Source organism: Jaculus jaculus, chromosome 5, assembly GCF_020740685.1.
Source record: "Jaculus jaculus isolate mJacJac1 chromosome 5, mJacJac1.mat.Y.cur, whole genome shotgun sequence".
NCBI classification, from domain to species: domain Eukaryota; kingdom Metazoa; phylum Chordata; class Mammalia; order Rodentia; family Dipodidae; genus Jaculus; species Jaculus jaculus.
The window spans coordinates 64116124-64402018 of record NC_059106.1 but is presented as its reverse complement, the minus strand read 5'-3'; the positions used below and the strand labels follow the sequence as shown (position 1 = coordinate 64402018).

Genomic DNA, 285895 nt, shown 5'->3' with positions numbered 1-285895 from the left:
GATGGCTCAGCTAAGGCCCTTGCCTGCAAAGCCTAACAACCTAAGCTTGATTCCCCAGTACCTACTTAAAGCCAGATGTACAGAGTGGTGCATGTATCTGGAGTTCATTTGCAGTGGCTTAAGACACTGGTGTGCCCATTCTCTCTGTGTGTATCTCTTCTGTCTCTCTGCTTGCAAATAAATACAGATATTTTTTTAAAAAGTAAAAGTACATTCTGCCCATGTCACCACTCAGCTCTAGACTACTAAGGGCTCCTCAAGACGAGCTCACATCTTCAGTAATTCACTTTAGCTCAAAGCTCCCTTGGCTCCCCTCTGCCTGCAGGATGTCTGGTGTCCTTGATGGCTGTGAGATCCCACCTGTCTACCTTCTCGCTTCTCTGTCTACTCACGCTCAGTATCCCAGGGCATGTGATTTGTCCCTCAACCCCACCATGTACTGCTTCTGTCCCTTTCTCCCAATAACTCTGACGCAGCAGGAAGTGGCTGTATCCCAGCAATACCCACTGGCCACACCCACAAGCGGGCAGGATGGATGGCAGATGACAGGACAATTCTGGGCCCCAAACAGAAGCTTATCTGTGACCCTCGCACCACTGTGTCCTTGCAGTCGTGAGTGACATTTACTGAGCGGCTCCTGGTGCACTATATCTCACGGGATGCCTCGTACACCCTCACAAAGGCCTGGGAGCAGCAGACAGCACTGGCTCCCTTTGACGACTGAGGAACAAAGACCTAGAGAGGAAGGACCCGCCAGGGCCAGGAGCTCCACACACTCCATAGTGCGGCCAAGTGTAGAGCGCTGGCCTCTGAGCATAGCAGCCATTGCTCATGTCATCAGAGCGCCTGTGACCTCCTGCAAGAGACTCTCATGACTGGGGATGGAGGGTCATTAGGCTGTCACGCGAGATTCAACCACTCGCTCCTCCCAGCCAGCTGTGTGTAATCCTTTCCACGCTGCGCATGTCCTCCTGGTCTTGGGAAGGCTAGTAGAGGGTGTGCGGGGATGTGTGGTGGTGGGAGGGGAAGTCGGTGTCCATGCCGGGGTGAGACTTTCAGTGACGCAGCTGCTTGGGGTCACCCATGCTCTCTGTAAGTGCATTAAACTCGATGATTCAGCCGGGTGGGCTCTGGTGGACTCTCACTTTGGTCTGTCATTGGGCCCTACCTGGGGAAGCAGCTGTTTTCTTACATCTCCTCAGGAAAACATTCTCACAACACCCAGCTAGACAGACTTGGTGGCTCTAGAGGGTGAGCTCTCCCTTGAGATGCGCTACGGCCTGGGGCTCAGCTGGTCTTCCCTGTACTCTCCATGGCACCTGGCCCAAGCCCACGTCAGCAACCACTGTGCAAGACAAGACGGGGAGCATGCCGAGCGGTACTGACTGGACATGGGTCAGGGGTGAACAGGACCCCAGGGCAGGCCCTGTAAGGAGGGGTCCTGAGCACAGCCCTTTCAGCATCCAACATGACTCCTCCTTCCCTCCACCCTATTCTGGCCTCACTACCTATGCAAAGAGTCTGTACCACTCCTAAGACCCTTGACTTCCTTCTCCCAAAGCCCTGATCAGTCCTTTCCTCACAGCTGGCCTGTGTGGCATTCAACTCAATCCTCCAGTTCTCTGTGGAGACGCAGCGCCTCACATTGAGGGTGAGGGGCCCAGGACATGGAAGGCACACACATGGGCTTGTTTATTGGGCAGAGTCTTAGAAACTCAGTAAGGCACATGGTCCAGGAGGGGGGCAGGGTCAGCAGCACAAGCCTGGGTGCAGAACCCTGGTGGGGTGGGCATTCCCTGCCAATGGGGGCTCTGATCAGCTCTCTCCTTCAGCCCCTTCTGCCAGGGACCCTGAGAATGGGGAGCCCTTCTGTCCAGAGGGTGAGTGTAGGAGACTGCAGACAGGGAAGGTGGGTTCAGGCCTGGGCCTGACGCTCCTTAGATCCTGAAGGCACTGAGAACAGAGGACCCCACTCAGGGCCAAGTCCTGGAGCAGGGTAGGTGGACACATGAGGGGCAGGTTGACCTTCACTGAGCCCCAAGGCACCGGGCAGGCAGGCTGTGGGGTCATCTCAGCTGAAGTCGCGGTTGGGTAGGAGCAGGGGTGCTACCAGGGTCCACAGGTACAGGAGCAGTCCTGCCCAGCTGGCACAGATCTTCACCCACACGGAGGTCCACTTGCTGATAAGCTTCCCACTTTCTCCGGGGCTGGAATATACCACATTGCTCGTGAGCCAGCCTTGCCCCCCATCCTATGACCTCTTGTCCCGTTCCTTGACCTTATGGTTAGTTGTGATGTTTGAACTCAACACTGGCTCTTATGCTGTAACTCTGACCCCTGTCTCTGACGCTGCAGACATTTGGCCTTATAGCCCTCTTGGCCTGAACCACAGATCTGACCTTGGTATCAATTCTCATCATAACCCCAGTTCTAGACCTTGAAATCGACCTGATTCCTACTCCCCAACCTTGTCATCCTAAACCAGGCATGGTGGTTCACACCTGTAATCCCAGCACTTGGGAGGTAGATGCAGGAGGATCAGGAGTTCAAGGTCATCCTCAGCTACATAGTAAGTTTACATGAGACCTCATCTCAAAAACCAAATAGTCCTATGGCTAGTCAGGCCTGGTAGCATAGGCTTGTAATCCCAGCTACTAAGGAGGTGGAGGCAGGAGGATTTCAAACTAAAGGGTTGCAGTGATTTGGATCAGATGTTCTCTATAAACTCATATGAATGCTCATTTCCCAGCTGTTGGCAGTCTGGGAGAGGGAGCCTTACTGCAGGAAGTTTGTTGCTAGGGCAGACCTCGGGGTATAACGGTCCAGCCTCCCCCTTGCCAGAGTTCTGTTCACTCTCTTGCTTCTTTCTGCCCACTGCTGTGGCAGAGGTGATGTCCAGCCTCTGCTCTCCCGACCTTTCTCTGCCATCAGGAAGCTTCCCTTTAAGACTATAAGCCAAGGGAGGGGGTACTTAATAAGATGGTATTGTATATGTGTAAGTAGAAGAACAGATTAATGGGGGTGAAAAGGCCCAAGTGAGGTCAGGGGAGGAGATTGAGTAAAGGAAAGGTGGAGGGAGGGCTAATCAAAATCTAAGAGAATATAAATAAATCATATGGAAATCTATTTTTTCGGACAATGGAACACTCAGGAGCCATAGATTGTTACTAGAAAATTTTCAGTGCCAGGGATGGGATACCTTCCAGTGAGTTGTTGGCCAGGGAGGTCCCTGATGCCTTCAAAACATTACAGGCCATTGTCGAGGCCCTTGGTTTACCACCAGGAATAGATGGTAAGACCCTATTGCTGAAGACTCCACATACTCAGGCTGCAAGGCCACTGAGAAATCCTGCTGGAACTGAGCTGATAACCTCCTCCATGTAGACCAGCTGACAGAAAGCTGGAAGAAGCCATTCTGCATGCAGTTCAATGGGAGAGAGAAATTACCAGTGAAGATACTCAACAGTAGACACTGCAAGCCTTATATTTTGCTAGCCAGGCCAAATGAGCCAATGGGTGCAAAAGTGGCACGTCTGTCATGGTGGAAACTAACTGCCCTCTAATTGGACTGGAGGCCCGCTCCATGGGAAGGAACACATCCCTGATACTGAAAACCTAAAACAGGGGTAGTTGTAAGCCCTAGGGGTATAACGTCTGCTGCTATCTGGTTTTATCTGCTATAAATGTATACACTATGCTCATCGAACTGCCCAGTAAGCACTCCTCTTAATGTTCATACCTATATATTAATGCTACTCTCACTTTTGGTTGAGAACCTTCTCTTTTCAGAGGGCATTGACCTTGGGATGACTCAGAAGGCATCATGGTGCTGGAAAGAAGTGACAGAGGAGTGCTCATCACTGAAATATCTCTATCACACCTTCCAAGGCTCAGGGTTCATTGCAGAAAGAATGTATGAGCCAAAGGAAGGGTAGGACTCCTTACAATGTGATCCTCCAGACACAAAATGGCCTGGATATCCAAGACCTCACAGTGCCTGCCACTACCTACACAAGACCATCCTAATAGGAGGAAAAGATCATGACATCAAAATAAAAGAGAGACTAATTAAGAGGAGGAGGGGATATGATGGAGAATGGAATTTCAAAGGGGAAAGTGGGGGGAGGGAGAGCATTACCATGGGATATTGTTTATAATCATGGAAGTTATTAATATAAAAAAAAGACTATAAGCCAACATAAACTACTTCCTCCCACTGGGCTGTTTTTAGGCAGGTGTTTTGTTCCATTGACGTTAAGGTAGCTGCTACACAAGGCCTGCCTGGGTTTCACAGTGAGATCTTGGCTCAAAAACTTTGTCATCCTGGTCTTTGACCTCACTTCTGGCAACCTTGACCTTGGGACTTTGGAGGTCCTGCCCTGAGTTCTGTTCTAACTTTGACTTTGATCCTTGGTCCCATAGAGCCTAGCCTTGGCCTCTGACCTTATTACCCTAATCTTAGCTCTTTAGTCTTTTGTACTGGCTTGATGGCCTCCGACACCCAATTTTAGCCAAAGGACCCAACCCTGTTGCGTGTAGGTGCTGCATTATTTATTACTATCCAATACTCCTCACAAGACATCACTGTATGTGATTTCAACTCTAACCCTGAACCTCTTGGCTTATTATTGACCCTATAACTTCCATTCTGACTGCCACACCCTAATCCTGACTCACCGACCATGAACCACACACCTGTCCTCATGACTCAGCCCTGATTCACAAACCCAGCCACTCTCACACAGGTCAAGCCCTACTTCCTGTTTGCCTTTTCTTTTTATTTTTTTCTTTTTATTTTTTTTGAGGTAGGGTCTCATTCTAGCCCAGGCTGGCCTGGAATTCATCTGTATTCTCAGGGTGGCCTCGAACTCATGGTGATCCTCCTACCTCTGCCTACCAAGTGCTGGGATCAAAGGTGTGTGCCATAACGCTTGGTTCTTGATTTATTTTTTTATTGACAACTTCCATAATTATAGACAATAACCTATGGTAATTCCCTCCCTCCCCTCACTTTTCCCATTGAAACTCCACTCTCCATCATACCCTCTTCCCCCTCTCAATCAGTCTGCCTTCTTTTCATCCCTTAGTGAAGATGCCAGAAGCTGAGCTGATGAAGGCACAGCAGAGAAACTAAGGCAGGGCAGGGGTAGGCTCTATGGGGGTCCAAGACAGGTTCCCAGGTCCCCAGGCCTTGAGTAGAAGACACTGGACACCCAGGAAGGCTGATGAGAGGAGAAATGCAAGGCAAGTTCACCCCAGGGACCCAAGTCCATCCCTGCCCAACAGGGTGCCCACTCCATACCTGTACCAGTTGGTGAGTGTCATCATGATGTGCAAAGAAGCCAACACCAGGCAGAAATGGAAGAAGGAGTAACTGTAGGTGACACCATCCTGCTCGTTGTCATAGGCTCTGCCCTCAGAGACAGCCACCTGCTGCTGCTGGGTGGGCTCCAGTGCAACCGGGCACTCCTCCGTCTGCATCAGGCTGTTCACCTGCCGGTGGTCTGAGGAGCGCAGGCTGCGGGACAGCAAGGTGGGCAGTCAGGACCACAGCTGCCAAGGTGTACAGACAGTACGCAACCCCATAAGCCTTGGCATTGGTCACAATATGGGACATAGATGGTCTCAGAGCCTCAAAGGCCAGCGGCCTGGTGGTATTGGTATTGTCTGGGCACAAGAGTCGACAAACATTTTTTTTGGGGGGGTGACTGTGGGGATTTCTCATTCTACCCAGGCTGCCGTAGAATTCACCATGTAGTCTCAGGCTGTCAACAAACTATTTTGACTCTCAACCCTATTCCAATTCCCTATGTGTCCTCATGCAAAATAGTACCTCCCTGAACAAGTTTCAGGCCAACCTGGGATACATGGGACATTATTTTAAAAACTAAATAAAAATAAACATTATGGAAAAAACCAGTGAGAGTGGGAGGAGAAGAGCTCTGTGCCAGCCACACCCCACTGAACTGTGAATTGGAACTGGGCTCCTATAGCACCTCTGAATCTCAGTCTCCCCATTATACATCAGAGGTCATTCGGGTCTTTCTCGTCTGAAAGGGATCAAATGTGATGAAGTGAGAGATATTTGTGAACTTTACAGGCATGACTTGGAGAAATGTTTTGAAACAGGTCAAAATAAAATCAATTGTCAGAGGAGGCTGTCATAGGAGGATCGATGTGAGTTTCAAGCCAGCCTGGGGCTACAGAGTGAATTCAGGGTCAGCCTGGGTTAGAGTGAGAGCCTACCTTGAAAAAGCCCCCAAAAAACCCTACAATTGTCAAATATCCTAAAAACTTTCTGGAGCCGGGGATGGTGGCACATGCCTTTAATCCCAGCACTTGGGAAGCAGAGGTAATAGGATTGCTGTGAGTCTGAGGCCAGCCTGAGATTACATAATGAATTCCAGGTCAGCCTTGGCTAGACCAAAACCTTAACCTCAGCCCCCCCCACACACACCCCCAAAAAGAAAACACCTTTCTTGGCCAGATACCTGTACACAGGTATTGCTAGTGAAGGAAGCAGCGGGAGACAGAGGAGGCCTGAGACCACCACCTTGGCCCCCACCCCACCCCCGGCCCCAGGGCAGACTCAGAAAAGCACCCAGATCCAAGGCTGGGCCTCCAGGGCGCAACACGTGACTTGGAATAGTAATGACACTGAATCATTATTGTGATCCAGGGACTCTCACAGAACTGCCCCTCATGTCCACTACTTGTACAAGAGTTCCAGTACTGTCCCTCAGGTATTTCAGGCAGCTGCAACATTATCATTAATTAGCCGCCTACTGTTTGCCAAGTTCTACATGCTAACATCATCCACCCTTGCAGTAAGGTTCATGCACCACTTTCATCCCCATTGTACAGATAAGGAAACAGACACGGGAAGGTTGAATGACTCGCTCAAGCTCACACAGCTAAGGCAACAGTCTGGTTCCAGGGCCCACGCTGACGGATGAGCGCTAGCCGAGATGCCTCCTTTAAAGTCACTGTACAATTTTCGGCTTCTCAGGGAAGGTTAGGGGGCATAGTCACTGCCACCACCCTCCTCTCGGTGAGGGGCAAACAGGCTCAGGAAGGTAAGTCACTTGTCCAAAGCCACACAGCCACTCCCTGGGCCTGCTGCTAGCCCCAGGACAAGCCCCTTCCCTGAACTGCATCTGTCTGCACCGGATGGACGGCAGCCCGTAAGCTGGAAGGGGTCGTGCGGGGTCCTGTGCAGAGTCCTTGTACCTGATGAAGAGTGAGCACAAGATGAAGATGACGAGGCCCACAATGCTTGGGGCATCCCACCACAGGGTCCGGTAGTCCTCCAGGCTGGCCTGGTCTGTTGCATTGCTGGTGGGCAGGTGAGGGTTGCACTTCTGGTCTGGGGATAGAGCAGAGCCACGCTCAGCCAATGCCGGCTGCGTCCAGGGAGTCAGGTAACCCCAAGAGAACAGACAGATAGGTACACGACCAACCCTCCACGGTCCCACAGCGAACAGTATATGGCAGACATGATGACAGACAGCTCTAGGAACGGACGGGGCCCTAACTGCCTCCTGGAGGACTGAACCTCTAGAAGTCCTTTTCTCAGCCTCTTAGCAAGCTGCTGCTGGCCCGAGGCTGAGGCTAGGTCTCCTCAAGACTGTGCCATACTCACCAGGGACATTGGACAGGGCCAACCAGGTGACAAACATGGTGTAGAGAGTGATAACAGACGCCTGCAGCAGACCCGAGTTGGGCTGGGCATCCTGGAAAAAGCCACACACAGCTAAGAGTGCTGCCCGACCCACGGATACCCACTCCACCTCTTCCACAGATTATCCAGTCATCCACCACCTCTCATGCCTCAAAAGTGAAGCCCTTGGGGGCTGGAGAGATGGCTTAGTGGTTAAGGTGCTTGCCTACAAAGCAGGCAACCCAAGGACCCAGGTTCAATTCCCCAGTATCCATGAAAGCCAGATGCCCAACATAACACATGCATCTATAGTTCATTGGCAGTAGCTAGAGGCCCTGGTGGGTCCATTCTCTCTTTATCTGCCTCTCTGTCTCTCTCTCTTAAATAAATAAAATTTTAGAAAGTGGAGCCCTAACCTCTTCATTCTCTTCAGGCTTTCGGGTCACCAGGCTTCCTCTCTTCTACAAACCACACCCAGCTGGCAGCATCTCTGGTTTATTCCACCCTCACCTTCACCCAACCTACCATCACACTCCAGACACCCAGATATCAGGGCCTCCTCTGCCAAAGCATCTGCCATCCCAGGGTGTTTGCACATGACCCACTTATGCCCTGGATCTCTGCTCAGGAAGTCCTTCTTTAGTCTCAGACAGGACTCCCAATAGGCCTTGAACCCTGCTATGGTGACTCCTGTCCTTTCCGCTCACATCCTATCCTATATTCTACACAGCAATGTCATCCAAACTCGCTTTATTGCTGTTTGTGTGTGTGTGTTCCATGTATTCATATGTGTGGGGGCACATGTGTATGTAAGTGTCTGTATGTATGTGTATACATGTGGAGGCCAGAGGACAACTGCAGGTGTGATCCTTAGGAACTCTGTCTGCCTCTTTCTTTTTTTTGGGGGGGGGCTGAGGTAGGGTCTCACTCTGGCCTAGGATGACCTGGAATTAACTATGTAGTCTCAGGGTGGCCTTGAACTAACGGCGATCCTCCTACCTCTGCCTCCTGAGTGCTGGGATTAAAGGTGTGCGCCACCACGCCCTGTATTTCTGCCTCTTTTTGAGACAGGGTCTTTCATTGGCCTGGAGCTCACCAATTCAGTGAGCCTAGCTGGGCTGTGAATCGTAGAGATTCTCCTGCCTCTGCATCCCCAGCACTGGGATTACAGGTGCATGCCACTGCCAGCATTTTACGTGTGCTAGGGGTCAAGCTGAGGCATGTGTTTTTTCTTGTTCTGTTTTATTTTTATTTATTTGAGAGAGAGAAAAAGGGGAGAGAGAGAGAATGGGTGCACCAGGGCCTCCAGCCTCTGCAAACAAACTCCAGACACATGTGCCACTTGAGCATCTGGCTTACATGGGTCCTGGGGAATCAAACCTGGGCTCTTTGGCTTTGCAGGCAAGCGCCTTAACCACTAAACCATTCCTCCAGCCCTCAGGTGTGTGTTTTAAATTTATTTTTATTTTTTTAGTTTATTTTTTAGTTTCGAAGTAGTGAGCTCAAGTTTTCATGCTTGTGAGGCAAGTGCTTTATACATGGAGGAAATATGCTAACCCCAAACTTGCTTTATTTAATCATGTTTCCTATTACCTGTCTTCTTAGCCCTCAATACATACACACTGGAAAATATGAAAGGAAGTCATGATTAAGAGTACAGGCTTGGGCTGGAGAGTGGCTAAGCGCTTGCCTGTCAGGCCTAAGGACCCCGGTTCGAGGCTCGATTCCCCAGGACCCACATTAGCCAGAGGCACAAGGGCGCATGCGTCTAGAATTCCTTTGCAATGGCTAGAGGCCCTGGACCTGGCGTGCCCATTCTCTATCTATCTATCTGCCTCTTTTTCTCTCTGTCTGTCACTCTCAAATAAATAAATAATTTTTAAAAAAGAGTACAGGTTTGGGGCTGGGGAAGTAGCTTAGTGACTAAGGCATTTGCCTGCGAAGCCTAAGGACCCCGGCTTGATTCTCCAGGACCCACGTAAGCCAGATGCACAAAGGAGCGCATGCATCTGGAATTTGTTTGCAGTGGCTGGAGGCCCTGGCGTGCCTATTCTGTCTTTTTCTCTGCCTCTTCCCCTCTCTCTCTGTCTCCCAAATAAAAAAAAAAAAAAAAAAAAAAAAAAAAGAAAACAGGTTTGGGCAGGCAGGGTGGCACACGCCTTTAATTCCAGCACTCGGGAGGCAGAGTTAGGAGGATCACTGTGGTTGAAGGTCACTCTGAGACTACATAGTGAAAATCAGGTCAGGGAGACCCTACCTCGAAAAACCAAAACAGAAGGAGGAGGAGGAGGGGGAGGAGGAGGAAGAAGAAGGAGAAGAAAGGAGGAGAAGGAGGAGAAGGAGGGGGAGGAGGAGGAAGAAGAAGAAGAAGGAGAAGAAAGGAGGAGGAGGGGGAGGAGGAAGAAGAAGAAGGAGAAGAAAAGAGGAGAAGGAGGAGGAGGAGGAGGGGGAGGAGGAAGAAGAAGAAGAAGGAGAAGAAAGGAGGAGGAGGAAGAGGAAGAAGGAGGAGGAGGAGAGACGATGACTACAGGCTTGGGCTGGAGCGATGGCTTAACAACTAAAAGGTGCTTGCTTGGGAAGCCTGACAGCTCGGGTTCAATCCTCCAGCACCCATGTAAAGTGAGATGCACAAAGTAACACATGCATCTGGAATTCATTTGCAGTGGCAGGAGGCCCTGTTGAGCCCATTCTCTCTCCCTACTTACAAATGGGGGTATTTCCTTGTTGTCAAGCTAGTCTCAGACTCTCAGACTCTGGGTCTCAAGCAATCCTCTTTTTTTTTTTTGGTCTTTCAAGGTAGGGTCTCACTCCAGCTAAGGTTGACATGGAATTCACTATGTAGTCTCAGGTGGCCTTGAACTCACAGCAATCCTACTACCTCTGCCTCTCAAGTGCTGGGATTAAAGGTATGTGCCACCATGCCTTACTCTCTACTTATAATTTTTTTTTAAATTTTTATTTACTTATTAGAGAGAGAGGGGGAATGAATGGGCACCCCAGGCCTCTAGCTGCTGCAGACTCCTGATGCATGCACCACCATCTGCATCTGGTTTACATGGGTTCTGAGGAATCAAATCTGGGTCCTTAGGCTTTTCAGGCAAGCTCCTTAACTACTAAGCCATCTCTCCAGTACTAATATAAAAATTTTTAACAAAAAAAAATTAGTACAGGCTCTGGGAGGCGGGAAAATGATTTGGTGGTTAAAGGTATTTGCTAGCAAAGCCTGCTGGCCCAGGTTCAAGTCCCAAGTCACCCATGTAAGCTGGACACAACAGAGTGGGGCAAAGATCTGGAATTTGTTGTAGCAGCAAGAGCCCATAGCATGCCCATCACACACAAATAAATTTTAGTTCCAAGCCAGGCGTGGTGGCACACGCCTTTAATCCCAGCACTCGGGAGGCAGAGGTAGGAGGATCACCATGAGTTCAAGGCCACTCTGAGACTACACAGTGAATTCCAGGTCAGCCTTGACTAGAGTGAGACCCTACCTCAAAAAAAATCTTAGCTTTAATTTAATTTTATTTTATTTATTTGAAAGAAAGCAAGCACCAGGGCCTCTTGCCACTGCTAACAAACTCCAGATGCATGTCACTTTGTGTATCTGGTTTTATGTGAGTAACTAGGGAATTTAACCCAAATGGGCAGTTTTTGCAAGTCTTTAACTACTAAGCCATTTTCCCATCCCCAACTAATACATATTCAAAATTAATTTTATTAAAAATAAAAGAGGGCTGGAGAGATGACTAAGCAATTAAGGTGCATACCTGTGAAACGAAAGGACCCAGGTTTGATTCTCCAGGTCCCACCTAAATCAGATGCACATGTTGGCACATGCATCTGGAGTTTGTTTGCAGTGGCTACAGGCCCTGGTATGCCCATTCTTACTCTTTCTCTCTCTCTCCCCCTCTCTGTCTCTAATAAATAAATAAATAAATGAAAATAAAATCTTTAAAATATATAAATAAAAGAACGCAGGCTTGGGCTGGGAAGGTGGCTCAGGGGTTGGGGACATCTGTTTGCAAAGCCTGGGCTTGGATTCCTTAGTACCCATGTAAAGCCAGACCAAAAAAAAAAAAGTCGGGCACATGTCTGCTGTTCATTTGTAGTTGCCAAGAGACCATAACACACACACACACACACACAAACATTTTTTAAAAGAAAAAACACAGGCTTTAGAGCCAGGCTGCCTAGGTTCAAATCCCAGCTTTACTTAGCCTGGGCTAAGTCCAGTTGCTTCTATAAGCATGTTTGCACCTCTGTAAAGTGACAATGGTGTGAGGACCAAGTGACATAGATGACAAGTGCCGCTGGGCGTGGTGGCACACACCTTTAATCCCAGCACTTGGGAGGCAGAGGTGGGAGGATTGCTGTGAGTTCGAGGCCGCCCTGAGCCTACACAGATGGCAAGTGCCTTCATGGTTGGCTATTAATATCATTCCTCCTCTTCCTTGGCTATGTCCCTGACATGCACAAGAAGCCCTGGTACACAGAGGGGCTGCCAGATGAATCCAATTGTTGGGTGGCCTGGGACTGAGCATTATCCTCTTTGGCCTTCCAATTTCACAGTAGGAAATGGAAACCTGGTATGGTGGTGCACTCCTTTAATCCCAGCACTTGGGAGGCTGAGGTAGGAGAATTGCCGTGAGTTCAGGGCCACCCTGAGATTACATAGTGAATTCCAGGTCAGCCTGGGCTAGCGTGAAACCCTACCTCGAAAAAATAAAAAGAAGAAGGAGAAGAAGAAGGAGGAGGAGGAGGAAATGGAGGCGCTGAGCAGAAAAGAGGCCCCGACCTTTGCACAAATGATCTCAAAGACCACATGAGCGGCCCGTGAATACCGATACCCACACTGGCGAGTACCTCTGGGCGCACAGGGTCCAAGATGCTCTCTGAAGAACAAAGGACTGTTCTGCAAGCCCTGCCTGCTGTCTCAGAGCATCTGGAAGGCGTGCTGGGGAACTGTACCACCTGGCGTGACTTCTTGAGCTCTAGGAGCTGTCCTTACTAACTCTTCTTAACACTTCCTGATGAGCATGACCATGCGGATGACAGCAGCTCCTGTCTACTTGACACCCATGTACCCGGCCTGCTCCCAGTGTTCACAAGCCTGATCCCGGTCCCGAGAGCAACTCCAGGTAACGTTTTACATTCGAGAAGACAGGGACACAGAGAGGTTAAGGCACTCTCCCAAAGACACCCAAGGGTAGATGTGACAGGAAAGCCACTCAGCTCAGGCGGCTGCCTTGAATGTCCACACACAGCCCACGTTTCTGTGGCCTGTCAGTCCCTTGCCCAGGATGTGGCTTCCTGCAAGGAGCTCCACCTGTGGAGGGACCAGGCCTACAGGCGGGCTTACCTGGACCTTAGGCAGGACGGCGACGATGGAGACACACAAGCACAGGATGAGGTTGAGGCCAACGAAGGTCTTGCCCTCATAGCAGGCGCTGGGCTCCGTGTAGTAGATGAACATCAGCGTGACAGCCGCGATGGACAGCACGTAGAAGAGGAAGGTGAAGAAAAAGAGGCCTGGGCAGGAAGGGCAGTGAGGGGCAAGGCTCAGGAAGCACCAGGCAGGACTCAGCCCTCCAGGGGGGCAGTAGCAGCCTTCCTCTCCAGCCCTTGGTTTCCCTTATTTTTTCTTTTTAGGTTTTTCTAGGTAGGGTCTCCCTCTAGCTCAGGCTGACCTAGAATTCACTATGTAATCTCGGGGGGGCCTTGAACTCTCAGCAATCCTCCTACCTCCACCTCCCAAGTGTTGGGATTAAAGGTGTGCACCGCCATGCCCGGTCATCATCATCATCATTATTATTATTATTATTTTTAGTGAGAGAGAGAGTGAGAGAGCTAGAGAGGGAGAATTGGTGTGCCAGGACCTTAGCCACTGCAAATGAATTCCAGATGTGTGTGCCACCTTGTGCACATGCACTACCTGTGGGCATGCATCACCTTGTACATCTGGCTTGCATGGGTTCCTTTTTTTTTTTTTTTTCCCCCGGGGGGAGGGTTTCACTCTAGCTCAGGCTGATCTGGAATTTACTATGGAATCTCAGGGTGGCCTTGAACACACAGCAATCCTCCTACCTCCACCTCCCAAGTGCTGGGATTAAAGGCATGTGCCCCCATACCTGGTTCTTATGTGGGTTCTTAGGAGTTGAACATCAGTCCTTAGACTTTGCAGGCAAGTGCCTTAACTACGAAGCCATCTCTCCAGCCCTTTAGTTTCCTTATTTGAGGAGTGTCTCTCAACAGTATCCTTGGGAGCTTCTGATCCCACCTGACCTATGATGATTCACTTGCTATGAGGAGGTGGCTGTCACCATGAATACAATGAACTCAACATTAATAAGCAGGCAGGACCTCTATCCTTATCCCGCCACGCCTCTATCCATCATTCAGAATAATTTGCTGGTAAAGCCCTTAAGACTATTTTTTATTTAATCTCTCTCCTTATTATAAGCTGAAGTTTGAGTCAGAGAACGTTAGCAGTCTTCTAGCTAGAATAGTCTTAAGTTTTGGTTATCTGAAACAAAGAACATTAACAATGAAGAATCCAGCAATCCCATCTCAAGGTACCAGCTCCAACGCAAAATGTTCAAATTTCTAAAATAGTTTTAGGGAACCTGCTCAGCACAAATGTCCTGAGTGAAGACCACCTCAGAGCACTGCTCCAGCATCAAGCTTGGAACAAGGTATAGTTTTCTTTTTCTGGTTGAAAAAAAAAAAAATTGTTGTCTTGAGGCCTCGTGTAGCCCAGGCTGGCCTCTTACTCCCTATATAATGGAAATTAACCTTTAATTCTTTCTGTCTTTTCAAGGCAGGGTCTCACTGTAGCCCAGGCTGTCTTGGAACTCACGCTATAGTCTCAGGCTGGCCTCAAACTTACAGGGATCCTCCTACCTCTGCTCCCAGAGTGCAGGGGCTAAAGGCATGCACCACGATACCCATCTAACCTCGAACTCTTGACCCTCCTCCTTTACTTCTCCAATGCTGGGATTACAAGTGTGCACTACCAAGTCCTACTTCTTTATTTTTTGTAGCAGGGTCTTGGTATGGTTGCCCAAGCTGGCTTTGAACTCCCAGGCTCAGTTGATTCACTTCTCTCATCCTAGAAAGAGCTTGATCTGAAGGCATGTGCCACTAAGTCCAGCTACTATGACTAACATAGGTAAGAGAACCTGCAGCCTGTAAACCATAAGATCTGACATCACATCATATATGGATCCTACTTCTTATCAGAGATGAGCAATAGCAATGTTTGATTTTGTTATAAAGATTATAACTGAAAAAAAAAAACCAAGAAAAAAAAAAAGATCAAAACTGAGCCAGGCATGGTGGTACACACCTTAAATCCCAGTACTTGGGAGGCAGAGGTAGGAGGATCGCCATGAGTTAGAGGCCAACGTGAGACTCCATAGCGAATTCCAGGTCAGCCTGAGCTAGAATGAGACCGTACCTCGAAAAACAAAACAGACAAACAAAAAAATTATAACTACTGCTGGGCTTGGTGGTCTGCAACTTGCAACTTATAATTACTCAGGAGGCTGAGATAGGAATATTAAAGTCCAGTCTGGGCTGCAGAGTGACTTTAAGGTCAGCCTGTACAACTTAATAAGACCCCATCTCAAACTAAAAAGTAAATGGAAGCTGGGTATGGTGACACACTCCTTTACTCCCATTCCAGGTAGGCGGACTGCTGTGAGTTTAAGGCCAGCCTGGGACTGTAGAGTGAAATCCAGGTCAACCTGAGCTAGAGACCCTACCTTGAAAACAAACAACAAACATAAAAAAATAAATAAAATAAAAATAAGCAGTGTCAGGCTGAAGAGATGGCTTAGTGGTTAAGGTGCTTGCCTGAGAAGGCTAAGGACCCAGGTTTGACTCTCTAAGCACCACATAAGCCAGATGCAAGGTGACGCAAGTGTGCAAGGTTGCACATGTGCAGTAGGTAGCATATGTGTCTGGAATTTGATTACAGTGGCTGGAAGCCGTGGTGTGCCAATTCTCTCTCTCTCTCGCTCACTCACTCTCATTCTCTCACATAAAAAAAAAACACAAAACAACAGTTTGGGCTGGAGAGATGGCTTAGTGGTTAAACACTTGCCTGTGAAACCTAAGGACCCCGTTACCCACGTAAGCCAGAGGTACAAGGTGGCGCATGCGTCTGGAATTTGTTTGCAGTGACTGGAGGCCCTGATGTATCCATTATCTCTCCCTGCCTCTTTCTCTCTCTCTGTCTCTTTCTCTCTCTGTCACTCTCAAATAAATACATATAAACAAACAAAAAACATTAAAAACAAAAAGGCCAGTCTGCTGTGCTGGGCTTGCCTCAAAAAAAAAGAAAAAAAGGCTGTGGAGTGTCACTCGGTGGCAGAGCACTTGACTAGCATGTCTGAGGTCCTGGTTTCAAACAAGATTCTATGATGGGATTGTCATTATCAGATATTAAAATTCTCATTAAGTTTCTCATTAAACAATACTGTAAGAAGTACATGAGGCGGACTGGAAAGATGGCTTAGCAGTTAAGGCATTTGCCCGCAAAGCCAAAGGACCCCGGTTCAATTCCCCAGGACACGTGTAAGCAAGATGTACAAGGGGGTGCATGCGTCTGGAGTTTATGTGCACTGGCTGGAGGCCCCGGAGTGCCCATTCTCTCTCTCCCTGTCTCTACCTCTTTCTCTCTCTCTCGAATAAATAAATAAAAATTAATATTAAAATTTTTTAATTAAAAAAAAAGCACATGAGGCACTCAGGGATGGAAAGAGACGGACAGAGGTGGAGGGCTGTGAAGCCCCAGCTGAGCCTTCCTCACACAGATTAGCAAGAACTGAGAGAGGCTTGCTGAGGTCTCCTTCTCCCTCTGGCTTCTCAATGGCCAGGCGTCACTGAAAATATAGCCCAGGCCTGCCAAAAGTGCCTCATGCCTTACCTGCGTGTGTCGCCTCTCCCTCAGGAGCCACCGACCACAATCCCCCCACCAAGGGTTCTGGGCAGCTCCTCACCATCGCTGCATCCCTTCCCCGTCTCCACGCTCCCCCAGGCCCTCAGCGGGTGGGCCTCACGCCATGTGAAGCCAGGGCGGAACTCACCCGCGTACCAGGCAGGGGAGTCACGTTCCTCCGCCTTGCATAGCCATCGCTGGTTCCAACAGTGGGCAAAGTCGATCAGCAGGATCAGCTGGATCAAGGTGAAGAGGAAGGAGCCCACGACGCCAAAGTAGAACCAGACTGAGGGGAGAGGGGAGTGAGGCCAGCAGTGTGAGAAGGGGGCAGCTCCCTGGGCTGAGGCCTGGCACAGCCTCACCAGGTCCCCCTCTCATACATATATTCACTCAACACTCATACCATACCCTGCCCAAGGGGCACAGGGAGAAGCTTATTCTACAGGAAGTTCCCAGCCACACAGTAGGGCAGTTCAGGCTAGCTGGTGTCCTCAGCTCAAGTGGCCCCAAGGCCCAGAGGCCCACACCAGAGCACTGCCTCATAAAATGGGGTGGCAAGGGCCTGGCAGCACCCACAGTCAGCACGCCAGAGCAATAGAACCTTCCGTGCTCTCCCACCCAAGGCTCCCACCCGCCACCCTCCTGTTGTCCCCCCACTGTCCCTCAAAACCACCTACTCTTGGAGAAGGAGCCATCGGGGATGTAGAAGGCACCCACGGTGATGCCCACGAAGATCAGGAACTTAAAAAACCAGAACCTGTGGTGGGGGACAAGGAAAGTGAGGGGGACGGGACCATATGGGGCCAGATTAAGCCTGGCCTAGAATCCCCACCCCAAGGAGCAGGTCCTCAGAGAGGTGAAGGGACTTTCAGATGGTCTGAGACACAGGGCCGATCTCTAGCAGGAGCCTGTCGCTCAGGGAACAGGGGAGAACAGAGTCCGGGGCCCGGTGCTCCAGGCTGTGGCCCAGCTGGTCCAGAGCTGTGTGACCTCCGGCATAGGCTGCCTGTTCTGAGCTCCTTCTCCTTCGTCTCACAAATGGCTATAACTAAAAGAACACTTCCCTTCCTGCATCACCCTGGCTTCTGCAATCCTGAGTCTGAGGATGGGGTCTAGAGATTCTTGGGGACAGGCAGAGAGGAAAGAAGCCCCTAAGGGAGGGTGCTAGGGTGCAAGAGGGTTGCCCCTCACCCATTCTGGATGGCAGCTCGTGGGTCCCTGCTGCTGCGCACGCAGACCATGAGCAGAGTGAAAAGGAAGAAGAAGGCGGCCATGGCGAAGCACATGCGGTAGACTGCGCGGAAGCCCAGCAGGGAGCCACAGTCCAGGTGACCTCGCAGGACCACAGGGGACTGAGCCTCGTCCTCACACACCCAGGGCAACTGTGGAGACAGGAACAATCGGAAGGCCCCACCCACCTCAGTCCCCGTGCCTTCCAACAGAGCTGAACCCACCTTCACCCCCACCTGCTGACCACCTGTCTTGATGAGTTGTCCAGGGACCCCTGGTTCATCATAGCTCCTGCCTAGCTGTTCATTGCCCTGAGATCACCCCAAGGTCTCAGTACCATGCTGAACTGCCTGACGCAGAGCCTGCTGGGATGGATCTCACCCCGACCTGCCTCAGCATCACTGCGAGGCCAAAGGGCCCCTCTGCTACGGGCCAGAGTCCGGGAGCCGGCATTTCTACCAACTCCCCACACCTGGACCCCACCAAGGTGTCCTAGGCCTAACTGTACACTGGGCTGTCTTCAGCCTTCAAGGGGAGAAATACCACCTGGGTGGGGTCTTTAGGGGCAGTAATCTAGGATTCTCCAAGGGGATCCCTATTACCTGCGTGCCTAAAATTCAGCCATCTCACCTTCTACTGGAGGTGGGGGTGCCGAGCCCGGGCCCTCCAGAGCTGGACAAGAGCCTGCCCCCCCCAACCCTCGCTGACCCTCACCTTGTAAAGCTGACTCTCCACGCCAGGGCTCAGCATGATGACGGACACCAGCACCCCCAGAAACAGGAAGATGGTGAAGAGGAGGCGGCTCACCGTGGAGTTGCGGGTGGAGGGGCAGCAGGTGCACAGGATGCAGGGGGCAGAGCCGCAGAGGCAGGACACCTGCGGGAGCAGAGGACAGTGGAAGTTAGATTCACTCTGTCCCCCCCACCCATCACACAGGCACGCAGCACCCTCCACCTGCCCTGTCTCCATTTCAGAGTCTCTGCTGCGCTGGGAGAGGTATTCCCCCAGAAAGGCAAAATTGTATTACAGAGGACACGAAGCCAGTAAACTGCAGAACCCAGGCTCAAGCCTGGCATTTCAGCTTTGGAAAAAGAGGGGTGGGGCCGGGCGTGGTGATGCACGCCGGCATTCGAGAGGCAGAAGTAGGTGGATCGCTGAGAGTTTGAGGCCACCCTGAGATTCCAGGTCAGCCTGGGCTAGAGTGAGACCCTACTTTGAAAAAAAAAAATGTCTGGGGTCACACCGTTTCTGTCTGGGGCAAAAGGAGCAGAAACAGAAAATCAGAGAGCCAGCAATGACTATCTGTGTGACCTTATACAACTCACTTAACCTCTCAGCCCGTTTCCCCTCTCCTACAATACAGGGACCATGGCAGTATCTACTCTTCACAAGACAGTTGTGAGAATGAAAGAGGGAGTTTCAATTGTGAACCCCAGTGGGCATGTTGGCACACACCTGTAATCCCAGCACTTGGGAGGTGGAAGCAGAAGGATCAGGAGTTCAAGGCTAGCCTCAGCTACATATGGAGTTTGAGGTTAGCCTGGGCAAGGTTTGGCCCTGTCTCAAAAAACAATAAATGGGGGCTGAAGAGATGGCTTAGTAGTTAAACCATTTGCCTGCAAAGCCAAAGGACCCAGGTGCAATTCCCCAAGACCCACATTAGCCAGATGCACAAGGGGTGCACACATCTGGAGTTTGTTTACAGTAGCGGGAAGCCCTGGCATGCCCATTCTCTCTCTTTCTCTTTCTCTCTCTCCCTCCCTCCCTCTTTCTCTGCCAAATAAATAAATAATTTCTTTTAAATGACATGGCCAGATATAGTGGTGCACACCTTTAATCCCAGCACTCGGGAGGCAGAGGTAGGAGGATCACTGTGAGTCCAAGGCCACCCTGAGACTACACAAGAAATTCCAGGTCAGCCTGGGCTAGAGTGAGACCCTACATCAAAATCAAAAACAAACAAACAAACAAGTAAATAAATGACAGGCCTGGAGAGATGGCTCAGTGGGTGTGCAAGTATGAGACCAGAGTTCAGATCCCCAGAACCTACATAAATCCAGATGCAGTTGCACACATCTGTAATCCTAGCATACCTATGGACTGAGGGGAAGCAGAGACAAGAAGATTCCAAAAGTTGATGGACCTAGAGCTAGCCTGGCACACACCAAGAGACTGCTCACAACAGGGGAAAAGTAAGGGCCTGTACCCACGTTGTCCTCTGATCCTCCCTGACACACACACATGTGTGCCTACACACACACATTCACAGAAAGATAACAACGATAAAATAAACAAATGGGGTTGGGGGAGATGGCTTAGTGGGTAAGCTTGCTTGCTGTGCAATCACGAGGACCTGTTTGATCCCCAGTACCCACGTAAAATGTTGGGCATAGCGACCCATACCTGTAACCCCAGCACTGGGGAGGGGGTGGAGACAGGAGGATTGCTGAAAACAGTGACAGAGGAGGTCACCTGACATTGTCCTCTAGCCTCCACATGCACCTACATGTGCACATACCACATGTGCACATACATGTGCACGTGCACACACACACAAATATATTGTAAGCACCTCAGGGTCCCTTTTCTCTTCCCTGTTTTTCTCCAAAGCTTGTCCCTTACCTATCTCCCTCCCGCTTCTAGCAACGAATGGATTTTTGTCTGTTTAAAAAAATTTTTTTTGTTTTTCTTGTATTTACTTATTTCGGGTTTTTCAGGGTAGGGTCTCGCTCTAGACCAGGCTGACCTGGAATTCACTATGTAGCCTCATGGTGGCCTCGAACTCACAGCAATCCTCCTACCCTCTGCCTCTTGAGTGCTGGGATTAAAGGTGTGCGCCACCACGCCTAGCTGACTTTTGTCAGTCTTGTTCACTGGACTATTACCAGAAATTAAAGAAAATGCCTAGCACCTAGTAGGGGTCCAAAATCTGTCTGTTGAATTAATATACAGTGTCTGACATAGAACCCGACACATTAAGCCCACAGACATCAGTAAATGCATAATAAGCATGAATGGAACTGAGACTCTCCAGCGGTCATTTACCGACTGTGGCTGTATCCACTCTGGACAGGAGGTGGCAGTATAGTGCCTTCCCAATCCCGTCAGTCCAGGATGGGGATAGGAAGGCCACACCATTCACATCTGGGGGGATAGAAGATTCATACCTCATACATGCCCTTGGGAAAACGGGTCCTTCAGGCCATCACAAACAGCTCACATCCTCATCCAAGTGTTTAAGGATCTCAGTGCCTCTGAAAGGATGTGACCACTGCCAGGGGCGCAACAAAGCCTGGTTTCGACTGGATGGTGGCAGTGGTGATGGTGGTGGTGGGTCCTAGAAGGGCTCCTTGGGGGAGTGACGTTAAGTTCAGAGCTAGAGGATCAGGGGTGCTGCCAGACCCAGGGAGCTCTGGAAGGGAAAGACCTGACGCACTCAAGGAGGCAAAAGAGGGGTCTTGTGCCCAAAGGCTCATGAGATACCAGCTGATGTTAATAGGTTGATGGGAGCAGACACTGCAGAGCCCTGAGAACGCTGGTTTTCTCCCTTCTTTTCTTTGTGTATATAGCTGTGTTGTGAGTGCATGTGTGTAAGCCTAAGTGCACATTGTACACACGCATGTACATATGGAGACAGAGGATGAGGTTGGGTATCTTCTCAATGGCTCTCCTTATTATTATTATTATTATTATTTGTACAATACAACATATTTTTATCAAAAACCTAAGCAGAAAAAGCCAGGCATGGTGGTGCACGCCTTTAATCCCAGCACTCGGCAAGCAAAGGTAGGAGGATCGACATGAGTTCGAGGCCACCCTGAGATTACATAGTGAATTCCAGGTCAGCTTGGGCTAGAGCAAGGCCCTACCTTGAAAAAAAAAAAAAAAACCTAAGCAGAGGGCTAGAGTGATGGCTTAGTGGTTAAGGTGCTTGCCTGCAAAGCCAAAGGATCCAGGTTTGATTCCCTAGGACCCATGTAAGCCAGATGCATAAGGTGACACATGCATCTGGAGTTCATTTGCAGTGGCTGTATGCCCAGGCACACCCATTCTCTCCCCACCCCTCCTTCTTGCTACCCCTTTCTCTCTCTCTCAAATAAATAAATAAATGTTAAAAAGAAACCTAAGCAGAGTTTGAGAAAAATTGTCCCAATGTTAGTATAGTTGCATGAAACTTAAGTACAGAAGTCATGTTATCAAATGTCATTATCATTGCCTTTTCATAAATATGAATTGAATGCTTTAAATATCTCTATGTAATACTATTTTAATTTTTTTGTTTATTTTTATTTGTTTGAGAGTGACAGAGAGAGAGAAAGAGAGAATAGGCGTACCAGGGCTTCCAGCCACTGCAAACGAACTCCAGACGTGTGTGCCCCCTTGGGCATCTGGCTAACATGGGTCCTGGAGAATCAAGCCTCAATCAGGGGTCCTTAGGCTTCACAGGCAAGCGCTTAACTGCTAAGCCATCTCTCCAGCCCAAGAAGATGTTTTAATACAGGAATGTATTGAACTATTTAAAGTAGTTTTCTCTGGAAAGTAAACATTTTTCCAATACAAAACATAATTTATTCTTCCCTAATTGCCTGAGTTTTACTTAGTAGATGATGTCTTTAGCTCATTCAAATGTTTCTGGAGAGATTTCTGGAATGCACATGGGAAACTGAAACTCAGAGTACCACCTTATTTTTTTGAGACATGGCCTGTTACTGAACCTGGAGCTCATTAATTCAGGTAGACTAGGCAGCCAGTAAGGCTTAAGAGAGCCTGTCTCTGCCTCCCCAGTGCTGGGATTACAGGAGCACACACAGCTTTTACATGGATGCTGGGATCCAAACTCAGGTCCTCGTACTTATGTGGCAAGTTCTTTACATACTGAGCCAGATTCCCACAACTTCCCAGATTCCCTCCCCCTTTTTAATTTTTTTTTTATTAACAACTTCCATTATAAAAAAAAAATACCCCATGGTAATACTCTCCCTCTCCCCACTTTCCCTTTTGAAACTCCATTCTCCCCATCTCAATCAGTCTCATTTTATTTTGATGTCATGATCTTTTTCTCCTATGATGATAGTCTTATATAGGTAGTGTCAGGCACTGTGAGGTCATGGATATCCAGGCCATTTTGTGTCTGTGGGGAGTCCCTCCCATTTTTAGGTACTAGGAATTAAACTCATGCATGTTAGACAGGCACTCTACCACTTAGCTATATCCCCATCCAGAGCAAGTGTATGGAATCTCCCATTTACAAATGACACCTGAGGAGGTGACGCGAGACCTGACATACTCGTGTATGCCTGTAATCCCAGCACCCCAGAAGCTGAGGGCTGAGGCAGGAGGATCAGGAGTTTGAGGGCAGTCTTAGCTACACAGTGAATTTGAAGCCAGCCTGTCTCCAAAAGGATGACATGACCAAGGTCATGCAGCAAATCATCTCAGGACCTGGGACTGAAACTCAGGTCTGTGTGCTAAAAGGTCCAGGCCAGGCCCACTGAGCTACACTACCTCCCGGCTCACTCACTCACTGATGGGAGTACCATTGACTTAAAAACAAATAAAGGGGCTGGAGAAATGGTTTAACACTTAAGGCACTTGCCTGTGAAACCTAAGGACCCAGGTTCGATTCCCCAGAACCTACGTAAGACAGGTGCACAAGGTAGCACATGCATCTGGAGTTCATTTGCAGAGGCTGCAGGCCCTGAACCATTCCATTCCCACCCATTCTCCCTCTCTCTCAAATAAATAAATAAAATATTTAAAAAACAGAAAGTAGGCCAGTCATGGTGGCGCATGCCTTTAATCCCAGCACTCAAGAGGCAGAGGTCAGAGGATCACCATGAGTTCGAGGCCACCCTGAGACTACATAGTGAATTCCAGGTCAGCCTGGGCTAAAGTAAGACCCTACCTCAAAAAAACAAATAGAAAAAAAGACATAAAGAGTGAAAGAAGAAGAAGAAAGAAAGAAAGAATGATACAAAGAGTCCCTGAAAAACCAGAGCCAACAGAGGAGGCCCATGTCCCTGCCCCACGGGTCAGGTGCTCTTCACCCTGGCTCTGGCCTGTTACCCTTTTGGTTTGAGACATTTTGGACAAAAACTCTTCTGGCTTTCAGGGAGCAGCTGCCCTCTCCGCTCACTCTGGCTCTTAGAGGTCAGCATCCAGATGCTCCTGAAACCCCAGACGTTTTCAGGGCCCAAAGAATAGCCAGCGCCCAGGTCAAGACACGCACAGCAGCCAGGCAGTGCCCCGGCACACGTGGTTATACCCTCCGGTGCATCTGTCCCCCTGGAATGGCTCCGATCAGAACCCCTTCATACAGACAGACATCACAGGGGAGCAGGGGGAGGGCAGCAAGCACAAGAACGCTGGAAGTGACGGTCTGGCAACCAAGGGCCCATCATGCACATCACAGTCCTGTGCAATGGAGCTGCACCTGCCCATGGGGCCACTACACAGGACACATGCAAGTGGGGTGCCAGTAACTGTACATGAATTCTACCCCCCATCAAGATGACATCACAAATATAAACACAGAGTCGGGCGTGGTGGTGCACGCCTTTGATCCCAGCACTCGGGAGGCAGAAGTAGAAGGATTGCCATGAATTCAAGGCCAGCCTGAGACTACATAGTGAATTCCAGGTTAGCCTGAACTACAGTAGACCCTACTTCAAAATAAATAAATAAATAAAAAGCGTAGATCTTGGGACTATTGTGAGTCTATTAAAATCCCTTGAGAGGGCTGAATAGATGGATTAGAAGTTAAGGCACTTGCCTGCAAAGCCAAAGGACGTATATTTGATTCCCTAGGTCCACATAAGCCAGATGCACAAGGGGATACTGGAGGCCCTGACATGCCCATTCTCTCTCTGTCTCCAGTCTCCCTCTACCTGCCTATTTCTCTCTCTCTCTCTCTCTCTCTCTCTTTCTCTCTCTCAAATAATAATACTATCTCTTGAGAGTGCAAACAGCCTTAATATCCAACACCTGTGGACAGTGGTGACCCATTCACTCCTCAGAGGGTTTACAGGTGGGAGAGAGGACAACCACTATGTTGCAGAATGACATGGGCCAGAGATTACGACGCCCTGGGAGAAACCCAAATGGAGTCCAAAACTGCTGCCATGCCACGATGACAGCCACCGCTCACGTACGCACTGGGAAGAGGCGGCAGTGGACAAGCTGCTGCACACTGTCCAGCCCGGGCAGAACTTGGAACTTAACCATCAAGCTGCAAGGTGCTGCATTTGGCCAAATCCAGTCTCCTGACAATGAAGACTCCCCGCTCCTCCAGAAAGCAGCTGCTTACATGTTAACATGTAATGTAACAGAGCCCCCCCACCGCCTTACCTCCTCCCCGAATTAGCCGCTCAGCTCCGCAGCCTAGAAGGAACAAGTGTCGCGGTGTCGTTCACACTCTGCCCTTCTCTAGAGCCCGCCACAGAGGTTCTCAGCATTCCCTCTGGGACACTGGCAAGGTAGGAGAGGTAGCTCATGGTGGGCCCACAGTTTTCTTTAATGATCTTTAAAACTATTTAATTTGGGGGCTGGAGAAATGGCTTAGCACTTAAGGCATTTGCCTGCAAAGCCAAAGGATCCCAGTTCAATTCTCCAGGACCCACGTAAGCCAGATGCACAAGGAGGCACATTCATCTGGAGTTTGTTTGCAGTGCCTAAAGGCCCTGGCATGCCCATTCTCTCTCTCTCCCCCTCTTTCTCTGTATCAAATAAATAAATAAAATATATTTTAAAAATATTTATTTATTTGAGAGAAAGAGAGACAGTGATTGGGCATGCCAGAGCCTCCAGCCACTGCAAAGGAATTCTGTACACATGTGCCACCTTGTGTACCTGGATTACAAGGGTACTGGGGAATACAACCCAGGTCCGTAGGCTTCACAAGCAAGCACTTAAACTGCTAAGTCATTATTCTAGCCCAAGGGCCACAGTTCTGAGTTGTGAAAACAAACTGGCCTTCCACTTCTGGCCTCAGATCCAAAAGCATGAAAAAACAGGCAGTCAGACCCAAAGTATACACCCATGTTCACAGCAGCATTATTCACAGTAGCTGGGGGTGGAGCAACCTGGATGGGTGAACAAATAGATGAAAATGGAATCCAGACATGCAATGGAATGTTACTCTTGGGCTGGAGAAACAGCTCAGTGATTAAAGGTGCTTGCATGCAAAATCTGAGAGCCTGGGTTTGATTCCCTAGTACCCACAAAAAGCCACATGCAGCCGGGCGTGGTGGTGCACGCCTTTAATCCCAGCACTCGGGAGGCAGAGGTAGGAGGATCGCCGTGAGTTCAAGGCCACCCTGAGACTCTGTAGTGAATTCCAGGTCAGCCTGGGCTAGAGTGAGACCCTACCTCAAAAAACTAAAAAAAAAAAAAAAAAAAGCCACGTGCACGAAGTGGCACAAGCATCTGGTGTTTGTTTCCAGTGGCTAGAGGCCCTGGTGTGTGTGTGCTCTCTCTCTCCCCCTTTCTTTTTATCTCAAAGAAAAAAAAGGAAGAAGAGCTGCGTGTTGTGGTAGTTGGACGCTGGAGGATTTCCAACTTCCACGCCTGGGCTGTACAGATATAAATTCTGACATACGCTACACCATGCATGAGTCCTGGGGACATGATGCTCAATGAAATGAACCAGGCAGAGGGACAGGCAGTGTGAGGAACCCAGAGTGGCTGAATCACAAGGAAAGGTGGACTGGTAGCGGTGGGACTGGAAGTTACTGGGCAATGAAGTCTCTATGTAAAGGTGGTGGGGCAGCTGCGCAGCAGTGTGGGCATACTTGCTGCCACCAAACCGTACACAGACATGGCTCCAATGAAGCCAAGGGACATCCTACAGGCCAGCTTCTCGGGGGTCTGAGGCAGGAACAGCCCTTAAACACTGAAGTTTGAGGCCAGCTTGAGTCACATATTGAGTCCCTGGCTCAAAAGAGAGGGAAGGAGAGAGGGAAAGAGAAACAGGGAAGATAGCTAAAATGACACTTTTTATATTATGTATATCTTACCACAATAAAAAATGGAGGAGGAGCCGGGCGTGGTGGCACATGCCTTTAATCCCAGCACTTGAGAAGCAGAGGTAGGAGGATCACCGTGAGTTCAAGGCCACCCTGAGACTACACAGTGAATTCCAGGTCAGCCTGAACTAGAGTGAGACCCTACCTCAAAAAAAACAATAAATAAATAAATGGAGGAGGAGAGCCTGGCGTGGTGGCACATGCCTTTAGTCCCAGCACTTGGGAGGCAGAGGTAGGAGGATCACCATGAGTTCAAGGCCACCCTGAGACTACATAGTGAATTCCAGGTTAGCCTGGACTAGAGTGAGACCCTACCTAAAAAAAAAAAATGGAGGATGAGGGCTGGGGTTATAGTTCAAATGAAAGACTGCTTGCCTAGCATGAATGAAACCCTATGTTCAATCCTCAGCACCAAGTAAACCAAGCGTGGTAACTCACACCTGTAACCCCAACATAAGGTGGGGCATAGAAGCTGGAGGATCAGAATTGCAAGGTCATACTTGGCTACAATAATGACTTCTAGACCAACCTGGGCTATATGACTCTATTTCAACAGAAAATGGGGGCCTGGAGAGATGGTTCAGTGGTTAAGGTGCTTACCTGCAAAGCCTAAGAATGCATGTTCTAATATCCAGGGTCCACATATGCCAGACACACAGCCACGTAAGCACGCAATGTCACACATGCGCACAAGGGGGCGCATGCACCTGGAGTTCCACTGCAGCCGCTGAAGGCCCTAGCGTGCCCTTTCTCTCTCTCTCTCAAATAAATTGCTTTAGGAAAAGAGGAAAAAATGGGGGCTGGAGAGATGGCTCAGTGGTTAAAATGTTTGCCTGCAGAACCTAACAACCTGGAATCCCTAATGCCCACATAAAGCCAAACACACAAAGTGGTGCATGCATCTGGAGCCTGTTTACAATGACAGGAGGTCCTGGCCACTCTTTCTCTCTCAAATAAATTAAATATTTTTTAAAAAGAAAAAGAGGGAGGGAATAAAAGAGGAAGTAGAGGAGAAGGCAGAAGATGAGGAAGAAGAACAGGACAAGGAAGAGGAGGAGGCGGGGGAGAAAGAGGAGACCAAAAAAAAAAAAAAAAAAAAAACCCCAGTATTTTCAGAGTTTCCAGGATGGCTGCAGTGGAATTGAAGGAGTAGTCACTGTCCCTGGGGGTCACACCAAGGATGGCAATGGGAGTCACTGCCAAAAGAGAGAAGTGACATCAGACTTAGCAATACCACAGTGGCCACAGAACGGAGGGAAGATGGTAAGGTGTGGTGCAGCCATCTTGGGAGTGGACAGGAGTCAGGAGCTGGTTTTAGTGGACCTTAGCTGACAAGATTCACTCTTCTGACAACGTCCTTTGCTGGGTTTCAAGGCATCCCCACTTCCTCACTTGAAATCTTTGGCAATTCACCACCCTGTTTATAGTGCAGCCACTGGCACACCAGGTGAGATATTGAGTGTGGTCCCGTTTAAACCCCCACCCTCACTGGGGTCCATTGCTCCTCCTACTCTGCTGACTGGGAAGAGGGCAGCGAGATGCTCACGGTGGGCAGATGAAGAGAGAGCAAGCAAGGCAGGGTTCTAGCCCACGGCCTCCTAAACATTTGCAGACCATCCAGGGTCTGTGTGCCGACCTGCCCAGAGCCTCCCATGTCAGTGCGCCCAGCTTCTCTCTCCATCTAAGGAGTGACTCACCTTCTGGCCCAGTGCAAGCCCATGAGAGGTACAGTGCACACATGGGTCACAGCCCAGAGCATGCCAGTCTTTCCCAACACCACAGACACCTAAAACCATGCCTCCTAAGGTGTTTGGATCCTCCCATGAAAACGTCACTCCTGTGGGCAACTCTTCACTGATATAGGATCCAGGAGGGCCCGGGAGCACTGCCTAGTTCTGTGTGGCTGTGGGGGAATCACCTGCCCTCTCCCATCCAGCTGCCTCACGTCTGCATGGAAATAATATTAACCATGTCATTTAGGTCTCTGTGAAGATTAAATGAAAGGGTGTGTGTGTGTCCTTCCTGTCGTGGGGGCTGTGCCCTGAGTGTTGGCCTCTAGGAAGGATGCAGTGAATGATGGCCATTATGGGAAGAGTCACCTGTATAAAGTGGAATAATGATGCCCACAGGGCTCGGGTGAGTACCAGTAGGATGGTATGGGTGAGGGCTTTGGCATGGCACTTGGCACAGTGAATGTCAGAGGGCACAGGAAGGAGGGGCAGCCCTTGCAGACATCAGATACTCACTATCCTCCAGCTAAGCCAGCTGTGTCCCAAGGCAACCAGGCTGTGGGGGAGGAAGGGAGGGAAGTTGAGGGCAGAAGTCTGGACCAGGGACTGGGGAGATGGCTCAGTGTATAAAGCACCTGCCATGCAAGTGTGGGACCAGAGGTCAGATCCCCAATATCTATGCAGGAGTGCAGACACAGTGGCAAGTGTCCGCAACACCTAGAGGGAAATGGGAGGTGGAGAGAGAACTGGAAGTGGCCGGTGAACAGAGCAGTGTGAGAGAGAACCTGGCACACATAATACAGATGACAGCTCAACATCTGAAATTGTCCTCCAACCTCCACAGGCACGCTGTCTTATATGGGTGACCACGCATGCGCACTCCCCCCCCACACACACAAAGAAGACTTTAAAAAATAAGAAGCAGCCTGTTGTGGTGGCACATGCCTTTAATCCCAGCACTCGGGAGGCAGAGGTAGGAGGATTGCCATGAGTTTGAGGCCACCCTGAGACAAACAGTAAATTCCAGGTCAGCCTGGGCTAGAGCGAGACCCTACTTTGGAAAAAAAAAAGTCAGGAGCTGGAGAGATAGGTTAGCAGTTAAGCGCTTGCCTATGAAGCCTAAGGACCCTGGTTCGAGGCTCGATTCCCCAGGACCCATGTTAGCCAGATGCACAAGGGGGCGCACACATCTGGAGTTCGTTTGCAGTGGCTGGAAGCCCTGGCACTCCCATTCTCTCCCTCTCTCTCTCTCTGTATCTGTCCCTCTCAAATAAATAAATAAATAAAACAGAAAAAAAAATTAAGAAAAAGTTAGACATGGTAACTCACATCTATGACCCCAGTTCTCTAGAGGCCGAGGCAGGTAGACTGCCAAGAGTTCAGGGCCAGCCTGAACTGGGATACAGAGTGAGATCTTGTCTCAAAAACACAAAAGAAGCTACGCGTTGTGACACACGCCTTTAATCCCAGCACTCAGGAGGATTGCCATGAGTTCAAGGCCACCCTGAGACTACATAGTGAATTCCAGGTTAGCTTGGGCCAGAGTAAGACTACCTTAACTTCCCCCCAAAAAAAACAAAACAAAACAAAACAACCCACAAAAGACTAAACTAGAAGTCAGATTTCTTTGTGTGTGTGTGTGTGTGTGTGTGTGTGTTGAGATAGGGTTTCATGTATCCCAGACTGGCTTCAGACTTCCTACATAGATGAAGTTGACCTTGAACTTCTGACCCTTCTGCCTCTACCTTGCAAGTGCTGGAATTACAGGTAAGTGCTATTATCCCAGGCTTCAGATTTTAATCTTACCTGTAACTCAGATTTTAATCTTACCTGTGATTCAGCTAAAAATATTCCTTTCACCATGCAATTTAGACAAGTGAGCTAACCCACCATGGGCTGTAAACTGAGGGTCTGAGCAGGCCTGTCTGGTCTGTGTACTCCCCTGGTGGAATTCTCCACCTACATCTACTGCAAGATAACATCTCCCACCGCGGTCACTCACTGTACACAGCAGCAGTGCACAATTTCTTTCTTTCTCTCCCACCCTCCCCCTTCCTCCCTCCCTTCCCCTCCCCCCCACCTCTGGTTTTCGAGGTAGGGTCTCACTCTAGCCCAGGCTGACCTGGAATTCATCATGTAGTCTCAGGGTGGCCTCGAACTCACAGCGATCCTCCTACCTCTGCCTCCCAAGTGCTGGGATTAAAGGGCTGCACCACCATGCCAGCTGGTCACAATTTCTATCTCTTGTCATTTCTCTTTCCCACCAACATCCCCAGGAGGTCAGCTCAGAGATGGAGAGAGCAGGACACAGGGATTGGCAGTCTGCCCTCTCTATCTCCGCCCAGTCCAGCAGGGCCTGGGTAAGAGGCAGAACCAGATGGGAATCTAGTGGGCCGTGGGAAGCCCCCTCAGTCACCAGGCAGCAACCTGTCCTGGGCAGGTAAGGCTCAAGGGGTTGAGGTTCAGGCACCAGTAGATCCCCGCTCCGCTGGACTGCATGCACACACGCACTGCCAGGACTTTACAGACAGGAAAAGAGAAGCCCAAGAGAGAACAAGGTACGCGTCCAGGGACCCACTCCGTGGCCTCCCCAGGCTGAGCTCATCCTCAGAAAGCGGTTACAGTGAAAATCTCTGGACCCCCAGCTTTCCCCTGGTCTCCCTCTCCCAACTAGCACACAACCCAGGGACAAAGGAAAGCGAGTCCCGGGCCTCCCTTCAGCAGCCACTGGAGCCCCCTCTCCGCCCCTCTTTGTGTGGGGCCGAGAAGGGGAGGGAGCTGCCTGAATGAACCTCAGATTTAATGAAGGGGAAAAAAAAGAGGAGAGGCGGGTTGGAAAAGGGAAAAGGAATGGGGCCTCCTAGCCGGGTCTGACCGAAACCCCTCCCCTATGCTGGCTGCTGCCCCAAAACAAAGCTGGATGCCAGACCCCCGGGTCCCCAACACTGGCGGGCAGGAACACACAGGCAACCAACCTCTCTTTATTTCTGGGTCTCCAGATGCAAAGTTTGGCCCAGGTCAGCAGTGACAGCCCGCTCGGACCTGACATAAGGAAGGGTGGGGGCTTCCTTTCACCCCACCCCCAGCTCTGGCTGGAAGGGGAAGGGTACCGCGCGCTTTGGGGGAGTGCCCGGGAGTGAGCGGGCCGGGACCAGACCGCACAGTACAGTATGCCGACAGACTGCACAGACAATGGGCAGAACGACGCCGGACCCCCCTAAACGTACGGGACACATACAAACGGGCACACTGAGCCAAGCGACAGTGACAGACACACAGTGATTGCCACAGGGGGCAGAAGGGCAGCCGGCGGCGGCAGAGAGGGGTTGGGACCGGGCAGGCCACACAAAGAGCCCCCGAGGGCCACTCCAAGTTGGCGGGACGGGCGCGGGTCCGCGGTGGGGGAGGGGCCTTTGGGGCTCCCTCAATCCCACCCCCGCCTTCCGCCTCGGTGACCCCAGCTCCCGGGCGTGGCGCCGCCCCACCCCTCCCCCCACCCCCGTAACCCGAGCGGCCACACCAGCTGTCCCGCGCCGGTCTCCCCCGGAGCGGGGACGCTGGCGGGGCGCGGGGTGCAAAGGTGCCCGTGGGTCGAAGAGGCGGGGTGCACAGCCAGAGAGGCAAGTTTGGAGGAAGGAGAAAGAAGAAAGTACTAGGAGGAAGAAGGGAGGGTAAACGTGAGCGGGAGGCTCCGGCAGGGGTAGCGGTGCCCGAGCGAGACTCACGCAGCTGAGCAGGGAGCAGGCGCCCAGACAGGCCCCCATGGCGGCGGCGGCGCGGGGCGCGGGGCGCGGGGCGCGGGGCGCCGGCCTCGGGCTTCGGACTCCAGGCGCGCTCCCAGCGCCACGACAGGCCCCGCCCCGGCCCCCCCGGCCCGCCCCGCCCCACCTGCCGAAGCCGCTCGACACTTTCCGGAGGCAGTCGGGAGTCCTCCCCCTGACTCACCTGGGACAGGTGCGCTGGGCCGGAAGAGAGAGAAAGCTGTAGGTGAGCTAGTCCAGGGGCCGCGTGATTCGAGCCGCTGGACCCACCTCCGACAGGGGTGACCTAGGCCGGTTTCCTGAGCCCAGGCGAAGATTTCGAACATAGACCTGGATTTGAGCTCCAGCAAAGTGACCCCAGGACACTTTAATCAACCCTAGAGGTAGGATCCATGACGTGGCCACCACTGACCCTTTGGCACTGCGCCTTTGCCCAGTACACGAGTGCTGAATGAAGAATGGCTGGGATAAAGAAGATTGGGCAAGCCACTCTATCTCTCCGAGCCTCAGTTTCCCCGGCTGTGAAGTGAAGATGCTCATCCCATGGGGCTGCCACCCTGCTTGATGAGTGTGAGCCGGCCTGTCATCCTGTCCCTTTTAAGAGCCGCACACTCCTTCAAGCCTTCTCCACTCCGTCCACCTGTTCTTCAAACGCTAATGGCTCTGTGCAGCCTGTCCTGAGCCACACATTTTCCATATCTACCCCTGCTCAGTGGCTCCTCACTCCCTGGGTATAGCCAACACTGTCCCCTAGCTAAGGACGTCGTTGGAGTGTGTGTATGGGGGGGGGTGGGAGTTGTTGCAGATTGTGCCCCAGCGGTGAATGTGAGACCCAGCAACCTATAATTACTGTGGTTGCAGCCCTCTCCTCCGCTGGCTGTGGAGGACCATGTCAGGAAAGGAAGTCCAGGTTCTTCAGCAGCCCAAGGGGCCAAAACTCTTGTCTGACTGCTTCCCTGGGTGATTCACAGAATGCCAGGCTGAGCCACTAGTGACTGTGCCAGGACTGTTCCGCAAACACCCTACACTTTCCCTCCACACGTTGACCCACACAGTGTTTTCCTCTGTGAGGTCTTCCGCCTTATCCCGCTGTGGCTCCTTCAAGGTCTCGGTCATATCCCCTATCAATCTGATTGAGAAGAGTCATTGCCTCCCCACCCCATGCCCCGCCCAGCCCACTCGCGGGAATGGACCTCTTCCCGAGTCCCTTGTGTTTGCAGAACAATGGCCCTTCCTGCCGCCTCACATATAACCCACTTAGCCCAAGCCTCAAGCAAATACCAGACTTTTTCGTGGCACCGTTCAAGTACCCACAGCTGTCCTGAGTCACTCATTCCCAACCCTGACTCATAGATGAGGAGAGCGAGGCTCGGAGAAACAAAGTGATGCCGTGCTACGGGTAAACTGAGTGCTGGTCAAATGCTGGATGTGGTTATAGATAGAGGCCGCTGGCAATTATTGCTCAAGTCCCTACAGCTCAGAAAGGGCGGAGCTGGAAGCGCCCCCCTACCCCAGTGAAGTCTTGACCTTAAACCCCAGTGCCTGTAAGTGATCACTTGTGCCTCTCTTGGAGAGTGAGATGACAAGCCTCCTCCGCCTCTTCCCTGCGGGTCAGTCCTAACACTGGTACATACTCCTTAGGAGACTCGAGCTGCCCACAGACCCTCTGGGCTGCCTCTTGCTGTCCCCTCTCTTGCCTCAGCATAGCACAGGCCAGACAAAAAGGAGGGCAGGGCACCTGCTGAATAAGTGGGTGAACTGCATGCCCAGTTTTCTCATTCTGCTGTGACTGACACCCTGACCCAACAGCAACCCCCACAAAGTCCCCTTCTATACCGCAGACCCTAAGCCTGAAGGGCCATCAACAGTCTAAGCCCTGGCTCAGAGTTCATTTCCATTGACAGTTCTGAACCATCAACCAAGTCCCTCCACCCATGGCCTACTCCATGACCGGGCACACAAGGAAGAGCCTAAGCCTCAGAGGGGCTACACCTGCCCAGGGGTTCTTCTGCCCTAGCTCCTGCCGCCTATGCCATTCTGGGGACACGTCACCTCTTCTACCTCCATCTCCCCTGAAATAGGGCTGGTTATTCTCTTTCACCCCACAGAACCAGTGTGAGCCCTGGCACATGCGTTCTAAGAAGTAGCTGTAGCCGGGCGTGGTGGTGCACGCCTTTAATCCCAGCACTCAGGGAGGCAGAGAGGTAGGAGGGTCGCTGAGAGTTCGAGGCCACCCTGAGACTACATAGTGAATTCCAGGTCAGCCTGGGCTAGAGTGAGACCCTACCTTGGGAAAAAAAAAAAAAAAAAAAGTAGCGCTGGCCTCATCCCTGCCAGAGACTGAGGCCAGCTAGACTCTCACATCCCTCTCACCCCCGTACATGGAGGGCCCCCGCCCTGCAGAACACTCACCGAATGGTTTTGCTCCGGTGACCCATCTTCTTTCAGCCTCACGCTTCTCATCTGTGAAAATGGAAAGGGTCATTTTCTTCTGGTTACCTCACGAGGACATTATCTAAGGAAGCAAAGAGGTTTCCTCGGGCAGACCCATCAGCCTTTCTCCCAGTCTTGAACCTCCTGCATGAGGTCAGAATAACTTTGTCTCTCACACCTCCAAAAACAAGAAACAGTCAGCTGCTGGGTGACCACAGCAAGTCACCCAACCAGAGCCTCAGTGAAAGGCTAAGATTCAGGGTTCAGCTCTTCCACTCGATGCTATGCAGACCATATTCAGGCAAGGGTCACTGGGGCCATCACCCCTGTGCCCACCACCAAGCCCAGGCCCAAAGGAAGCAGGCTTTGCCTCCACAGGTGGCTCACACAGAGGGTTGTCGATGTGATCTCATTGGGCCTCCCTTGTCACATGTACAACAAGAGCAAAACCCTGCCCAAGCCCTCAGAAGTCCCCGGGACCCTCCCAATCCATTCTTGCTTCTTCCTTTCTCACCATCCTCCCATCCATGAGGACTCAGATGTGCTCCTGCCCTGAGCCTGCTTCCCTTGGGCCTCTGTCTGCACTGGCTTCCACTTCCTGCTTCTGACCCATTTACAAGGCTGAGGCCACCCCTTATGAATATGCATGCAGGATAATGAGGGCTTGGGGTTGGGGGAGCACCTGGGAAGAGGTATAATCACAGTGCGCTCTCCTCTCGCCATACAAATTCACAGCCAGAACTGCCCTTCCTCCAGAGGGAGCATGAGAGCTTGGGGCAAAAGCAGAACCAGCTGTAATAACTTCTGCAGCAACCATTTATTATTTTTTTTATTGACAACTTCTATCCTCACAGACAATAAACAATAAATAAATAAATAGTTCCCTCCCCTCCCCCACGTTTCCCTTCACAACTCCACTCTCCATCATATCCCCTCCCTCTCTCCGTTAGTCTCTCTTTTATTTTGATGTCATCATCCTTTTCTCCTATTATGAGGGTCCTGTGAAGGTATTGCTAGGCACTGCAAGGTTGTGGGTAGCGAGGTCGATTTCTGTCTGGACAGTTGCATGTAAGGAGTGGTGCCCTCTCTTTTGGCTCTAACATTCTTTCTGCCACCTCTTCCGCAATGGACCCTGAGCCGTGGAGGGTGTGAGGTGTTTCAGTGCTGAGCACTCCTCTGTCACTTCTTCTCAGCACTATGTTGCCTTTTGGGTAATCCCAGTGGTCACTGTCATCTGAAAAGAGAAGGTTCTCTAATCAAAAGAGAGAGTAGCATTAATTTATGAATATGAACATTAAGTGTAGTGCTTACAGGGCAGTTTGGTGAGGGTAATATATGCATTTAGCCAGATAAGAGCAGACTTTATACCCCTGAGGGTCATGACCTCCCCTGCCACAGGCTTTTGTTTATGTTTTCAGTACCAGGCATGTATTCCCTCCCATAGAACAGGCCTCCAGTCCAATTAGAGAGCAGTTGGTTTCCCCCAGAGCAAACATGCCACTATTGCACCTGTTTGGTCATTTGGCCTGTCTGGCCAAACTCGAGGTTTCCAGTGTCCACCATTTTCACTGGTGATGACTTCTGTCTTCCATACGGCTGCATGCAATTCAGCTTTTTCCAGCTTACTGTTGGCTGTGCTACAGGGAAAAAGTTTTCAGCTCAGCACCAGCTTGACTTTTCAGTGATCTTGCTGCCCATGCATGTGGAATCTTCAGCAATAGGGTCTTACCATCTGTTACTCCTGGGAAACCAAGGGCCTTAGCAAAAGCCTATAATGATTTGGAGGCAGCAGAGACCTTCCTGGCCAACAACTCACTGTTAGGTATCCCATCCCTGGCACTGAAAATTACCTAGTAGCAATCTATGGCCATTTTTAAGTGCCTGAAATACGCTAGTGTTCTGTTGAGAGCATCTCCCGTAAGATGCACTTACAGTAGGACCTGCCTTCCCCATCTTCCATATAAGGAAACTGAGGCTGCACAACATCACTCATCGGTGGAATTCCCAGTGCTTATGAGCAGAGCCAGTATGGACTGGGGCTACTCCAACGCTGAAGCATAGGAGCTGTGCCTTAAAGCCCTGCTACCAAATGTTTGCAGCCAAACTCAGAGTCCTAAGCACAGGGTCATGGGGCCACAGATGTTCCCCAGTTAATGTTAGATGATCAAGGCATTGGAATAAGACTCAGATCTTGCCAAGCATGATGGCTTATGCTTGTAATTCTAGCATTTGGGAGTTAGAGGTAGGAGAATTGCCATGAGTTTAAAGTCAATTTGAGCGACATAGTAAGTCCAAGGCTAGCCTGGGCTATACAGCAAGAGAGGGAGAAAGGAAGGAGAGAGGTGGGGAAGGAGGAAAGGAGGGAGAGGAAGAAAAGAAAGAAAGAAGGAAGGAAGGGAAGGAAGAAAGCTGGGAAGTGACAGTGGGGTGTTCAGTACTAAGTGAGACATCTCTATCACACACTCCAAGGCTCAGGGACTATCGTGGAAGACATGGTAGAAAGAATGTAAGAACCAAGTGAAGGGGAGGAGTGCTCTGGAATGCTGCCTTCCAGACACAAAGTGTCTGTTGCAGTCATGACCTCACAGTGGCTGCTGCTACCTGCATATGACAGCACACATTAAAAAAAAATGATATCGGGCTGGAGAGATGGCTTAGCGGTTAAGCGCTTGCCTGTGAAGCCTAAGGACCCCAGTTCGAGGCTCGGTTCCCCAGGTCCCACGTTAGCCAGATGCACAAGGGGGCGCACGCGTCTGGAGTTCATTTGCAGAGGCTGGAAGGCCTGGCGCGCCCATTCTCTCTCTCTCACTCTATCTGTCTTTCTCTCTGTGTCTGTTGCTCTCAAATAAATAAATAAATAATTTATTTAAAAAAAAAGATATCAAAATAGAAGGACTAGTTGGAAATAAGAGGTCCAGAGGAAGGATGAAAGGGGAACAAAGGAGAGTGGTGGGAGGGAGTATGATCAGGGTACATTATGTGTATGTAGGAAGGTTGTAATAAAAAGTTACAACAGAGCTGGAGCAATGGCTTAGCGGTTAAGGCATTTACCTGCAAAGTCAAAGGATCCAGGTTTGATTCCCCAGGACCCACGTTAGCCAGATGCATAAGGGGGCACACATGTCTAGTGTTCGTTTGCAGTGGCTGGAGGCCCTGGCGCACCCATTCTCTCTCTCTTTCTCCCCTTCTCTGTCAAAAAAATAATAAATAAATATTTTTTTAAGTTACAATAGGGGCTGGAGAGATAGGTCAGTGGCTAAGGGTACTTGCTTGCAAAGCCTAATGGCCTCAGTTCAGTTCCCCAGTACTCATGTAAAACCAGATGCACATGAGTATTGAGTTTGTGTGCAGTGGCAGGAGGCCCTGGTACACCAATCATATTCTCTCTCTCTCTTTGCCAAAAAAAAAAGGGGGGGCAGGAAGAGCCAGGCATGGTGATGTGCACCTTAAATCCCAAATTTGAAAGCAGGCAGAGGTAGGAGGATCACTGTGAGATCGAAGCCACCCTGAATTCCAGATCAGCCTAAGCTAGAGTGAGACCCTACCTCGAAAAACCAAATAAATAAATAAATAAGAAAAGAAAGAAGAAAAAAGGAAGGAAGAAGAGAATCTAGAAGAGAATACTTACTATTCATCAGATTTTAAACTCTGATCCCATTGTCAGACATCATAGCACTGTGAACTTACATTTTATTGTACTAGTTCCTTTTCTTTTTTTGGTCTTTTTTGTAATTTTGTTTATCTTTTTTTTTTTTTTGGAGGTAGGGTCTCACTCTAGCCCAGGCTGACCTGGACTTCACTATGTATTCACAGGGTGGCCTCGAACTCACGGCAATCCTTCTATCTCTGCCTCCCAAATGCTGAGATTAAAGGCGTGTGCCACCATGCAAAGCATTTTTTTTTCAGTGCTGAGAACCAAACCCAGGGCCCTGAACTTGCTAGGCAAGCACTTATCCGCTGAGCTAAATCCCCAGCCCCTTACATGTTATTGTAATTCCTGGATTGCCTTGTGAATCTCTCAATTTTGCTACAGTGTGTGTGTACGTGCTTAATATGTTAACTCATTCAAAAAAACATGTGAAATACACCCTAGTTATGATCATCCTGTGTAGACCTTCATTCATTTAACTTACAAGGAGCTTGGGCCACAACTTTTCTTTTAAAAAAAATATAAAGAGGGAAGCCAAGTGTAGCGGCGCACGCCTTTAATCCCAGAACTCTGGAGGCAGAGGTAGGAGGATCGCCCTAAGTTTGAGGCCACCCTGAGACTACATAGTGAATTCCAGGTCAGCCTACGCTAGAGTGAGACCCTACCTCAAAAAACAAAAAAGGAGAAAACAAAATAGAAAGAGGGGCTGGGGAGATTACTCAGCAGTTAAAGCACTTGCCTGTAAAGCCTAAGGACCAAGGTTCAATTCCCCAGTACCCATGTAAAGTCAGATGCATAAGGTGATGTGTGCATCTGGCATTCATTTGCAGTGGCTAGAGACCCTAGTGTGCCCATTCTCTTTATATATCTGCTTCTCTCGCTCATAAATAAATACAGTATTTTTTTAAAAAGGAAGAAATGGGGCTGGAGAGATGGCTTAGCGGTTAAGCGCTTGCCTGTGAAGCCTAAGGACCCCAGTTCGAGGCTCGGTTCCCCAGGTCCCACATTAGCCAGATGCACAAGGGGGCGCACGCGTCTGGAGTTCGTTTGCAGAGGCTGGAAGCCCTGGCGTGCCCATTTTCTCTCTCTCCCTCTATCTGTCTTTCTCTCTGTGTCTGTCGCTCTCAAATAAATAAATTTAAAAAAAAATAAAAAAAGAAAAGAAAGAAATGTCAGACGTGGTGGTGCACATCTTTAATCCCAGCGCTCAGGGAGGCAGAGGTAGGAGGATCTTGGTGAGTTGAGGCCACTCTGAGATTACATAGTAATTCCAGGTCAGCCTGAGCTGCAGTGAAATCCTACCTCGAAAAACCAAAAAAAAAAGAAAGAAAGAAAGAAAGAAAAAGAAAAGAAAAGGAAAGAAAGAAAGATAAGGTTGGAGAAACACTCATACACTCACACCTGGTTGAAGGTGCTTGCCTGCAAAGCCTGGAAGTCTGTGTTTGATTCTCCAGTACCACATAAAGCTAGATGCACAAAGTGGTGCCTGCATCTAAAATTCGTTTGCAGTGGCACACTCATATATTCTCTTTCTCTCTCCTTGCAAATAAGTCAATAAATATTTTTTAATATTTTGTTTTTATTTATTTATTTGAGAGAGAAAGAAATAAAAGAAAAAGGCAGATAGAGAGAAAGAGAGAGAGAGAATGGGCATGCCTGGGCTTCTAGCTACTGCAAATGAGCTTCAAACACTTGTGCCATCATGTGCATCTGGCTTACGTGGGTACTGGGAAATCAGACCTGGGTCCTTTGGCTTTGCAGGCAAGGGGCTTAACTGCTAAGCCATCTCTCTAGTCCCAATAAATATATTTTATTTAAAACAAAAGCAACTTGCTGGGAATCTCAAAAAAAGCCAGCTGGGTGTGGTGGCGTATGCCTTTGATCCCAGCACTTGGGAGGCAGAGGTAGGAGGATCACCATGAGTTCAAGGCTACCCTAAGACTACATAGTGAATTCCAGGTCAGCCTGGGCTACAACGAAACCCTACCTTGAACCCCCCCCCCAAAAAAAAAGAAAAGCCAAAGCAGACCTAGTTTCTGTCCGACTGTGAGTGTCTCTGCGGTTCAGGAAGGTCAGGCTAACACCCTGGGAAAGCCCACACTGCAGTTTAGCCCCCTTTTGGCCCTTGCGAAGCCAGGAACATTGCTGTGATCAGGGGGTGTACACAGGAGGCAGCCACCAACCCCAGGGCAGCCACCAGCCCCCAGGGCAGCCTTGGGAGCCAGGACCTCTGTCATCGAAGGCTTGGACACGCTCAGGCCAAGCGGCGTCCCCTGGCCGGCAGCAGGAGTGTGGGTGGCTGCAAGTCCAGTGTTTCCTGGAGGAGGACTGGGCAAAGGCAGTGTCAGAGCCCTCCTGGGCTCCGTGGCTCCTCCCTTCCTCCTCGGGCATTCATTACTTCCTGCTCAGCCACTCCTGTCTTGCTCAGAGACTGAGATCCAAGCCAGCCACAGCTCCGCATTGTACTGAAGCCAAGGCCTGGAGAGCATTGCTACTCAGGCCATCAGCAAACCAGCAGCAGCACTGAGGGCATAAAGGTCCAGCAGACCTGGGGGATGGCAGCCCAGAATGCCCTCCTTCCCAAGCAGGAGCCAGGACAGGTGGGCACTTGCAGCAGCACGTGGCTAAGAGGCAGTTCCTGTGTCAGCATCCCAGCTCTGCTATGGCCCCTGTTGGTGTGACCCTGGACAGCTTCCTACTTCTCTCTTGACCTCAGCTTCTCCATCTCCATCCAAAAGAACAGTTTGAGCCAAGCCTAGTCGTACATGTCTTTTCTCCCAGCACTTGAGAGGCAGAGGTAGGAGAATCACAATGAGTTCAAGGCCAGCCTTGAATTTCAGGTCAGCCTGGGCTGGAGTGAGACCTTACCTCAAAAAAAAAAAAAAAAAAAAAGGAAGGAAGAAAGAAAGAAAGAAAGAAAGAAAGAAAAGAAGGGCTGGTGAGGTGGCTTAGCGGTTATGACGTTTGCCTGCAAAGGCAAAGGACCCAGATTCAACTCCCCAGGACCCACATAAGCCAGATACACAAGGTGGTACATGCATCTAGAGTTCGTTTGCAGTGGCTAAAAGCCCTGGCGTGCCCATTCTCGATCTCTCTGCCTCTTTCTCTCTCTCTCCTTCCCTCTCTTTCTCAAACAAATAAATAAAAATGAAAATATTTTTTAAAAAGAAAAGAAAATAGAAAAAGGAAAAAGAACAGTTTGAGCTCTCCAGATGTGGTGGTAAACACCTGTAATCCCAGCACTCGGGATGCTGAGACAGGAGGATTGCTGGGAGTTTGATGCCAACTTGGACTATATACTGAACCCTAAGTCAGCCTGGGCCACAAAGTGAGACTCTGCAGTAAGGGGCTATACAAACAGGGAAGCCACCAACCCCAGGGCAGCCCCCAGCCCTCCAAACAAAACTCTTCCAGCGAGAGTGACTGATGCCAGTCCCCTCAGATGAGAGTGCCATGAGCTCACTGGCTTCACCATACATCGTACCAGCTGTTACAGACCCCCAAACCAATTCATCTGAGCAGCTGCTCCCCCAAATTCCTTACCGCAGCCGCCTCTGCAGCTGCTACAGAGCAGCTGGGCATGGAGCCTGCGTGAGGCTTGCGGGCCCTGGGGAGGGGAAGCACAGAGCTCCCTATAATCAGGACAGACTCAGAGCAGGACCCGTTTCATCTGGACACCCCAGCTAAGGTAAGCCATCATTAGTGGCTCCACACTGCTCGGCCCTGGGCTGTGACCCAGCTACTCCAGGCCCAGAGAGAGCGCAGCAGATATTTAGCCAAAGCCTTTGGCGCTCGGGAGTCCTCCTCCAGGCACAGAGTCCAGGGAAGGATGCCTGGCGACACCAGCAGAAGGCCAGCCAGCCTGAGGCCAGAGCAGTCAGACTGTCACTGAGGATCCTACAGTCTCTGAACTCAAGATGTGAAAAACCCATCTGATAAATATACTGTCCATACAAGGAAATGTTACTCTACTGTAAAAAAGAAGGTAAAGCCAAAATGGTGATGTACTCCTTTAATCCCACACTTGGGAGGCTGAAGCAGGAGGAAACCCATTTGAGGCAAGCCTGGGCTGCATAGTTGAGACCTTGTCAAATCAAAATAAATAAATAAACTGGGCATGGTGGCACACGCTTTTAACCCCAGCAGAGGTAAGAGGTTTGCCACAAGTTCAAGGCCACCCTGAGACTACATAGTGAATTCCAGGTCAGCCTGGACTAGAGTAAGACTCCACCTCAAAAAACCAAAAAATAAATAAATTGTAAATAAATAAATAGCTGGGTGTGTTGGCATACACCTTTAATCCCAGAACTCAGTAGGCTGAGGTAGGAGGATTGGTATGAGTTGGAGGCCAGCCTGAGACTACATAGTGTGAATTCCAGGTCAGCGTGGGCTAGAACAAGATCCTACCTCAAAAAGGGGGAGGGCAGGCGTGTTGGCGCACACCTTTAATCCCAGCACTAGGGAGGCAGAGATGGGAGGGTCACTGTGAGTTCGAGGCCACCCTGAGACTACATAATAAATTCCAGGTCAGCCTGGACTAGAGCGAGCCCCTACCTCAACCCCCCCCCAAAAAAAAGAGGGGTGGAGAGATGGTCTAGTGGTTAAGACATTTGCCTTCAAAACCTAAGGACCCAGGTTCGATTCCCCCATACCCACAAAAGCCAGATGCACAAGGTTGTGCATGTGTCTGGAGTTTGTTTTCAGTGGCCGGAGGACCTGGTGCCCATGGTGTAGGTAGGGTGGGATCTTGCTGTCTATCCCAGGGCTTCTGGTTGTCGCCTCCTGAGGTGCTGGGGTTGCAGATGTGAGCCTCCACTCTCAGCTTCTTCCCTACGACGTGTTTTCAGAGCTAGCGCTGCTTTCAAGGCTCCTCCGTGTTGGTGAGGCTCCTTCATGTCGGTGTGTGTGGTGGTGTCTCTCATGGTTATTGTCAACCAACATTCCACTGCAGGGAGATGTCCTGCATATTTATATAGATTGCTTCCACTTGAGGGCTCCTGTGAATCATGCTACCGTGCATGTTTAAATGCAAGTTTTTGTATGCTCATGTGTTCTCACTTCTCTTAGGGTGTAAACTGGAAGTTGATTTGCTGGGTCATCTGGTAATTCAATGCTTCACTTTTTGAGAGGTTGCGAAACTGTTCTACAAGGTTGTGGCCTCATTTTACATTCCCATCAGCAATGTCTGAGGCCTCCTATCCCTCCACATCCTTGCTCTCATTGCTACCATCTTTGTGTGTGTGTGTGTGTGTGTGTGTGTGTTGGGAAGGGAGGTTGTCTTGTTTTGGTTGGTTTACTTTGGGTTTTTTGTTGTTGTTGTTATTTGTTTTTAATTTTTTCTCAATTTATCTGAGAGAGAGAGAGGCAGATAGAGAGAATATGTGCACCAGGGCCTCTAGTCACTGCAAATGAGCTCCAGAAGCTCGTGCCACCATGTGCATCTGGCTTACATGGGTATTGGGGAATTGAACCTGGGCCCTTAGGCTTCACAGGCAAGTGCCTTAACCACTAAGCCATCTCTCCAGCCCTGGTTTGGGTTTTTGAGACAGGGTCTCATGTATCCTAGGCTGGTCTTGAACTTACTGGGTAGATGAGGCTATCCTGATTCTCCTGTCTCTACCTCCCAGGTGCTGAACTACAAGAATGTGCCACAATACCCAGCCAGTCTTTTGTTTTCGTCATCCTAGAAGTATGAAGTGTTATATGGGGTTTATTTTTTTAAATATTTTATTTATATTCATTTATATTTATTTATTTGAGAGAGAGAGAGAGAGAGATACAGAAATAGACAGGTAGACAGAGAGAATGGGCGCGCCAGGGCTTCCAGCCACTGCAAATGAACTCCAGACGCGTGTGCCCCCTTGTGCATCTGGCTAACGTGGGTCCTGGGGAATCGAGCCTCAAACTGTGGTCCTTAGGCTTCACAGGCAAGCGCTTAACCGCTAAACCATCTCTCCAGCCCAGGGGTTTATTTTTTAATTAATTTATTTTGTTATTTTAAAATAAGGTTAGGGTTTAAGGCTGAACTTGAACTTGAGGCAATCCCTCTGCCTCCCAACTGCTCAGTTTCTATTGGTTTTAATAAACAAAACTGGGGGTTGGAGAGATGGCTTAGCGGTTAAGACACTTGCCTATAAAGCCTAAGGACCCGGGTTCGATTTATCAGTGTCCACATAAGCCAGATGCACAAAGTGGCGCATGTGTCTGGAGTTCGTTTGCAGTGGCTAGAGGCCCTGCTGTGCCCATGTCTCTATCTGCCTCTTTCTCTCTATCTCAAATAAATAAAATATTTTTTAAAATAAAAAGTAAGTTAAAAATAGTAAACAAAATTGGTACTTATTACTTATTAAATAAAATCCAGGGTCATAGTGTGTCAATAGTAAAGTACTTGCTTAGTTTGCGCAAGGCCCTGGGTTCAGTCCCCAGCACTGAAAAAAAATATTGGATATAGTGGTGAGTGCCTGTTATCTCAATACAGGGGAGGCTGAGGCAGGGGTATTATGAGTTTCAGTCCATCTCAAGCTCCACAGGAAGTCCTAACCTCATAAATAGGGGCTGGAGAAATGGCTTAGCAGCTAAGCACTTGCCTGTGAAGCCTAAGGACCCTGGTTCAAGGTTCGATTACCCAGGACCCACGTAAGCCAGATGCACAGGTGGCACATGCATCTGGAGTTTGTTTGCAATAGCTGGAGGCCCTGGCACACCCATTCTCTCTATATATATCTGCCTCTTTCTCTCTCTGTCTGTCAGTTGCTTTCAAATAAATAAATTGTTAGAGGCTCTGGCATACTCATTCTCTCTCTTTCATAAATAAATAAATAACCAAGAAGAAGGAGGAGGCAGCAGCCATGGGGCCCATCAAAAAAGAAATTCAGGCCAAGTGTGGTGGCACACGCCTTTAATCCCAGCATTCAGAGGGCAGAGGTAGGAGGATTGCTGTGAGTTTGAGGCCACCTTGAGACTACACAGTGACTTCCAGGTCAGTCTGGGCTAGAGTGAGACTCTATCTCAATACATCAAAAAAAAAGAAAAAGAAAGAAAGAAAGAAAGAAAGAAAGAAAGAAAGAAAGAAAGAAAGAAAGAAAGGAAAGAAAAGAAAAGAAAGAAAGAAGAAAAGAAAAGAAAGAAAGAAGAAAAGAAAAGAAAAGAAATTTAAGCTGTAGATACGACTTAGCAGTTAAGTTGCTTGCCTGCAAAGCCAAAGGACCCAGGTTTGATTCCCCAAGACCCACATAAACCAGATGAGTTTGTTTGCAGTGACTGAAGGCCCTGGTATGCCAATTCTCTCCTCTCTGTCTCTCTTTCATAAGAGCAAAAAGAAAAAAATAAATATAAATAAATTTGTCTCCCTCCTGCCCTCAGGCTTCTCCCTGGAAGCAACCACAGGCTCCAATTTATTCAGCATCCTGCCAAGGTACACTTGTGAGGCTTTCCAAGTGTGTCTGCAGCAGAACTGTGGAGTCTCAGGGTGGCCTTGAACTCATGGCAATCCTCCTACCTCTGCCTCCCAAGTGCTGGGATTAAAGGTGTGCGCCACCACGCCCGGCTTATTTTTATTTCTTTATTAGAGACAGAGAGAGGGATACAGAGTAAAAAAGAGTGAGAATGGGGCTGGGGAGATGGCTTAGTGGTTAAGGCTTAGCAGTTAAGGCCTGCAAAACCAAAGGATCCCAATTCGACTCTCCAGGACCTATATAAGCCAGATGCACAAGGGAGCACATGCATCTGGAGTTCATTTGCAGTGGCTAGAGGCCCAGGCACGTTTTCTCTCTCTCTCTCTCTCTCTCTCTCTCTCTCTCTCTCGTAAATAAATAAATAATTTTTAAAAAAAAAGAGTGAGCCGGGCGTGGTGGTGCATGCCTTTAATCCCAGCACTCGGGAGGCAAAGGTAGGAGGATTGCCATGAGTTCAAGGCCACCCTGAGACTCCATAGTGAATTCCAGGTCAGCCTGGGCTAGAGTGAGACCCTACCTCGAAAAACCAAAAAAAAAAAAAAAAAAAAAAAAGGAAAATAAAAGAGTGAGAATGGGTGGCCCAGGACCTCTAGCCACTGCAAACGAACTCCAGATGCATGCATCACCATGTGCATCTGGCTTATGTGGCACCTGGAGAGTCAAACCGGGGTCCTTAGGCATGCACCTTAACCGCTAAGCCATCTCTACAGTCCTATTTATTTATTTTGAGAGAGAGAGGTGCAGATAGGAGAGAATAGGCACACTAGATCTTCCAGTCACTGCAAACAAACTCCAGACACATGGGCCACTTTGTGCATCTGGCTTACATAGGTATTGGGGAATTGAACCTGGGTCTTTTGGCTTTGCAGGCAAGTGCCTTAACCACTAAGCCATCTCTTCAGTCTTTGTTTTCTCACTTGTTAGTGAGACAACAAGGTTTTCATATGCACTTTTGCTTTTTGTATATGTCCTATGTATTATTATCATTTTCAAATGTTCATATTCTTTTGATGTTTAATAAATAAAAGTCAGCTATGGTGGCAAATATGGGAAATCTTAGCACTCAAGAGACCAAGGCAGAAATTTAAAAAGTTTGAGACACACCTGGGCTAAGAACTGTCTTTGTTTTGTTACTTTATCTTTTGCATGTATACATGTGTGTGGTGTTTGTAGGTGTGTGTGCATGTAGGTATATGCCAGTACACATGCACACGTGTGGAGGTTGGAGGTCAGCATCTGTTGTCTTACTCAAAACTGTTTTTATTTTTTCTCAAATATTTTATTTATTTGAGAGAAAAGGGGAGAAAGAGAGAGAGAGAGAATGGGCACACTAGGGCCTCTAGCCTTTGCAAATGAACTCCAGATGCATGTGTCACCTTGTGCATCTGGCTTACATGGGTACTGGGGAGTAGAACCTGGGTCTTAGGTTTCACAGGCAAGCGCCTTAACTACTGAGCCATCCCTCCAGCCCTCCATTTTACTTGGTTGACACAGGGTCTCTTACTGAACCCAGAGCTGGCCAATTAGCCTGGACAAGCCAGCCAGCAAGCACTGAGTAGCCTCCTGGCTCTACCTCCCCAGCACTGGGAATACAAGCACAGACCACCACACCTGGCATTTTTACATGGGTGCTGAGGAAGCAAGCTCAGGCCTTCATGCTTGCACAGCAAGCACTTCAACCATTGACCCATCTCCCCAGCCCTGTCTTAAAAAATAAAATGAAGTGACACACACCTGTCATCCCAGCGCTCAAGAGGCTGAGACAGGAGAAAGAGCTCTTGGTCAGTCAGGACTAGAGAGTAAGACCCTGTCTCCCAAAGAAAGAAAGAAGCCGGGTGTGATGGTACGCGCCTTTATTCCCAGCATTCAGGAGGCAGAGGTAGGAGGATCACCATGAGTTCTAGGCCCACTTGAGACTACATAGTGAATTCCAGGTCAGCCTGGACTAAAGACCCTACTTTGAAAAACAAAAAAGAGGGCAGGAGGGATGGCTTAGCAGTTAAGGAGTTTGTCTACAAAGCCAAAGGACCTAGGTTCGATTCCCCAGGACACACAAAAGCCAGATGCACAAGGGAGTGCATGCATCTGGAGTTCGTTTGCAGAGGCTGGGGTCCTGGCATGCCCATACTCTCTCTCCCTCTCTTTCTCCCTCTTTCTCTCTGTCAAATAAATAAAAATAAAATATTTATTAGCTGGGTGTGGAGGCGCATGCCTTTAATCCCAGCACTTGGGAGGCAGAGGTAAGAGAATCACTGTAAGTTTGAGGCCACCCTGAGACTACAGAGTGAATTCTAGGTCAGCCTGAGCTAGAGTGAGACCCTACCTTGAAATACCAATAAATAAATAAATAAATAAAATATTTATGAAAAACGAAAAAGAGAAAGAAGGGCTGGAGAGATGGCTTAGCGGTTAAGCACTTGCCTGCAAAGCCTAAAGACTCTGGTTTGAGGCTCAATTCTCCAGGACCCACGTTAGCCAGATGCACAAGGGGCGCACGCATCTGGAGTTCGTTTGCAGTGGCTGGAGACCCTGGTGTGCCCATTCTCTCTCTCTCTCTCTGCCTCTTTCTCTCTCTGTCTCTCGCAAATGAATAAATAAAAATTGAATAAAAATTTTAAAAAAGAGAAAGAAGAAGGAAGGAAGGAAGGAAGGAAGGAAGGGAGGGAGGGAGGGAGGGAGGGAGGGAGGAAGGAAGGAAGGAAGAAAAAGTAAAATCAGCTTCCTAACTGGCCCACAGCTCCCCGCTCTCTGCCATGGGCCAGGGTCTGTCTCTAGCTGATCTTGACCCTCTCTCTTAACATTGTCTGAACAGCTTTCAGTTTCCACAAATGATTGTACCACCTCTCTCCTTCTGGGTTTGGTGGGTGTCACCTCTGCTCAGGAACCCCTGGTCACCCCCACCTCTTATGGAATCACTTGCTTGCCAGTTAGCTTCAAGGGTATACAACCTCTGTAGAAGGGCCCTGGCCCTGTGGTTAGGAAGGGTCTGCATTGGCTTAATGATCCGCTGTAACTCTTTAGAAATTAGTCATCATTTTTAATGAGGGGCACTGTGTTCTCATTCTGCACTTGAACCTGACAATTAGGCAGCAGGTCATGCTTGTTGGCCTGCCTCTCGCACCACGTGGTGTACACTCTGACCTCACAACTGTTCGAGCCTCTCTTGGACCTCCAGTGCCAGGCTGAAGAATGAATGAATACCCAGTGAGTGAATAAAATGAATGAAGGAAGGGAGGGAGGGAGGAGGGAGGAAGGAAACTCTGTTATACCATGAAGGTTAGGTCAGGAGGGATTTTTCAGGGAAAACAAAAGCTGTGGGGGCATTTTAAGTAGAGGGAACAGTATGGGGTGATGGGAACTGACCCGTGAGTGAGGTCCTAACCTGGGCAGGATCCAGAAGCCATGCAAAAAACAGCTACACTGGCCTTAGCTGAACCCCAGAGCTGACAGAAGTGGGAGACCCTGGCTATGGCTGCTCTTTGGAAGCAGCTGGTTTCCTGATTCAGGGCAGGGAGAAAGCCCAGGGCGTGAGGAAGAGGAAATGCTAATTAGTGCTCCCATTGAGCCTCTCCTGTCATTGCGGGGTGGTGAGAGGTCAGGCCAGGAAGTTAAAGGGGCCAATGGGACAGCTTGACTCAGGGTAAAACTTCAGGGCTTTGTGACCTTAATGACCCAATCAAAGTGCCTTTGTGGCTGGGGGGGGGGAGGGGTGTGTGTGTGACCCTAGGGGTCAGCAGTTCAAACAAGGCTTCTTTGGGCTCCAACAGACACTCCATTCTTTGGCATCTGACCTCCCATTCTAGAACTTAGGTGCTCCTGAGGGTTCTGGGACTGGAGGAACAAGTAGGAGGTTAGAACGTTCCACACAATGGAAGACCCAGCTACCTATGGCAACGGAGAGATGATATCCAATAAGTGTTTATGGGTTCAGATATTTGCAAAGCCAAGCAGAAGGAACGAGACCCTGATGGTTGTGAGCCCCTTAGGAGAAAAGTATCCCTTAGCAGGAGTGCCTGGGACTGCCTGGAGAGATGGCTTAGTAGTTAAGGCCTTTGCCTGAGAAGCCAAAGGACCCACGTCCAATTCTCCAGGAACCATGTAAGCCAGTTGCACAAGATGGCACATGCATATGGAGTTTATTTATAGTGGCTAAAGGCCCTGGCATGCTCATACTCTCTCTCCCCCTCTCTCATAAATAAAATAAATATAAATGCCTGGGACAAGAAGTGTTTCAGATCTGGGATTTATTTTTATTTTTTGAGGTAAGGTTTCACTCTAGCCCAGGCTGACCCATTCTCTCTCTCTCTCTCTCTCTGTGTGTGTGTGTGTGTGTGTGTGTCTTTCTGTCTGCCTTTCTCTCTTTCTTGAGTAAATAACATTAAAATTTTTTTTCAAGATAGGGTCTCACTCTAGCCCAGGGGAACCTGGAATTCACTACGTCATCTCAGGGTAGCTTCTACTCATGGCTTTTTTTGTTTATTTTTACTTATTTATTTGAGAGCAAGAGAGAGAGAGAGAGAGAGATTGAGAAAGAGAGAGAGGGAGAATGGGTGCACCAGGGCTTCCAGCCACTGCAAATGAACTCCAGACGCATGCGCCCCCTTGTGCATCTGTCTAATGTGGGTCCTGGGGAATCAAGCCTTGAACTGGGGTCCTTAGGCTTCACAGGCAAGCGTTTAACCACTAAGCCATCTCTCCAGCCCCAGTAACATTTTTTAAAAAGAAAAAGTGGGAGAGAAATGAAGGATTTTTCAGGAGACAGAACTATACCAAAGCTAGGTGCAATTCCAAGGCCTACAGTACCGCCATCAGCAGATGAAAACTCAAGCCCAATTTTCTTTGAAGAGACACATGGAGACTTTCATCAGAATAGCAAGTGGACCTCAGTAGGAGCCGCACCCAGCACTTCTTAGCCTCAGAACTGGTCCCGTGGTTTACAAAGTGGACACAGCAGCCACGGGGCCAGTGCAGGAGGTAGTATCCAGAGACACGAATCTGACTCATATAGCAGCGGCCAGAGCACCGGTTAGCGTGAGTCAAAACATTTCAAATCATCATCCTCAAGGCTGGAAAACCCCAGGGTGTTTCCTCATTAAGCTCCAGTCATTCCAAGTCCCATGAGCCCAATCACCTTAGCAAGGAACTTCAGCGCTCCACCCACCTCCGAACCCTGCTCCCACTGGGGTTCTCCTCACCTTGCACCCTTCTCAAATCAGTCCCTCCTCCGTTCCCTGACGTCAAAGTCCAGCTCAATGCTTATAGAAACCCACCGTCTATGTCTGCCCATGGCGGACGGGAGTCCAGGGAAGCAAAGCTCTCCTCTAAGTTCTGCAGCAGACAGTCCCATGGTAACACGACTCAGCTGAAACCCAGCAGCCACGACATCTCACCAAGATGACAATATCTTCCCCAAGTCTAGTTGGGAGTCACATGGAACTCTTTTTGTTGTTCGTTATTTTAATATTTTCAACTAAAAATATTACTGGGGCTGAGCGTGATGGCACACACCTTTAATCCCAGCACTTGGGAGGCAGAGGTAGGAGGATTTCTATGAGTTCAAGGCCACCCTGAGACTACATAGTGAATTCCAGGTCAGTCTGGGCTAGAGGGAGACCCTACCTTGAAAAAAAAAAAAATTACTGGGCTGGAGAGATGGTTCAATGCTAAAGGAGCTTGCCTGCAACGCCTAACTACCCGGGTGTGATTCCCCAGTACCCATGAAAAAGCGAGATGCACAGGGTGGTGCATGCCTCTGGAGTCTGTTTGCAGCAGCTGGAGGCCCTGGCACACCCATTTTCTCTGTCTCTCTTCTATCTCTTTCTGCTTGCAAGTAAATACATACATAAATAAAAATCTTTTAAATGCATATTATATCCCCAGTACTCGGGAGAGAGAAGTAGGAGGACTGCTGTGGGTTCAAGGCCAGCCAGGTCAGTCTGGGCTAGAGTGAGACCCCCACCTTAAAAACAACCCCATAGATATATTCTGCAAGGAGAGAATATGTAGCATGAATATAGGCATGCCAGGGCCAATTGCCACTGACAATGAACTCAACACATGCGCCACTTTGTGCACTTGGTTTTACATGGCTACTGGGGTTTCGAACCTGTGCCATTAGGCTTTGCAAGCAAGTGTCTTTAAGTGCTGAGTTATCTCCCCAGCCTGTTTTTGATTGTTTTGAGGTAGGGTTTCATTCTAGTCCAGACTGACCTGGAATTCACTCTGTAGCCCCCAGCTACCTTAACTTATAGCAAGAATCCTTCTAACTCAGCCTACTAAAGTGCTGGGATTAAAAGCATGCTCCATGCCCAGCAGAACATTTTCTTAATGTACTTTTTATTTATTTATTAGAGAGAGAGAGAGAATGGGTGCACTAGGGCCTCCAGCCACTGCAGATGAACTCCAGACAAATCTGCTACCTTGTGCATCTGGCTTTACTTGGGTGCTAAGGAATCAAACCTGGGTCCTTAGGCTTCGCAGGCAAGTGCCTTAAATGTTGAGCCATCTCTTCAGCCCCTGGAAGAACTTCTGACATTGTGATTATGTAAAATATTTAGGCATGGAATTTTTTGTTGTTTTTTTGTTTGTGTGTTTTTTGTTTTTCGAGGTAGGGTCTCACTCTAGCCCAGGCTGACCTGGAATTCACTCTGTATTCTCAGGGTGGCCTTGAACTCATGGTAATCCTCCCAAGATAAGCATGGGATTTTGAGTGAACATGAACTGCCATTTTTCCTCAACAGTAAATAAAAAAGCTTGAAGGATTTTTTTTAGGTGGCTTTAAAAAAGTATTTTGGTCCCTGATGCCCCCAAAACATTATAGGCCATTGCCAAGACCCTTGGTTTCCCACCAGGAATAGATGGTAAGACCCTATTGCTGAAGACTCCATATACTTGGGCTGCAAGGCCACTGAGAAATCCTGCTGGAACTGAGCTGATAACCTCCTCCATGTAGACCAGCTGACAGAAAGCTGGAAAAAGCCATGCTGCATGCAGTTCAATGGGGGAGAGAGAAATCACCAGTGAAGAGACTCAATAGTGGACACTGCCAGCCTTATATTTGGCCAGCCAGGCCAAATGAGCCAACGGGTGCAATAGTGCAATCTGTTATGGGGGAAACCAACTGCCCTCTAATTGACTGGAGACCAGCTCCATGGGAGGGAATACATCCTTGATACTGAAAACTTAAAACAGGGGTAGTTGTGAGCCCTTGGGATGTAACTTCTGCTGGTGTCTGGCTAAATGTATATACTATGCTCACCAAACTGCCCAGTAAGCACTTCTCTTAATATTCATACCCTTATATTAATGCTACTCTCACTTTGGGTAGAGAATCTTCTCTTTTCAGATGGCAGTGACCTTAGAATGACTCAGAAGGTATCACAGTGATGGAAAGAAATGACCACAATGCTCAATACTGCAATATCTCTATCTCACCTTCCAAGGCCCAGGGTCTAATGCAGAAGAGGTGGCAGAAAGAATGTAAGAGCCAAAGGAAGGGTAGGACTCCATACAACATGCTCCCTCCAGACACAAAATGGCCTGGATATCCATGGCCTCACAGTGCCTGACACTATCTACACAAGACCATCATAAGAGAAGGAAAAGATCATGACATCAAAATTAAAAGAGAGACTGATTGAGATGGGGAGGGGATATGATGGAGAATGAAGTTTCAAAGGGGAAAGTGGGGAGAGGGAGGGTATTACCATGGGGTATTTTTATAATTATGGAAGTTGTTAATAAAAATTTGGAAGAAAAACAAAGAATAAACAGAAAAAATAGTTTGGGGGGCTGGAGAAATTGCTTAGCAGTTAAGGTGCTTGCCTATAAGGCCTATGGACCCAGGTTCAATTCCCCAGGACCCGCGTAAGCCAGATGCACAAGGGGGCACATATGTCTGGAGTTTGTTTGCAGTGGCTGGAGGCCCTGGCATGCCTATTCCCTCTCTATCTCCCTCTTTGTCTCTCTCAAAATAAATGAATTAAATAAATATTTTAAATTTTTATTTATTTATTTACAAGCAGAGAGAGATAAAATAGAGACAGACAGAATGGCATGCCAGGCCCTCCAGCTTTTGCAAACGTACTCCAGACGTGTGTGCCACTTTGTGCATCTGGTATTGGGGAATTGAACTTAGGTCATTAGGCTTTGCAGGCAAGCACCTTAATAACGAGCCATCTCTCCAGCCCATTATTAAAAAAAAAAAAAAAGGCCTGGACTGGATATATGGCTTAGCAGTAAGGCATTTGCCTGTGAAGTTTAAGGACCCAGGTTCAATTCCCCAGGACCCACGTAAGCCGGATGCATAAGGTGCTGCATGCATCTGGAGTTTGTTTGCAGTGGCTAGAGGCCATGACATGCACTCTCCCTCCCTATCTTTCCCTCTCTGCCTGAAGAAAATGCCTTAACCTCTACAGTAACAGGTGCCAAAACCACGCCCCACTGAAGTCACCTCTTCTAGCTCCTTGTGGTTGTGAGGGGAACCCTGTCAGACCCATCTAGAGGGAGAAAATGAGACTCTAGAGGAACGAGGGACTTGCCAGAGGTGTGCAGAAGACTACTCACCAGGTCAGATGTCCTCCAATGCTGTCCCGGGAGAGACAGACACCAGCTGGAGGCCCTGGTGTGCCCATTTCCTCTCCATATCTGCCTCTTTCTCTCTCCCTCCCAAACCAATAAGTAAATAAACCCCACTCAGAACAGAACGGTAGGGATAGCAAGCAGATTTCTCACGACTCCTCTTCTGTGTGGACTAGCCTACTCTGGTGCTAGATGAAGGCCTCCAGGCCAGACGTGGGAGCACACTGGCCCCATCCCACACTTGCTGCCTGGCTCAGTGGTTTTCATGACTGGGCGAATGTCAGTGTCCATGTGGTTCTTTTTTTTTTTTTTTTTTCTATGAGGTAGGGTCTCACTCTAGCCCAGGCTGACCTGGAATTCACTATGGAGTCTCAGGGTGGCCTCAAACTCATGGCGATCCTCCTACCTCTGCCTCCTGAGTTCTGGGATTAAAGGCGTGCGCCACCATGCCCAGCTCCATATGGTTCTTGACCCATGGAGCCTCTACTGAAAAGCACGCAGACACATGAAGTGGACTCTCTTAGCAACTAGACTACACAGGACTCACTACTCTGCCCTGTGCTTGACCTCCTGCGGTAGCTCCCACCAGATTCCTGCGCTGTGAACCTTTGCTCCTTTCCCCAACCCTCATCTTCCTCCCGAGCCTCAGGTAGCCATCTTCTGCTTTCTGCTTCTAGCTCAAGGTTCTCAGGGGCCACATAAAGGGGATGCTGCCGAACTGGTCCTTCTGCGGTGATGCGGGAATCCCATAGCGCACAGATGGATACAGTTTGTCAGTTGCAAAGGACATCAAAGCAGCCCAGAAGAAATAAAACGCACAAGTGCCTCTTGGCCACACCACCTCCTGTTTCTCTGTGTGACAGTCGTCCTCTGCTCCAGGTGTAGCCTGTCTCTCCTAAGAAGCCAGGTTCCTCCCCAAGTGGGGAGCCAGCAGCACAGATGTTTTGGAGTCTGGAATTATTCCACACACTCTCCGCCAGCCTGGGCATTGGTTGTGCTTGGTGGCGGTAGTTGTACCCAGGCTTGGTTTTGGTGGTGTGTCCCTGGGAGACAAGCTCCTATGTTGTACACTTGTGCTGCTCAGGCCCTGTGGTGCCCCTGTGAGGAAGGTGCTTCTGATGGGTGGTCATGGAAGCATGAGCTCCTCACAGAAGCAGCCATGCACATCTTTCTGCAGACGTGCCCTTCCAACTTGCTGCCCATCCAGCGAGCACCCACTGGGCACTGTTGAGGGCACTTTTGGGAGAGCAGCAGAGGGTAGGAGGTGTAGTATCCCTTCTGCTCCACTTGTTATGAGGCATCTGGTATTCCGCATGCCTGGCCAGGGTGGAAATGGCTGGGGCACTCATACGCCTCCCCAGTGGGAGCGGGAGGGCAGAAGACCTGAAGGAGTGGTGGTTCTAGCCCGTCATTCAGCTCTCAGTTCTGTGTACAGATATCTCCCTCTCAGATGAACGGTTCAAGATTAGATAGGTGGCAAGAACTTCATTGTATGATCTGTCCTCCTGCTTGAATCATCCCAGGTGGCACATGGCCCCCAGGATCTTAGGGTTGAGATGCCTGTAAATTTCAGTTTGCACCAAGTTTGTAGAGTTTCTTTAATGTGCTTGATCCAAAAGTATTCCAAAAAGTGGCCTATCATGGGTGTGATTGCTGGGATGACAGACAGCAAATCCCCAATGACATGGGTGATGACTCTGGAGAGGTGACATGGTACATCCATGTCTGTTGAACTGATCAGAACCTGCATTATTGCCCGGCACTCCTGTTGTATGGAAGTGACCCCGTCACCATCTCATTCAGCGTGATGCCTGCGCTCCACATGGCAGCCACAAACACACCTATGTCATTGCTTCAGGAGTTCCATAGTGCAAAACGCATGGGTTCCACGGAATTTTTTTTCTTTCCCTTGGGCACTTTCGCTATCAGACATAATTTGAAACACCCTTCCCCACCTATCAGGAGATTCTCTGGTCTAATGTTTCTGTGGGCGATGGCTTTGCCATGGCAGCTGCCTCTTGCCCTGAGTATTTATACAAATATATGCTGGGCCTGCTCCTTCATCCTAATGGGCAGATGTTTGGGAGTCCAGATGAGGAGGCATTTGAATGACATTCAGACGATGGTGTACTCGTTCTATAACTTCAACTTTGTAAACGAGGGAGGCGGCATTCATTGATCAGGTGCATTTGCAGATCTTCGTGGCTGCCGGTGGCTTGATCCAACATTGCTTGCTCTTTGTATGTTTTTGGTTTTCAAGGTAAGGCCTCACTTTAGCCCAGGCTGACTTGGAATTCACTATGTAGTCTCAGGGTGGCCTCGAACTCATGGTGATCCTCCTACCTCTGCCTCCCAAGTGCTGGGATTAAAGGCATGTGCCACCATGCCAAGCCCTCAACTGTAACTGTTTTGTTGTTGTTGCTTGTTTGTTTTGTTTTGTTTGTTTTGAGGGAGAAGATGCTACCAAAGTCTTTATTGATCCACCAACAGATCGTTGCAGGTATAAATCAAATGTACTGTTAACCAAACATTTCTGCTGACAGCTGTCCTTTTGACCATTTTTTCTTCCCAAGTTTCTTCCCAACCATAGGCTAATTATCAGACGAGAGCCACCATTTTACTAATTATACAGCTTTTGGTCTAAAATCCAGGAACCAGAGATGTTAGGCTCTTTAGGCTCTTGCCAAGAAACTTGGGGAACCACCTGCCTCAGGAGGCAGGCTTTCAGACAAGTCCTGATACTTTATAGGAAAGGCGAGTGGCAGCCGTAGGCACTATGTTGACCTGAGCTGTCAAAGTCTCTCCGGGTTGCTGTAGCATGCAGTTGGAGATCCCATGGCCATTAATGGCCACAGCCCTTGGAAACTTGATGAAATGTAACTGTTTTGTTGAATGGATGTGATGTACCTGTCAATTGCCTTCTAACCATTTGTGTCTATGCCCATAGATCACTGTTGCTATCAGCCTCAATCAGTCATAGAAAGGAATTTCTTTTTTGCTATGGCAGGTGTACTAAAGACCCAACCGGTCAGGCTCCTAAGATTCAGTGGCTGTTGCTGTGGCATAGTAGCCCAATGCTTAGCCATAGAATGACATCTGTCCCTCTCCCATCAAGCCTTGGGGAACATCTGGGCAAGAGGGGGCAGAAAGAGTGTAGGGGCTCAGAAGGGGTGAGCGTTGCATAGCAACTTCCTCTAAATTGAAGCATTTCCTCCCAGAGGCAGGAGGGAGGCTCTGGAGGCAAACAGGTCTGGGAAAGCTAAAACTTAAAAGGTGGCGCATGCCTTTAACCCCAGCAGTCAGGAGGCTAAAGTAGGAGGATCGCTGAGTTCGAGGCCACCCTGAGACTACATAGTAAATGATTTCAGGTTAGCCTAGGCTACAGTGAGACCCTACCTTGAAAAACCAAAATTAAAAAAATCACAAGACCCTCCCCCACAAGGTTATTGGAGTAAACACCTGCTGGGGAGACTCTCAGACTCCTGCCAGTCCAGCAGTGTGCTCCAGAGATGCAGCTTCCAGGAGTCATCACTTATGCTGGGTGGGCTTTTCCATGATGCGGCTACCTACGAGTCACCCATGCCCTGTAAGTGACCCCAACAAATTCACTGGTTCACCAAAATTGGCTTTGGTGCAAACGTGCTTTGGTCTGTGGTTTGTGCCCTATTTGTGGTAAATCGGGATTATGTCTCCCCAGAGGAAAAGTTTCCAGCAACAAAAAAACACTATTCTTCATTTTTTTCTTGGTTACTTTTGTACACATTGTATCTGTTGGTGTTTCAAGCCACTGGACACAAAGTTGTAATCATTACTTTACTATTGTCATTTCCTTTGCTCATGACAACTTTGACCCACCCACCTCCTTTGTGCTGTTCTTGGCAACTATATTACACGCATATTACATCTCGGTATTTTACAGGTCCAGTGGAACATTGCATATTATTTTATGCAGTTACTTGTTGAATCATCCAAGGGAAGGAAGACGGCAGGCTACATCTTTATAGTGTCTTTTCTAATTTCACATTGTCTTGGCAGTGCTCTATGCTTATCCACGTGGATCAGAAATGCTCTGTTGCTTTTAGTCTGAAGAACTTCCTTCAGCATTTCTGGTAAGGTGGATCTGTAAGAGAAAATCATCTCATGTTTCACCTACCTGGGAGGTTTTTATTTGCTTTTGTTGTTGTTTGTTTTTTGAGGTAGGGTCTTGCTCTAGCCCAGGCTGACCTGGACTTCACTATGTAGTCTCAGGGTGACCTGGAACTCACAACGATTCTTCTACCTCAGCCTCCCGAGTGCTGGATTAAAGGTGTAGACCACCACGCCCGGCTGGCTTTCATTATTAAAAGATAGTTTTGCTGAGTACAACTAAAAGTTGACACCCTGTTCTTTTTTATTATTAATTATGTACTTTACTGCATGAACAAATCTTGTGTCGGTCCCACTCCTCTCCTGTTTTCTTTATACTTCTCTCTCCCACCCGATCCCGCTGAAGGCGCTCCTCAGTGGGGTTATTGGTATTCACCATGGGGTTACTAATGCACCAGTCAGTTTCTATGGGATGAGGAGAACTGTGCCTTAGGATACTTCTTCCTACCCTGTGGCTCTTACAATCTTCCCTCCTCCTTCTGCAATGTTCCCTGAGCCTTAGCAGGTGTGTTATAAATCTACTTTAGTGTTGAGATCTCTGCAACCTCTGGGTTTCTGCTTTGATAAGTTGTGAGTATCCTCAGTGTCTATCGCCATCTCCCTAGAGCAGGCTGTCAGGATAGCAGTGAGAGCAGCACTCATGTTTAAATTGCCACTTCCTCTGTGATAGCTCCCTGGCCCTGGCAGCGGGGATAGAGGTGGCTCATCACATGCTAAGCAGTTGTTGCAGTCAGGTTCGCATTGCTGGTAGAAATCACCCAACCAAGAGCAGCTTCTGAGAAAAAGAGGTTTGTTTTGGTTTACAGGCTTGAGGGGGAAGCTCCACGATGGGAGGGGAAAATGATGGCATGAGCAGAGGATGGACATCACCCCATGGCCAACATAAGGTGGACAACAGCAACAGAAGAGTGTACCAGACAGTGGCAAGGGGAAACTGGCTATAATACCCATAAGCCTGCCCCCCAAAATACACTCACTCCAGTAGGTGTTAATTCCCAAATTTCTATCAGCTGGGAATCTAGCATTCAGAACACCTAAGTTTAAGAGGGACACCTGAATCAGACCACCACATTCTGCTCCTGGCCCCCATAAGCTGATAACCATATATGATGTAAAATGCAGTGCATTCAGTCCAACTTTAAAAGTCCCCATAATTGTTTTTTTTTTTTATCAATTCCAATGATGTTTATACATCCCCATAGTCCAAGGTTTTATAACAGCCATAATACCAAAAAATAACTTCAAAAAAACCATAAATGTCACAGAATAAATACACTATAAAAGATGGCATTGGGCATAGCAAAGAAATATTAAACCAATACAAGATTTAAAACAACCAGGGCAAATATCAAACTCTGTAACTCCAAAGCCAACAACTCTAGCAAGTGACAAAGTCTAATAATTCTAACCAGTAACAAGTCTCTGGCATTCTAATTCCATCCCTCCAGCTAGGCTACTCATAGTCCTGGAAAACTTCGTAGAGGCTGGCAGCTCTCCTTGGCAGCCATCTTGTGGTCCTGGCATCTCCACTGGGTCTCCACTGCAATCCACAGTTCATCCTCATGGCCCCATGGGGTCTCCATGCAGGCATCCAGCAAACCTGCTTCACACTTCCCATGGCCATTTCCAGAACACAAGACTGTGTTGCAAACTCAATGACCCTCTTTCCAGCATTTCTTATACTCCACAATACCAGGTAGGGTGCCAATTTGTTAATCCAGGGAGGAATAAAGCAGACTTTGAAGAACAGGACACTCCTTGAGCACTCAGACTCCTTCAAAAGAATCGACATTCTTCCTGTTGCCCCAGCACAAGTCAGCTGGCCTAGTCTCAAGGGTTGTAATCTCTCAGTTGCAGCTGAACAGGCAACAGTTCACCCAAAGATTTTTCTTTTTGTGCTATATCCCTGCTCACACCAGTTCATTTCTTTCTTTCTTTCTTTCTTTTTGGTCATTTTTTATTTATTTATTTGAGAGCAACAGACACAGAGAGAAAGACAGATAGAGGGAGAGAGAGAGAATGGGCACGCCAGGGCTTCCAGCCTCTGCAAACGAACTCCAGACGTGTGCGCCCCCTTGTGCATCTGGCTAACGTGGGACCTGGGGAACCGAGCCTCGAACCGGGGTCCTTAGGCTTCACAGGCAAGCACTTAACCGCTAAGCCATCTCTCCAGCCCACACCAGTTCATTTCTATCCAAAGCAACCCTGCACAACTTCTCAGGACATGGTCATAACAGCAAGCTTCTCACAAACTGCTAGCCCAGTCCAGGCAAAGCTCTTTCTCACCCTCATAAGCCAAACCTCACAGTCCATACTTCTTACTGCATTCAGGTCTTTCAACTCCAACCAGAATAGCCCATCAAGCTGTACTTACAGCACTACAAGGCAACTCTTAGGCCAAGGCTTCAAATCCTTCCACATTCCTCTTGAAAATCAGCTCCAAAATGCCAAAGCCACACAGTCAGGTGTCTAGCAGCAATCCCACTCCTTGATACCACTTTACTATTGCAGTCCGGTTCGCATTGCTGGTAGAAATCACCCAACCAAGAGCAGCTTCTGGGAAAAAGAGGTTTATTTTGGCTTATAGGCTCGAGGGGAAGCTCCATGATGGCAGGGAAAATGATGGCATGAGCAGAGGGTGGACATCACTCTCTGGCCAACATAAGGTGGACAATAGCAATAGGAGAGTGTGCCAAACACTGGCAAGGGGAAACTGGCTATAACACCCCTAAGCCTGCCCCCAACATTACACTCACTCCAGGAGGCGTTAATTTCCAAATCTCCATTGGCTGGGAACCTAGCATTCAGAGCACCTAAGATTACGGGGGCACCTGAATCAAACCACCACAACAGTCAGCTACTTTTTCTTATCATATTGATGGATTTTGGTTCTCCCCAGTTTTTGCTGCCATCTTAAAAAAAATTCTCTTGGGCTGGAGAGATGGCTTAGCGGTTAAGCGCTTGCCTGTGAAGCCTAAGGACCCCGGTTTGAGGCTCGGTTCCCCAGGTCCCACGTTAGCCAGATGCACAAGGGGGCGCACGCGTCTGGAGTTCATTTGCAGAGGCTGGAAGCCCTGGCGCGCCCATTCTCTCTCTTTCCCTCTATCTGTCTTTCTCTCTGTGTCTGTCGCTCTCAAATAAATAAATTAATTAATTAAAAAAATATTAAAACAAAAGAACGTAGAAAATTTAAAAAAAAGAACATGTAGAAAATACATTTAAAAAAAAAATTCTCCAACCAAGTGAGAGCAGTATGGATTAAAGGTGATAAACATAGTTAATTAAGGGACAGTTTGATGGATGTAGCCATTCTTCTTGGCAAAGACTAGTGAAGTCCTGGGTTCGAGCCCTATGATTTATGAAAACATAAATCAGTTCCATGGAAACCTTTCTCCTGCATAGCAAACTAAAGATATAACCTTTGATAACAGAAGGGGGATCGCTGGTGCCAAAGGGTCCCAAAGAGGGCAGAGAAAGCCTAATCCTAGATATAGGGCCCTGGCTCGAAAATTTCCAGGACCAGACTGAGTTATACCTCACAGTGAGCTGTTGACACCATGTTCTTTAAGCATTGTTTTTGTTGTTGTTGTTTTGCTTGATTTTTTTGAGACAGGGACTTACTCTGTAGCTCAGGCTGACCTAAAACTCACTATGTCACCCCGATTGGCCTCAAACTCATTACAATTCTCCTGTCTCTGCCACTTAAATGTTGGGCCATCATGAGCCACCATATCCTGCTTTCTCTGGGCACGTTGAATGCACCATCCTACTGCTTTCCAGCATCCATTGTACTGAGGAGGCTGTTGTCAGTCTTACTGGGGCTTCCTTTGTACATGACATGCCACTCTTTTGCTTCCAAAACTGTCTCCTTATATGTGGATCCTAGCTACAGATGATTGGGCTTCTGTGTGAGAAGCAAAACTGTCTCCTTGTTTTTGATTTCTATCACTAATGGTACTTCCCAGTCCCTGTGAGGCAGGTAGAGTGAGTGAGCCTTTCCTTTTCTTTCCTTTACTCCGTAACTCCAGGAACTCTCCAAACCTGGATCCACAGTGTCCCCTGGTGGAAAAACTGACACATGACTCTTTAGCTCCCAGTATGGAAAAATTATTATAATAATATCAGGCTATGGAGATGACTCAAAGGCTAAAGACATTTACTTACAAAGCCTACTGGTCCAGGTTTGATTCTCGGTACCTACATAAAGCCAGATGCACAAAGCGGTGCATGCATCTAGAGTTTGTTTGCAGTGGCAAAAGCAGTGCATCCATACCGTATCTCTCAGTGTCTTCCACCCTCTACCTCTATTTCAAATGAATAAACAATTAATTAATTAAAAAAATAATGTATGAGCTGGGCATGGTGGTGCACACCTTTAATCCCAGTACTTGGGAGGCAGAGATAAGAGGATCACCGTGAGTTCGAGGCCACCCTGAGACAACATAGTGAATTCTAGGTCAGCCTGGACCAGGGTGAGACCCTACCTTGAAAAACCATAAATAAATAAATAAATAAGGTATGTTCACTGGGCCTAGGTTTCTCCATCTGCACAAGTTGGCAGATGGGCTCTGACACTCAAGAGTTCAAGCAGAAACTATGCGGCCCTGGTACTCCCATGTTCTCTCTTTATTTCCTTGCAAACAAACAAACAAATAAAATAAAAGAAAGAGAGAGAGAGAATGGTTGGGGAGATGGTTCAAGAATGAAGACCTAGCCGGGCGTGATGGCGCATGCCTTTAATCCCAGCACTCAGGAGGCAGAGGTAGGAGGATTGCCATGAGTTCGAGGCCACCCTGAGATTCCATAGTGAATTCCAGGTCAGCCTGGGCTAGAGTGAGACCCTACCTCAAAAAAGCAACAACAACAACAAAAATGAAGACCTGAGTTCAGATTCCTAGCACTCATGTAATCCGCCCAAGATGGCTAGCTGTGGGTTCAATGAGAGACAGTGTCTCACTAAGTATGAGGGAGCGCAACAGAAGGAGACACTTGATGTCAACCTCTAGTCTTCACACATGTGTACCCATGTTTACATTCACCCATACACACATGCCCTACACACATTCAAATGTGCAAATACATGCACAGAAAGAAAGAGAGGAAGGAAGAAAGGAAGGAAGGAAGGGGTGTGTGGTCATCAGGTAGACAGTATACTGATTAACCATCAAGTTAATCATTAGGTGCTGCTCTATACCATTCTTAATCCTGGGGTTGGTGGAGGTCAGGTGTGTCAAACTTAGAAATACATTTATGGGAAAGTTAAGAGGATGCTAGCTTAGGTACCAACATTGACCGTAAATGGCTATTACAAGGGGCTAAAGGTAGCCTGTGACTAATTCTAGCCTTTAACACGCTGCGTTCCACAGTCAAGGTCAAGCCATCTGCAGGAGTGTCTGCAGAGAGCTTCAGTTCACCAACCCTCGTGACCTAGTTGATAATTTTCTCTGTCACAAAGTGGAAAGGAATACCGAGATTATAGTAAGATTGCTCTCCAAGCCTGTGGTCTGGGACTCCGGGCTTGTCCTGGAGCCTGGTCCACGTGATGCCGCATTGCAAGCATCCTTTGTCTTCTGTCCACGGGGTCCTCACGCTGACACCTCACAGAGCATGCTTTCAGGAGCTGATAGCCGCAGATTCAACCCTAACTGTCCTTTTTGTTTGTTTGGTTTTTAATTTATGAGAGAGTAAGACAGCAAGACAGAGAGAGAGATAATTCGTTCATCAGGGCCTTAGCCACTGCAGACAAACTCCAGATGCGTGCACCACCCTGTGCGTATGTACAACCTCTGCGCATGCATCACTTTGTGCTTCTGACTTATGTGGGTTCTGGAGAATCAAACCTAGGTCCTTTGGCTTTGTACCTTAACCACTAAGAACCTTAACCACTAAGCCATCTCTCCAGCCCTCTCCTTTTTGTTTTTGTTTTACTGTACTGAGGGTTGAACCTAGGACCTCACTCAGGCTGGACAAGTGCTCTACCACTGAGCTATACCCCCATCATTGCACTTTTCTGTATGTGTATTTGTTGGTGTGTGTAGAGTATGTGTGGTATGTTATATACATGCTTGAGCAGATGTAAGCATCGTGCATGTGGGTGTGTCAGCCAAAAGCAAGCCACCATTTTCCATCAGTGAGTCCCAGAGATTATCCTGTTTCCACTCCATGACTGGAGTTTCAGATGTGTGTGACCATGCCCTGCTTTTCCTGTGGGTTCTGGGAGGAATCAAACTTGAGTGGTCTCAGGCCTTCATACGTAATTGGCTAGCACTCTTGTCTGCTGAGCAATCTCTCCAGGCCCTCCTTTTACATTTTGAGACAGGATCTTACTAAGTTGCCCAAGCTGTCCTTGAATTTTACTTTATTTACTTAAAAAAAATTATTGGGCTGGAGAGATGGCTTAGTGGTTAAGTGCTTGCCTGTGAAGCCTAAGGACCCCAGTTTGAGGCTCAATTCCCCAGGATTCACATTAGCCAGATGCACAAGGGGGTGCACACAACTGGAGTTTGCTTGCAGTGGCTGGAGGCCCTGGTGCACCCATTCTCTCTCTCCCTCTATCTGCCTCTTTCTCTCTCTGTCTGTCGCTCTCAAATAAATAAATAAAAATAAAAATAAATAAAAATATTATTGCCGGGCATGGTGGCTCACACTTTTAATCCTAGCACTTGGGAGGCAGAAGTAGGAGGATTGCCATGAGTTCAAGGCCACCCTGAGACTACATAGTGAATTCCAGGTCAGCCCGGACTACAATGAGACCCTATCTTGGAACCCCCACCCCCAAATAAAGGTTTTAAAAGAAGAAATAAAATAGTTTATTCTGAGCCAAATAAGTGACCATGGCCCAGGAACATGGGTTCAAGCACCCTCGACGTCATGACCTACCATAGAAAGAGTTATGTTCAGCTGCAAAAACAAAGTCATAAGTCAACGCATTTCCCAAGTCCCCAGGTGGAAGCACCCGGTGGACAGCTGCACGCAGCGGGAAGCTCTCGTCTATGGTGTCGCATAGCGCTCTGAGCCGGTGCAGGCTGCAGGGCTGCTGCAAGGTTTGTCAGTCACAACAATATTAGGTGACATATAAAGGTTGAGGCAGCAGGCCATAGCAATCTTGCCTTTGGACCTACCACATTCCACCTCTCCATTATCACAATGTTCTGTTCGGACAAGGTCAAGTAGTTTGCAGGATCTTCCATACGGACGCAGCTTCTCTGGAGAACTCAGCTCGCACCCTCCACCTTGGGCTTTTCACGGGGAGGGTGTTACCCGTGCTTCCTTCCGGAGGCTCTCAGTCTTCCTCTTACCCAATCCGCCCAAGACCTTCTTCTCTCCCTCTCGTATTATCACTCTACCATAATATTTCATCATACAATCAACACAAGGAACTTGGATCAAAGGAGAGAGCGAGGCCAGGACCAGCAGGTGAGCCTTGAAGGACAGGGCTGCGATGTTTCGCCTTCCCAGAAGGGGGCTCACCGTGAGGGCCCGCTGCACACCTTCTAAAGGCTAGCCCCGGGCAAGTTCAACTCCGTTCCAGAGCCAGTTCTGACATCATCATCATCTGTCAGGAGAGCAAGGATAAACAATTCTCAGCTTCCAGACGAGAAGACCGAGGTCCAGAGATAGACTGCAGTGGCTGGAGACCCAAGTTCATACTGTACCCCTGAGTCCGAGTTCCAAAGGACCGAATTGGCCCCAGCTGCCCCTCTTCCCCTTGAGGGTCTCAGAGGTTGGTTGTCCTGTAAGCAGGACAGGAAAAGGGACTCTGGGATGAGCTGCCCCTGAAGCTACTGGACCCAGTGGCTGAACTCCCACCAAAATCAACCTTCCTTTCTTTCCCACGACCTTTTGCAAGAGCATCCTCTGCCCCAGCTGAACCATGAGGACTGGGGAAGGGACTCAAAGGCACACCTCACTGTCCCGGTGGCATTAGCCTGACATCTGCTCCCATGCAGGTGCCTCAGCTCTACCTGAGAGTTCAGACACTATTCCTAACCCCTCTTCTCTTAGCAACTGCAAACAGCTCTGGGTCTCCCCCAGGCACTTAGGGTGTGTTGGGTCACTGTGTCCTCAAATGAGGCAGCCGAGGTCTAGTACGGAGTACTGCCCTGCTGGTGGTACAGGGTCACAGACTTCCACTCAGGTAGTGAAGTGCTAATTGGGCAAGTGTGAGGACTGGAGTTTGGAACCCTAACACAAATGTAAATGCTGGGTGGGCACGGTGCCCCTTGGAGTGCCAGTGCTTGGGAGGCGGAGACAAGGGAGACAAGCTGATCACTAGACTAGTTGAATCAGCGAGCTCTGTATTCAAATGAGAGACCCTACCTCAGTAAATAAAGTAGAGGGGGATTGAGGAAGACAATGGACATCAATATCTGGCCTCCACATACACACACATGTGCTAACACACACATACACGCACGCACACACATCAGAAGAGACAGTATTTTCCAGTCTCATTTACAGCTGGTTGTGAAAGCCACTAATCTGGTCAAGACAGATGTATGTCAGGCCACCCTTGTAACTAAGGTGTGTCCCCTTTCCACCCCCTTCCTGGGGCTCAAGCGGATATGGGTGAAGTGGTCCTTCCTGGACAGTAAAGACCACAGAGCCACCTCAGTTCCTGTCTGTGTCCTGTCTGGCTCCATTTGTCAGCCAGGTCACTCTTCCCATGAGAAGAGCCAGATCACAGGACTTTTCTGCTCCCCTGATTGCTCTCAGAAGAAAGACCAGATGGCTCCACCAGGGAAAGGCCTGCTCCCCTCTCACCCTGAGCACTCATTCTGGCCTCAGCACTTGCCAGCTTATCCTCTACCCTTACCATAGTGTCAGGGAAAGCTCACCCTTCCTCAACTAGCTCTTCTTCCTCTGCCTTCCCAATTCCTCTCCCGTGTATCCTTCAGGACCCAGCCCAAGGCGTTCCTCCTGTGCGAAGCCTTTTCTGACACTCCTGGCAGGGTGGGCGGCTTCCTCCTCTGACCTCCCATAGCACGTCTTCAGCCCTCTGTGTTAACAATGACCTCAGATGCGGCCACCTTTGCTGTCTCTCTGCAAAGGCAGGGACCACGTGTAGGTCATCTGTTGGTTATTGTACCCATATGGGCACAACCACCAAGCCAGCGACTAGTCAAGTCCAATAAGGATTGACAAGGTAGCACACCTTTATTCCCAACACTTAGGAGGCTGAGGTAGGAGCATCGCCATCATTTCAAGGCCACCCTGAGATTACATAGTGAATTCCAGGTCAGCCTGGGCTAAAGTGAGATCCTACCTCAAAAAACCACACACACAAAAGAAAAGGATTGACAGAGAGCAAGAGAGAGGCAATATTTCTCTCCCTCTCTCTCTCTCTTTCTCTGTCTCTCTGTCTCTCTCCCCGTGTGTGTGTGTGTGTGTGTGTGTGTGTGTGTGTGTGTGTGTGTCTGAATGGTCTGACCTGGCTGGAGGCCCAGGCCAAGGAGACAGGGAGAACATCTAGAAATAGCCCCAGACCCGGACTGGTGCCCAGCTAAACTGACACCATGTAAGAGGGCGGTGCCCAAGAGAGGTGGGTGGATACTGGGTGTGTGTCCGGCAGGCTGTGTGGCCTTCATACCTGGACTACTGTCCCTTTAGATCTGTTAGCCAGACAGCCTGAGTGCTGGCAGGCAGTCCTGGTCTTCAGACCTCGGTGACCAGTGAGTATTTTGGGTTAGGGATGAGCATCACCTGCTCCCTTGGCTCCATTTGTAGGGCAAAGGGGAGCCTGCCAGCCTACTCTCTGATGAAGGGACAGCTTAAGACAGGGACACTGGAAAAATCTGTCCTCTCTCTGCCCTGCTCCACATCACCCTTTTCCCCACTTGGAAATTCCCTTCCTGAATCATCAGAGGCCAAAGCTTGAAGGATCCAAGAGATTCTCAGGCCTACCCCTCCAAGGAGGCGGGGTGCTGAAGGGAAGGGGCAGACCCAAGGTCAGGAAGAGCGTGCAGAATTGAGGGGGCAGCCACACAACCCCTGAGCCAGGCTGCCTGAGTCCCACTCCTGCCTGCCGTATGAACACAGGATGGACCATGGTACTTGCGCCCCACATGATTGTCAGCATCACACACGTGGAAACACAAGACGTGGCTGAATCCACGTTGGTACTTAGCAAGGTCACATCAGTGTTTTTAGATTTTATTTTAATACTTTTAAATTAATTAATTTATTTTTATTTGAGACAGAGAGAGGGAGAGAGAGAACATGGGTGTGCCAGGGCCTCTAGCCACTGCAAACGAACTCCAGATGCATGCACCACCAAGTGCATCTGGCTTATGTGGGACCTTGAGAATTGAACCTGGGTCCCTAAGCCTCACCAGCAAGGGCCTTAACAGCTAAGCCATCTCTTCAGTCCTATTTTTTGGTTTGTTGAGCTAGGGTCTCACTCTAGCCCAGGCTGATTGGAACTCACGATATAGTCTCAGGGTAGCTTCGAACCCATGATGATTCTTCTACCTCTGCCTCCCAAGCGTTGGGATTTAAGGCATGCGCCACCACACCCAGCGTTTTTATTTATTTTTAAATATTTTATTTGTGAGAGAGACAGTGTGAAACAGGAAGGCATAGTGAGCATGAGCATGCCAGGGCCTCTAGCCACTGCAAATGACCTTCAGATGCATGTGCCACTTAGTGCATCAGGCTTTACATGGGTACTAGGGAATTGAATCCAGGCCATCTGACTTTGCAAGCAAACACCTTTAAATGTTGGGTCATCTCTCCAGCCCTTTAACTTTTTAAAAAATGTTTTGTTTATTTATTTATTTGAAAGAATGAAAGAGGGGGAGAGAGAGAGAGAATGAGCATACCAGGGATTCCAGCCATTGCAAATGAACTCCAAATGCATGTGCCACCTTGTGCATCTGGCTTACGTGGGTCTTAGGAAATTGCACCAAGGTCCTTTGGTTTTGAAGGCAAGTGCCTTAACCACTAAGCCATCATCTCTCCAGCCCTTTAATATTTTTATTTGAGAGAGGAAAAGGGAAAGTGGAGAAATAGAAAAAGAGAAAAAAGAATATGGGCACACCAGAACTTCTTGCCACTGCAAACAAACTCCAGACACATGCACCACTTTGTGCATCTAGCTTTATGTGGGTACTGGGGAATCAAACCTGGTTGTCAGGCTTTGCAAGCAAATGCCTTTAACCACTGAGCCACCTCTCCAGCCCCACATCAGTACTAACCATAAAGGTAAGAGAGGACATCTCTGAGAGGCTCCGGGCCCAGTGGCTCCCAAACAGCTTAAGTTCTTCCTGAGAGGGACTGCTACCTAGTGTCCTTGTGTTCTACAGAGTCTAAGCAGGCCACCCCCAGAGACCTCCAGACAACCCCCAGGCTCCCAGAAGAGGTCAAGCTAGGCTGATGGCCTTGGCCTTGGCTCTGGCACTATTTCCTGGAACACATCTTGTCCTGCACTGCTGGAGCCAGGATCCTCTCCCTGCCAGCCCCCTGGTGGAACCTGCCAGCCTTCCTCACTCAGATGCACACAGTGGTCACTTCTCCTCACCGGCTTCCTGGATTCTTCCAGAATCTCAGGCAGGCCTTTACCGAACAGAACATGCTCTAAGGTACAGGAAATGTGACCATTGAGTCATTTGTGTCATGAGAGGGAAACACAGGGACTGAGGCCAGGCCACATGGCACAGGAGTGGGTGAGATGCTATTTTGTAAAGCATTACATTTTCCTTTCTAAATATACTTTACCTAGTCTAACATTAGAGGAAACTTTTTCATGTGAGAGAGGAGGAAACTGTCGCTTGGTCAGGGAGAGAAGAACCGGGCTCAGCCCCAAGTCTGGGACCTGGTTTCATCTCTTTCTGGGAACAGCCCTGTCCCCAGTGAAAACTACCTTTGAGATTCAGACTACAGTGAACATCCCAAAGGGAAATTTCCACCTGGGAGGTCTTGGGGCCCCACCACACACCGGCAGTGGCTCAGCGACCTGGCCCTGGGGACAGAGGGAGAAAAGAGGACAGGAGATAGGATCTCCGGGCAGGAGAAAAGCTGAGAGGAGGGTGGGGTGGATCAAACAGAGAGCCCACTGAAGAGGACAGGGGCTTTCTTTGTTCCAGACTTGTTCATCCACTACACAAATAACTTGCTAGGCCTTGTGCATAGCAGAGAGCAGCACAGACCCGCTCAAGCCTAGAAGGGCCTCCAGTGTTACAGCAGAGAAAGCCTAAGGACCCAGGTTCAATTCCCCAGTACCCAAAGTGGCACGTGTGTCTGGAATTTGTTTGCAAGGCTAGAGGCACTGGCGTGTCTATTCTCTCTCTCTTGCTCTCTGTTATCTCTCTCCTCTATGTCAAATAAATAAAAAATTTCTGGGCTGGAGGGATGGCTTAGCAGTTAAGGTGTTTGCCTGCAAAGCCAAAGGACCCAGGTTTGATCCCCCAAGACCCACGTTAGCCAGATGCACAAGGGAGCACATGCATCTGGAGTTCGTTTGCAATGGCTGGAGGCCCTGGCGCACCCATTCTCTCTCTCTCTCTACCTCTTTCTCTGTCATATAAATAAATAAATAAAATATTTTTTAAAAATTCTTTAAAAAATGTTAATTCAGGCCAGTCTTGGTGTCGCATGCCTTTAATCCCAGCACTTGGGAGGCAGAGGTAGGAGGATTGCTGTGAGTTCGACGCCACTCTGAGACTCCATAGTGAATTCCAGGTCAGCCTGGGCTAGAGTGAGACCCTACCTCGAAAAAAAAGTTAATTCAGGACTGGAGGGATGGCTTAGCTGTTAAGGCATTTGCCTGTGAAGCTAAGGACCCAGGTTCAATTCTCCAGGTCCTGTGTAAGCCAGATGCACAAGGTGGCACATGTATCTAGAGTTCCTTTGCAATGGCTACAGGCCCTGGCACACCCATTCTCTTTCTCTCCCTCAAATAAATAAAATATTTTTTTAATTAAGTGTTAATTCAAAGGAGGTACAGGTGAGGCGGGAAGAGCTTGGAGATGAACGAAGCAGAGCACCCCTTGCAGGGTGCCGTAGCCTGGTGAGCCTGGACAGGAAGGCGGGGCCTCAGCAAGGGAGGTGATCACGTAGAGCGCCGTGCAGCCAGGGAAAGGGGCTGAAGAGAAACAACCTTCATCCTGCACTGCTTTATGCAATCTACCTTATCGTCTGAGTTGATGGGAGGCCAGCAAGTTGGGGATCCTGGTGTTTTCTACAGATGAATAAACTGAGACCCAGGAAGACCTTGACCCACCTGAGGTATCAGCTGGTGCATAAGTAACAGAGGCAAAGTGAAACCCTTCGCATCTCACTTCAGAGCCCCTAGAGCTGGAGAGGTGACGTGAGCTGAAGTTCCCCTGAAAAGCCACTCTTTCCCCCCTTCCCTCCCCCAGGTAACGTCTCCCTCTAGCCCAGGCTGACCTGCTGACCTGGAATTCACTATGTAGTCTCAAGGTGGCCTCAAACTCATGGTGATCCTCCTACCTCTGCCTCCCAAGTGCTGGGATTAAAGGCATGTGCCACCATGCCTGGCTTATAAATATTTTCTTTTCTTTTCTTTTTCTTTTTTTCAAGGTAGGGTCTCACTCTAGCCAAGGCTGACCTGGAATTCACTATGGAGTCTCAGGGTGGCCTCGAACTCTTGGTGATCCTCTGCCTTCTAAGTGCTGGGATTACAGGCATGCACATGTCCAGCTATAAACATCTTCTTTAAAGCTAAGAACGTCATCAGGTAGCAACCAAATACGATGACTTCCTTTTGTTCTGTGACTAGAAAAACTGCACACAACCACTTGTACAGTGGGACATATCTTTGGGGCAACAAGAAGAATCCATATTCCTGGGGCTACGGTCACTCATATTTGGCTCAGAATAAACCATCTTTTATTCTGTTTGGAGTAAGAACCGTTTTTCTGTGTTGTTAGTAGCTAGATTAACTCACACACTGTTCATTCACCCGTTAGGCACTCTTCCTAGAACACAATCATAGTAAACGAGAGGAACGAAGGAGATGAGAGCAGGCCCAAGTGTGGGCCTTATTCTGTGAGCCACAGAGAGCAAGGTCAGTTTCTGGGAAGGCAGTGTGACCCTCTTCTCCGAGCTGGCTCTCTGCCCTGATGGGAGAGGACACATCTCTTTCCAGGGAGCGTCTGCCATAGGCAGCAGTTTCTCAGAAGCAAACTGGTGTTGAGAACACCTGTACCTGCTCCTGTCACTTGTACTCACAGACCCAGGCTCTGGAGCTCTTCAGGGAACAAGGAAGCAGGTTTCCTCATGGAAGAAGGAACACTCCTCCCACCCTCAGGGCTGTGGTTACCCTTCCTGCGTGAATGTCTGCACGTTCAGAAGGCAAGTGCTCCTCTAGTTAGCCTGGGTCCCCACCGAGTCCAGCTCAATTAAGAATAGAATAGGGACTGGAGAGATGGCGTAGAGGTTAAGGCACTTGCACTGCAAAGCCCAAAGGACCTAGGTTGGATTCCCCTTGACCCACATAATCCAGATGCACAAGGTGGCACATACATCTGGAGTTCATTTGTAGCAGCTGGAGGCCCTGATGTACCATTATCTCTATCTCTCTCTCTCTCAAATACATACATACATACATACATACATATATACATACATACATACATACATACATACATACATACATACATATATATGTAGGTTTTTCAAGGTAGGGTCTCACTCTGAACCAGGCTGACCTAGAATTCACTCTGTAGTCTTAGGGCGGCCTCAAAGTCATGGTGATCCTCCTACCTCTGCCTCCCAAGTGCTGGGATTAAAGGTGTGTGCCACCATGCCCGACCTGAAAATAAAATATTTTTTAAAAGAGTAGAATCGGGCTGGAGAGATGGTTTAGCAGTTAAGCGCTTGCCTGTGAAGCCTAAGGACCCTGGTTCAAGGCTCGATTCCCCAGGACCCAAGTTATCCAGATGCACAAGGGGGCACATGCGTCTGAAGTTCATTTGCAATGGCTGAAAGCCCTGACATGCCCATTCTCTGTCTTTCTCTATCTGCCTCTTTCTCTGTCACTCTCAAATAAATAAATAAAAATGAACAAAAAAATTTTAAAAAGAGTAGAATGGACAAATTATTTAAAAAGAAAGGAGAGAGAGAGAGATGAGGTAACTTATCTGTAATAGCTGAAGGGCATATGACCCGAGGAGAAATTTGCCATCGAGCCTATCCTACTGAATCAGGTTCTTTGCTGTCCTGGAAAGGTGGTGGAGGAAGAAAAGGAAACTATTATTACTCATTAAATATTAGCATGTGAGCCAGGTGTGGTGGCACACACCTCTAAACTCGCTACTCAGGAGGCAGAAGTAGAAGGATCACTGAGAGTTCGAGGCCACCCTGAGACTACATAGTGAATTCCAGGTCAGCCTGGGCTAGAGTGAGACCCTACCTCGAAACCCCCCCCCCACCAAAATGTATATATTAGCATGTGTGCTTATGCCTTCTATTTGCTTCTCTCTCTCTCTCTTTCCCATATTTTGATTGAATGCAGGGCCTCACACATATTAGGCAAATGCCTTGTCACTGAGTTATCCTCTCAACTCCATTTCTCTATTTATTTATTTTTTTTTCCACATCTAAATAGATATGAAGTGACATCTGACTAGGGCTTTGATTTGCATTTTCCCCAGTGATTAACAATATTGAATATTTTAAAAATTCATTAATTTATTTGAGAAAGAGAATGGGCACACCAGGGCCTCTATCCACTGCAAACAAACTCCAGAAGCATGTGCAGTCATGTGCATCACCTGGCTTACATGGGTTCTGAAGAGTTGAACCTGGGTCCTTAGGCCTGGCAGGCAAGTACCTTAACTGCTGAGCCATATCTCCAGTCCAGATATTGAATATTATACTTAACTCTTGTGTGGTTTTATTTATTTATTTATTTAGTTATTTTTCTTGGCTTTTCGAGGTAGGGTCTCACTCTAGCACAGGCTGACCCGGAATTCACTATGTAGTCTCAGGCTGGCCTCCAACTCACAGTAATCCACCTACCTCTGCCTCCTGAGTGCTGGGATTAAAGGCGTGCATCATCATGCCCGGCTCCTATACCTTATTTGTTATGTGGATACTGGGGAATGGAACTCAAGTTCTCATACTTGGGCAGTCAGTGCCTTTACCCAGTGAGCCATCTCCCTGGCTCCCATTTATTCTTTTTTAATCCTGTGACAACCTTGGGAAGCTGATGGCCTTTCCTCATTGAGGGGAAAAGAGATTTTTTTAAAAAAATTATTTATTTATTTATCTGAGAGTCAGAGAAAAAGAGGGAGAGAGAGAGAGGGAGAGGGAGAGGGAGATGGAGAGAATGGGCACGCCAGGGCCTCCAACCACTGCAAACGAACTCCAGATGCATGTGACCCCTTGTGCATCTAGTTTACATGGGTCCTAGGGAATCGATTGCTTGAGTTCCAGGTTGGCCTAGGCTAGAATGAGACCCAACCTCAAAAAAGCAGTAAATAAATAAATAAAAAGTTAAAAAAAAAAAAAAAAGGTCTGGGAACACAGACCCATGGTGAACCATGGTGCAATACTTTCCTACCATGCGCAAGGCCCTACATTCTATCAACAGTCTCAGGGTTAGAGGACAGGATGAAAATCAGGTGAAAGGAGATGGAGATGATTCACAATAAAACTTAGCCAGACATGGTGGCGCATGCCTTTAATCCCACCACTGACTCAGGAGGCAGAGGTAGGAGGATCACCATGAGTCACCTTGAGACTACATAGTAGATTCTAGGTCAGTCTGAGTTAGAGGGAGACCCTACTTTGAAAACCCAAAAAAAAAGCCAAGTCTAGTGATATGTGCCTGTAATGCCAGTTCTCAGGAGACACTGACAGGCAGAGGCCCCAGGACCAAGCTGGCCTGCTAGGCTAGCTGGATCAGGGAAGTCTGGGCTCAGTGAGAGACCCTGCCTCAATAACCTGGAGCATGATGGAGACACATATGTACATCTGGCCTTTGTGTGTGGGTGGGTGGGTGCGCGTGTGCATGCACACACGCAGAATAAAAACAATCACAGCAAGCTGAGGGTGGTGGCACAGGCCAGTTAACATAGTGTGTAGAGGGCTGACGCAGGAGGATCTCAAGTTTGAGGCCAACCTGAGCTACTTAGCAAGATCCTGTCTCAAAAACCAGCCGGAAGTGATGGTACATGAATTTAGTCCCAGCACTCTGGAGGTAGAGGTAGGAGGATCACCATGAGTTTGATGTTACCCCGAGACTACACAGTGAATTCCAGCTCAGCCTGGGCTAGAGCAAGACCCTACTTGGAAAGAAAAAAAAATCAAGGGCTGGAGAGATGGCTCAGCAGTTAAAGGTACTTGCTTGCCAAGTCTGATGCCCCAGGTTCAATTCCCTAATACCCATGAAAATCTAGATGCACAAAGTGGTGCATGTGTCTGGTTTCCATTTGCAGTGGCAGGAGGCCTTGGTGTGAAATGGACCATTCTCTGTCTCTCTCCTTGCAAATAAATAATAAAGAAAAAAAAAAGAGAGAGAGAGAACTGGAAAGATGGCTTATGGTTAAGGCACTTGCTTATGAAACCTAAGAACCTAGGTTCAATTTTCCAGGTCCCACATAAGCCAGATGCACAAGGTGGAATATGCGTCTGGAGTTTGTTTGCAGTGGCTAGAGTGCTGGTGTGCTCATTCTCTCTCTCTCTCTAATATATAAATAAAGTTAAAAACTTAAAAAAATTATTTAGCTGGGTGTGGTGGCACACACCTTTAATCCCAGCACTCTGGAGACAGAGGTAGGAGGATTGCTGTGAGTTCTAGGCCAGCCTGAGACTATATAGTGAATTCCAGGTCAGCCTAATCTAGACCGAGACCCTTCCTTGAAAGAAAAAGAAAACAAATCCAGGTGTGGTGGTGTGCACCTTTAATACCAGCACTTGGGAGGCAGAAGTAGGAGGATCACCATGAGTTCAAGGCTAGCCTAAGACTACATAGTGAATTCCAGGTCAGCCTGGACTAGAAACCCTACCTCAAAAAAAAAAAAAAAAAAAAAAGAAAAATAAAGAAGAAAACAAAGCAAAACAACAATGGCAATGAGAGCCGCAGCCGTGAGCATTCTTAAAGTAGACCATGCTCAGAATGTTAAATGTATTACCGCACGTGACCTCCAAGTATCCTCTATTTCAGATTCAGAAGCTTAAGTGAATTGCTCAGGCCACACAGCACTGGCACACAGATCTGTCTGTCAGCAGCTGGGGGCCTAGCATTACATTCTGAGGACCATGTAGGGAAGCAGCTCTGGTCTCCGGTCATTCAGTTCTTGAGAAGAGGTCCCATGTCTAAAGCCTGTGACCTTGAATCAGAAATAACCTCCTTCCCCATCCCCCCTGCACCTGCTTTAGCACTGAGGTCACTGGGGCACCAGGCCCAGCCCTGAGGCCTATCCCTGTAGCTTTGGCAGAACTGGGGCTCAGCCTTCTGGCAACTGGACTCTCCCAAGGAATCAAGACCTGGGGGGCAAGAGCAGGTGAGAGGACTCTTCCTCAGTGGCCTCTTTCCCAGGACAGTCAGGGGACAGGAGGAAGGGACTTCCACATGGATAAACAGGCCAGGGAAGGAGGGCTCACCACAGTATAGGTGTGTGGCAGAGCTGGCCAGTCCCCATGGCTTCAGGTCTGTCCTGAACACACTTCTGTGAGCTCAAGTTCAGTACACCCCCACTCCCTCCAGAGCAGGGTCTCCCAAAGTCAGAAATTGATGGGTACCCCTGTTTCCCAGAGTCCCAAATCTGGCCAGCCTCTTAGTCAGTAATGTGACAGCTCCTAGAGGTGAACTATGTGAGATTGTGTCTTGTTTCCTGTTGTCTCACAGCAGGGGCAGTGTAGAGAGGGAGCAATATTTACTTGAGACAGAATCCTGCTGTTGGGCTCAGGCTGGCCTCCAATCATGATGCTCCTGCCTTAGCCTCCACAGCGTGTGAGGTGCTTTAGTCACTGCTGGCTTAATTCCAGCTGGTGGCACACACCTGCAATCTCAGGAGGCAGAGGCAGGAGGATCTCAAGTTCAAGCCCAGCCTGAGTTGCATATGGTCTTCATAATAATAATTATATTCTATTTTATTTTATTTATGTGAGTGTGAGAGAGAATGGGCACACCAGGACCTCTAGCCACTGCAAATGAATTCCATACTCATGTGTCTCCTTTGGCAGCTGGCTTACGTGGGTACTGGGGAATTGAACCGGGGTCCTTTGGCTTTGTTGACAAGTGCCTTAAGTGCAAAGCTGTTTCTCCAGCCCAATAATGGTGTTTTCCAAAATTCTCTGCTGAGTTTCCTTTGTTCACTTGTAAAAGAGGACAGCAGCACCTGCCTGCTTTCAGGGACTTTATTTTTTCCTCCTCCTCCTCCTTCTTCTTCTTCTTTTGGGGGGGGGGAGGGGATTGATGCACCAGGGCCCCCAGGCACTGCAATTGAACTCCAGTTCAAGGTGGCTTGCTGTAGTGGCGCATGCCTTTTAATCCCAGCACTGGGGAGGCAGAGGTAGGAGGATCGCTGTGAGTTCAAGGCCACCCTGAAACTACATAGTTAATTCCAGGTTAGCCTGAGCTAGAGTGAGACCCTACCTCCAAAAAAAAAAAAAAAAAAAAAAGTGGGAGAGTGCTTTAAGGAGGTGACAAGTTCTGTGAAAATGCAAGCTGGCTGGTGAGCAAGACTGGGGTGTAGAACTGTAGGATGGGCTGGAGGCTCTCTGGCAGGGTGCAGGTAAACCTTGAAGAACCCTCTGAACTGACAGAATTTCTGAAGTGGGGGAGGGGAACGACCTGAGACCAAGCTCAGAGGTCAGAAAAGCCTGGAACACTTGCGGGCGGCGGGGGGGTGCAGTTGGATAGCTGGGGGGGAAGGCGCCAGCAGGAGACATTCCGCAGGGAGGGGCAAGCACGTGTGAGGCGGGCACCGGGGAACGGTTATGCTTTTGCCCAGGGCTGGTGAGGACACAAGGACAGCTCAGCCACAAACGGTACCCGTGGATTCTCACTCTGCCATAGGGGCGGTGGGAAGACAAGGGTGGGCTGAAGGGTCCATCTAGACCAGCTTTGCCGTCTGGGATCCAGCTCACTTCCTACCTACGGTGACCTTGTCCTACCCCCTGCGAGCCTCACCTACAAAGTGAGGATCACCATGTCTGTGGCATAAATGCCAACTAGTGGTCTTCCCCGGCGCGGGCACCAGCGTGGGAGCGAGGTTTCGTCTCCCGTGGGGCGGGGCGGGCGGTGGAAGATGTCACAGGTGGCGTGCGCCCCAGCGCGGCTCCGGCTTGCGGGCACTGCCCGGGCCGCTCGCTTCTCAGCTTGCCCGGCGCCTGGCAGCGCCGGGAAGGAAGAGGCTCTGCAGGGACCCAGCGCTGACGCAGTCGAGCGAGCGGGAGCGCCACGGGCTGGTCCCCTCCCCGCTGGGCGGGCTGGGGGACGTGTACCCAGCTCCTCGCCCGTGAGCGCGCGCCTGGGGCTTCCAATTTCGGGAGCCGGGGGTGTGGACCACGTCTCGTCATGTGATAGGAGGGCTATTTAAAGCTGCAGCTCCGGCGGGGAGCCGCCGTCCTGGACTCCCTGGCACGTTTATATATTTATTTATTTTTCCTCCTCTCGCGGCCTCTTAGCCTAGCTCAGCCTCACTATGGTGGACGCTTTTGTGGGTACCTGGAAGCTAGTGGACAGCAAGAATTTTGATGACTACTTGAAATCACTGGGTGAGCGCACCGCGGGGCTGGGGATGCGGGATGGGGAGCGGCTGGCCACGTACCTGGGCCGGCGCAGGGTTCCTGCCCGGAGTGTCCTGCACACCTGCTGCGTCCTTCCATCCAGGTCAAGGTTGGATAGAGGAGCGCCGGGGTGGCAGCCTGGGATGGGGCTCGGGTGAGGGACCTCTGAGCAGGAGGTTCATGCTGTCGGAACCTGGCGAGGGAGATCCAGGCAGGGTAGGCGCACGGAGGTAGCCGTCTGCTAGTGATGGAGAAGAAGCGCACTCTAAGAAGCCAGGTATGTGGCTGGAGGTGGGTTGACTAAAGAGCACTGAGCAGGGGATGGCGACTGGCCAGCTGGGGGAGAAAACTTAACAAGGCATGGCTGGCCGGACAGCGTGCAGGTGGCTTGAAGTGCCTCGGAGCCTCGGATAGGGACAAAGGAAACATCAATGAATAGGCTATGGAGGAGAGGTGGGACTGGGACCTAGCAGAGTTAGCGACAGCCCCTTCCCAACTCCAGGTTGGGGGGTTGGGAAGAGAACTGTCCCCAGAAGGTGTCCTTATTCTCACCAGTCTGACCTTATCCTGTAGTGTGTGACCTCCTTGTCTGACAGCCTAGGGGCTGGGTGGGAGAAGCAGCCTATAGCCCTCTAGTCTATAGGGCTGTTGGGCTTCTGGGCTGCAACAGGTGTCAGAGCAAAGCAAGGTCAAGACCTGTGAAAGGGGAAGTGCCATTGGTCTAAGAAAGTATTGAGAACTGTAATTCTGGGATGGGGAACAATAAAGTTTCAAAGAATCTTGCTGAGAAAGTCCTTGGGAGATAGATCCCCATACCTTGCCATTCTCTTAGGAAAACTGAGGCCCAGTGAAAGAAATTTGTCAATATAAACCTGGTGGCAGAACTAGAACCTCACTTATGACAGGCAAGTGTTCTGCCACTGAGCTACATTCCCAGGCTTAAAAAAAAAATTGTTGTTGTTTTTGGAGACAACATCTATTTCCCAGGCTGGCCTTGAACTTGTGATCCCCTGCCTCAGCCTCCTCAAAAGCTGAAAACTCGTGGGGCTGGAGGGATGGCTTAGTGGTTAAGGCATTTGCCTACAAAGCCAAAAGACCCATGTTAGCTGGGTGCACAATGGGGCACACATGTCTCGAGTTCGTTTGCAGTGACTGGAGGCCCTGGCACATCCATTCTCTCTGTCTCTCTCTCCCTTTCTCTGTTAAATAAATAAATAAAAATACTATTTTAAAAAAGCTGAAAACTCAGGATTTCCAGATCTGTAAACTAGAGTTCTCCCCACCTCACTGTAGGCTGTGGGAGTGGGAGGAGTCACATGGACTGGCCACAGCCCTTCCCTGCCTGCCTTGGGTTAGATAACCTTTCCTGAATCCCTAGCCCATCACTTTGGGACAGGGAGAAGTGGGATGGTATTCATGACTGAGCTAGATTACACACCTCTAAGGAGACAGGGCTGGATCACACCAGTACTGTGTGTGTGTGTGTGTGTGTGTGTGTGTGTGTGTGTGTGTGTGTAAGGTGCTGGGGGTCCTCTTTTGCTTCTGGCCCTGTTCTGAAACTGGGTCCACAAAGCTTTTGTTTTGGAACTGGGGATCAAACCCAGGGCCTTGCTAAGGCTAGGTAAGCACTCTACTGCTAAGCTACGTCCCCAGCGTGTTAGTTAGGCCATCGCTCCCAGATGCACCTACCCTGTTCTGGGCACCGTGCCCAGCAATTCCAGGAAAGGAGCGTCCTTGAGAAGCTGTTGGGAAAGTTATTGCCTAGGTTTAGTTCTTCCTCCCAAAGTAGACATCTGGGTCAAAAAGCTGGGTTCCGGAATTTAGCTACAACCTTACCACCCTTGTTTCCTTATTCTGCCCTGACATGGGGAGGGGGCAGGTCTCAAAAAGACTTCTCTTTGGGCACTTTTTGTGTTTGTGATGCTGGTAATTGAAGCCAGGTTCTTTACCATGCAAAACATAGGCTTTGCTACTAAGGTGACCCCAAGCCCAGGGCAGCCTCTTATGTTAGGGGGCCTTTGCTCTCTTTTTACATGTGTGGAGACCCGAGGTCAACCACTCTCCCCTTATTCTTTGAGACAGGATCTCTGACTGAGTCTAGAGTCACCAATTTGGCTTTGCCAGCTTGCCAGTGAGCGAGCCCTAGGGATTCCTTATCTCCACCTCCTCAGTGGTGGGATCACAGGAGTGCCCCGCCGTTGCCCAGCATTTTACATGGACACTGCGCGTTAAGCTCCGGTCCTCATGCTTGTATGGCAAGCGCTTTGCACTTCACCCACTGAGCCATGTCCACCACCCCAGCCCGCTTTGTTCATTGAACAAATGGAAAGGCTAAAGCCCCACTGGTGAGCAAAAACCCACCCTAGCTTTCAGCACATAGCTGGCTTTGCTTTTTTTTTTTTTTTTAAAAAAAAAGATATTTATTTTTTACAGTCAGAGAGAGAGAGAGCCGGGGGTGGAGGAGTGTGAGAATGGATATGCCAGGGCTTCTAGCCACTGTAAATTCCAGACGCATGCACCACCATGGACAGCTGGCTTTCGTGGGATCTAAAGAATTGAACCTGGATCTTTAGGCTTTGCAGGCAGACACCTTAACTGCTAAGTCATCTCTCCAGCCCTGGCTTTGCTGTTGATGAAGACATATCTTTCTTCCTCCAACACTCCACATCAGCAAACAGCCGGCTCAGTGAGGAGACCCTGCTTTGTGGAGAACATGTCTGGCCCAACTCAAATACAAGGGTTGGCAAAGCCAAATCCCTCACTGCTTGGGCAGGGTGGACTGGCACCCACACAGCTGTATCTCCTGCCCTTCTTGCCCTAGACCAACAGTGCACAGGGGGAAAGCAGCCCAGCCTGCTGAAGATGGCCACGGGCACAGATGCTGCCCTTGGTATCTGGGTAGAGTATGCGTTGGAAGAATGGCACAGTAGGGATAGTGGACTGAGAATCTAGGTGACTTCTTTGTTTGCTTCTTGGGTCCTTTGACTTTGTAAGCAAGTGCCTTAACCACTAAGCCACCTCTCCAGCCCTTGTTTGCTTTTTTTTTTTTTCTTTTTTTTGAGACAAGGTCTCTGTGGCCCATTCTGACTTTTAAGTCTCAGCACTTCTGCCTCAAGCCTCCAGAGTGCTGAGATTATAGGCAGGAGTCACTACACCGAGCTTGTTTTGGCAAAACAGCAACTCCCTGAGTCTTATTTGTAGGTTGGAGTACTAAAACTCACCCTTAGGGCTTCTGCAAGCACTGTTAACCACTCCGTACAGCAGGTGCAGTGTACCTGGCTTCCAGCAAACACTGCTGCCAGGTGTACATCTGGAAGCCTGATATATACCATTTCACACTGGGTTGCTTCCTGCCTCCCAGGACTGCTAAGTATACCCACTGGGGGGCACAGGATAGGCTGGGAGCAAAAGGCCAGACTCCAGCCAAGTGGCTCGGTGCCCAGAGAAGCCACGCTTGGGTCAGGAGAGTTTCCCCAGGGCCTTAGACTGGAAAAAAGACGACTTGAAATTGAGTTTTACTCCTTGTTGCTACCACTTCAGGTTTCTCCCACGTCTGTAAGATGGACAAACTCCTAAATAAGGCTAAAATCTGTAGTGCTGCCACATGAAAGACGAGAGCACAAATGTGTCAGGGCTCCAGGGTAAAACTTCCCAGGGAGGAAAATCCTTGTTTCAAGGGCTCTTGAAGGCAAACTTACCGTTTCTCCTTTCTTCAGCCCATGGCCTGAGCTGCTCGGGTGGTCCGAGTGCTCTGTTTGGGAGGTGGGATAGAGCTGAGTGGCTACGTGAGCTCAGGAGACGAGCAGTTCAGGATTCAACCTGATTTGTGACCCCAGGCTTGCAAACTCCATCTCAATGCTTACAATCCACAAACCGGAGGTACCAGTATCAACCCTCCAAGGGCACAGGAAGGACTATGAGAGACTCTTAGTAAATCTCAGCTGTCATTTGTATGTTCCTGGTATGTCTTATCTACTGACTGGTAGCTAAGGGAAAGACTGAAGGGGGAAAAAAAATGATTGCATGAGGGATTTGATGGCTATGGTCTTTCCCTCTCCCCTTCATGCCTGGCATGAGCTCTTCTTTGAGCTGGTACAGTGCCTCTCTACTCCAATTCACAGATTTCCAATCTTTATTCCATCCTTAGGTGTGGGCTTTGCCACCAGACAGGTGGCTAGCATGACCAAACCTACTACCATCATTGAGAAGAATGGGGATACTATCATCATAAAAACACACAGCACCTTCAAGAACACAGAAGTCAGCTTTAAACTTGGGGAAGAGTTTGATGAGACAACAGCAGATGACAGGAAAGTCAAGGTGAGTCACAGAAGGGGGTATAGGGGATGGGGGGTACAGAGACCCTGAGAGACAAGAGGCTTGGCTCCTTGGTGTTATACCCCAAAGGGCAGGCTATCCCTGGAGATTTAAATGAAACTCAGCTCATATAGCCCACTAGTGCTGAGATGTCCCAGGGGCTAATGACACAGTTCTGTCCAGTTTTCTTGCTTCCCTTCTTGAGAAGCATCTACCAGCTGCCTTGGAATGGGCAGCACAGAGTCAAGATGTTCTTCTGACCTTGTGTTTATGCCAAGCCCCGCTGGGTGACCTTGTGCAAGGCATGCAGTAGCTGGGTCTCTTCCCCCTTCCATCCATAGATGGAGGATGTCAGTGGCCACGACTGTGACCCGAAGCGTGTTAGGAACAATGCCCAGGAGAGGTCAAGTGTCCTGCACTGAGTGAGGTCAGTCAGGCCTGCAGAAGCAAAGGTGGCAGCTGGGAACAAGTTGTCATCCTCAGATGCTTCCCTGGCCAATGACTCTGGGATGGGCATGCACTAATGTCAATGTCATGGGTGTTTATATTGTCTCCACCTAGCCTTTGCCCCCCGTCTCTTGGGGTCCTAAAGCTCAGTCACCTCATGATAGCTGTCTTGGCAGCTTGTCCCAGGCCTCCCAGCAGTGGGCCACACACAAGAACAGAGGGTGCTGATTTCTATATGGTATCTCTACAGCAATATCCACTGTGAGCCTAAAAAATTCAGCTTTGTAGATGTTTCCTCTTCCTCACAGCGGTCTTCTTGTGGAGTAAGAGATCAAACACCAGGCTGGCAGAGAAGCAGGGGATGGTGTCCAAGATGACAGCTTATCTTGGATGAAGGTGGCTGCCCTCACCACATGCCCCTACCTCCTTGGATTTGCCACCTTCTCAAGGGGCAAGACCTTCAATTACACACAACAGTGGTCCTCTCTGATGTGTAGGCCCAAAACAATTGGAGTGGGCAAAACACAGGGGGAATGAGGATAAGCACTGAGGTAAAATGTTGACAGCACAAGAGATCTGCAATCCAATCTCATAAGCTCCACCTTCCCAGACCCCCATCAAGCCAACCTTGCTCAGTCAAGTTCCTTAGTCTGGCCTACAGCCCCCAAATTCCTAGAGGAGAGACCCGGGAGAGCTGCCGGTGCAAACCAGCTGATACCAGTTGGCAGCACCCAGAGGACCAAGTGGGCATTTGAGCCAGGGTTGAGGAGCACTCCAAGGACACCCAGTCCTGGGACCTTACAGTTGCTGCCTTCCTGTCAGCTGAGGGGTCACATGATGTGGATAAGGGGAGGAAATCTAATTTTCCAATCCTGTCACTGAGGGATTTTTAGAGACCGTGTGACGAGTACAAGGCCAGAAATGTTCAAGACTCCTCTTCTCTGGCCATTCTGAGATAAGGATGAGCACACATCCCTAGCCTATATCCCTTAAGCCCCTCTTTTTTGAGGCAGGGTCTCTCTCTAGCTCAGGCTGACCTTAAATTCACTATGTAGTCTCAGGATGGCCTCGAACTCATAGTGACTCTGCTACTACCTCCCTAGTGCTGGGATTAAAAGGCATGTGCCACCATGCCCAGCATAAGCCCCTTTGGGAGAGGGAAGGACTCCTGGTATTTCTGGGCTGGCCTGGGCTGAGATGCCTGCCTCACTCAGTAACTGAAAGCTCCTCCCCACCCAGGCAGCCTTGGAGCAGAAACCCTGGGGACTAGGTTGGAGGAGTGCTGCCTCAGCACTAGGCCGAGCACTTTTGCTGGCTGGTTGACACAGGAGCCTGTGCTTCTGGGCCCCCAAACCCACGCTGCCCCTCCAATCCAGGCTAAGACACACTGTTCAAGCCTCTGCCCTCTTTCCACAGTCTATTGTGACGTTCGATGGAGGAAAACTTGTCCATGTACAGAAGTGGGATGGACAAGAGACATCACTTGTGCGGGAGCTAAAGGATGGGAAACTCATCCTGGTAAGATGGGCAACTCTGGAGTCTTACCTAACTAGTCACTACCTGTCTCTTCAGCCAAGCTTATTTTAAAAAGCCAAGGTCTCCCCCAGGGAGCCAGAGAAACTGGGACAAGAGAGACAGGGTCATGGCTTTGGACTCACACAGGTCTGGGTTCAGATGTCAGCCCAGATAGCTGCATGCAGGCTCCAGGCAAGTCACTTTCTCCAAGTATCACTGTAAAATGAGTATTAGTAACACCAGCCTTGTGAGTGGGCTGGACAGTTTGAAAGAGACTGTATTCATGACAGAAAGCTTCGGGGAACTCAGTGGAACACGGCAGGTACTGCCTAGTCTTACTTGTCTCCCATGTCGGGCCTGCAGATGCCTATTGCCTGGGTAGGAAGTGACACAAGCAGGTCTCTTTAGGACAGGTTTGAGAACTCCACTGGGAGGATGCAGACTTGCTGAACTGCCCCCACCTAGGGGCTACTTGTGGTCTCATCTCCTAATTCAGTAGGCCCTCGGGTGCTTACCTTGGTGCATGTGTCAGACCTTCCTGGTGCAATGGAGCCTGCTAAATGCATCTTCACCGGACTATGTGTCTAGCTGTGGTGGAAATGTGACATGTAGGCCCAAGGAATCAGACTATGGTGAAGCCATGGGTGTGGCTCTACAATGCCAGGCTGCATGAGGGCTCAGGGCTCTGGCCTTGCTCTGAGTTAGGGAAGGAAGAGGTAGGGGGAGGGAGGGAGAGATGGTAGATTGACATAGCAGCTTCTCAAGTCTCTGGACGTTTCTGTTCAACTATTTGTTTACTATATGCCAGAGGGCCATCCTTGTGCTACGCGTGAAGGGAAGGAGGAACACTTTGGAATCTTGAGACCAACTTATTTCCTCTTTCAAGGTTCATTTTTGTCCAAAGCTTGAAAGTAGGAATTATAATGCCCATCTTAAAGATTTTCATCAGAGCAAAATACGCATGTACAGTGCTTGGCACACAGCAGGTGTCCAACAGCTTATGAGCAGGAAGGGGTGAGAGGACTCGCTTGCTCTTCCCAGATCTGACTCTGTGTTTGCTTCCAGACTCTCACCCATGGCAGTGCAGTATCCGTTCGCACCTACGAGAAAGAGGAGTGACGCAGCTGCACCATCAGTGACTGCTCCTCTGTCAACCAGCTACCCCTCCACTCAGCACCTCGCTGCCTCATTTTTCCCTCTGGCATTTTGTATAAATCCATTTTGGTTGGGGAAAGGTGGAATCAAGTGGCACCAGCCTGGATCCAGTCCCAGGTCCTATTGTATATGTGGTTTGTTTTCTTAAACGGCATCTAAAAGGTTTTTGGAGGTAATAAAGCAGAGCAAAGGCCACCCAGGTGCCTTTTTGCCTTTGGTGACATGAATCTGAGAGTCAGTTTCCCTTTGTGTCAGTGGACAAAAATCCCTGCTTGAAGGTCACTTGGGAAACAGCCTGGATGAGAAGCTGGAGAGTCTCAGAGGCTTCCAGTGAGCATTCACTTTACACATTCAGTACTTATAAAGCCATACCTATGTGCTGCCTTTAAATTGGCCCCTCTGTGGTCAAACAAGCTAGTCCAGTAAGTGGTGGACTTCCCTGGACCCATTCTGCAGAGAATACTCTTGGGTTTGGTCTCTATGGCATGCTGTGATCTCTCCCTTTCTGGAGTGCAGATTTGGATCACAGGATCCAGGTATGTGCCTTTGTGGTGGGAGATGAGCACTAGCCAAGACAGCTGCCAAGTACCAGACAAGTACCCAAAGTCAGAATCTACCAGTTCTCTCTTCAACCCAGGGAAAAGAGGTCCTCATAGAAGGGAGGGCATATAAGTGATATCCCGTGAACGCTGTGACCTGCTAGTGCCCCTGGCTTTGCACCTCAGTTGGGCCTCTCTCCAACATATCAGATGACATATTAAATGTTTTTCTGTCAACTAATGAGTTTAAGTCTATAAATTACCCAGGAAAGATTGTAAGACTAAGAACTTTCAGAAAGTTTAAAACCAAACACATTTCTGTTTATGCCAGGAATTTAAGCAAAGATTTGAAATGGAACCAGTGGTCTGTTGAAATGTTTTATACAACATATACTATAAACTATAAACGATTATTTTCTGGGTGTGGCCACTGGCTGTCATTTGTAGCAAAGCAGACCCATGTTGAGGGAATGGAAGTGAGCGCTGCTTCTTACCACGCTCACCCTCCTGCTACACGTCTGCCGTTGTCCCTGGAGGCAGCAGAGAGCACCCACCAACCTGTGTGAGACCACGCACGCACGCAGGGCTCCTCACTCTGCTGCCCTCCCGGCAGTGCTGTGGCTCTAGGCTGTACTCCTTCCCGCAGAGGAGCCCAGCTCTGGCAGTGGCAGCTGAGGAGGGTAACAGGAGCCCCGCTGAATGAAAGAAATGACCTGGAAGGATGCATGGGCTGCAGGGGGCACTTGCAAAGGAATCAGGAGCAATAAGGAAGCAATTAATCATTAGGGAACTGCTTCTGACCTCTAGTTCCCCAACTTGTCAGCTGCACAACAGGGGAGGCCATCTCCTCTCCCTTGAGTCTTAGGAGCTGGGCCACAAGCGCAGGGCTCGCAGCGGCCCGCCCTGTCCATCCTCACTCCCGATGCTTCTTCTTGTGCTGCTTTTTCCTCTTCTTCTTCCTCGCCGCCTTGCTGTCTCTTGAGGCGCGCCTTGCCTTCTTGCCCATGTCACTCTCCGAGTCTGAGCTGTCCGAATCAGATGACTTCTTGTCTCTGTGTTTCTTTTTCTTCTTTTCCTAAAAAGAAAATGTGAAAATTCAATAGTGTGTGTATGTTAACAGCAGGGGATCACTTAATAAATTACAAGATAATACTTAAGAGCAATACTGTAGAGCCAGGTATGATGGTACAAGCCTGTAATCCCAGCACTGGGGAGTGGAAGGCAGAAGGGTCAGTTGATAGCCAGCTACATGGTGAGTTTGAGACCAGCCTCGGTTGCGTGAGACTTAAAAAACAAAACCAAAGCCGGGCGTGGTGGCGCACACCTTTAATCCCAGCACTCGGGAGGCAGAGGTAGGAGGATCACTGTGAGTTTAAGGCTAGTGTGAGCTACAGCAAGATCCTACCTCGGAAAAAAAAAAAAAAAAAAAATAAACCAACAAGCAGAACAAAAGACAAACAAAAAGACAGGTGTGGTGGTACATGCCTGCAATCTCTGCACTCTGAGGTACAGACAAAAAATTCACTGAAGGCTCAAGGCCAGGTTGGTCTACACAGTGAATTCCAGGCTATATAGCAGCAGCCCATTTACAAAAAAAGGGGGAGGGGAAGGGGTTATGATGGTCAAACAAGTGAGAGAACGGAGACATACACTGTGTGTTGTAGATTTTAGCCTACTTGAACCATGTTGAGGTCACTCCAGTGTATTTAATACAAGGAAAACCAGTATTGAATAGTGCAGTTAAGTATTACCTTAAGAGGGCTGGAGAGATGGCTTAGCGGTTAAGCGCTTGCCTATGAAGCCTAAGGACCCCAGTTCGAGGCTCGGTTCCCCAGGTCCCACGTTAGCCAGATGCACAAGGGGGCGCACGCGTCTGGAGTTCGTTTGCAGTGGCTGGAAGCCCTGGCGCGCCCATCCTCTCTCTCTCCCTCTATCTGTCTTTCTCCCTGTGTCTGTCACTCTCAAATAAATAAATAAAAAATGAACAAAAAATATTTTTAAAAAAAGGATTACCTTAAGAATGAGCTAGTAGGATCACTGTGAGTTCAAGGTCAGCCTGGGACTATAGAGTAAGTGCTAGGTCAGCTGGACTAGAGTGAGACACTACCTCCAAAAAACAAGAACACAAAAACTAAACAAACAAAAAGAACTAAATGAGAGAGGTCAGAAATCTTTAGTTTTTTACTTCATATATAAATCTGTCAGGTTTGATTTTTCTTTTTAATATTTATTTGGAGAGAGAGAGTGAGGGCACGTGCGCGTGAGCATGCAAGCATATGAATAAGCATGCCAGGGCCTCCAGCCACTGCAAACAAACTCCAGATGCATGCGCCACTTTGTACATTTGGCTTTATGTGGGCACTGGGGAACTGAGCCTGGGTTGTTAGGCTTTACAGGCAAGTGCCTTAACCACTGGACCACCTCTCCAGCCCACCCCCTTTTTTTGCATGTGTGGTGTATTCATGTGTATACAGTTGCACAAGCCCCAAGCTTCCATGTGGAGCTCGGAAGAGAACATCTGGTGTCCTCTACTGCTCACCCACTTGTTTCCTTGAGATGGAGTCTCTCACTGAACCTGACACTGCCACCTTGGGTCACATTGGTTGACCAGTGATTCCCTGCAGAACCCAAGTTACAGGAGTGCATGGCCACACCCAGCTTTTTCTGTGGGTGATGGGGAATTAAACTCAGGGCAAATCAGGCCCTTTCAGGCCCTCATACTTATGTGGCAAGCACTCTTACCTGCTAAGCTATTTCCCTAACTGCCCCCACTTTCTTAGTGTGCGGTCTAAGAGCTCCTTATTTTTCGGCCAGTCTGGCTGACCATCAGGCCCGGCTCTTCTCCTGTCTCTACTTCACTCAGCACTGGGCTATAGGCATGCATGGTCACTGGCTGGGGAAGGAACTCAGGACCTTAGCCTGTGCAACAAGTGCTTTTATCCACTTAGCCATCTTCTCCCTAGCCCTGACTTAATATTTTATTTATCATTCATTTGCAGAGAGAAAGACAAAATGAGAATGAAAGAGTGTACCAGGGACTCCTGCCATTGCAAAGGAACTCCAGATACATGCACAACTTTGTGCATCTGGCTTTACATGGGTATTGGGGAACTGAACCCAGGCCATCAGGCTATCACAAAAGTATCTTTTAACCACTGAGTCATCTCTGTTTTAGCCCCTGACTTTTCTTTACTACAAATGATTTTTTTAAATTATTTTTTGTTTATTTTAATTTATTTATTTGAGAGTGACAGACACAGAGAGAAAGAGGCAGATAGAGAGTGAGAGAGAGAATGGGCGTGCCAGGGCCTCCAGCCACTGCGAATGAACTCCAGACGCGTGCGCCCCCTTGTGCATCTGGCTAACGTGGGACCTGGGGAACCGAGCCTTGAACCGGGGTCCTTAGGCTTCATAGGCAAGCGCTTAACCGCTAAGCCATCTCTCCAGCCCTACAAATGAATTTTAACTAAAACCAAAAGGGATCTCCAGAGATCTACAAACAGTGACTCACATATCCAAAGCCACTACTTATTACTCCTAGTTTGGTTTGTTAGAACTTGGTAACAGGGAAAATTGCTACCATCAATTAATAAGCCTCTACCTATTATCCTTGAGTGTTTATCATCTCTAACCCTCACAACAACCTCAACAGAGAATACTGACAAAGGACAAAAGTCACCTGGGAGTGATGGCACCCACCTGTAAATCTCAGCTCTCAGGAGTCTGTGGAGCAAGGGAAACCACAAGTTTGAGGCCAGATTGGGTTACACAGTGAATGTGAGGCAAGCCTGGTTACACAGTAGCAAGATCCTGTTCAAAATCAGAAGGAACTGGGTGTGGCAGCCTTTAATCTCAGCACTCAGGAGGCAGAGGTAAGAGGATCACCATGAGTTTGAGGCCACCATGAGACTCCATAGTGAATTCCAAGTCAGCCTGGTCTAGAGCAAGACCCTACCTCAAAAAAAAAAAAAAAAAAAAAATCAGAAGGAGCCTGGTGTGGTGGTACATGCCTTTAATCCCAGTACTTGGAGGAAGCACCTTAACTGCTGAGCCAAGTCTCCAGCCCATAATCCCAGTACTTGGAAGGCTGAGATAGGAGAATTGCTGTGAGTTTGAGGCCAGCCTGAGACTGCATAATGAATTCCAAGTTAGCCTGGGCTAGAGGGAGACCTGGGGGAAAGAAAAAAAAAACTCAGAAGGAAAGAGAAAGAAACTCACTACATAGTGAATTCCAGGTCAGCCTGGGCTAGAGCAAGACCCTACCTTGAACAACCAAAGGAAAAAAACAAAAAAAAGAACTTCCAGGAGCTGGAGAGATGATGGCTTAGCGGTGAAGGTGCTTGCCTGCAAAAACTAATTGATTCCCCAGTACCCACATAAAGCCAGATGGACAAAGTGGCACATGCACCACATGTTCACTTGCAGTGGCTAGAGGCCTGAGTGTGTTCATTCTCTATCTTCTGTGTTTACAAATAAATAAACAGCTTTATTCAACAGATGAATAAATATATAATAAAGTAGATAATAATATTACATAATGGAATATTACTTAACCATAAAGAATGGAATTAGCATGGTAGCACACGTCTTTAATCCCAGTACTAAGGGGATAGAGATAGGAGAACTGCCATGAGTTCAAGGCCAGCCTGGAACTACAAAGTTAGTTCCACGTCAACATGGGCTACAGTGAGACTACTTTAAAATGAGGACAACAGCCGCTTAAGATGGCGGCGTAGGTACCACGCCAAAGCAGCCTGGGGGGAAAAAAGACCAAAAAAACCTCAGCAAAATACACACTTTTACTAAAAAGTGAGGTGTACAGGAAACTGAAGCAGCAGCAGAGAAGTAGGAGAGATCCAGAGCATCCAGAGCCTGCACAGGCCGGCAAAAGCGGCCCCGGCAGCTCCGCTAACCACCACGGTGGCGGCGCACCAGAAAGCCGCCAGACTTGGCTACAGCCACAGGAGAAGCCAGGTGCGGGCGCTTCCCCTCACACCGCGCTCCCCGCAACTCAGGAAACGTGAGGGGAGAGCGGCACTGAGCAGCGGAGGAGCAGACCTCGAGGTAGAAGAACGCTTGGAGCAGTGAGAGAACCGGAGCAGCTGCGGCTCCCTCCCCTCCCCCACCGCCTGAGCCCAGCTCCAGAGAACAGAGCAGCATCCCGGGAGCCGGTCACGTCAACTTGAGCCAACAGCGGGACCCAAGCAGGAGCAGAGTTCAGCAGCAAAATCGGCAGCTCCGGAACTGGTACCAGCGGCCCCAGCAGCAGCAGACGCAGGAGCGGCAGCAGCGGCAGACCCAGGAGCAGCAACAACAGCAGACCCAGAAGCAACAGCAGTTCCAGCAGCGGGGGTGCTGATCTGCAGGGCCACACTTGCCAGACTTGGTTTGCCCTGCAGGAAAAGCCAGTGCCTAGCTCCAGAAATCAGAACAGCCCGACGACCCAGGCAGCAACTTGACTGAGACCAAAATCATCCAGGGTAACTGGGTTTGCACCAGGGAAGGGTCTCACTTGGTCACAAGCTGACTGGGATCCCTCAACAGACCAGAAATCTTAACCTCTGTGTTGATAGAGGATCTGGTTGTTATAGTAACTACTCTGGCATACATACTTGGGGCTGTTTTTGACTAAATGGGTACAGTGTTTAGTTAACTTTTAGAATCTACCGGTGTTTTAATCCACTCAGCCTACTTGAATACTCCCATAGCAGGGAAACTCAACCCCTAGGAGCACCTTTGTAGATACTCTCAGAGTCTTAAGAGTCACATCTAACACCTTAAGCTCCTACCCAGAAAATATATAACATCAAATCAATTGATACAGCTAAGAATACCCAGCTAGATAGAAAATCCAAGCATTAACTTAATCCAAGATGCAAAAATATATACATTATAACACAAGAAACACTAAAGAGCAAGACGATATAAATCCACCTAAAAATATTAATGCATCAGAAATGACCTCCAGTGAGAACGAGTTAGAGGAAATGCCTGAAAAAGATTTCAAAAGAATGATTGTAAGTATGTTCAAAGAAGTCAGAGAACAAATCAAAGGAGTCAAAGAGGAACTTAAAGAGGAAATCAAAGGAACCAAAGAAGATGCAGGACACCAATTTCATGAAATAAAGAAGGCAATACAAGACATAAATAAGGAAATAGAAATAATAAAGAAAAACCAGTCAGAATTACTAGCAATGAAGAACACAGTTAATGAAATAAAAAACTCTGTAGAAAATCTCACCAGTAGAATGGATGAAGGAGAGGACAGAATATTTAAGCTAGAAGACCAGGTGGCAGATCTAATACAGGCCAACAAAGAGAAAGACAAACTTATAGAAAAGTATGAGTGGGAATTTCAAAATATTCGGGACACTATGAAAAGATCAAATAATAGAATTCAGGGCATAGTAGAAGAAGAATTTCACTCAAAAGGTATAGTAGGTGTCTTCAACAAAATCATAGAAGAAAATTTCCCCCAAATTGGGAAAGAGGTGCCAATACAGATAGAGAAAGCCTTTAGAACTCCAGCCAGACAAAACCTGGAAGAATCTCTCCTCGCCATATTATAATCAAGCTTCCAAACACACACACCAAAGAAAAAATATTGAAAGCAATTAGAGAGAAAAATCAAGTTACCTGCAAAAGTAAGCCCATCAGGATTACAGCAGATTATTCAACACAAACTTTTAAAGCCAGAAGGGCTTGGGGTGATATATTCCAAGTTCTGAAAGATAACAACTGTCAACCAAGGTTACTTTATCCTGCAAAGTTATCCATTCAAATAGACGGAGAAATAAGGACATTCCATGACAAAAGCAGGTTAAAGGAGTATTTGAAGACAAAACCAGCTCTACAGAAAATACTTGATAGAATCCTCTATGCTGAAGAAAAGGAAAAGCACACATATAAGGAACCTAGGAAAAACAAGAAATACTCAAATACTAGTTAACAGAAGAGAGCACAGGTAGAACCAGAACCACAAAAAAAAAAAAAAAAAAAAAAAAAAAAAAAAAAACCAAACATAAATACACACCTTTCAATAATATCTCTTAATATCAATGGCCTCAATGCCCCAACGAAAAGACATAGATTCGCAGACTGGGTTAAAAAGCAGGATCCTACAATTTGTCGTCTCCAAGAAACTCACCTTTCTACAAAGGATAGACATTACCTTAGGGTGAAAGGTTGGAAGACGGTGTTTCAAGCAAATGGGCCTAGAAAACAAGCAGGGGTTGCTATCCTAATATCAGACAGGGTAGACTTTAGTCCAACGTTAGTCAAGAAAGATAAGGAAGGTCACTTTATATTGATTAAGGGTACACTCCAATAGGAGGACATTACAATCCAAAACATATATGCACCTAACATGGGGGCTCCCAAATTCATCAAACAAACGCTATTAGAACTAAGGTCACAGATAACACCAAGCACAGTGGTGGTGGGTGACTTTAATACCCCACTCTCATCAATTGACAGGTCATCCCGGGAAAAAATAAACAGAGAGGCATCTGGACTAAATGAGGTCATAGAAGGAATGGACTCAACAGATATATACAAGACATTTCATCCAAAGGCTGCAGAATATACATTCTTTTCAGCAGCACATGGAACATTCTCTAAAATAGATCATATATTAGGACATAAAGCAAATCTTAACAAATTCAGGAAAATTGAAATAATTCCTTGCATTCTATCTGACCACAATGGAATTAAACTACAAATCAGTAGCAAGAAAGGCTATAGAGCAAAATCATGGAAACTAAACAATACACTACTAAATGATGAGTGGGTCAATGAAGAAATCAAAAACGAAATCAAAAAATTTATAGAGTCAAATGATAATGAGAACACAACATACCAAAATCTCTGGGACACAATGAAGGCAGTTCTAAGAGGTAAATTTATAGCCTTAAGTGCCTATATTAAGAAATTAGAAAGGTCGCAAGTAAATGACCTAATGCTTCGCCTTAAAGCCTTGGAAAAAGAAGAACAAGGCAAACCAAAAATCAGTAGATGGGAAGAAATAATAAAGATTAGGGCAGAAATTAATGAAATAGAAACAAAAAGAACAATCCAAAGAATTAATGAAACAAAGAGTTGGTTCTTTGAAAGGATAAACAAGATTGATAAACCCTTAGCAAATCTGACCAAAAGAAAGAGAGAAGAGACACAAATTAATAAAATCAGGGATGAATAAGGTAACATCACAACAGATTCCAGAGAAATTCAAAAAATCATAGGGACATACTATAAAAGCATATACTCCACAAAGTATGAAAATCTGAAAGAAATGGATGATTTCCTTGATCTATATGACCTACCTAAATTAACAAACATGGAGATCCGAACAGTTATCAATAATCTCCCAACTAAAAAAAGCCCAGGCCCGGATGGATTCATTGCTGAATTTTACCAGACTTTTAAGGAAGAGCTAACACCATTGCTTCTTAAGCTTTTCCAGGAAATAGAAAAAGAAGGAATTCTACCAAACTCCTTCTATGAGGCCAGCATCACCCTGATACCAAAACCAGGCAAAGATAGAACAAAAAAAGAAAATTACAGACCAATCTCCCTCATGAACATAGATGCAAAAATTCTCAACAAAATATTGGCAAACAGAATACAAGAATATATCAAAAAGATCATTCACCCTGACCAAGTCGGCTTTATCCCATAGATGCAGGGGTGGTTCAACATACGCAAATCTATAAATGTAATACATTACATAAACGGGTTGAAGGACAAAAATCACATGATCATCTCATTAGACACAGAGAAATCATTTGACAAAATCCAACATCCCTTCATGATAAAAGTCCTACAGAGACTGGGAATAGAAGGAACATATCTCAATATAATAAAGGCTATTTATGACAAGCCTACAGCCAACATATTACTAAATGGGGAAAAACTGGAAGCTTTTCCACTAAAATCAGGAATAAGACAAGGGTGTCCACTGTCCCCACTTTTATTTAATATAGTTTTGGAAGTCTTAGCCATAGCAATAAGGCAAGAGACACACATAAAAGGGATACAAATTGGAAAGGAAGAGATCAAGTTATCATTATTTGCAGATGACATGATTCTATACATAAAGGACCCTAAAGACTCTACTAGCAAACTGTTAGAGCTGATCAAAACTTACAGCAATGTAGCAGGATACAAAATAAATACACAGAAATCAGTAGCCTTCATATATGCTACCAACAAACACGCAGAGGATGAAACCAGAGAATCACTCCCGTTCACAACTGCATCAAAAAAAAAAATAAATAAATAAAGTACCTTGGAATAAACCTAACCAAGGAAGTAAAGAATCTCTACAATGAGAACTTTAAAACACTCAAGCTAGAAATTGCAGAAGACACTAGAAAGTGGAGAAACATCCCTTGTTCCTGGATTGGAAGAATCAATATTGTGAAAATGCAATCTTACCTAAAGCAATCTACACATTTAATGCAATCCCTATCAAAATTCCAAAGGCTTTCTTCATGGAAATAGAAAAAACAATCCAAAAATTCATTTGGAATCACAAAAAACCTCGAATATCTAAAATAATACTGAGCAACAAAAAAGAGGCTGGTGGTATCACCATACCTGATTTTAACCTCTACTACAGAGCCATAGTAACAAAAACAGCATGGTACTGGCACAAAAACAGACATGTAGATCAGTGGAACAGAATAGAGGACCCAGATGTAAGCCCAAGTAGCTATAGCCACCTGATATTCGATAAAAATGCCAAAAATACTCATTGGAGAAGAGACAGCCTCTTCAGCAAATGGTGTTTTGAAAACTGGATATATATCTGCAGAAGGATGAAAATAGATTCTTCTCTCTCACCATGCACAAGAATTAAGTCCAAATGGATTAAAGACCTTAACATCAGACCAGAAACTTTGAAACTGCTAGAGGAAAAAGTAGGGGAAACCCTTCAAAATATTGGTCTTGGCAAAGACTTTCTGAATACAACCCCAATTGCTCAGGCAATAAAACCACAGATTAACCACTGGGACCTAATGAAATTACAAAGATTTTGCACCGCAAAGGACACAGTGAAAAAAGCAAAGAGGCAACCTACAGAATGGGAAAAAATCTTCGCCAGCTATATATCTGATAGAGGATTAATATCTAGGATATACAAAGAACTCAAAAAGTTAAATAAGGAATCAAACAAGCCAATCAAAAAATGGGCTATGGAGCTAAATAGAGAGTTCTCAAAAGAAGAAATACGAATGGCATATAAGCATCTAAAAAAATGTTCTACGTCACTAGTCATCAGGGAAATGCAGATTAAAACTACATTGAGATTCCATCTCACTCCTGTCAGATTGGCCACCATCATGAAAACAAATGATCATAAATGTTGGCGGGGATGTGGAAAAAAAGGAACCCTTCTGCACTGCTGGTGGGAATGCAATCTGGTCCAGCCATTGTGGAAAACAGTGTGGAGGTTCCTAAAACAGCTAAAGATTGATCTACCATATGACCCAGTATAGCACTCCTAGGCATATATCCAAAGGACTCATCTCATTTCCTTAGAAGTACATGCTCAACCATGTTTATTGCTGCTCAATTTATAATAGCTGGGAAATGGAACCAGCCTAGATGTCCCTCAACAGATGAGTGGATAATGAAGATGTGGCACATTTATACAATGGAGTTCTACTCAGCGGTAAAGAAAAATGAAGTTATGAAATTTGCAGAAAAATGGATGGACCTGGAAAGTATTATACTAAGTGAGGTAACCCAGGCCCAGAAAGCCAAGCGCCACATGTTCTCTCTCATATGTGGATCCTAGCTACAGATGATTGGGCTGCGTGAGAAGGAAAATACTTAGTAGCAGAGGCCAGTAAGGTAAAAAGGAGACATAAAGGGTGGATAAAGGAAGGGAGGAGGATACTTAATAGGTTGATATTGTATATATGTAATTACAATGATTGTAATGGGGAGGTAATATGATGGAGAATGGAATTTCAAATGGGAAAGTGTGGGTGTGGGGAGGGAGGGAATTACCATGGGATATATTTTATAATCATGGAAAATGTTAATAAAAATTAAAAAATAAAATAAAATAAAATAAAATGACGACAACAAAATGGAATTCTGTCATTTGTAGAAAGATAGAACTGGAGATCATGTAAAATGAAATAAACCAGACTGAGAAACAAAAATATGTTTTATCTCATAAGAATAATATAGACTGATTGGTTTTTGAAGCAGGGTCTCACTCGCGTGCAGGCTGGCCTATGTCTGCCTATGTGACATACCAGGTGTTAGAAGCTGGCTGAGAGACAGTGGAAAGAAAAACCCGGTGTTAAGACAGACCTAGACCCGAGTTCTATCTACCACTTACTATTCATTCTGTAGCCTTGTCAAGTAACCTCATCTCAATGCCTAGCTGCCTTCAGTGGAAACAGATAAGAATAGCACCTATGTCACATGGTGATGATTCAAGGAGACAGTATCTATAGCTTGGAAGGTGGTAGCACTTGTCCCAGGTCAGAGGCAGGGTTGGTCTCTACATATAAATGTAAGAGGAAATCTGAGTTATCTATGCAGCACATGGCTCCTCGTCCATTAAAATAATGCACGGCCTTACAGTATGGTGGTCACAACAACTTCAGAATATGATGGAATTAAATTCCAGATCTGACACTTAACTCATTAGGTGACTTGGGACAAGAGATTTAACTTTTTTCTTTTTAAAATTTATTTTGAAAGAGAATGAGAGGTAGACAGAAGACAGAGACTGAGAGAGAGAGAGAAGGAGAGAATAGGTGTGCCAGGGCCTTCAGCCACTATGAACAAACTCCAGACATGTGCACCCCACCCCTGCAGAGCATGTGCGACATTGTGTGTTTGTGTCACCGTGCGTATGGTTACATGGGACCTGGAGATTCAAACCTGAATTCTTAGGCTTTGCAAGTAAGCACTTTAACTGCTAGCTATCTCTCCAGCCCAGACTTGATTTTTTTTTTTTAATCTCAATTTTCAGCCAGGTATGGTGGCGCATGTCTTTAATCCCAGCACTTGGGAGGCAAAGGTAGGAGGATCACCAAAAGTTCAAGGCCATCCTGAGACTACATAGTGAATTCCAGGCCAGCTTGGGCTAGAGTGAGACCCTACCTTGAAAAACCACACACACACACACACACACACACACACACACACACAATCTCAAGGACACACACTACTGAGGCAAGACAGTAAGATGGGGAGGGGGCAGAAGGGGAAAGGAGCCTTTCATCTGACTTCTGCCAGCTGATAAGCAAGAATTCCAATACAATTAACATTTCTCCCTTCACAGCTCTAAGCCTAAAATTTTCTAGGAATCTTGCCAGAAATCCCTTCTGCAACCCTACTGGCTCCTGGTTTTGGAATATCAGATTGTAGCCTTATCCAAGGCATTTCTAGAGCCATTTTATAATCTCACTTACCAAAAAAAGAGAAGATGAAGGTGGGGGAACTCTTAGCAAATCTTGAGAGCCCACACCTGGATACGCCTTACTTTCTCTTACAGAAACCCACACCTGTGCTTTGGAGTGTGTCTTTCTTTCTGACTTCTTTTTCCTCTTAGCCCTTGTTTTTAAAAAAATCTCATTAAAATATCTCTAATGAAGCCCTACTGTGCTTCATGCTCATAGTCTTGAAATGTTTTATTGTGTCACAGTCACAAATCCCAGGCTTGCCTGAGTCAAGGCCCCTAAAATATCAAAGGGAATTCAATTCCTCAGACTGTGGAGGGTAAAAGGGCGGAACTATGGGTCTTTCCTCCTACCACAGACACAGTGAGAATTCATTAAATTCTAACTACAGTGCCTAGCACATTATAGGTACTCAGTAGTACCCAGAAGATTCTCCTCTTTTCCTCAGGGCTTTGAGCATACCAGGCAAGAGCTCTACCACTAAGTTGCATCCTTGGCCAACTACAAGTATTGTTTTCTTATTTTGGAGAACTCCCAGGATGCTCTTAGAGCCTTACCAAATAATCAGAGCAGAAGAGTCCAAGTTTTGAAAGGAAACTAATTCAAACTTCTTTCTTGCCAGGCACGGTGGCACATGCCTTTAATCCCAGCACTTGGGAGGCAGAAGGAGGAGGATCACCATGAGTTCGAGGTCACTCTGAGACTACAGAGTGAATTCCAGGTCAATCTGGGCTAGAGGGAGATCCTACCTCAGGAAAAAAATTCTCTTTTTTTCTCCATGTTTCTATTTTTATTTGATGTTTCGAAAGGTAAAAAAGTCAAGATTCTTACATCAGTTAGAATGAGACCATCTCAAATGAGACCATGCAAAGCAATTCAGTGTGTACAACAATCATTTCTCTTCAGTTTTTCTGATTTATACAACAATGTTTGGTAAGAACTGGATGGCATGTGCTTGGTTTTTTACAATGTCTACAAAAACCACAGACAGGGTCAATTTACAATAACTTGTTTTCTGGTTTTTTCTTAGGCACATGGAACTCGAAATTTTAGCTGCCCAATTTTATTCACCTACCTCACAAAGAAGCACAAACAACAGTCTCAACACTACAAACTTTGGAGGGTTGAGAGAGTAGACATTATGTAGTAGATCCAACTACTTAGCCTGAAATGTTGTTGGCTTTCTTTAAGCATAACTGTCCTTAGGGCTGTCCCACTAATGTTGCTATATACTGGGCTCCACAACAGTAAAGAACCCCTGATGTGAAGTTTTAAGGTGACATTCTGCTAGTTGAAATAGACTAAGACTGTCTGCTAAATGGCACTGAAGAAAACCTGACCCAAGTGGCACTACTTAGTCCAAATGTTTCTGACCAGAGAAATTATACAACAATATTTATAGGCTAGCTTTTAAGAGATGGTTGACATTAATACTGTACATATTTTACATGACAATACAGTCTGAGAGTTTATAAAATGAGTTCATGCACTATTATCTCTAAGAATATCATGTACAAGAAACTACATACTTGTGAAAGCATTTAAGGTGGAAGCAGTCTTATATACAAAACAATCCAGTTTCTATGTTAAGTATGTTATTTAGAGAAATTTCAGGGATTTCGGAGAAAAAAAGTGGCCCACTGGTGACTGGTAAAGTCAATTTGTAGGACTTAAAATGTTTCCTTTTCTAAAAAACATCCAGAATACATAAACTCTGTACAAAGAAAAATATAAAAATTCTGGATGGCCATGTTCGATTATACAACATAATTTAACATATACTCATTCCTTTGACAGCATTAGTTTGTGGGCTAATGTTTTTATTTAGTTCAGCTGCATTTATGGCACAAGATCTCATTTTCAAAATGGCACCAATTTTCCTTAAGTTTAAGGACTATTTTTAGCAGCAATTTTACTTTAACAACTTACAGAACAAATGTCTTTACCTACCTTTCTACTTTATGCTTGCCAGGTACAGTGGTATTTACAAAAAGCTAACAATGTCTACATAAAAAATGACCTTTCACTCTCCTCACCCTGCATTTCAAGGGATTTCCCCCACCCCTTTCGTTTGTGACCTCATTAAAGAGTGTGAGTTTTAGACGTGGTACCTAGATACTTTCCATGTGACGGTCAATTCTGCGTATGTGTAGAGGCAAGTGTAACATGAAACAACCCTCAGCGCGTGTCAGTGCTGTCAGTCAGGTGGTACCCAGCACTGACCCCCTAGAAGACAGGAGACATTCAAATCTCAGGCTTCTAGCAGCTGAACAGGAAGGCCTCTTCTACTCAGCAGTAATGTAGCCATCCCAAGGCTACAGTCCAATTCTGTTACTGGTTAAAAAAAACCAAAACTTATAAAGTGTCACCAAATTAGAAAACTGAAAATGCATTTTAAGTGCAATTTATACTGAGGGCATCGGGTTCAAAGGTATTCCATCCACACAAAAGAAATTTAAATGGGAAATGGCAACAAACAACATGTGAAATAATTGCATGAATAATTTTCAGAATGAGATGTAGTTACTACATGCGTTTTGCTAGCAATATTTTCCTAAAAATTGCCAGCTCTATAGTTATATATCATGTTGAATTACAAATACATTTTAGGGGAGATAGCCATACTAGGTTCACAGTGACATAATACTAGTTGTGAACATTCAGTCAACAGCTCCTAAAAATAGTAGCTCTTTTCAAAGCAATTGGACCATACAAAAAATAGCCCGAATCTGCAGTTTACAAACTGACTGTAATCTTAAAACCAAGTTTGGGGATGTTAATGTCTTTAATACCAAGAATATCTTATGAATTCTCACCACAGAAAGGTCTGGTTTGTCTGTTGATGCTGTGAATGAGAAATTAAGAATATATACCCCCCCCAAAAAAAGAATATATACCCACAAGCAATTCAATCTGGTGAAATAAACCATAGACTGATGTCAAGTGGACAAAAAGTGAAAAATGCTCAAAAAAAAAAAAAACAAATAATATAGAGGGTGCAATTAAGGCATTAAAAAAATTCCACATGGCTTTGGCTTCTTACACTATTTTTACAGTCTTGTTGCTTAAAAATACATGCAAACTGAAATCCCTGCATGGCAAATTCAGAAGGTCTGCCAGCAGCATTCAGATGTGGGACAAGGAAAGTGACAGGACCTGGGAGGGGAGGGTTCCCCATTCTCTCTATCTTACACTAGACGGCACCCCAGAGGTCTGTGCAGCAGTCACAAACAAAGCATTGTTATCTGGAAGGGAGGCAACTGTGGAGTTTCCATTGGCTGGAGAACAACCCAGCTTCAGTTTTTCCAGATATTCTGCATGGACAGGTTTATGACCCTGGAGAACTTTGATGGCATCTTCTACTTTGAACCAGTCTCTCTTCCTTTCTATATTAACAGAGTCTTCCCAATCTTCTAATATTTCAGTGACTGTAAGAACATAAACATATGTTCTGTGCTTTCGGTCTTGATTCTGCTCAAATATGCCAAGGAGTCTTCCTAATTTTCCTTTGACTCCAGCCTCTTCATAAACTTCCCTCACAGCAACACCGCCAGGCTCCTCTTCAGGCTCCATTCCCCCTCCTGGAACAATCCACTGGTCGCTGCTCACCAGCAACACCTGGTGCTCCTGCTCGCCGCAGAAGCACAGGCTCGCCGCTGCTTCTTGAAGCCCTCTTGAAGCCCTCGCGGTCTGGGTGGGCTTGAACTTCATCACAGAGCCGGGCTCCAGGGCCGAGACGAGTGGGGTGGGGGGCCGGGAGGGAAGCACCGCCTCTGCCCCAGCGCCCGCCGCCGCTCTCCTTTGAGGCTCTCCTCGCCGCTCGCTCCCTCCCTCCCGTCCGCCCGCCACCAGCCCGCCACCAACCGTGGAAGGGGGAGGTGGGAAAGAGCGAGGCTCCCGGCTCGGGCCACACGGAGCCCGGAGCACACTGGCCGGCGGCACCGCCGCGGCGGATCAGGAAAAAAATTCTTGGCACCTTCAATGAAGAAAAGAGCAGAAAAAAGCCTCCCCAGACCCACACTGCCAAGTTCTGGCAACCATGGCTAGAAGGAGCTGAGAGGTGGCAAATTCATTATTTGGCTAAGTGTGGCACCTTCCTGTGCAGCAAGGCTGTGGAGATCCATCACAAGGTGTGAACTTGAGAGCCTTACCAAATTCTGCTCCTTAGGTAGGGCAGGGTTCTGGAAAAGTACATAAGCAAACGGACAGCCTCACCCAGCCTGGTAAGGAAATGAGGGGAATAATATTGCCTAACACTTTAAAAGTTCTTTGCAGATTTCTAGGCTTCATATATTAATAATAACAATAATAGTCTGTTGGGATCAAAATTCTTTTTTTTCCCAAGGCAGGGTCTCACTCTGGCCTAGGCTGACCTGGAATTCACTATGTAGTTTCAGGGTGGCCTCAAACTCACAGTGATTCTTCTACCTCTACCTTCTGAGTGCTGGGATTAAAGGGGTGCACCACAACACCCAGCTCAAAATTCATTTTGAGGGGACCAGAGAGATGGCTCAGCAGTTAAAGTCACCTGCTCACAAAGCCTGGCAGTGTGGGTTTGATTCTGCAATACACACGTAAAGCCATATAAACAAAGTGGGTATATACCTGGAGTTTGTTTTATACTGGCAGGTGGTCCTGGCATGCCATTTCTCTCTCTCTCTCTGCTTGCAAATATATTAAATATTTCAAAATTCTTCTTGAGGAGTTCTGGCAGTTTCACTATGTAGCTCTGGTTGACACAGTTCCTTATGCAGCCCAGGCTGCCCTTGAACATGCAGCGATTCTCTCGCCTCAGCTTCTCAAGTACTGGCACTATAGCGTTACAGACATATACCACCATACCCAGCCTCTCCTTTCCTTTGTTTTGTTTTTTAATTTTTTAATTTTTATTTGAGAGTGACAAAGGAAGAAGAGAGAATGAGAATGGATGCACCAGAGCTTCCAGCCACTGCAAACAAACTCCAGATGCGTGCGCCATCTTGTGCATCTGGCTTATGTGGGTCCTGGGGAATTGAGCCTCGAACCAGAGTCCTTAGGCTTCATAGGCAAGTGTTTAACTGCTAAGCCATCTCTCCAGCCCCCTTTTTGTTTTATTTTTGTTTTGTAAGGTGTCTCACTATGTAGCACAGCCTAACCCAAACCAGCAGTCCTCCTGTCTCACCCTACAGAGTGCTGAGATGACACATAATTTAGGTGCCACTGTACCTAAATTTATGAATCTTTATTTCATTTTACAATATAAATTGTAACTTGCAGAAGCAAAGAGCTGACCAAGGCTAACAAGAGTACTGTATTTTACCTTCTTCCTTCCTCACTTTCTATTCTTTTTAGCTCCCTCCATCCTTGCTTGTTTTCTACTTTTTTTCAAGGAAAAACATCTCATTAGCCCAGGTTGATGTAGAACTTACTCTGTAGCACTAGGTTGGCCTTGAACTCATGGTGATTCTCTTACCTTAGCTTTCCAAGAGTTAGGACTAAAGGTGTGCATACACCACCATGACCACCAAGTGCTGTTCTTTTCTTTCCTCTCTCCCTCCCTTCCTTCCTTCCTCTCCTTCTCCTCCTTGTTACTGTTATTTTTTTCTTTTTGTATTTAAAGGTAGGTTTTCACTCTAGCCCAGGTTGACCTGGAATTCACTATGTAGTCTCAGGTTGACCTTGAATTCACAGTAATTCTTCTACCTCTGCCTCGTAAATACTGGGATTAAAGGCATGCAACACCATGCCTGGCTTAGTGCTGTTATTTTCTAGCACAGAACTTGTCACTATTTTCACTGTGTTCTCTCTCAAAGATGTGGGCTCTGGAGAAGGGAAGAGATAAACCACACAGACCTCTGGCAAGCTGGGACTCTAGCTGGTGAGGAAAACTTAAGAGATGGCTTTCTTTTATGCCTAAAGACAACCCATGCTCTAGCAGGTGGCATTAAGAGCATTGTGTTACCTGGCTGGAACTAGAGAACAAAAGCAGGCATTTTAGAAGCTCAAGTTCGACAACAAAGTTGTGAGTTGGGTGGGTAAAGAAGGAAAGGAAAGTTTCTGCCCTATGGTCTGTATTCAAGTAGGAAGAGGAACAGAAGATCAGCAAAGCAGGGTGTGCTGGCTCCGGCCTGTCATCCCAGCACTGCAGGAGGACTGACCAAACGCTCAAGTGTTATACAGAGAGTGAGGTGGAACCCAGCCTGAGCTACAGAGACCCTATCTCTAAAAGAAGATCAAGGGTGAGGACTGGAGAGATGGCTTAGCGGTTAAGGTGCATGCCTGAAGCCTAAGGAACCAGGTTCGAGTCTCCAGGTCCCAACTTAAACCAGATGCACCCACATGTGTCTGGAGTTCATTTGCAGTGGCTAGAGGCCCTGGCACACCCAATCTCCCTCTGTTTCTTCCCCCACCTCTTTAATGAATTAAAAGAAAAAAAAATCAAGGGTGGATCACTGTGAGTTCAAAGTAGAATGAGACTGACCCTTATTCAATAAATAAATAAGTAAGTCTCTAAAATCCTCTCTAGGGGTTTTCTCTACAGCTCTGACTTACAGGCCAGTATGAGTAAAAAACAGAAGTAAAACCCAGCCAGGTATGGTGGCAAACACCTCTAATCCCAGCACTAGAGAGGCAGAGATTAGAGCATCAACCTGAGTGAATTCCAGGTCATCTTGGGCTAGAATGAGACCCTACTTTGAAAAACTGAAAACAACAAAAAATAAAAATAAAAAGCTCAAACCCTGAAAAAGGGGAGTTATCTCAGGCAGATGTGGTGGCTCATACCTTTAAGCCCAGCACTCTGTAGGCAGAGGTAAGGATCACCATGAGTCTGAGGCCAGCCAAAGACAACATAGTGAATTCCAGGTCAGACCCTAGGAAGAAAAAGAGGTGGGGGGAGTTATAACAGTACTCCCTTCCCACTTTGTGTACACGTCTCATCTGACTTTTATCAACTAATTTTCTCCCCATAGAAGTGATTGAGCTTAGGTGACAGGCCCACGTGGGAGCACTGGTCTTTCCTCTGGCTAAGTCCCAAAGCAAATGCTCCTTTTAGCCCTGCCTATGGTAAAGGCAACACCCACTTTACCACCTTCAACCAGAGAGCGCCTTTGGCCAGAAGTCAAGCAAACACTTGTTCTTCAGAAATGACTGATTTTCAAGAAAGAATCTGATTATCAAACTAATTTGCTAGGACAAAGTTTAAGTAAGTAGGACATGGGGTGACTCCTGGCTATAACAGTTTATTATAGGTTGAAAAGAAAAAAGCAAGAGCAGAAGAAAAAGACTTAGCATGTGGACTGCCCACTCAGAACCCCTCCCAGCTCTGAAGCTTTTCTGCCTTACTTTCACTGTCTGTCCTTTGAACTTTCTGATCTAATAAACCATTGTTTAACCCACCCTAGTAAAAAAGAAAAGGAAAAGGCTTGTCCACCAGTCCATAAATAGTTACTACCCACAAAGCCCTTGAAAGAGCCATAGTTACAGTGCTGCTTGGGAGATAAGGCAAACAAGATTCTTAATGTAATTCAGATAGAGCATGCCTCCTACAGCGCAGTATGCTGCAGAAACTGGGAGGTGGGGAGCTTGATGTCATGCCTCCAACCTAAGCCAACCTCGTCAAACAAGAGCAAAGGTGAGCTCCCATAATCATAAAGTACGTGCTCATTCAACAAGTATCTGTTAAGAATCTTCTACCAGCCAGACAGCAACCTTTAAACACATGAGCCTTGGCACACAGGTCTACTAGGTCTTACATCTTGGTGTGTGCAAGAGTGTTCATAGTAATACAGCCATGATGGTTTATAACTGGAAGAAGTGAAACGTAAGACAGATTCATAAATTAGCTCTGCTTACCCTAAGGAGCATTATTCTGCAGAAGTGAATAGGGTTCAAGCAATACCTCTCAGTATGGGGGAAAACAAGTTTCATATGTCTACATATGGTGTGATACTACTTTGATTGAGTCCAAAACTGAGCAAAACTAAAGAATATATTGTCTGAGCATACATATGTGGGAAAAATAACACAGTGACATCCAAAATTTAGTGATAGCTGTGGGAGAGGGAACAAAAGGGCTGGGATGAAGCACATAGGTAAGTGATTTTTGAGTCATGTTCTGGCTTTTGGGTGGGAGAGGGTTATAGGTGTTTACTACATAGTGTTTTGCTTGCTGACATTTTTGTATGATTTTAAATGTGCTATATTTACTATGTATATAAAATATATTGTAAAAAATAAAGATATAGTGAAATTATAAAAAAAAATCTTCTACCAGCCAGAACAATTATTAGCTACAATCTGACTCATAATAATCATTAAATAAGGTTAGAAGTTAGCCTTTAAATAACAGAGTATTTAGTTGGGGAGAAAAAGGCACTGAGTAGACAGCCCATGGTCAGTGATGGCAGGCACACCAAATGCATCTTAAAATCTAAGGAAATAAGCAGTCATGCCCAAGTAATTGAAGGATGATGCCAGAAAGGAAATGTGTCATGCTCTGAGGCATGAATCTGATGTCAGGTGGAGTGGTTGGGTTGTGCTAATGGATGAAGGGAAGTAAGGGCCTTCCAGACAGAGGGATGATGGAATGAGGCAGACTTAGGAAACTTTTTAAGACAGACTGAATGAACCTATATAGTTTATTACTATGCACTGGATCCCAACACTTCTCTCCTACTCAGGGACACCAGTCCAAGGCTTGTTTTGTCCTCTTGCTTCAATGTTTCCCTCTCTACTGGCTAATTCTGAGCAACAAGCAACTATGCTATAATAGTTTCCATCAGGAAAAGAAAAGGGAGGGCTGGAGATGGCTTAGTGGTTAAGCGCTTGCCTGTGAAGCCTAAGGACTCTGGTTCGAGGCTCGATTCCCCAGGACCCATGTTAGCCAGATGCACAAGGGGGCGCATGCGTCTGGAGTTCATTTGCAGTGGCTGGAGGCCCTGATGCATCCATTCTCTCTCTCTCTCTCTCTATCTGCCTCTTTCTCTCTCTGTCATCACTCTCAAATAAATAAATGAAATAAACAAAAAAAATTTTTAAAAAAATGAAAAAGAAAAGGGAAAACCCAGCCCTCCTGAGCGAGCATTTTACTGAAGTATCTTCTCCATGTAGTCAAGTCTAATGGTCAAGTTTTTAAATTTATAACTTGGTCAGGGGAGGGGAGTGGTATTCATACAGGGTCTCACTATGGAGCCCTAAGAGGTCTGAAACTCTCTGTTCTCTGTGTAGACCAGACTGACCTCAAATGTGCAGTGATCCTCTTGTTCAGCCCTAATGGTTTTATTTACATCACAAGTCATCCAAGATGAGCACTCCTCACCCAATTAACATATGTCCTATCTCCTATATACTTACTTTCCAGGTGATCTTACACAGTCTCATGAACATGAAGAACATCTATAGACTTAAGATGCATAAATTTATATCCTTTACAAGCCAGGCATGGTAAAACACTCCTTTAATCCCAGAACTTGGAAGGCTGAGGTGGAAGGATTGCTGTAAGTTTGAGGCCAGCCTGAAACTACATAGTGAATTCCAAGACAGCCTGGGTGAGAACTTACCTCAAAAAACAATGCTAAACCTAACCAAAACAACAGCAACAACAACAACAACAAAAAACTATACCCCTTACACTGGCATCTCCCTTGAACACCAAAGTACATCCAATGGCCTATTCTATAGTCCACTTAGACATATGACAAGCATCTTGATTCCTATGCCCCAGTCTCTCCCAAATGTAGCCTGCTTTCCTTCTCATCTTAACAGACAGCAACCCAAACTAAAGTCTTTTTTTTTTTCAAGGTAGATTAAGCAATCTATCTCTCCAGCCCCCAAACTAAACTCTTGATAGCTTCTCATTCCCATATTTACTTTTCCAATGCTTCTTCTCCTTTTAAATCAAATCTTTCAGATACTTAGCCCCACCCCAAAATCTTGGTGCCATCTTTACCCTTTCCTACCTCATACTTAACCCTCACCACACTGTGTCCACTCTGTCCTCAAATACATTCACACTTCAACTGCTTTCTCATCTTTTTTAATTAATTAATTTTTAAAGCTTTTATTTTTTGGTTTTTCGAGGTAGGGTCTTGTTGTAGCCCAGAATGACCTCGAATTCACTCTGTATTCTCAGGGTGGCCTTGAACTCATGGCGATTCTCCTACTTCTGCCTACTGGGTGCAGGGATTACAGTTGTATGCCACCATGCCCAGCATTTTTTGAGGCAGGGTCTCACTGTAGCCCAGGCTGACCTGGAATTCACTATGTAGTCTCAGGGTGGCCTCGAACTCATGGTGATCCTCCTACCTCTGCCTTCTGAGTGCTGGGATTAAAGGCATGTGCCACCACGCCTGGCTCTTCTAGAATCTTAATATTTTTCTGTGACACTTTCACTACTTGATATATTATTTTTGTATGTTTACCAGTTTATCATCTATCCTCTACATTAGAATTCAAGTGCTACAAAGATAGGGAGATTTAGCCGTTTTGCTTATTCTGTACCTCCAGTGACTACAACTCCATTAATCAAAGGAATTGGAGTAGAGTTTTTATGGTAAGGGAATGGTGGAAGAGGATGCTGAAAAGCTGAAAGGACTTTGGAGAGCCTTTAAGGAACTCCAATTTTATGCCATAAAAGAAGTGGATGTAAAGTAGACAGTTGTGATGGTACACATCTATAATCACAGCATGCTGGAGGTATAGACAGAGGATTAGGAGTTCAAGGTCATTCTTGGCTACACATTGAATTTGAGGTCAGACAGGGAACTCATGTACCATCTCCAAAATAACCACGAAACACGCTGATTGATTTAGTAATAATATAGTTAGGGTAGAACATTATATTGCCTTTTTTGTTTGCTTGTTTTTTGAGGTAGGGTAATGCTCTAGCCCAAGCTAACATGGAATTCACTATGTAGTCTCAGGGTGGCCTCAAACTCACAGCAATCCTCCTACCTCTGTCTCCCGAGTGCGGGGATTAAAGGCATGTACCACCACTGCCGGCTCCCTTTTTGCTCTTTCTTTTTTTTAAGGCAAGTCCAACAAACTGGCCTTTTCTTTTTAATGCAAGAAAGCAAGAGTGAGAGAGAGACAGAGAATTGGCATGCCAGGGCCTCCAGCCACTGTAACTGAATTCCAGACACATGTGCCACCTTGTGTGCATGTGCGACCTTGCACATTTGTGTCACATTGTGTGTCTGGCTTACGTGGGACCTGAAGAGTTGTGGGACCTGAAGAGTCAAACATGGGTTCTTAGGTTTCACAGGTAAGTGCTTTAACCAGTAAGCCCTCTCTCCAGCCACATACTTCTTTTTATATTGCTTTAGAAGAACACTATAGGATACTAGGAAATAAGAAAAATGAAAAAATACTTTTATACTGCTACCTAGGAAAAAGATTAGAATAACTAATTACAGTCTCTGTGTAAAGATTATAGGATGCTTTGATTCACTTTTACTTTTAATTATTTATTTTTTGGTTTTTCAAGGTAAGCTCTTGTTCTAGGTCAGGCTGACGTGAAAGTCACTACGTAATTTTAGACTGGCTGCAAACTCACGGTGATCCTCCTATTTCTGGGATTCTTCGATTTTATTCAATTTTAAATCTCTAAAATTTCTATTAAAGGGACATTGAGCTACTCCCTCCAATAACTATGATTTATAAAGGCAAGAGAGTGCTTACCTTCTTTCTTTTTCTGGAGGAATTCCTTGTGGGATCAGGCTTCTCCAATTCTGCCCCCTTTGCCTCTTCTTTCTCCTCTTCCTCATCAGGTATCAGAGAATATTTGGTCCCACCTGGCTGCATGAAACAGTCTTTTGCAAAGTGGCCTGCAGAAAACAAACAGAAAAGAGAGGGAGGAAGGAGTTTCTCTCCTCAGCAGGTGGATGTTCCCCACAGGGTCCTCTGGTTTAGGAGATATTACTAAGTTTATTCAGAGCAGATTTTTTGCCACCTCAAGATGGCACTGCTCACTCAGCCAGAGGCAGGCGAGCAGCTGGTCTTGGAGCTGCAGGAGACACTGGTGAGGCTCTGGAAATAGCAGAAGACATGAGCATGCAGACTGCACTGCCCTGCATTAGCAATGGGACTTACTAATTTCTGAAGATCTATTTTGGAACTTGTTCCTGACAACAAAAGGCTGCTTCAGAGAGCGGATGCTTAACAGAGGGAGCTGAGTGGGAGGCCAAACTCTGAAGGAAGACAGCTGGCAGGAGGTGGGCACTGGCATGCAAGCTAACATGCAGAGACAGGCATAGTCACCGAGAGGCCCTGAACATTCACAGATTGTCAGGTCTGGCAAAGACTTTAGAGATCATGAAATCCATCTTTCTGCATTTGCAGAGCCTTGTGTTAAGAAGTAGGTCAAGGTCGTTTGGGCAGCAGCAAAGCTAACATCCCAAGTTTAATACCTCTCTGCCCTGTATTCTTTCAGCTGCACCAAAACTCACTACCTTTGGTCTAACGTTTGCTGACCAGGGCAGATTTTACTTTCTGTTATTTGCTGTCTTATGAGTACCTGCTGGATACAAGCTGAAGTACCACCTGCCCTGAACTACAGTGCTAGTGAGTGGGCCCTTCAGCAAGTGTTATGCCATATCCAGCTGGTTGTTTTTTTTTTGTTTTTTTCCAAGCTGGTTTTGTGTAAGCTTCCAGGGCACCCCTCTCAAGGGCAGAGAGGAAGTGCATGAGATAATAAAAAGCTGCTGGGCATGGTGGCACACACCTTGAATCCCAGCACTCGGGAGGCACAGGTAGGAGGACTGCTGTGAGTTCAAGGCCACCCTGAGACTACATAGTGAACTGCAGGATACTCTGGGCTAGAGTGGGACCCTACCTTGAAGGGGGGAAAAAAAAAAGCTAGAAATAAACTAGTTGGCACCATTGAGTCCAGAAGGTGGATGAGGTCTGGAAAGGGAACAGCAGTTTCCTAAATATCTGGAATGCTCCACAATCCCAAGGAGGTATTTGTTCTTTCACTTTTATGTTTCCCTTCTCCCTCTACACTAATAGTGAGTAGGGACTTGAAATTCACAAATTTGGGCTGGGGAGACAGTTCAGTGGCTGCGCTGGTTATACAAGTGTGAGTGTCTGACTGGGTCCCCCAAACCCACATAAAGATGGATGCTATAGCAGGTGTCTGTATTCCCAGTGCAAATGGGAGGTGGAAACAGGAGAATCCTCTAGAAGCTCATGGGCCAGCCAGTCTGGCAAACTCATGGCAACGAGAAACTGCCTCAAATAATGTGGAAAATGAGTACTGATACCTGATGTTCTCCTCACGTCTCCACATGCATGCGCTTGTATGCACACACAAGTACACACACCACAAATTCAACCAAGGCACAGATCTACCAGTTATTGCCAAAAAATATGAAAAGAGCAGTCAACAGAAGCTAGGGAAAATAGATGACAAATTGGGATCTTTTGAAAATGAGAACCTGGCAGCCTCTTTCATAGAGACTTCCAATAAAAAAAAAGTTAAGATGAAAGAGCTTTCTATTACATGAGTAAGACTAGGAGAAACCTGAGGAAATCAGGTTAAAAGAGTGACTATCCTATATCCTTTATTACTAAAAGGGCATTGTATTCAGAACTCTGAAGTTAAAGAGATACAGGTGAGAAAAAAAATGATTTAGTTTGGATCCTGAAGGAATATATTTCCACCTCCTTAATTTTTTTTGTTTTGTTTTGTTTTTCGAGGTAAGGTCTCACTCTAGTCCAGGCTGACCTGAAATTCACTCTGTAGTCTCAGGGTGGCCTCGAACTCACAGCAATCCTCCTACCTCTGCCTCCCAAGTGCTGGGATTAAAGGCGTGTACCACCACACCTGGCTTCATTGTATTTTTAAAGATTTTTAAATTTAATGTATTTATTTGAAAGAGAGAGAGAAACATATATAGAAAGAATGGATGAGACAGGGCCTCTAGCCACTGCAGACAAAATCCATATGTATGCACCACCTTGTGCATCTAGCTTACATGGCTGTTGGGGAATCGAACCTAGATCCTTTGGCTTTGCAGGCAAAGGCCTTAACCACTAAGCCATCTCTCCAGACCCACCTCATTGATTACAAAACAGTAAGTTTCCTTTAAGATAAAATTTGTTTTGAGTGTGGTAGTGTATGCCTTCAATCCCAGTAACTCAGGAGGAAGACATAGGATGATCACTGAGAGTTTGATTCCAGCATAGAACTACAAAGTGACTTCCAGGTCAGCCTGGGCTAGAGTGAGACCCTACCTCAAAAACAAACAAAAACAGTCAGGGCTAGAGAGATGACTTCCCTACTAAGTAACTTGCTTGCAAAGCCTAATGACCCAGGTTTGATTTCCCCAGTACTCATGTGAAGCCAGATATACTAAGTGGTGCATGCATCTGGAGTTTTTTGCTGCTGTTTTTGTTGTTTTGCAGTAGCCAGTGGCCCTGGTATGCCCATTCTCTATCTCTCTGCTTGAAAGTAAATAAATAGACAAATAAACAAATGAAATAGTTTTTAAAAGACTACATATACCAGGCATGGTGGCACATGCCTTTAATTCCAGTATTTGGGAGGCAGAGGTAGGAGAACTGCCATGAATTTGAGGCCACCCTGAGAATACACAGTGAATTCCAGGTTTGCCTGGGCTAGAATGAGACCCTACCTCAAAAAAAAAAATACTTTATATATTTAAAAAAAAGATATACTCAATCTGTTATCTAAGGTAGCTTAGAATTTAGAGTTAATTGGGGCTTGAGAGATGGCTTAGCAGTTAAGGTGCTTGCCTGCAAAGCCAAAAGACCCAGGTTCGATTCCCCAGGACCCACGTAAGCCAGACGCACAAGGAAGCACATGCAACTGCTGGAGGCCCTGGAGTGCTAATTCCCTCTCTCTCTAATAAATAAAAGTAAAATAAATTTTAATTGTAATTTAATGTTCTTACCCCTCCTGGTATAATAGTACCAGAACTTTGCCCAGATAGTGTATATCCATCAGCTGCAGAAGGGAGTGGGTACATAAGGGTGGGTAATGGCAGTATCTTGCAGGGCCAGCATTCATCGTAAGCAAGCAGCATTACTCGGATGTACACGTGGTGGAATAACAGCATGTAAGTGCTCTTGGTTAACAAACAGAGAGAGCTAGACCACCACTGAGCCAGCTCCTTCAGAGCAGAGGGCCCGCAAGGAGAAACACAGGAATGTAGGCTTCACCTTCCTTACCTTTGCAGCCACACTTTTTGCATGTAGTGTTTAGGACAGCTTCAAGGGTGATCTTCTGGCCAGTGTAATCCTGGAATGATCGCCTCCGTCTCTCTTCTTGCCTGTAATGAAAAATACTAACTGCTGATCCTCTTAAGAGATGTGACCAGAGAACTGAAGAGATGGCTCAGCAGTGAAGGCACCTGCCTGCAGAACCTAATGACTCAGGTTTGATTCCCCAGTACCCACATAAAGCCAGATGCACAAAGTGGTATTTGTATCTAGAGTTTGTTTGCAGTGGCTGGAGGTCCTAGTACACCCACTCTTTTTCTCTCTGCTCATAAATAAATAATATATATTTTTAAATTTTATTTATTTATTACAGTCAAACAGAGAAGGAGAGGGGGAGAGAGAGAGAGAATGGGCATGCCAGGGCTTCTAACCACTGCAAATGAACTCCAGACGCATGTGACACCATGAGCATCTGGCTTACGTGAGACCTGGAGAATCAAACCAGGGTCCTTAACCACTAAGCCGTCTCTCCAGCCCACATAAAATATTTTTTAAAGAAAGAGAGAGAAAGGCTGGAGAGACGGCTTAGTGGTTAGGCGCTCGCCTGTGAAGCCTAAGGACCCCGGTTTGAACCTTGATTCCCCAGTACCTACGTAAATCAGATGCACAAGGTGGCACATGTATCTGGAGTTCGTTTGCAGTGACTGGAGGCCATGGTGTACCTATTCTCTCTCTTTCTCTGTCTGTTGCTCTCAAATAAATAAATAAATAAACAAAATTTATGGAAGGAAAAAAAAAAGAGAGGGGGCTGGACAGATGGCTTAGCGGTTAAGGCGCTTGCCCGCAAAGCCAAAAGACCCAGGTTCGATTCCCCAAGACCCACATAAGCCAGATGACAGGGTGGTGCATGCATATGGAGTTGGTTTGCAGCAGCTGGAGGCCCTGACGTGCAATTCTCTCTTTTCCTCTGTCTCTCTCAAATAAATAAATAAAAATAATTAAAAAAAAATAAAAGAGAGATGTGACCAGAGATACTACAAAATAATGCTCTATGATAAGGGCCTTTGTCTGTTTTGTTTTTGGTGTGGCGAAGAGAAAGAGAAAGAAAAGTGCTGGGTAGAACAAGACAGGCAATGATATAGCCCTTTTCCCTACACTGAGAATGAGGCTTTAAATTAAGGATTATTAATGAGACTTGACCTCATCTCACTGATGTACAAATAATGTATGTGAAAATATAATTACTATACTAAACATCCTAAAACTTTTATAGTTTACTTATGGATTTAAAAGACCATTACAGGGGGCTAGAGAGATAGCTTAGCAGTTAAGGTACTTGCCTGCAAAGCCAAAGGACCAGGTTCAACTCCCCAGGACCCACATAAGCCAGGTGCACAAGAGGGCACATGCATCTGGAGTCTGTCTGCAGTGGCTAGAGGCCCTGGTGCTCTCTCTCCTTGCCTATTTCTGTATCTCTCTCTCTCAAATAAATAAATAAATAATTTTTTAAAATATTTCTTTTTAAAAAGACCATTACAGGGGCATGGTGGCACATGCCTTTAATCCCAACACTTGGGAGGCAGAGGTAGAAGGATTGCTGTGAGTTCAAGGAAACCCTGAGACTATATAATGAATTCCAGGTCAGCCTGGGCTACAGTGAGATCCTACCTCAAAAAAGACCATTATAGGCTTCCTGGAAAAACAAGTGGCAGGGCTGTAGAGATGGCTTAGCAGTTAAGGCATTTGCCTGCGAAGCCTAAGGACCAAGGTTAATTTCCCTATGCCCATGTAAGCCAGATGCACAAGGGGGCACATGCAACTGGAGTTCATTTGCAGTGGCTGGAGGCCCTGGTGCAGCCACTTTCTCTCTCTTTCTCTCAAGCAAATAAAATAAAAAAGAAAAGAAAATCAAGTGCAAATCCCTTACCTTGATATTCAAGGCCGTTTACAGTCTGTCTCTAACCTACTTTCCCATCCTCATCTTTAGTTATACCTATGCCAAATGAGTCTACTTCCCCTTCTCAGGCTGGTTCAGTGCTTTTCCTAAGGCAGATCCTACTCTGTGAAATGTTCTGCTGCCCTCTTTACTCCCATCTCACCAATGAACTATACTCAAACATCTCAAAGCTCCTATTTTTTTTTTCAATTTTTTTTAAAATTTTTATTAACATTTTCCATGATTATAAAATATATCCCATGGTGATTCCCTCCCTCCCCACCCCCACACTTTCCCATTTGAAATTCCATTCTCCATCATATTACCTCCCCATTACAATCATTGTAATTACATAAATACAATATCAACCTATTAAGTATCCTCCTCCCTTTCTTTCTCCACCCTTTATGTCTCCTTTTCAACTTACTGGCCTCTGCTACTAAGTATTTTCATTCTCACACAGAAGCCCAGTCATCTGTAGCTAGGATCCACATATGAGAGAGAACATGTGGCGCTTGGCTTTCTGGGCCTGGGTTACCTCACTTAGTATAATACTTTCCAGGTCCATCCATTTTTCTGCAAATTTCATAACTTCATTTTTCTTTACCACTGAGTAGAACTCCATTGTATAAATGTACCACATCTTCATTATCCACTCATCTGTTGAGGGACATCTAGGCTAGTTCCATTTCCCAGCTATTATAAATTGAGCAGCAATAAACATGGTTGAGCATGTACTTCTAAGGAAATGAGATGAGTCCTTTGGATATATGCCTAGGAGTGCTATAGCTGGGTCATATGGTAGATCAATCTCTATCAAAGCTCTTATTTTTTAAAAAGTCTTCACTGAGCCCCTCAGCTAGAATTAAGTCTCTTTGTTCTTATTACCACAGCACTTCTAATGATCATAAACTTCTGACCAAATTATAACACACATAAAAAATACTTTTACTAGAGCTGGAGAGATGGCTTAGCAGCTAATGTGTTTGCCTGTGAAGCCTAAGCATCCAGGTTCAATTCTCTAGAACCCATGTGAGCCATATACACATGGTAGCATATATGTTTGGAGTTCATCTGCCTTGGCTTTTGGCCTTGGCATGCTCATTCTTTCTCTCTCTCTCATAAATAGATAAAGATGAAGCTTTTAAAAAGAAAAAAAAGTAAACATGATCAAATTTATAAAACAGAGAATGAAGAATACTTGTATTATATTCATAGCTCACTTAATTCTTTTCTTTTTATACTTAGGTACAGGGCCAGAGAGATGGCTCAGCAGTTAAGGTGCTTGTCTGCAAAGCTTAATGACCTGGGTTACATTCCCTAATACCCATGTAAAGCCAGATGCACAAAGTGATGCATGCATCTGGAGTTGGTTTGCAGCGGCTAGAGTCCCTGGTATGCCCCAAAAGACAAACAGACTTATTAGATTAAGAGAAGGAAGTGAAAAGAAGGTACAGAGAGCTGTGCCATGTGGAAGGCAGGAGGGGACAGAAAGCTCGTGTGGGAGTAGGGGTCCCCCACCATCTTAGCCCAGCAGGGCTGAGATAAGGCGGGGTGCTTACCAGAAAAGGGACCTGGAAGTTCAAGAAAGGTGAAAAGTTAAAAAAGAGCACTAAATTTTTACAACAGTGTTCAGATAAACAGAGCATGCCCAGTCACTATGAAACTCATTGTCTCATGCCTATTTCTAGTCATGCTGCTTCCCTCAAGGGTAACCACTATTCTGATGTCTGATAGTACAGACTCACTTTTCCCATTTGTTTTTTCCCCTTTCTAATTTTTGTATACAGTAACTGGCAGTGCCCATGTAGTCCCAGCAATGAGGAGGCTGAAGGAGGCCTGCTAGAGATCAAGACCAGGCTGGGCAATACAGTGCAAGTTCCCTTTAAACAATAATTATACAAAATGATTATTCATAAATATAAACCCTATGGATGAATTTTATAAGCAATAGAAGCCAGACAGAAGTATACAGATTTTTTTTATGTGTTTATATATACAGATACATATTTTTGGTACTAGGGAATAGACCCAGGGCCTCTTGCATACAACGCCTACATTCTAACACTGATCTAATACCTCAAGTCATTTTCTACCTCTTTCTTTCTTTCTTTTTTTTTTTTTTTTTTCTTCTGAGGTAGGGTTTCACTCTGGTCCAGGATGACCTGTAATTCACTATGTAGTCTCAGCAGGGTGGCATTGAACTCAGGGTGATCCTCCTACCTCTACTTCCCAAGTGTTGGGATTAAAGGTGTGCACCACCATGCCCTGCTTTCTACCTTATTTGTGAGATGGTCTTGCTAAGTTGCCCAGGAGAATCACTGTGTACTTGAGGACAGCCTAGGCTACAGAGTGAGTTCCAGATCAGCTTGAACTAGAGTAAAACCCTGCCTGCCTTTAATCTCAGCACTTGGGAGGCTGAGGTAGAAGGATTGCCCTCGGTTTGAGGGTACCCTAAGACTATATAGTGACTTCCAGGCCATTCTGAAGTTTGTTTGCAGGGGCTGGAGGCACTGGTGAGCCCATTCTCTCTCCTCCCTCTCTCTCTGTTTCTTTCTTTGCTCAAAAATAAATAAATAAAATTTTAAAAAATGTTTGTCTCAGGTACTGGGAAAATGCAAAGAGGGATTTAAAATAGCTTCCTATAATAAATGGTTACTATAGGCTAGATACTAAGCAGGCTCCTCTTTTTATTTTACAATTTATTTAAGGGGTTGGGGAAAGAGGCAGATATATAGAGAAAATGGGCACACTAGAGCCTCTAGCCAATGTAATCAAATTCCAGACGCATGTGGGTCCTTAGGCTTTGCAGGCAAGCACCTTAACCACTAAGCAATCTCTTCAGACTCTGGCACCTTTTTTTTTAAAAAAAAATTATTTACTTGAGAAAGAGAGTAAGAGAGAGAAAGGAAATGAGTGAAAGTGAATATGGGCACATCAGGGCCTCTTGCCTCTGCAAATAAACTATAGACACATGCACCACTTTATGCATCTGCCTTTATGTGGGTACTTGGGAATTAAGCCCGGGTCAATAGGCTGTGAAACAAGGACCTTTAACAGTTAAACCATCTCTCTAGCCCTGGTTCCTATTTTTTTTGTTGTTGTTGTTGTTGTTGCTGTGGTTGGTTTTTCCAGGTAGGGTCTTGCTCTAACTCAGGCTGACCTGGAATTCGCTATGTAGTCTCAGGGTGGCCTCGAACCCAAAGAAGGAAACTAATTAGCATAAGAAAAATAACGTGATGTTTTAACACCAAAACCAACAAATAATATTGTGGTTAGCATGAAGATATATTTATTTTCTTGAAATACTAGAGTAATAAGCCCTCAAAATTACTCAAAGGATCTTGGAATTCAGGAACCTATGGTTAGAAATCCAAGAAAGGATTGGAGTTAAACAGTAAATTTCCCTAATTACCAGACAATTTCACTAGGTCAACAGAAAATCTTACATTCTGAAATTAAAGGTCAGAAGAGACAGTGAAAGGTATGTTCAAAAGATGTAGGAAACTGAGCATGGTGGCGCACACCTTTAATCCCAGCACTTGGGAGGCAGAGGTAAGAGGTTGCCTTGAGTTCGAGGCCACCCTGAGAATACAGAGTGAATTCTAGGTCAGCCCGGGCTAAAGTGAGACCCTGTCTTGAAAAACAAAACAAAAGACGTGAAATCTAAATACCACTCAAATTGCTCCCAGAATACCCTACCCCCTGCACAGGTTACCTTTTTCTGCACCAAATGCAAAAATAACTAGGGAGGAAAATAATAGTACTTCATGAATACTTGCTGGCTAACAGGTTAAAGTGCAGAAGCAGAAAGAGGCAAGAGAGCACCACTAGTAAAACACTCATTCTTAGAGTTTTGTATGTGAGCATTTCATGTTTCAACTCTATGTAGTAAGTGAGGTGTGGTACGCACCCGTAATCCCAGCATTCAAGAAGCTAAGGCAGTAACATCCAGAGTTTGAGGCAACCAGGGGCTCCATAGTGAGATGTAAACAGCAGTGTTATCTACACTTTAAATGTATAAACTCCAAAGGTTATAAAGGCCACACAACTCATTAATGTCACAAAGTTTACAAATGGTAGAGGTTCTAGTTTAGTCTAGTCTACTACAGCATTCTATGCTTTGGGTCAGAGTTCAGCCCTTCCAAACCTTTTACCTACTCAATGATAACGTTGTTAGGATCGAGGTCTTTCCCAGTTCCTTGGTTGACAACTTTCATGGACAGGGACACTTTTATCCTATCATTTTTCATCTAAAAAAGACAAAAGAAGAGTCACTAAAATGTCTGTACACACTGAGACTGCCAATCTCTATAGTTACCTGAGCACTGCCACAACAAACCCTACTCCTAATGGACACAGTACTGAACTAGGTACTGTGACTACAAAGGAGCAGTAAAGGAAGACCCCATGGCAGAATGTAGGAAATGATCTTCCTTTGTCTCATTCCCATCTCTGGGGAAAAGACAGAAATGGTTGCTCGGAAATCCAAGGCCTGCTGAGGCAACCAGTTAGAAGATAAAAGCTGAAGGTTAAGTTCAGCACAGGTACTGGTTCAGAGATCCATTAGCCCTACAATGACTTTAAACATACCTAAAGAACAGCTCTCCTTTGGACTTTGTCAGAACTCCCCTCAGCATGAAGATGCCTTTTAGTCATATTGGCCTTCTTTTGCTTCCATAGCACATAAAGCCCTTCTTCATTTCAGGGTCTTTGCATCAGCTATTCTGTCTACCTGGAATGTTCTTATCCAACTCATATGAACAATACTTTTCCTTTAGGTCCAGCTCATATGCCATCTCCTCAGCCTTTTCCTAGCAACTTTACCTAAATTTATATTTGATATTGTTTGAATGCAATGTAGCACTCAGAGTTTGCAATTATTTTATATGTCTTGTTTACACTTTAAAAATCTGTCTCTTCTACTTATAAATCGCTAGTTAATTCATAGCTAGTTAATTTTTCTCTGAGACAAGATCTCACTATGTATGTAGCCCAGGATGGCCTTAAACTCATTTAGCTCCGGAGTGCTGGCATTATAAACATGCATCACCACACTTGATTTCTGGTTCATGCTTGTTTCCACAAAACCTAGCATGTATCTAGCAACATCATGGCCTTTTCAGGTTTTTTTTTTTTTTGAGGTAGGGTCTCACTCTAGTTCAGGCTGGTCTGGAATTCACTCTGCAGTCCCAGGCTGGCCTCAAACTCACAGTGATTCTCCCACCTCACCTCTGCCTCCCAAGTGCTACCACACCTGGCCCTTTTCAGCTTTTTAATAGCTTTCATGGCCTTTCCCCCAGCTATTCCCTGGCAAAGCAGATGAGGGTGTTTGCATGCCCATGCTGCCCTTCCCCACAGCCCTCAGTGAGCTACTATCAACTAGATCCTGATCTCACTTCCCTCACACTCATGGTACCATGTGTTAGAGAAAGTTACTATTAATTCTTTGTGTCTTTTTCTTTTCTTTTTTTTTTGGTGGTTGGGGGGGGGCAGGGAGGCCAAGTTGAGGTATACCTGGCAGGTACTCATTGGAATTTGTGAAAACAACCTACCCTGTAGATTAAATCTCCTTCTTTTTTTCTTTTTCTTTCTCTCTTTTTCTTTTTTTGGCTCTTTTCTTTCTTTTTTTCCTCTTGTCTACTACATGAAATAAACATCATGGAGGAACTCTTACAGACATATTCTCATTGTACCACATTTACATAGCTTGTCATTTTTTCTACATTTGCAGGACAGATAACCAAGAGATGCAGACAAATAACTGTGGCAATATTTAAAAATGAAACATAAGCCACAATTAACATTTACATATTCACCATCATAAGATTCCTAAAGCCCTCACTATCATTGTTTCGGTGTTTGCCTCCTTGCGTAGGGTGCGTATGCACCACAGCACCCTGGAAGTAAGGACAACCTCAGGCACTGGTCCTTGTCTTCCACCTTGTTTGAGACAGGGTTCCTCCTGTTTGCTGCTGCAAACTCACACCAGCTGGCCAGTGAGCTCCAGGTTCTCCTGGCTATGCTCCCCCCCGCCCCCCGATGCACGGAAGGCATGTTTGGATTGCAGATGCATGCACTACTTGTGTCCGGTGTCATGTGTGGATATGCAAACTCCGGTCAGGCTTGCACAGCAAGTGCTTTCAACCACTCAGCCATCTCCACAGCCAATCAGCTTTTTATAATCTTTTCTAACCGCATGAAGCTGTAAAAAACTTTACCTCTCGGCCAATAAGCTTCACCCACACTTTGTCTCCAACATCTACTATTTCAGAGGGCTTATCCACACGACAGGAAGACATGTGAGTTCGATGGACCAGACCTGGACACAACAAATAAAAATAAAACAAAACATAGGGTATATCTGGTACTTATACTCTAAATGACTGATAAGGAAAAAGATATATGGTGAGAAATATAACAGAAAAATTTAATTTTCAATGAAACTGTAAGTTAACTTAAAACTCTAAACCAACTGGGCATGCTGACACACGCCTTTATTTCCAGCACTCCAGGATCACCATGAATTCAAGGCCACCCTGAGACTACATAGTGAATTCCAGGTGAGCCTGGACTAGAATAAGACCCTACCTCAAAAAAACAAAACAAAAAAGGATATTATTTATTGCTGGGCATGTTGGTGCATGCCTTTAATTCCAGCATTCAGGAGAAAGAGGTAGGAGGATTGTTGTGAGTTTGACACCAACCTGGGACTACAGAGTAAACTGCAGGTCAACCTGCGCTAGAGTAAGACCCTACCTGAAAAAAATGACAACAGGGCTGGAGAGATGGCTTAGCAGTTAAGGTGTTTGCCTGCAAAGCCAAAGTACCCAGGTTCAATTCCCCAGGATCCACATTAGCCAGATGCATAAGGTGGTACATGCATCTGGAGTTCGTCTGCAGAGGCTAGAGGCCCTGGCATGCCCATTCTCTCTCTTTCCGCCTGTCAAATAAATAAATAAATAAAAATTTAAAAAAATAACAAAGTCATTTATTATTTGAGAGAAAGTGAATGAGCATACTGGGGTCTCTTTCCACTGCAAATGAACCTCAGACATGTACCACTGTGTATGTCTGGCTTTACTTGGATAGTGGGGAATTGAACCTGAGCCTGTAGGCTTTGCAAGCAAGTGCCTTTAACCACTGAGCCATCTTTCCAGCTTAAAATGTATCTTATGGTCTCAATTTTTCTTTCACTCAATCAACTAACAAAAATTCTTTAAATAACTGCTTGGCTAGGGGAGTTGCTCAGTGTCACAGAATTTGCTTAGCATGCACTAGGCTATGGGTTTGATCCCCAGAATGAAAAGATACAAGATGTTAAAATTCTTTAAAAACAAAGGCATAACAATATTACACCTTTTATCTTTTCTTGCTGTTGCTGCGGTGTTGGGTTTCCAACCCAGAGCCTTGCATATACTAGGCAATAGTTTACACCACTGGACTACAATTCCAGGCCAAGGTGTTTGTACTTTTGTTTTTCTTCGAGGTGGGGTCTCACTCTAGCCCAGGCTGACCCAGAACACACTCTATAGTCTCAAGTGGCCTCAAACTCTCAACAATCCTCCTACCTCTACCTCCCAAGGGCTGGGATTAAGGACTGTACTACCACACCTGGTTCCTTTTACATTTTGTACTTTTCTTTTTTTGAGACAAGCCCAACAGACTGGCCTTTAAAAGAAAAATATTTTATTTATCTATTAGAGAGAGATATACAGAAATAAGCAGGTAGAGAGAGACAGACAAAATGGGCATGCCAGGGCCTCCAGCCAATGCAAATGCAAACCAGATAGTGCACCCCCTTGTGCATCTGGCTGATATGGGTTCTGGGGAGTCAAACCTAGGTCATTTGGGTTTCTAGGCAAGCACCTTGACCGCTAAGCCATCTCTCCAGCCCCAGATTGGCCTTTTTTATTTTGGTTTTTGAGGTAGGGTCTCATGCTAGCTCAGGCTGACCTGGAATTCACTAGTTTCAGGGTGGCCTCAAACACTCAGTGATCCTCCTACCTCTGCCTTCCAAGTGCTGAGATTAAAAGGTGTGCGTCACCACACCCAGCTCTGGCCCCTCCTTTTTTTTAATGTGAGAGAGCCAGAGAGAGAAAAAGAGAGAGAGAGAGAGAGAGAGAGAAGGAGGGAGGGAGGGAGGGAGGGAGAGAGGGAGGGACAGAAGGAGGGGAGAGAAGTGGTGTGCTAGGATCACTGTAATAAGACTTCAGACGCATGTACCACCTTGTGCCCATGTGCAACCTTGTGCGCTTGCATCATCTTGTATGTCTAGCTTATGTGGGATCTGTAAAGTAAAACATGGGTCCTTAGATTTTACAGACAAGTGCCTTAACCACTAAGCCCTCTCTCCAGCCCTATATTTTGTACTTAGACTTTTTTTTTTATTTTAGAGAGAGAGAGAATTGGCGTGCCTGGGCCTCAGCCACTCCAATGAAACTCCAGACACTTGTGCCACCTAGTAGGCATGTGCGACCCTGAGCTTCCACACCTTTGTGCACCTGGCTTACATGAGATCTGGAGAGTAGAACATGGGTCCTTAGGCTTCACAGGCAAGTACCTTAATCACTAAGCCATCTCTCCAGCTCCATTTTGTCCTTTTTTTGTTTGTTTGTTTTCAAGTTATGGTCTCACTCTAGCCCAGGCTGACCTGGAATTAACTATGTATTCTCAGGGTGGCCTCGAACTCACAGCGACCCTCCTACCTCTGTCTCCTGAGTGCTGGGATTAAAGGCGTGTGCCACCACACCCGGCTCCACTTTGTACTTTTGATGCAAGAGTATCATCACTTGATAAGACCCTACTGCTGAAGACTCCACATACTTGGGCTGCAAGACCACTGAGAAATCCTGCTGGAACTGAGCTGATAACCTCCTCCATGTAGACCAGCTGACAGAAGGCTGCAAGAAGCCATTCTGCATGCAGTTCAATGAGAGAAAGAGAAATCACCAGTGAAGATACTCAACAGTGGGCACTGCAAGCCTTAGATTTGGTCAGCCAGGCCAAATGAGCCAATGGGCACAATAGTGGCACATCTGTCATGGTGGAAACCAATTGCCCTCTAAGTGGACTGGTAAGCACCTTTACTGCTAAGCCATCTCTCCAGCCCTTTTGTCCCCCCAACTTATCAAACTGCCCAGTAAGCACTTCTCTTAATGTTCATACCCTTATATTAATGCTACTCTCACTTTGGGTAGAGAATCTTCTTTTTTCAGATGGCAGTCTCCTTGGGATCACTCAGAAGGCATCATGGTGATGGAAGGAAGTGACCTCAGTGCTCAGTACTGCAATATCTCTATCACACCTTCCAAGGCTCAGGGTCTATTGCGGAAAAGGTGGCGAAAAGAATTTAACAGCCAATGGAAGGGGAGGACTCCTTACAACATGTTCCCCCCAGACACAAAATGGTCTGGATATCCATGACCTCATAGTGCCTGACACTACACAAGACCATCATAATAGGAGGAAAAGATGATGATATTAAAATAAAAGAGACTGATTGAGATGGGGAAGGGATATGATAGAGAATGAAGTTTCAAAGGGGAAAGTGGGAGGGAGGGAGGGTTTACCATGGGATTTTTTTTTTAACAATCATGGAAGTTGTTAATAAAAAAAAAAAAAAGAGTATCATCACTAAAATTGTTTCCCAAGGAAAGCAAATATCAGGGTGAAAACCCTTGGCATTAAACATTTGAAATAGTATCTACAAGTATTCAAAAGTTTATAATTTAGGGCTGGAAAGATGGCTTAGCAGTTAAAGCATTTGCCTGCCAAGCCTAAGGACTCATGTTTGACTCTCCAGGTCCCACATAAGCCAGACACACAAGGTGATACAAGCACACAAGGTCACACATGTGAACAAGGTGATACATACATCTGCAGTTCAATTACATTAAAAAAAAAAAAAAGCCAGTCTGTCAGGCTTGCCTCAAAAAAAAAAATAAAAACTTAAAAATTTACAATTTAAACTGGCTGAAGTACATAAATTTGGGTCCAGCCCCAGCTACACAGAGATGACTCAGCAATTAAAGTATTTGCCTACAAAGCCTAAAATCCCAGGTTCAATTCCCCAGTGCTCAAATAAAGCCAGATGCACAAAGTGGTATACATATCTGGAGTTTGTAGCAGCTAGAGGCTCTGGTGTACCCATTCTCTCTACTTGCAAATAAATAAATAAATAAATAAAATATTTTTATCATTTTTTTGTTTTGTTTTTTAAGGTAGGGTCTCACTCTAGCTCAGGCTGACCTGAAATTCACTATGTAGTTTCAGAGTGGCCTCGAACTCACAGTGATCCTCCTACCTCTGCTTCCGAGTACTGGGATTAAAGGCATGTGCCAGCACGCCTGGCTTTTTTTTTTATATATATATTTTATTTATTTAGGGAGGGCATGGATGCACCAGGGCCTCCACCCACTGCAAACAAACTCCATACACATGTACCACATTGTGCATCTGGCTTGCGTGGGACCTGGAAAATCAAAAGCTGGGTCCTTAGGCTTTGCAGTCAAGCACCTCAATTACCAAGCCATCTCTCCAGCCCTATTTTTTTATTTTTTAACTTTTCAAGGTAGGGTCTCACTCTAGCTCAGACTGACCTATAATTTACCATGTAGTCTCAGGGTGGCCTCGAACTCATGGCAATCCTCCAACCTCTACCTCCCAAGTGTTGGGATTAAAGGTGTGTGCCACCACACCCGGCTTAGCACTATTTTTTTAAAGAAAAAAACTATATATTAAAAAAAACAGGGCTGGAGAGATGGCTTAGCGGTTAAGCGCTTGCCTGTGAAGCCTAAGGACCCTGGTTTGAGGCTCAATTCCATAGGAAACCAGAAATCATGTCTAAAATAACTGACCTCTCTAGTTGCTTAAGACACTTCTCTCCCATCCCCCCAGGGCTGATACGAAACTCAGGGTCTCCTGCATGCTAGGCAAGTAAGTCCTCTACTAACAAATGTCCTGCTTGAACCTCCTGATAGCTGGGGTGCAGGCCTGCATCACTAACACCTGACTCGACTGTGTCAACTGTAATGTGAAAGATTATATGCTCAGTCAATCTAGAAAACAGTAATAGAGCAGATAGGCTAGCACGCACACACCTGTTATCTCAGCACTGGCAGGCTGAAGTAGGATAAAGTTCCAGGCCAGCCTGGTCAAAACACACACACACACACACACACACACACACAGAGTGGTGACACCCACAGCCCTTCTACTGTTTGTTGTATCTTTTTTTTTTTCCCCGAGGTTGGGGCTCACTCTGGCCTAGGCTGACCTAGAATTCACTCTGTAGTCTCAGGGTGGCCTTGAACTTCTGGGGATCCTCCTACCTCTGCCTCATGAGTGCTGGAATTAAAGGCATGTGCTACCATGCCCGGCTTGTTGTATCTTAACTGTACCATTTTACTTGACTGTTCTTCATGGCCCTATGAGTAAGGCTACATTACTTATGTGACATAAAATCAGACGCATGCTATGCTTACACAAGTTAGATTTATGTGAGTATACCTCAAATACCCATTAACCTTCCTAAAATACCACCAGCTGGGGACCAAGTATTAAAAACACATTAGCCTATGGGGGGGAAGGTTCAAACCACCACAGCAACCTTTTTTAAATTGGCTCAAACATGCAATCCTCCTCCCACCTTAGCCTCCTAAGGGCTTGGATTACAAGGTGGCATGTGCTACCATACCTAGCTTAAAGAGTTCTTTTTTTTCAAGTTTAGAGAAACTTTATTAGATTAAGAAAACTACTTTTTATTTCTACAGAGAATTTTCATTCACGAACATACTGTAATTTTGAAAAATACTTTTGATTAGGAGTGGCTGAATCAATGGACATGGGACCCAAAGAAACTGAATCAAAAGTAATTGAAACACAATTCAAATATAAGTCTGCCAGTACCATATTGCCCCATTTTTCTTTATTATTAATTCACATTATACTTTGTTAAAAAGAGAGAAAAATAAGCCAGGCATGGTGCATACCTTTAATCCCAGCACTCGGGCGGCAGAGGTTGGAGGGTTGCTGTGAGTTCAAGGCCAACCTGAGACTACATAGTAAATTCCAGGTCAGCCGGGACTAGAGTGAAACCCTACCTCGAGAGGAAAAAAAAAAAGAGAAGGAGAGAGAGAGAAGGCAGGGGAGATGGCTCAGTGGTTAAAAGCACTTGATTATAAAGCCCAACATCCTGGGTTCAATTCTGCAGTACCCACATAAAGCCAGATACACAAAGTGATACATGAATCTGGAGATGGTCTGCAGTGACAGGAGGCCTTGGCACACACTCTCCACTCATTCTCTGATAAATGAATAAGAATGTTAAGAAAAAAAGGAAAGATCAACTCACTATAAACTGGTAACACTATTCCACTATATGCTCCAAAATGCCATAAATAATAAAAAATGCTTTTTCTGGGCTGGAGAGATGGCTTAGCGGTTAAGCGCTTGCCTGTGAAGCCTAAGGACCCTGGTTCGAGGCTCGGTTCCCCAGGTCCCACGTTAGCCAGATGCACAAGGGGGCACACGCGTCTGGAGTTCATTTGCAGAGGCTGGAAGCCCTGGTGCGCCCATTCTCTCTCTCTCCCTCTATCTGTCTTTCTCTCTGTGTCTGTCGCTCTCAAATAAATAAATAATTTTAAAAAAATGCTTTTTCCTTGCTTCTACCTTTTTCTTTTTCTCCTCTTTTGAAAATAGACACAGAGAGAGAGAATGGGTGCACCAAGGCCTCCTGCCGCTGAAAACACACTCCAGATGCATGTGCCACTTTGTGCGTCTGACTTTATGTGAGTACTAGCCATCAGGCTTTGTAAGCAAGTGCCTTTAACCAGTTAGCCATCTCTCCAGCCATTTGTTGTTATTTTTTGAAGGCAGCGTCTCATTCTAGCCCAGCTTGAACTCACAGCTATCCTCCCACCTCTGCCTCCTGAGTGGACTGAAGGCATGCACTGCCACATCCGGCCTTGTCTCCTTTTTTTTTCTTTCTTTTTTTGGTGGTACTGGGGATGGAATCTTAACCCCTTTAAATGTGAGATCTGATAGTAACTCAAGGATGATAATGTCAAAATTGCTGGATTGTTTTGTGTGTGTGTGTATGTGTGTGTGTATGTATGTCCAGAGACATAAAGAATTGGTTAGTGTGAGAAAGCAATCAAAATAGATATATAACATTGTCATGAACACATAGTTATTTTTTCACTATGAGAACTGAAAGACAACCTGCTCAAATCTGAACATCAAGAAAGGGTCTTCAACTCAGCAGCAGTATAAAAATTCTGAGATCAGATTCTGGGAAATAAATTCAGATTAGAGTCTCATTGAATCAAAGTCATAAAGTTTTGACCAGACCACAGTTATCTCATTGTTTACTCCTTCCAGGGTGGAACTGGTGATGCTCCCCTTGGAGAAGCTAACACTGTAGGGAAGTCAACTCCAAGTTATGCATGAGATCTACAGAATATGTCAAAGTTAAAATTCAGTTTCAGCCAGGCATGGTGGCGCACGCCTTTAATCCCAGCACTCAGGAGGCAGGGGTAGGAGGATCGCCGAGAGTTTGAGGCCACCCTGAGAATACATAGTGAATTCCAGGTCAGCCTGAGCTAGAGTGAGACCCTACCTTAGAAAACCAAAAAAAAAAAAAATTCAGTTTCAATTATGTGGCTTCCTGAGCTCTGGCTGAGTCTGGCACAACTGTCAGACTGACAGATTCACTTGTAAGCTGTCAGCACTATCAAAGGCATTATCTGACACAGCGAAGTGAAAAGTGCCTACTAAATGGTAGCAGGCCTTTATTCCTCATGGTCCCAAAGAGTCAAATAAATGCCCAAGTAACACTGACACTGGCATCCATGGCAAGTACACTAACAAGAAAATCTGTCTTTAGACAGAAAGGGAAGCACACCCTGAAGGGGTGGGAATGAGCTCCACCTCCTTAAATCCCAGCTGACATAAAATGAGAAACTTAATTAGATTACTGACTGCCAACCTGAAAACGACCAACAAGCCTTTTCTAATATGAAGACACCATATGCAGCATAGCAGTCCCCAAGGCCAAGGGCATGGCTTTATTACCCAGAGATCAGTTGGAAAGGAAACAACTAGAAAAAAAGTGTGAAAAGTGGAAGTCCTTATTCCATGTGCATCCACCCATCCCTTAGCAAACCAACTCTCCAAAGGTGACCACCATAAGAATTTATTGGACATTCTTCTGGACACTCTTCAAAATGTGTTTTACTTTACAACTATAAGAACACATGCTTTAAATGGAGGGATAGGCTATAAATATTGTACAATTAGATTAGTCTTACTAATTTGGACAACTTTCCGTGTTAGTAAACAGAGAATACCTTGTTTCAGATTGTTTCTGTGTATGTGTGAGGTGAGCATGTATGCATGTTCATATGTGCACATGCATGTATGGAGGCCTGAAGCTGACATCAGTACTCCACCTTATTTTTAATTTCGATTATTTATTATTTGAGATGGGGGGAGAGAAGGGGTGCACCAGAGCCTCCACCCACTGCAAACAAACTCCACACACATGCACCAGCTTGTGCATCTAGCTTATATGGGTACTGGGGAACTGAACCTGGGCTCTTAAGCTTCACAGACATGTGCCTTAACTACTAAGCCACCTCTCAAGCCCTCTACCTTATTCTTTTAAGGCAGGGTTTCTCACTGAACCTAGAGCTCATCCACCTGGCTAGACTAGCTCGCCAGCGAGCCCCAGGGATCCTCCTGTCTGCCTCACCAACAATGGGATTACAGGTACCACCACTGCATCCAGCACTTGTGTGGGTGCTAAGGAACCAAACTCTGGTCCTCCTGCTCACTTTACAAATGAAATCATCCCCTCTTTTTTATTTTTGTTTTAGCATTTTACTGATTTGAGAGAGGGAAAGAAACAGAAAATGGGCACATCAGGGCCTCCAGCCACTGCAAATCAACTCCAGACACATTGCCACCTTGTGCATCTGGTGTACATGGGTGCTGGTGCATGGAACATAGGTCTTAGGCTTCACAGGCAAGTGCCTTAACCGCTAAGCCATCTTTCCAGCCCACAATTGATTGTTTTCTGGGGGGGGGGTGAGTATTTTAAAGTAGGGTCTCACTCTAGCTCAGGCTGACCTGAAATTCACTATATAATCTCAGGGTGGCCTTGAACTCACAGTGATCCTCCTACCTCTGCCTCCCAAGTGCTGAGATTAAAGGTGTGCACTATCATGCCCAGCTGTGTTTTTTCTAAGACAGGGTCTTATAGCCCAGGCTAGTCTGAAGTTACTAAGTAGCCCAGGCTGGCCTCAAACTCACAACAATCCTTCTGCTTTCACCTGCAGAATGCTTGAATTACAGGTTGAGCCACCACACATAGTTTAATTTCATAGACCCTAAGATTAACTATTTTGTTTCTTTTTTTTAATTGGAGACAGACTTATTATAATATAGCCCAAACTACCTTAAAACTTGCAATCTTCCGGCCTTAGCCTCTTAAGTGCTGGGATTAGAGGTGTGTGCCACTATGTCCATCAAGATTCACTTTCTTGGGGCCAGGTGTGGTGGCACACACCTTTAGTCCCAGCACTGGGGAGGCAGAGGTAGGAAGGTCACTGTGAGTTCAAGGCCACCCTGAGACTACATAGTGAATTCCAGGTCAGCCTGAGTTAGAGTGAGACCCTACCTCGAAAAACCAAAAAAAAAAAAAAAAAACTGAAAAGCTAGGGCTGAAGAGATGGCTTAGCAGTTAAGGTGCTTGCCTGAGAACACTATGGAACCAGGTTCAATGACCCAGAACCCACATAAACTAGATGCACAAGGTCACACATGCACACAAGGTAGCATATGCATCTGGAGTTCAATTGCAGTGGCTAGAGGCCCTAGTGTGCCAATATTCATTCTCTCTCTCTCATAGAAAATAAATAAAATAAAATGAAAAGCTAACTGGGCATGGCAGTGCACACCTTAAATTCTAGCACTCGCAAGGCAGAGGTAGAAGGATTGCTGTGAGTTTGAGGACAGCCTGGGATTACAGAATGAGTTCTAGGTCAGCCTGGGCCAGAGTGAGACCCTGCCTCAAAAATTAAAAAAAAAAAAAGAAAAAGAAAATCCATACATATATATGCATGCTACAATACTGTTTCCATATGTGCCACACTAGAAAATTCACTATGTCAGCCTCAGAGACATTTCCAAAGGAGGCCAAGTGACGTGCTTAGAACCACAGAAATCTAGAGAGGAGCTGGCTTCAGTATCTACCTAGCCTTCTGCCCAAGTCAGAGAGCATCATTCTTCTGAATTACCACCTATTAAATGTGGCAAGACTATGACTCAACGTTAAGGTACACATGTAGCATAAACACAGTAATGAGCTCAACCCCCAATACACACAAAAAATCTGCTGAAAATGAACCTTTACTTGTTTGTATTCTTATCTACACACTAAAAATAAAACAAAATATACAAAAAAAAGTGTGAGAAGGTAGATCCTAGAAAACTAATTTTTTTTTTTTTTTTTTTTTTTTTGGTTTTTCGAGGTAGGGTCTTACTCCAGCCCAGGCTGACATGGAGTTCACTATGGAGTCTCAGGGTGGCCTCGAACTCACGGAGATCCTCCTACCTCTGCCTCCCGAGTGCTGGGATTAAAGGCGTGCGCCACCACGCCCATCTTTTTTTTTTTTTTTGGTAGAAAACTAATTTTTAAAAAAAGGAAATAATAAAAAATAAAATAAAATAAAAAAGGTAGATCCTACAGTTAGGATGTGATGTGGTAGAGATTATACCAGAAAAGAGTGAACTGGGAGGGCTGATTTCAAGATAATAGGCACCCACCTTGCTTCCGACAGCCTGGGATTTTGATAAAGGCTCCATAGTCTGTTACCATAGCAACCTACAAGGACAAAAAAAAATTAATGTTGCACAACTGAGTTTTAGTGTCTCAGTCTCTCTCAGACTCACTTTTTGACATAGGGTCTCATGTATGTAGTACAAGCTGGCCTTGAACTTAAACTTTATTTTTTATGTGTTGGCCTAGGTGGCCTCAAACTCCTGATCCTCCTGCCTCTGCCTCTTCAGTAATTTCCTACCAGCTTGCACTAACACAACCAGCTTAAACTTTCTTTTCAGTGCCTTTACTTAGTTGCTTGATCTCAATTATCACTGTTTTAAACTTCATTGTGGGGCTAGAGAGATTGTTTAACAGTTAAGGTACTTGCCTGCAAAGCCTAAGGACCCAGGTTTGATTCCCCAAGTACTCAGGTAAGCCAGATGCACAAGGAGGTGCACGCGTCTAGAATTTGTTTGCAGGGGCTGGGGGCCCTGGCCTGCCCCACCCCTCCCAAATAAATAAAATATATTTTAAAAACCATAAAATAAACTTCATCATAACTAAAACAAGGGCACTGACTAAGCCACCATGCTGCCCTCTTCTTCACTGACACTTACTGAATACTCCACATACAGAGCCCCACTCAAAACCCTCATGACTGCATGAAGTCCATGCTGTTATCTGCATCTGACAGGTGATAAGTTGATACACAGAGATTATTTACCCACAATCCAAACCAGCAAGCAGCAAGGCTGGACTCTGAATCCAGAATCTGATTATGCTAGAGTTATTCCCGGATTCCCTTTAGTGACAAAAACTCAAAGGGCCAACAGCAACATGGCATCTGACAATGTATTTGCTCCTGACAAAGATTCCAAGGAGTAGGACATTATGTTTCAGAGGAGAGAGAACAGTCTAGACGTGGTTCTGCCATTCTTGCCTGTGATATATTGAACCCAACATGTCTCTCAGAGCTAAGTTTCCATTAACTCTCATTTTGCTACCACATAACAAAAGAAACACATGATGGGTCTGGTATCTAGCACATGAGGTACATTTACAGTCCAAGACAATGAAATACAAAAATTAGGAATGCCCAGCTATAGCACTCCTAGGCATATATCCAAAAGACTCATCTCATTTCCTTAGAAGTACATGCTCAACCATGTTTATTGCTGCTCAATTTATAATAGCTGGGAAATGGAACCAGCCTACATGTCCCTCAACTGATGAGTGGATAATGAAGATGAGGCACATTTATACAATGGAGTTCTACTCAGCGGTAAAGAAAAATGAAGTTATGAAATTTGCAGAAAAATGGATGGACCTGGAAAGTATTATACTAAGTGAGGTAACCCAGGCCCAGAAAGCCAAGCGCCACATGTTCTCCCTCATATGTGGATCCTAGCTACAGATGATTGGGCTGCGTGAGAAGGAAAATACTTAGTAGCAGAGGCCAGTAAGGTAAAAAGGAGACATAAAGGGTAGAGAAAGGAAGGGAGGAGGATACTTAATAGGTTGATATTGTATATATGTAAGTACAATGATTGTAATGGGGAGGTAATATGATAGAGAATGGAATTTCAAATGGGAAAGTATGGGGGTGGGGAGGGAGGGAATTACCATGGGATATATTTTATAATCATGGAAAATGTTAATAAAAATTTAAAAAATATATTAAAAAAATTAGAAATGGCTAAAAGGTGGGGGGGGGGTGCTAGAGGGATGGCTTAACAGTTAAGATGCTTGACTGAAAAGGTTAACCACACGAGTCCAGTTCCCCAGTATCCACGTAAAGCCAGATGCACAAATGGCACATGCATCTGGAGTTCATTTGCAGTAAGAGACTCCATGCCAAGAAAACATGCAGATGGGCAATAAAGTCATCCTACATTGTCCTCTGTCCTCTGCACAGGTGTCCAGGCACACCAGTCTGTACACACAAGTACATACACCACACCACACATAATGCTTATACATACATGCAAATAATAAAAAGTTTTTCTTTTCTTTTCGGACAAAAAAAAAAAACCCAAAAGTGCATAGTCCAGGTTAGTCTTCAAATCAACTCACAATATAGCCAAGGATGACCTTGAACTTCTGATCCTCTTGTGGAATTACAAAGTGCTGGGATGGACATGGCTCTGGACATGCCAGGTAAGCACTGCCAACTGAATACATGCCCAGCCTCACAAGCTGCAAGTTCTTAACTGTTGTACACGATGAACATGTGACAGTGAAGTAAAGATCAAACAGTCCCAGAGAAGCACTCAACTGCAGAGACTTAAACTAAACTCAAGGCAAGGGGAAGATGAAGCCCGATGTGGCAGTGCATGTCTTTAATCCCAGCACGGGGGAGACTACATGTGTGGCCAGCCTGGGGCTACCGAGTGAGTTCCAGGTCAGCCTGGGCTACAGTAAGACCCTACTTTGAAAAGAACTAAAAAAGATATTACAGATTAGCTGCTTCAGCTGGGCATGGTACTGTACACTTATCATCCTAGCATGGGTGGGAGGCTAAAGCAGGAGGAATGCCACGAGTTTGAGGCAAGCCTAGGTTACACCTTGAGTTCCAGGATAGTCTAGAAAACAGCCGGGCGTGGTGGCACACACTTTCAATCCCAGCATTCTGGAGGCAGAGGTAGGAGGACTGCCATGAGTTTGAGGCCACCCTGACACTACACAGTGAGTTCCAGGTCAGCCTGAGCTAGAGTGAGACCCTACCTTCAAAAACAAACAAACAAACAAACAAACAAACAAACAAACAAAGAAAAGGGGGGGAGGGAGAGAGGGAGGAAGAAGAATCTGGAGAGATGGCTTAGTGGTTAAAACACTTGCCTGCAATGCCTAAGGAACCAGGTTCAACTCCCCTGAACCCATGTAAACCAGATGCACAAGGTGGCTCATGCATCTGGAGTTCGTCTGCAGTAGCTGGAGGCCCCGGCACACCCATTCTCTATTTGCCTCTTTCTCTCTCTGTCGCTCTCAAGTAAATAAAAATAAACAAAAAAAATTTAATTAAAAAAAAAAGGATGGATTAGCTGGGCTAATCCCATCATTTTTCAAATGAGGAAAAGTGAAAACCAGAGAAATAAAGAGGGTACTCAAGTTCACAAAGCAATTTGTTCAGTGTGAAAAGGGTCCCATGCATAAAGAAAATTTTTTAAAGGGATTGAGATGTTTTCTTTTGTATGACAATTATCACTGAGGAGCATAATTATCTAAAACTCCAAACAGAAGCACTTGGAAGCTAGAGCCCAAACCACTTTGGTGCTGTAAATTAAGGCAATCTCACTTTTCAATCCTGAAGATCCAGTGTTATCCATGGTCTTTAGTGTAGTAACAGACCTTAATTTGGGCCCTCCCAAAGGGAAAGATTAATGTGCTCCAGAATAGACGCCCTCAACAGCATGGATAGGAAAAGACAATCTTGCTCACTTCCAGCACCAGCTGTTTCCATCACTGTGTCTCCCTGGGTGCACTCAGAGTTGAAATTAACAGGATGGTACCTGCCATAGATGGGCATACAGTCTGCCTGGTGTCTCAAGAATAATTACTCAAGTGGCTCAGGGGAAAAATTCAGTGATTATCTCAACTGAATTCAGGCCGTGGGTAAAATTAATTTCACATCTTCAGATTAGAGCTGGTGCTGGCCTGGAGACATGTTCTTGCCAAAACAGAAATGATGAATTTGAGGCCCAGAGTTTCTCGTCCAAAGTCATAAAGTTAGAAAGTAGCACAGCCAAATATAGAACAGAAATTCTGTAACTTCTAGTTTAATGACATTTCTACCTTCCCAACACTCATCTCTCCTCAGCATTTCTTTTCTCTGGCAGTACTGAGCCCAACCCCAGCCACCACCACTGTGCTGTGTGCTCTGCCATGCTCACGAGATTGACACCAATTTGTCTCCAACAGGGGGAGAAAAACGAACACTGGCTTCTCATGTATTCCAGTCACTAGGCTCCTCCACCCATTCCTGCTAAGGCCATTGAGAAAAGACCTCCTAGCCAGGCATAGTAGCTACTGCATTTAATCCTAGGTCATGGGAGGCTGGGACAGAAAGACTGGATTTTTTTTGTTTGTTTGTTTGCTTGTTTATTTTTATTTATTTATTTGAAAGCAACAGAGAAAGAAAGAGGCAGATAGATAAGAGAATGGGAGTGCCAGGGCCTCCAGTCATTGCAAACAAACTCCAGATGCATGTGCAGCGCAGGTTATGTGTTAAGATTTGATTGATGTATTTTTAATCAGCTTTACCATTCTCAAATAAGCAGTATTTTGGTGTTGACTATTGTTCCTTTTGATGCTTCCTGATTTACAGAGCCTATTATTTCTGCCATTCTTGGGGGCAGGGTCTCACTTGGCCCCAGGCTGACCTAGAACCCATTTCAGACCAGAAATCTCAGCCTCCCAGCTGACAGAATTAATGGTGTCAGGCAACACATGTCCTTAGGGCCTGTGGCTTTATTAAACTACTTGTTTATTTTAATGCCCACTCTTGCATAAATACTATGTTCTGGTTTTGATTGAATGTGTATATTGACTGCTCAGTTGAATTTTAGAATTTTCCAGTAATTTGCTCTATCGGACCTACTAGAATACTTGCATAGCAGGCAAACTCAACATGTAGGGTCATGTCTGCTGTTACTCTGGGAGTCATATAACAGCCACACCTGTCACCTTAAACTCCTACCCTAAAGATACATAAAGTTGGATGTACACATCTAAGAATATAGCAGATAATTAGAAAACCCAAGCATCAGATTAACTCAAGATGCAAAGTCTCTATATTATAATATAAGAAACACAGAAAATCAAGATAATACAATTCAACCAAAAATTAAATCCATCAGAAATGACCTCCAGTGAGACTGATTTAGATGAAATGCTTGCATGACAAAGACTTCAAAATAAACTGTTATATCTACACTCAAAGAAATAAAAGGAATCAAAGAAAATAAACCCCTGAAGGAATCCCAAGAAAACACAGGAAACCAACTTAATAAAATAAGGAGGTCAATATAAGACATGAGTAAGGAAATATAAGTAGTGAAAAATTACCTATCAGAAATACTAAAAACGCAAAACAGAGTAAGTCAAATAGAAAACCCTGTAGAAAATCTCACCAGTAGAATGGATCAAGGACAGGACAGAACATCTAAACTAGAAGACATGGTGGCAGATTTAGAACAGTCCAACAAAGGGAAAGACAAACTAATAGGAAGGCATGAATGGGAGTTTCAAGACATTTGGGACACTATAGAGAGATCAAACACAGAAATTTAGGGCATAGTAGAAGGAAAACAATTTCACACCAAAGGCATAGTAAATAGGTATTTTCAACAAAATCACAGAAGAAAATTTCCCCCATATAGAGAAAGTACAGCCAATACAAATAAAGGAAGCCTTTAGAATCCAAACAGACAAATCAGTAAAGAACCTCTCATCATCATACTATAATCAAACCATAAGACACACAAACCAATGAATATATACTGAAAGGAGTTAGAAAAATCAAGTCACATATAAAGGTGAGCCCATCAGATTGCTCAACACAAATTTTAAAAGCCAGAAGGGCTTGGAATGATGTATTCCAGGTTCTGAAAGATAACAGCTGTCAACCAAGATTACTTTATCCTGCAAAGCTATCCTTGCAAATTGACAGAGAAATAAGGACACTCTACAGCAAAAACAGGCTAAAAGAATATATGGGCCTGGCATGGTGGTGCACACCTCTAATCCCAGCACTTGGTAGGCAAAGGTAGGAGGATCACCGTGAGTTCAAGGCCACCCTGAGATTACATGGTGAACTCCAGGTCAGCCTGGACTAGAGTGAAACCCTACCTCGAAAAACCAAAAAAAAAAAAAAGAAAAAGAAAAAAAAAGAATATAACCACTAAACCAGCTCTACAGAAGATATTTGAAAAGATCCTTCCTGCTGAAGAGAAAGAAAAGTGTGCACATAAGGAAACAGGAAAAAATAAACCATATTCAAATAATAGTTAATACAAGAAGATAAAGGAAAAACAGGAGTAAAACAAGATGAATGGCAAGAATAAATGCACATCTTTAATGACTTTTTTTTTTTTTTTTTTTTGAGGTAGGGTTTTGCTCTAGCCCAGGCTGACCTGGAATTCACTTTGTATCTCAGGGAGGCCTTGAACTTGCGGCAATCCTCCTATCTCTGCCTCCCAAATGCTGGGATTAAAGGCATATGCCACCATGCCTGGCTGAAAATAACTCTTAATATCAATGGCCTTAATGCCCCAACCAAAAGATACAGGTTTGCAGATTAGGTTAAAAAGCAGGATCCATCTATTTATTGCCTCCAAGAAACTCGCCTTTCCATAAAAGATGGACAAAATCTTAGGGTGAAAGGATGGAAAACAGTATGTTAAGCAAATGGGCCTAGAAAACAAGCAGGTGTTCCTATCCTAATATCTGACAGGGAGACTTCAAACTAACATTAGTTAGGAAAGATAAAGAAAGTCACTTTATATTGATTACAGGAACCCTCAAACAGGAGGGCATTATAATTCCAAACATATATGCACCTAACATGGGGGCTCCAGATTGCATCAAACAGTATTAAACTTAAGGTCACAGAAAGCACCGAACACAATTGTAGTGGGTGACTTCAAAACCCCACCAGTATTAAACTTAAGGTCACAGAAAACACAGAACACAATTGTAGTGGGTGACTTCAAAACCCCACTCTCAAGCCGGGCGTGGTGGCGCACGCCTTTAATCCCAGCACTAGGGAGGTAGAGGTAGGAGGATCGCTGTGAGTTCAAGGCCACCCTAAGACTACATAGTGAATTCCAGGTCAGCCTGAGCCAGAGTGAGACCCTACCTCGAAAAACCAAAAAAAAAAAAAAAACCCCACTCTCATCAATTGACAGGTCATCTTGGCAAAAAATAAATGGAGAAGCATCTGGATTAAATGAGGTCATAGAACCTAACAGGTATCTAAAGAACATTCCATCCAAATGCTACAGAATACACATCCTTTTCAGCAGCACATGGAACATTCTCTAAAACAGACCATATATTAGGACACAAAGCAAATCTTAACAAATACAGGCAAATGGAAATCCTTGCATTCTATCTGATCACACTGAGATAAACATACAAATTAGTAGCAAAAAAAAAAAGCTGCCGAGCATACATAAAATCATGGAACTAAATAATACATGGGTAAATGAAATCAAGAAGAAAATCAAACAATTCATAGAGCCAAATGATAATGAGGAACACAACACACCAAAAACTTTGGGACACAATGAAAGCAGTCCTAAGAGGGAAATTTATAGCTTTAAGTGCCTACATTAAAAAATTAGAAGGGCTGGAGGGATGGCTTAGCAGATAAGGCACTCGCCTAAAAAGCCAAAGGACCCAGGTTCGAGTCCCTAGGACCCACATAAGCCAGATGCACAAGGTGGCTCATGCTTCTGGAGTTTGTTTGCAGCAGTTGAATGCTATGGTGTGCTCATTCTCTTTCTATCTGCTTCTTTCTCTCTCTCAAATAAATAAAATAAAAATTTTTTTAAATAAAAGAAATTAGAAAGGTTGCAAATAAATAACTTAATGATCCACCCTAAGGCCTTGGAAAAAGAAGAACAAGGCAAACCAAAAATCAATAGATGGCTGGGCGTGGTGGCTCATGCCTTAAATTCCAGCACTCGGGAGGCAGAGGTAGGAGGATCAGGCAGAGGTAGGAGGATCAGGCAGAGGTAGGAGGATCGCCATGAATTTAAGGCCACCCTGAGAATACAGAGTGAATTCCAGGTCAGCCTGGGCTAGTGTGAAACCTTACCTCAAAAAAAAAAAAAAAAAAAAAAAAAAAAATCCAAAGAATCAATAAAACAAAGAGCTGGTTCTTTGAAAAAATAAACAAGATTGATAAACCCTTTGCAAATCTGAACAGAAGAAAGGCAGAAGAGACAGAAATTAATAAAATTAGAGATGAAAAAGGCACCATTATAGCAGATACCAAAGAAATTCAGAAAATCATAAGAACATACTATAAGAACATATACTGATAATCTGGAAGAATTGGATGATTACCTTAAATTATATGACCTACCAAAATTAAATCAAGATGAGATGAACCACTTAAATAGACTCACAACAATTACAGAGATACGAGCAGTTATTAAAAAATCTCCAAGCCAGGTGTGGTGATGCATGCCTTTAGTCCCAGCACTCAGGAGGAAGATTAGGAGGACTGCCATGAGTTTGAGTTTGAGTTTGACCTTAAGACTACACAGTGAATCCCAGGTCAGCCTGGGCTAAAGTGAGACCCTACCTCAAAAAACAACAACAAAAAATCTCCCAACTAAAAAAAGTCCAGGCCCAGATGAATTCACTGGTGAATTTCACCAGACCTTCATGGAAGAACTAACAACAATGCTTCTCAAAGTTGTCCATATAATAGAAAGGAAGGAATTCTACCAAACTCCTTCAATGAAGCCAGCATCACCCTGATACTAAAACCAGACAAAGACAGAACAAAAAAGAAAGAAAAAAGAAAATTAGGGCTGGAGAGATGGCTGAACAGTTAAGGCACTTGCCTGTGAAGCCTAAGGACCCATGTTCCTCTCTCCAGATCCCACATAAGCCAGATGCACAAAGATGAGGCAAGTGAAAATTCACACATGCACACTAGGTGGCACAAACATATGGAGTTTGATTTCAGTGGCTGAGGCCCTGGCATGCCAATTCTCTCTCTCTCTCTTAAAAAAAATTTAAAAAGTTAAAATTTAAGAGAGGGCTGGAGAGATGGCTCAGCAGTTAAGGCACTTGCCTATAAAACCTAATAGTCCTAGTTCAATTCCCACGCCCGGTTTAAATTTTTTTTTTTTATTTGCAATCAGAGAGAGAGAGAGAGAGAGAGAGAGAGACAGAGAGACAGACAGACAGACAGACAGACAGACAGCGAATGGGTGCACCAGGGCCTCTAGCCACTGCAAATGAACTCCAGATACATGCAAAGCCAGATGCACAAGGTGGTGCGAGAGACACCCATTAAAGGGATACAAATTGGAAAGGAAGAGATCAAGTTATCATTATTTGCAGATATGATTCATACCTAAAGGACCCTAAAGAAGCTGATAAACACTTTTAGCAACATAGCAGGATATAAAACAAATACACAGAAATCAGTAGCTTCCTATACATCAACAACAAATGTGCTGAGGATGAAATCAGGGAAATCGCTCCTGTTCACAACTGTCTCAAATAAATAAATAAAGTACCTTGAAATAAACCTAACCAAAGAAGTGAAGGGTCTCTACAATAATAACTTTAAAACTCTTGACAGAAATTGCAGAAGACACAAGGAAATGGAAAATAGAAATGGCATGTTCTTGGACGGATTTAACATCAAACCTTTGCAAATCCTACCATCTCAACCCGCCTGCTTCAGGTGCAGGACTCAAAGTCTGCCCATATCACCCAATAAGATCTTGCTCAAGCATGCACACTGCCTAGGTGTGGGTGTATTCTTATTTCTTAAGAGTTCTTATGATCCACTAACTCCCCATCTATGAACACTGCCAAATTATCAAGCCTCCAAGTTTAAGGACATTTCAGATCCAAATTTTATCAGGTGACATGGTCCATGACAGTTTTGTCCTTGAGTGAACCAGTGTATTATAAAAGGACCTGAGGAGGCTTTGGTAGTTTAAATGGATGTCCCCCCAGTAGATTCAGGAAATAAAAGCTTGAGATGTCATTGTGGGCAGATCCTGTAGTACAGCCCTAAGGTGTTACTGGGAGCAGATCTGAATTCCAGCCTAAAGGTATGCAGAGTGCTTGAGCTCTGCATGGGGTTCCTGGAGTGTGCTTGCCTGAGGTACTGGTGGTGGTATTTCTCTCTGCGTGGACCTGTGAAAGGGGCCCAGCTTCTTCCCCTTTATGGAATTTTCCTTGGATCTGTAAGCTTCAGTAAATCCAGTCCCTCCCATAAACTGTGTCTGGTTTGGAAGTTCATCTGAATAATGTGAAACTGACTATGACATGAAGCCAAGTCCCTCTTTTTGCCATGTGAGAACACAACATTCTTCTTTTTTAGAGGATGAGGCAACAAGACAATGCGAAGGAAGTAGAGAAGCCTTCGCCACACACCACATCTGCTGGCATCTTAATTCTGGACTTCCCAGCTGTCAGATCTGTGAGAAGTACAATTTTGTTCTTTACCAAATACAGTCCCAGATATTTTGTGATAGTGGCATAGGTGGAATAACAAAAAAACCAGAAACAAGCGTAGAGTGTTTAAAGCTGTAAGGAAACCAAGGCAGCTGAAATACAAACAGGGCAGAACACAACCATTGCCCAAGCAGGCTGAGGCCAAGTAATGGAAGGGCCAAGAAATCAAGTTTGTTTGAGTCAGTGTGGATCTCACTATAATCTCAACTATAATTATAGCATTCTGGAAGATTGGGGCAGGATGATCATTATTAATTCAAGATCAGCCTAGGCTACAGAGTAAGTTCCAGGGCAGTCTGAGCTAAGACCCTACCAATAAACTAAGGAAGAAAGTGGGGAAGGGGAGAGAAAAAGAAGGGAAGTAAAGGAAGAGGGAAGAGAAGGCTGGGGAGATGACTCAGTGGTTAAAGATGCTTGCTTGCAAAGGCTGCCAGCCCGGGTTTCAGTTACCTGGTACCCACATAAAGCCAGATGCACAAAGTGACATGTGTGTCTGAAGTTTATTTGTGGGCAAAAGGCCCTGCCGTGCCCATTCTCTCTCTCTCCCTACAAATAAATGAATAAATTAAAAATAGCAGAAGCAGAGATAATTGTGGTGTAAGCTTGCTTGCATATGTAGATAAATACTATGTATGTACTTATTGTGGTGCTGGGAATTCATCTTGGGTCCCCATACAGGCTTGGCAAGCACTCCACCACTGAGCTACAATCCCTCTTCACAATCCGTTTTTAGAATGTTATACGAGCTGTAATGTGAAGAACAGGTTAGAGAGGGGCTACAGTAGAAGTAGGGATTTTCCAAGAGCCAAGGAAGAGATAAAGAGCTTAAACTAATGGGGTGTCAAAGGCATCAACAAGTGTATAGACTGGAGATATAATTAGGACTATGGAAAGACTGGTGAGAGAGGAAAAGTCAAGATCAAATCAAAAAGTGAAATCAAACCAGGCATGGGGGTGCACACTTTTAATCCCAGCACTCGGGAGGCAGAGCTAGGTGGATCTCCGTGAGTTCGAGGCCACCCTGAGACTACATGGTGAATTCCAGGTCAGCCTGGGTTAAAGTGAGACCCTACCCAAAAAAAAAAGGTGAAATCAAGGACAATGCCCAGATTTCTAGCTTGGGCACCTAAGGATAGTAGCTCCATGTGTTGAAATGTAAAGATGAGAAGATAAATACATTTGGTGAAAAAAAAATTTAAACCTAACTTAAGTTAAAGATGCTGTAAGGGCCAGGCATGTTGGCACATGCCTTTAATCCCAGCACTAGGAAAGCATAAGTAGGAGGACTGCTATGAGTTCAAGGCCACCCTGGGACTATATAGTGAATTCCAGGTCAGCCTAAGCTAAAGTGAAACCCCACCTCAAAAAACCAAAAAGAAACTGCAAGACATCAAAACAAAGGTGTCAAGTATAGAGTTAGATGTCTGTAGCTTAGAGGAGGTACATAAAGAGACCCAAGTTCCAGTGCCTTCATATTCAAGTTGGACAGGGGAAATCATACCCAGAGGCTGTTTATCCTTGATCTAGTCTTAATAAACTCTAAGTGGGAGTTTTTCAAAGTGAAAAATATACCTCTCCTTGAAAAATACTGTAGAGTGCAGGCAAGTTTTCCATGGTCTCAGGTCTTCCTGAATTCATTCTTATCATTCTATGGCTCCTCCATTTCTCTTCTGCTAAAGCTAATTGAAAGGTCCTGTCACAAAGAAATAAACAAAAATTAGACATCTGCATTAAAGAAATTAATGGAGCTGGAGTAGGTTAGTAATGGGAAGCTTTGCCAGCCATGCAAACAACATGAAACCCTAGGTTTATCCCCAGAACTACAGAGAAGAAAAAAAATGACTGTGCAGACAATCCACAGGTACTTTCCACAAAAATATTGCTAAGAGTGCTTGCTTCAGCAGCATATATACTAAAATTGGAACGATACAGAGAAGATTAGCATGGCCCCTGCTCAAGGATGACACACAAATTCATGAAGCATTCCATATAAAAAAATATACTGCTAAGCTTTGTAAATAGCCAGGCAGGGTGTCACAGGCCTTTAATCCCATGAGGTTACAGAGTGAATTCCAAGTCAACCTGGGCTAGAGCGATGGCTTAACAGTTAAAGGCACTTGCGTGTAAAGCCTAAGGACTCAGGTTCAATTCCCCAGTGCCCACATAAGCCAGCTGCACAAAGTGGCACATGCATCTGGAGTTTGTCTGCAGTGGCTAGAGTCCCTAGTACACTCATTCTCTCTCTCTCTCTCTCTCTCTCTCTCTCTCTCTCAAATAAATAAACACACACACACACAAACTAGCCAAGGGGCTGGAGAGATGGCTCAACAGTTAAAGGCACTTGCCTGTAAAGCCTAAGGACCCAGGTACATGTGTCTGGTATTTGCATGTCTCTGGTATTTGCCATAGCAAGAGACCCTGACATGCCCAATCTCTCTCTCTCATTCTCTCCCTCTGCTTTAAAATTCTATTGTTGTTGGTTTTGTTTTTCAAGATAGGGTCTCGCTCTAGCCCAGGCTGACCTGGAATTCACTATGCAGTCTCAGGGTAGCCTTGAACTCACAGTGATCTTCCGACCTCTGCCTCCTGAGAGCTGGGGTTAAAGGCATGTGCCACCACGCCCAGCTTCAAATAAATAAAATATTTAAAAACAATGGAGGGAATTACCATGGGATTTTTTTATAATCATGGGAAATGCTAATAAAAATTAAAAATTAAAAAATTATGGGCTGGAGAGATGGCTTAGCGGTTAAGCGCTTGCCTGTGAAGCCTAAGGACCCCGGTTCGAGGCTCGGCTCCCCAGGTCCCACGTTAGCCAGATGCACAAGGGGGCGCACGCGTCTGGAGTTCGTTTGCAGAGGCTGGAAGCCCTGGCGCGCCCATTCTCTCTCTCTCCCTCTATCTGTCTTCCCTCTATCTGTCTTTCTCTCTGTGTCTGTCGCTCTCAAATAAATAAATAAATAAATAATTTTTAAAAAATTAAAAGATTAAAAACAAATTAAAAAAAAAAAACAATTACAGGGTATGGTGGCACACAGTTAAGATCCTACCTAGAAAAACAACAACAAAAGAGCTGGAGAGATGGCTTAGCAGTTAACATGTCTTCTTGAGAAGCCTAAGGACCAGGTTCAATTCTCCAGGACACATATAAGCCAGATGCACAAGATAGTGTATGCATCTGGAGTTCATTTGCAGTGGCTAAATGCCCTGGAATGCCCATATCCTCTCTCCTCCCCACCATTCTTTGTCAAATAAATAGATTTTTTTTAAAAAGAAAAAAAACAACAACACTCAAATAAGTATTTTTTTTTCAAAAAAATTTTTTTGTTACTTTTCTTTATTATTTGAGAGTGACAGATAGAGGGAAAGAGGCAAATCGAGAGAGAGAGAGAGAGAATGAGAATGGGCATGCCAGGGCTTCCAGCCACTGCAAACAAACTCCAGATGCGTGTGCCCCCTTGTGCATCTGGGGCTAACGTGGGTCTTGGGGAATTGAGCCTTGAACTAGGGTCCTTAGGCTTCACAGGCAAATGCTTAACTGCTAAGCCATCTCTCCAGCCCAGTATTTATTTTTTAATATTTTTTGTTCATTTTTTATTTATTTATTTGAGAGCGACAGACACAGAGAGAAAGACAGATAGAGGGAGAGAGAGAGAATGGGCATGCCAGGGCCTCCAGCACTGCAAACGAACTCCAGACTCGTGCGCCCCCTTGTGCATCTGGCTAACGTGGGACCTGGGGAACCGAGCCTCGAACCGGGGTCCTTAGGCTTCACGGGCAAGCGCTTAACCGCTAAGCCATCTCTCCAGCCCCCAGTATTTATTTTTAAAAAAAGAAAAACAACAACTCTGCAGCACTAAATTTGAGTTTTGAAATTTTTCTTTTGAGGCAAGCTCAATAAACTATCTTTAATCGATTAGAACTGAGAAGAGTTTGCTAATTCTAAATACTATGATATATATTTAAAAAAAAAAAAAAAGCAGAGCCAGGTGTGGTTTCGCTATGCCTTTAATCCTAGCACTTTAGAGACTGAAGTAGGGGGATTGCTATGAGTTCAAGGCCACCACCCTGAGACTACATAGTGAATTCCAGGTCAGCGTGGGCTACAGTGAAACTCTTACCTCAAAAAACAAAACAAACAAACAAAAAAACACACCAGAATAATGACTCTATAGAAATTAGCTTTTCTTTCTTTCTTTCTTTCTTTCTTTCTTTCTTTCTTTCTTTCTTTCTTTCTTTTTTTTGGTAGTTGTGGTGGTGCTGGGGATCAAACTCGGAGCTTTGTGCATTCTGAACCATTATACAGATTGCTTCCAAAACAATTCATAAGAAGCCAAGGTTGGGCTCATTCCTGTAATCCCAGCACTTGGAGACTGAGGCAAGAAGACTGCTACAAGTTCAAAGTCAGCCTTACTACATAGTGAATTCTGGGCCAGCCTGCTACAAAATGAGACCCTACCTCAAAAACAAAACAACAACAACAAAAATCACAAGAAACTGGCCTATTAGTACAGGCCTTTAGTCCTAGATACTCAGGAGGTTGAGGTAGAAGGATCACTTGAACCTATAAGCTCAAACCTAGACTAATTAATATAGAGAGACCTCTTCTCTTTCTTCTCTCTCTCTCTCTCACGCACACACAAATTCACAGTTCACAAACATAAAATTTTGTAGTTTTTTTAATGTTTAATGTTCATTTTTATTTGAGAGCAATAGAGCAAAAGAGGGAGGGAGGGAGGGAGGGAGGGAGGGAAGGAGGGGGGGGGAGAGAGAGAGAGAGAGAGAGAGAGAGAGAGAGAGAGAATGGGCGTGCCGGGGCCTCCAGCCACTGCAAACGAAGTCCAGATGCATGCAACCCCTTGTGCATCTGGCTAACATGGGTCCTGGAGAATAGAGCCTCGAACCGAGGTTCTTAGGCTTCACAGGCAAGCACTTAACCGGTAAGCCATCTCTCCAGCCCTACAGTATAGTTCTGATGCTATCTAAGTCTTGCGATGAGAGGAATTAGTGAGGAATAATCAGAGGACTTCACTTGAGTCTGCTGCCTTAGACTACTCTGACACGCTCCTGACACTATCACTAATGAAGAAGGCTAGGAGAGCAAGCTCTGGATCCATTCATTCAATAATGAAACCAAGGACTCCTATTTCTTATTTCAATTTATGTTCCCAATCCCTGGCATACTACAGGTGCTCTAAGTTATACTAAATATGGGAAATAAGCTTTACTGTGGGCTGACCACACAAGTTGAGAAAGGGGAAATACATTCTGATCTAAAGGATGTAGAAGGAATTAACTCCCATGCAATTCCAGGTATTGTAATCAGCCCAGGCTGCTGGGATAAACCTCCAACGAGACACAGTTTATGGGAGGAAGGGATTTATGTGAAGCTTACAGATCCAAGAGAAGTTACATAGATGGCAGAAGCTAGTCCCCTTTCACAGATCCAAGCAGAGACATAATCATACACCAGCACCACAAGCAAGAGCAACGCTGACAGCCACACAGCAGGGAACCCAGGCAGAACTCAAGCACTCTGCATATCTTAGGCTGGAATCCAGATCCATCCCCAATAACACTTTAGGGCTGGATCCCAGGATTTGTCCACAGTGACACCGCCTCCAGCCTGACATATGGAGACAAGCTTTCTTTTAAAATGCATTTTATTTATTTATTGACTTGAGAAAGGGAGAGAGAGAGAGAGAGAGAATGGGCGTGCCAGGGTCTCCAGTCACTGCAAGTGAACTCCAGATGCATGTGCCCCCTTGTGCATCTGGCTTACGTGGGTCCTGGGGAATCAAACCAGGGTCCTTTGGCTTTGCAGGCGAACATCTTAACCACTAAGCCATCTCTCCAGCCCTGGAGACAAGTTTTAATTAAAAATATATATACGTGAGTCTACTGGGGGATAGTGAAATTACCACACTAGGTATGTAAGCAAATAGGGACTTCCAAATTCTGAGCTGGTGGCCCAACTTTCCTCTACCCTACTAAGTTTCTAGAGTGACCATGAAAGACATGCTTCCTCATTTTCAACCTCTAGCCCTAGACCAGTTCAGAAAATGGCCAGATACATGAACAGGAAGAACAGTAAGAAGGTTCATAACACAAGTGGAGGGCTGGATGAAGCACAATGGCAGAGCATTTTTAAGTCCTAGGTTTTATCCCCAACACTGCCAGAAATAAAATATAAAAGCTGAATGATGGCAGGCGTGGTAGCATACACCTTTAATCCCAGCACTTTGGGAGTCAGAGGTAGAAGGACTGCTGTGAGTTCAAGGCCACCCTGAGACTACATAGTGAATTCCAGGTCAGCCTGGACTAGAGCAAGACCCTACCTCAAAAAAGCCAAAAAAAAAACCCCAAAAAACAAAAAACCTGAATGGAATTATGAAACTATGACTCTCATTTAACTGAAACAGGCAGGCAAGGAAAGGCTAACTTATTTGGCAAAAGCCAATCATAGTTAAGCAACACTGATACTAGGAACTAGGTCCCCAGAACCAGTTAAGTATTCTACTGCGATACAGAATCAGCTGTCTCGAACAGCCTTTCAAAGTCCTCTAATAGTGATAGCTAATAAATGAGTGCTTCATATTGGCATGCACTAATCTAAGAGCCTTCCTTCTCTGTCCTAATTAACTTAATGCTCTTCTTGATTATCCCAGGAGATATGTAATTATTACTGCTATATTAAACATGAAGACACAGAGCTGAGTAACTTACTCAAGATTAAAAATGATGAATGATGAAGGTAAGAGTCAAATCACATTTATGAAGATTTTTCACTTCCTTTCTAAACTGTCAAATTTTTATAAGCAGATTTATCTTGTCATCATATCCTTCATCATGTCTCCAGTGCCTATCACAGTATGACAGAGATTCATAACCATCTACTAAAATACCAAAAGGATTGAATTTCCCCTTATTTTTTTAACATTTTAAAATCACATTTTTTTTTTAATTTTATTTATTTGAGAGCGACAGACACAGAAAGAAAGACAGATAGAGGGTGAGAGAGAGAATGGGCGCGCCAGGGCTTCCAGAAGGAGAGAAGAGAATGGGTGCACCAGAGCTGCTAACTACTGCAAACAAACTCCAGATGCATGTGCCACCTTGTACATCTGGCTTACATGGGTCCTGGGGAATCAAACCTGGGTCTTTTGGCTTTGCAGGCAAGTACCTTAACCAATAAGCCAGCTCTTCAGCCCTATTTTTTTAACATTTTTTATTTATTTGAAATTAGAGAGGGAGAGAGTGAATGGGCCAGGGCCTCTTGCCACTGCAAATGAACTTCAGACACATGTGCCACTTTGTGCATTGGATTTTATGAGTACTAGAAAACTGAATCCAGGCCACCAGGTTCAAGCCAGCACCTCTAACTACTGAGCCATCTCTCAAGCCATCACCTCCTTTCTTTCCATTTTTAGTTATTTACACATACATGTGTGCGGGCGCACCAGGGCCTCTTGCAACTACAAACAAAACCAGATGTTTGCAACACTTGTACCAGGCTTTACAAGCAGCACCTTTTAACTACTGAGGCAGCATCTTGGGCCTTCTAGCTTTTTAATTATTTGATTGTGTGTATGCACACACACTCACACACGCGCACACAAGTGTGTGGGAACAATAGGGTCACTTGCTGCTGCAACTTTGTGTCTGGCTTTACATGAGTGCTGGAGAACTAAACCCAGACTTTGAAAAGCAGGTGCCTTCAATACGAAGCCATTTCCCGAAGCCAAATTCACCCTATTTAACTGGTAGTTAATTCATCAATTTAGCACAATATTAATCCTTACAGGTAAGGTCCTATGCTAAATACTTTATAAAGCCACCTTACACCTTTGAAACAACTACTTTTCAGGATGAAGTTACTTGTCTAAACCACATAGCTAGAGACAAATCTAAGGCCACCCTTAAATCACCCTTCTAAACACAGTCCCTATCCTCAAAGACTTCCTCCATTGGTAGAGATAATAGTTACTAATTATAATACAGTGTAATTAATTACTCAAGTAGAAAAGAGAGAGAACATGTGCAAGAGCGAGATGGGGGAAGCAGGGAAGTTTAACTGGTGACAACTAAAAGCTGAGTGTGGCCTGCATCTGTAATCCTAGCGCTAGAGAGGACTCAGACAGTAGGAAAGCAAAGGAAAAAAAGAGAAAAGAATTGTACCTGTCACTACAAGAAGTCACAAAATCCAGGCTGGAGAGAGTTACTTGCTTGCAAAGCCAAAGGGCACAGGTTTGATTCCCTAATATTTATGTGAAGCCAGATACACAAGGTGGCACATGTGTCTGGAGCTCATTTGCAGTGGCTAAGAGTTTTTCTCCACTCACATAATAGCTAGCCTCATGTGCTGAATTTTTTTAAGATAGCTTTTTAAAAAAATTATTTATTTGAGAAATAGGCACAGAGAAAGAGAGAGAGAGAGAGAGAGAGAATGGGCATGCTAGAGCCTCTAGCCACTGCAAACAAACTCCAGATGCATGTGCCACCTTGTGCATCCAGCTTATGTGGGTCCTGGGAAATCAAACCTGGGTCGTTTGGCTTTGCAGGCAAATACCTTAACTGCTAAGCCATCTTTCCAGCCCCAGGAGAAAGAATATTGATATAAGTGTCACTATGTTGCATAAGCTAGCCCTGAACTCCTGGACCCAGGTGATCCTCCTGCTATGGTTCCAAAGTAGTGTGACTTCTGGAGTATATCACACTTTCGAAAATAGAACAGATTTTTTCTTTTGAAACTTTTTAAAAAAATATTTTATTTATTTATTTACTTATTTATTTATTTAAGAGACAGATATACAGAGAGAGAGAGGCAGATACAGACAGAATGAGCGTACCAGGGCCTACAGCCACTGCAAACAAACTCCAGAGGCATGCACCACCTGTGCATATGGCTTACGTGGGTACTGGGGAAGTGAGCCTAGAACCGGCATCCTTTGGCTTCACAGGCAAGCACTGAACTGCTAAGCCATCACTCCAGCCCCTTGAAACTGTTTTTTTTTTTTTTTTTTGGTAAATATTTTATTTATTTATTAATGAAAGAGAGAATGAATGAGTGCACCAAGACCTCCAGGCAATGCATCTGGATTACGTGGGCACTTGGGATCAAACATGGGTCTTTAGGTTTCACAGCCAAGTGGCTTAACCACTAAACCATCTTTCCAGCCCTCTTCTGAAATTTTTGTTTTGTTTTGTTTTTTTGTTTGTTTTTTGAGGTAGGGTCTCACTTTAGCCCAGGCTGACCTGGAATCCACTATGTAGGCTTCAGGGTGGCCTCAAGGTCATGGTGATACTCCTACCTCATCCTCTAGTGCTGGGATTAAAGGCGTGCACCACCACACCCCGTGAAACTTATTTTTTTAATATTTATTTATTTGACGAAAAAAAATATTTATTTATTTGACAGAGAAAAAGAGAGAGAGAGAGAGAGAGAGAGAGAGAGAGAGAATGAGAATGGGCGCGCCAGGACCTCCAGCCACTGAAAATGAACTCCAGATGTGTGTGCCCTCTTGTGCATCTGGCTTACGTGGGTCCTGAGGAATAGAATCTGGGTGCAGGCAAATGCCTTGATGGCAAAGCCATCCCTCCAGCCCCCTGTGAAACTTTTTTTTAAAGAGAGAAAAGAGAAGGTAATGAGAGGTGATTGTGATCAAAATATATATGTATAAAAATTGTCAATAAATTCAAACAACTCTCAAAAAACAAAACTGATCTCTAACAGCAAATGACCCTTAACTTTGCCTGGTAATACTATATTTTTTAAATATTTTTATTTATTTATTTGCAAGCAGATAGAGGGAGGGAGGGAGAGAGAGAAAGAGAATGGGCACATAGGGCCTCTTGCCACTACAAACTCCAGATGCATGTGCCACTTTGTGTATCTGGCTTTTTGTGGATACTTGTGAATCAAACTCAGGACACCAGGCTTTGCAAACAAGCACCTTCAACCACTGAAGGGCTCTACAGCCCTTCCTATTATTTCTTTAGCAAACTCATCTGTCCACATTCACAATGGCTTTCAAATATGAAATACTCTGAGTTAGGCATAGTGACTCCTGCCTGTAATCTCAGCCCTTGGGAAGCTGAGATAAAAGGAACACCGTGAGTTTGAGGTCAGCCTGGGCTACAAAAGTAAGTTCCAACTCAGCCTTGGCTAGAGTGAGACCCTACATCAAAAAGTAAGAAGCCAGGCATGGTGGTGTACACCTTTAATTCCAGCACTTAGGAACCAGAAATAGAAGGATCACAATGAGTTTGAGGTCACCCACCCCGAGACTAACTACATAGTGAATTTTAGGTCAGCCTGAGATAGAATGAGACCCTACCTTGAAAAACGAAAACAGAGATAATAATAATAATAATTGCAGTCGGGCTTGGTGGCACATGCCTTTAGTCCCAGCACTCAAGACGCCTGAGATTACATAGTGAATTTCAGGTCAGCCTGGGCTACAGCAAGTCCCTACCTCAAAAAAACAAAAACAAAAAGTTACAATATTCACAAATCTCTGAGCTTTCCCCACCATATGATTACACTTTCTCCTTTTCAGAGAAAACAAAAGCCATGAGGCAAAAACTCATTTGTCAATATCAAATATACAAACAGCCTATATCTAGCCTTCATTTCCTTCTTCTTTATTAACAGACACATCTTCCTCAAGCTAATCCACCCACACTTTGGATCTCATCCAATTCCACATTTTTAGAAATCTTCCACTATTGGTGACCCAATTTCTTTCTGGTATACTCGGCTTCTCAACTGCTTTCTCAATTAGATCCTTGCTAACCCTTCATGCCCTTCAGCTAGCACGTCCTCTACTCTTTAAAACTAGACACAGAGGAACACACCTATAATTTCAGCACTCAGAAGCAGCAGGAGAATCAGGAATCAAGGCTAGCTTTGGCTACATGGTGAGTTTGAGGGCTATCTGTGCTATGTGGGAGCCTGCCTCAAAAAAAAAAAAAAAAAGGACAAGAAAGAAAAAGAATTAAAAAATAGCTGTTGCTAGCCAGGCATGGTGGCACACGCGTTCAGTCCCAGCACTTGGGAGGCAGAGGTGGGAGGATCACTGTGAGTTCAAGGCCATCCTGAGAATACTTAGTGAGATCCAGGTCAGCCTGGGCCAAAGTGAGAGATCCTACTGAGAAAAAAAAAAGAAGTCATTGCCAAAATTCCCTATTTCCATGCTCTTGTCCGAATCCTTGCCCTATCTGGAATATCAACAAAACAACTCTGGCTAAGGTTACTAGGAGCTCCATGATAAATCCTTTTATCACTGTGTTACTTAAATTCTAGGAGTTTCTATAACAAACCATTTCTTTGCTTCTCTGAGACATTTCTTGGGTCTTCCTATCTATTTCTTCTGCTTCTCCTGTAGATTCACTCCTCTATTCTTCCTCATTAAATTCTGGAACTTAAGGCCATAACTTAGCTGACCTCATTTACAACTATAGCTTAATTATCGCATATATGCCAAAGAGTGTTAAAGGTATATTTTCAACCAGAGGTGTGGTGTTGCATGCCTTTAATCCCAGCACTCAGGAGGCAGAGGCAAGAGAACTGGTGTGAGGCCAGAATGAATTCTAGGCCATCTTGAGCTACAGGGAGACCTTACTTTGTAAAACCAGAAACAGGGCTGGAGAGATGGCTTAGTGGTTAAGCGCTTGCCTGTGAACCCTAAGTACCCCAGTTGGAGGCTGGATTCCCCAAGACCCACGTTAACACAGGGGGGTGCACATGTCTGGAGTTTGTTTGCAGTGGCTGGAGGCCCTGGTGTGCCTATTCTCATATTCTCTCTCTCTCTCCCTCCCTCCTTCTCCTCCCCCTTCCCTCTCTCTCTCTGTTGCTCTCAAATATCACCATGAGTTTGAGGCCACCATGAGACTGAAAGTGAATTCCAGGACAGCCTGGGCTATACACACAAGATGACCCTACCTTGAAAAAAAAAAGTGTATTTTCAAATTACCTCCTGAATGTCAAGAGTCAAATAAACGTGAGCACACACATGTACGAAAACATTATTCCATTCATCTAGTGTTCTCTATCTCAGTGAATAAGACCACCACCTACTCAATGACACAAAACAGAAACTTAAGACCAGGCACAGTGATACATGCCTGTATTGCAAGAAGCTGAGACAGGGCAATCAGGAGTTCAAAGAGAATCTGGGTTACAAGAGATCCTGTCTCAGGGGCTGGAAATATGGCTTAGTGGTTAAGGTGCTTGCCTGCGAAGCCTAAGAACCCAGGTCCAATGCCCCAGTACTCACATAAGCCAGATGCATATGCATCTGGAGTTCTGTTGCAGTGGCTAGAGGCCCTGGTGCACCCATTCTCCCTCCCTGTCTCTTTCTCTAATAAATAAATAAGTGATCCTGTCTCAAAAACCTAAACAACCCCCTACAAAAAGTGAAGTTTGATTCTAATTCATATTCACTCATTATCCACCCCCCCCCGGGGCTGACAAGGAACTCATGGCAATCCTCCTGCCTCTGCCCAAGTATTGGGATTATAAGCATGTGCCAACATGGCCAGCTTGATCCCTGTTCTGCATTCATCGCCAAATCCTACCCTAGATAACCCTAGAACTGGGCCCATTCTTTACAGTTTCACCATCACCTCAGTCCCCACTGCCACCTCCGACCAAGATCACTGTGCATCCCTCCTAAGTAGTCTATTTGCCATCCACAGGGCTCCCTCCATCACACTCCCTCCGAACGAACAGGGAACCTCTGCACATACTGTCCTATGGAGAATACCTGGCCTCCCTCTTCACCTCACTAGAATTCTCCTAGCCACTCGGGAATCTTCTTCCTCCTACATATTTCAGGTGCTTACAGCAATGGGGTTTATATGTCTCTTAAATAGCGTTCTAACTCACACTGAGGTTACTGCTTAACACTTGTTTTCCCCCTGCAACGCTGAGATGAGGGCCCAACCATGTTTGGTGAGTGTGTCCCCCAAAGCTGTTCACAATGAAGCATCACCTTGAGAAGGCCCGAAACGCAGGTATGAATCTTAAATCTCTCATACTACGCTCTGGAGGAGTGGTCGGGTATTTCCTCCATCACTGTGTCTCTGGGCACCACAGGTCAGGCCCTGAGGCGGAAAAAGGTCGGCCAAGCAGGGCACTGAGGGTCAGAAGACAGGCCTTTCTTCCTGGGAGCCACGGTGCTGCCCACAGCAAAGAGCTGCAGACAGCAGCTGTCAAGGGCTGGCCGCCTCCGGGCCTAAGTCCTTCCGCCCGAGACCCCCAAAGCTCTGTTGCTGCTGCGGGCAAAGGGACTAATTTCCAGAGTTGAGAACCCAGCCTCTTGCTATCAGGGCCGTCAGCTGAAAATGGCAGGCCCAGACCGCACAAACGTCGCGTACCCTTCGCATTCGAGCAGACACGCACTCTCGTTCTTCTCACTTACCCAGCATCTCACTTACCCAGCATCTGATCCTAGCACCCGATCAGCAGCGCGGCCAGAGACGCCAAACCCGTTCCCTCCGTCTCCACCCACAAGACACAGCGCGCCGAGAAGGGACGCCAGCTCCGTCCACCAATCCTGGAAGCGCGTTCTCTTGACGTCATAGCGATATAACCAATAGCAAGAGCGTTTCCAGAGGGCGTTGCAGACGGGGACACATTGAAAGCCGATTGGTCGCTCTGCAGCGGAAGTTCTGGAGGAAGAGCTAAGTCGGAGCCAATCGCGCGGCGTCTGGGCCTACCGGCGCGGTCTGTAGCGGCGCTGAGGAGAGCGGCTGCCGCCATGATAGAACAGCAGAAGCGCAAAGGCCCTGAGTTGCCGCTGGTTCCTGTCAAGCGGCAGCGGCATGAGTTGCTCTTGGGAGCGGCGGGGTCAGGCCCCGGAGCCGGCCAGCAGCAGGCGTCGCCGGGGGCTTTGCTGCAAGCGGTAAGTGGAGACGGCAGACGGCGCTCGACCCTCGGCTCGTGTACCTCGGTACTGGACGGTCCAGCACTGTGGGGACGCGACGGGAAGGGTCCTGAAGTTTACAGCCGACTGTAGGAGCGTCCAGTAGCCCGCGTCTTTTCCAGATACGTCTCCCTGCTTGATGCCCATTTTCAGCCTTCCGATCACCCTGCGAGGTGGCATTAGGATTAGTTAAAATCTTGAGCTCAAATTCAGGATCCGGACCTGAGCATCTTAAATCTTCTAGGGATCCAGCATAAAATCACCATTCAGAAAAGTCTGTCGAGTGGTCATGAATGATGCAAGAAACGCCCGCTTTGCTAACTTGAGCAAATTGCTTTTCTGTGCCTCCTCACTAATATTGTTAACAGTAACTTAGCATTCATTGTATTAGGTGTTTGTGTCATTCATATGTTCATGTCAAGTCATTCATGTAGTAGGTGTTTTGCATATGAGATCTCTGTTAATCTTGATAACAGCCCAAGAATTAGGAACTGTTACTTTTTTTCCATTTTGCAGATGGAAAAGCAAACTCTTATTTAATAGGTGATTTTTAAAAATCAGAATCCATGTGATAAAAGGGACTGATTACACCCTTCTGACTATGATATTAGGCTCAAGTGAGGAAATATATGTGCTCTTTTAACTCCTGCGCCATCCTGTCTTGTCAGCAAATGCTGCTGGCATCACCCTCAAAATAGATACGGTACATAAGTGATGTGAGGATATAGTTCCGGCTTTTTCAATGGCTGAGATGACAGGATTGCTTGAGCCAAAGAGTTGGGAGAGGCCAGCCTATGCAACATAGCAAGATCCTGTCTTTAAACAAACAAAGATGTATGTGGTGGCACACATTTATAATCCCAGCACTGAAGCAGCTGAGGCAGGAAGATCAAGAGTTAGAAGCCAGGGCCTGGGGAGGTGGCTGGCTCAGCAGTAAAATACCCTTTTTTGCAAAGTCTCCTGACTCAGGTTCAATACCCAAGCCACCCATGTAAGCTGCATGCAAAAAGTAATGCACATGTCTGGTATTGGTTTGCTATGGCAAAGGTACCCTGGCACGTGCATGCACACACACATGCAGATAAACAAATTGGAAAAAAAAAAAATCCAGCCAGCTCTCACCTTTAATCTAAGCATTTGGGAGGCAATGGTAGGATTGCTGTGAGTTTAATGCCACCTGGGACTACAAAGTGAGTTCCATTCCAGGACAACCTGGGCTAGAGTGAGACCCTATCTTGGGGGGGGGGGGGCAGAATCCAAGGCAGCCTGAGCTACATAACAAAAAAAAAAAAAAAAAGAGCAGAGAGGAAGAGGGCAAAATGGTTATAGGTGCTATTGCAAAGCCTGTGGCCTGGGATGGAGTCCTCAATACCCATGTAAAGACAAATAGAAAAGGAGGTGCAAGTGCCTGGTGTTCATTTGCAGGTAGTGGTAAGAGACCTTGGTGCAACCATACATAGATACATACACTCACATATGTACACATGTGTAAATAATTTTTTTTTTTTTTTTTTTGGTTTTGGTTTTTCAAGGTAGGGTCTCACTCTAGCCCAGGCTGACCTGGAATTCACTATGTAGTCTCAGGCTGGCCTTGAACTCACAGTAATAAATCCTTGGATTAAAGGTGTGCACTACCATGCCTGGCAATAAAAAATTTTTTAATCCTAATAGTAACCAGAATTACTACCTGCTTATATCACCTCCATTCCTATTTTCTGCTCTAACTCATATTTATCTCATCTGACGTTATTGCAGGAGGGACCTAATACCTAACTTGTATTCTGCTTTTGTCTTTGAATCAGGTGTCTATTCTCAACATAGAACCAAGAAAATCCTTCCAATCATTAAATCTGCTGAAAAGTTTGCACTGGCTTCCCATTTCATTTCGAGAAAAACCAAATTCCTTATAATCAGCTCCTCTCTTTACCTCTCCTCCAATTTTCTACTGTTCACTTTGCTCAAGTTGCATTGTCCTAGAAAAGTTCCTGTCTGAGACCTGGACACATTGGTCACCTTTGCTGAAGTGCTCTTCCAAGTGTCCCCATGTTTACCCAATGCTCTCCTCCAGCTTTTCAGATACCACTTGCTTTCTTTGAGAATGCAAGATGTATTGTTTGTTTTTGTACTGCTGTTTTCTCAGTCCCTAGACTAGTGCCTGGCATGTCATATTTTTTGAATAAATATACTGAATGAATATGATTGAAGTATATTACATAAATATATTAAAATGTCATGGTGAAACCCATTACTTATTACAAGTAATACATATGAATAAAAATAAGTAAATGTACCAGAAATTACTAAAGAGATTTTGGGATCATAAGTAGTATACTTGTTCTTATTTGGTAACTAAGAATATCAGCCCAGGATCAAGTGAGTTGCCAAGCCAAGGTTTAGTGTTCTGGACCATAATCAAACTACTTTGCAGGGCTTAACCCCCATTAGCTCTCTCTACTCTCTCTTCCTTCCTTCACTCCAGGTGGGCTTCTGCCTCCTTGGGCAAGAGCCAAGTTTTACAGTTCTTCATTTCTGGGAACCTAGCTCTTGCTCCTTCTTGGACTTGAGCTCTGTCTTCCTTCTCTTAAGTTCCATCTTTTTTTTTTTCAAAAATTTTTATGTTTATTTATTTATTTGAAAGTGATAGACAGGGAAAGAGGGAGTGGGAGAGAAAAGGCACACCAGGGTCTCCAGCCACTGCAAACAAACTCCAGACGCATGCACCCCCTTGTGCATCTGGCTAACTTGGGTTCTGGGGAATCGAGCCTTGAACCGAGGTCCTCAGGCTTCACAGGCAAGCACTTAACCGCTAAGCCATCTCTCCAGCCCCCTTCTCTTAAGTTCTATCTATAAAACAATATAACCTATAAACGTCTTTTTTTTTTTTTTTAATAGGGCTGGAGAGATAGCTTAGTGGTTAAGACACTTGACTGCAAAGCCAAAGGACCCACACTTGATTCCCCAGGACCCATGTAAGCCAGACACACAAGGTGGCACATGCATCTTGAGTTTGTTTACAGAAGCTGGAGGCCCTGGTGTGCCCATTCTCTCTCTCTCTCCCTCTCCCTCTTTCTGCCTCTCAAATAAATTAAAAATAAAATATTTTTAAAGGTTTAAAAGCTAGGTAGAATAGTGTACACCTCTAATGCTGACAACTCAAGATTGAGACAGGGTAGAGAGTTTATGCCTGCTTGGGATGGAGATCATATACATTATTTTATATTTATTTTTTTTTTTCAAAGACCCTGCTCACTCACACCTAAAAATAACTCCATAATTTTGCCTAAGAAGCTTTAGCATGCAGGGCTGTTGGGAGGTTCAGTTAAGGGCTGGAAAAAATAGGGGCTAACACAGGCAAAGTTCCTGCACTCCCAAGTTTCGTTTCTTTGGGAGAAAGACCAATATGTGAGCAATTACATGAGGGCAGTGATTGCAGATAGCAATAAGGACTTTGACAGAACACAGAGGAGTGATTGGAATAATAGTGGAAGGTAGCAGATAGCTTGAGTTTGAATGACTATCTCATAGTTCTGCAAGGCTCCCAAGGCAGAAATGAGTTTTAAGTTGGGCATGGTGGCACACACCTTTAATCCCAGCACTCAGGAGGCAGAGGTAGAAGGATCACCATGAGTTTGAGGCCAGTCTGAGACTATGTAGTGAATTCCAAATGAGCCTGAGCTAGAGCAAGACCCTGCCTTGAAAAATGAAAATAAGGGCTGGAGAGATGGCTTAGCCATTAAGACACTTGTCTGCAAAGCCAAATGACCTACGTTCAACTCCCCAGTACCCACATAAAGCCAGATGCACAAGGTGGCACATGAGCCTGTAGTTCATTTGCAGTGGCTAGAAGCCTTGGAACATCCATTCTCTCCCTCTCCCTCTTTCTCGCTCTCAAATAAGTAAAATATTTTAAAAAGAAAAATCAAAAATAATAAATAAAAGAAGTTAGTTTGACATAATTGAGCGGCCAGAAGTTGGCTGTGAGTCAGGCATGATGGCACAAAGCCCTGTAATCCCAGCACTTGGGAGACAGGAGAATCACGAGAGTTCGAGGAAGAAGGCTATGGAATGAATGCTGAATGAGAAAGAGTTAGTATAGTATAAAAGGCATATACTAGAATGGCCAGGACAGTGTCTAGTTGGAGGTATGAGCTAAACATTAGCTAACTCAAATCAAATCCGCTCATTTATTTGCCTTGTTTTTTTTCTTTCTCCTCTGCCCCACTCCAGTTTTACAGCTTCCTTTGCATGTCTCCATACAGTGCCTATCTCATACTTTTCTTTTGTTTAGGGTCCCCCAAGGTGTTCGTCTCTTCAAGCCCCAATCATGTTGCTCTCAGGACATGAAGGAGAAGTATACTGCTGCAAGTTTCACCCCAACGGATCCACCTTAGCATCTGCAGGATTTGACCGCCTCATCTGTAAGGCACAATTCTGGAATCTAATAATTGTTTCCTTTCAAATAAGGTGTTTTTTTTGTTTGTTTGTTTGTTTTGTTTTTTTAACATTTAGTATCACAGAAGGTGTGGTCTAAATTTTCAAGTTAAACTTCATAGACAACAGGCTAAAATTAGGTCAGTAAAATGCTGAGTAGTCTCTGGGAATAGAACTCAGGGTCCATAGGGAAAATACAAAAGGAAGGAACTGTTTTACTGATTGGAAAGTATGTTGCTCTAGTCAGAGGGTATTTTTTCCTTTTTGTGTGGCTAAGGATCTGCTGCAGTTACCTTCTCATTGCTGGGACAGACACCCAACCAAAAGCAGTTGTTGGGAGAAAAGGGTTTATTTCATACTTACAGATTCCAAGGGAAGTTCCAAAAAAGTGGAAGAAGCTGGTTCACTTCCATACATCCATAGCAGAGAGAGAAAAACCAGCAACGGCAAGCATGAACAGCCAGAGGTCAAACTAGCTCTCTACACACCTCTTAGGGCTGGACTCAAAATCCACCTCCAATGACACGGCTCTGCCTACTAGAGACTTAAGTAGGAAGCTTATAAGCTCTTAATCAAAAACATCTGAGTCTATGGGGCCATTTACATTCAAACCACCACAGGATCAAACCCAGGGGCTCAAACATATAGGCAATTACTCTTATCACTGGGCTACAGCTACAGCTCTTTTTTCTTCTTTTTATATATATTTTTTATTTTATTTATTTGGTTTTTTGAGGACTAGCCCAGACTGACCTGGAATTCACTGTAATCTCAGGGTGGCCTCAAACTCACAGCTATATTTTACATATTTATTTATTTGCAAGGAAAGAGAAAGAGGTGTGTAAGGGTCTCCAGTCACTGCAAACGAACTCCAGGTGCATGCTCCACTTGGCATCTGGCTTTATGTGGGTACTGGCTAGTTGAACCCTGACCTATACATCTTTGTAAACGAGCATCTTTAACCACTGAGCCATTTCTATAGCTCTTTTTGTTTTCTTTATTTCTTTGAGACAGAGTCTCATGTATCCCAGTCTGGCCTCACATTGGCTATTCAACAATAACCTTGAATTTCTGATTTTCCTGCCTCCTTCCCAGTGCTGGGATCATAGACATGTGCCACAACAGTCAGTTTTATATGCAGTGCTTGGGATCTAACCCATGGCTAGGTGCAGGCTACTCAGGCAGTCTGCCAACTCAGCCCTATTGCCAACCCTTTTTTTTACTTTGAAGGAAAGGTTTGGCTAAGTTACTCAGGCTGGCCTTGAATTTACTCTCCCCAATAGATAGGACTTGAAGTTACAATCATCCTGCCAGCCTCCCAAGTAGCTTGGATTACAAGCCTGTACAACCAAGCCCAACTGAAGAAATACTTCTTGGAGGAAAATCTCATTGACTTAGCAAGTGAGTAATCTAACTTCAACAGGAAGTTAGGAGGAAAGAACTTTTCTACTTCCAAAAGCATTAGGCTACTCTCTCACCTAGAATCTAGTGTACAAGAAGGAAGGATGGGATCTTAAAGTGGTAACTCATTTACATAATCTCCCTATTCAATAGGATGATTAGTACCAGATTCTCAACTACTAATCAGGAATACCTATATTTGAAATAGTCCCAACTTAAGAGTGAGTGTGTGTGTGTGTATACATATATGAATGAATGAATGAAAAGGTTAATTATAAATTTATTACAAGCAGTGAGAGATAAAGAGAAGAGAGACAGATAGAAGTGGGTGTACCAGGGTCATGAAGCTTTGGAGGCAAACACCTTAACTATTAGGCAATCTCTCTAGTCCTCTCCCCCAACCCCCATATAAGTTGTAAAAAGTCTTACTGTTTGTAATATCAAGAAAATTGATTTAATGAGTAAAGCTAATAGTTCCATAAGAGTATAATTTCAGAAATGCTGTTCTAGTTAATTTGCAAGCAACCTTTCTATAACCAGTAATGTGTTTTCTTTCAATTTTTGGTTTCATCAAGGCAGGGTCTCACTCTAGCCCAAGCTGATATTGAAACTCATAGTAGTGATCCTCCTACCTCAGTCTCCCAAGTGCTGGGACTAAAGATTCCTTTTTAAAATTTTATTTATTTGTACATGTGTCTAAGTACACCAGGGTTTCCTGCCACTGCAAACGAATGCCCATTCCCCTGAATGTGGGCAGCTATGGAATTGAGCTTGCGCAGCAGGCTTTGCAGGCAAACACCTTTAGCCACTGAGCCATCTCTCCAGCTGTCAGTAAAGTGTTTTCATGTGTCTAGTAATACAGAAACTCTGTTTCCTAACAGTGTTGTGGAATGTCTATGGTGACTGTGATAACTATGCCACATTGAAGGGACACAGTGGAGCAGTGATGGAACTGCATTATAACACAGATGGCAGGTGAGTAGTCTACATGATGGAATGACACCCACTTCTCATACTGATTCTTCTTTCTCTAAATATTTATTTGAGAGAGAATATAGCCATGCCAGAGCCTCCTGCCACTGCAAATGAACTCCAGATACATACGCCACTTAAGCATCTGACCTCACTTTGGTATTGGGAAATCAAACCCAGGCTATCAGGCTTTGAATACAAGCATATTTAACCACTCAGCCATGTCTTCAGCTCCTTATACTGATTCTTAGCATCTTCTGCCTTTCACAGCAGTTCTTGTAGTCAAAAACTGCTACAGCTCTAACCCATTTACCCTCTTTTCACCTTGCCTATGTAAGGGGGATCTTCTTGGTCTCCCTCCACCTTCCAGACTGGAAAGAGAAAGAATTGCTTTTTACTTGGCTGAAAGCCCTGGCAAGCCCATTTATATTCCCCCACCCTTGCTCTGCCTCTTTCCCTAATAATAAATAAATAAAATATTTTTAAAAAAAAATAAGGACTAGAGAGATTGCTTAATAGTTAAGGTGCTTGCCTGCAAAGCTAATGACCTGAGTTTAATTCCCACTACCCAAGTAAAGCCAGATGCACAAAGTGACACATGCATCTGGAGCTCATTTGCAGCAGCTAGAGGTCCTATTCTATATCTCTCTTATATCTCTGTCTGTGCTTGTAAACAAACAAACAATATTTAAGAAAAGAAACTGGAGCTGAAGAGATAGCTCAATAGTTAAGGCATTTGCCTGCAATGCTTAACAACTTGGATCCAATTCCTCAGTACCCACATAAGCCCAGATGCACAAAGTAGTGCATGCATCTGGAGTTTGATTGCAGTGGTTAGAGGCCCTGGTACAACTATTCATTCTCCCTCCCCCCTCCCCCTCCATCTCTGTCCTTACAAATAAATAAATAAAATATTAAAAATAAAGCCGGGTGTGGTGGCGGACGCCTTTAATCCCAGCACTCAGGAGGCAGAGGTAGGAGGATCTCCGAGAGTTCGAGGCCACCCTGAGACTACATAGTGAATTCCAGGTCAGCCTGAGCCAGAGTAAGACCCTACCTCGAAAAACCAAAAATAAAAAAATAAAAATAAGCTGGGCATGGTGGCGCACGCCTTTAATCCCAACACTTGGGAGGCAGAGGTAGGAGGATCACTGTGAGGTCGAGGCCACCCTGAGACTCCATACTGAATTTCAGGTCAGCCTGGGCTAGAGTGAGACCCTACCTCAAAAAACCAAGCAATGGGCTAGAGAAATGGCTTAGCGGTTAAACGCTTGCCTGTGAAGCCTAAGGACCACAGTTCGAGGCTCGATTCCCCAGGACCCACGTTAGCCAGATGCACAAGGGGGCGCACATGTCTGGAGTTCATTTGCAGTGGCTGGAAGCCCTGACGTGCCCATTCTCTCTCTATCTGTCTCTTTCTCTCCCTCTCTGTCACTCTCAAATAAATAAATAAATAAATGCACAAAAAAAAATTAAAAAAAAAACAAGCAAAAAAATAAAAATAAAATAAATAAAAGTAAAAAAACTTCTAGGCATAATGGCATACACTTTTAACTCCAGACAGAGGTACAAGGATCACCTTGAGGTCAAGGCCAACCCAGGCTGACTTGGAATTCATTATGTAGTCTCAGGCTGACCATGAACTCACAGTGATCCTCTACCTCTGTTGTCTGCTGATTTTTTTTTTCCCCCTTAACCATAGTCATCCAGTCTCAATATCATAAACTTTAAAATTACATTTTTAAGTTGGGTGTGGTGGTGCACGCCTTTAATCCCAGCACTCGGGAGGCAGAGGTAAGAAGATTGCCATGAGTCCCAGACCACCCTGAGACTATGTAGTGAATTCCAGGTTATCCTCGACTAGAGCGAGACTACCTCAAAAAAAAAAAAGAAAAAGAAAAAGAAAAAAAATTACAGTTTTAGTCCAGGTGTGGTGGCGCATGCCTTTAATCCCTGTACTAGGAAGGCAGAAGTAGAAGGATTGCCGTGATTTCACAGCCACCCTGAGACTACATAGTAAATTCCAGGTTGGCCTGGGCTAGAGCGAGACTACCTCAAAAAAAAAGAAAAAGAAAAAGAAAAAAAATTACAGTTTTAGGCCGGTCGTGGTGGCGCACACCTTTAATCCCAGCACTAGGGAGGCAGAGGTAGGAGGATCGCTGTGATTTCACAGCCACCCTGAGACTACATAGTGAATTTCAGGTTGGCCTGCGCTAGAGCAAGACCCTATCTTGAAAACAAACAAAAAAAAGTTATAGTTTTAGGCTGGACGTGGTGTTGCACACCTTTAATCCCAGTACACAGGAGGCTGAATTTGGAGAATTTCTGTGAGTTTGAGGTCAGCTTGAGACAGCATGGTGACTTTCAGGTCAGCCTGGGCTAGAGAGAGACCCCTCCTCAAACAAACAAAATAACATAATTTTGGTATATGTATAAATAAGACACAAATTTGGTGATGGCAAGCTAATTCCATTTTTAAAATTTTTTTTAAATTTATTTGAGGGGGGAGGGGCAGGCAAATAGAGGCAATGGGCATGCCAGAGCCTCTAGCCACTGCCAGTGAACTCTAATGCATGCTTCCCCTTGGGCACCTGACTTACATGGGTCCTGGGAAATCAAACTGGAGTCCTCAGGCTTTGCAGGCAAACGCCTTAACCACTAAACTATTTCCCCAGTCCAACTTAATTCCATTTTTACTTAATGTGAAGAATATTGATTGCTTTACTTGTTTCTTCAAACATTTTTTTTCCTTTATGTGTTGTCCTATTTTGTGTGCATGTATGTTTAACTTTAATTTTAATTTTTTTTTTTTTGAATTTTATTTGAGAGAGAGAGAGAGGCAAATAGAGACAGAATGGGTGCGCTAGGGCCTTCAGCTGCTGCAAAGAAACTCTAGACCATGTGCATCTAGCTTACATGGGTCATCTCTCTAGCCCAACTTTGTCTTTTTGTTGTTGTTGTTTTTGTTTTTTGTTTTTGAGAGAGAGAGAGAAAGAGGCAGATAAAAAGAATGGTTGCACCAGGGCCTCCAGCCGCTGCCAACAGGCTCCAGCCACATGCACCATTTTGTGCATCTGGCTTATGTGGGCCCTGGGGGAATCAAACATGGGTCCTTAGGCTTTGCAGACAAGCACCTTAACAGTTGAGCTCTCTCTCCAGCCCTAGCCCAACTTTTGCTTATATATATCACATACATGTATAATTTTTTAAATTGATTTGCCAGCAGACAGATAGAAGAGAGACAGAGAATGGCATGCCAGGGCCTCTAGCCACTGCAAATGGACTCCAGATGCATGTGCCACTATGTGCATCTGGCTTTATCTAGGTACTGGAGAATCAAACTCTGGTTGTTAGGCTTTCTAAGCATACTTCTCCCTAGCCCCATAGTCAATTTTTTTAAAAAAATATTTTATTATTTATTTACTTGACAGAAAGAAACAGGAAGAGAGAGAGAATAGGCATGGCAGGGCCTCCAGCCACTGCAAATGAACTCCAGATGCATGCACCACCTTGTGCATCTGGCTAACGTGGGTCCTGGGGAATCGAACCTGGGTCCTTTTGCTTTGCAAGCAAATGCCTTAACCACTAAGCCATCCCTCCAGCCCCATATTCAACTTTTTATTGATAACTTTTTTTTTAATGTCACTAGTAATTGAACCCAGAGTATGCTTCGTAGATAAGCATTCCAGCTCTATCTCCAGACCATTTTCTTTCTTTCTTTTTTCTTTTTTTTTTTTTTTTTTTTGGAGAGCAACAGAGAGAGAGAATGGGTACACCAGGGCCTCCACCCACTGCAAACAAACTCCAGACACGTGCGCCCCCTTGTGCATCTGGCTAACGTGGGTCCTGGGGAATCGAGCCTTGAACCAGGGTCCTTAGGCTTCACAGGCAAGCGCTTAACCACTAAGCCATCTCTCCAGACCATTTTCTATATTTCATTTTGAAACTGAATCTTGCTAAGTTTCCCAGACTGGCTTTGAACTTACAATCATTCTTCTTTGGCTCCCGGGTAACTGGGATTATTTTTATATTTCTGATCTTGAAACTCTTACAGTGTTCCCATCAACTTTTGAGACTGTAAACATTTGTGTGTGTGCATGCACACATATGGAGATCAGAGGACAACCTTAGATGTTGGTCCTCTCCTTCCACCTTGTTTGGGGCAGAGTTCACCCTGCTAATGGCCTATAAGTTCCTGAAGATTCCCTTGTCTCTTCCCATTTTGCAGACTGGGATTACAGATACCCACTACGCTGTCAGGACTTTTTTGTTGTTATCGTTTGTTTTTATTTATTTGAGAGCAACAAACAGAGAAAGAGGCAGAGAGAGAGAATGGGTGCACCAAGGCTTCCAGCCACTGCAAATAAACTCCAGATGTGTGCGACCCTGAGCATCTGCCTATCGTGGGTCCTGGAGAATACAGCCTCGAACTGGGGTCCTTAGGCTTCACAGGCAAGCACTTAACCACTAAGCCACCTCTCCAGCCCCAGGATTTTGTGTGTGTGTAGAGAGAGAGAGAGAAGGGGAAGAGAGGAAAATGGGCATTTTTAGGACCTCTTGCCACTGCAAATGAATTCTAAACACATGTGCCACTTTTTGCATCTGGCTTTATGTGAGTATAGGGGACTTGAACTCTGGCAGTCAGGCTTTACAAACAGGTGTGTTTAACTGCTGAGCCATTTTTTAACCCCCTGTATCAGGCTTTTATAAGGACTCTACGGATCCAAATTCAGGTCCTTTTTCTTGTTTGGCAAGTAATCTACCTACTGAGCCATATCCCTGACCCCAGCATTGTGTACATTTTAAGTTAAAAGAAAGTAATATAGCCAGGCATGGTGGCGCATGCCTTTAATCCCAGCACTCAGGAGGCAGAGGTAGGATCACCTTAAGTTCAAGGCCACCCTGAGACTACATAGTGAATTACAGGTCCACCTGGGCTAGAGTGAGACCCTACTTCAAAACCAAAACAAAATAAAAAAAGGCAATATAGCAAGCATGATAGCATGCATCTGTAATCCCAGCACTTGGGAGGCTGAGACAGGAGGATCTCAAGCTCAAGACCAGCCTGGGTTACATTGTGAGGCCCTGTTTCTTTTTTGTTTTTTTCAAAGTATGGTCTCCATGTAGCCCAGGCTGGCCTCGAACTCACAGTGATCCTCCCACCTCAGCCTCCTGAGTGCTGGTTTAAAGGTGTGTTCCACTACACCCAACTTTGTGAGGACCTGTTTCAAAGAAAAAAAAAGCATTATAAGAGCAATTATAACTTAGAATTCATTTTCCAAAATAAAACAAAAACTGGTTTTTTTAATACATGTGTATGTGTCACATGAAAGAAAAAATTATAAAACTGCTATATTAGTTGTGTCATGTATCATGGGGACTCAGAAACTTTTAACTGCATGGTGTTGATATTATACTGAATCTGGACATGGTGGGATTACCAAAGGTGGTATAGGGCATTCTAGCATCAAGCACTAAACTCTCAGAACACAACAGGTGATTTAGAAGAATTTGGTGAGTGTAAAAGATGGATTGTAATTGGTCTAATTTGTGTTTTTCCTCTTACCTTTTAGTATGCTGTTCTCAGCATCAACAGATAAAACTGTGGCGGTGTGGGATAGTGAAACAGGCGAGAGGGTTAAAAGGCTGAAAGGACATACTTCCTTTGTGAATTCCTGCTACCCAGCCAGGAGGGGCCCCCAGCTGGTCTGCACTGGCAGTGATGATGGTACAGTTAAGGTGGGTATTATCCTTCTGTGTTGTAATTTGAGGTGACATAAAATGAGCTCCATCTTGTCTTCCCACCAGTGTCGTGCCCTCCTCTGCACAATTTAGCTATAGCATTTACTTCTCAAAACAGGCACTTAAAAATTATCCCCACAGAATTGTTAGAACCATAGAATAAATTGGTACTTGAGATAGACCATGTGGATTTTATTCTTGGCTCAGCTATTAATTGTGTGACCCTGGGCAATTTGCTTTTTCTTAATCTTAAGAACAGTAGTAGTAATAAAAATGTCATACAAAGAGCCAGGCGTGGTGGCGCACGCCTTTAATCCCAGCACTCGGGAGGCAGAGGTAGGAGAATCGCCGTGAGTTCAAGGCCACCCTGAGACTACAGAGTTAATTCCAGGTCAGCCTGGACCAGAGTGAAACTCAACCTCAAAAAAAACAAAAAAAAAAAAAAGTCATACAAGGTTATTATAAACCTGCAAGTGTATAAGAAGCATAGTAAATGGTCTCAGTAGCCCAGAATGGGAATGCAGATTTAGTCCAGTGGTTTCCAAGTTGTCTGTATATTAGGAGCACCTAAAGAACCTGTTAAAAAAAAATACCCAGGATCAAGCTGGGCATGGTGGCACATGCCTTTAATTTCAGCACTCGGGAGGCAGAGGTAGGAGGATTGCTGTGAGTTCAAGGCTGCTGTGAGACTGCGTAGTTAATTCCAGGTCAGCCTGGACCAGAGTGGGACCCTGCCTCAAAAAAACAACAAAAATACCCAGGATCAGCCAGACATGGTAGCGCACGCCTTTAATCCCAGCACTGGGAAGGCAGAGGCGGGTGGATCACTGAATTCAAAGTTACCCTGAGACTATGTAGTGGATTCCAGGTCAGCCTGGCCTCGAATGAGACCCTACCTTGAAAAACCAGATGGCTTAGCAATTAAGGCACTTGCCCACAAAGCCAAAAGACCCAAGTTTGATTCCCTAAGGCCCACGTAACGCAGAAGCACAAGATGACACATGCATCTGGAGTTTGTTTGCATTGGCTAGAGGACCTGCCATACCCATTCTCTCATTGTGTCTCTCTCCCTCTCTATTTCAATAAATATTTTTTTAAAAAAATATCCAGAATAAGCCAGGTATCATGGTGTCACACAACTTTAATCCCAGTACTTGGGAGGCAGAGGTAGGAAGATTTCTGTGAGTCTGAGGCCACCCTAGAACTGCAGATTAAGTCCTCGGTAAGCCTGGGCTAGATTGAGGCAAGAAAGACAACACTTGAAAGTTGTCGTCTGGTCTCCACACATACATGCATGGCACACCTACACTCACATACATGACAAACACCTCAAAAAGTAAACATAAATGTGAGCATGTATAGCTATATATGTGCTGAATTATGCTTACATTATTTGATTGTCCATATATCATTTGAGAAGGTTTAGCAGCAATAACATGGTCTTTTCCTGGGATTCAAACCCAGCACCTCATGCCTGCCTAGTTAAGTACTCTACTGGTGAGCTATATCCTGGCTTTATGTTTTGTTCCTTAGATACTATTTTCCAGTAAACAGAACTAAAGCTATGTCAGGCCTGGGCAGGGAAAGTACTTTAAGATGAACCTAGAACATCATGTATAGAAATTCCTCAGCAGGCTGGGCATGGTGGCACACACCTTTAATCTCAGCACTCAGGAGGCAGAGGTAGGAGGATCTCCATGAGTTCTAGGTCAGCCTGGGCTGGTGTGAAACTCTACTTTGAAAAAATAAAACAAAGAAATTCCTTAGCAGATGATCAAATTGAACATTATTAGTAATGTGCAATTAGTAATTGTAAGCCATTTGGTAGGGTATAGTGAAGATATAATATCATCTCTGGATATTGCTTCCAAACGCCTTATCGTGAGGAAACATCAGGCAAATCCAGGTGGAGGGAAATAATATTCCTGTCATTTTCAGAAGTGCCATGGCAGTTATACTCAAGAAACTCTGAGTAGAACTGAAAAGACATGGTAAATTTAACCGTCATCGTTTCTATATATAGTTATTTGAAAATTTAAAAATCTATTTTAAAATGGGGCTGGAGAGGTTTTGTGGTTAAGTCATTTGCCTCCAAAGCCAAAGGACCCAGGTTCCATTCTCTAGCACCCATGTGAGCCAGATGCACAAGGTTGCTCATGCATCAAGAGTTCATTTGCAGCAGCTGAAGGCCCTGGCACACCATTCTCCCTCTCTCAAATAAAATAAATTAAACAAAAAGTTTTTAATAAGGAATGGTTACTGGGCTGGAGAGATGACTCAACAGTTAAAGCACTTGTCTACAAAGCCTAAGGAACCAGGTTTAATTCTCTAGAACCCACATAAGCCAGATGCACATGGAGGCTCATGTTGCCTGGAGTTTGTTTGCAGTGGCTAGAGGCCCTAGCATGCCCATTCTTTCTCTTTCTCTCTCTAATAAATAAATTAAAAATATTTTAAAAAAAAAATGAATGAGCCAGGCGTGGTGGCGCACGCCTTTAATCCTAGCACTCGGGAGGCAGAGGTAGGAGGATTGCCATGAGTTTGAGGCCACCCTGAGGCTCCTTAGTGAATTCCAGGTCAGCCTGGGCTAGAGTGAGACCCTACCTCAAAAAAAAAACCAAAGGGGGAAAAAAATAAATAAATAAATGAATGAGAGCTGGAGAGATGGCTTAGTAATTAAGGTCCTTCCCTACAAAGCCAAAGGACCCACATTTGATTCCTCAGAACCCACATAAGCCAGATACACACAGTGGCACATATGTCTGGAGTTTGTTTGCAGCACCTAGAGACCTGAACGATCCCATTTTTTCTCTCTACCTGCCTGCCCGCCCCCCCGTCAAATAAGTAAGTAAATAAATATATTTTTTTAAAGAATAGTTATTGAGTTGCCGGGCATGATGGCACACACCTTGAATCCCAGCACTCGGGAGGCAGGGGTAGGAAGATCACCATGAGTTTGAGGCCACCCTGAGACTACCTAGTGAATTCCAGGTCAGCCTGGGCTAGAGTGAGACTCTACCTCGAAAAACCAAAAGAAAGAAAAAAGAAGGGTTATTGAGGACTAAAATTCTAAACTACTTTAGTCAAACTTTAAGTGGCTTACCATACCTTTTAGGTTAAAGACAGATTGGCACCAAACATTTGTACCACCTATGGGCATTTGTGACCTTGCACTTGCCTCACCTTTGTGTGTCTGGTTTATGTGGGATCTGGAGAGTCAAACATGGGTCCTTAGGCTTCTCAGGCAAGTGCCTTAACTGCTAAGTTATCTCTCCAACTCAAAAGAAAATGTACTCCTAGCCAGACGTGGTGGCGCACGCCTTTAATCCCACCACTCTGGAGCAGAGGCAGGAGGATCGCTATGAGTTCTAGGCCACCCTGAGACTACATAGTGAATTCCAGGTCAGCCTGGACAAGAGGGTGACGTTACCTCAGAAAAAAAATAATAAATTAAAATTAAAAGAGGGCTGTAGAGATGACTTAGCTGTCAAGGTGCTTGCCTGCAAAGCTAAAGAATCCAGGTTCAGTTCCCCAGGACCCACATAAGCCAGATGCATAAGGGGGTGCATGCATCTGAAGTTTGTTGCAATGGTTAGAGGCCCTGGCACACCCATCCCCTCCTCCCCCCCTTTCCTTTTCCTCCTCTTCTACCTGCCTATTTCTCTATCTCTTTCTCTCAAGTAAATTAAAAAAGAAAATCTATAAAACAGTCATTTTCCACTTTTACCTATATTTCAGACCTTGGAAACTGCTAACCTGCCTTTTGTCCCTGGTTTGCCTCTTCTGTACATTTTAATAAATATAGTTGGACAAGGAAGATCTCAAAGTTGAGTCCAGCCTGGGCTGTATAGCATGACCCTGTCTCAAAAAATATTCCTAGTCATGCTGGTTGTGGTGGTGCACACCTTTAATCCCAGCACTCAGGAGGCTGAGGTAGGAGGATTGCCATGAGTTCAAGGCCAACCTGAGACTACTTAGTGAATTCTGAGTCTGCCTGGGTTAGAGTGAAACCCTACATTAAAAAAAAAAAAAAAATTGCATATATACACATGTATGCGCACACACACACACATTTTTTTTTTTTCATAGTCAGGTGTGGTACATACTTGTGAAGCCAGCATTTGGAAAGAATAGTATCAGAAGTTCAGGGCCATCAGCTATGAATCATGTTCCAGGCCATTGTGGGCTACAAGAGACCCTATTTGATAAAACAAAGCTAAAAAAATTAATTCAGGGCTGGTGAGATGGTTCAGCAATTAAGGTACTTACCTACAAAGCCTAAGGGCTTAGGTTCCATTCCCCAGTACCCATGTAATGCCAGGTGCAATGGCATACACCTTTAGTCCCAGCACTCTAGGGTAGGAGGAGCAAAGTGGCCAACCTGGGCTAGAGTGAGGTTCTGCCTCAGAGGGGAAAAAAAAAACATCATTCACTAAACATCCTTGTTATTTTGTTCTGTTGTGCTTGAAACTGCGTTTAACTCTATATCCCAAGCTGTCCTGGAACTCACAGCAGTCCTCTTGCCTCAACCTCCTAAATTGATATAACAGGTCTAAGTCACATGCTTAGCTACTTTATATGTTTGGTTTTGTTTGTTTGCTTTTGGGGGGCTGGGAGGGAGGGCCTTTGAGGTAGAGTTTCACTGTAGCTCAGGGTGGCCTTTAAATCATGGTGATCCTCCTACCTCTGCCTCCTGAGTGCTGGGATTAAAGGCGTGCACCACCATGCCCAGCTATATGTTTTTTAAATAAATTTTTAATATTTTATTTTTGTTTATTTATTTGAGAGAAGGAAAGAGGGAGGAAGAGAAAGAATGAGTATGCCAGGGCTTCCAGCCATTGCAAAGGAACTCCAGATGCATGTGCCACCTTGTGCATCTGACTTACATGGGTGCTGGGGAATCAAATTGAGGTCCTTTGGCTTTGCAGGCAAGCGCCTTAACCACTAAGTCATCTCTCCAGCCCCTGTTTTTGTTTTGTTTTGTTTTGTTTTTTTAATTTTTTTTTTTTTTATTTGAGAGCGACAGACACAGAGAGAAAGACAGATAGAGGGGGAGAGAGAGAGAATGGGCGCGCCAGGGCTTCCAGCCTCTGCAAACGAACTCCAGACACATGCGCCCCCTTGTGCATCTGGCTAACGTGGGACCTGGGGAACCGAGCCTCGAACCAGGGTCCTTAGGCTTCACAGGCAAGCGCTTAACCGCTAAGCCATCTCTCCAGCCCTTGTTTTGTTTTTTTATTTGAGACAGAAAAAATGGGCGTGCTACGGCTTCTAGCCACTACAAACAAACTTCAAATGCATGCGCCAGCCACCTTGTGCATCTGGCTTATATGGGACCTGGAGAGTCAAACCTAGGTTCTTAGGCTTCACAGGCAAGCAACTTAATACTTAAGCCGTCTTTCCAGCCCTTGTATATGTTTTTGATGTAGAAATGGTGTCATGGAACCTGATAATGCTTAGAGCAAGCACTATATCAGACAGTATGTGGCCTTTTGTGTCTATCTCCTACTTTGAAATTCTAAGTCCCTCCAGGTGGTAACATGAATAAATACCAGATTTGGAGGAGGGGCTCCTTTTGTGGGAGGAGGGAATTACAAGTGTGAGCTACATGGCTAGATTCCTTCTTATAGGTAAATATACCATTGTATGGATACATACATCACAAATTTTGTTGATCTGTTCGTCATTTGATGGCTGTTTGGGTTGCTTCCACTTTAACTACCTTGAGTAATGCTACAGTATACATTAATAAGCAAGTTCTGTTTTGAACATCTGTTTTCATTTCTCATGGATATTCATCTAAGAGCAGTACTGGGGGTCAGGATACAGTCCTGTTAGAGATGTGTTCATGTCTACAAAGTATTTAATCTTAGAGGCAAGCTCTAAAATAACTTCTTAGAGTGATGTTACTGATAGATGACCTGTTCTCTGCTTTAGCTTTGGGACATCCGGAAGAAAGCTGCCATCCAGACATTTCAGAATACATACCAGGTGTTAGCTGTGACCTTCAATGACACAAGTGACCAGATTATCTCTGGAGGAATAGACAACGATATCAAGGTATGTTTGTTGCTTGTGTTGTATTTCCCTTTCATCTTTATATCTATGAGAAGATAAAGATACAGACATTGAGGTAAGTTAGTACTTGGTATCAACTAAAAGAAAGGTAATGATTTGAAATTTTTCTTTCTCTTCTATCTTCTTTGACTTTCTAAATCAAAGGTTGCCTTATGCATCTTACAAATGATATCAAGGACCATGCAGTTACTGTGAACTGACAAATCCCTAGGTCTGAAGGCAATGTGAAAGATACAGCCTACATTTCATTCTCTGACTAAAGCCATGAAGTTCTTCTGAAGTCTCTCAGGCTAGTGAGATAGCTAGGACTCAGTTTGTGTTTGTCTACTCATCTCTCAATGTGATTCTTTTATTTTTTTTTAATTAATTTATTTATTTATTTAATTTATTTTTTTTTTTGGTTTTTTTTGAGGTAGGGTTTCACTCTAGCTCAGGCTGTCCTGGAATTCACTATGTAGTCTCAGGGTGGCCTCGAACTCACAGTGATCCTCCTACCTCTGCCTCCCGAGTGCTGGGATTAAAGGCGTGCGCCACCACGCCCGGCCCTCAATGTGATTCTTTTAGACACTATGGAAAGGAAGTGTTCTAAGCGACCCTAAGATTGAGAGAAGTAATGAGAGTAGAGAAAGGCATTAGGCTGTGTAACTCAGGCTTTTAGTAATTGATGGGTTCTAATTCCAATTCCACCATTTTCTTTCTAGTTTTGTGACTTCAAACAACTTCTTTAACTTAACTTTAAAAAATATATATTTAGAGCCAGGCATGGTGGCGTACACCTTTAATCCCAGCACTCGGGAGGCAGAGATAGGAGTATTGCCAAAAGTTCAAGGCCACCCTGAGACTCCATAGCTAATTCCAGGTCAGCCTGGACCAGAATGAGACCCTACCTCAAAAAGCCAAAAAAAGAAGAAAAAAATATATATATATATTTATAAGAGAGAGAATATGAATGGTCATACCAGGGCCTCTTGCTTTATTTATTTATTTATTTATTTAGGTTTTTCAGTCTAGCTCAGGTTGACCTGGAATTCACTATGTAATCTCAGGCAGGGTGACCTCAAACTCATAGCAGTCCTCCTATCTGTGCCTCCCAAGTGCTAGGATTAAAGACATGTGTCACCACACCCAGCTATGAATTTCTTTATACATGCAGAGAAGAGACTCCTGGGCTGGAGAGATGCCTTAGTGCCCATTCTCTCTCTATCTGCCTTTCTCTCTCTCTTTCTCTCTCTCCCTCTCTCTCTCTCAAATAAATAAATAAAAATCATTTTTTAAAAAAGAAAGAGACACTCCTGTGCAATCAAAAATTAGGGTTAAAGAATGTCAAACCCAAGCCGGGCGTGGTGGCGCACGCCTTTAATCCCAGCACTCAGGAGGCAGAGGTAGGAGGATCGCCATGAGTTCGAGGCCACCCTGAGACTTTATAGTGAATTCCAGGTTAGCCTGGGCTAGAGTGAGACCCTACCTCAAAAAAAAAAAAGAATGTCAAACCCAAAAAAGACTTTAAACATCTGGTCTACCATCTTATTTTATAAAATGAGGTCTTAAGAGTGATTTGGTCAAAATCACATAGTTGACCACTCAGCTGTAGAGCTGTATCAGAGCTGGATCTCTTTTTTACTCTGTCACGTTGCTTCTATCAATGAATTTTTAACCCTTTATGCATTTATGGGCTCACCAACCTTGAGCACTGGCTTGATAAATCACTGTGCTGTCTCACATTAGGAGGTGTTCTTTTTTTTTTTTTAATTTTTTATTTATTTATTTGAGAGCGACAGACACAGAGAGAAAGACAGATAGAGGGAGAGAGAGAGAATGGGCGCGCCAGGGCTTCCAGCCTCTGCAAACGAACTCCAGATGCGTGCGCCCCCTTGTGCATCTGGCTAACGTGGGACCTGGGGAACCGAGCCTCGAACCGGGGTCCTTAGGCTTCACAGGCAAGTGCTTAACCACTAAGCCATCTCTCCAGCCCTAGGAGGTGTTCTTAAAGAACCCAGTGGTATGGGGGTGTGACTCAGTGGTAGAACACACAGGTATCATGCACAAGGCCCTGGGCTTGATCCCTTGCACCAACATAAAAGAGGCCAGGTCCTTGTTTGCTTCTCTGATAGCATTGCCCTTTGTGAGCAAATACACTGTTTCTACCAGTCACTTCAGTCTTTGTTTCTGATACTAGGAGTGGAAAGATTATGTTTCTTTGTTGTTGTTTCAAGTTTTTCAAGATAGGGTCTCACTCTACCCCAAGTTGACCTGGAATTCACTATGTGTTGCAAGTGGCCTCAATCTCACAGTGATCCTCCTATCTCAGCCTTGGAATTAAAGGCATGTGCCATCACACCCAGTTGGAAATTTTTTAAAAGAAAGAAGAAATATGTCCCTACTTGAGGACTTAAAGATCTACTTGGCACCCTTCAATGTTTTGTGTAATACTTACAGAATGGAAGTTGATTTGTTTGGTGGGGAGCGGAGGGATGGATGTGGCACCAGAACCTCTAGCCGGGGGGAGAGACTGGGTGCAGAGCCAAAGCCTCTAGTCACTGCAAATGAACTCCAGCCACATTTACCACTTTGTATACCTGGCTTATGTAGGTTCTGGGGAATCCAACTTGGGTCCTTAGACTTCGCAAGCAAGCACCATAAGTGCTAAACCATCTCTTGAGCCCAGGATGGAAGTTTAACTGGTGGTAGTTCACTTGTTTATTATTCATGGTTAAAGGAACAGAAAAGATGTTTATTGACTTGCTACCTTATGGACTCTCCTACTATCTATGCCAGAAACATCTTTCATGAATCCAGATCTACCCAACTCATCCCTCTATTCTAAATCCTTCTGTGACTCCCCAGTAAAGAAGATAAAAGCCCAACACACATGCTTAGCCATTCATGGGCTGGTCTCAGAGCTGAGTATTGTGCGCTTCCTCTCTGCCCAATTCCCTACAGTCTAGCTTCTTTGTCATGCTTCTTTCACACCTGGAATATATTTCCACTTTGTCTATGGAAAAACTGCCTCTTTCTTCTTCCATCCCTCACTCAGGTCCCTTACCCTCACCTTTATTACCCAAGAGAATGAAACCTCCCTTTCTGCTAATGCAGCTTTTACAAGTCTCTCAAGACTTGTGTACATGCCTGTTTTCCTTGCTAGACTAAATGCTTTTGATAGTAGGGACTCTTGTCTATTTTGACCTGCTACTCATTAGATGCCCAGATGTCATCAAACAGGAGATTGGGACATTTGCAAAGTGTTTTGCTTAAATTAGTGCTGTACTGTTTCTGCGGTTAATCCAGGTATTCTTTTGGCCCTGTATAACTAAAGTGTAAGCCTCAAGGAGTAATGACTGAAAATGAGCCACTACTGAGTAAGATAGTAAACTCCTACATTTGTTATCAAATATTTATTTGTTTATTTCAGAGAGAGGAAAGGAGTATGAGCACCCCAGGACCTCTTGCCACTGCAAACAAATGCCAGATACATGTGCCATTTTGTGCATCTGACTTATTATTAAGGTTAAAGGTTTCAACAATGCCTTCTCTGAATTGAAGGGACAGGAGCTTGAACAAAGTGTCAAACATTTCCAGCTCCCCTGATTGAAGCAATAAACAGCTTGATATGAAAATTGATCATATGTAAAATATGTTGGGTCTTCCTCACCTAAAATGAGTTACTGATACAGAAAGTGGAGTTGTCTGTCTTATGTATTATTCTGGCATACATTACCAAGACAGAGAAAGAGAGAGCGCCAAAGAGGCAGAGAAAGAATGGTGTTCTGGGGCCTTTTAGCCACTGTGAACGAACTCCAGACACATGTGCCACCTTGTTGGCATGCATGGCATTGCACACTTAATCACTTGCTTCTGGCTATACATGGAATCTGGAGGATTCCAACAGGAGTTCTTAGGCTTCTCAAGCAAGCCTCTTAACCACTAAGCAATCTCTCCATCCCCTATCTCGTTTCTTAATGACATCAAGTAATTCACTGAGAAAAATTAATGGCAATATTAAATAAAGTTTAGATTTTTTTTTCAAGGTATGGCCTTGCTTTAGCCCAGGCTGACCTAAATTTCACTGTGTTAGTCTCAGGCTGGCCTCGAACTCACAGAAATCCTCCTCCCTCTGCCTCCTGAGTACTGGGATTAAAGGTGTGTGCCACCATGCCCAGCAATTGGAATTCGAGGCCACCCTGAGAGTACATACTGAATTCCAGGTCAGCCTGAGCTAGAGTGAAATGTGGTGCACACCTTTAATCCCAGCATTTGGGAGGTAGAGATAGGAGGATTTTCATGTGTTCAAGGTCATCCTGGGCTAGAGCAAGACCCCACCTTGAAAAACCAAAAAATAAATATTTTTAATATTTTTATTTTGTTACATAGAAAGAGGGACCAATAGAGAGGATGGGCACACCAGGGTCTTTAGCCACTGCAAACTAACTCCAGACTCAGGCACCACAACATGCATCTGTCTTTTATGTGGGTACTGGGGAATCGAGCCTGGGTCCTGTGGCTTTGCAGGCAAGTGCTTTAAAAGCTAAATCATCTTTCTAGCTCAAAATAATTTAAAAAAAAAATGTTGCTGGGAATATATAGGTTAATATAGGAGCATTTGCCTAGCATGTGCAAAACCCTAAATCCAATTCCTACTACCACCAAAAAATAAATAAATAACTTTGTTGCTGGGGAGATGGTTTATCAATTAAAAACATATAGCCAAACACAAGTAGCCAAAGTTTACAGGCTAGCTAGTCTGGCATTTACAACACATAGCAGTAAACACCCTCACCCTTACACACAAAAGAAAAGCTATCATAATAGATGGCATTCATTCATTTGTATCTATCTAGTCAAAACATAGTCACAGGCTGAAGAGATGGTTTGGCAGTTAAGGTGCTTGCTACAAAGCCTAATGACCCAAGTTCGATTACCCAGTACTCACATAACCCAGATGCACAAGGTGATGCATGTGTCCAGAGTTCATTTCCAGTAGCTGGAGGCCCTGGCACATATATGTTCATATTTATTCCCTCCTCCCACCCCGCCTCTGCCAGGTGTAGCGCTGCGTGCCTTTAATCCCTGCAGGGCAGGGGTGGCATAAGTAGGAGGATTGCTGTGAGTTTGAGGCTCACCCGAGACTATATAGTGAATTCCAGGTCAGCCTAGACAAGAGCCAGTTACTTTGTCTCTCTGTGTAGAAAGATGAAAATCTTTCCTCTTTAACAGAAATCCTGTATTTTGTGGTAAAGAAATTATTTGGTCCAGAGCCAGATTTAAGAAAGGCTACCAGGGCTGGAGAGGTGGTTTAGCAGTTAAGCGCTTGCCTGTGAAGCCTAAGGACCCCGGTTCAAGGCTCAATTCCCCAGGACCCACGTTAGCCAGATGCCCAAGGGGGCGCACGCGTCTGGAGTTCGTTTGTAGTGGCTAGAAGCCCTGGCGCACCCACTCTCCTCTCTCTCTCTGCCTCTGTCTCTGTCTGTCACTCTTAAATAAATAAAAATTAAAAAAAAAAAAAAAAAGGGCTACCAATTTCTCCAGGCAGTTGACTCTAGGCTAATTTTGTGTCTCTGTTTCTCAGTTTGATTCCTGGGTATACCTTTTTATTTCTGTAGGTTTGGGACCTGCGCCAAAACAAGCTAACCTACACCATGAGAGGTCATGCAGATTCAGTGACTGGCCTGAGTTTAAGTTCTGAAGGATCTTACCTCTTGTCCAATGCAATGGACAATACAGGTAACATTGCAAAGAGGACTGTCCTATGCCAGTTTCTGTGGGTCCAAAAGTAATTTGGCATTTGGGTATTAAATATATGTGTTAGGTAAGGTTTATTTTCCATATTATGAAAGTTCTCAATGTAAATAAATAAACATACTTTTTTTCTTTTTTGGGGGGTTGGGAGGTTTGTGGTAGGGTCGCACTCTAGTCCAAGCAGACCTGGAATTCACTAAGTAGTCTCAGGGTGGCCTTGAACTCATGGTGATTCTCCTACCTCTGCCTCCTGAGTGCTGGGATTAAAGGTGTGTGCCACTATGCTTGACTCAAACAGGCATTTTTAAAATATATGTGTGTGCTGGGTGGTTGGGTTTATAGTTCTGTGATAGAGTACTTGCCTATTATGCATTCAGCCCTTGAGTTCAATCCCTAGCAGTGCAGGAAAAAAAAAAAAAAAAACAGGGAAAAATGTGTATTAGAATAAATGAAAGTATAAGAAGAGTCAAAGGTGCAGTTAGGGGAACATGTGATGGGGAAAGCTTTAGATGAGATGATCTAGAATCCAGGACTGTGGTCCCCAATCTTTCAGGAGTCCTTAAACAACTTCACACTTAGATTACTCCTATAAGGAATAAGGTTCTAGATAGATAAAATTGTAGCAGACTAGATTTTATCATTAAAGCCCATTTCAGCTGGGTTTATTGAGGGGTGATCATCTGGTGGTCCATTCACGGCAGGTTTTCTTTCTTTTCCTTATTTATTTATTTATTTTAGAAAAAGAGCAAGAATGAGGCAAAGAGAGAGAGAATGAGAGTGCCAGGGCCTCTAACCATTGCCAACAAACTCTAGACATACCTGCCACCTGTGCAATTTGGCTTACATGGGTGCTGGGCATCATGACAGTTCTTAAGCAATAGCCAAAAGCACTGAGCTTGGTGATCAGTAGATGTGTGTCTTTTTTACCATATGTCTTGCATCCCAGTTCCCTAATATCATACTTATGAGACAAGGTGGTCACTAAAACATCTCAAAATTCTAGTTTTATACAAATACATACTCTTGACCTTTCTCTTTGTTTTGGGTTTTTTGAGGTAGGGTCTTGCTCTAGCTCAGGTTGACCTGGAATTCAGTATGTAGTCTCAGACTTTGAACTCAAAGCAATCCTCCTGCCTCTGCCTCCCTAGTGATTGAAGGTGTGACTGCCACACCCACCCTTATTGCTTGTTTTTGAGTAGTAGAGTAAGAAGGTGAGTTTATTGTAACAAAAAAGGAAGTAGTAACTTGTGGGGTTATGTGCTTAATATTGAAGCACTTTGGAAACACCTGTACTATATAAACCCATAGGCTTACCAGGAACTCAAATATGCTTACTTACATTTTGTATCAAAACCTGTACCTTGCATTTAATAGGTATTCAAGAAATGTTTGTTGGCTTTATATACATCTTCTTTCCTGACTATTCTCAGTGCAGTAGCAATATTCATGTAGAGCTTTGCCTATTGCTGGTTGGAGGGTTTTAATTTTTTTTAGGCAACGTCTCTAGACTGGGCTAACCTGGAACTAACTGCATAGTCCAGGCTGGCTTCAAACTCTGTGATCCTTCTACTTCAGCCTTCAGCTACCATATGCCCAAGTCAGCTTTGTCTTTTTATACCTGACTATGGGATCAGCTTCAGTCATAATGACTACACTTTTTTTTTTCTTTTTTTGAGGGAGGGTCTTGCTCTAGCTCAGGCTGACCTGGAATTCACTGTGTAGTCTCAGGGTGGCCTTGAACTCACAGCAATCCTACTTCTCCCTCCCCACGTGCTGGGATTGAAGTTGTGCCCCACCACACCCAGCTACAGTTACTTATTGTGGATGTTTATGTTCATATATTTGATAAGTCATTGGTAATAAGACATTATTAACAGTGAGGAACAACGAGGTTTCCTAAATAGTTATTAAAATTGTAGTGTCCGTAGCTCATTTGCAGTGGCTGGATGCCCTGGTATGCCCTCCTCTCTCTGTCTCTCCTCTCTCTTATCTCTCTGGTTGCAGATGCATAAATGAATTAAAATATTTTAAGTCAGGAATGGTGGTATACATCTTTAAAAGCAGGGTTTTTTAAATATATCTTTTTATTTGAGAGAGCGAGAATGGGCATGCCAGGGCCTTCAGCCTCTGCAAATGAACTCCAGGTGCATGATGTGCCACCTTGTGCATCTGCCTTATGTGGGGAGTCAAACCTGGGTCCTTTGGCTTCACAGGCAAGCTCCTTAACCACTAAGCCATCTCTCCAGTGTGGGGCACATCTTTAATTCCAGCACTCAGGAGGCTGTGAATACCAAGTCAGCCTAGGCTAGAGTGAGACCTTACCTCAAAAAAAAAAAAAAAAACTTTTTAAAAAGTATATATGGACTGCGTGAGAATGATAATACTTAGTAGCAGCCGGGCGTGGTGGCGCACGCCTTTAATCCCAGCACTCGGGAGGCAGAGGTGGAAGGATTGCCGTGAGTTCGAGTCCACCCTGAGACTCCATAGTGAATTCCAGGTCAGCCTGGGCTGCAGTGAGACCCTACCTGGAAAAACCAAAAAAAGAAAAAGAAAAAGAAAATACTTAGTAGCAGAGGCCAGTAAGTTAAAAAGGAGACATAAAGGGAAGAGAAAGGAAGGGAGGAGGGTACTTAATAGGTTGATACTGTATATATGTAAATACAATGATTGTGATGGGGAGGTAATATGATAGAGAATGGAATTTCAAAGGGGAAGGTGGGGGGTGGGGAGGGAAGGAATTACTATGGGATTTTTTTTTTATAATCATGAAAAATGCTAATAAAAATTTAAAATTTTTTTTAAAAAAGTATATATGGAGGGCTGGAGAGATGGCTTAGCAGTTGAGGCACATCCATAAGCCTAAGGACCCAGTTTGATTTTCTAGGTCCCACATAAGTTAGATGCATATGGTGGCACATGCATCTGGAGTTCGTTTGCATTGGCTAGAGGCCCTGGCACACCCTTATTCTCCCTCTCCCTGTTTCTAATAATTTTTTTTTAATGTATATATTGAGAGAGAAAAAATGGAAGTACTAGGGCCTCATTCCACTGTGAATGAACTCCAGATGCTTGTGCTACTTTGTGCATTTCTTTTTTTCGAGGTAGGGTCTCACTCTAGCTCAGGCTGACCAGGAATTCACTCTGCATTCTTAGGGTGGCCTTGAACTCACAGCGATCCTCCTACCTCTGCCTCCCGAGTGCTGGGATTAAAGGCGTGCGCCACCATGCCCGGCTATTGTGCATTTCTTTTATGTGGGTATTGGAAAACCGAATCCTGGGTTGTCAGGCTTTGCGAGCAAGAGCCATTAATGTAGACCACTAATTAGGTTGTAATGAAAAGAGTCTTAACAGGTATAATTGCGCTGTGTTAGACATCTTCTGCAGAGCAAACAGCATCTGGCACTGACATGATATTGGTTGATTGGTTTGGATTTGTTTTTCAGTTCGTGTCTGGGATGTTCGGCCATTTGCCCCTAAAGAGAGATGTGTAAAGATATTTCAAGGAAATGTGCATAACTTTGAGAAGGTGAGTCCCACATGACAAAGGGGTTTAATGTATATTTGATCCAAACAAATGTTCAGAGTAATGCTAAGGATAGAGAAGAATTGTTCTGCTAAAAGTGAGCTATATTCATCTGGTGTGGAGGCACATTCTTTTAATCTCAGTACTCTGTAGGCTTTGTAAACAAGTACCTTTAACTGAGCCATCTACCCAGCTCCATTCATCCTTATATTTTCTTTTTCTTCAAGATAAACAGGATGGCTGGAGAGATGGCTTAGTGGTTAAGTCACTTACCTGCGATGCCTAAGGACCCAAGATCAATTCTCCAGGTCCCACACAAGCCAGATGCACAAGGTGGCACATGTGTCTGGGGTTCGTTTGCAGTGGCTAGAGGCCATGGCATGCCCATTCTTTCTCTTTTCTGCCTCTTTCTCTCCCTCTCTCTGTTTCTAATTAATTTAAATAATAATGGGGCTGGAGAGATGGCTTAGCAGTTAAGTCCTTTGCCTCCAAAGCCAAAGGGACTCAGTTCAACTTTCCAGGACCCATGTAAGCCAGATGTACAAGGGGGCACATGCATCTGGAGTTTTGTTTGCAGTGGCTGGAGGCCCTGGTGTGCCCATTCTCTCTCACACACCCTCTCTCTGCCCCTTTCTCTCTCAAATAAATAAATAAAGTGTATTTTAAAAGATAATAATAATAACGGTGCTAGAGAGATGGCTTAGCAATTAAGGTATTTGCCTGAAAAGCCAAAGGACCTTGGTTCAATTCCCCAAGACCCACATAAGCCAGAGGCCCTGGTGCACCCATTAAATTTCATATTTGGTTTTTTGAGGTAGGGTTTTGCTCTAACTCAGAGTGGCCTTGAACTCGTGGCATTCCTCCTACCTCTGCTATTTTAAAAAAAAAAAAAATTGTTTTAAGCCAGGGGTGGTGGCACACGCCTTTAATCCCAGCTCCCAGGAGGTAGAGGTAGGAGTATCACCATGAGTTCAAGGCCACCCTGAGACTACATAGTGAATTCCAGCAGCCAGCCTGAGCTAGACTGAGACCCTACATCAAAATAATAATAATAAATAAACCAGAAAGAAAATTAAAAATAATGTAAACAAGATAAGCAGAAAAAACTTTCAATTAGGTTCAAGATAAATAAGCAAAGGGAGCCTCCATTTAAAGGCAGAGCAACCAGGTGTGGTTGTGCACACCTTTAACCCCAGCACTTGAAAGGCAGAGTTCGGAAGAGCACTGTGAGTTTGAGGCCATCCCGAATTCCAGGTCAGCCTGGCCTAGAGTGAGACTTTACCAGGAAAAACCTTAACAAAAAACCAATATGGGATATGGGCTCTCCAGGGCCTCGAGCCACTGCAAATGAACTCCAAATGTTTATGCCACTTTGGTGCATTTGGCTTTATGTGGATACTAGGGAATCGAACCCAGGTCATCAGGCTTTGCAGGCAAATGCCTTACCGCTGAGCCATCTTTTCAGTCCAGGTCAATTTTTTTTTCCCCTTTCTTTAGTTTTTCAAGGTAGGGTCTCATTCTAGCCCAAGCTGACCTGAAATTCACTATGTAACCTCAGGGTAACCTCAAACTCATGGCGATCCTCCTACCTCTGCCTCTCAAGTGCTGGGATTAGAGTCATGCACTACCACACCTTTCTGCAGGTCGATTCTTTTATACACACACACATACACACACACACACACACACACACACACACATATATTTAATTTTTTTATTAGCAACTTCCATGATTGTAAACAATATCTCATGGTAATGCCCTCCCTCCCCCCACTTTCCCCTTTAAAACTCCATTCTCTATCATATCCCCTCCCCCTCCAATCAGTATCTCTTTTCCTCCTATTATGATGATCTTGTGTAGGTAGTGTGAGGCACTGGGTCATGGATATCCAGGCCATTTTGTGTCTGGGGGGGAATACATTGTAAGAAATCCTACCTTGCCTTTGGCTCTTACGGTCTTTCCACCACCTCTTCCGCAATAGATCCAGGTTGATTCCTAATGGTTGTAAGTTAAGCATTTTCTATAATTGGGTTTTGTTTTGTGTTGTTTACTTATTTGAGAGAGAGAGGATGGGTGTGCCAGCAAACTCCAGATGTATGCACCACCTTGTGCATCTGGCTTACATGGATCCTGGGGAATTGTTCCTTTATTTGCAAGCAAGAGAGAAAGGATGAGAATGGGCACATGAGGGCCTCTAGCCACTACAAATGAACTCCAGATGCATGTTCCACTTTACATCTGGCTTCACATGAGTACTAGGGAATCCAACCTGGGTCATTAGGCTTTGCAGGTAAGTGTGTTAACCATCTCTTCAGTCCTACAGTTAGTTGTTTGTTTGTTTTTTTTGTTTTGGGGGGGTGGTTTTGAGGCAGGGTCTCACTCTAGCCCAGGCTGGCCTGGAATTCAGTATCTCATCCGTTTCAAGATGGCCTCATACTCACGTAGTCCTCCTACCTCTGCCTCCCAAGACCTGCGATTAAAGTCATACACTACCACCATACCTGACCTGATGGCTAGTTTTTATGTGATATAAAATAACAAAGGGGCTAGAGAGATGGCTTAGTGATTAAGCTCTTGCCTATGAAGCCTAAGGACCCTGGTTCGAGGCTCAATTCCCCAGGATCCACGTAAGTCAGATGCACAAGCTGACACATGCATCTGGAGTACATTTGCAGTGACTGGAGGCCCTAGAGTGCCCATTCTCTCCCTCCCTCCCTCTCTCTGTCTCTCTCTGCCTCTTTCTCTCTCTCTGTCTGTCGCTCTCAAATAAATAAAATAATAATAAAGCATGAGCCAGTTATGGTGGCGCACACCTTTAATCCCAGCACTCAGGAGGCAGAAGTAGGAGAAGCATCATGAGTTTGGGGCTACCCTGAGACTACATAGTGAATTCCAGGTCAGCCTAGAGTGGGACCCTACCTTGAAAAACCAAAAGAAAATAATAATAACAAAGCATGCTCTTTTGGCCCACAAGACTATAAGATAATTACTGATCATTCTGGGGAGAAGAACTGAAAGTTAAAAGTCAGATTCAGTAATGTAGTGAAAGGAGTTTGCATGGGTGGTGGGGAGTGGATTGAAAGATGGCTAAATGGTTTAAGGTTATTGCTTGCAAAGCCTGATGCCCATGTTCAATTCCCAAGCCACCCACATAAGCCTGACATGCAAAGTAGCACAAGTGTCTGGTGTTCATCTGCAAGTGCAAGAGACCCTGGAGTGCCACACATATGTACACATATACATACAAAGCTCACATATATACATACAAGTTTTAAAGGGGTTTGGTACATTAACTGTTGGATTTCTGTTTGTTCCTCATAGAATCTCTTGAGATGTTCATGGTCACCTGATGGAAGCAAAATAGCAGCTGGCTCAGCTGACAGGTAAGGATTACTAGTTGGAAGATTATATGAACTTCAGGTAAAGATGAGAGCAGACATACAGTTACTCTTAACTGTTCTCAGGGATGAAGCTATATGCAAGAGAAAGGTTTGAAAAACCGCATTGGACAAACAGCATTTCTGTCTTTTACACTTTAGACCTACAAGACCAGCAGTTTCTTTACATCTGTTGTATTCCTTTTGCCACCAAAATGAAATTGAAGAGTCACACTTCCCAGTTGCTCATTAGATTCTTCAGTTCTTTCAGGACTTACCTGTCTGGCTTTTCTAGTGCTTCACTCAGGTCCCATGTGCACTCTCACCTCTGAGCTCTCTCATACCACCTGTCTCCATGATCCAGAAACCCTATATCTTCTGATATCTTTGCTATATCGGCATACAAGCTTTCCCTGCTTCTCGTCCTGAGAAATTGTTTACTCCAGGAGATCAGGCAGTGAGTCCTGGCCTTCTCTGTAAACTTGGGATGATGCTAGTCACTTCTTGAATGACTGTTAGCACTGGGTGAACATTACATGAGTGAATTCCTGGCTCAGAGATAACAGTCAGGTTCCACGTTCTGCTGCATGTGAGCCCAGAGTTTGGTAAAAGCTGCCAGTATCGAGGATGGTTCAGAGCTAGACCTGTGCTTAATGGGAAGTGCCATCACTGCTAAGTGACAGTTATAGCAGCAAATAGACTAAGGTATTTTCCATCCTGTGCTAAAGTAATACACCAAAACTTGCTCAGTTGTTTTTAATTTTTTTGTTTTTATTTATTTGAGAAAGAGAATGGGCACACCAGGGCTTCCAGCCATTGCAAACAAAATCCAGACACAAGTGCCACCTTGTGGACCTGGTTTACATGGGTATGGGGAATTAAACCTGGGTCCTTAGGTTTCACAGACAAGAGCTTTAACCACTAAGCCATCACTCCAGCACCTGTTTTTAGTTTTTTGAGACAGAGGGTCTCATGTATCCAGTGCTGTCCTTGAACTTGCTACATAACCAGAGTTGGTTTTGAACTCTTGATCTTCCCCTTGCTCAACATCCTGAGTGTTGAGATTACAAGTGTGGATCCAAATGTAAATTTAAACTGGCATTATGTTTAAATGGCTCAAGGCATTATATAGTGAATAAGGAGCAGAAGGAAGAGAATTCTTCCATCAGATGCTATTGTGGAAAAGACCAAAATAGGAGTTTGTTATATCTGTGATGGACTATATTTGGGAAGGAATCAGAGATTGAATGAAGATGTCCAAGTGCCAAATCTGGTGGGCTAGAAATATACAGTGGTAAAGAATAACATCTTGCAGGCAGTGAGATGGCTCAGCAGTTAAGGCACTTACCTTCAAAGCCTAATGACCTGGATTTGATTCCCCAGTACTCACGTAGAGCCAGATGCACAAAGTGGTACATGCATCTGGAGTTTGTTTACAGTGGCTAGAGGCCCTGTATGCCCATTTGTATTAATGGTCTCTTCCTGCTTCTTTCTCGCCTTACAAATAAATAAATAAAGGTATATTTTTTAAAAAGAATGGGCTACACGTTGTGGTGCACACTTTTTGGTTTTTCTAGGTAGAGTTTCACTCTAGCTCAGGCTGACCTGGAATTCACTATGTAGTCTCAAGGTGGCCTTGAACTCACAGTGATCCTCCTACCTTTGCCTCCCAAGTGCTGGGATTAAAGGCATGTGCCACCACGCCTGGCTTCTGTGGTGCACACTTTTTAATTCCAACATTCAAGAAGCAGGTAGGAGGATTGCTGAGTTCGAAGCCAGCCTAAGACTACATAGTGAACTCTAGGGCAGCCTGAGCTAAAGCAAGACCCTACCTTGGGGTGTGTGGGGGGGATTAGGGGCTGGAGAAACGGCACTTTAGATGCTTGCTGGTAAAGCTAAAGGACCCAGATTTAATTTCCCAGTATCCCACATAAAGCCAGATGCACTAGGTGAAGCATGTGTCTGGAGTTCATTTGCAGTGGCTAGAGGCCCTGGTGTGCCCATTCTCTATCTACCTCTCTCAAATAAATATTTTTCTTAAAAACTTACAAAAAGCCAGTTGTGGCACATGCATTTTTTTTAAAATTGAACAGACTGCTTTATTGTGTAAATTTAAGACAACTTTTACATGAATTGCAAATGAAGACTTTAAATACCCTACAAAAGTCAAATAACTCATGCTACAGGCACATGCCTTTAGTGCCAGCACTTGGGAGGCAGAGGTAGGAGAATTGCCATGAGATCAAGGCCACCATGAGACTACATAGTGAATTCTAGGTCACTAGAATTCTGGGCTGGAGTGAGACCTTACCTTGAAAAACAAAAAAACAAAAAAAAAAAAAAGAGAGAGAGAGAGAGAAAGACCTCTTGCAAGCTGGTGTGGTGGCTCACACCTATAATCACAGCACTTAGGAGGCTGAGGCAGGAGGGTCATCCACAAGTTCAAGTCCAGCTTGGGTTACAGAATGAGCCTTCTGGGGCTAGAGCTATAGTTTGCGATAAAGCACTTGCTCTAATATGTTCTAGGCCCTGGGTTCAGTCCCCCACACCACAAAAAGAGAGACCCTAGCATCCACAGAGTAAACTATTTTAGCTGAACCTCATCCTTACCTGGTAGTCTCTTCCTATCCTACTGAAACAGGTACCACCCTACAAGTAAGTAGCTTTCCCAGCTTACCAGGGCTTTTAGAACATTCTAGGGATTTCCTTTGACATGCATGTAGAGGCTTCGCTATAGCCCCTCCCACAACTATTTGTGGAAATACTTGGAATAAATCTAGAGTCCATTCCATTCTTCCCCACCTACACATACAAGTTTAATGCCAAGAAAATTGGACAAGAATTTGGGAGTGTTTAGGGAAGATAATACACATCTTTAATCCCAGCACTCAGGAAATAGAATCACTGTAAGATCGAGGCCACCCTGGGACCCTATCTCAAAAAAAAAGGAGAGAGAGAAAATAAAGACCTTAAAAAGTAGGCCAAAGGAGCCAAGCACTTGGGAAGGCCATCCTGGACTATATAGTAAGAAACTTGTCTCAAAATAAATTACTTAATTTAAATAAAATAACCAGAGGCAAAGATGTAGCTCATTTAGCAGAGTGCTTACCTATCATGCACGAATCCCTGGGTTCAATCTGCAGCACCACTTAAATAAGGCATGGTGTTTCATACCTGTAAGTCTCGAAATCAAAGTGGATCAGAAGTTCATGATCCTCAGCTATAGCAAGTTTGAAGCCAGCCTGGGTGGCCACCTGTCTCACACCTACAATAAGAACTAAAACAGACCAAAGAATCTTGGATTCTGGCAGAGGAAAAACCATTCTAAGAATTTATGTTATTTTCAATAGTTTTTATATCTTTTCTACATAATACATCTTTTAAATTACATCTGTGTACACGAGCTTTTTTTCCGAACCATGTCTGATATCTGTCCTTTCTGGCTCATAATATTCTCCTTTTCCCTTCTTCCCACTGCTACTTTACACAAGGGCTCGTGGCTCTGGTCTGAGGCCAGGCTGTCTCTACCTACCTGCTGGGCTTGACCAGATTTCATGGGCCACCTCTAAAGTTAGCCCCGAGTCAGCAAGCAGCTCTGTTACATAAGTTTGGTTCCTGCCAAATGTTTCCATGCCAAAGTGGGGGTTGAGTAAGAAACCCCTCTAAATTTAGCATATAATTGGCAGCCATGGAGAGTGAAGCCTTGAAGTGCCCCTGGAGATTTGGGGTTTTCTCTTTTTATGTCCCTGGGGAATCTACCCTAAATTCTCAGAAAACTAGCTGAGCCTAGGTTTGGCAAATTTCCCCTTTCTGCTTAGAAATCATTCCTTTGTGTTAGACTTTAAGCTGTCAAAAGCCCTGTTAAGGGCACGTAGAAACTGGCCAGGCTGGATCCAGAGTACTGTATTCAGCCTGTTAACTTGATACTATGCACTCACAATAATGATCACCATCTTTAATTCTTTCTTTGTTTTTGTTTGTTTGAGGTAGGGTCTCACTATAGCTCAGGCTGACCTGGAATTCACTATGTAGTCTCAGGCTGGTCTCAAACTCATGGCAAACCTACCTCTGCCTCCCAAGTGCTGGGATTAAAGGCATGTGCCACCACGCCCAGCCCACCATTTTTAATTCTGTGTGTCATGCACTTTGCATGTATTCTCATCTTTCTCAAAAGACTATAAAACAGGCCCTGGGTATGATGTTGCACACCTGTAATCCCAGCACTCAGTAAACTGAATTCCTATCAAAATCCAACTTGCCTGTGGCTGGACTGAAGAAGACTAATTATTTGTGCATAGCAAGAAAGAAGACAGCAAAGAGTACATGAGCATCAGCTAAAAGCTCCAGATAGATGGTGTAGCAGACAGCTTCAGGTTGGTTGAGATGAACTTTCAGACAAGGCACAGTTTTGGAGGAAAGGATATTTATTGAAGTTTACAGATCCAGGGGCAGTTCCATAATAGCATAAGCTGGCCTGCCTTCACAGGTCCAAACAGAGAAAAGAACAAGCCAAAAGACACACAGCACACTTCAGGAACTCCAGCTAGGCACTTTGTGTATTTTTTTTTTTGATTGGAATCTCAAACCCTCCACCACACTTTAAAATCCGCCCATTGACACTGGCTTCAGCCAGGTGGCTGCAGATGTAAATTACCAACTAATAAAACACTGAGTTATTGGGGGACATCTATTTAAACTATCACAGATGGGGTTCTTCTTTTCCAGAACTGTTAGAGTTTCTGAGACAGGGTCTTGTATAACCCTAATGGGCCTTGAACTTCTGATCTTATATCTAGCTCTTTCAAACTTCTACTTAGTTACTATGTAGCCCAGACTGAGAGCTTGATGTTGCAATCAAGAATCCTTTGTTTAGGGCTGGGGAAATGGCTTAGCAGTTAAGGCTTTTGCCTGCAAAACCTAAGGACCCACGCTTGATTCCACAGGACCCACGTAAGCCAGATATACAAGGAGACGCATGCATCTAGATTTCATTTGCAGAGGCCCTGGTATGCCCATTCTCTCTTTCTCTCTGTCTGCCTCTTTCTCTCTCTCTCTCTCAAATAAATAATTAAATACATTTTTTAAAAAAGAATCTTTTGTTTAGTTGGGCGTGGTGGTGCACTCATTTTCTTTCTTTCTCTCTCTCCCCTCCCTCTGCTGGCCTGGTGGCACACGCCTTTAATCCCAGCCCTTGGGAAGCAGAGGTAGAAAGGATTGCTGTGAGTTTGCGGCCAGCCTGAAACCACATAGGGAATTTTCCAGGTCAGCCTGGGCTAGAACAAGACCCTATCTCGGGGGCGGAGGGGGGGGGGGGGACTTTGTTGTATTTGCTTTTGGGGGTGGGAAAGAGATTGAAATGGGGGTCTCACTGTATAACTCAGGCTGACCTCAAACCCATGATTATCCTAACTCAGGCTACCCATCGTTGGAATTATGGGTGTGTGCCACCATGTGCAGCTTATTTTGATTTTAGACAAAAAGTATAGCTAAATTTGTGCTTTTTTATTTTTCTTGAGGTAGGGTCTCACTCTTGTCCCGGCTGACCTAGAACTTTGTAGCTCCAGACTGTCCTCGAACTCCTATCAGTTCTCCTACCTCTGTCTCCTGAGTTCTGGGATTAAAGCTGTGTGCCACTATGGCTGGGCTTTTTGGTTTTTTTAATTTCATATTGGAAATGGAACATTTTGTGAGCATGCAATGCCAGTAGCGTGGACAGGCATGTTTATCTTTTTTTAAGTGTCATCTGGTTATCTGGTTTTTTGTTTGTTTTACTTATTTTATTGGAGAGAGAAAGAGAGACAAGGAGGCAGATAAAATGGGTACAGCAGGGCCTCCAGCCAGTGCAAAGGAACTCCAAAGGGATGCTCCACCTGGTACATCTGGCTTATGTGGGTACTGGGGAATCAAACCTGGGTCCTTTGGCTTCGCAAGCAAGCGCTTTAACCACTAAGCCATCTATCTCTCCATCCCGAATGTTTAACAATAAGTGCCAGGCGTGATAGCACACACCATTTTATTGAAGAGATGGCTTAGCTGTTAAGGTGCTTGCCTGTGAAACGTAAGGATCCAGATTTGATTCCCTGGTACTCATGTGAGCCAGATGCACAAGGTGGTGCATGTGATCTGCCTCTCTCTCTCTCTCTTTCTCTCTCTCTCTCAAGCAAATATAATAGTTTTTTTTTTTTAATTAATTAATTAAAAATAAAAAGCTGGGTGTGATGGCTCATTCCTTTAATCCAGCATTTGGGAAGCAGAGGTGGGAGGATCACCATGAGTTCAAAGCCACTCTGTGACTACATAGTAAGTTCTAGTTCAGCCTGGATTAGAGTGAGATCCTACCTCAAAAAAAAAAAAAAATTATATACATACACACACACACACACACACACACACACACACACGTACGTACATACATACTTACAGCAAGGAGAGAGGGAATGAATGAATGGACACACCAAGGCCTCTAGCCAATGCAAACTAACTCCAGATTCATGTGCCACTTTGTGCATCTGGCTTTACATGGGCACTGGAGAATCAAACCCAGATTGTTAGGTTTTGCAGGCAAGTGCCTTAACTACTGAGCCATCTCCAGCCCCCACCAGGTATGATTGATTTTATTTAATATTTGTCATAATTATCAGTCACAGGGTTTTTTTTTATCCCCTCCTAATCTAAATTAGTAATATTAATATCTCTCAGATTATACATTACACTTTGCATAGTTAAATATACAAGAGCAGCTAAGAAATGGGTAAAGTACCATTAGGGCTTAAGGGGTTACTTAATTAAAATGTAGTGGAGGTCACTGCAGATGGTTAGATAAATTGACACAGTCTCAGGGTTGTTCAAGCATCAAGTTATCAAAGTGCAGAGTTGTTCCAAGACTTATGGCCACAACAAACAGTTCCATTGGACTACAGTGTTCAAGCCAAGAAAACTTAAGCCAAAGCCCTGGAACAGAATCAGGAGTTCACCCTTTAATCCTATGATGCATATACCAGATGGTCTGATGCTGGGTTAGAGTGCCATCAGTGGAAGATACCCTCTTCCTTTTACATGATGTAGGTGAAGGTTTGCATCAGTGTGGTGTGTCCATGTGATTAAGTTACTTTAATAGTTTGGATCCATGTCCCCAGTAGACTCAGGTGTTACTAAAATTGAGTTTGCATGGGGCTAGAGAGATAACTCAGTGGTTGAGGCACTAAACTGCAAATGCTAACAACTTGGGTTCAGTTCCCCAGTACCCACATCAAGGCAGATACACAAGGTGGTGCATGCATCTGGAGTTCATTTGCAGTGGCTAGAGGCTCTGGCATGCCCAGACTCTCCTTCCTTACCTCTTTCTCTGTCTATCTCTTCTTGCAAATGAATAAATTAATTTTTAAAAATATGGCTGGAGAAATGGCTTGGCAGTTAAGACACTTGCCTGCAAAGCCTAAGGACACAGGTTCAGTTCCTTACTTTCCACATAAAGCTAGATGCACAAGGTGGCACATGCATCTGGAGTTCCCTGGTATGCCCATTCTCATTCTCTTTTATCTCTCTCCCCCCTCCTTCCCTCACACTCTCAAATAAACAAACATTTTTAAAAAGTGTATGTGTGTATGTATGTAGATAGATAGATAGATAGATAGATAGATAGATAGATAGATAGATAGTTTATTTATTTATTTGAGAGAAAGAGGAGAGAGAATGGGCAAGCCAAGGCCTCCAACCACTGCAAACAAACTCCATATGCATGCGCCCCCTTGTGCATCTGGCTTACATGTGTTTTGGGGGGAACTGAGGTCCTTTGGCTTTGCAGGCAGGTGCCTTAACCACTAAGCCAACTCTCCAGACCAAACATTTTTTTTAAATAAAAACAGTTTTCCAGGTATGGTAGTACACACCTTTAATCCCAGCACTTGGGAGGCAAAGGTAGAAGGATCGCCATGAGTTCAAGGCCACCCTGAGACTTAATTTCATAATGAATTCCAGGTCAGTCTGAGCAAGAGTGAGACCCTACCTTGAAAAACTGTATAAATAAATTAATTAACTGGGTGTAGTGCTTCACACCTTTAATCCCTGCACTTGGAAGGCAGGGGTAGGTGGATTACTGTGAGTTTGAGGCCATCCTAAGACTGCATAGTGAATTCCAGGTCAGCCTGGGTTAAAGTGAAACCTTACCTCAAAAAAACAAAAGGCCGGGCGTGGTGGCGCACGCCTTTAATCCCAGCACTCGGGAGGCAGAGGTAGGAGGATCGCTGAGAGTTCGAGGCCACCCTGAGACTACAGAGTTAATTCCAGGTCAGCCTGGACCAGAGTGAGACCCTACCTCGAAAAACCAAAAAAAAAAAACAAAAGGAAAAAAATACTAAATTTGCAGTTTATACCCCTAGCAGGCAGACTCCTGGTACAGGTATAGTATGTCACGGGGAGCACATCTGAATTCAGGCCTAAAATGTGCAGCGGGCTTGAGCTCTGCCTGGGGTTCCCACCGTGTGCTTGCTTGTGGTGCTGGTGGTGGCGCCTCTGTCTTCCTGGATGCATGGATATGTGAAAGGGGCCAACTTGTTCCACCATTGTAGAACTTTCCCTGGATCTGCAACCCTGAAATAAATCCCATTCCTCCCATAAACTGTGTATAGTTTGGAAGTTCATCCCAGCAATGTGGAGCTGACTTTTATTTATGGGTCTATGTCTCATGATTGTGCCATACAGTGAAAGTTTGTGCTTTTCAGTAAGTTCTGTGTGTCCAGCATCTGTGGTTATGTACTTGCCCAGACAAGTACCAAACATTCTGCCTTAGCATTTTGCACTTATATCAGAACCTGGGACCAAATATACATTCTACCACTGAGGCATATTCCCAGGCCCAAAAGCTAGGTATTTTGTTGAAGTACTAGTTGTTGATTGAATAAAACAAGTATGTAAATAAATTTATAGTTCTGCTAGTAGCTGCTTCAATGCCAATAGCCCTTTTTTTTTATTTTTTTTTTAAATTTTTTTTTTTTGTTCATTTTTTATTTATTTATTTGAGAGCGACAGACACAGAGAGAAAGACAGATAGAGGGGGAGAGAGAGAATGGGCGCGCCAGGGCTTCCAGCCACTGCAAACGAACTCCAGACACGTGCACCCCCTTGTGCATCTGGCTAACGTGGGACCTGGGGAACCGAGCCTCGAACCGGGGTCCTTAGGCTTCACAGGCAAGCGCTTAACCGCTAAGCCATCTCTCCAGCCCGCCAATAGCCCTTTTAATTTACCAATAGTTCACCTTTTTTGTTTGTTTTTTTTTTTGAAGTAGCGTTTCAATTTAGCTCAAGCTGGCCTCAAGCTCAGCAGTCCTCCTTACTTCTGCCTCCTGAGTGCTAGGATTAAAGACATGCACCACCATGCCCTGCCCCTAATAGATCACTTTAAAAAAAAATGGAAAGTAGATTTTTTTTTTGTTATTATTTTATTTATTTGAGAGAAACAGGTGGAAGGAGGAAGAGAGAGAGAGAGAGAATGGGCATGCCAGGCCCTCCAGCATTGCAAACAAACTCCAGATGTGTGTGCCCCCTTGTCCATCTGGCTTACGTGGGTCCTAGAGAATCAAACCGGGATCCTTTGGTTTTACAGGCAAACGCCTTAACCGCTAAGCTATCTCTGCAGCCCATAGATGACTTTTGTGTAATCAAGATGGTAAGTAATTTGTTTGCTCTTTAGCTAAAGTAGCACAGACAAGGTTGAGGGTCAAAGAACTTTTTTACCAGTATGCTTAAAAGTGGTATGGGAGAATACTGTAGTATATTAAGACTTCTAATTTTAGTTCTGTCACTGATGAACTGTGTCACCTTGGGAAAGTCACTGTATCCTAGTTTTCTTATCTATAAAATGAGTTTAAACTACTTCATTCAATTGGCCCCTTTCCATTCTAAAATTCAGTATTTTCTGCCCACGAATTCATGTAAGACTTGTCTCAAGTGACTGTTTGGATTGTGGTAAATAGCAAAGACTTCCTGACCTTCTTGTAGCTCTATTTGAAAACAGTGCTAAAAGTCAGAGATGTTGCTGCAATATAATGGTTTCAACATAATAACTTGAACTGGATTTAAACCTAGACTCCCAACCTTTAATGACTAGCATTAACTTTCAGACATTCTTGGATGATTATGAAGTTTTTTTTTAAAGAATGTTTATTTGCAAACACAGATAGGGAGAGAAACAGAGAGAATGGGTGCGCCAGGGACTCTAACTCCTGCAAATGAACTCCAGATGCATGTGCCACTTTGTGCATCTGGTTTTATGTGGGTACTAGTGAACTGCCCAGGCATTGCAAGCAAGCACTTTAACCACTGGGCCATCTCTCCAACCCTGAAGGAGTTTTTCTGTGAGGTCCATAGAAAGAACTTTCATCTCCAGTCATTCCCGGACCAGAAACTTATGTTTGAAAATACCAATAATGCTTACATGCATTTGTTTTATCTATTTATTTTCATGGTAGTCTTACTCTAACGCAGGCTGACCTGACACTCACTCTGTGGTCCTAGACTGGCCTTGAATTCACAGCAGTCCTCTTACCTCTGCCTCCCAAGTGCTTTTAATGTGTGTGTCACCGTACCCAGCTTTGTGCATATGTTTTTAGCAATTCCTGTTTTATCTGCTCACTCAGGATTAGGGTCCATGTCTCTACCCAAACTATACTCCTCATTTCCTTTTTTGTTTTTGTTTTTTGTTTGTTTTTTGAGGTAGGATCTCACGCTAGCCCACGCTGACTTGGAATTCACTGTGTCTGGGTAGCCTCAAACTCATGGCAATCCTCCTACCTCTGCCTCCCATGTGTTGGGATTAAAGGCATGCACCACCAAACTCTGCTGTCTTCTATTTTATTATTATTATTTCATTTGTTCATGAGAGGGAGAAAATGGGCATGCTATGACCTCCAGCCACTGCTAACAAACTCCAGGCACATGCACATCACCCTGTGCATCTGGCTCTATGTAGGTACTGGGGAATTGAACTCCAGTCCTTAAGTTTTGCAGGCAAGCACCTTAACTGCTGAGCCAGCCCTATATTCCTCGTTTCTAACAAAAAGAACTCAGTTCAATAAACCTGGATTTCCATTTTTCTTAAAGATAAGTGCATCTGTCCTATCCCCACCTCTGGGAAGCTTAACCTGGATTCATGGTACCTTGCAGGTTCGTGTATGTGTGGGATACCACGAGCAGGAGGATCCTATATAAGCTGCCTGGCCATGCTGGCTCCATCAATGAAGTGGCTTTCCACCCTGATGAGCCCATCAGTAAGTCTGTCCTGACTGTTTGGAAAGGTGAACTGTGGGACCTGGGGAAACAATCAGAAATGGACATCTCAGTTAATGTGAAAATCCCATGCAAACAATTGGGATCTTTTGTATTTGCTTGTTGTTTGTTTTACTGCTTTCAGTGTGTTCAAAATTATTACTGTTTTTGTTTTGTTTTGTTTTTTTCAAGGTAGGGTCTCACTCTAGCTCAGGCTGACCTGGAATTCACTAAGGAGTCTCAGGGTGGCCTTGAACTCACGGCAATCCTCCTACTTCTGCCTCCCGAGTGCTGGGATCAAAGGCATGTGCCACCACACCTGGCTAAGTAGTGAATACTTTTTTTTTTTTTTTTTTTTTTTTTGCAAAGGCAAAGAGCTTTATTTCGGGCTTAAGCTCAGACTCTTGACTTCACCAGCACAGTGTATCCATACAAGAGCCTAGTGAATACTTTTAATTCTAGCTCTCAGAAGGCAGAAGCAGGAGGATCACCACAAGATCAAGGCAGCATGTTCTACAGGGAGACCATATATGTATATTTGAGAGAGGGAGAGAAGGAGAGAGGCAGGTAGCAAGAATGGGCACACCAGGGCCTCCAGCCACTGCAAACGAACTCCAGATGCATGTACTACCTTGGGCATCTAGTTTATATGGGTACTGGGGAATCAGACCTGGATCCGTAGGCTTTGCAGGTAAGCGCCTTAACCTCTAAGAGATCACTCCAGCCCAAGACCCTATATTAAAAGAAAAGGCATGTATGCATGCATGATTGGCACAGCCATACATTCCTCTCTCCTAGAGTGACCAGGGAGATCTTTCTCCTGGGGTTGACTCACAAGGAGTATCAGGATTTGGAGCCTGCTAACATATTCCTCATAGCACTGTCATCATTGGGGTTTTGAGAGGATTGGATTGAAAAGGCAGGCTACAATTTCCTGTGGATGGTGTGAAGGAGGGAATTCAAGCTGAATCCAATTGCTCTTGTGTGCCAAAATGGGCTCTTGACACAAGAGCTCTTGAGCAAGTCTCCCTGAGCCTTCATTATTTCTATTCCTCCTCTCTGGTCTTTTTCCCTCAGTTCTCTCAGCATCCAGTGACAAGAGACTGTACATGGGGGAGATTCAATGAAGATGTGGAATGGAGAACTCCAAGGCTGCTTGACCTGAGGCTGCAGACTACATAATTAGCTGACGTCAGAGGGTGCCCAGGCTGACCTCCCTTCAGATGGCCTTTACTAACAAGAAACCAGTGGTGGTGACCATATTCCAACTTGTTCCCCATTCACCCGGGTGACTGAGGCTAGCTCCCCGTGCCTTTAACACCACAGGCCAGATTGGTTTCTTCCTTTTTTGAAAAATAAGGTTTCTTCAGAGGGACAGACCTAGGTTGGTTTACAGTTTTCTGTTTTCTAATATAGGCCTAAGTCACCAAATATCAACTGAAATTTGTTGGTTGGGTTTGTTTTTCATTTGTTTTATTTTTAAATCCGTAACTAGCTTGTATCTTTCTCTGAGTCATTTTGTATTAAAAGCCAAATGCTTTTTTATTAGCGCCTCATGGATTTGATGATTGCTGTCTTGTCTGTGTGTGGCCTGACTGCGATGAAGCAGAACAGGATACCATGTGACCACAAGACACAATCCATTTAAACATCGGAGGGACCATTTACTTGTGCTTTTCCCTCTTCTGTTTTTAGGGTTCTTCGTGTCCATGAAGATGACCAAAGTAGAAATATTTACTAGTGACATTTTTCTCTTGCTAGAAACAAAGCAGCCAAGAAGTGATCAGTAAGGCCCAAGGAAGCTGCTTCTTACATACTTAAATGTGATCTAAGCAGTGTCTGCTGTGCTTCTCCCAAAGCACTTTTCTGAGCTGTAGTCCATCTCAGTGGCATCAGCTAGAATGCTGCTTCATACTGAACTCAAATGGAATACAGGGAAATTTTGAGAGAAGTTGGCTATGACATTTTCTGAGGCTTCTTATAATTCTGTTTACTTGTCTACATTTTCTTGTACTGACAGAGACATTAAGAAATGCTGTTGTTTGCAAGTGTCTTCCTGGGTCTCGGGTTGATTGTATCCAGCACTCACACAGGCAGTGATGAATCCCCCTGGCACTGGGAAGTAGAATGTGTATTTTCTGAACCTTGTATCGCGAAACAAAAATGTTTTCATAGCTGGGTGTGGTGGCACACACCTTATTCCCAGCACTTGGGAGGCAGAGGTAAGAGGATCACTGTGAGTTAGAGGCCAGCCTGAGACTACATAGTGAGTTCCAGATCAGCCTGGGCTAGAGCAAGACCCTACCTTGAAAAACCAAAAAATAAGAGCTTCATACCTTCAACCTATTCTGAGTATGTTTGACTTTTTACCTTTAGCTCGCAAAGTTGAATTATATAGTTATCATAAAATAAAGAAGGATATTACCTCTTTTTTGATTAAACACACACCAGCCCCTGTTACATGACAGGCCTGTTCTTTGTTATTGAGAACAGAGACAAAAAAAGATCATGTTCTTGCCATCTTGAGAAATGCATAGCCAGTAGGAAAGATTGCTTCAGATCAGTTACTGGTTTGTTTGTTTTTTTTTTTCCAGTTACTTTTTTAAGTTAGCACATGCCAGAGATTTATTTAACTCATTAATAAAGGAACCAGCAGGATGGTAAAGCTCTCCAACCAATTACTTTTAATACAGTGAATCAAGTTTGAGTAAAGTACACTGGAAACACAGGAGGAAACGATTTATTGTACCTGGGAGAGACTAGGAAGCTTTGCAGACAATGTGATTGTGCTTGGATCAGGACAGGGAAAATGAATGGGGCCTGCCAGGTGAATAACAAAAACCTTGCATTTTCCAAAAAGAGCAGACACAAGCCTGACTGTGTAGCACATTTCATAACCCAAAGAACAAAAATGTGATTGGAGTCAGGATCCACAAGCAGTGAAGTTGCAGTTAGGTAGGTGTGTCCTGGAGAGCTCAAATTTGAGGTTGTTGATGCTGTGGGCTGGTCTCCTGGGGTGTGTTGCATAGATGACATCTCCCAGAGACTCCGGTACATACTGTGGGCTCAACGGTTCCATGCTCAGATACCCATACAAGATACTGTGAAATCAGGCTAGGCCTGGTGGCACAGGCCTATAACTCAGTAAGTACTTAGGAGGTAGAAGATCAGGAGTTTAAGGTTGTCCTCTGCTACATAACTCCTGGAGGCCAATCTGGGCTTTCAAGGGAGGAATAGTGACTTGGATTTCTGGCCTAAGCAATAAGTAATTACATAGACTCCTATGACCTGAGCCAGAAGAAAGGTGGCCCAAGATGGCATGCAACCTATTCTTCATGCCTCAAAGGTATCACGAGTGGTCCCATAATTCTTTGTAACACCAAGTTCACATGCCTCAGTTGCTCCAGTTTTTCTCCTCCCATCCACATGTTTCTTGACTTGGAATGAAGTAGGGCTTGTGACTGCACTTTTCTTTTTTATTTGCAAGCAGAGAAAGGAGAATGGGTGCACCAGGGCCTCTAACCACTGCGTATGAACTCCAGATACTCAAAGTGGTACATGCACCTGGAATTCATTTGCAGTGGCTGGAGACCATGATGCACCCATTCTTATATTTTCTCTGTCCCTCTCTCTCTCTCTCTCTCTCTCTCTCTCTCTCTCTCTCTCTCTCTGTCTCTGTCTCTGTCTCTGTCTCTCCCTCTCCTTCTCTCCCCTCCCTCCCCTCTCCCCTCTTCCCTCTTCCCTCTCCCTCTCCCTCCCTCCCTCCTTGAAAATAAATAAAAAGGGCTGGAGAGAAGGCCTAGTGATTAAGATACTTGCCTGCGAAGCCAAAGGACCCAGGTCAGATTCCCCAGTACCCACATAAGCCAGATGCACAAGGTGGTGCATGCATCTGGAGTTCATTTGCAGTGACTAGAGGCCTTAGCATGCCCAGTTTCTCTCTGTATGCCCCTATCTCTTTCTCTCTCTCTCTCTCTCTCTCAATAAATAAATAGATGAATAAAGAAAAGAAAAATGTTTTGTTTTGTTTTTAAAGAAAGCCTTCCAGTACCTTGAGAAGTTGGTAATGACTGGGAGAAATGAGGCCTTGGAGACTACAGGCTTTCCTCTAACCTCAGCTTCCTCAGTCCTTCCAAGTGCCTTCTTCATGAGCCTGGGTAAGAGCCATTAGCAGGAAATGACAGCCTGGCCACTTAGGATTTGAAAAGAATGGAAACCCAGCCTAGGGAATAAAAGATTTGAGCATAAAACATCTCCAGAGGGCGCAGATTGTCTCCTCACTTTGGGAGAGATAGATTGCTCCCGGATGAGTAATGGCAGCTCTGGTTTTTCAGTTAATTTCACTTTATGACTTCCCTAGTCTCTAGTGCTTAATACTTTTGGCACTTAAAGAGCCAAATTTCTTTTTCACTGTAGCTTTTTGTACTCTGAATTGTGAGCAAGGTAGATTTTCAGTAATTTTTTTCCTAGCCTCCTTGATGTAATTATTTCTACTAGCCTATACTCCAAGTCCAGCCTTTTCCTAATTCCCTAAACCTCTTATTTATAAACCAACCCATCAGAGCACAGGTCAGTGCTGTCTTCCTTCTACTTCCCCTGGTAGTCGAGGGACAGTTGACCCTTTTAGGGGAGAGAATTGGATTACTGGGGACCTTCATGGCCACAGTTAGGCAGGAGTAAGTCCTGTAAAGGAAATTCAAGCCAGGTGTGGTGGTGCACGCCTTTAATCCCAACACTTGGGAAGCTGAGGTAAGAAGATTGCCTTGAGTTTGAGGACACACTGAGACTACATAGTATATTCCAGGTCAGTCTGGACTAGAACGAGACCCTTCCTCAAAAAACAAAACACATGGGCTGGAGAGATGGCTTAGCGGTTAAGCGCTTGCCTGTGAAGCCCAAGGACCCCGGTTCGAGGCTCAGTTCCCCAGGTCCCACGTTAGCCAGATGCACAAGGGGGCGCACGCGTCTGGAGTTCATTTGCAGAGGCTGGAAGCCCTGGCGTGCCCATTCTCTCTCTCTCCCCCATCTGTCTTTCTCTCTGTGTCTGTCGCTCTCAAATAAATTAAAAAAAAAAAAACAACACATATATATGAAAGAAACTCACTTTACACAAGCACACAGGATGTGCACAGCTGCTGGTTGGCAAGGCAGGGCTGTGGTCAGAATTGCTTCTCCACAGCAAGATGGAGAGGTCCAGAATGTGGCCTACTAACATGTCATCACAGGGAGAAACAGAAATAGCTAGGGAGCTGGCTTAGTTGGTAAGGTGTTTACCTCACAGGCACAAAGACCTGAGTCTTTCCACTGGTCATGGTGGCACACACTTGGGAGGCAGAGGTAGGAGGATTGCCTTCAGTTTGAGGCCACCCTGAGACTCCCTAATGAATTCCAGGTCAGCCTGAGCTACAGTGAAACCCTAGCTTGAAGGAAAAAAAAAAAAGGACCTGAGATCGTTCCCTAGCACTGATGTGTAAATGTTGAACATGCCTATAACCCCAGCACTTGAGAGGTGACAGGTGGAACTCTTGAGCTCACTGGTCAGCCAATCTGGCCTCATTGGTGAGCTCCAGGCCAGTCAGACACTACACCTCAAGTTTTGCCCTCTGATCTCTCCATATGCACCATGACATGGATGCACCCACACACACAAATAATGTTTTTTTAAAAAGAACATCTTGGAGCCAGGCATGGTGGCGCACACCTTTAATCCCAGCACTTGGGAGGCAGAGGTAGGATCTCCATTGAGTTCGAGGCCACCCTGAGACTGACTACATAGTGAATTCTAGGTCATCCTGAGCTAAAGTGAGACCCTACTTCGAAACCCCCACCCCAGAAAAAGGAACATCTTGGGGCTGGAGAGATGGCTTAGGGGTAAAGGCTCTTGCCTGCAAAGCCAAAAGACCTCGGTTCAAATTTTTGGAAAAAAAAAGTATCTTCAAAAGCAAAGTACTATTATTAAAATAATAGCAATTTCATAGGCTGGAGACATGGCTTAGCAGTTAATGTACTTGCCTGCAAAGCTTAAGGATCTATGTTTGATTGCCCAGATCCCGTAAGCCAGACACACAAGGTGACACAAGCATGCAAAGTTGCACGTGTGCGCAAGGAGTGCATGCATCTGGAGTTCGATGGCAGTGGCTGGAGGCTCTAGTGTGCCCATTTTCTCTCTACTCTTTCATTAAAAAAAAAAAAAGCCAATCTGTTGAGCTTGCCTGAGGGGGAAAAAAATAGCAATTTCTTAGTACGTTCCAATGATTATATTAAAAAAAAAAAAAAAAGACGAGTTGTGAACCAGAGACCTTGCCTCAAAAGAAATAGAATGTAGTCAAGCGTGGTGGCATATGCCTTTAATCCCAGCACTCTGGAGACAGAAGAAAGAGGGTTGAGGTGAGTTGGAGGCCAGCCTGAGACTACATAGGGAATTCCAGGTCAGCCTGGGTTTACAGCGAGACCCTACCTCAGAAAAACTAAAACAATTAAGAAAAGAAATAGGGCTGGGGAAATGGCTTAACAGTTAAGGCATTTGCCTGCAAAGTCAAAGGAGCCTGATTTGATTCCCCAGGACCCACGTAAGCCAGATGCACAAGGGGGCGCATGTGTCTGTCTGGAATTCGTTTGCAGTGCCTGGGGCCCCTGGTGTGCTCATTCTCTATCTGCTTCTTCTGCTCTCTTTCAAATAAATAAAATATTTTTTTAAAAAAAAGAATGCAACCCAACCCAAAAGATATTCTCTGACCACACAGGTGTTGTGGCACATGTGCCTGCACTCACTCACATGGGTACTAAGTAAATAAAATTTAAATGTCTAATATGACTGAAGCGGTGGGCCAGCAGATAAATCGCTTGCTATTCAAGTGTGTGTATTGGAGTTTATATCCTTGGGACCCATGTAAAAGTCCAACTCTGTAGCAGGTGTCTGTAATTCCAGCCCACCTATAGTGAGCAGGGAGGTGGACACAGGAGAGTCCATGGGAAGTTCACAGGCCAGCTAACCTAGTGAATGGAGCAGGGAACAGTGAGAGGCTGTGCTTAAACATGGTAGGAAGTGGAGAACAGTACGCCAGCTGTCCGCAAGCTTTGTGCATGTGGTGGTGGCACACGCCTTTAATCCCAGCACTCGGGAGGCAGAGGTAGAAGGACTGCCATGAGTTCAAGGCTAGTCTGAGACTACATAGTGAATTCCAGGTCAGCCTGAGCTAGAGTGAGACCCTGCCTCAGGAAAAAAAAAAAAAAACAGAAAGAAAGAAAGAAAAACACACAAAAAAAAAGCTTTCCTCTGATCTCCACAAATGCACTCTGGTACATGCACACACACACAACAGCTGTCTTCCGATCTCCATGTGTGTGCCTGTGCTCACACACACAAGTAACTTTAATTTCTTTTTTTTTTTTTTTAAGTCAGGTGTGGTGTCACATGCCTATAATCCTAGCACTTGGGAGGCAGAAGTAGGGAGATTGCCATGAGTTCGAGGCCACCCTGAGATTGCATAGTGAATTCCTGGTCAGCCTGGGCTAGAGTGAGACCCTACCTCAAAAACACAAGGGAAGAAAACAAAAAAGCCGAGGCTTGGTGGAGCACACCTTTGATGCCAGCACTAGGAAGGCAGACGTGAAAGGATCACTGTGAGTTCAAGGCCAGCCTGTAGGTACAATGAGTTCCATGTCAGCCCCAGCTACAGTATGATCCTACCTTGAACCCCCCCCCCACAAAAAACAAAACAAAACACGGAACGTAGTAAGGTATGGTGGCAGGCACAAGCCTGTAAACCTAGCAATTGGAAGGTAGAAGCAGGATAGATTTTAAGGTCATCCTCAACTATAGGATGGCCTTGGAGTCCTGAAGTGGAACTATAGGTGCCGTCACCATGCCTGGCTACTTACCGGTTTTTGTTTTGTCTTTTTTTGTTTGTTTTGTTTTGGATGCAAGCCCAACAGTCTGGCCTTTTTCTTTTACTTTTTTCTTTTTTTTTATGTGAGAGAGAATTGGTGCTACCAGGGCATCCAGCCCTGCAATTGAATTCCAGACAGGTGCATCTCCTTGTATGCATGTGAAGCCTTGCACACTTGTGTCACTGTGCATCTGGCTTACATGAGATCTAGAGAGTTGATTCCTTAGGCTTTGCAGGCAAGCACTTTAACCACTAAGCCATCTCTCCAGCCCTCTTGTGGGTATTTTTATTGATCATAAGGAGTAGGGCTTCTGATGTGAATGTGTCGTGGAAATGCCTGTTGAATGTCCAACTTCAGTTTGCACACTCTTCCTTGCCCTTTCACTTCTGGGTGTTTTTTTCTTTTATTTTCTTTTTAAATTTGCGGGTGGGGGCATTGAGGAAGGGTATTGATGTAGCCCAGGCTGACCTGAAATTCACTACGGAGACTCAGGCTGGCCTGGAAGTCATGGCGATCCTCCTTCCTCTGCCTCCCAAGTGCTGAGATTAAAGGCATGAGCCACCTCGCCCAGCTAACTTCTGGGTTTTTAAAAAAATATTCTTATTGGGATGGAGGGATGGCTTAGCAGTTAAAGCATTTGTCTGCAAAGCCAAAGGACCCAGGTTCAATTCCCTAGGACCCATGTAAGCCAGATGCACAAGGGGGCACATGCATCTGGAGTTCATTTGCAGTGGCTGAAGCCCTGGTGTGCCTATTTTCTCTTTCTCCCTCTTTCTCTCTGTCAAATACATAAAACTAAAGTATTTTAAGAGCCTGGCGTGATGGCGCACACCTTTATAACCCCAGCACTCGGGAGGCAGAGGTAAGAGGATCACCCTGAGTTTGAAGCTGCCCTGAGACTATATAGTGAATTCCAGGTCAGCCTGAGCTCGAGTGAGACTATCCCAAAAAAAACAAAAGGAAAAAATAATAACAAAATAAATAAAATGTTTTAAATACATTTTTTTAAATTTATCTGCAAGCAAAGAGAATGGGTGTACCAGGGCCTCCTTCCCCTGCAAAGAACTCCAGATGCATGCACCACTTTGTGCATCTGGTTTTGGGCAGTAGGGAATTAAACCCAGGTTCTTAGGCTTTGCAGACAAGTGCCCTAACCACTGAGCCATGTCTTCAGTCCCCCAGGTTTTTTTTTTTAATACTTATTTATGGGCTGGAGTGATGGCTTAGTGGTTAAGGCATTTGCTTGTGAAGCCTAAGAACCCAGGTTCAAGTCCCCAGTACCCACTGTAAGCCAGATGCACAAGGTGGAGTTCATTTGCAGTGGCTAAAGGCTCTGGCATGCACATTCTCTCCCTCCCTCTCTCTCTCAAATAAATAAAAAATTTTAAGATGGGTGTGGTGTTGCATGCCTTTAATCCCAGCATTTGAGAGGCAGAGGTAATATGATTGCTATGAGTTCGAGGCCACCCTGAGACTACAGAGTGAATTCCAGGTCAGCCGGGGCTGAAGTGAGACCCTACCTCAAAAAAACAAAAATAAAATTTTAATTATTTATTTGAGAGAGAGACAGTTTGACTATTGGCACACTAAGGCTTCTTGCCACTACAAATAAACCCCAGGTGCATTGTGCACCTGGCTTTATGTGGGTCCTGGGGAATTGAACCTGGATCCTTTGGCTTTGCAGACAAATGCTTTAACCACTAAGCCATCTTTCCAGCCCTTTTTCTTTTGAGGTAGGGTCTTACTGTAGCCCAGGCTGACCTGGAACTCACTCTGTAGTTCCAGGCTGGCCTCGAACTCACAGGTGATCCTCCTACTTCTGCCTCCTGAGTGCTGGAACTTAAAGATGTGTGCCACCACGCTTGCCTAGCCATAGGCTTTTGACTTTTTGTTTTGTTTTGTTTTTTGAGGTAGGATCTCACTTTAGCTCAGGCTGACCTGGAATTCACTATATAGTCTCAGGATGGCCTCAAACTCACAGCGATCCTCCTACCTCTGCCTCCCAAGTGCTGGGATTAAAGGCGTGCACCATCTTGTCCGGCTTTTTTTTTTAGGCAGTCTCACTCTAGTTCAGGCGGACATGTAACTCACTCTATAGTCTAGGCTGGCCTCAAACTCACAATATTCTTTGTACCTCAGCATCCAGAGTACTGGGATTAAAGGCATGAGCCATCACTCCTGGCTCATTCTGTGATTTTAAAATGGCCTTTTGGATTGGAGAGATGGCTTAGTAATTAAGGCACTTGCCTGTGAAGCCTAAGGACCCAGGTTCAATTCCCCGGTACCCACATAAATCAGATGTACAAGGTGATGCATATGTCTGGAGTTCATTTGCAGTGGCTACAGGCCCTGATGTACCCATTCTTTACCTGCTTCTTTCTATCTCTTTCTTTATCTCTCTCTCTCTCAAATAAATAAATAATATAAAGTAAAATAAAATAAAATGACCTTTCCTTCCAAGCCTAAGAAGGTGATGTCAGAATCCAATGCAGTTGCTAAGAACAGACTCACTCCTTGCTAATGGGAAATGACAAGAAGTAGGGGGTCAGCAGGGAACTGTGAATCTTATCAGGGCATTTGGGACCTGCTAGAGGGGCCAGGACTGAGCTGACTCCATCTTGTCTTTTCACTGCTGGCCCTAGGACAAGCCCAGTGCCGCATAATGAAGGCCCAGCAGCAGTGTGGGGTGTGGGGCTGGCTGGAGAGGGCCTCATCTCATCTCTCAATGTCCCAGCTCAGCTGGCCTCCGGGCAGACTTGAACTGAAAGCCCATGTGGCTTCCAAGGGCTGGTGGGAAGGAGATTTGTCTTGGCTGTCAGCAGACTCTACTGGAGACGTGGGCCCTTCAGCCCAGAAGATGTTTTTTACATGCTTGACTGCTATCAGCACCATTTAGGATTCCTGATAGACCCTGTCCATTTATATATCCCTCATTCTATTCATCCTTTCTCCTTCTCTTCCTTTTCCCAACATTATATATATATATATATATATATATATATATATATATATATATATATATATATATATATATATACATACATAGTATATACATACATTTTTTTTTCGATGTATCCCAGGCTGTTCTTGAAATCCCTATGCCATCAAGGCTAGCCTGAAACTTCTGACCCTTCTGCCACCACCTCCTAGCGGCTGGGTTACAGGGATGTGCCATCAAACCCAGACCAATGCTGGGGATTGAACCTAGAGTTTGTGCCTGCTAGGGAAGCACTCTACTAACTGTGTGATGACACCCCAGCCTCCAGCCATTCTTTACAAACTGTGTTTTCCAACAGGCGTGGTGGCACATGCCTTTAATCCCAACACTCGGGAGGCAGAGGTAGGAGGAGTGCCGTAAATTCGAGGCCACCCTGAGAATACAGAGTGAATACCAGGTCAGCCTGAGCTAGAGTGAGACCCTACCTCAGGGAAAAAAAAAAAAAAAAATTGTGTTTTCCTTTTCATATTTTCTCTGGAATTGAGATTTTGCAGAAAGCTGGTTAGAGTTGGGTGATGGACATGAAGGTAGAACTTAGAAAGGTAGAAAGGAGGGACTTTTTTCCAGATCAGGTTGGGCTACAATGAAACACTACCTTGAAAAGACAAAGCAAAAAGCAGAGGTTGTTTGTGGTGGCACACACCTTTAACCCCAGCACTCTGAAAGCAGAGGTAGAAGGATTGCCATGAGTTCAAGGCCACCCTGAGACTACATAGTGAATTTCAGGCTAGAGTGAGACCCTACCTTGAAAAAAAAAAAAAATGGCTGGAGAGATGGCTTAGTGGTTAAGCACTTGCCTGTGAAGCCTAAGGACCCTGGTTCGAGGCTTGATTCCCCAGGACCCACGTTAGCCAGACACACAAGGGGGCGCATGCGTCTGGAGTTTGTTTACAGTGGCTGGAAGCCCTGGCGCGCCCACTCTGCTCGCACTCTCTCCCTCTCTCTCTGCCTCTTTATCTCTCTGTCTGTTGCTCTCAAATAAATACATAAATAATAAAAATAAAAAAGTAGAGTCCACACAAAATCACAGCATGAATTCTCTAGCTAATTACACACCTAGGTAAACCCCAGAGGAACTTACCTTGTAGTTGGCATTTTGGTGTCCATGCATCTTTTTCTCTCTGCCTGTTTAGGGTTTGGGGGTTTGTTTGGTTTTGATTTTTCTTTTTTTATCATTTTTTAAATAATTTGTTATTGACAACTTTCATAATTATAAACAATATCCCATGGTAATTCCCCCCTTCCCTCCACTTTCCCCTTTGAAACTACACTCTCCATTATATCCCCTCCCCTTCTCAATGAGTCTCTCTTTTAATTTGATGTCATGATCTTTTCTTCCTATTACGATGGTTTTGTTTAGGCAGTGTCAGGCATTATGAGGTCATGGATATCCAGGCCATTTTGTGTCTGGAGGAGCACGTTGTAAGGAGTCCTACCCTTCCTTTGGCTCTTATATTCTTTCTGCCACCTCTTCCGCAATGGACCCTGAGTCATGGAAGGTTGCTTAAGATATTTCAGTGCTGAGCACTCCTTTGTCACGTTTTCTCAGCACTATGGTACCTTCTGAGTCATCCCAAAGTCACTGCCATCTGAAAAGATAAGGTTCTCTAGCCAAAAGTGAGAATAGGCTTAATATATGGATATGAATGTTAAGAGAAGTGCTTACTGGGCAGTTTGGTGAGCATAGTATATACTTTTACCCAGACACCAGCAGATGTTACACCCCTAGGGCTCATGACTACCCTCATAAGTTTTCAGTATCAGGGATGTATTCCCTCCCATGGAACAGGCTTCTAGTCCAATTAGAGGGCAATTGGTTTCTACCATGATAGATGTGCTACTATTGCACCCGTTGGTTCATTTGGCCTGGTTGGCCAAATATAAGGTTTGCAGTGTCCACTGTTGGGTATCTTCACTGGTTCTTTTTATTTTATTTTATTTTTTTATCTGTTTAGTTTTTCAAGGTAGGGTCTCACTCTAGTTCAGGCTGACATGGAATTAACTATGTAGTCTGAGAGTGGCCTCAAACTCTTGGCAATCCTCCTACCTCTGCCTCCCGAGTGCTGGGATTAAAGGTGTGTGCCACCACACCCAGCCTATATTTTATTTTATTTTATTTATTTATTTTTTGGTTTTTCAAGGTAGGGTCTCACTAGCTCAGGCTCACCTGGAATTCACTATGTAGTCTCAGGATGCCCTTGAACTCATGGCAATCCTCCTATCTGTGAATTCCAGGTCAGCCTGGGCTAGCCTACCTCGGGAATGCGGGGGATGGGACTAACAAACAGAAAAAGGAGAGGCAGAGTCCCTATGGGTCTCTGTCAGTCAGGATGGGTGATGACCAGAGGCTCAGGACTGGCCTCTTGGGTGGGTGGGCACTGGTGGTGGAACTGAGACCTTCGCCTGTGGGTCTGCCTGTGTCCAGGAAGTTTGAATCAGTTCTGGATTGAATCATCAGACACTCAGCTGGCATAAAGGATTGCTGGTGACAGACAGTGTTCCAGCAGCTATCATTGGTGAGTATATTCAGTCACCTGGCTTGAGGGAAGAGGGATTTATCAGGTTCAACACTGAACAGATGAGAGAACTTTCTCAGGGGCCTTCAGTGTCTTACTCACTTAAGGTAGAAGCCATAGGCTCTGCCTAACCCTAGTTTAGGGCAAGGAGGACTTCCTAAGGCTTCTTCCCCACATCATACTCACTGGCCCTGCCCTTGCCTGCACACACACGCCAGGATGACCACATCCAGGAAGTGGGCTTTATTCTGAGTCATTGCTGACTTTCACTTGTGAATCCTGCTCCATCCTCCCCACAGCCTTCCCTGTCCCCGAGTTAGTCATCCTTCGTGGTCATGATTGCAAGTCCCCTGATGTCATCCCCAGTTTTTAACCTCTTGCCAAATGTGACTACTTCTTGCTTATGCAGCTTCCTCTAAGAACTGCACACCTCCAAGAGAGAAAGAGGCCCAAGGTCTGGTGAGCCCCAAAGCTTGGAAGAAGAGAGTGATGTGTATGTCATCATTCCCCTCACACATAGGCAGAGCTAAGTCTCCACAGTCACTATCCTCACAGGACTCTGAGGGAAACAAAGTCATGGGAGTGCAGGAAGTTCTCATAACAGTTGTCATAGAAGCCAGGTGTGGTGGCTTTAAATCCCAGCACTTGGGAGGCAGAAGTAGGAGGATCACCAAAAGTTCAAGGCCACCCTGAGACTACCTAGTAAATTCCAGGTCAGCCTGAGCTAGTGAGACGCTACTTCTGGGGGGGGGCGGGGGAACTGTCATAGAGGTAGCCAGAGGGGATCTTCCCCAGGTAACAGAGTGTCAAGGAAGATCTCCTAAGGAAGTGACACACTGGAGCTGAAATCCATCCAAAAGATGTCTGCACTACTGATGGGGAGGTGTTCGTCAAAGCAGGGAAAGCTGAGAGGGAACAGTGGAGGTGGACACAGGATTCTTTAGGGAAGAATGTGGTCTAGATGACCTTGGAAAATACTCCATCTGCTGGGGTGAGGCAGACGGTCTTTGATCCCATAGGCCAGACTTTGAGTGAGGAGATCAGGCCTTTGGCCACAGGCATGTCAAGGAATAGTCAAGATCCAGGCTGGGGGAGGGGCTCTGGAGATGACTCAGCAGGTAAGGTGCTTGCCACCCAAGTGTGAGGACCTGAGTTTGGATCTCCAGCACCCATATAAATTGCTGGGCATGGCAGTGCACACTTAATCCCAGCACTGGGAAGGCAGAGACAGAATCCCTAGGGCTCACTGGCTACCCTGTCGAGTCCAGTTGGTTTAGCAAGAGAATCTATTTCAAAAATAAGGTGGTGATGTTGAGCAAGGGGCTGCATGCCTTTGATCACAGCACTCAGGAGGCAGAGGTAGGAGGACCACTGAATTCAAGGCTAGCCAGCCTACGGAGTGAGTTCCAGGTCAGCCTGGCCTAGAGTGAGACCATACCTCAAAAACAGAAACAAGCTGGGCGTGGTGGCGCATGCCTTTAATCCAAGTGCTGGGGAGGCAGAGGTAGGAGGATTGCTGTGAGTTCAAGGCCACCCTGAGACTCCATAGTGAATTCGAGGTCAGCCTGGGCTAGAGTGAGACTCTACCTTGAAAGACCAAAAACAAACAAACAAACAAGCCGGGTATTGTTGTCTACACTTTTAGTTCCAGCACTTGGGAGGCAGAGCTAGGTGGACCTCCATGAGTTAGAGGCCACCCTGAGACTATATAGTGAATTCCAGGTCAGCCTGGACTAGACTGAGACCCTACCTTGAAAACAAATTAATAGTAATAACAATAAGGTGGGAAACAGCTGAGGAAGGTCCCCATGTCAACCTCTAGCCCCCATATGTACATATGTTCATTCAAACACACATGTGTACTCACGTTTGTATAAACGTACACATACGCACACCTGATGAAACTTTTCACAGCCCCAGCAGAAACCCGTTAGGGTAAGGATTAAGTGAGCGTGTGCAAAGCGCCTGGCTTGGTGAACACTGGCCAAATGGCAGCTGTCTGTAGGCCTGTAGTTTTGAGTTGTCAGACTGCAGGAGGGAGCTACAGCAAGCTGGTGAGGAGCTGGTGCATCTGGGTTCTTTTGTGTGTGTGTGTGTGTGTGTGTGTGTGTGTGTGTGTGTGTGTGTGTGTGTGTAAAGTATATTCTTTGGTGATTCAGATGAAAGCTGGGCTTTTCCTGCAGAAAAAGACAAATTTTGCATCTCATTTTTGAGACTTCAGAAACTCTTAGAAGGCTAGCTGGTCATGGATCCTGGTTGGACCCAGCTGTTACTCCCCAAGAATAGCCAAGAAGAGCTCCCACTGTTATCCCAGCTTATTCTAAGTGGGGATTCAGCATATCTACAGGGACGCCTCAGGGAGTTACCTGTGTGGGCTTCTATTACTAGTGGCAGTGCTAGGGATCCAACCTAGGGCTTCAGGCATGCTGATCCTGTGTGTTTTACAACACAGAGTTTGGGTTGGAGAGATGCCTTAGTGGTTAAGGCGCTTGCCTGCAAAGCCAAAGGACCTCGATTTGATTCCCCAGTACCCACATAAACCAGATGCACAAGGTGACACATGTATCTGGAGTTTGTTTGCAGTGGTTGGACCCTAGGTGTGTCCATTCCCTCCTAATCTTTCACTCTCTCTTAATAAATAAAACACACCAAACTGCCCAGTAAGCACTTCTCTTAATGTTCATACCCGTATATTTTTTCTCAATTTTTATTAACATTTTCCATGATTATGAAAAATAGCCCATGGTAATACACTTTCTCCTGCCCCCCCCCCCACTTTCCCCTTTGAAATTCCATTCTCCATCATATCCCCTCCCCATCTCAATCAGTCTCTCTTTTATTTTGATGTCATCTTTTCCTCCTCTTATGATGGTCTTGTGTAGGTAGTGTCAGGCACTATGAGGTCATGGATATCCAGGCCATTTTTTTAAAAAAACATTTTATTTATTTATTCATTTGAGAGAGAGAGAGAAAGAAAGAGAGAAGGAGAGAGAGAGAGAAAAAAAAAAAATGGGCATGTCATGGCCTCCAGCCTCTGCAAACAAATTCCAGATGCACGTGCCTCCTTGTGTATCTGGCTAACGTGAGTCCTGGGGAATCAAACCGGGCTCCTTTGGCTTTGCAGGCAGACGCCTTAACCGCTAAGCCATCTCTCCAGCCCTATCCAGGCCATTTTATGTCTAAAGGGAGCACGTTGTAAGGAGTCCTACCCTTCCTTTGGCTTTTACATTATTTTGGCCACCTCTTCCTCATTAGACCCTGAGCCTTGGAAGGTGTGATCAAGATGTTACAGTACTGAGCATTCTGGTCACTTCTTTCCAGCACCATGATGCCTTCTGAGTCATCCCAAGGTTGCTGCCATCTGAAAAGAGAAGATTCTATATCCAAAGTGAGAGTAGCGTTAATATAAGGGTATAAATATTAAGAGAAATGCCGGGCGTGGTAGCGCACGCCTTTAATCCCAGCACTCGGGAGGCAGAGATAGGAGGATCGCCATGAGTTCAAGGCCACCCTGAGACTACATAGTGAATTCCAGGTCAGCCTGGGCTAGAGTGAGACCCTACCTCAACCCCCCCCCAAAAAAAAGAGAAGTGCTTACTGGGCAGTTTGATAAGCATAGTATATACATTTATCCAGACATCAGCACATGTTACACCCCTAGGGCTCATGACTAACCATTTTAAGTTTTCAGTATCAGGGATGTATTCCCTCCCATGGAGCGGGCCTCCAATCCAATTGGAGGGCAGTTGGTTTCCACCATGACAGACATGCCACTATTGCACCCATTGGTTCATTTGGCCTGGATGGCCAATTACAAGGTTTGCAGTGTCCATTGTTGAGTATCTTCACTAGTCATACCCATATATTAATGCTACTCTCACTTTTGGTTAGCAAACCCACTCTTCAGATTGCAGTGACCTTGGGATGACTCAGAAGGCACTATGGGGCTGAGAAGAAGTGGCAGAGGAGTGCTCAGCACTGAAATACCTCCTTCCATGGCTCAGGGTCCATTGCAGAAGAGGTGGCAGAAAGAATGTAAGAGCCAAAGGAAGGGTAGGACTCCTTCCAACATGCTCCTCTAGACACAAAATGGCCTGGATATCCATGACCTCACAGTGCCTGACACTGCATACACAAGACCATCATAATAGGAAGAAAAGATCATGATATCAAAATAAATGACTGATTGAGAGGGGAAGGGGATATGATGGAGAATGGAGTTTCCAAAGGGAAAGTGGGTGAGGGAAAATTGCCATGGGATATTATTTATAATTAGGTAAGTTGTCAATAAAAAAATAAATAAAACACAGGGCTGGAGGGATGGCTTAGTGTTTAAGGCATTAGCCTGCAAAGCCAAAGGACCCAGGTTCAATTCCCAGGACCCACGTTAGCCAGATGCACAAGAGGGCACACACATCTGGAGTTCCTTTGCAGTGGCTGGAGGCCCTGGTGCGCCCATTCTCCCTCTTTCTCTGTCAAATAAATAAAATATAAAAAATAAAAATAAAACACAAGTTTGTCAGGCATGCCTTCAAACCCAGCGTTTGGGAGGCAGAGGCAGGAGAACTGTTGAGTTCTAGGCCAGCCTGATACTGTACCGTGAATTCCAGGGCTAGAGCGAGACTCTACCTCAAAAGAAAAACACAACAAACAAAACATAACCCCACCAAATTTAGGGATCTAGGGAGATGGTTCCATGGGCAAAGCCCTGGCAGCACAAGCATGAGGACCCGAGTTTGGCTCCCTAGCACCTATATAAAAATTGGGCATTAGCTAGGCATGGTGGCACACACCTTTAATCCCAGCACTTGGGAAGCAGAGGTAGGAAGATGGCCAACCCGAGACTACATAGTGAATTCCAGGTCAGCCTGGGCTAGAGTGAAACACTATCTCCAAACAAAAAGTTGGTCATGTTGGGCTGGAGAGATGGCTTAGTGGTTAAGCACTTGCCTGTGAAGCCTAAGGACCCCGGTTCGAGGCTCGGTTCCCCAGGTCCCATGTTAGCCAGATGCACAAGGGGGCCCACGCATCTGGAGTTCGTTTGCAGAGGCTGGAAGCCCTGGCGCGCCCATTCTCTCTCTCCCCCTCTATCTGTCTTTCTGTGTCTGTCGCTCTCAAATAAATTTAAAAAAAAAAAAGTTGGTCATGGTGGTTGCACCTAAAATCCCAGCATTGGGAGGGCTGATGCAGGAGGATTTCTGAGAGTTTGAGGACAGCATGGAGTACATATCATGACACAATCTCAAAACAATAGACCTATAAATAGTGGTATGCTGAGGAAGGGATAGAGACCTCTAGAAAGAGCATTGCCAATTGCATGGAAAATAGGGCTGGCCAGAAAGCCAAGCGCCACATGTTCTCCCTCATATGTGGATCCTAGCTGCAGATGATTGGGCTTCTGCGTGAGAAGGAAAAAACTCAGTAGCAGAGGCCAGTAAGCTAAAAAAAGAGATATAAAGAGAAGGGAAAGGAAGGGGGGAGGGTATTTAATAGGTTGGTATTGTATATATGTAAGTAGAAGAATAGATTAACAGGGTGAAAAGGCCCAAAGTGAGGTCAGGGGAAGAGATTGAGTAAAGGAAAGGTGGAGGGAGGACTAATCAAAATTTCACAGGATATAAATAAATCATACAGAATCCTCTGGTTTTGGACAATGGAACACTCAGGAGCCATAGATCGTTGCTAAAAAATCTTCAGTGCCAGCGATGGGATACCTTCCAATGAGTTGTTGGCCAGGAAGGTCCCTGATGCCCCCAAAACATTATAGGCCATTGCCGAGGCCCTTGGTTTCCCACCAGGAATAGATGGTAAGACCTATTGCTGAAGACTCCACATACTCAGGCCACTGAGAAATCCTGCTGGAACTGAGCTGATAACCTCCTCCACATAGTCCAGCTGACAGAAAGCTGGAAGAAGCCACTCTACATGTAGTTCAATGCAGAGAGAGAAATTACCAGTGGAGATACTCAACAGTGGACATTGCAAGCCTTATAATTGGCCAGCCAGGCCAAATGAGCCAACAGAGTACAATAGTGGCACGTCTATCGTGGTAGAAACCAACCGCCCTCCAATTGGACTAGAGGTCTGCTCCATGGGAGGGAATACATCCCTGATACTGAAAACTTAAAACAGGGGTAGTCATGAGCTCTAGGGGTGTAACATGTGCTGATGTCTGGATAAATATATATACTATGCTTATCAAACTGCCCAGTAAGCACTTCTCTTAATATTTATACCTTTATATTAACGCTACTCTCACTTTGGGTAGATAATCTCTTTTCAGATGGCAGTGACTTTGGGACGACTCAGAGGGTATCATGGTGCTGGAAAGAAGTGACTGGAGTACCAAGTAACATCTCGATCACACCTTCCAAGGCTCAGGGTCTAATGAGGAAGAGATGGCCAAGAGAATGTAAAAGCCAAAGGAAGGGTAGGACTCCTTACAACATGCTCCCTCTAGACATAAAATGGCCTGGATATCCATGATCTCATAGTGCCTGACACTACCTACACAAGACCATCATAAGAGGAGGAAAAGATCATGACATCAAAATAAAAGAGAGACTGATTGAGATGGGGAGGGGATATGATGGATAATGGAATTTCAAAGGGGAAAGTGGGGTGAGGGAGGGTATTACCATGGGATATTTTTTATAATCATGAAAAATGTTAATAAAAATTGAGAAAAAAATATAGGACTGGCTTCACCAACATGCAATCTTAAAAAAAAAAAAAAAAATAGCTAGGCGTGGTGGCACCATCTTTAGTCTCAGCACTGGGGAAGCAGAGGTAGGAGAATCACAGTGAGTTTGTGTCCACCCTGAGACTACATAGTGAATTCCAGATCAGCCTGGGCGAGAGCAAGACCCTACCTCAAAAAAGAAAACGAAATAAATAAATCTATTTATTTACTTATTTGAGAGAGACAGAGAAAGTAGCAGATAGAAGGTGCAGGGCCTCCAGCCAGTGCAAATGAAATCCAGACACATGTGCCACTTTGTGTATCTGGCTTATGTGGGTACTGTGAATCACACCTGTGTCCTTAGGCTTTGCAGGCAAGAGCCTTAACTGCTAAGCCATCTCTTCAGCCCCAACATGCAATCTTTCACAGGCCTGCCTAGTAACCGGCCTTGTTATACTGTGCCACCATCTTGAAGTTTACTGAGGTTTGGTTTTGTTTTGCTTTGTCTTGTTTTATTTTTTACTTATTTACAGGAAGAGACAGAGAGAATGGGTGTGCCAGGACCTCCAGCCACTGCCAAGGAACTCCAGAAGTATGTGCCACTTTGCACATCTGGCTTTATATGATTACTGGGGAATCAGACTTAGGTCGTTAGGCTCTGCAGGCAAGTACCTGAACCACTGAGCCATCTCTCCAGACTTTGTTTTGTGTGTGTGTGTGTGTGTGTGTGTGTGTGTGTGTGTGTGTTTCTGAGGTAGGGTCTCCTCTTGCCCAGGCAGACCTGGAATTCACTATGTACGTACCTAGTCTCAGGATGGCCTTGGACTCACAGTGATCCTCCTACCTCTGCCTCCCAAATATTGGAATTAAAGTCATGCACCACCAGGTCTGGCTTCTTGGATTTTTTTGTTGTTGTTGTTTGTTTGTTTTGTTTCTCAAGGTAGGTTCTTACTCTGGTGCAGGCTGACCTGAAATTCACTAGTAGTCTCAGGGTGGCCTTGAACTCACCGCAGTCCTCCTACGTCTATCTCCTGAGTTCTGGGATTAAAGGCGTGTGCCATCCCTCCCAGCTGAAAAAATATTTGTTAAGTATTTATTTATTCCACGCAGAGAGAATGAATGGGTGTGCCAGGGCCTCCTACCACTACAAACAAACTCCGGGTTCATGGGCCACTTTGTGCATCTGGCTTTACATGGGTACTGGGGACTGAAACCCTGGGCTGGCAGGCTTTGCAAGCAAGTGCCTTTAACCACTGACCCATCTCCCCCGTCCCCGTTGACTTGTTTTCAAAACAGTTTCCTCATTACTAGAGTGCTCAGTGAGGGCAGAGACTACTATGTGGGTCTCTCCCTTATCCCCAGTGGATATCCTAGCTCATAATAGGAAGTCCAGGAGTATTATGGAAGTGGTGTGCAGAACTTCGTGACAGATCCCCATGGCAGAGGGAAGCTTCGGGGTGACCTGGAAACTTCCTTGCGGGGCGATGCTATTTGTCAGGGTGCACTTAGGCTGGTGGAAGAGGGCAAGGATGATAAACGGAGAGGGAAGTTCCCAGTGTAGGTGCTTTGCGGTGGTTTGAACCAGGCTGTCCTCTGACTCCCTCCGGCACGCAGCTAGGATAGGAACTCAAGAGTCATCTTGCTCACTGGGTGCTCAGGGAAGCCTGTCTGGTCCCTGGGTCGTGAAACTCCGTGGGAACTGGAACAGTGTTCCAGGCCCACCTCTGGCTTCTAGGACCTCAGGATGTGGATGCAGTCGGGGTTCAACAAATGCCGGTTAGAAAGGTAGAGAATGTGGCCAGGCATCCAGGAGAGAGTCTGGAAGAGGAGCCGATGTGGGAACGGAGCTGGAAACAGGGCAAAATCGGAAGCCCAGAATTCGCCCCTCCTGACAGGACTCCAACTCCCCCAGCAGGCTAATGCTTTATTTACACACGGCTACCCACCGGCTTCACACCCGCACTGCTGGAGACGTTATTCCGACTTTGTTCCTGTGGTCACGGGGGTGGGGGGGGGTGGGAACGGGCGGAGGCAGGGGGGTGCCCAGATAGGTAACGTGATTTGCCCAAGGTCACACAGCAGGTGAGCAGAAGAGTCGGGATTTGGCCCAGGGCTGTGCTCACGTCCCGGGGAGCTCGCGCTCTTCCTACTTCACTCCAAGCCTCCCGGCCCCCTCCCCCACCCCTCCCCGCTACCCCTCCTCTCCCCCGCCCCGCCCCACGCCTCCCCTTCCCACCCCTCCTCCGTGCTGGTGGCGGCGGCAGCGGTGGAGCCACGTGGTGGGCCGGGAAGCGGCGGCCGCCGAGCGCCCGGGCGGCTGCCCCAACTGGGCAGTGCTGCGCCGCGCCGCGCTCGGAGCGGGACGCCCGGGGCCCGAGGTGCGCCTCGCGGCCGCCCGCAGACAAAGGAGGCGCGGCGCAGCGGGGCTCGCGCGCGGGCCGGGCGGAGGACCATGGACTCGGAGCGCGGGCGGACGGCCCCGACCCTGAGGACACGGCATTCCGGGGCCGGACCCTAAAAGCACCCGGGGTGGTGGTGGGACCCCGCCGCCGCCGCCGCCAGCGGGAGGACGCGGAGCGCGAGGGGCGCGGCGGAGGGCGGCCCGCGCGGCCCGGGAGCCATGGCCAAGTGCAGCGGGCGCTGCACGCTCGTCGCCTTCTGCTGTCTGCAGCTGGTGAGCCGCGCGCCCAGCGGGAGGGCGGGTCCCGGGGTCCCGGGCGCACCGGAGGGGAGGGGGATCGTGGGTCTCCGGCGGGGCGGCCGGGCGGAGCCTGCTCCTGCCGCCAGCCCGGCCAGCTCTTTGTGTGCGCTCCTCGCCTCCCGGCGCGCCGCGCGCACGGTCCGGCCCGCGGTCCCCTCCGCGAGCGGTCCGCGCCGACCCTCGGGCTTCCTCTCGGGGGCTGCGCCGGGGAAGGGACTGGGGATGGGAGGGAGACGGCGGAGGCTCTCTCGGGGCTGGGGGTGTGTCCGAGGCTGGTCTGTGGATGCGATGGGGTCCCTGCCGTGCGCGTTTCCCCTCCTGATCTCTGGTTGCGCGGGTCTCCCTTCCTCAGGGTCTCTGCCTCCGGGCTCCGCCCCTGTGAGTGCTCTTCACAAAGTCTCTGCTCCTGAGTGTGTGTCTCCGGGCACACCGCTCCATCTCCGACCATGTTTGCTCCTGGTTCATCTGTGTGGTGGGATCTGAGACTCCTGCCAAGAACGCTCAACCCTCCTTTGTGCTTCTGACTCCCATCACCCTGAGGACTAGGTGGCCTGGGATAGAGAGCCACCTCCCTGGGGAGGGTCACCAGGAACTGCCGGGTCCTGGGCCGCCTTGATCTAACAGGTCCTGAACCAGCTTTTGGCTTTGATCTGGTCTCTGTGGCCCCGGACCTGGAAGCCATCAGTTCCATCCGAGTATGGGGTGGGGTCAGGCAGAGAGCTCTCTAGAGCCAATGGACAGGAACATTTGGTGTGTCTCATCTCCCTCTCCACCCCCCCCCCCCCGCCACCGCCCCAGGATAGGAGAGACCCTTCTCTCAAGCAGACCAGCAGAGTGATTTTGGAGGCCCAGGGGAACTAGTGATGTGCTCTTTAAATAAGATGTTGGCCTGTGAATAGGGAGGGTCACCCAGAAGCCCAGGTCTCCTGCCTTCCTAGAGCTGGGACCCAACACCTAGTGGCTTTGGGGCTGGACTTCTCCTCTAGGCATATTTGGGTGGGAACCCCCGGCCACGCTGTATTCTTAGGGTGAGTTGGGGTCACCTCAGTCTCACTTCTCTTGTACATGGTCACCTGGGTCCCCTCCCTGGCCTGCTTGTGTCTCCTGTGCCTTCCTCCTCCTCACAGGTGCGGAGGGTGATGGAGACAGGCTTTGAGTGGGATGTGCAGACATCCTGGCTCATCTGGTTCCTCTCTTGAAAGCACCTGCCTCAAAACTGCCACCCACGGAGTGACAGGACCTTCTCCCTGAAGACTGGAGCCAGCCCTATTAACCCCACCCCTCAAAGGGGCTACCCAGTGTCCATCCTCAAAGATGGTTGAGGTAGAAGAGACACTTCAGAAGGGCTGGGATGACCTGGTTTGTTCCCTGCTAAATCCCCAGCAACTGGAACGTTGCCTGACACCCCGTTAATATTTGTAAACTGAATAGATAAATCAGTTATTTGGTAATTTGGGGCTTATAGTAGAAACGCCTTTTATCCACTTTTGAGTAGCATAAAATGCCAAGAAGTGTTGAAACTTAAGATAATTCCTTTTCTGTTTTTATTAATTATTATTTATTTTGTTTTTTTTGAGGTAGGGTCTCTAGCTCAGGCTGACCTAGAATTCACTATGTAGTCTCAGAGTGGCCTTGAACTCATGGCAATTCTCCTACCTCTGCTTCCCAATGGCTGGGATTAAAGGCATGCACCCCCATGCCCAGCTAAAATTATTTTTAATTAATTAATTTGAGGGGGTTGTTTCTTGAAGTAGGGTCTCACTCTAGCCCAAGCTGACCTGGAACTCACTGTGTAGTCCCAGGCTGGCCTTGAACTCAAGGTGATCCTCCTACTTCTGCATTTTGCATGCTGTAATTAAAGGTATGTGCCACCACGCCTGACAATTTTTAGCAAAATTATTTATTTATTTGTAAGTGGGGGGGGGGAGAATAGGCACGCCAGGGCCTCTTGCTACTGTAAACAAACTAAATGCATGTGCCCCTTTGTGCATCTGGCTTTATGTGGAACTGGGGAATTGACCCAGACCAGCAGGCTTTGCAAGTAAGTGCCTTGAACCACAGAGCTATATTCCCAGCACAATTTTTAATTAATTTTTGAGACATGGTCTTATTCTGTAACCCAAGTGGGTCTTGAACCTTCTGCGAACCTTCTGCAATCAGCCTCCCAAGTACTGAGATTACAGGCATAAGCCACTACACCCAGTTTAATTTTAAAAATTTTAATCAGGGTTTTTAAAGTTGTATTTGTTTATGAGAGACAGAGGTGTGAGAATAACAGGGCCTCTTGCCACTACAAAGGAACTCCAGATGCATGTACCCTTTATGTATCTGGCTTTATGTGGGTACTGGGGAATTGAACCTGGGTCAGTTGGCTTTGCAAGCAAGCACTGTTAGCTATTGAGCCATCTCCCTAGCCCAGTCCAAGGTTTTCGAGGTAGGGTCTTGCTCTAGCTCAGCCTGATCGGTAATTCACTATGTAGTCTCAGGGTGGCCTCAAAGTCACTGCAATTCTCCTACCTCAGCCTAAGATTAAAAGTATGTGTCACCACGCCCGGCTGCCAGGTTTTGTTGTTTTGTTTTGTTTTTTGTTTTGGGGTGTTTTGTTTTGTTTTGTTTTATAGGGTCTTACTGTAGCTCAGGCTGACCTGGAATTCACTATGGAGTCTCAGGGTGGCCTCGAATTCACAGCAATCCTCCTACCTCTGCCTCCGGAGTGCTGGAATTAAAGGCGTGCGCCACCACACTCAGCTTCTGCCAGGGTTTTTTAACTTAAGAAGTAATTAGTGTAGCCAGGCACGGTGGCTCACACCAATCCCAGCACCTGGGAGGCCAAGGTAAGAAAGTCACCATGAGTTCAAGACCAGCCTGGGTTATAGAGTGAGTTCCAGGTCAGCCTGAGTGAGATGAAGAGTCTGCCTCAAAGACCAAAGAAACAAAACTGATGTATATAATTATGAAGTGAGGATAAGTAAATACATAGGGCAAGTTTTCTTCTGTGCTTGAACCCTCCTCAAAGGTAGACCTGACTGAAATTTGTTTTGTTTTGAGGAGCACTTGGGATGGGCTCATTTAGCCTTATGATATAACTTACTCAGAGTTCTACGGAACTCGGGTCCTGGCGTGTGACCAGCATCCTCTGCTGCCTTAGTTGTAACAGAAGTAGCTCTGGCCCTTACACTCTGGCCCCCTTAGCAAGTGCTTAGCACTCTGTGGTGAAGCAAAAGTGGCAGAGGGTATCTCCCTGTCTGCAGAGCTTTTCCTGCCCCGCTATGCCCACATGGGACTTGCTTGGACAGGACCTGGGTGGGAGTCCTCCTCTCCCACACCCTGCCCCGGCGGCTTGGGCAGCTTGTGAGGCTGCGGGAGACAATTTAGGAAGCGCTCCAAGGAGGGACTTGGAAATTGGTCTCTTGGCTCTATTGCTCTGTCTGAGCTGATTGCAAAGAAGGTCCCTCCAGCTGTCACGAACCCCCTAGAGCCTCTGCGGCCTGGCAGCTTCCAGAATGTGCTCCTGGGATGTTGAATACGCCAGCCTGAGGGGAGAGGGAGACTTGGTTTTCTCAGAGAACTGAGAAGTCTGTTCGATATTTTTCAGCTGAAAATGTAAGAGAGAAACTGTCACTTTTCTTTCTTCCTTCCTTTCTCTTTTCTTTCTTTTTCTATTTCCCTTTCTTTCCTTCTTTCTTTCTTTCTTTCTTTCTTTCTTTCTTTCTTTCTTTCTTTCTTTCTTTCTTTTTTTGAGGGAGGGTCTCACTCTAGCCCAGGCTGACCTAAAATTCACTATGTAGTCTCAAGATGGCCTCAAACTCATGGCAGTCCTCCTTCCTCTGCCTCCTGACTGCTGTGATTAAAGGGGTGCGCCATCACGCCCGGCCACATTTTTTTTTTGCACGTGTAGATGTGTGTGTGTGGTGTGTATACATGTTCATATATGTGGGAGCACATTTCTTTCTTTCTTTTTTCTTTTTTTTTTTTTTTTTTTGAGGTAGGGTCTCACTCTGGCTAAGGCTGACCTGGAATTCACTATGTAGTCTCAGGGTGGCCTCAAACTCATGGCGATCCTCCTACTTCTGCCTCCCGAGTGCTGGGATCAAAGGCGTGCGCCACCATGCCCTGCTTGTGATCCCATTTAAGTGTATGAGTATACATGTGCGTGTGAGCATGGAGGCTGGAGGTTGAAGACGGGTATCTTCCGTGATGGTTCTCCATCATATTTATTGAGGCAAGGACCCACTTGCACCCAGAGCTCTTTAATTCAGCTAGTCTAAGCCAGCAAATTTGCCTCAGAGTTCCTCTTTCTCAAGCACCCCACTGGCTGGGATTATAGATGGTCCACCACACCCTCCTGGCATTTAAAACAGCTGCTGGGAATCCGAACCAGCCCTCAACGCAGCCCCTCCGTGGAGTCAAACCTTACAGTAAAGCAGTTCCATCCTAATTCCTCCTCTCAATTGAGCTAAATTTACTTTGGGGGGAAAAGTAGAAGCATGAGGGGATTGGGTGGTCAGGGAGGCAAGGGGGGGCTGTGCCACCGGGGTGAACAAGTGTAGGGTATTATTTGAAGCTCTGGCGAATGGCAAGACCCGTCTGCGTCCCAGGTCCCTTTGTTACTTCCTGCCTTCTCTCTCTGTCTTCTGCAGATTCCTTAACCACTTGGCCAACTCTCCAGCCCAACTCTTTATTTAACAAAGGGAGGGAGGGAGACAAAACAGGCACGCCAGGGCCTCTAGCCGCTGAATGCCAGACACATGTGCCACCTTGTGCATCTGACTTTATGTGGGTACTAGGGAATCGAACTTGGGTTCTTAGGCTTCACAGGCAAGTGCCTTAACCGTGAAGCCATCTCCCCAGCTAATTCACTCTTTGTTACTTGTTGGCATTATTTCATCTTCTGTGCAAACCCTGTCCTTCCTTTCCCTTCACCTCCTTCCTTAAGGCCACTCTGTTCTTCTGATAAGGTGATGAACCAGGGACATTTGCCCCAGGGGCTTGTCATCAGTTTCTTCATCATCATCATTATCGCTGTGGTTTCAGGAGGCCTATGCTAAGCACTTTATATGCATTACCTCATTTAACCAAATGAGCTTACATATGTAAAGTGCTTGGCAAAGTGCCCGAGACATGTTAAATGATCAATAAGTGCTAGACATTTTACTGCCTTTCCGTATTATCGTAATTCCACACAGTGGGATGGATGGTATTATTGTCCCCTTTTTCAGATGAAGAAGTTGAGGCTGCCCGAGGTGAAGAGGTCTGGCTGAGGTCGCTGAGCTAGTAGGTGACAGAACCAGGGTGCCAGCCCTTTTCTGTTCTTGTTGGCTCCTGTAAAAAATATGTGAGTTTAAAGCCGGGTGTGATGGCACACACCTTTAATCCCAGCACTCAAGAGGCAGAGGTAGGATTGCCATGAGTTCAAGGCCACCCTGAGACTCCATAGTGAATTCCAGGTCAGCCTGGGCTAGAGTGAGACCCTACCTCGAAAAACCAAAAATATTGATAATAATAATAATATGTGACTTTATCCTAGCACTTAAGGGGATGAGGTAGCAGGATTGCAATGAGTTCAGTTTGGGGTAGAGTGAGGCTTATCCGAGAAAAGAGGGTGGGGCCAGGCATGGTGGCGCATGCCCTTAATCACAGTGCTCGGGAGGCAAAGGTAGGAGGATCACCATGGGTTTAGACCACCCTGAGACTACATGGTGAATCCCAGGTCAGTCTGAGCTAGAGTGAGACCCTACCTTGGGGGGAAAAAAGGTGGAGGAAGACTGGGGAGATGGCTCAGCAATTAAAGGCACTTGCTTGCAAAGCCTTCTGGCCCTGGTACTTACATAAAGCATGATGCACAAATCTGGACTTCATCTGCAGTGGCCCTGGTACCCATTCTCTCTCTCTCCCTTCCTCTGCTTTTTTTTTTTTTTTTTTTTCCAGGTGGATTCTCACTCTAGCCCAGGCTGACCTGGAACTCTGTAGCTCCAGGCTGGCCTCAAACTCACAGTGATCCACCTTCATCTGACTTCTGAGTGCTGGGATTAAAGGTGTGTACCACCACACCGACCTCCCTCTGCTTTTTTTAAAAAGTGGGGGCTGGGACTGGAGGGATGGCTTAGCAGTTAAGGCATTTGCCTGCAAAGCCAAAGGACCCAGGTTCAATTCCCTAGGACCCACGTTAGCCAGATGCACAAGAGGGAGCATGCGTCTGGAGTTTGCAGTGGCTGGAGGCCCTAGCATACCCATTATCTCTCACTCTCCCTCTCCCTCTTTCTCTCTATCAAATAAATAAATAGCTGGGCATGGTGGTACACACCTTTAATCCCAGCACTCTGGAAGCAAGAGGTAGGAGGATCGCCATGAGTTCAAGGCCACCCTGTCAGCCTGGGTCAGAGTGAGACCCTACCTTGAACCCCCCCCAAAAAAAATAAATCTTTTTTTAAAAAGTGGAGGCTGGAGAAATGGCTCAGCAGTTAAAGGTGCTTGCTAAGTCTGATGGTCCAGGTTTAAATCCTCACTACCCACATAAAGCCAGAAGCACAAGTGATGCATGCATCTGGAGTCCATTTGCAGTGGTGCCCACGCTCACTCTGTCTGCCTCTAAAATACTTTTTTTGGGGAAGAGTTGAGGTAGGGTCTCACTCTAGCTCAGGCTGACCTGGAATTCACTATGAAATCTCAGTGTGGCCTCCCGGTTGTTGGGATTAAAGGTGTGTGCCACCACACCCAACCTAAAATAATTTTTATTTATTTATTTATGTTTATTTATTTGAGAGAGGGAAAGAGGCAAAGAGAGAGAGACTGGGCGCCAGGGCCTCCAGCCAGCAAACAAACTCCAGATGCATGAGCCACCTTGTGCATCTGGCTTACATGGGTCCTGAGGAATCAAATTGAGGTCCTTTGGCTTTGTGGGCAGATGTCTTAACCACTAAGCCATCTCTCCAGACCTAAAATATTTTTTTTTAAGTTGGGGTGGGGATGACTTCAGACAGATCCAGGCCTCAGTTTCCTCATCTAAAAATGAAAATAGGGCTGGAGAGATGGCTTAGCGGTTAAGCGCTTGCCTGTGAAGCCTAAGGACCCCGGTTCGAGGCTCGGTTCCCCAGGTCCCACGTTAGCCAGATGCACAAGGGGGCGCACGCGTCTGGAGTTCGTTTGCAGAGGCTGGAAGCCCTGGCACGCCCATTCTCTCTCTCTCCCTCTATCTGTCTTTCTCCCTGTGTCTGTCACTCTCAAATAAATAAATAAAAAATGAACAAAAAAAATTTTTTTAAATGAAAATAAATATACAAGCCCCTGACACTGTGAGCCCATGAGAGTTCCCTGCTGAGATTGTTCTTGCCCTGCTCTTTGTCACCTTGGACAGGTAGATTCATTCTCCTGGGACCCCAGCATCTTCTGTGTAGGGAAAGTCCTCCCCATCTTACAGAGTGGTGGGAAGAGTTTCTTGAGCTGGGTGCAGACCCATATTAGGCACTCAGGAGAGCTTCTGGAAAGCTCTTTGCTTCCTGGAAGATGGTGGGTGGGTGGAAGGGAAATACTCAGCTTCCGACTGAGCTGCGGTTAATGGTGTGAAACATGGCCAGCTTGATTGATGTCGTCATTAGTGATAGTGACGGCGAGGGCCTGCCCTCCTTCCTCCCAACATCTGCAAGCTCATGGGTCCTCGGGAGCGTCTGCCCCTGTGGTTGGTTTGAGGTCCTTGTGGGCCACTGGCATCTTCTGTTCCTCAGTCTCTGTGGACAGAATGAGGCTGGGAGATCAGATGGACATACTGGACAGTTAGACTGAGGCCAGACAGCCCTCGGGAGGTGGGCAGAGCCAGGTGGAATGAGGAGGGCTCTGGGGTCAGGATGAACCCTTTGCAAGGGATGGGGATGGAGGATTGTTCATTAAATGATGCTGAATGGCAGGGATCAGGTCCACAGCGCTGCAGTCAGGCAGACACAGCTGCCTTGCATTGTGACTCCCAGAAAGTTCTTCTCCCTTTCATAGCCTCCACCTCCTCACATAGAAAGTGGTCAGAGGGCTGGAGAGATGGCTTAGCGGTTAAGTGCTTGCCCGCGAAGCCTAAGTATCCCGGTTCAAGGCTTGATTCCCCAGGACCCACATTAGCCAGATGCACAAGGGGGCGCACACATCTGGAATTCCTTTGCACCCATTCTCTCTCTCTCTCTGTCTCTTTTTCTCTATGTCTTTTGCTCTCAAATAAATAAATAAGTGAACAACAACAAAAAAGAATGTAAGAGCCAAAGGAAGGGTAAAAATATATTTTGAAAGAAAGAAAGAGGTCAGAATATCCGCTTCAGTCCCGTTTCAGTCTGAGGGCTCAGTGACGTGTCTGGACAGTTCCAAGCATGCTGCTGGCCCAGGGAAGCAGTCCCCATGGCCAGGTGCTGTTTGCCTTGTGACTTGGGCAGCTTGCTCAGCCCCATCTCTAAGTAGATCAGAGGATTTACTGATCAAGGTCATGCACATAAATGCTCAAGTCTTCTTTTTCCTCCTCTTCTTTCTTTTCTTTCTTTTTTAAAAATAATCTTATTGATTTATTTATGATTTTGGGGGAGAATGGGCATGGCAGGGCCTCTAGCCACTGCAAACGAACTCCAGATGCTCGCACCGCTATGTGCATCTGACGTGCATAGGTTCTGGAGAACCAAACTTGGGTCTTTATTTAGGCTTCACAGCAAGTGCCTTAACTGACAAGACATCTCTCTGGCTGGCTGTTTTAAAATTTTTTATTTATTTATTTTTTAAATTTTTGTTTATTTACTTGACACACAGAGAGAGAGAAGGGCATACCAGGGCCTCCAGACACTGCAAACTCCAGATACATATGCCACTTCATGCACCTGGCTAACGTGGGTCCTGGGGAATCAAACCTGGGTCCTTTGGCTTTGCAGGCAAACGCCTTAACTGCTAAGCCATCCCTCCAGTGCCTGGCCTTTTTTTTTTTTTTAAAGACAAAGTCTCATGTAGGTCAGGCTAGCTTTGAACTTCCTGACAAACATGCTTTCATCTTTCTAGTGCTGGAATTACTGACATGTGATATGCCACCACACTTGGCTTCCAGGGCTTCATTTCTTTCTTTCTTTCTTTCTTTAATTAAAAAACATGTTTTATTGAGCTGAAGAGATGGCTTAGTGGCTGAGATACCTGCCGACAAAGCCTAAAGCCAGGTTCCATTCCCCATGACCCACGTAAGCCAGATGCACAAAGTGGCACACACATCTGGAGTTTGTTTGCAGGGGCTGGAAGCCCTGGTGCACCCAGTCTCTCAGTCTCTCTCTCTCTCTTTCTTTTGCTCCTTACAAGTAAATAAGGCATTTAATATTAAAATAATACTAATATTAAAAATATATTTGAGAACTGGGCGTGGTGGCGCACGCCTTTAATCCCAGCACTCAGGAGGCAGAGGTAGGAGGATCTCCATGAGTGCAAGGCCCACTGAGACTATATAGTTAATTCTAGGTCAGCCTGGGCCAGAATGAGACTCTACCTCGAAAAACCAATATATGTATTTGAGAGAGTTAGGGACAGAAAGAGGAAGACAGAGCATGAGCATACCAGGGCCTCTAGCCACTGCAGACGAACTCCAGATGCATGTGCCACTTTGTGTGCATCTGGCTTACATGGGTACTGGGAATGGAACCCAGACTGTCAGGCTTTTCAGGAAAGTGCATGTGCATGGCTTTATTTCCTTTTTTTTTTTTTTTTTTTCTTCTGTATTCTCAGGGTGGCCTCACTCACGGTGATCCTCCTACCTCTGCCTCCCAAGTGCTGGGATTAAAGGTGTGTGCCACTATGCCTGGGTTTTTTGTTTTTTGTTTTTTCCAAGGTTTGGGTCTCACTCTGGCCCAGGCTGACCTAGAATTAACTATATAGTCTCGGTGGCCTTGCACTCATGGCGATCCTCCTACCTCTGCCTCCTGAGTGCTGGGATTAAAGGTGTGCACCACCATGCCGGGCTGGTTTTATTTCTTTGTGTGAAAATATTGGGCTTACCCCTATGATCCCAGCATGAGGCGGGTGGGCTAAGGTAGGAAGATTACAGAATTCAAGGATAGCCTAAGGACCCAGGTTTGATTCTCCAGTACCCATGTAAAGCCAGATGCACAAGGTAGCATATTTATCTAGAGTGGATTTGCAATGGCTAGAGGTCCTGGTGTGCCCATTCTTCTTCCCTTCCTCACTTTCTGTCTCTTTTCTTTTGCTCCCTTCTTGCAAATAAATAAAATATAATATATTTTAAAGAGGGGTGAGGCTAGCCGGGCATGGTGGCTCATCCTTTAATCCCAGCAAAGGTTGGAGGATCACCATGAGTTCAAGGCCAAACAGAGACTACATAGTGAATTCCAGGTCAGCGTGGGCTAGAGTGAGACACTACCTTGAAAAATAAACCCAAAAAGTGAGGGCTGGAGAGATTTCTCAGTGGTTAAGGTGCTTGCCTACAAAGCCTAAGGATCCAGGTTTGATTCCCCACATAAGCCAGATGCAGAAAAGTGACGCATGCATCTGGAATTCCTTTGCAGTGTGGCTGGAGGCCCTGGTGCACCCATTTTCTCTCTGCTCTCATCTCTCTCCCTATACTTCTTTCTCTGTCAAATAAATATATTAAAATTTTTTCAAAAAAAGAAAGGGCTGGAAAGATGGCTCAGCAGTTAAAGTGCTTGTTTGCAAAGCCTAAGAACACAGGTTCGATTCCTCAGTACCCACATAAGCCAGATGCACAAGGTGGCACACGCATCTAGAGTTCATTTGCAGTAGGTAAAGGCCCTGGTGTGCCCATTCTCTTTCTCTCTCTCAAATAAATAAATAGGGGCTGGAGAAATTTTTTTTTTTTTGACAACTTCTATACATAAAGACAACAAACCATGGTATTTCCTTCCCCTTCCCACCTTCCCCTTCATAACTTTGCTCTCCATCATGTCCCCTCTCTCTCCATTAGTCTCTCTTTTAATTTGATGTCATCATCTTTTTCTCCTGTTATGAGAGTGTTGTGTAGGTATTGCTAGACACTGTAAGGCTGTAGATATCAAGGCCAGTTTCTGTCCAGACAGTTGCATGTAAGGAGTCCTACCCTTCCTTTGGCTTTTACATTCTTTCTGCCACTTCTTCTGCAATGGACCCTGAACCTTGGAGGGTGTGATATGTTTCAGTGCTGGAAACTCCTCTGAAATAAAATATTTGTTAAAAAATACAAATAATGGAGGCTGGAGAGATGGCTTACTGGTTAAGGCACTTGCCTGTGAAGCCTAAGGACCCAGGTTCAAATCTCCCAGGCCCATGTAAACAAGATGCACAAGGTGGTACATGCATTTGGCATTCATTTTCAGTGGTTGGAAGCCCTGGTGCATCAATTCTCTCACCCTCTTTCTCTGTCCCACAAATAAAACTTCATGTGAAAATATATCAAGGGGCTGGAGAGATGGCTTAGTGGTTAAATCACATGCCTGCAAAGTGTAAGGACCCAGGTTCGATTCTCCAGGTCCCATATAAGCCAGACGCACATAGTGGTGCATGCGTCTGGAGTTCATGTGCAGTGGCTAGAGGCCCTGGCGCATCCGTTCTCCCTCTATCTCTTTCTCTCTCTCTCTGTCTCAAACTAATTAATTAATTAATTAAAATCTTTAAAAATGTCAAATAATTGGCTGGAGAGATGGCTTAACAGTTAAGGCACTTGCCCACAAAGCCCAAGGACCCAGGTTTGATTCCCCAGTACCCATGTAAGCCAGATGCACAAGGTGGCACATGCGTCTGGAGTTAGTTTGCAGCAGCTGAAGGCCCTGGCATGTAAATCAAAAAATACCAAACAAGAGCTGGAGAGATGGCTCTACAGTTAAAGGTACTTGCTTGCACAGCCTGATGGCCTCCAATTTCCCAGTACCCATGTAAAGCTAAATACACCAAGTGGCAATGCATCTCACGCTTATTTGCAGTGGCAAAAGGCCCTTGTTGCCCATTCTTTTTCTCTCTTTCCCCTTGAAAATACATTAAAATATTTTTAAAAACACAATAATAACCCTCCCCCCCCCAAAAAAAAATACAGAGCTGGTTCCAAAGATAGCATGCTTCTAATCCTCAGCACTCAGGAGGCTGAGGCAGAAGGATTGCCTTCAGTTTGAGGCCAGCCTGGGCTATACAATAAAATTCTGTTTCACTTTAACCACTAAGCCAACTCCCCAACCCCTAAAACCTTTTTCAAGAAACCAAAAGCAGCCAGGTGTGGTGGTGCACCCCTTTAATCCCAGCACTCGGGAGGCAGAGGAAGGAGGATCGCGGTGAGTGTGAGGCCATTCTGAGACTATAGAGGGAATTCCAAGTCAGCCAGGGCTAGAATGAGACCCTACCTCAGGAAAAAAAAAAAAAAAAAAAAAAGCAGGACGAGAGAGATGGGTCAGCAGTTAAAGGCACTTGCTTGCAAAGCTTGACAGCCTGGTTTAATTCTCTCTATCCACATAAAGCCAGATGCATAGAGTGGTGCATGCATCTGGAGTTTGCAGTGCCAGGAGGCCCTGACATGTTCTCTCTCTCTCTCTCTTTATGCTTATAAATAAGTAATATTTTTAAAACCCATGAAGAGGGCTGGAGAGATGGCTTAGCGGTTAAATGCTTGCCTGTGAAGCCTAAGGACCCTGGTTCAAGGCTCAATTCCCCAGGTCCCAAGTAAGCCAGATGCAGGTCCCACTTAAGCCAGATGCACAAGGGGGCGCATACATCATTTGCAGTGGCTGAAGGCCCTGGTGCGCACCCATTCTCTATTGATCTGTCTCTTTCTCTCTGTGTCTGTCTGTCACTCTCAAATAAGTAAATAAATAAATAAAACCATGAAGAACTAGTTTCAGGCCCTGGGCTGGATGTGGGTTTGGGATGGGAGCCCAGTCCCAGAGTCTTGGCCTAGTCCTCTCCTGCCGTGGCCTGGAGAGGGACAGCTGGAGAGCAGTTGATTTGGAACCTGGGACATCAACCTGCAAACACACCTCCTGTCTGGACATTGACACAGGGTGGAGGATGAGCACTCAGTTTGGGAAGAGTTAGCCTTGGTGGCAGGTTTCATGGGTTAAGCTGGCCTCCTGGCTCTGTATTTCAAAACAGCAGGAAAGAGGGTTGAAGAGAGTGGGCTTGGGGTCCAGCCGGGCTTTGAGTTCCAGCCTTGACTCTTTGTAGACGCGTGACCCTGGGCAAGACACACACACATCCAAGCTTCCACACACTCTTCTAAACGAGTGTAATCGTGAACCTGCATCTGAGTTATTGGAGTGTTCCTTTGAGATACAAGCAGAGCCAGAGCTCACAAAGGGTTCATAACCTTGGATGGCCAGGGCAGGAGGCAGAAGGTTCTGCTGAGCTCAACAATGAGGGTAGGCAAGGGAACCTGGAAGAGTATTGGAGCATCAGGACTGTGTAATCTATGTGAAACTCGCTGTTTCTTGATCTATGAAATGGGACTGACAGCAGTAGCTACTTCACAAGACAGCAGTGTGACCAGAAGCCGGGCTGAGTTACCTTAGAATACAAAATAACTTGTCAGCTGCAAGTCAGTCTCAGGGTCCTAGTACTGGCTGCGCAGCCCTGGCTTCTTTGTTTCCTTCTGGGTCTCACTTTAGCCCAGGCTAACCTAGAACTCACTCTCTAGTCCCAGGCTGGCCTCAAACTCACAGTGATCCTACTACCCCTACCTCTCAAGTGCTGGAATTAAAGGCGTGCACCACCATGCCTGGCTTTCTCTTTCTTTTAAAAAAAAAAAAAATGTTTTTAGGGCTGGAGAGATGGCTTAGTGGTTAAGGCATTCGCCTGCAAAGCCAAAGGACCTAGTTTCAGTTCTCCAGTACCCATGTAAGCCAGATGCACAAGGGGCACATGTGTACGCCATTCTCTCTGTCTGTCTCTGTTCTCTATCTCTCTCTGCTTGTAAATAAATTTTAAAATGTTTTTATTTATTTATTTGAGAGAGAAAGAGGTTGGGGTGGGGGAATGGGCACACCAGGACCTTCAACTGCTATAAATGAACTCCAGACGGTGGTACCTTGTGCATCTGGCTTACGTGTGTCCTGGGGAATCAAACTGAGGTCCTTTGCTTTTGTAGCCAAGTGCCTTCATCACTAAGTCATTTCTCTCTAGCCCTCTTTTAGTTTTCTTTTTCTTTCTTTCTTTTTTTTTTTTTTAGGTAGGCTCTCACCCTAGCTCAGGCTGACCTGGAATTCACTATGTAGTCTCAGGATGGCCTCGAAGTCACAGCAATCCTCCTACCCCTGCCTCCTAAGTACTGGGTGCTGGGATTATAGGTGTGAGGCACCACACCCAACTTTCTTTTTCTTTTCTTTTCTTTTTTTCTTATGAGAGAGAGAACGAGAAAATTGGTGTGCCAGGGCCTGCAGCCCCCATAATCACACTTCAGACACGGGGGCTGCCTCGTCTGCATGCGCGACCTTGTGCTCTTGTATCACCTTGTGCATCTGGCTTATGTGGGACCTGGAGAGCAGAACATGAGCACAACGTGGGTCCTTAGTCTTTGCTGGCAAGCGCCTTCACTCCTAAGCCATCTCTCCAGCCCTCCTTTTCTTTCTTTTTAAGTATTTCTTTATTTATTTGACAGAGAAAGAGGCAAAGAGAGAGAGAGAGAAAGGGAATGGGTGCACCAGGGCCTCCAGCTGCTGCAAACAAACTCCAGGCACATGCGCCTCCTTGTGCATCTGGTTTACATGGGTCCTGGGGAATTGAACCCTGATCCTTTGGCTTTGCAGGCAAACACCTTAACCGCTAAGCCATCCCTCCAGCCCTTCTTTTCTTTTTTAAAAAAAATATTTATTCAAGAGAAAGTATAGGGGTGCCAGGACCCCTTCGCACTGGAAACAAAATCCAGGCGCATATACCTCTTTGTTTGTGGAGCCATATATGGGTACTGGGGTGGGGGGCAACCCTGGGCCTCATTTTCCCCAGTCTGAAATGAGAAATTGGAGGAAGGTATTGACCTCAGTGTTTTTCAGCTATCCCAAGGGCCCTGCAGAGTTGGGGTTGATAAGCAGGTGGTAAGTTTCCTGTTCATTGCAATAATTAAGAATCTGTGGGACTGGAGAGATGACTTACCAATTAAGGCACTTGCCTGTGAAGCCTAAGGACCCAGGTTCGATTCCCCAAGACCCACATAAGCCAGATGCACAAGGTGATACTTGTGTCTGGAGTTCCTTTGCAGTGGCTGGAGGCCCTGCCATACCCATTGTCTCAAATAAAAAATTCAAAAAGATATTTAAGAGAAAAGAATTTGTATGTAGGTTGGTTAACTTCTAGGACATGTACCAAATTTCAGGATAACCCAGGTTTTGGGGACCAACAGATGCTGGTACTCTTTAGAGCACAGAGCAGTGTTTATTACGCATAACAGAAGGCATTCTTACAGTGTCCCGTTTGCTTTAAGCCTGCTCATTTCTGCCTCCACCCCAAAGCAGGGGGCCTGGCAGAGCTCTGGGCCCCAGAAAGCAGGAAAACAGACATGTGAGGACATTCTACCCATCTACTCACCCTCACCACCCCTGCTGGAGCAGGAAGGCTGCCTCAGCTTTGCAGAGTTAGCTTTCCAGGGTTGGCTCCTAAATCCTTTTCTTTTGGGAGGGGGGCACCTTTCTTCAGCCCCAGCCTGAACCAGAGATGTGGGTTTTCAATTACACAATTAAATGCACAATTAGGTATAATTACCAGTGCTCCAAGCCTGAGTCTGCTCATAATAGGCGTGTAATCTACTGCAGCCTCTGTTTATACTACTCAGTGCGCTCCCTAATGATGCTGAGATGCCTTCACACTGTACTGTTGCCATGGAGATGAGCCCGCCGCCGCCGCCACCATGCAAAGCTGACAAATAATGTGCTGGTCCTGGGCCCTTGGATTGTTTCCAAGGCCTCTGCAGCCACCTTGAGAGTCAAGGGCCTGGCCAGGTAGGCCAGAAAACAGGTTAGCCCTTCCTGCCCTTCACCAGTCCTGTCTGCATACGTCAGCCTAGAGCTACCCTAGGGGAGCTTCAGTCACCCCATGCCCTGTCCCCCACCATCCCAGGGTCCTCAAGCCACGTGCAAGATGGCCTGCTGCTGTACGTGGTCTTGTGAATATCAGGTATTGCATAGTGCTTAGGAGGTGAGGTCTGGACAGGCAGTCATGCTACACTTGGTTTCCAGATAGACCTGACTGCCATGACTGGCTCTGTGACCTTGGACATGTCTGTGTCCCTCCCTGGGGCACTCCATAAGTAAAGTGAGCCACAGCATCTCTGCATGTAGTACTTTCTTCAAAAAAATATTTTAAAAAAAAGCTTGTGTGTGGTGTACATGTTTGTGTGTGTGTGCATGTACAGTCCCCAAGTTGACATCAGATATCTTTCTCAGTCACTCAGCATCTAATTTTGTGAGACAGACTCTGTCACTGAACTATGAGTTTACCAGTTCAAGTAGACTAGCTAGCCACAGAATCCCAGGAATCCTCCTATCTGGTGCTGGGATTCCAGGCATGCATGCACTGCTGCCCCTAGCTTTTCTGTGGGTGCTGAGGATTCGAACTCAGGTCTTCATGCTTGTGTAGCAAGCACTTTACCCACTGAGCCATTTGAGAGAGAGAAAGAGGCAGACAGAGAGAATGAGCTCACCAGGGCCGCCAGCCACTGCAAATGAATTCCAGGCGCATGCACCACCTTGTGCATCTGGCTTACATGGGCCCTGGGGAGTCGAACTGAGGTCCTCTGGGTTTGTAGGCAAACACCTTAACAGCCAAGCCATCTCTCCAACCCAGTCCTGGTACTTTCTAACAGAGATCTAGTGGGCATTTAGGACACACCTCACTGTAACTGCATGACATCCTCACTCCACCCCTGCATGTGGACCGCATGTGCTGCTATTTTACAGAAGTACAGTCTGAGGACCAGGCAGACTGGGGCTGTAATCCGAACCCAAGCCCCATACGGCTTCACCAGTCCCACTTCATGGGTCCCCACAATAGTCTTTGTGTTTCTTAGATGGGGACTGCAAGGCTTTGTGGACAGAAGTTACTGGCCAGAGTCATACAGTAGGGCAGGTACCAAAGCTGGAAATCCACACAGTGGAAGTTATGACAGGGTAATAAGATTGCCTTCCATGGGTGTGTACTGAGGACCCCCTTACCTGGCTTATCTCAACTGCTCCAGAGACAAGGAGTCCCAGGTCCCTCAGGCCCACACTGCGCCACACTGAGGAAAATTTGGGCCTAGTTCTTCCACCCAGTCCTCCTCACCTCAGTCAGTAGAAACAAGTCTTCTTGTTACTGTTCTGAGACAGGGCCTCAGGTAACCCAAGACAGCCTCAAGCTTGCCATATAATTGAGGATGACCTGAAACTCCTGCCACCGAGCCAGAGTGCCGGGATTACAGGTGTGTCTCCTCACGTCACACTCCCTTCCCTGGTGCTTAAGCGCGTTGGAGTGGTGTCACGGTCTCTTACCACTGCACGTGAACACCTGGGTTTAATTTTTGTGCATCTGGCCAAACAAGCATTTTTAACCACTGAACCGTCTCCTCAATCCTCCACTTCTTTTTATTCTTTTTTTCTTTTTGTTGTTTGTTTGTTTTCGATAGGGTCTCACTCTAGCCCAGGCTGACCTGGAAGTCACTATGTAGACTCAGGCTGGCCTCAAACTCACAGTGATTCTCTTACCTGTGCTTCCGTAGTACTGGGACCACCATGCCTGGCAGCTCAGATTTGAGAGAGAGAAAGGCAGATAGAGAATGGACACACCAGGGTCTCTAGCCACTGCAGACAAACTCCAGATGCATGCACCACCTTGTGCATCTGACTTACACGGGTACTGGAGAATTGAACCTGGGTCCTTAGGCTTCACAGGCAAGTGTCTTAACCACTAAGCTATCTCTCTAGTCCCCTTAGAATATTTTTTATGGACACCTACTATATGCTAGCTCCTGGGAACATAGGTGCCTCAGCTAAGAAGGCTGCTTATTGTACTGTGTTGGGCAAGTCACCCTTGACCTCTCTGTAACTCAGTTTCTTTTTTTTTCTTCTTCTGTGGTACTAATAATCAAAGCAGGACCCAGATCCTGTTAGGCAAGTACTCTATAGGACCCACACCTTAGTGTCTTCATCCATACTGTGGGCATGCCTGCTCCTCATGAGGTTGGCAGCAGTGTTAGCAATCCTAGCTAGCAGTTAGCAAATGCTTACTGAGTGCCACGTGCTGCCATGCCCTTGAGGCTCAAAAAGGCTTAAGAATTGGGCTGGAGAGATGGCTTAGTGGTTAAGTGCTTGCCTGTGAAGCCTAAGGACCCCGGTTCAAGGCTCGGTTCCCCAGGTCCCACGTTAGCCAGATGCACAAGGGGGCGCACACGTCTGGAGTTCGTTTGCAGAGGCTGGAGGCCCTGGTGCGCCCATTCTCTCTCTCTCTCTCTATCTGTCTTTCTCTCTCTGTCTGTCGTTCTCAAATAAATAAATAAATAAATAAATAAAATAAATAAATAAAAAAGGCTTAAGAGTCATGTCCAGGGGTTAAGGAGATGGCTCAGCGTGGAAGAGCATTTGCTGCACAAGTACCTGAGTTCAATCCCCGGCACACGTAAAAAGCTGGGCATGGGGGCCTGGAGTGATGGCTTAGCAGTTAAGGCGCTCAATTCCCCAGAACCTACATAAGCAAGATGCACTAGGGGCGCACGCGTCTGGAGTCCAGTTACAGCAGCTGGATGCTGTGGCGTGCCCATTCTCTCCCTATTTCTCTCAAATATTAAAAAAATAATAAATCCAGACATGGCTATACATACTTGTCACCTCAGCCCAAAGGGAAAATTGGTATGTCACACCAAAAAAAAAGCTAGCTCCCCCCCCAAAAAAAGTAAAATTTAGCCAGGCATGTTGGTGCATGCCTTTAATCCCAGCAGGACGCAAAGGTAGGATCACTGTGAGTTCAAGGCCACCCTGAGACTACATAGTGAATTCCAGATCAGCCTGGGCTAATGTGAGACCCTACCTCAAAAGACAAATAAGAAAAGGTAAAAAGAATGTCTAGCTCCAGGTTCAGTGAGACTCTGTCTCGAGGGAACAGGCAGAAGAATGAGAGAGGAGGGCACCCACCTTGACTTCTGGCTCTTTAGGGACCTCACAGCACCTGAGTGGCCAAGCAGGCATCCCAACCACCAGGTGTCCCACAGCCAGGGAGATGGAACCCCAAAATGAGTTTCCTTCAGTCACTCCCTCGGGGCCTCTTCGTTTCTCTTAGAGGATGAGGCATTTGGTTGGAGGGATGGTGCTCACCTGGCATAGCTCAATAGTCTGCTGGCTATGGGTTTCCTTGACTGTCATGTGAAAGGCCAGCTTTTAAAATTATTTTTAGAAGGGCCGTTAGACATCAGTTCCACCCTGACATGAACTAGGAAAACCCAGATCCGGTATGACATGCCCAAGACCTCAGTGTAAGCAAGGGACAGCATGGAACTAAGACCCTGAGTGAGTTTTGGACACTTCTTTTGACTTTTCCTTACACCCCAGCAGTCTGTTACAGGGTGAGAGGGTGTTACTGTCTTTGCTTGAGACAGGTTCTCATGTAGCCCAGGCTGGCCTCAAGCTTGCTGTGTAGCCAAGGATGACCTTAGACTGCTCCGCCTCCTGTCTGAGCCTCCCAACTACTGGGATTGCCAGTGTGCAGTAGGGTGAGGGGGTCTTGTGCACGGTGGATATGTGTGTTTGTATGCATTCAAAACCGCATGTTGCTGCGTGGCCAAGCATTTGTAGGGCTGAGTCTGGCATGTCAAGTCTTGTGAATCAATAAACATCCCTTCCCGTTTCCTCCCTCTTCATTTATTCATGAACCCTGAACTCTCTGGCTCCAGAGAAACTGCCTAGAAGAAAGCAATTAGAGCATAATTAGAACCACTCCTATCATCAGCTCTCGGTGATGGGGGGTAGCCCTGGGAGTTCCCTGTAGCCCCAGTTCCTACAGCGGCCACTTGGCTCCTGCCCACCCATGGAGAGAGGGTCACCCTTGGCAGGGGACAAGGACTTCTCTCCAGAGCCATTGAAGCACTCAAGCACAGCAGCAGGCTAGGGAGGAGGGGCGTGTGCCTAACACACATGCACACTTCGACGTGCTGCCTTGCAGAAGACCTCCAGATCTCTGCACGGAGCTCTGGGCACACCCTTGCAGGGAGGGGCCCCAGGCCAGGCACTGCAAGAAAACTAAAAGCTCTGCTGCGGCTCCTGCTTCCCAGCGAAACTGCTTAGCACATTGCAATAGAGACTACAACTGTGGTAGGAAGTTATAAATTACTTGGAGGAAGCCATTTACCACGCAGGACTCCATTCATTGTCAGATGATTAATAGTAACAATAAAGTGGGTGGCACAAGCCTGTTAATTCCAGCTCCCAGGAGGATAGGGAGATTGAGGCAAGTTTGAGCTACACATTGAGACCTGGTGTGGTGGCGCACACCTTTAATCCAGGCACTTTGGGAGGCTATGGTGGGGGATCACTGTGAATTCCCAGGACCTGTATAAGCCAGATACACAAAGTTGTGCATGCATCTGGAATTCATTAGCAGTGTCAAGAGGCCCCTGAGCACCTATTCTCTCTCCCTTGCTGCTTGCAAATAAATAAAAACATCTATCTATCTATCTATCTATCTATCTATCTATCTATCTATCTATCTATCTTCTTGCTAAGATTTATTTTTATTTATTAGAGAGAGAGTGATAGAGGGAGAATGGGTGCGCCAGGGCCCCTAGCCACTGCAAACAAACCCCAGATGCATGCGCCCCCATGTGCATCTGGCTTACATGGGATCTGGAGAATCGAACAATCTTTGCAGGCATGTGCCTTAACCACTAAACCATCTCTCCAGCCCCTAAAAGTATATTTTAAAAGGGCCAGCCACAGTTCCATAGGGAGTTCAGCCTGAACTGCTTTAGTCTTTTGTCTTAAACACAATCAACAACAAACAATAACGTTACAGTAATGATAACAACAGTCAATACTTAGGGTTATTTTGGAGCCTAGATCTGCTCTTCCCCACATAGTGTCCCACCAGCCAATAGAAGCTATCAGGAGTGGGCAAACCTTCTCTGAGGAGAGGGACAAGGGCCGTCCATCCTTGTGACTCTCTCTTTAGATATATTTTCTCCAACCCCAGGAAGTAGAGGTGTCATATGAATATTGTCTCCCATGACCAGAGGGAGACACTGAGGCTTGGGGCTTGCAAAGTCTGCTTGAAAGAACAGTGTGGTCCCAGCATGGTGCACACGCCTTTAATCCCAGCACTCAGGAGGCAGAGGTAGAAGGATCACTGTGAGTTCAATACCACCCTGAGACTAGAGTGAACTTCAGGTCAGCCTGAGCTAGAGCAATATCCTACCTCGAATAAAAAAAAAAACAACAACAAAAAACAGTGTGGTGAAGGACTCTAACCTAGTTCTTTTGGATTCCAGACCCTTGAACTTTGCACTCTTCCCTGTGGGGGTTTGGTGGCTCTGTTGCCTTCCCCTCTTCTGAAGACCAAGTTGGACTCTCATCATCTTGTGCTTCCTGAGCCTTGGGATACTGTAGCGTTCTTCTCTGAACGGCACCTCCAAGACCCTCTTTCTCTTGCCTTTTGCAAGCAGAAGAGAGTGGGAGCCCCCACAATGGTCACTGCCTCCAACAGCCTTGGGAAAGGAAAGCCAAGGCCTCTTGAGGGGAGGTCACTATGGCTACTAAGGTTGTAACCATGGAGACAGCCCCTAGTCCTTAGGCTAGGACTAAGAGGGTGTGGTTTCCTGATGGGGAGAGGAGGAAATGGACCAGGAGGGGTGATGGGTTGGACAGGGTCAGAGAGGCACTTATGGCTGTGGGCAGGGGATTAGTTGGCACTCTCTTGGGAAGGGGAGGCGGGGGCAGGGGGGAGGCGGGGGTGAGATCCTGGTGCACCTAGAGACAACCAACCTTCCCTGTTCCACCTGAGGGAAGGTTGTCATGACAACCAGCTCCCCATCACTGACCTCTCTCTATAAGACCCTGCCCTCTTCCTCTAAGTGACAGGTGGTCACCCTGGCAACAGCCTCTGTGCCCAGCAGGGGCCTCTGACTTCTCATGGTCCTCCTTTTCACACATTGTTAGGCCAAAGGTAGGAGCACCCTCCAGCTGGAGCCAGTGAGGGTCCTTAGTGGGCCAGCTTACCAGCCTCTCTCACCAGTCAGCCCTAGATCTGTCCTGTGAGCTGTGGAGGGATGTTAGGAGACTACAGTGCTGATCCTGCCTCTCTCAGCTAAAACTTGCCTTGACTTCTTGTTGCCTTCTTGCCTTCCTTCTAAGGTTTTTTTGAGGTAGGGTCTCACTCTAGCTCAGGCTGACCTGGAATTCACTGTGTAGTCTCAGGGTGACCTTGAACTCACAGTGATCCTCCTACCTCTGCCTTCCAAGTGCTGGGATTAAAGGCATGTGCCACCACACCCTGCTAAACTGCCCCTTTAAAAAAAATTTTTTTTTCTTATTTATTTACAGAGAGAAGAGACACGTAGAGAGAATGGGCACGCCAGGACCTCTAGTCACTGCAGATGAACGCTAGATGCATATGTTGCTTTGTGCATCTGGCTTTTACATGAGGACTGGGGATTCAAATCTTGGTTGTTAGGCTTTGAGGGCAAATGCCTTAACCACTGAGCAACCCCTCCAACCCTAAAGTTGCCTTTTTTATGTTTTCGAGGTAGGGTCTCACTCTAGCCCAGGCTGGCCTGGAATTCACTATGTCATCTCAGGATGGCCTCGAACTCATGGCAATCCTCCTACCTCTGTCTCCCAAGTGCTGTTTTTTTGGCCCATTACTGTGTGTGTGTATGTGTGTGTCTATGCACGGGCACGCATGTGTTTGCAGGGGCACATGCTTGAGTGTATGTGGAGGCCAGGGAACAACTTTTGGTGTCATCTTCAGGAATGCTATTCACTCTAATTGAAACAGGGTCTCTCATTTGCTTGGGTTAGACTGGTCCATTGCTGGGATTAGGATTGCAGGTTTGTACCGCCAGACCTGTTAAAGAAAACAACTATCTTCTTGGCACACCTGTTATTTTTATTTATTTATTTATTTTTGGGTTTTTTTGAGATAGGGTTTCACTCTAGTCCAGGCTGACCTGGGATTCACTATGTAGTCTCAGGGTGGCCTCAAACTCGTGGCGATCCTCCTACCTCTGCCTCCCAAATGCTGGGATTAAAGGCATGCGCCACCATGCCCAGCTAATTTTATTTATTTATCTTGCAAGCAGAGAGAGAAGAGAGACAGAGAGAGAGAATGGGTGCGGCAGGGCCCTCCAGTGGCTCCAAAAGAAGTCCAGACATATGCAGCACTTTGTGCATCTGGGTTTAGGTGGGTACTAGGGAATCGAACCTGGGTCCTTTGGCTTTGTAAGGTCTCACTCTAGCCCAGACTGACCTGGAACTGACAAGGATCCTCCCACCTCTGCCTCTCAAGTGCTAGGACTAAAAGCATGTGCCACCATTCCCAGTTTACATTTTTTATTATTTTAGGTTTTTGCAAAGACAGGGAAAGTACAGGCCTACCCACCAGGGCCTCTTGACACTGCCGATAAACCCCAGATGCAGGCACCGCTTGTGCACCTGGCGTGATGTGTGTATAGGGAAATTGAGCTCAAGCAGGCAGGCCTTGCAAGCAAGTGTTGTTACTGAGCCATTTCCCTACTCTCCACACCTAGGTTTTTGTTTTGTTTTGTTTTGTTTTATTTTTCAAGGTAGGATCTCACTCTGGTTCAGGCTGGCCTGGAATTCACTATGTAGTCTCATGGTGGCCTGGAACTCAAGGTGATCCACCTGCCTCTGCCTCCCAAATGCTGTGATTAAAGTTGTGCACCACCATGCCCAGCTTACACCTGGTATTTTTATGTGGATACTGGAGATCCAACTCAGATCTTTCTGCTTGCAGGTCAAGCATTTGGCTGAACTCACGGCGATCCTCTTACCTCCTGAGTGCTGGTAACCGCCCTCTGACTCCCAAGTGCTGGGAACTTTTTTTTTAAATAACTTTCTTTTTTAAAAAATATTTTCTTTAAACCGGGTGTAGTGGCACACGCCTTTAATCCCAGCACTCAGGAGGCAGAGGTAGGAGGATCACCATGATTTCCAGGCCACCCTGAAACTACATAGTGAATCCCAGGTCAGCCTGGACTAGAGTAAGACCCTACCTCGAAAAAACAAAAAAAAATTTTTTTTCTTTATTTATTTGAGAGAGGGAGAAGGGTCAGATAGAGAGAGAATGGGTGCTCCAGGGCCTCTACTCACTGCATATGAACTCCAGACGCATGGCCACTTTATGCATCTGGCTTTACATGGGTACTGGAGAATTGAACCTGGGTCCTTTGGCTTTGCTGGAAAGCACCTTAACTGCTAATCCATCTCCCCAGCCCTGTGCATAACTTTCAAACAGATATCAATATATAGGCCTCCTTTGCTATTCTTCCCTGGTTCTGTGGCCCCCAAATGTTAAGAGAAGGTCTGGACTTGGGGTGAGGCATAAGCAGACCCTCCCCCTGGGGCTTGATCAGTCTTGGGTGCTGACAGATGCTCAGCCTGTCGTTGCCTGACTGCTGGTCAGCAGCCTTGTGAGCCATCTGAATGGACTGCAGTCCCTAAGCTGCCACAAGCTGTCATCCCCAAGACAAGCCACCAGGGACACTAGGATCCTCTGCCAAAGTGTGTGACAGGCTGGGTGTGTTGGAGCCTGGGCTCATCTAGACGGGACGCAGGTCATGGTGGGGAGGCATGGTTGGTTTCCCAAGGCCTGCTAGGGCCAGATGCTTGAGGAGAGTCTGGGAAGCAGCAGCAAGGGACCCACGATCAGGCATAGTACAATACAGACATTCCCAGGAGGGGGTGCTTTCACTCCATTGGCACCCATGACCTCAGCAAGGGCTCACTTTGCTGGGACAGTGAGTCTCATAAGACCCTGGACTCCAGCCAGAAGCTACGGTGCAAACCCTCAGCGGCTCTGACCTGGGGCAAATGACTCTGTGCTTCTGTTTCCATCAAGTGCAAAGAGCCCAGTCTGCTTTGCATGTATATGTGAGGACTAAACGAATCAAAGCTTTCTGGAACCCAAGAAATGAGCGCCGTAGTGTAAGTGTTGGCTGTTATTACCACTACCTGTCATTTTGGACCTGAGGGGAAGGGCCTGCAGCACCTGCACATAGTAGGACCGACAAGCCAGGCTGTCCTGCTCCTCTTTCCTCTCCTCCAGCTTTGTATGTAGCAGCCAGTCTTCCTTCCATAGGGTCTGCCAGCACCTTGGTCCAGGGCCAGGAGATGATTACAGGAGTCCGCTGGACTCCCTTCTTCCTGCCTGTCCATGGCCCTGCCCACTAATCTTCCTGTCTGTCCAGGAGACTGGGGAGAGGGGGGCGAGCAGAGACTGTAGCTCACTAGGTGTCTAGTTAAGAGCTCAGGATTGAGTCAGACCACCCGGCTTGCCACAGCTCTGCCCCTCTCCAGCCCTGAGATCTTGGAGTATAGAGGCTGCCTTCCATAGAAGGATGGGGCCATGACCCATCCTTCACCTGTAGTTGTGAGGACTGAATGAGATGATGTATGCCAAGTGCTTGGCATAAAGCCCGGTACAGTTCATGCATGCAAAATAACTAGCCATTGTCACTGTGCTATATTCAAGCTCAGAGCACAAACCCATCAAGCCGAGGCCCTAGGCATCCCCCTAGGGTATCCTGTAAAACCCTCCCTTCTCCCACAGCTTCTTTTCATGCCTTGCACCCATAGACCCCGAATGACCCTTCACAGGAGGGTCCCCCTTGGTCCAACTGCAGCAGAGAACCCCAATGCCGAAGGAAGGATGCCAGGGGCGTGGGCCCCTTCACTTTTCTGAGCTTCACTGTCCTTGCCCATCCTGTGGATCTAATATTCTCATGTCCCAAGCCAGCGTGAGTCACAATCTGAGCCTTGGGGGGCGGTGGGGAGGCTCGATGTAGGTGGCTGTTGTGACTCTCCTGGAAGAAGCAGGGAACCTGGGATTCCAGGCAAGACTGGAAGGATGATAGATAGATGGGCAGGGCAGCTGTGCACCTTTGCCACTGGCTCCTGGCAGCCACTGTTGCTAGGCAGACTTCCTCACCTGGCTCTTCCTCTAAGAAGGCAGAACTGGCTGCTGTTGCCATAGCAGTGAGACTGGTTTCCATCAGCATTTTCTTCCCTGGAGCCTTAGAGCAGGAGGGCCACTCTTCCCGAGTCAGCTTACATGAATATGGCTTTACGTGGAGGTGGCCTCCAGCTCCTGTGTGATTCCCCACAGGGACACTTGCGCGTCCTCCCTCCACCAGCGCCCCCCTGCCCCGCAAGCCCTTCCCCTAGGCCCCATGCTCCACAGGGTGTTTTCCAGCCCTGGTGCTCATCAGCTTCCTCCACAAGTCCTTGTCCCTGAACCTTCTTCCCTGTCCTAATCCTGCTTCCTCTTCCTTCAGATCCCTTCCTCGGGCAAGTCTTCCTGACCACGCCCATCGTAGCTCTCTTCCCGGTGCTCCTCCTTCAGAGCACTGAGCACAAGTCATTTTGCTCAGGAACCGTTGCACCAGAGACGGTAGAAAGCATGTGAGAGCCAGAGAAGAAAGGCTAGTTGGAAAGAAAAAGGGCCTCAGTGGAGGGGCATTCATGAGGGGGAAAAGGAGGAGTGGTGAGAGGGGAATATGATCATGGTGTATTGACTATATGTATGGAGGTTGTCAATAAAAAGTTAAAAAGTAGGCCGGACGTGATGGTGCACGCCTTTATTTTTATTTCTATTTATTTTTTTTCTTTTTTTCCTCAATTTTTATTAACATTTTCCATGATTATAAAAAATATCCCATGGTAATACCCTCCCTCCCTCACCCCACTTTCCCCTTTGAAATTCCATTCTGCATCATATCCCCTCCCCATATCAATCACTCTCTCTTTTATTTTGATGTAAGACATAATCTTGCTATGTAGCGCAGGCTGGTCTGTACGTTGCAATGCTCCCAGGTCAGAGGCCACCAGCTGACGCCGCAGTGCTGCGTTTACAACCAGCTTTGGGGTGCATGCCTTTAATCCCAGCACTTGGGAGGCAGAAGTAGGAGGATCACTGTGAGTTTGAGGCCACCCTGAGACTATGTAGTGAATTCCAGGTCAGTCTGGGCTAGAGCAAGACCCTACCTGGGGGGGGAAAAAAAAAAAAGTTTAATACATTGCAAGCCATTTAAGAAGGTAATTTTGCTCTGTAGTCATAAGTGCATTTGTCAAAATCATTCTGAATGGATTCCTGAGAAGTGAGTTGTGTCTGGGGCCCTCCCACCATTTTTTTTTTTTTTTTTTCTTTTCAAGATAGGGTCTTGCCCTAGTTAGTTCAGGCTGACCTGGAATTCACTATGTAGTCCCAGGGTGGCCTCAAACTCACCGCAATCCTCCTACCTCTGCTTCCTGAGTGTTGGGATTAAAGGCGTGCACCACCACAGCACCCCCCCACACACACACACCTATTTTTGAGAGAGTCTCAAACATGGTGTGTTGCCCAGGGTATCCTTGAACCCTTAATCCTTCTACTTACACATATTTAAATTTTGAGTTATAAAGCAGGGCATGGTACACACATACTCTCTTTCTCTGCCTGTCTCTCTGCTTGCAAATAATTTTTTTTAATTGAATATAAGGGCTGGAGAGATGACTTGGTAGTTAAGGTGCTTGCCTGCAAAACCTAACAATCTGGGTTCAATTCCCCAGTACCCGCTTAAAGCCAGATGCATAAAATGATGCGTGCGTCTGGAGTTCATTTGCAGAGGCTAGAGGCCCTGGCATACCCATTCTTTCTTGGTCTAACTCTCTTCTCACTGTCGCTCTCTGCTTGGAAGTAAACAAATAAATAAATTTTAAAAAAATGAGAGCCAGGGGCTGGAGAGGTTGCTTAGTGGTTAAAGCACTTGCCTGTGAAACCTAAGGACCCAAGTTTGATTCTTCAGTATCCACATAGGCCATATGCAAATAATGGCATGTGTCTGGAGTGCCTTCGTAGTGGCTAGAGGCTTTGATGCACACATTTATTCTCTCTCTCTCTCTCTCTCTCTGTGTGTGTGTGTGTGTGTGTGTGTGTGTGTGTGCCTCTTTTTCTCATAACTAAATAAATAAAGTTAAAAAAAATGCACAGGCTGGAAAGGTGCCTTAGTAGTTTCCCTACAAAGCCAAAGGATCCATGTAAGCCAGATGCACAAGGTGGCACATATGTCTGGAGTTCATTTGCAATGGCCAGGGTCCTGGTATGACCATTCTCTCTCTCTCAAATAAATACATGAAAATAAAATATTAAACTGGGCTTGGTGGTGCAGGCCTTTAATCCCAGCACTTGGGAGGCAGAGGTAGGAGGATCTCTGCGAGTTCAAGGCCACCCTGAGACTACACAGTGAATTCCAGGTCAACCTGAGATAGAGTGAGACCCTACCTCGAAAAACAAACAAACAAAAAAAAGTAATAATCAAATATGTATTTATTTTGTGAGAGAGAGAATGGGTACACCAGGGCCTCTAGCCACTGCAAATGAACTCCAAAAGTATGTACTATCTTGTGCATCTGGCTTATGTGGGTACTGGGAAATTGAACCTGGGTCCTTAAGCTTTGTAGGCAAACACCTTAACTGTTAAACTGTCCCTTCAGCCCACATGTGGGTTTTTAATCCATTTTGAGTGAATGTTTATCTATGACATGATGTAGATATCCAGTCCACCATTGTTTGTGAAAAGACTATGTGTTGTCCACTGGGTGGTCTTGAGACCCTGTTGGAGGTCACCTGGTGTCTCCCTCTCCATAGACGTATTTGCAAACAGAAAGAGAGATTGGGCATGCTAGGGCTGTTCGCATTGCAGATGAACTCTAGACACATGCACCACTCTGAGCATCTGAATTTACTTGAGTGCCAGGAAATCAAACCCACTCAGCCAGGTTTTGCAAGCAAGCTCCTTTAACTGCTGTGCCATTTTTCCAGCCCCACAAGGGCTTTTATTGGACTAATTTGTGCTGCCCCCCTCCAATATTTTTTATTTAAGAGAGAGATAATTGGTGCACCAGGATCCCCAAACACCAATCAAACTCCAGATGCTTACGCCACCTTGTGTGTCTGGCATACATTGGATCTGGAGAGTCAAACATGGGTCCTTAGGCACCTTAATCACTAAGCCATCTCTCCAAACCACCCCCTCCTTTTTTTTTTTTTTTTTTTTTTTTTGGTTTTGTTTTTGTGTTTTGTTTTTCAAGGTAGGGTCTCACTCTAGCCCAGGCTGACCTGGAATTCACGATGGAGTTTGAGGGTGGTCTCGAACTCACAGAGAAAGAAATGTGTGTACCACCATGCCCAGCTCTGTGTATGTAGCTTTTTTTGAAAATAACATTTAAGATTTTTATTTTTACTTACTTATTAGAGACAGAGAGAGGGAGAGAGATAGAGGGAGAACAGGCACTCCAGGGCCTCTAGCTACTGCAAACGAACTCTAGACACATGCACCACCATGTTCATCTGGCTAACATGGGACCTGGAGAATCGAACCTGGGTCCTTAGGCTTTGCAGGCATGCCCTTAATTGCTAAGCCATCTCTCCAGCCCTGTGTAGCTTTAAAAAATAAAGTTATTTATTTGGGTGTGTGTGCATGTGTATGGGAGTGCCAGGCCCACTTGTCACTGCCAACAAACATGAGATGCTTGTGCCACATTTGCATCAAGTTGACATGGGTGGTTTGGGAATTGAGCGGGGACTAACAGGCTTTGCAGGCAAGTGTCTCTAACTACTAAGCCATCTTCCCAGACCCTGTCTAGCATTATGGCATTCCTGCACCGTAGGGATCACTGTAGCTTAGCCACAGGTTTTGCAGTCACGAAGCTTGAGACGTCCAACATTGTTCTTTTGCAAGTTGTGTTCCCTTGCATTTCCATATGAACTTTAAGACCAGTTTATCCATTTTAGGGGGGTGGGGGTGTTGGAATTTTGGTAGAGGTTGTGTTGAATGTGTAGATTGTTTTTGGAAATATTGCTATCCTTGTATTCAAGGATCCTTTTTGGCCTTGCATGTTTCTTTCAGCCCTGGCTGTCAGTTTCTAGCCGTGTGACCTCTGGCAACTGTTTACATCTTTCACCTCAGTTTCTCATTCGTGAAAAGGGGGGGGGGGGGCGGGCGTGGTGATGCTCACCTTTAATCCCAGCACTCAGGAGGCAGAGGTAGGATTGCCGTGAGTTTGAGGCCACCCTGAGGCTCCATAGTGAATTCCAGGTCAGCCTGGGCTAGAGTGAGACCCTACCTCGAAAAAAAAAAAAAAGAAAGAAAAGAAAAAAGGAAAAAGGTGGGCTGGAGAGATGGCTTAGTGGTTAAGTGCTTGCCTGTGAAGCCTAAGGACCCCGGTTCGAGGCTCGGTTCCCCAGGTCCCACGTTAGCCAGATGCACAAGGGGGCGCACGCGTCTGGAGTTCGTTTGCAGAAGCTGGAAGCCCTGGCACGCCCATTCTCTCTCTCTCCCTCTATCTGTCCTTCTCTCTGTGTCTGTCGCTCTCAAATGACTAAATAAAAATTTAAAAAAAAAAAAAAAAAAAAAAAGGAAAAAGCTGGGGGGAGTCTGGCTGGTTTTGTTTCAGTCTTTTCCCCCCTACTTCCATCCCCCTCATCCATCCTGAAATTCTAAACACTGCTTCTCTGCCAAAGTGCCAGATCCATCAAGGTGCTTTCTGCTTAATTATAGGGTGCGTTCAATCGTACTTAGCCAGGGGATCTGATTAATCACCATTTTACTTATCCAAATGTTCATTTGTCTGCAGTCAGCATCTCCTGGGAGATCCCTGCTGTGCTGTTTTCTCTTCCAGAGCCATCCTCTCCCCAACCCCTGCTTTGAGGCTCTTCCTCCGAGGGGGTGGTCCTGCCAGACCTGCAGGGGTTGCTGTGTCTGTAAGGTGGGCTTGGGAGGCCTCAGTAGCCGTAGGAACATGGGCAGCATGGGCGTTAGCCGGGAGATGAGTGGGGGCCAGACACGGGGAAGGATCCTAGGCTCTACCCTCAGCTTGCCAAAAAGGTCTCAGCAACTGGGTATGATGATGCACATCTGTCTGGGGTGGGGGTTAGGTAGTTCTTTTAGATGGTTAGGGGGACTGGGCCCCTGAAAGTAAGAAACAGGAATGTCTTTGGGCCTATCCTTGCAGTTTGCACGTGCTAGAGATCAAAGCATGATCTGGATTCTTTTCTTTGCCCTAGATCCCTTTTTCCACCACCAGCCTGGACCCACCCTGGAAGGGGAAGGTCTCTCCTAGAATTTGAATCTAATCCTGACATTGTGGTTGGTCAAGTTTAGACTCCAGAATTTGGCTGTTCTGTTTTTAAGTCAACCCCTCCCCTAACCAATCATCTGTCCCTCTGGCTCACCTGAGCCAGAAGGTAGGGCCCACCACCATAAGATTGTAAATATGTTTGTCCAGGAAGGGCGAATTCTCTGAGATGCCTGACCACTCGGGAACCTCCAGCTGCTGGGCCGAGCCGACATGGGCTTTGCCTTTGGTTTCTTTCTTTGACATGGGCTCTTTCTCCACATGGCAGGAGCTCTTTGAACTTTCTTATTTATTTGAGAAAGAGAGGAAATGGGTGCTCCAGGGCCTCTAGCCACTGCACGCAAACTCCAGACGCATGTGCCACCTTGTGTATCTGGCTTATGTGTGTACTGGGGAATTGAACCTGGGTCCATGGGCTTTGCAGGTAAGTGCCTTAACTGCTAAGCCATCTCTCCAGCCCTGAACTTTATTTTCTGACCTTTCCATGCTTTTTCTGGGCCCACCATATGGCCTCTCAGGCCACGTAGATATCTTTCCTTGGTTCTATATTTCCCTAAATAAATATAAAAATTTAATAATTATCCTTCTCAGTCTTATTTTATTCAATTCTTTTGATTACAATTAGACATGAGGGCTGGTGAGATGGCTTAGTGGTTAAGGCACTTGCCTGCAAAACCAAAAGACTCAGGTTCAATTCCCCAGGACCCACATTAGCCAGATGCACAAGGGGGCGCATGCGTCTCTCTCCCCCCTCTCTCTTTCTGTGTCAAATAAATTAATTAAATACTTTTTAAAAATTAGACATGAATCTAGGGTTTTGGGTTCAAGGACTTTCCTGAACCCCTAGCACCCTGTTGTATATCCACCTCAGCATGGGGAGGTGAATGCAGGAGGATCCATGAGTTCAAGGTCATCCTCAGCTACATAGTGAGTTCTAGGGCAGGAGCAGAGGGGACAATGTTGGGGTTTTGTTTTGTTTTGTTTTGTTTTGTTTTGTTTTGTTTTGTTGGTAGAGTCTCACTCTAGCTCAGGCTGACCTGGAATTCAATTATGAAGTCTCAGGGTGGCCTCGAACTCAAGGCAGTCCTCCTGCCTCTGACTCCCAAGTGCTGGGATGAAAGGTATGTGTCACCACGCCCGGCCAGTGTTCAGTATTTTCACCTCCTCTCCCCTCAAGCCCGAACCTCAGTTTCTATGGCCCTCCACTCACAACTTGCTGTCTCTTAAGGACCAGTGAAAGGAGCCCTGGGTCTGCGGTGCAGCCTCATCTTCCGCTCCCTGTTGCCCCTCAGTGCATCTCTTCAAGCTTACCCCACTCATCTATCCACAGAACCCAGTCTATCCCAGCTTGAGCATTTTGTCCCTGAAAGCGCTGCGCTCCGAGAAACAGCAGTGTCAGGTCAACTGGAAGGGCCAGTCAACTCTACTCCCAGCTCACAGTGTCATCCCTGTTCATTTATCTTCTATCATTTCCTTCTGTTTATGCCTTAGTTTTGTTTTCATATAAGTATTAATCCTCAAGGGAAATACACATGACTGAATCTCAAAACCTCCAGATCCTACTCCCCAGAGTTAGCAAGTTCCCTCCTTCCTTCCGTCCTCCCTCAGCTCCCTCTTTCTCTCTGTGACTGCTCCCATGGCTGTACAACCTGCCTTTTCATACCAGGCATAGTTGGACATTCTTTCCTACTACATTGCGTGTCTTTATGTGCAGTTACTATATACTCCACCATGCCCCTTCTGAGGGGCACCTTCAGCCTCCAGTAGGGTTTCATTATCACAGTCAAAGCCAAATTCAAGTGTGCCTCCTCTGTAAAAGTCTTCCTGGACTCTGGGCAGTCCCAGGATTTTTCTCATTTCTATCATTGGTTTCTGTTTTTTGTTTTTTGGGGTTTTTTGTTTTTTTTTTTTTTCGGATTATCAAGGTAAGGTCTTGCTCAAGCCCAAGCCCAGGCTGGCCTAAAGTCAGGGTGTCCTCAAACTCATGGCAATCCCCCTGCCTCACCCTCCTAAGTGCTGGTATTAAAGGTGTGTGCCACCATTCCTGGCTTTTATCACGTTTTTGTTTTTTTTTTGTGTTTTTTTTTTTTTTCATTGAGGGAGAGAGCCTTTATTCACGTACAGACCTCTGTTGTCCAATGCCAGAAAGCTGACAGAGGCCCTGAACTCAGATTGTGTTGGACTTTTAGAATCCTTTGTCTGAATTCTCCCATGCTTAGAGAGGGGAGAGATTTACGTCCATAAGTGTAGGGTTCTGACAAATATGTTCTGTCACCTTTTTAAAAATATTTAATTTTAATTTATTTATTTGACAGAGAAAGGGAGAGAGAGAATGGGTGTGCCAGGGCCTCTAGCCACTGCAGACGAACTCCAGATGCATGTGCCCCCTTGTGCATCTGGCTAACGTGGGTCCTGGGGAATCAAACCTGGGTCCTTTGGCTTTGCAGGCAAATGCCTTAACCGCTAAGCCATCCCTCCAGCCCTGTTCTGTCACTTTAGAAAAAAATTATTTGAGAGAGAGAGGCAGATCGAGAAGAAGAGAGAATGGGCATGCCAGGGCCTCTAGCCACCACAAGCATAATCCATATGCATGCACCCCCTTATGCATTTGGCTTACGTGGGTCTTTCATTTTTTGGTTTTTCAAGGTAGGGTCTTGCCTTGCTGTAGCCCAGGCTGACCTGGAATTCTCTACGTAGTCTCAGTGTGGCCTTGAGCTCACAGCAATCCTTCTATCTTTGCCTCCTGAGTGCTAGGGTTAAAGGCATGAGCCACCATGCCCAGCTCAGAGAGAATTTTATTTTTATTTTTATTTGTTAGAGGTGGGAGAGGGCATGCACCAGGGCCTCTAGCCACTGCAAACAAACTGCAGACACATGTGTCACCTTGTGCATCAGGCTTTATGTGGGTCCTGGGTAACTGAACCTGGGTCCTTAGGCTTTGCAGGCAAGCACCTACCATTTAGCCGTCGCTCCAGCCCTCCTGTCCCTGTTAATAATGGTGAACCTGTGATTACTGTCCCACATACCTGACAGACATGATCTCATTGAATTTTTGCAAATCTAGGAAGTATGGAGTCCACGCACATCCCCGTTTTACAGATAGGGAAACTGAGGCTTATATGAAAAATGATCCCAAAATCACACAGCTGATGAGTGGCAGAGCCCACACCTCTGCCTCTCACTACCTACCCTACATTGCTTCTCTTGGTTGTCTGACGTCTTTGTTGCTGGGGCCAGGACCCTTCAAGGGGCCCTGTGCTCCCTGGGAAAAGTCCATAGGAGATGTTGGCAAAAAGCCAAAAGTGAAGCCAGGCCTTTAATCCCAGCACTTCGGAGGCACAGATAGGAGGATTGCCGTGAGTTTGAGGCCACCCTGAGAACACATAGTGAGTTCTAGGTCAGCCTGGACTAAAGTGAGACCCTACATCTAAAAACCAAAAAGAAAAAAAAAAAAGAGCCAAAAGTGTACACTGGCATACAGTTCATCTTATCCACTTCCTGCCAGAACCCAGAAATGAGGGAGGCAGCCAAGCAGGAGGTGGGGTATAGTAGCCTCAATTTAAGTACAAGTTCTGCTGGGGGCTTCTGTGGGCACTCCAGATGCTGAGTGTCCAAGTGTGGCAAGCCCGGGGCTTGGGAGTGCGTCTGGACAGTAACATGGCCGGGAGCACATCTTCACCTCCAGAGGAAACTGAGCCACCGAGTCACTATCCCAAAGGCCTCCCATGGTAGTTCAGGAGGGCTTAGCCTATGTGGTCAATGAGGAAATGTGCCCGATGGGACCAGAGGACTTTGATTTTCCTTAGACTTCCCTAGGTAGTCCTGCCCTGAGCTACTGGGCCTGGGGTTCATGCAGATTAATGTAAATGTATGATAATTGGATAACTGTGAGGCAGGTTGCTCTAATGGAGCTGCCAGCTCTGAGGTATAGTGAGAGGAATCTGCCCAGAAGGGGTCTAAGGAGGCGCCCCCTCCTGCTGGAAAAGAGGTGGGGATGGGTCAATAGTCACTGAGATGAAGGAGTGGAGTTGCCATGGAGACAAAGGCCAGAGCCCTACCTCTTGACAAGACCAAGCTGACCAGATCAGCCTGCTGAGACAGTGCTGGGCCTCCTCACAGCTCCAAGCTGGTCTCTGAGGGCTAATTACTGGGAAGGTGGTCACCAGCTGCTGTCTAGCCCCACCCCCGCCCCAGCCGAAGTGGAGGGCTGGGCCACAGCAGGAGGTGGCAAGGGACAGATGGCAGTTTGGGACTTGAGTATGATGTTCTGTCCTGAGAAAGAGGCAGCTACCCTGTAAAGCAGAAGGCCCCTCCATCGGCCCTGTAAAGGGCAAGATCCCCTGTTGCCACAGCATGCCGACAGGCCAAGTAGGCAAGCCCAGAGCGCCGTGCGGAAGGGGACGGTAAGAGTGTGGCTGCACGGTGTTCCTCTGTGTCCCCAGGCACAAGCCCTGCTGTAGCTCTCCCTCAGCTGTACCCGAGTGCGGGCTCAGGAGGTGGGCCATGAGGGTGAAGTTTAATACGCAGCTGGTGCTCAATAAAGAACATCGAGGTAGCTGGGTGTGGTGGCTCATGCCTTTAATCCCAGCACTTAGAAGGCTAAAGTAGGAGGATCCCCATGAGTTCAGAGTGAGTGCCAGGTCAGCCTTGAGAAACCAAAAAGAAGAAAGAGAAAGGAAGGAAGACCAAGATGGGAAAGCTGGGTGTGTTGGCTCAGTGCCGATAACCACTATCCCTCCACCTCCTCTGCCGTCTAACGGAGAAAGCAGTGGATGCAGACCAGAGCCTGAGTCCCAAGGTTTGCCGCCTCCTGTCTGAAGAACTTCAGAAGGTGTGCGTGACTGCAGTGGGAACAAGGGGGCCCTGGGCCTGCGGTATCTAGAAGAAGGAATGGGATGGATCTGGGTGAAGTCAGGCTGGAGGGGGCAGGGCTGTGATGACCAGGCATAACCGGGGGACAAGCTGGCCCAAGGGTTTGTAGAGCCAGCTTCTGGAACCAACAGGGCCCTAAGGAAAGGGCCCAGCAAGCAGGAAGGCCACAGCAACACCAGCCAAAACGGCTGGGTTCTGCTACAGAAGCCAATATTGTATAGAGAGAGCACTGAGGCTTGTCCAAGATCACAGCATGGTCAGGTCCTGATTCTGGGGTGTGTGTACGTGTGTGTGTGTGTGTGTGTGTGTGTGTGTGTGTGTGTGTGTGTGATGCACACATGCAGAGGACAACATTGAGTGTCCTCCCTGTGGCTCTTCTGCTGTGTTTGAACCTGGAGTTGTTTGTTTGTTTGTTTTTTGGTTTTTCAAGGTAGAGTCTCACTTTAGCCCAGGCTGTCCTGGAATTCACTATGTAGTCTCAGGTTGGCCTTGAACTCACGACGGTTCCTCTGCCTCCCAAGTGCTGGGGTTAAAGGCATGTGCCACCATGCCTGGCCAAACACAGCTTTTTCCATGGGTAAGATGGAACTCAGGTCCTCCTGTGATCTTACCTGCTGAGCCATCTCCCCAGCTCTCTAGTGTTTTTTTTCTTTGTTTTACTTTTGTTCTTATGAAACAAGGTCTTACTAGGTAGGTAGTCCTAGCTAGGCTAGAACTCACTATGTAGCCTAGGCTAGTATTGAACTTCTGGTGATCTTCTTGCCTCAGCCTCAAAAGTGCTAGGATTAGAGGCATGGGTCACTGCACTTGGCCCTGGGTGTAGAATGTGGGGTGTGGTATGATGTGTGGGTGGCGTGTGTGTGTGGGTGCAGACGCACATGCCCTGTGAACACAAGTGCAGAGGTTAGAGGAGAACGCCAGCTGACCTCCTCACTCATCCCTATTTTCTTCTTCGTTTCTTTTGAATATATTTTATTTATTTTTTTTATTTGAGAGAGAGAATGAGGCAGAGAGAAAGAGAGAGAGAATGGGCACACCAAGGCCCCCAGCCACTACAAACGAACTCCAGATGCATGCACCCCTTTGTGCATCTGGCTTACATGAGTCCTGGAGAGTCGAACCTGGATCCTTTGGCTTTGCAGGCAAACGCCTTAACTACTAAACCACCTCTCCAGCCCCCTCTTCTTTTTTGGTTTTTCAAGGTAGTGTCTTGCTCTAGCCCAGGCTGACCTGAAATGCACTATGTAGTGTCAGAGTGTCCTTGAACTCATGGTGATCCCCCTACTTCAGTATTGTGAGTGCTGGGATTAAAGGTGTGCGCTACCACACCAAGCACCCCTATTTTCTTGAATCCAGAGCTGCCATTTTAACCATTTTTCCCCCAGTTAATGATCCCCACTGATTCTCTGTTTCCCTCTGCTCCCAAAGACTGAGGTTATAGAAGTGTGTGGCCGTGGCCAGCTGTTTATGTGAGTGCTGGGGAGGTCCCAGGCCCTTAGTGGTCTCAGACCACTAAGCAATCTCTCCAGCCTCCTTTATTTGCTTGTTTTATTTTATTTTATTTGTTGTTGTTGCTTTTTGAAATCAAATCATTATTTTTTAGGTTTAAACGTTTTCAAAATTCAAGCCAGTCGTGGTGGCACACGCCTTTAATTCCAGCACTTGGGAGGCAGAGGTAGGAGGATCACTGTGAGTTCAAGGCCACCCTGAGATTCCATAGTGAATTCCAGGTCAGCCTGGGCTAGAGTGAGACCCTACATCAAAAAACCAAAACAAGCCGGGCGTGGTGGCACACGCCTTTAATCCCAGCACTCGGGAGGCAGAGGTAGGAGGATCACTGTGAGTTCAAGGCCACCCTGAGACTCCATAGTGAATTCCAGTTCAGCCAGGGCTAGAGTGAGACCCTACCTCGAAAAGAAAAAAAAAAAAAGTTTTCAAAATACATATGTGCAAGATAAATAAAACAAGGTATACTTAAGAAATGATTGCATTACAGAAGACATAAATATACAGAGTCTTTTATATAATATAAAAATTAAGTCATCAGCTGGAGAGATTGCTTAGTGGTTAAGCACTTGCTTGTGAAGCCTAAGGACTCTGGTTCAAAGCTCCATTCCCAGGACCCATGTAAGCCACATGCTCAAGGTGCTGCATGCATCTGGAGTTCGTTTGCAGTGGCTGGAGGCCCTGGCATGCCCATTCTCTCTCTCTCCCTCTGTCTCTCTGCCTCTTTTTCTCTCTGTCGCTCTCAAATAAATAAATAAAAATAAACAAAAAAATTAAGACATCAAATACAAAGAAAAACATTCAAGAAAGGCAAGCAAATGAGACCACCTTGTCTAAGAATCCATTAACTAAGAGGGATGAGGACAAACTCCCTGAACATCAGGATGAAATTTCTTTTCTATGCCTCCCAGCTCTGGCCTTCCTTTCTGCACTGAGTTGTATACACTGGCCTCTGGGGAAGTGTCAGACTGTTCTTCAGCCGTTTGTTTCTGTCTTGCATGCATCTCTGTCCACTGCCTCCCTTTCTTGGGGGACTTAAATTCTGAAGAAATGCCAGCCATCAGTGGGTCATCAGGGCTGGGTTGTGACGTGAGCAGCTGGATAGAGGTCAATGCTATAGCAGTGTTGAGGGATGGTCTCCATGTACCTTGTGGTGGCAATTTGGGAACATCAAGACAGATTCTTCCACTAGAATCGATGTTTGGATGATAGGTTGGAGTCAGAAATCAGATCCGCTGAGGTTCAAATGAGTGCGAGCTCTCAGATCATCCCCTTGGTCCTTTCCTGCCAGCATGTGATGCCTGGAGGAGGGTCTGTGGCCAACAGCTCCTTCCTCAGACGTGAATCTCTCTGTATGGTCCCCAAGTAAAAGGAACCGTTCACAGTTTCCCGCTGGTTGAGATGTGAGGGACCTGGCGGACGTTCTCACAGGCAGGGAAGCGTACACATGGAGCCTGGAGCCCTGCGCACCTGGTCGCCCTCTTTTTTTTTTTTTTTTTAAGTAGGGTTTCCCTCTTGCTCAGGCTGACCTGGAATTCACTATGTAGTCTCAGGGTGGCCTTGAACTCATGGTGATGCTCCTACCTCTGCCTCCGAGTGCTGGATTAAAAGGTATGGTCACCATGCCTGGCTCTCCAGCCTCTTTTTTATTTATTATTTTTTTTTTTTGAGACAGGGTTTTATGTAGTTACAGGTTGGCCTTAAACTCAATATGTTTAAGGCTGGCCTTCAACTCCTTCCTCATCCTCTTTCCTCCACCTCCCTATTGCTGGCATTATAGGCATGTGTCACCAACACCTGGCTTTTTAAAACTTTTTTTGGCAGGGGTTGGGCGGGGGAGTGTTAGTAGCGTAATTGAACTGAGGGCCTTGCACATGACAGGCAGCTGACCTGAGCTATCTCCCCAGCCTTCAACTTCCTTAAGCGTGTAACTGAGTTGTGAAACATTTCAGATCTTCTGAAGTGTTTGTTTACAAGCTGAAGGATTTCACCCCCACCTCCTGCTCTCCAGAGATAAATTCTCAGAACCATGTTGTCTTCCTTTGGCTCTTGAGTCTGCATTTGCTGTCATACATATATACATATTTTGGTGTCTGGCTTTTTTTTTTTTTTTTTTTAATGGAATCACATTCCTTTTGCAGCTTTGGATGTTTTCCAGTGGGATCTGAGCCCATACAGAGAGGCAGAAGGGCACTGAAGCTCTTGAAGAAAAAGGAGAGGCATACAATGCATGTGTGTTGTGTCAGGTCCCTAGGCACAGAGGAGGGTCCTGTGACCAACATCAGCCCCAAGAGGTCTGTGGCTGTCTGCCTCTGGACTCCTTTCTTTTTTTCTTGTTTTTTGTTTGTTTTTGTTTTTGTTTTTGTTTTTCGAGGTAGAGTTTCACTCTGGCTCAGGCTGATCTGGAATTCACTGTGTAGTTTCAGGGTGGCCTCGAACTCACAGCAATCCTACCTCTGCCTCCCAAGTGCTGAGATTAAAGGCATGCACCACCTGGCTCCCTTCTTTATTTTTTTGGCCACTTTTTGTTTTTATACTCTCTTTTTCAGACAGTCTTACCATAGCCCTGGCTGACCTCAAAACCATACTCTTCTACCTCTGCCTCCTCAGTACTGGGATTATAGGCACATGCCATTATACCTGTGTCTAACTACCTTTTTGTATTTTATGTACTTATTTGAAGAGAGAGAAAGAGAAAGATAGAGAATGGGCTCGCCAAGGTCTCTAGAAACTGCAAAAATACTCCAGATGCATGCACCACCTTGTGCATCTGGCTTATGTGGGTCCTGGGGAATCGAACCTGGGTAGTTAGGCTTTGCAAGAAAGTGCCTTTAAGCTCTGAGCCATCTCTCCAGCCCCCCAATTTTTTAACTTTTTATTGACGACCCCCATACCTATAGACGGTATGTCATGATCATAATACCCTCTCACCATCCTCCCCTTTTCCTCTTTTCTTTCCCTTATCCCTGCTCCATTGAGCCTCTTCTGCTTTCCAACTAGCTCTATTTATTTTAACCAACACTGGTACTTATTACTTTTTTTAAATCTTACTTTTATTTATATTTGAGAGGGAAAGAAGTGGGGTGGGGGGCAGGAGAACTCAGCTGCTGCAAATGAACTCCAGAAGCATGTGCATCTGGCTTACGTGGGTCCTGGGGAATCGAACCTGGGTCCTCTAGTTTTGTAGGCTAGCACCTTAACTGCTAAGCCATCCCTCCATCCCCTTTTTTTTCTTTTTTTTAAATATTTTTTGTTCATTTTTTATTTATTTATTTGCGAGCAACAGACACAGAGAGAAAGACAGATAGAGGGAGAGAGAGAGAATGGGCGCTCCAGGGCTTCCAGCCACTGCAAATGAATTCCAGATGCGTGCGCCCCCTTGTGCATCTGGCTAACATGGGTCCTGGGGAACTGAGCCTCGAACCGGGGTCCTTAGGCTTCACAGGCAAGCACTTAACCACTAAGCCATCTCTCCAGCCCCCTCCAGCCCCTTTTTAATTTTTTATTTGAGAGATAGAGACAGTGATAGTGGGAGAGAGCATGTGAGTGTGGGGATGGCAGAGCCTCTTCCTGCTGCAAATGAACTCCAGGTGCCGGTGCGGCTTTGTGCATCTGGCTTTACACAGGTTCTGGGGAATCAAACCAGGGCCAGCAAGCTTTGCAAGCAAACGCCTTAAATTGCTGAGCCATCTCTCCAGCCCGCTCCTGTTTTGTTTGTTTTGTTTTGTGAGAGACCCAAGTATCCATTATTAGCCTGGAACATGCTATGTGGACCTTGTTGGTTTCGGATTTGTGGCAATCCTCCTGCCCCTGCCTTCGAGATGCTGGGATTATAGGCATGAGTTACTATGTCCAATTTATGTTGTACTGGGGCTTGAGCCCTGGACTTGTTCTCTCTACAGCAGGGGATACACAGCTTGTTGACTGCCACACATTCTGTCCCTAGTCTACCCCCCTCCCAAGATTGGGGGCGGCTGACATTCCAAGCCCAAGAAATCTTTTCAGCGAATTAAAGTTCCTTCCCTGCCTTTGCCAAAGACCCCCTGGTCTCACCACTCTTCCTTTCAGCCCGCTCCTGTGTCTCTTTTAACTCGCACACAATTGGCACAGACGCCAGGTGGAGCCCCTCCCCTCAGGCAGTGGCTGCCCCTCCCCGCTGTCACTGCCTCCCAGCCCTAATGAGGGGCCACACCAGCTGATCTCCAGGGCTCCTTCCAGCCTGAGGCCTGGGCTTCAGCCCACTCCCTCATTTCACGGATGAGGAGTTGAGTCGAGTTTAATTTTGTCAGCTGCTTCAGAATTCCACTGGGGAAAGGGGGGCTTTGAGCATGGGGGTGCAGCAAAAGCTGTTTGCCATGAACTGAGCACTAGCTGCATGCCAGGCACCAGGCTGGCTGAAAGATTTGTGGGACAGAACACTTTCCCAGTGAAGAAAACAAGGCCCAGAAAGGGGAGTAACCTGCCCAGAGACACACATGAGTCACTAGTTAAGCTGGGGTTGCAACTCTGGTCTGCAAGACACCCAGGTAGGGAGCTTCGCCTCTCCATGAACCACTATCAATAAGAAACTGAACTGCCTGGACGATTGCATCCCCCAGGCACTGCCCTCCTCATGCTGGACTGTTGGCCAGGGAAGTAGTGGACTTGCAGAATTGGGTGGCAAGGGCTTGGGTCCCACAGGCTTCTGATGGGTTCCATGGCTCTGACCCCGGCCCCCTCCTTGCCCTTGTCTCCCCCTCCTCCCCCACCAGTTTTCTGAGGCTGGGGTGGATCCATCCACATTGTTCACCCCTCCCCCACCCCCACCTGGGGTTGGGCTCCTGGGGTTGGAGTCTAGACAGACAAGAGCATCCTACTGAGACCAGAGGCAGCCCTGACAAGGGGCTGCATGTTCCCATGGCAACAGCATCCCCCTCAGCTGGCAGCTACCCATATAAATGAATAATCAGAGGTGGGGGGTAGAGAGCTGGGGCCAGGGGAGTGGCAGCTGGGGAGCCTGGGGCTTCACTCTGAAGTAAAGGGTGGGTTAGGCTTGGAATAGGCCATGGTGGTGGGGGTAGGGGCTGGAACTGCTAGATGAGAGAAAAGATGGAAGGAGAAAAGGCAGATGTGAGACTGTCCCACCAGAGAACCAGGGCTCCAGGACACCTAGGCGCTGGTGAAGGAGCAGGAAGGAGACTAAAACTAAAATTGAGATCTGAAGGTCCTGCACCTAGACATGTTTGGGATCCCCTGAAGCCCCACGTCTGAGCTCATTAAGTCTATAAGGAATGGTGGACATGTTAGCAAAGGCCTGTAACCCAGCACTCTGGAGGCTGAGGTGCGAGGATAATGACTTTAAGGCCAACCTATGCTACACAGCAAGACCCTGTGTCAGGAAAAAAAACACAAAAAGTGGACAGTGTTCCTGAGGAGCAGCAGTAAGGTTGTCCTCTGGCCTCCACATGGCACATTCATAAGTGTACCCCACACAAAGAAGGGGCTGAGGTTGTATATACAGGTGATGGTGTGGCCCAGGGCACTACAGAAGAGGAATCATGGAGGGGAATCATAGGTAGGTATTTGACAGACCGAGAGGCTAGGTGGAGTGGCCCCAGATTGTGGGAGTGGACTGGAAGGACTAAGACGAAGGTCTAAACTCCTTTTCAGAGATGGGGCAAGACTTGGAGCCCAGAGGATGATGTGGCCAGCAGGCAAGGGGCCATAGAGTCCTATTTTGGGGTTTGTTTTGGCTTGGTTTTTTGAGGTAGGATCTCACTGTAGCCCAGGCTGACCTGAAATTCACTATGTAGTCTCAGGGTGGTCGAACTCACGGTGATCCTCCTACCTCTGCCTCCCGAATGCCAGGATTAAGGGTGTGTGCCACCACGCCTGGCAGAGTCACATGTTCTGAAAGTAGAGAGAACCTGGAGGACTCTCACCTCACGTTGGTGCCTGGGGAGCATAGAAGGAGAGAAGGGAAGTCAACTCCCTGGAGAAGCTGCCAGAAAGGGGAAAGCATGCAGGGCTAAGAGCCCTCGGGGTCAGAGTGAGGGGGTACCTTGTGGCTTGAAGGCAGACATGGGTGGAGTCAGGGGAAGCAGCAAATAGCCTTGTAGAGATGAAGGGTGGAGAGGGCAGGAATGAGGACTTCACTCTGTAGGCCTTGGCAGGTAGAAGCAAGTGGCTTGTCTTCCTCATCTGTCATCACTCTGGGTTCAGTGTCAGGGGACTTGTCCTCTGGCTGGGCTCCGATATGGCTATGGTGACATTTGTTTTGTTCCTAGCAGTGACATCTGAGTTTAGGAAAAGCACTAGGCAGGGCGTCTTGCACTGTATGGAGGTCAGAGAGGATGCTGAGAGTCAGAGAGTTTTCCCAGAACCTGCCCTCAGGCCCCCACAGAAGTCCCAGATGGCCAGTAAGCCGACCACGTGGAGACGCTCCCAAAGCCGAGTAGCGGTTCCGTATGGCTTCCAGTGTTTTCCCCCATCAAAGTAACAGGCCACTTACACATCATTGCAGCAGCCTGCAGGTGTCTGAGCTGTTGCTGCATCACCGCTGTTCAGGAATATTTGTTTTTCTTTTTTTGTTTTGTTTTGATTTTTTCGAGGTAGGGTCTCACTCTGGTCCAGGCTGACCTGGAATTAACTCTGTAGTCTCAGGGTGGCCTTGAACTCATGGTGATCCTCCTACCTCTGCCTCCTGAGTGCTGGGATTAAAGGCGTGCGCCACCATGCCCGGCTTTTATTTTCATTTTTTTATTTGAGACTATATATATGTACTGAAGAATTGAACCTGGGTCCTAAGGCTCTGCAGGCAGGTACCTAAACTGCTAAGCTATCTCTCCAGCTCAGATGATCTTTTTAGAGTTGAAGAAATCGGTTCAGAGAGGGAACAGGACTTGCCCTAAGTCACAACAGAGCTGGACTCTACAAAGCTGCTGATGTCCCCTGGTGTTCACTCTATCAGTGAGATCACAGGAACACAGGCAGGGAAGGGGGGGGGTTCGGTTGCAAATGGGATAATATATTTGGGCACAAGTTCTGCCAGCTATACCACAAGCCTAGGTGATGTCACAGCCTCCTCATCCAGCCTTGGATGGGTACCCTCTTCCCAGGGCCTGTTACCAGCAGAGTGAGAACATCCAGGATGGGAAACATCACAGAGGCGGGGCTGAGATCCTGGGCAAGCCTGCAGGCTTCCTCCCCCAAGGCCAACCACCATCAACGCCCACAGTGGATTGCTTAGTCCTTTTTTCTGGTTTGTATGGGCAAGAAGCCTGAGACCCAGCAGGGCAGGTGACCTAGCCAAAGTCCTCCAGCAGTCAGAGGTGCACTCTCCATTCTCCACCTGTGCTTCATGACTCTCGAGCCAGCGCCTGCTAGGAAACATGGTGAGGCAGGAGGCAGAGAAAGGTCTCTTCTACCTCCTGCCTGTCTTGTGACCTTGGGCGAGACGTTCCCTTCTCTGAACCTCCTGTTCCCTTTCCTTAAAGTGAGATAATGATCTCAGGTCAGTCTTTCTGCCAAGGAATACCTAGCAGAAGATGAACTTGGAAAGCCTCTTGCAATCAGCAGAGCCCTTAAGGGGAGTCACCCACAAGCGGCAGATGGGAAAGTGCCGGGGTTGGACCTAGCACTTCCAGGATCCCAAATGCCCTGCCCAAGCCCGCAGCTCCTTGGGTGTCTGCCCAAGCTTTGCCATCTGTGTGGTGACATCAGCCTACCTCCTCTTGCTGCCCTGCCAGGAAAGGCCTCTGGAACTCAGACCCTTTCTTCTACCCTGTTTTGTTTTGCTTCTAAGTTTGTTTCCAGTGCTGGAAACTGAAGGCCTCAAGCATGCGAGACAAGTGCTCTCTACCACTGAACTGAATTCCTAGCCACCACTTTTTGTTTGTTTGTGAGGCAGAATCTCACCCTAGCCCAGGCTGACCTGGAATTCACCTTGTATTCAGACTGGCCTTGAACTCACAGAGATCCTCCTACCTCCTCAGCCTCCCCCTGGTGGAATTAAAGGTATTTGCCATGATGCCCAGCCATCTTTTGTTCTTTTTTTGTTTATTTATTTGTTTTGTTTTTGTTTTTCGAGGTAGGGTCTCACTCTAGCCCAGGCTGACATGGAATTCACTATGGAGTCTCAGGATGGGCAACTCATGGCGATCCTCCTACCTCTGCCTCCCGAGTGTTGGGATTAAAGGTGTGTGCTACCGCGTGCGCCCGGCTTCTTTTTTTCTTCCTTCTTTCCTTCCTTCCCTCCCTCTCTTCCTTTCATTTACTTACTTATTTGACAGAGGGAGGGAGGGAAAGAGAGAGAAATAGGTACATAGAGAAAGATAATGGGATGGGTGAGCCAGGGCCTCTAGCCACTGCAGACAACTCCAAACACGTGCACCACCTTGTACATCTGGCTTTAAGTGGGAACTGGGGAATCAAACCTGGGTCCTTGGGCTTCCCAGGTAAGCATCTTAACCACTGGGCCATCTCTCTAGCCTTCTTTCTTTCCTCCCCCCCCTTTTTTTTTTTCTTTTTTGGTATTTTGAGGTAGGACCTTACTCTTGCTTAGTTGCCCATGCTGGCCTTGAATTTACAATCTTTCTACCTCAGCCTTTATCATGCTGGGATTATAGGTAGATTGCCATGAGTTCAAGACCAGCCTGGGCTACAGAGTTCTGTCTATCAGGATTTAAAAAAAAAAAAAAATGGGGACCGGAGAGATGGCTTAGCGGTCAAGTGCTTGCCTGTGAAGCCTAAGGATCCTAGTTTGAGGCTCGATTCCCCAGGACCCACATAAGCCAGATGCACAAGGTGGCACATGCGTCTGGAGTTCGTTTGCAGTATCTAGAGGCCCTAATGTGCTCATTCTCTGTCTCTCTCTTTCTCTCTCTGCCTCTTTCTCTCTCTGTCTGTCACTCTCAAATAAATAAATACAAACAAACAACAACAAAAACCTTTTAAAAAAATTCAGGCTAGAGAGATGGCTTAGCAGTTAAGGCTTTACCTGCAAAGCCTACGAGCTCATGTTTGACTCTCCAGATCCCACATAAGCCAGATGCACAAGGTGACACAAGTGTACAAGTCACACTTGCACACGAGATGGCGCGTCTGGAGTTCGTTTACAGTGGCTGAAGGCCCTGGTGCGCCCATTCTCTCTCTATATATATATATATCTGCTTTTCTCTCTGTGTCTGTCACTCTCAAATAAATAAATAACCAAAAAATAAAATAAAATAATGCAAGCCTGGTGTGGTGGCGCACACCTTTAATCCCAGCACTCGGGCACTTGGGAGGCAGAGGTAGGAGGATTGTCACGAGTTCAAAGCCACCCTGAGACTACATAGTGAATTTTAGGTCAGTCTGAACTAGACTAAGACCCTACCTCAAAAAAAAAACTAGAATAAAAAATAAAAATCCAGGTGTGGTGGTGCTCACGTTTAATCCCAGCACTAGGGAGGCAGAGGTAAGAGGATTGCCATGAGTTCAAGGCCACCCTGAGGCTACATAGTGAATTCCAGGTCAGCCTGTGCTAGAGTGAGACCCTACCTTGAAAAAAAAAAAAAAAAGTGAGAGTAGCATTAACATATGGATATGAATGTTAAGAGAAGTGCTTACTGGTTAGTTTGGTGAGTATCATATATGCATTTAGCCCGACACCAGCAGGCATTACACCCCTAGGCCTCATGACTTCCTCCATTATAGGTCTTTCAGTATCAGGCATGTATCCTCTCCTATGGAGCAAGCCTCCAGTCCAACTAGAAAGTAGTTGGTCTCCCCCATAACAGACGTGCCACTTTCACACCCATTGGCTCATTTGGCCTGGCTGGCCCAATTTAAGGCTTGCAGTGTCCACTGTTGTTTATCTTCACTGGTGATTTCTCTCCTACTGAACTGCATGCAGCATAGCTTTTTCCAGCTTTCTGTCAGCTGGTCTTCAGGGAGGAGGTTTTTAGCTCAGCTCCAGCTTGATTTCTCAGTGACCTTGCAGCCCAAGCCTGTGTAAAGTTTTCTAAACATATTTTATCTTCTTTATTTATTACAGAAGCAAAGAGAGAGAGAGAAAATGGGCATGTCAGGGCCTCAGCTACTGCAAATAAACTCCAGATACATGTGCCCCCTTGCGATTCTGACTTACATAGGTCCTGAGGAATTGAACCACAGTCCTTTGGTTTTGTAGGCAAACACCTTAACCACTAAACCATTTCTCCAGCCCCCAGCAATATTAATTTTTATTGACAACTTCCATAATTATAGATAATAAACCATGATAATTCCCTCCCCCCTCACTTTACCCTTTTGTAACTGCACTCTCCATCATATCCCCTCCCCCTCTCCATTAGTCTCTTTCAGTTTCTTTGTTTGTTTTTGTCAAAGATAGATCTCACTCTGTGGCCCCAGTGCTGGGGCCAAAGGCATGTCCCACTACACCTGGCTTCAGTTTTGCAATCTACTAGAGCAACCTTAGCAAAAGGAAATGAAATTAATCCCTTCTCTGTGGCCCTGGGGACCTGATGGACCAGTACAACCTCCAACTGAAGGTCCCTGGGAGAGGTCCCTCCAGCTCAGGGACTCCAGTGGGCCCTCCTAGGGTGAATGTGGCCCTCTCTCTTACCTGTTGTGGCTCCAACCAGCTTCTGGGCAAGGGCGTGCCTCCTGGCAGGAAGGAAGGTAGGCAGTAGCCCTGGCTGTTGCCCTCATTGCCCACCTCAAAGTCCTGATCAGGCTCAGGGACTACATTTCATTCCTCGTTGCTGTGCTATATGACAAGGAGCAACTTTAGCTGGGCGTGGTGGCACATGCCTTTAATCCCAGCACTCAGGAGGCAGAAGTAGGTGTATTATTCATGAGTTCGAGGCCATCCTGAGAGTACATAGTGAATTCCAGATCATCCTGGGCTAGAGTGAGACCCTGCCTCGAAAAAGCAAAAAGAAAAAAAAGAAAAAATTTTAGGGGAAAGGGGCTTATTTTTTTAATATACAGATATTTGATGATTTCTTTTTTATAATATATATTTTTATTGACAACTTCTATACTTACAGACTACAACCCACGGTATTTCCCTCCCCTCCTCCACTTTCCCCTTCATAACTCTGCTCTCTGTCATATCCCCTCTTTCCTCCTCACTTTTAATTTGATGTCACCATGAAAAGGGCTTGTTTTTTTTAAAATTTTTTTGTTTATTTTATTTATTTATTTATTTGAGAGCAACAGACACAGAGAGAGAAAGAGTCAGAGAGAGAAAGAATGGGCGCGCCAGGGCTTCCAGCCACTGCAAACGAACTCCAGACGCTTGCGCCCCCTTGTGCATCTGGCTAACGTGGGTCCTGGGGAATTGAGCCTCGAACCGGGGTCCTTAGGTTTTTCACAGGCAAGCGCTTAACCGCTAAGCCGTCTCTCCAGCCCGAAAAGGGCTTATCTTAAACCGGGTATGGTGCATGCCTTTAATCCTAGCAGAGGTAGGAAGATAGCCATTGAAGCTACCCTGAGAGTACAAAGTGAAGAGAGAAACCCTACCTTGGGTGGGGGGGCTATATTACAGTTCAAGGTGGCAGCAGTGCGAAGCAGCTGGTCACATTCCTCAGCAGTCTAGAAGCACCGAGCTGTGAATGCTCACCTTGTTCTCTCTCTCTCTCTCTCTCTTTTTTTTTTGCTTTCAAGGTAGGGTCTCACTCTAGCCCAGGCTGACCTGGAATTCACTATGTAGTCTCAGGGTGGCCTTGAACTCACGGCAATCTTCCTACTTCTGCCTCCCAAGTGCTGGGATTAAAGGCATGCACCACCACGCCCGGTTCCCTTTATATGTATATATATATAATTTTTGTTTATATTTGAGAGAGAAAGAGGCAGATAGACCAACAGAGAATGGGGCCTTCAGCCATTGCAAACGAACGCCAGAAGCATGTGCCGCCTTGTGCATCTGGCTTATGTGGGTCCTAGGGAATCAAACCTGGGTCCTTCAGCTTTGCAGGCTGGTGCCTTAACTGCTAAGCCATCCCTCCAGCCCATTGCTCTCTCCTTTTTATCCAGTCTGGGACCCATGGAATGATACCATCCACTGTTCAGGTGCTGGGTCTTCCCATCTGAAAATTAACCTAAGATTAACCTAATGTAGGGCTGGGGAAATACCTGATTAGTAAAGAGCCTTGTTTGCCAAGCCTTATGGCTTGAGTTCAGTTCCCCACTACCCATGTAAAACCAGATGCACAAAGTGGTGCACACATCTGGAGTTCATTTGCAGCAGCAAGAGGCCCTAGCATGCCCACTATCTCTCATTGCAAATAAATAAATAAAAATTTTAGGACTGGAGAGATGGCTAAGTGGTTGAGGTGCTTACATTCAAAGCCTAGGGACCTAGATTCAATTCCCCAGTACCCATGTAAGCCAGATGGACATGGTAGCACATGCATCTGGAGCTCATTTGCAGCCCCTGGAGGCCTTGGTATGCCACGATTCTCTTTCTCTCTGTCTCTCTCTCTGCCTCTCTCTCTCTCAAATGAATAAATAAATATTTTAATTTTTTATTTAAACCATTAACCAGTTTTAGCCGGGCATGGTGGCACACACCTTTAACCCCAGCACTCAGGAGGCAAGAGGTAGAAGATCGCCATGAGTTCAAGGCCACCCTGAGACTACATAGTGAATTCCAAGCCAGCCTGGACTAGAAACCCTATCTTGAAAAACCAAAAGAAAAAAAAGAAAGAAAGAAAGAAAATAAAAAGAAAAAAATTAACCAGTTGTGCCAAGCATGGTGGCACACACCTTTAATCCCAGAACTCAGGAGGCAGAGGTAGGAAGATTCCCATGAGTTCAAGGTCACCCTGAGACAACAGAGTGAATTCCAGGTCAGCCTGAGCTAGAGTGAAACCCTACCTGGAAAAACCAAAAAGATAAAAATTAACCAGTTTCTAGAGATGCGCAGAGACTAGGCCACGATATAATTCTGAATCCTATTAGGTTGACAGTAATTGTCACAACGATTGTCTCATGCCCTTACTTGTCCCTCTTCCAGAACGCTTTGGTACTGAAGGCTGGTGGCTCTGAGCCGTGTGTTTCTTCACCATGTCCTTCCCTCTCAAGGGGTGGCAGTGGCCTCAACCCGTCTCTTCCACAGGTGGCCGCTTTGCAGCGGCAGATCTTCGACTTCCTGGGTTACCAGTGGGCTCCCATCCTGGCCAACTTCCTACACATCATGGCTGTCATCCTGGGCATCTTTGGCACCGTGCAGTACCGCTCCCGGTACCTCATTCTGGTACGGCCCTCTCCTCACCCTCGCCCACTCACCCCTCCCCTCCAGCCAGAGCAGCCTTGACCCAGGCTCCCGGAGGGATGCAACTGCCATAGCTGCCTCACTCAGAGCAGACCAAGTGCTATTTTTTCATTTAGAAAATATGTTATTTAGCGTGGTGGTGCATGCCTTTGATCCCAGCACTCGGGAGGCAGAGGTAGGAGGATCGCCATGAGTTTGAGGCCGTCCTGAGACTACATAGTGAGTTCCAGGTCAGCCTGGGGTAGAGCGAGACTCTACCTCGAAAAACCAAAGGGGAAAAATACACATTTGTATTACTTAGGAGTTACCAGCCTGCTCCAGTGTTGCCAGGTGACACCACCTCCTCTACTTTTCAGCTGAGGAAACTGAGGCTCAGACAGGTTATGACTCTTCCTGAGGTCACAGTTAGGACTTGAGCATCAGGTGCAGGGTGAGGGTTCCTGCGCTGCCCCCTGCTGCCTCAGTGAGCTTCAAGGAGTAAACCTCGTGCTTGTGAGCTTCTCAGGGTGCCAAGGAAGCTTCAGGAGTCTTGGCTTCTGTCCCTGGTGGCTGATGTTCTGGCTGGGAATGAGGAAGGGTAACTATAATGCCATCACTTGGGAAGCTGAGGCAGGAGTGTGAATTCAAGGTTAGATTGTGCCTCACGGTGATACCCTGTCTCAATAAATAAATAAATAAACAAGGGGTGACTTCTGGGGAGATGGTTCATGTGCTTGCCACAAAAGTATAAGGACCTAAGTTCAGATCCCCAGCACCCACATAAGATGGTGGGCGTTAGTGGCAGTACACACCTATAATCCCAGTGTTAGGGAGACAGAGCCAGGGAATTCCCTAGGGCTTGCTGGCTAGCTAGTTTACCTGGGACAGTTGTCCAATCTCCAAGCAAATGATAAACGCATTCCAGCCTTTGTCTCAAAAAATAAGGTAGATAGCTGGGCGTGGTGGCATACACCTTTAATCCTAGTACTCAGGAGGCAGAGACTACGTCGAGGATTCTAGGTCAGCGTGGGCTAGAGTGAGACCCTACCCCAAGAAAAAAAACAACAGAAAAAGTAAGGTAGAACCGGCTGTGATGGTGCATGCCTTTAATCTCAGCGCTCTGGAGGCAGAGGCAGGAGGATCACTATGAGTTAGTTAGAGGCCAGCCTGGGATTATAGAGTGAGTTCCATGTCAGCCTGGGCTAGAGTGAGACCTCGGAAAAACAAAACACACACACACACACAAGCTGGGAGTGGTGGCACACGCCTTTAATCCCACCACTCTGGAGGCAGAGGTAGAAGGATCACCGTGAGTTCGAGGCCACCCTGAGATTACATAGTGAATTCCAGGTCAGCCTGAGCTAGAGTGAGACCCTAAAATCAAAACAAAACAAGAAGAAAGGAAGGGAAGAGAAGGAAGAAAAAAAAAGTGGAGAATGAATGACTGAGGAAGACCACTGATGTTGACCCTGGCCTCCTTAGGCACGCTCACACACATGCATACCACACAAAAAGACAAGGTCTTGCCGTGTTGCTCAGGGATCATTCTGACCCAGCTTTTCAAGTGGCTGCAACTACAGGCATCCTTGTTGGAATTTCCTTTTTTGTTGTTGTTGTTGTTTTTATGAAAGATTTACTACCAACCCCTCAAAGTGGTTGCAGTCCATCTTAAAGGCCTCAGTGTGGTGTCATTCTCCACAGGGATGATGGAGTCGCTCCTTGAGGATCTGGGTTAAGGGCCAGCTCTCTGTGTCCTAGCTTGTGTGATCCAGGAAAGGTAGGCCCTCCTCTGGGCCTTAGGTTAGACATCTGGAGAGGACAAGCCTAACTCGGAGGGCTGTGAAGAATGGATGTGGAAGTGATTTGTGACCTTGAGTGTGCTCTGAGTGAGGTTATCACCAGACTTCCCCTGTAAAGGTCTCCCCAGCCCTTGAGCGCTGTCTCCATTGACTCGCCCCTCCCCCTCCCCGCTCCCCAGGCTCCCCCCTGAGCCCCCCTCTGCTTTCCGCAGTACGCAGCCTGGTTGGTGCTCTGGGTTGGCTGGAATGCATTCGTCATCTGCTTCTACCTGGAGGTCGGACAACTGTCCCAGGTAAGCCTCGGGCCTGGCAGTGTCCATGGCCCAGCCTGACCTCTCCCGTCTGTGTCGCAGGGCACCTAGCAGGGTATAGGCCCCGGGCATCATCTCCCTCTGCCCACTCAGGTAACCTGCACAGCCACTTGACCCCATTTTTGTTTCTGACCTCCTCTACACTTCTCAAAAATGATGGGGGAGAGGGTGAGTGGGGAAGATGGCTCAATGGTTAAAGGCACTTGCTCGCAAAACCTGCCAGCCCAGATTCGGTTCCCCAGTACCACGTGTTGCAGTGACCTTCTTGTTGCTAGGACAAAATACCTGACCAAAGGCTGGGCGTGGTGGTGCACACCTTTAATCTCAGCACTTAGGAGGCAGAGGTAGGAGGATGGCCATGAGTTCAAGGCTACCCTGAGACTACATAGTGAATTCCAGGTCAGCCTGGGCTAGGCTGGGGTAGAGTGAGACCCTACTTTGAAAACACAAAACAAAACAAACAAAAAAGCATCTGCCCCAAAGCAGCTGATGGGAGAAAAGGATTTATTTCTTTCATTTTCGAGGGGAAGTTTCAGGATGGCAGAAAAAGCCTGGCATGAGGACTGGAGAGATGGCTTAGCGGTTAAGCGCTTGCCTGTGAAGCCTAAGGACCCCAGTTCGAGGCTCAATTCCCCAGGACCCATGTTAGTCAGATGCACAAGGGGGCGCACGTGTCTGGAGTTCGTTTGCAGTGGCTGGGGGTCCTGGCGTGCCCATTCTCTCTTTCTGTCTGTCTCTCTCTCTGCCTTTCTGTGTCTGTCGCTCTCAAATAAATAAATAAAAATAAAAATTTTAAAAAAACATGCAGGAGCAGAGGCTGGACATCTCTTCTGCCACAGCAGGTGGACAACAGCAGCAGGAGAGTGACCTGCACCAACACTGGCAAGCTAGGGACTAATAAAGGTCAAGGTCCACCCCTAGCACCACACCTTCTCCAGCAAGGCTTCGCCTCCCAAGTTGCCATCAGCTGGGGACCAGTCATTCAAAATATGTGTTGATGGGGGACATCTGATTCAAACCACCACACATGAAAAGCCACATGCACAAAATGGTGCATGCATGTAGAGTTCATTTGCAGCAGCAAGAGGCCCTGCCATGCCTCTTTTTTCTCACCTACATTATTTTTAGATTTATTTATTTATTTATTAGAGAGAGAGTGTGAGAATGAGCGCACCAGGTCCCCCAGCCACTGCAAATGAACTTCAGCATCTGGCTTACGTAGGACCCGGAGAATCGAACCTGGTCGTCTTTAGGCTGCGCAGGCCTGCACCTTAACCACTAAGCCATCTCTCCAGCCCCTCGCCTACATTTTAAAATATTTTTTAGCTTTAAAATATATATATATATATATATATATATATATATATATACATACATACACACATACACATACATACATACATACATACATACATATTGGGGGCTAGAGAGATGGCTTAGCAGTTAAGGCGTTTGCCTGCAAAGCCAAAGGATCATTTGATTCTCCAGGACCCACGTTAGCCAGATGCACAAGGGGGCTTGTGCCTCTGGAGTTCGCTTGCCATGGCTAGAGGCCCTGGCATGCCCATTCTCTCTCTCTTTCTCCTTCTCTCTCTCAAATAAATAATAAAAATAAATATAAATATATTAGGCTAGAGAGATTGCTTAGTGGTTAAGGTGCTTACTTGTGAAGCCTAAAGACCAGGTTCAATTCTCCAGATCCCACATAAGCCAGAGTCACAAGGTGGCCCATGCGTCTGGAGCTCATTTTCAGTGATTAGAGGCCCAGGCATGCCCATTCTGTTTCTCAATCTTTCTCTCTCCTTCCCTCTCTCTGTCTCTAATAAATAAAAATTTTAAAAATGAAAACTTTAAAATGTATATTTATTTTAGAGAGAGAGAGAAAATGGGCAGGCCAGAGCCTCTAGCCAGATGAACTCCAGACACATATGCCACCATGTACATCATACATTGGTTCCAGGGAGTCAAACATAGGTCCTTTTGCCTTATGGGCAAGTGATTTAAGCACTAAACCATCTCTCCAAGCCTTTTTTTTTTTTTTTTTTTTTTTTGGTATTTCAAGATAGGTTCTCACTCTAGCCCTGGCTGACCTGGAATTCACTATGTAATCTCAGGGTGGCCTCGAACTTGTGGCAGTCCTCCTACCTCTGCCTCCCGAGTGCTAGGATTAAAGGCATGTGCCATCACACCCAGCTTTTTTTTTTTTTTTCCTTTTAACTTCAGATAGAAAGAGAATGAAAAAAGAAAGAAAGAAAGAGAATGGGTATACCAGGGCCTCTAGACATTGCAAAGGAAGTTCAGATCCAAGTGCATCTGGTTTACAAGAGTACTGGAGAGTCAAACCTAGGTCCTTAAGCTTTGTAGGCAAGGACCTTCACCATGAAGCATTCTCTCTTTTCTCTGTGTGTGTCTCTGTCTGTTTCTCTTGCAATTAAATAAGAATATTTACAAAAACATCTGGAAGCCAGGTGTGGTAGTGCATGCCTTTAATCCCAGCACTGAGAGGCAGAGGTAGGAGGATCACTATGAGTTCTATGAGTTCACAGCCACCCTGAGAATACATAGTGAATTCCAGCTCAGCCTGAGCTATAGTGAGGCCCTACCTCAAGAAACAAAACAAAAAGCCAGGCATGGTGGCACACACCTTTAATCCCAGCCCTAGGGAGGCAGAGGTAGGAGGATTACCATGAGTTCAAGGACACCCTGAGACTACATAGTGAATTCCAGGTCAGCCTGGAGTACAGTGAGACTCTGCCTCATAAAAACAAAAAACAAAAACAAAAAAAAGAAAAAAAAATGAAATCCTTGTTCCAGTTGATGTGACGATGAACAGTTGATCCCAAGTTAAGTAAAAATCAACAGTATGAGGCTGGAAAAATGGCTTAGCAGTTAAGACGCATGCCTGCAAAGCCAAAGGACCCAGGTTCAATTCCCAGGACCCATGTAAGTCAGATACACAAAGTGGCACATATGTCTGGAGTTCATTTGCAATGGCCAAAGGCCTTGGTGTGCCCATTCTCAGCCTCTCTCTCCCTCTCAAATAAATAAAATAAATTTTGAAAATTTATTTATTTGGGAGAGAAAGAGGCAGAGAGAGAGAGAATGGGCACACCAGGGCCTCCAGCTACTGCAAACAAACTCCAGATGCATGCACCACCTTGTCTGTCTGGCTTACATGGGTACTAGGAAATCAAGCCTTGAACCAAGGTCCTTCGGCTTCATAGGCAAGTGCTTAACCACTAAGCAATCTCTACAACCCAAAATAATTATTTATTTATTTTGTTTCTTTTTCTTCAAGGTAGGGTCTCACTCTAGCTCAGGCTGACCTGGAATTCACTATGTAGTCTCAGGGTGGCCTCTAACTCAAGGTGATCCTCCTACCTCTGCCTCCCAAATGCTGGGATTAAAGGTGTGTGCCACCATGCCCAGCAATAATTTTTTTTTTTTAAATCAACAGAATGTAGTGGCCTAGGCAACTACTCTTAGGTCTCATGATAGAATTTTCAGAGAAATTGAGGCAAAATGTCACACTTGGCCTGGCATGGTGGTGCATGCCTTTAATCCCCAGCACTCAGGAGGCAGAGATGGCTATGGATTGCTGTCTGAGGCCAGCCTGAGACTACGTACTGAATTCCAGGTCAGCCTGGACTATAGCAAGACACCCAACATTCCTCTCTGGTATCCACACATACACATGTGTATATACCACACATACTACACACACTTAAAAGAAACACATACACACATATCTATGTGTGTAGAGTGGGGTTGTTGATGAGCCCTGCATCAGCCCCTTCTCTATGTAACAAATGAGAGACCACAGACCAAGGGAAGGAGAGCAGTGAAGACCCAGTAGACTGTGAAGGAACCTGGGTTGAGAGTTTCAGCAATGGCTGGGGAATGGACCTTGTTACTAATATTCCTTCTGGCTCTAAAATTCAGGTGCTCCTCAGAGTTCAGTTCCAACCCCTTTCCACCTCAGTGGTAGGTGTCTCATGCATGGCCATCTGTTGCCACCTGCTGGCCAAGTTGAGCTTGCAGCTGCGGTCTTCCATTCCCTCCATAAATCAAACCAGAATCCAGTGGGAAGTGGGGTTTAAGGAGTGCACCCGTCCCGCTCAGTATCCCAGGCCCCTCTTCCCCCAGGACCGGGACTTCATCATGACTTTCAACACATCCCTTCACCGCTCCTGGTGGATGGAGAATGGGCCGGGCTGCCTGGTGACCCCTGTTCTGAACTCCCGCTTAGCCCTGGAGGACCACCATGTCATCTCTGTCACTGGCTGTCTACTTGATTATCCTTACATTGAAGCCCTCAGCAGTGCCTTGCAGATCTTTCTGGCGGTGAGTCCCGTTCCCCCTGCCCCTCTCATACTCCCACTTGAGCAGACTCTATTTCTTCATTCCTTTTGTTCGTTCTTTATTTATTTGTTTATTTATTTTATTTGTTTGTTTGGGTTTTTTGGTTTTTCGAGGTAGGGTCTCGCTCTAGCCCAGACTTACCTGGAATTCACACTGTAGTCTCAGGGTGGCCTCGAACTCACAGCAATCCTCCTACTTCTGCCTCCCAAGTGCTGAGATTAAAGGTGTGTGCTACCACACCTGGCCCTGTTTTTGTTTTTGTTTCTGTTTTTGTTTTTAATTCATTTTACTTATTCCTACTTAAGAAGTGACTTGTGGAGCAGGGTGTCCCATGCCTGCAACCTCAGCACTTGGGAGGTAGAAGTAGAAGAATCAGGATTTGAAGTTCAGCCTGAGCTATATGAGATAGAGATACTGTCTTTAAAAGAAACTTGGGGGCTGGAGAGATGGCTTAGCAGTTAAGCGCTTACCTGTGAAGCCTAAGGACCCAGTTTGAGGCTCGATTCCCCAGGACCCGCATTAGCCAGATGCACAAGGGGGCACACGCGTCTGGAGTTCTTTTGCAGTGGCTGGAGGCCCTGGAGCACCCATTCTCTCTCTCTCTCTCTCTCTCTCTCTCTCTCTCTCTCTCTCTCTCTCTCTGCCTCTTTCTCTCTCAGTCTGTTACTTTCAAATAAGTAAATAAAATAAAAATAAACAAAAAAATTTTTTAAAAATAAAGTTTTTAAAAAACTTGGGTAAGAGCACTGAGGAGGCAGAGGTAGGAGGATCGCCGTGAGTTTGAGGCCACCCTGAGACTACATAGTGAATTCCAGGTCAGTGTGGGCTAGAGTGAGACACTACCTCGAGAAGCAAAAAAAAAAGTCAGGTCAGGTGTGGTGGCACACTCCTTTAATCCCAACACTTGGGAGGAGGATCATCATGAGTTCAAAGCCTACCTAGTGACTACATAGACTACATAGTGAATTCCAGGGTAAGCCTCCCTCAAAAATCAAACAAAAAGATGGTGTTAGTATGATGGAACAGGCCACCTGATTCTCTACTCTTATGTACCACAGGCAAGCACATGGGGGTGCTTGCTGCACAGTCATAACATCCAAAAGCCAGAAAGAAAGAAAGAAAGAGAGAGAGAGAGAGAGAGAGAGAGAGAGAGAGAGGAAGGAAGGAAGGAAGGAAGGAAGGAAGGAAGGAAGGAAGGAAAGAAAGGAAAGGAAAGGAAAGGAAAGGAAAGGAAAGGAAAGGAAAGGAAAGGAAAGGAAAGGAAAGGAAAGGAAAGGAAAGGAAAGGAAAGGAAAGGAAAGGAAAGGAAAGGAAAGGAGGAAGAAAGAAAGAAGGAAAGGAAGGAAGGAAGGAAGAAAGAAAGGAGGTAGGGAGGAAGGGAAGAAGAAAGTAGGAGGGAAGAAAGGAGAGAACGTGAAAGAAAAAGAGAAAGAAAGAGCCAGGCATGGTGGCTCACACCTTTAATAACAGCACTCGGGTGGCAGAGGTAGGAGGATTGCCATGAGTTCAAGGCCACCCTGAGACTACATAGTGAATTCCAGGTCAGCCTGGACCAGAGTGAGACCCTACCTCAAAAAAACAAAAAATAAAAAGAAAGAAATAGGCTCCAAAATACAAGTCCTATTTGTATCCTGTCCTAGGCACTTTACAAAGGCTAGACTGCATTATCGTTCACCCTTAACTAGCCACTGTGACATTTCCCCAGGTCACACACCTAGAATGAAGAATGAGACCAGTTTTTGTTTGTTTTGTTTTGTTTTAATTTTTATTGTTATTTATTTATTTGTTTATTAGATACAGAGGGAGGGAGAGAGAGAGGGAGGGAGAGAATGGGCACGCCAGGGCCTCTAGCCACCACAAACAAACTCCAAATGCATGTGTCATGATGTGCATCTGGCTAACATGGGACCTGGAGAATTGAACCTGGGTCCTTAGGCTTCACAGGCAAGCGCCTTAACCACTGAACCATCTCTCCAGCCCTTGTTTTATTTTTCAAGGTAGGGTCTTGCTCTAGCCCAAGCTGGCCTAGAATTCACTATGTGGTCTAAGGCTGGCCACAAACTCATTGCGATCCTCCTACCTTTGCCTCCCAAATCTTGGGATTAAAGGTATTCACCACCATATTCCACTCATTTGATTTTTTTTTGGAGGTGGAGTCTCTCTCTAGCTCAGGCTGACATAGAATTCAATATGTGGTCTCAGGGTGGCCTTGAACTCATGACAATCCTTCTACCTTTGTCTCCCAAGTGTTGGGATTAAAGACGTGCTACAACACACCTTGCTATTTTTGACTTTTTTTTTTTTTTTTCGAGGAAGGGTCTCACTCTAGCCCATGCTGACCTGGAATTCACTGAATTCCTCGAACTCATGGCAATCCTCCTACCTTTGCCTCCTGGGTGCTGGGATTAAAGGCGTGCGCCACTACGGCCAGCTTTTTGTTTTTGACTTTTTTGTTTGTTTGAGATAGAGTATGGCTCTAGTCCAGGCTGACCTGGAATTCACTATGTAGTCTCAGGGTGGCCTTGAACTCACTGCAGTCCTCCAACCTCTGCCTACTGAGTGCTGGAATTAAAGGTGTGTGCAGCCACGCCTGGCTTATTTTTGACTTTTTTTTTTAACTTTTTATTTATTTATTTGAGAGCAACAGACACAGAGAGAAAGACAGATAGAGGGAGAGAGAGAGAATGGGCGCGCCAGGGCTTCCAGCCTCTGCAAACGAACTCCAGACGCATGCGCCCCCTTGTGCATCTGGCTAACGTGGGACCTGGGGAGCCGAGCCTCGAACCGGGGTCCTTAGGCTTCACAGGCAAGCGCTTAAATGCTAAGCCATCTCTCCACCCCATTTTTTAATTTTTTTTTTTTTTTTTTTTTTTTTTTTTTGGTTTTTCGAGGTAGGTCTCACTCTGGCTCAGGCTGACCTGGAATTCGCCATGGGGTCTCAGGGTGGCTTCGAACTCTTGGTGATCCTCCTACCTCTGCCTCCCGAGTGCTGGGATTAAAGGCGTGCGCCACCACGCCCGGCTTCATTTTTGACTTTTTAAAAGCTTATTTACTTACTTGAGAGAGAGAGAGGGAGAGGGAGAGGGAGAGGGAGGGGTGGGGAGAGAGAGAATGGGCCCAGGGCCTCTAGCCACTGCAAACGATCTCCAGATGCATGCTCCACCATATGCATCTAGCTGACGTGGAACCTGGAGAATCAACTGGGGTTTTTAGGCTTGTTGGCATGAGCGTTAACCGCTAAGCCGTCTTTCCAGTCCTTATTTTTGACTTTTAAGTGTAGACATTTAACTTGAATTTAAGTGTCTGCCTGTTCCAGGTGCAGAGTAGATGGGGTGGGAAGGGAGGTCGAGGACACAGCTTGTCTCCCCTGACTGTGTCACTCCTTCCAGCTTTTTGGCTTCGTGTTTGCCTGCTACGTGAGCAAGGTGTTCCTGGAGGAGGAGGACAGCTGTGAGTAAGGCGCCCCCAGGGAAGAGGGACGGGCCTGACTTTTCAGCACCCTGGACAGGGCTCCGGGTTGGCTGGTGGGGGAAAGGAACCCTGGGTCAGCCTTGTGGGCCAGATTCTAAGAGACCAGGTGGCAGGGGTGGGCGGGATCCGTATTGCCAGCCCCCTATAGGTTGAGGCCCTCACGTCCAGGTGAGCAGTCCCAACCCAACGGTATCTTTGCCCCGCCCCCCAAAGCCTTCCTCCCACCGGAGCCTCCCGCCCCCCCCGGCTCCGCCGCCCCTGCTGGCGGGGATTCCCGGAGTCCCAGGACCCTCGGGGATGGACCACGAGGCCCCGCCCAGCCCCACCCCATCCCCGCTCCGGTCCCCAGGGGTGCAGGCGTCCCGCCCCGGGTCCTCCCCTCCCAGGACCCCAGGCCCTCCTAACTCGCCCCTCTTCCCCCCCCGACAGTCGACTTCATCGGTGGCTTCGACTCTTACGGGTACCAAGCGCCGCAGAAGACGTCGCATTTACAGCTGCAGCCTCTGTACACGTGGGTCCCCGCGCGGGGCTGGGGGCGGCCCGAGGGCCCGGGTCGTTCCGGGGAGAAGGGGCGTGGGGAGGGCAGTGGGACCTCAACGCTCCCGCGCTCGCGGGTCCGCATATCTACCCCACTAACCCTCCTTTGTTTTCTCCAGGTCCGGGTAGCTTCCGCCCCGCACCCACCCCGGCGCGGCGCCCTCGCTCGCGGGCTGCACGGAGCTTAGCCGCGGAGAGCGCGGGCCGAGAAGGGCAGGCGCGCCCCCTGGCGGTACGCGGACCGACTGCAGTCCGCGCGGCCCCACCTGAATCTGCTGCGGCGGCTGGGGCCGACTTGGACTTGGCCCTGGCCCTTTACAGATGGACTTCAGGGGTGGGGCGGGGCGGGGCGGGGTAAGGGGATCGAGGGGTTTGTATTTTTTTTTTTTTTTTTTTTTAATCTCAGGCTTGGCGTGCGCCGGGGCCTTCCTTCCTTCAGCCTTTCTCTTTCACACTTCATCCTGCATCTTGTCACCGTCCAAAAACAGCAGAACAAACTTACCCCATCTCACTAATTCACCAGCTGGGGAAAGATACTGTGAACTAGGAGCAGGAGTCCCGGGTTCCAATCACAGCTCCATCACTGTGTGACATCTGCCAAAACTCTTGCCCTCTCTGGGCCTCAGTTTCCCCACTGCAAGTAATTAAAATAATCCCTTAGCAGATGGACTCTTTTGGCATTCTCATTTGATCCTCGTTTTCCTGAGCTGAACTGGGATTATAATTCCCACTTTGCAGATACAGAAACTAAGACCCAGAGATGTGAAGTGATTTGCTTGAGGCCACACAGCAAGGCTTTGGTGGAGGCTGGCCTTGATCACCCTGTACTCTCTGGTTCCAGACTCTCCAACCAATGTCTGATCTGTGGATTTCATTTCCAAGCCTCCATCTCCCCCACCCTCTCCACACACCGCCACTGTCACTTGCTAACACCACTCTTAAAGCAATATACCTGTTGGTTCTCTTGTTGGGGACCAGACAGACAGAGCCCAAAGCCCTGAGTTCAGCCCAGGAAAGCCTTCTTAGACTCAGCCTGTTAACCCTTGACATCCCTTTGCAGCCCCTGCTCCCAAGCAAAGCAGGACTGCCCCTCACCCCACCCCACCCCTGCCAGGTGTCAAAGGCTGAGTCCCCTATCCCTTATTCCCCCCCCCCAGCAGCCCCACCAGCCCCTGATGGCTCCCCACCTCACCACTGTGGTCCCAGAGAAGAATCTCTGTGTTGCCTGGACTCCAGGGTGTACAGATCACCAGCAGGCCACCATAGTGTCCGGGAGTGCTGAAGGGGTAGAATGGGGATGAGAAGCCTGTGTGCTGCCCTGCTTATGAGTGGAGAAGGGAGAACTCTTCCCCGCCTCCCTCCATCACGTCCCAAGCACTGGCTGGGGAGTCACACACAGGAAGATGAGTCGTCGGCGTTATCTGCGGTGACGATGCAGCCCTGGGTTTGGGAGGCAG

General features: G+C 46.2%; 6 protein-coding genes, 2 non-coding genes and 1 pseudogene across 14 annotated transcripts; 4 read left to right on the top strand and 5 right to left on the bottom strand.

Moving 5' to 3' along the window:
• Positions 1 to 1668: 1668 nt before the first annotated feature.
• Serinc2 (serine incorporator 2) lies at positions 1669 to 31626 on the bottom strand. The gene is made up of 10 exons (XM_045151190.1): positions 31557 to 31626; positions 18543 to 18704; positions 17790 to 17980; positions 17276 to 17355; positions 16747 to 16884; positions 13017 to 13186; positions 7643 to 7733; positions 7231 to 7366; positions 5303 to 5518; positions 1669 to 2207 (listed from the first exon to the last, which is right to left on the bottom strand). Exons 2-10 carry the CDS (start codon positions 18576 to 18578, stop codon positions 2072 to 2074), a joined length of 1194 nt encoding a protein of 397 aa, XP_045007125.1. The 5' UTR covers positions 18579 to 18704; positions 31557 to 31626; the 3' UTR covers positions 1669 to 2071.
• Positions 31627 to 57199: 25573 nt separating this feature from the next.
• LOC123461306 lies at positions 57200 to 57330 on the bottom strand. The gene has a single exon (XR_006637595.1). It is a non-coding gene; the product is annotated as a small nucleolar RNA SNORA44 (small nucleolar RNA).
• A 21179-nt stretch (positions 57331 to 78509) lies between these two features.
• On the top strand, positions 78510 to 86965 carry Fabp3 (fatty acid binding protein 3). 2 transcript variants are annotated; one of them, XM_004665181.2, is made up of 5 exons: positions 78510 to 78563; positions 79203 to 79292; positions 83452 to 83624; positions 85485 to 85586; positions 86649 to 86965. In XM_004665181.2, exons 2-5 carry the CDS (start codon positions 79220 to 79222, stop codon positions 86700 to 86702), a joined length of 402 nt encoding a protein of 133 aa, XP_004665238.1. In that variant the 5' UTR covers positions 78510 to 78563; positions 79203 to 79219; the 3' UTR covers positions 86703 to 86965. The 2 variants fall into 2 exon arrangements, with proteins under 2 accessions (XP_004665238.1, XP_045005451.1); XM_045149516.1 differs by lacking the exon at positions 78510 to 78563 and adding an exon at positions 78584 to 78712.
• Positions 86966 to 87642: 677 nt separating this feature from the next.
• On the bottom strand, positions 87643 to 157380 carry Zcchc17 (zinc finger CCHC-type containing 17). The gene is made up of 8 exons (XM_045149514.1): positions 157281 to 157380; positions 145413 to 145533; positions 133634 to 133691; positions 123025 to 123125; positions 120965 to 121056; positions 114877 to 114977; positions 111364 to 111509; positions 87643 to 88352 (listed from the first exon to the last, which is right to left on the bottom strand). The coding sequence occupies exons 2-8, from the start codon at positions 145485 to 145487 to the stop codon at positions 88191 to 88193; spliced, it is 735 nt and encodes a 244-aa protein (XP_045005449.1). The 5' UTR covers positions 145488 to 145533; positions 157281 to 157380; the 3' UTR covers positions 87643 to 88190.
• Positions 102676 to 103416, bottom strand: LOC105944535 (diphosphoinositol polyphosphate phosphohydrolase NUDT4B). Its single transcript, XM_012950285.2, has one exon. The coding sequence runs from the start codon at positions 103414 to 103416 to the stop codon at positions 102889 to 102891; it is 528 nt and encodes a 175-aa protein (XP_012805739.2). The 3' UTR covers positions 102676 to 102888.
• LOC123461105 lies at positions 145729 to 145835 on the top strand. Its single transcript, XR_006637423.1, has one exon. It is a non-coding gene; the product is annotated as a U6 spliceosomal RNA (small nuclear RNA).
• Positions 157381 to 157574: 194 nt separating the features above from the next.
• Snrnp40 (small nuclear ribonucleoprotein U5 subunit 40) lies at positions 157575 to 201833 on the top strand. The gene is made up of 10 exons (XM_004665179.3): positions 157575 to 157747; positions 162057 to 162186; positions 164482 to 164575; positions 170146 to 170311; positions 176252 to 176374; positions 181990 to 182110; positions 185569 to 185651; positions 188971 to 189032; positions 200187 to 200290; positions 201366 to 201833. Exons 1-10 carry the CDS (start codon positions 157604 to 157606, stop codon positions 201413 to 201415), a joined length of 1077 nt encoding a protein of 358 aa, XP_004665236.1. The 5' UTR covers positions 157575 to 157603; the 3' UTR covers positions 201416 to 201833.
• Positions 201834 to 222838: 21005 nt separating this feature from the next.
• On the top strand, positions 222839 to 284755 carry Nkain1 (sodium/potassium transporting ATPase interacting 1). Of its 6 annotated transcripts, none has more exons than XM_045150276.1 (7): positions 222839 to 223048; positions 273824 to 273961; positions 275970 to 276050; positions 280215 to 280412; positions 283820 to 283880; positions 284331 to 284406; positions 284558 to 284645. In XM_045150276.1, exons 1-7 carry the CDS (start codon positions 222995 to 222997, stop codon positions 284565 to 284567), a joined length of 618 nt encoding a protein of 205 aa, XP_045006211.1. In that variant the 5' UTR covers positions 222839 to 222994; the 3' UTR covers positions 284568 to 284645. The 6 variants fall into 6 exon arrangements, with proteins under 6 accessions (XP_045006211.1, XP_045006210.1, XP_045006212.1 ...); XM_045150275.1 differs by having other exon boundaries at positions 222900 to 223048; positions 284331 to 284412; positions 284558 to 284717; XM_045150277.1 differs by lacking the exon at positions 222839 to 223048 and adding an exon at positions 223679 to 223699 and having other exon boundaries at positions 284331 to 284412; positions 284558 to 284717.
• LOC123460907 lies at positions 261588 to 267272 on the bottom strand (annotated as a pseudogene).
• Positions 284756 to 285895: the final 1140 nt, after the last annotated feature.

Excerpts from the sequence above, each read along its gene's own strand:
- Serinc2 (XM_045151190.1), bottom strand. The coding sequence starts at position 18,578 with ATGCTGAGCCCTGGCGTGGAGAGTCAGCTTTACAAG. Across the intron at positions 16,885-17,275 it reads CGATGGCTCCTTCTCCAAGA|TCTGGTTCTACTTTGGCGTC; the intron begins GTAGGTGGTTTT and ends CTCTCCCCTCAG. Across the intron at positions 2,208-5,302 it reads ACACTCACCAACTGGTACAG|CCCCGGAGAAAGTGGGAAGC; the intron begins GTATGGAGTGGG and ends GGTATATTCCAG.
- Snrnp40 (XM_004665179.3), top strand. The coding sequence starts at position 157,604 with ATGATAGAACAGCAGAAGCGCAAAGGCCCTGAGTTGCCGCTGGTTCCT. Across the intron at positions 185,652-188,970 it reads ATGTGCATAACTTTGAGAAG|AATCTCTTGAGATGTTCATG; the intron begins GTGAGTCCCACA and ends TGTTCCTCATAG. Across the intron at positions 189,033-200,186 it reads GCAGCTGGCTCAGCTGACAG|GTTCGTGTATGTGTGGGATA; the intron begins GTAAGGATTACT and ends GGTACCTTGCAG.
- Zcchc17 (XM_045149514.1), bottom strand. The coding sequence starts at position 145,487 with ATGATAAGAATGAATTCAGGAAGACCTGAGACCATGGAAAACTTGCCT. Across the intron at positions 121,057-123,024 it reads TGAAGCTTATTGGCCGAGAG|ATGAAAAATGATAGGATAAA; the intron begins GTAAAGTTTTTT and ends TGTCTTTTTTAG. Across the intron at positions 111,510-114,876 it reads CAAAAAGTGTGGCTGCAAAG|GCCACTTTGCAAAAGACTGT; the intron begins GTAAGGAAGGTG and ends TGTTTTCTGCAG.
- Fabp3 (XM_004665181.2), top strand. The coding sequence starts at position 79,220 with ATGGTGGACGCTTTTGTGGGTACCTGGAAGCTAGTGGACAGCAAGAAT. Across the intron at positions 83,625-85,484 it reads CAGATGACAGGAAAGTCAAG|TCTATTGTGACGTTCGATGG; the intron begins GTGAGTCACAGA and ends CTCTTTCCACAG. Across the intron at positions 85,587-86,648 it reads AGGATGGGAAACTCATCCTG|ACTCTCACCCATGGCAGTGC; the intron begins GTAAGATGGGCA and ends GTTTGCTTCCAG.
- Nkain1 (XM_045150275.1), top strand. The coding sequence starts at position 222,995 with ATGGCCAAGTGCAGCGGGCGCTGCACGCTCGTCGCCTTCTGCTGTCTG. Across the intron at positions 223,049-273,823 it reads CCTTCTGCTGTCTGCAGCTG|GTGGCCGCTTTGCAGCGGCA; the intron begins GTGAGCCGCGCG and ends TCTCTTCCACAG. Across the intron at positions 280,413-283,819 it reads CCTTGCAGATCTTTCTGGCG|CTTTTTGGCTTCGTGTTTGC; the intron begins GTGAGTCCCGTT and ends CACTCCTTCCAG.
- LOC105944535 (XM_012950285.2), bottom strand. The coding sequence starts at position 103,416 with ATGAAGTTCAAGCCCACCCAGACCGCGAGGGCTTCAAGAGGGCTTCAA.